Raw genomic sequence first — 267,981 nt, 5'->3', positions numbered from 1 at the left:
ACACACACACACACACACACACACAGAGGCAGAGACATAGAGGGAGAAGCAGGCTCCATGCACTGGGAGCCTGACGTGGGATTCCATCCCAGTTGTCCAGGATCACGCCCTGGGCCAAAGGCAGGCGCCAAACCGCCACGCCACCCAGGGATCCCGAGCATCTGACTCTTGATTTCAGCTCAGGTCATGATCTCAGGGTCGAGAGCTCAAGCCCCAAATAGGGCTCCACAGTGGGCATGGAGCCTGCATAAGATTCTCTGTCTCTGTCTCTGTCTCTCTCTGCCCCTCCCCCCCCTCACATGCACTCTAAAAAAAAAGAAAAAAATTAGAAGCGATCCTAGGAGGAATTGCAGAGATTAGCACCACTATTAAAGACTTCAAGGCTGGAGGGGTGGTGATCCTCAACACTTACCTGGCTGCCCCTTATAACTCAGACGAATCATGGCAGACAAGGGTGGCCTACTGCAAACTCAACTGATGGTAGCCCAAATCACAGGTGCCATGCTCCATGTACTATGGACTGAACAATCAATGTTCAGTCAACAGTTTGTAGAAACTGTACAACTTGTTATGTGGCTATTGAGCTATTAGTACTGTTCTTCTCAATATCCATCAATAAAAAGGATCAAAAGTAGCTAGCTTTTACTTGGAATGAACAGTAATACATACTTAGTCTTGCTCTAGGACTCTGCTTTGTGTCACAATATAGTCCTCTGGGATCTTGATCTGCTTGGCATCTACGAAATATCACACTGGCTCACTATTTCAGCAGTTCATTCCAAATAAAAGCTAACTACTTTTGGGACTCCTGGGTGGTTCGGCGGTTGAGGGTCTGCCTTCATCTCAGGGTGTGACTCTGGGGTCCTGGGATTGAGTCCTGCCTTGGACTCCCCACAGGGAGCCTGCTTTTCCCTTTGCCTGTGTCTCTGCCTCTCTCCAGGTCTTTCATGAATAAATAAATAAAATCTTTAAAAAAATAAGCTAACTACTTTTTTTTTAAGCTAACTACTTTTGATCTTCTTTATTGATGGCCTCCTCATTTGCATGGATGGTCTTACTTTGGAACATGGGAATCATTGGCATGTTTTCCTGAGGCCCCATTTGAAATTAGGACCTCAGCTTCAATTTTTAAGTTGGCAATATTTATTTTTAAAATTTAGATTAAATATAATATGACATAATATTGATATTTGTTTATTCCATTTGATAGCTATATGGGTATTTGTCTTATAATTTTTTTCCTTTTTGATATTTAAGGTTTTTTTTTTACTATGGTAAAATACACACAACACAAAATTTATTCTATTGTTTAAAAGATTTTATTTATTTATTTGAGAAAGAGTGAGAGAGAGAGAAGGAGCAGGGGGAGGGGTAGAGGGAGAAGGAGAAGCAGACTCCCTGCTGAGCAGGGATCCTGACACCGGGCTGATCCAAGGACCATGATCTGAGCATGACCAGGCACCCCCTTATCTTATTTTTAAAAATAAAAGATTATGGGATACCTGGGTGGCTCAGTCAGTTAAGCATTGACTCTTGATTTCCATTCAAATCAGTGTCCTGAGATCAAGTCCCACGTCAGCCTCTATGCTCAGCAGGGACTTTGAGTCTCTTTCTCCCTCTTCCTCTGCCCTTCCTCCAGCTTGTGCTCTCTCTCAACTGAATACATAAATCTTAAAAAATATATAACAATTTAAAAAGTATAATAGTAAATACATTTTTAAAAACTAGAAGCAGAGTTTCCCTTCAAGGATGTTAGCAGGTGTCAATCATGATCACGCAATGCTCAGCAGAGAAGTGCAGAGGGCAAGGACAGCACAGTGTGGACTTACAAGACCTTCACCATCTGACTCACACTGAGTGCCTGAAATCTGAGCCCCTGAGTGAATTCCCTCTTCTTCCCATCCCGTCCCTGGCTACTCTACCCATCCTCCAGGTCTTGGTTTACAGACTTGTTTCCTTTGGGACTTCTTTCCTGTACCTTAACACTTAGCTATTATTTCTCTCATTTGTTGTGAATCATGCAAGTGCTACCTTGTAACATCTATCATTCTATTATACATTCCTCCTTGTTCATCTCATATCCTAGACTGTCAGCTTCTTTTTCTTTAAAAAAAAAAAGATTTTATTTATTTATTCATGAGAGACATACAGAGAGAGACAAGAGACACAGACAGAGGAAGAAGCAGGCTCCACACAGGGAGCCCAATGTGGGACTTGATCCCCCGAACCAGGATCACACCCTGAGCCGAAGGCAGGCATTCAACTGCTGAGCCACCCAGGCATCGCAGACTGTCAGCTTCTTGAGGACAGGGGCTGTGTGGAATCCATTTTTATGGCTCCTACCCAGTGCCAGACCCTGAGCACATGCTTCTTACATTTCTGCTGCATCACATTGATTCTTGGCCCAGACAGGATGCTGCAGTGGGAATCTATGTTGGCAGAGGGTATAATGGAGATGCTAGTGGGAAATATTCAAGACAGCCACCTACTGGAAATTGTATTGCCTCATGCTGATTCTCAGGAAAGGAAAGTGAGCTCACTCAATTTTAATTAAAAATACAATAGCTGATCTTCAGGTGTCATTTTCATTTTAACAATTCCATTTAAATGTCCCATTACAATTTATTTAATCAGTCCTTTACTGTTGGACATTTAGATTGTTTCCAACTTTTCACTATTATAAATAACAGTAAAATAAAGAGCATTTTGATGCGTATTGCCAAATTTCCCTCTAGAGACACTATACTAATTCACTTCCCATCAGTAGTGTGCTCTGTGTGACTGAGGCACGTTAGTCTGGAAATATGAATATGCTGTGAAGAACCAGCAAAGCCCGTAGGTTGTGCAGTGTCCTAGACAAATGCATACAACTTGTTTTAAAACAAATATATACACAATTTAAGAATGTATTACAAAATTCATAGGACCATGTGATGTATATGCATTTATTGATACAGATTTAGAATAGTGAATTGAAAAGGGATCTTTCAAAAAAAAAAAGAAAAGGGATCTTTCCATATTCATTTATCACTTAGTTGGTACTTGTGAATATTCTTTGTGGTGTCCAGGCACCATCTCTTCCTGTTCTGTATTGTCAAGTCACCATTTGGCTAGTGTTAGAGTTGTCATTTTTGAGGAAAAAACAGCCATGTGGCCATTACTTGCAATGCCATGGCGCTGGCAACCTGTTTGGGTTGACACAATGGTGACTCTCCTGACTGTGGCTCCCTAGGACTTTATGCTAGAACTAATGCTGCACCATTGCTCAGGAGGCTGAGACATGCTGTCTGTCTGTGGGCATAAACACTAGCATCCACGGACTCTCTCCAGGTTGCTTTGTTGATGTGGCCACCAATGCCAGGATTACCCAGAGAGTGCAGGAAGATGCAAACAAAGGTTCATTTTCCAATGTTAGAAAGGATACTGTTTGGAGTTTTATAGCATAATGGTAAAACAACAACCTTCCAACCACCTTTTTTCTTGATTCCTTTAGGCTATTGTCATTGCACTCTTAGAATGTGATCTCTTTCATTGTTGGCCTCACTATGCTTTCCATACTACCCCTGGAGTGAGAGGGCAGGCAAGTAGCCCATGGACTGAGCAAGAAGTTTATTCTGAAAGATTTAAGACTGACCAGGTAAAACAAGGCATCATCACATTGACTGAGTATAAGAGAGGACATCAACTGCAAGCTCCTCCTGCGGTCTGAAAGCAAAGGTCACACAAACCCTCAGAGGAGATGACATATGTCATGGTACCTGCAGAGTGGCCAAAGTCACAACTTCGGGTACCAGAGGGGGCGCATAGGGTAAGGACACCTGCTGCCAGCCCTGCTGCCCTCAGGTGCTGTTGACCCCAGGCAACATCCAATCCAGATGGGCCATATGGATCCACACACACGGACTATTAGCAATTCAGAGCCCTGAACCTACCATATACCAAAGGTGACTGAGATTTACCAAAAGTGGTGTGTCAACACTACTGTGGTGATCCAATCTCTCAAGAGTCTGTGAAAGAGACACCATACCAGTAAAAGATTGTGATCTACTTGTGGTCCTCCAGGAACAGCCTTGGCCATAAGACCCTAGAACTACCCCATCAACAGAGAGTCCTCAGTCTCGTTGCCCTCCCTCCCCTTTACCCCTGGCTAGCTCATTGCTAAGGAGAATATAGAGTCAATGTGTGCACTAAAGAAGGTTCTGAGTTCCTGAAGGATCTGGTCTAGGACCACTGTGACCACCTATATGGTTCAGCCTCAGGGGGACATAAAGTGTTGAGAAAGGCAGTACAGGGTAGGCTTCTGACCTCAGCAAAGGGGTCACCCATTCCTGAGAATACCACCCACAGCAATGGCTGAATGATTCTTTTGCAGTACATTCATGGACAGTGAAGATTATTTTTGTTGCCACTGTTAGTGATGAGTCCAACACCAGTATCGAGCAAATGTGGGAAGTCTTATGCCCTCTAGCCAGGGGCACCCCAGTGCTGTGCTGTTTAGCTAGATTGTTGGCAAATGTACGGGAATGGTTTACAGAATAAAGGAGGGAAAGTATGGGAACACATAGTTCTCATCAAATAAAAATAACTTTTCATGTTTACTTTTTTTTTTTTTTTTAGTAATACTACATCAGCTATAAATTTGCTTTGTATACTATTGGATCCTTTACTCTCCTTAGCTAAGCTCTGAAACTAACTTTTGTTAAAGTGTTATTGCAAGGCAGGCTAATGTTTTCATAGAGCTTGCCAAAATAGATAGGAATTACTTAAAAAAAAAACAGTTCCAGGAAATATGTAATGATTTTTTTTAAACAAAGAACTCAGAATCTGGAATTGCGAAAAATGTTGTATTGATGCCTCCTATAACATTTTTGGGATCTTTTAAAGCAAAAGTAATAGTTTAATTAATTTTTAAAAATACATGATTTGAAGAACTGTGGAGTTGTTAAAATCTTTTAAAATGAATTTTTTATCTTTTATAGGCTGGTAAGGACTTTTCCTTGTATTACAAGAGTAAATGATCATTGTTTCTTCATTACACCAACTTTAAACTTGATATTTAGTCCTTAACCATCCTATGTTCTTTAGGGTCTAACATCAGCTTTCAAATAAAAACTTTATGTAAGCAGTTCTGCCCTTTTGTTTTCTTCCATGGAAAAAAGAGCAGAGGGAAGGGAGGGAGGCAGAAAGAAAGAGAGAGGTAAAATAGAACATTCTGGAATCACAGTTAATGGACCATCCATCTAATGACACCCATGTTATGCTGTATTTGGAGGTCATTATCAGCAGATGTCTCTTCAACCTGAATTCTCAGCAATGCCCCTTGCCAAGGCTGCTTGTATTTCTCTCTGGTCTACGCAATTGGCTTTTTTGGGGGGGGGGGGGGGCAGGCAGGAATTGATGAGAATTATTTTGGAAAACCGACTTCTCTCATTCAGACATAGCTTTTCCAGAGCAGAGTATTTTCAGAACATTTACTGGCAGCATAACATAGATGATATCACAGAAGTAATTCCCGCACTGCTGAGCTGCCTAATTCCCCAGTTAAACACTGCTCTGATGTCAACAGCCTCACAGCCAAGAGGACTGCCAAAGTCATGATGCACTTAAAAAGACATCTCACCACCCCAGGAATGCCACTTACCATTGATATTAATTTCAAATAATAAGTTATTCTTTTTCCTAATTAATATTTGATTTATTTTAGGTATATGGATTTGTAGAGATTTAAAATTTTTTAAAGATTTTATTTATTTATTTGAGAGAGAGAGAGAGTATGAATGGGGGGAAGGCCAGAGGGAAAGGAAGAAGCAGACTCCCCACTGAGCAGGGAGCCCTACACAGGGCTCTATCCCAGGACCCCAAGATCATGACCTGAGCTGAAGACAGATGCTTAACCAATTGGGGCACCCAGGTGCTCTTGAGATTTGAAATTTTAAACCAAATTTGAAAATCTCAAATGATTGAGCCTTATCCTATCACTATACCAACATCATGTGGAGTCAGGGATATGAAAAGACATGAAGTTGTGGGTTTCCATGTTTGCTACACCTTTGTCCCAGGTGTACAGCATGTAAAAATATGGAAGAATCAAGAATATTGGCATTTTGTAGGAATGCATATTCCTTGCCCCCAAAAAGACATCAAAAAAGTTATCTTAGGGGCACCTGGGTGGGGCAGCAGTTGAGGATTTGCCTTTGGCTCAGGGCGTGATCCTGAAGCCCCTGCTTCTCCCTCTACCTGTGTCTCTGCCTCTCTCTGTGTATTTCTCATGAATAAATAAATTAATAATCTTAAAAAAAGATATCTTATCCTTTCACATTTCTAGTCCTAAGTTTGAATGACTGTAAGATATAAAATGGCATTTTTATAGATTACCTCTATGGTCCTTATCATTCTAATAACTCACTGCTTCAGGAGAGCAGAGAAGAATTCATGCTTAGCAAAGGAGAGGATTTAGTGGCCAAGAAAGACTTTCACTACGAGTAACAGTCTTGTTCATATTACATTGTAAGACAATGCGGAGACTGGTGAGGAGCGGGCCTGAGAAGGCACTCTGCTATTACAAGGTTGAAGCTGGTACCAGTTCAGTTTCAGTTAATCAACTTCTAGAAAGCATCACATCTTTATCATAAAACAGAAGGTATCCGTGGCTGAAATTTTAAGGAGGAGTTAATGTGGGGACTATTTTCAGAGCTGTCGGCAGGGTTCGGGGCACCCACAAGGGATGTTGAGGCAGCCAGGACTAGACATAGCAGAAGGGTGTGTTTCAGGGGCCAGTGGGGGTTGGCCTCATCCCTGGCCACAGCCCACAATGCTGAGGCTGACACTTCTCACCCAGGCAGAGCCAACCCACAAGCTCAGCTAAGCCAGTCAGGTATTCTTTCTCAAGAAGTTGAACTTAACAGCCAGAGATCAAGCCAATCATATGATGTGAGACCCTACAGCTATAAGCTCTGGTGGAGCTGCAAGCAGTCAGGAAGAGCCACCTGAAGGCAGAAGTTAAGAGAATCACAGGAATCTGGCCTGGGGAGAGAAGACATGGTCTTTAACTTCCACATCCTCTGTATCTATTCAGGTCACAATCCTAGGGTCCTGGGATCCAGCTCCGCATCATCAGGCTCTCCCTGCTAGGCAGGGAGCCTATCTGAATAGATACAGAGGATGCGGAAATTAAAGACCATGTGGCCCCAGAAACATAGAGAGACATTATCTCTGGTATCTTTAAATCTCTAGTGTGGCCCAGCTAAGTTCATTTCAGTCCTTAGCTATCATTGACTCACAGCACTTACAGCATTTGGTTACACTGGCCTAAAACAACCCAAATTTTCCTGAGACACCATTAATATTCAACTAGCTTGTAATGGCTGCACCATAGTCCATTTTATGAAATAAACCATACTTTATTTGTAAACCTCTCATCATTTCCAATATTTTGCATTGTAAACATCCTTGTAATCTGAATGAATTTTTAAAAATATTTTATTTATTTATTCATGAGAGACACAGACAGAGAGAGAGGCAGAGACACAAGCAGAGGGAGAAGCAGGCTCCATGCAGGGAGCCTGGTGTGGGACTCCATCCCAGGTCTCCAGGATCACACCCTGGGCTGAAGGCGGCACTAAACCGCTGGGCCACCAGGGCTGCCCAATCTGAATGTATTTATCATTTTTTTCTAGAGGTAAATTCCAAGAAGTGGAATTGCTAGGCTATCTGGGTAGTTTGATGCGTATTGTTTATTACTTTTGGTTCAACTAACTTATACTTGGATAAGCAGTGCGTGAACCCCTATTTCAACCCATTCTCTAAATACTGTCATTCTTATTTTTTCATACATGCTGGTATGTTTGGTTGAAAATATTGATGGGCACTTATATTTGTATGTGTGTGTTCTGAGTTTATGACCTTTGCTAACTTTCTATTGCTGTAGTCAGTTTTTCTTATTGATTTGTAAGAGACTTGAATTAACCCATTGTCTGTTACTACAGTTAAAGTATTTTTCTGGTTTATTGTTTGATTTTAAATTTTTGTTTGTGGAATGCCTGGGTGGCTCAGTTAGTTAAGCGGCTGTGTTCACCTCAGGTCACGATTCTAGGGTCCTGGGATCCAGCTCCGCATCATCAGGCTCTCTGTGCTAGGCAGGGAGCTTACTTCTCCCTCTGTCTCTGCCCCTCCCCCTGCATGTTCTTTCTCTCTCTCTCTCTCTCTCTCTCTCTCTCTCTCTCTCATAAATAAAAATCCCTACACAGGAGGGATTTTGATACACAGAAGTCTTGCAATTTTTTTCCTGAAGAGATGTTCGTCACATCTGAATGTTATAGCCATCTTATGATTTTGAGAACATGTGAGGCCATGTGCTTGTCCTTTGAGGCTAACAGAATGGAGAGAAAGAAACCTCAGGCCTTGCTAACATTGCTGAGCCACTGGGTCAACAAGGTAGAAGCCAGTTACCTCTCGATTTTTTTTCTCTCTTGATTTTTTTGTCATGTGAAATACCACATTTCATTTCATCTAAAACACCATTGATTGATTATAAAATACAACATTATTTTATGTACCACTTAGAAAAGAAAATGCTGCCAATTAAACCACAGCATGCTATCAGTTAGAAGACTTGTCCTGATTTCAGGGATTTTAAAATGTAAAAGCCTGGATTTTAGAACCCATGAAATATTATCATACACTTCTTCATTGTTTAAATCAAATGACTCATGAGATTTCTGTTACTTGCAGTTTTAAGTATCATATCTAATATATTCAAAACTTATCTACTTCTCACAGGTATACTAACACATGTGTATAAAGACATGATAAGAACATTCATAGGAGCAAAATCCTGACAAAATTAAATGTTTATCATTGTGAATAGGTCAAATAAATTATAGAAAAGCACCCAATGAATATTGAACAGATATTTAAAAAGAGAAAGAAGAGGGACGAGTGAGGGGCTCTGCGGTTGAGCATCTGCCTTCGGCTCATGGGATCCAGGATCAAATCCCACATTGGGCTCCCTGTGGGAAGCCTGCTTCTCCCTCTGCCTGTGTCTCTGTCTCTCTCTGTGTGTCTCTCACGAATAAATAAATAAATATTTTAAAAAAGAGAACGAGAAAGAAAGAAGAAAAGAAAAGCCTAATACTGCTATAGAGAAAAATTTTCTAAGATTTCTTGTGAAGTAATAATAAAATCATGTTTTATATGTTTGGAGAAGTGTTATGGTAACACACAATTTGTGTAAGTATATGTGTCTGAATATACACATATACTTTTACATATACACATATATATATTTGTTAATCATATCTTTGCTTCAAATGGTACTGAAGAACTAGTAAACATGGTTTCTTCTTAGAAAAAAAAAACAAACAAACCCAGGAACTAGGAGGGATTAAGGAGAGAGAGACCTTTTTATTATACACACCTTTCTGCTATTAGATTTTTATTTTTTATTTTTTTAAAGATTTTATTTATTTGTTCATGAGAGACACAGAGAGAGAGAGAGGCAGAGACACAGGCAGAGGGAGAAGCAGGCTCCAGGCAGGGAGCCTGATGTGGGACTCCATCCCGGGTTTTCAGGATCACACACTGGACTGAAGGCGGCACTAAACCACTGAGCCACCCAGGCTGCCCTGCTATTTGATTTTTAAAATATAAGTATATATTATTTATATAAAATTGCATACATTTAAGAGAAAAGCTCTTCCTCATTCCAGGATTATCTAAGATTTTCGTTCTGTCATATTATACTCTCCTAGTTTTCTTCCAGTTTCAATACTATTCTTTTTCAATCTATAAGTGCCCCCAGGGCCAGTTTTGGGCCTTTTTTTATCTCTGGCTACACTTAACCCCTTAGTTATTTCATTTAAATCCTTGTCTATAAATACTATTTACATTACTAAAATACTATTAATCACTTAAGTGCTATTTATACTATACACGCAGGTTTCTGTCTCCTGCCACTGACTCTCCTTTGGACTCCAGACTCAAATATCCAACTGCCTGGTTGACATCTCCATTCAGTTAGCCAAAATGCATCTCAAACTGAACATGTCTGAATCAGATAGAATACTTTGAGCTCCATGTAACATAACTTGGATTCCAGGAGTTGTTGAAAAAGTCCTGTGGTAGATTGTCAACCAGCAGTAGTTCAATGAGCAGCATGACTTTTCACTCTTAGCACTGCCCTCCTGTGAGGCTGGCTTCATCCTCAAGCTGATTCAAGATGATTGCCACAGTTCCAGCCTCACTTCTCCCTACTACAGTGTCCAGAGGAAGAAGGGACATTGCTTTTTTTGATAGATCCCTCTTAAAAAAGAATAAACTTTGTTCTCATAAAACCCCAGAAAACTCCTCACCTGAACCCATTCCTAAACCTTCCCTCCAGCCAATGGAATGCCTTACAATTATTGGCTTAGGCCAGGACTCCTTAACTAGTTAATAACAGGAAGAGAGTGCAATTATCCTTAGACTAGTTGCCAAGTCTGGTGGAGAAGGTGAAGCCAGCTTTTCCTGAATCACTTGGGGTATATGAAAAATTGGTAAGTACATGAAAGAATCAGAATGCTATTAAGCACAGTGAGATGGACACTGACTAAGGCAGTTGACAGTGTCCAGATGAGGTTTATTTATTTATTTATTTATTATTATTTTTTTTTTTTACTTCTTCCCTCCCAGTCTATTTCTTCATAGATCTCTCAACCTTAGTAAATGGCACTGCCATAATCACAACTGTCTTGGACAAAACCCTAGGAATCATATTTTATTCTTTCAGTTACCCACCCTTATCATCTGTATTATTATTCACATACATTTTATTTCTATGTATCTCGTAAAAGCCATGACATGTTGTTATTATTTTTCTTAAGCAATAAATTGATTTTTTAATAAATTGAGGAAAGAGGAAAAATATATTTTATGTTTATGCATTTCTTCAGTATTTTTTAACACTCTTCATATCTTTGTACAGATCTGGATTTCCATCAGATAAAATTTCCCTTCTGCTTTCATTTAACTGAAAGTGTCTTTTTTTTTACCCGGTTTTTAGAGGATATCTCATTGGATGTAGAATTCTAAGTTGACAGGTTTTTTTTCCTTTCTGTGTTTTAAAAATGTCATCTCATTGTCTTTTGGCCTACCTTATTTCCAGTGAGAACTCAGCTATCATTCTTATCATTGTTCTCATGTAATCTGCCTTTTTTTGTTTGGCTACTCTTAAGATTTTCTGTTTATCTCTGGCTTTCAGCAATTAGACCATGATGTGTCTAAGTGTGGTTTTATTTATTTATTTATTTATCCTGCTGGGATTGTTTGTGTTTTTTAAATTATGGTTAATGTTTCTCACCAAACTTGAGAGATTCATGACCATTAATATTTCAAAATATTTTCTGTCCCTTCTTTTTTTTCCCTCTCTTTCTGGGACATCAGTTACATTAAGTCCATAGAAAAGTAATGTGGGATTACTTGATATTGTCCCACAGCTCACTGCTGTCTTTATTTACTTTTTTTTTTTCAATTATATTCCCTCTCTTGCTTCAGCCTGAATAATTTCTAATGAATTTAAGTACACTGAATCTTTCTTCTGTAGTGTCAGTCTGATGTTAAATGTGTCCAGTAAATTTAAAATTTTTATATGTTGTATATTTTTAAGAAATTTTTATTTATTTTTTTTTAAGAAATTTTAAAATAGAATTTCCATGTGCCTTTTGTAAAAAGATTTATTTATTTATTAGAGATAGAGAACACAAGCAGGAGGAGTAGCAGGCAGAGGGAGAGGGGAAGCAGGCTCCCCATTAAGCAAGGAGCCTGATGCAAGCCTCAATCCCAGGACTCCCAGGTCATGACCTGAGCCAAAGGCAGATGCCCAATGAACTGAGCCAACTAGGTGCTTCCCATTTGTCTTTTTACAAAGTTTCTATTTCTGTCTTGAAACATTTATTTTTTTTCAGCTATATATATATTTTTATAAATCTTTTAATATATTTATAATAGTTTTTTTTTTTTAAGTTCTTGTTTGCTAATTCCAGCAATGAGTTCTCTGTGGATCTGCTTTTATTGACTGTGTTTCCTCTTAATTATGGGTCATATTTTCTTTTTTCATGTGTGTCATATTTTTTTTGGTCTCATTCTTTACATAGTGCAAAAAAAGAATAGTGTAGATTAAAATATAGATTTTGTGCTTGTATTTTGTTTATTTCCAAAAAAATATAAGTCATTTCCTTTGTTTGATTGCTAGAATGGGGAGCTGATCATTTATAATTTTCATAGAGTTGGGCTGAGTTGGTATTGGACCACAACTTCAATTAGACTGAGTTTATTTCTGATTAGCTTTCTCCTAATATTCTATACAGCAGTTACCTTGTTGATCTTCTCAGACTTTGATATGGAAGGAAGTTGGACTATAACTATAAGTATTTTTGATTCACCTTTGGATTCAATTTCATCAGGATTTCAGAATCCAAAAGCTATGAGGGATGCATGGAACTATATGGTTACTCTCTGCTTACCAGCTCCTCCTCAGCTACTTCTTTTCAAAATGTAGAGACGGAATGGGGAATTATTCAGCCAAGTGGTTTGTATTTGTGTTTGGTTTGTACTTTTAGATTTTAGATTCTAATCAATCCTACTAGTTTTCACTTTCATCTAAGGCTTAGCCAATTTTTTGTCCTCAAGTCTTCATTGATGGCAGGCTTGTTACCCCTGCCCATATGTGGTTGCCTCCGTATATGAAAGCTGATGCAACTCTGTCCACCTACGAAGGTCTCCTTTCTCTCTAAATTCAGTTAATTGGACCTTATTTTCCCCACTATTCATTAGGCAAAGTATGATTGTTATCTTATTCTGTTTTTTCTTGCTGTTTCTATCAGGGAAGAATTTTCATATCCTTTTACATCCTAACTGGAATCAGACTTCAAAATGTCTTAAATTTCCTTGATTCTTTTTTTTTTCCTTCCTCACATCCAATTTCTCTGCAATTCCAGCAGCTACATCTACAGTATAAATTTTGAATCCATCCGCTGCTTTCTGTGTACCCCTCCAGTGATTCTACCAAAGTTACCAGCATAGCATCACTCATGTGGGTCACTGAAATAACATACTAACTCATATCCATGCTTCTATTCTTGACAACTTCTATATTCAATTCTCCATGGAGAAGCCAGAATGCTCACATAAATGAAAAATAAGATTCATTTTTGTAAAACCAACAATTGTTTCTTATTTTACTTGGACTAAAATCTAAATTCCTTATCACAGCCCACAGTGCACTACAACATGTGATTCCCACTCACTTCTTTAACTGCATCTCATACCAAACTTTTCTCACTGACCAAACTTTTTTTTAAAGATTTTATTTATTTATTCATGAGAGACACACAGAGAGAGGCAGAGACACAAGGCAGAGGGAGAAGCAGGCTCCATGCAGGGAGCCGGACATGGGACTCAATCCTGGGACTCCAGGATCACACGCTGGGCTGAAGGTGGTGCTAAACCATTGAGCCCCCCGGGCTGCCCACTGACCAAACTTCTGCCCACACTGATTTCCTTATTTTCATATCACATCCCAATATCTGCTTTTCTTTCTGCTTCCTACTTACTGGCCTTTGCATTGCTATTGCTTGCCAAGGAAGTTCTCCCAGATTATCACAATTTTGGGCAGTCAGACTGATCCTCTCTGCATTGCATGGTACCAAAATCTGCAAACACATTTCCTGAGATTCCCTTGCCTACTAGGGTTTTGTTTTGTTTTGTTTTAAGATTTTATTTATTTACTCATGAGAGACAACCGAGAGAGAGAGGCAGAGACATAGGCAGAGGGAGAAGCAGGCTCCCTGCGGGGACCCTGGGATCACACCCTGAGCCCCTGATCCAAAGGCAGACACACAACCCCTGAGCCACCCAGGTGTCCTTTGCCTACTAGGTTTTGCAAAAGCACCTACAAGAGATTAAACAGAGGGAGGGGAGAGATTATGGTATTCCCCTCACCTCTCTGTGAGGAACTATCTTTAGCAGTGATTGCATCTTCTCTGTGGTTCCAGCTCTAGCCTGGCAGCCCATGCCATAGTAATCCTATGTCTCATTTACATAGGACTGGGAGTGGATTTCTTTCCTGCTCATCTCTGGGTTGCCTTACCACACTCCGTTTGACTTAACAACTCTTCTGACATCCATATGAAACAACCTCTATTTAACCACCTGGTATAATTGTTTTGTGTTGGTTTTATTTCCCATATAATTCAGCTGAGGCATTTGGCTATATGTTATCATTCAATTCTGAGTTCAGCTAATATCTCTTCAGAAAAATATTCCTTGACCATCCTATGTACAGTAGTATCCTAGTAACTTTCATATCACTCTTTATTATTTTACTGCCTGTTTTCTCCCAATAGAATATAGGCTTTAAGAGAGTACAGACTTCATCCATCTTGTTTAGTGCTGTCTCCCTGTACCAAGATGGTATCTAGAACATAGTAACACCTCAATAAATATTTGTGGAATAAATGAAAGAAAATTTCTAGGACCTTTATGATTTTAAGTTTCATGTCTACATATTAATCCATCTAAAATTTATTTTTGTGTAGATGTAAAGTATAGATATAATTTTTGCATAACATAGCCACTAGCATAAATCCATTTATTGAAAAACTATTCCTTCTGCCCTGTTTCATACTGATCCCTTTATCATATACTGTATCTTTACATATATTGTGTTTATATTTGTTACTGGATATAAATATAAAGATATCTTATATCTTTATAATACGTTGTAATTACTGGTGGGCCAAAACCTCCCCTCTTTTTTAAAAAAACTTGTACCAAATTAAATATTTGGGTACAAATATTTGGGTAAAATGTTAAATACATTTTATGATCTAGATGTACTTGAGAATAAAATTTAAAGGCCCACAAAAATCTTATTGGTGTTTGGTTGAAACTGTTTTAAATACATGGATTATTTTGAGGGGAAAAATGACTTTACAATATTGAATCTTCTCATATAGAAAAACAGTGTTTCTTTCCATTTTTTCAATTCACTTGTGTAGAGTGCAGCACTTCAGTAAAGTTTTAGAACTCTTATTATGTAAATCCTGCATAATTTTTCTTCTTAATTAGCAGTGAATATTTATTGACTTCCTACTACTTTAAATGTATTCACATAATTTAATGCACACAGTCATATAGAGAGGTACATTTACTACCATTATTCCTAAATAATTTATATTTTACTGTATTTATTGTTATGCTGAATGAGATGATTTCCTTTTGCATTTTACAGCACCTTAAATATAGGAAAGCTATTAATTTTTATAAATATACTTTGTAACTGGGGCATGTCTGGTTTTTAAAAAATAAGTTAATTACCAGCCTGATTTAAGAATGCTGCTCTATGATAAATAACATGATTATGCACACCCACATTCACAGAACTTTAGTAAACTTTAAGTATTTATCATTAATCATATTTAACAATAAGAATTATAATTCTCAGGGCACCTGGGTGGTTCAGTTGGTTACATGTCTGCCTTTGGCTGAGGTCATGATCCTGTAGTCCTTGGATTGAGCCCTGATTCTTAGCAGGGAGTCTGCTCATGCTCTCTCTCTCTCTTGAATAAATAAAGTCCTAAAAAAAATAAACAAAAAACAATTACTACTATATAAGAAGATCCCACTATGTGACAAACACTATGCTTAATAATTTACATATGTGATCTCTTCTAATCCTTGGCTATTGTAAGAAGTATTATAATAAGTAATAGTAAGAAGTATTATACCCATTATACAGATGAGAAAACTGAGACTCAGAGAGATTAAGCAATTTCTCCTAGTTCACATATTTCTACTCTGCTGCTTTAAATTTAACTTATACGTATAACAACTGTTTTCATTTTTAAAAGTTAAATGTTTAAAACTGGGTCACTGGAGTGGCTTAGTTGGGTGAGTATCAGGCTCTTGGATGCAGCTTAGGTCATGATCTCCAGGTCCTGGGATTGAGCCCTATTTTGGGCTCCATGCCCAGTGGGAAGTCTGTTTGAGGTCCTCTCTCCCTCTGCTCCTATCCCCTGTTCATGCATGCATACTCTCTCTCTCAAATGAATAAATAAGTATATTTTAAGTTAATTATATAAAGCTATAATTAGATTTTGATAGTATAAGATAAATATAATGCGAAGAGTCAAATATGGTATGAATTTCTGCACTCTTAAAATTTTTATTTTGGGGATCCCTGGGTGGCTCAGTGGTTTAGTGCCTGCCTTTGGCCCAGAGTGCGATCCTGGAGTTCCTGGATCGAGTCCCGCATCGGGCTTCGGCATGGAGCCTGCTTCTCCCTCCTCCTGTGTCTCTGCCTCTCTCTCTCTCTCTCTCTCTCTCTCTCTCTCTCTCTATGTCTATCATGAATAAATAAATAAATCTTTAAAAAATTTTTTATTTTGGAGTAAAGGTGTTTATCTCTTTATGCAATTTTACTACACTTTGAGGCAGGGAGATGTGATGCTATCTGAAGGTAGCTTCTGATTTCATACTCCTATGAATGTTTTGTTTCTCAAAAAGCTTTATTTCTCAGAGTAGTGAGAAAAAAAACCTCAAAAGAAAATTATGTGTAATAAGATACCAAGGAATAAACGTAACCAAAGAGGTGAAAGACCTGTATACTGAAAACAATAAAACATTGATGAAAGAAATTAAAGAGGACATAAAGAAATGGAAAGACATTCCTTGCTCATGGATTGGAAGAACAAATAATGTTAAGATGTCTGTACTACCCAAAGCAATCTACAGATTTAATGCATTCGCTATCAAAATACCAAAAGAATTTTTCACAGACCTAGAACAAAAAATCCTAAAATTTATATATCCACAAAAGACCCTAAATAGCCAAAGCAATTTTGAAAAAGAAAAACAAAGCTGGAAGTATTACAATTCCAGACTTCAAGTTATATTACAAAGCTGTGTAATCAAAACAGTATGGGACTGGCATAAAAATAGACACATAGATAATGGAACAGAATAACCCAGAAATAAACTCACAATTATACGGTCAATTAATCTTTGACAAAGCAAGAAAGAATATCCCATGGAAAAGAGACTCATCAACAAATGGCAGTGGGAAAACGACTCAGCTACATGCAAAAGAATTAAATTGGACCACTTTCTTACATCATACACAATAAATAAATTCAAGATGGATGAAAGACCTAAATGTGAGAACTAAAACCATAAAAATCCTAGAAGAGAGCACAGGCAGTAATATTTCTGATGTGGGCTGTAGCAACATTTTTCTAGATATGTCTCATGAAGCAAGGAAAACAAAAGCAAAAATAAGCTATTGGGATCATCAAGATAAAAAGCTTCTGTACAGTGAAGGAAACAATGAACAAAACTAAAAGACATGATACAGAATAGGAGAAGATATTTGCAAATGACATATTGAATAAAGGGTTAGTAACCAAAATATATAAAGAACTTATAAAACTCAAGGCCCCTAAAACAAATACTCCAACTTAAAAAATGGGCAGAATACATAAACAGACATTTCTCCAAAGAAAACATACAGACACATGAAAAGATGCTCAATATCACTTATCATCAAGGAAACGCAGACCAAAAGTGCAGTGAGATTACCTAGTCACTCACATCTGTCAGAATGGCTAAAATAAAAAACACAAGAAAAAGAAATGTTAGCGAGGATATGGAGAAAAAAGAACCCTCTTGTACTCTGGGTGGGAATGCAAACTGGTGCAGCCGCTCTGGAAAACAGTGTGGAGGTTCCTCAAAAAGTTAAAAATAAAACTACCCTAAGATCCAGTAATTACACTACCGAGTGTAATTGCAAATACAAAAACACTAATTCAGCAGGATATATGTATCCCTATGTTTATGGCATCATTATTTACAATAAGGCAAATTGTGGATGCAGCCCATGTCCATCGATAGATGGATAAAGAAGATTATATAAAATATGTTTTATATATATATTTATATGTTTGTATATATATATACACACAAACACACACAAGGGAATATTATTCAGCCACGAAAAGACTGAAATCTTGCCATTTGCAACAACATGGATGGAGCTAGAAATATTATGCTAAGCAAAATAAGTCAGAGAAAGACAAATACCATATGATTTCAATCATATATGGAATTTAAGAAACAAAAACAAGCAAAGGGGGAAAAAGAAAGAGGCAAAGCAAGAAAGAGACTCAACTATACAGGACAAAAAAAATGGTTTAAATAGGTGATGGGAATTAAGGAGTGCACTTGTGATGAGCACCAGGTGATGTATGGAAGTGTTGAATCACTCTATTGTACACCTGAAAACAATATAACATTAATAACTATACTGGAATTTAAAATAAAATTTAATTTAATTTAAAAAAGAGAAAAGTCTGTGGCTAACTCCCCAGCCCCAGAAGTGTTTGCCTTTACTCTCAAAGTCTATTTTAAGCTATAGGAAGGCTTTATTTCAAGCTGTCTCATACACTTTACTTTTCTCCTCCATTTTACATTTTGCTCAATTTGAATTAATTCACTAAGACCATTATCACTGTCACTATTAAGTTCTTCCATTCTCTTGAACCTGCCAGCACTCAGGCAGAAATTATGACAAATCTGTAAGGTTGGGCTATTTCTGGTACATAATGCTTAGTGTTTCTTTTTCTCTCTATACAACACTTTTAGAAATTTTATCATATAGGAAATCTATCATTTTATAATTTTGCTTATAATGGAATACTCAACTCCCATTTTTCATAGCATGCCATGCATGGAACCAAAAAAAAAAATCTTTTTCTTCTGCTTAGAAACTATAATCTCTTTCTTTAAGAAAACTCTAGGGGCACCTAGGGTAGCTCAGTCAGTTAAATGTCCCACTCTTGGTTTTGGCTCAGGTCATAATTTCAGGGTTGTGGGATTGAGCCCCATGTCAGGCTCCCTGCTCAGCAAGAAATCTGCTTATCTCCCTCTCCCTGTGCCCCTCCTCCTACTCTCTCCCTCTCCTTCTCTAAAGTAAATAAATAAATCTTTAAAAAAAGAAAACTCCATGTCACAGGATTATTTTATAATTTACATATTTTCATGACAGTCTCAACGAAAAGCTGTCCTTACTGGCAAAATAGATGTAGAACCCTACTAATCACTAGGGAAATGCAAATTATAACTGTACTGAGACACTGCCTCACACCCATTAGGGTTATTACTATATTAAAAAACAGAAAACAAGTACTGGTAAGGATGTGGAGAAACTGTCTTTTGCACTATTGGTGGCAATGTAAAATGCTATAGCCACTGTGGGAAACAGTATAGAAGTTCCTCAAAAGACTAAAAATAATGTTACTATATGACCCAGAAATTCCACTTCTGGGTATATACCCAAAAGAATTGAAAGCAGGTCTTGATTAGATGCTTGTGCACCCATATTCGTAGCAGCGTTAATCACAATACTAAAACATGGTTGCAACCCGTGTCCATCGACTACTGAATGGATTACCAAAATGTACTGTATTCATACAACTCAATATTATTCAGTCCTAAAAAGGGAGGAAATTCTTCAATATGTTACAATATGAATGAATCTTGAGGACATAACACTGAGTGAAATAAACCAGTCACAAAAAGTCAAATACCATATGATTCTACTTACATGAAATATTTAAGTAGTCAAAATCATAAAGACAGAAGGTGTAATTTTGGTTGCCTGGTCTGGGGAGGAAGGGAGAATGAGGCATTATTGTTTAACCAACACAGAGTTTCAGATTTACAAGATGAAAAGAGTTACGGGGTTAGATAGTAGTGGTAGTTGCACAAGAATATAAATGTATTTAAAACCACTGAACTGGGGGCACCTGGGTGGTTCAGTCAGCTGAGTGGCTGACTCTTGGTTTCAGCTCAGGTCATGATCTCATGGGTCGCAGAGTTGAGTGCCACATGGAGCTCTGCACTCTATGGGGAGTCTGCTTGAAGATGCTCTCCATCCGCCCCTCCCTCTGCTCATGCATGCACACACACTCTCTCTCAATTAAACAAATAAATCTTAAAGACAACAGCACTGAACTATTAAAAATGGTTAAGATAAGCAAGCAGAGTGAGGCACTGGAAGCATGCTGGGCCCATAACCCAGAAGTCAATGGATTGAAAAATGGCTAAAATGGTAAGTGATGTTATGTATATTTTAAAATAATTTTAAAAATTAAAATTAAAAATTGAAATAAAGAATTAGAGTCCATCAGTCATCTACGTTGTTTGCCTTTATGTAGATAATTAGGAAAGGCTGATTTTACTGAACCCAGGCAGGCCGTTTTGTGTGGATAGAATGCCCAAATCTAGCCAATGATAACTTCCATTCCACCTTTGCTGAGAATTAGTTAATAGCCTTCAGCATGATTTATTTATATAGCTAAATAAATTTGACTCCTTGGTATTGGAAACTCACAGACACATTACTGGTATAGAGAAAAGAACAACGAGCTATGGTTTTGTAAAATGTCACATTAAAGAAGCATTATTTTATTAATTTAATGGCTTTTTGTGAAAGCTCCTGAGATCACTCAGACTCCTTCATAATGAAAGAGGTGTTGTGTCCCTCATTCCCATCTGCAAGCTTTGTGCCAAACTAAATGTTAAGAAGAACCGTAAAGGAAAGTTTCACTGCCAAACCACAACCTATGCTCTGAAAGTACAAAAGAGCAAAGAAGTAAAAAGTCAAACAAAAACAAACAAGCTTAGGGTCCTATGAAGCCAGAATAAACCGCAGAACATAGAAAAACACTTTCCCTTCCACGGCCTCACTATCATCATAGTAGAGGAGCGTAGTGAGCAGGGATTTTTGGGTCCAGCCAACCACCATCTTGGGACCTCAAACCTATCCATCATTTCCCCTCTCAATGGATGTTAAGTGAAGATAGAGTGTATTCATGGCTGTGAGTGGTCTTTGTTGCTTCTCCTTCCACGATGGCATCCAGAGAGTCTTCCTGTTGGCTATCGTGGTCTCTGAATTGTTCAGAAAGAGCATCAAAGGAACTACCTCCTCAAGCAACTCAAATGAATCACAAGTTTGCATAACAAGTTGGTTATTTTCCAGCTGGGTAGCATTGATTAGGAAAGGAGTAAAAGACTCCATTTGTACCATCAAGTTGCTCCTTTCAGAATAATCTCTTAAACATTTTAATAGCAAAATAGATAGCTATTTACCAAAAAGCTCCTATAAGCACATAAAATTCCACATTTTAGTGGCTTAAGAAAAAGACATTTATCCATGGGACACTTACATGAACAATAAATATTTTGTTTTAATTAATAGTTTCTATCATTGAAAGGAATAAAGTTTGGCATTAAGCAGCTCAGGATCATATTCAAAGATCTATAATAAATTTTCCTCTAATGATGAGACGCCTGGGTGGCTGAGCGGTTGAGTTTCTGCCTTCTGCTCAGGGCGTGATCCTGGGACCCGGGATCCTGTCCCACATTGGGCTCCTTGCAGGGAGCCTGCCTCTCTCTCTGCCTGTGTTTCTGCCTCTCTCTGTGTCTCTCATGAATAAATAAAATTTTTAAAAAAAATTTCCTCTAATGAGAAACAGTATGTCAGTAAGCTTAGTAAAGAAGCATGCATTGACAAAAAAAAATACACATCTAGAAAATAAATTTTTTTAAAAAAATTCTGACTCATTATTCAGGAAATATAAACTTTGTTCTTTTACCTAAAGTAGGGTGTAACTCAAAACATAATAGACCTAAAAATGAGATCTAAAGAAACACCACACAGTCCAGAAAACAGGTGGGATATTTCAACTGTAGTTGGGAACAAACTCCAGGTGTTTGGCAAAGTATTTGTCGAATATTTCAAACATATTTATCAACATTTGGCATGCCTCATTGGATGAAAGCACCTTACTTGATCAAATTTATTGGTTTACTCTCCTGGTGGGCCAATGTTCATATTCATATCTTCACTCATCTCTCTAAAGTGAGAAATGAGACAATGGTGAAGCCAGGTCAATGTAAACCCATTGCCAAGGGCAAAATAGTAAAACAGGGAGTTCCAGCTGTACACACAAGTGATCCATGTCATCACATTTGCATATGAACAGCAATATTGTTATTGAAAACTGCTAAATTGCTAGCATTCTACCCAGGTTTGTGGACAGGAGAGAAAGAAAAAGTCCCATCTTTCTCTTAAACTGTGGATAGTCTGGCATCAAGTAAATCAAATGCATGTGAAACAACATGAGGAGAAACTACAAATCAATGGATCAGCAACTGAAAAATGATAGAATGCAAATTTATGAGTATCATAAATCCCAAGAGTGATGGAATCTATGGTCCAGTGGTCCAGATACTTTATTTTCCAGCAAAGCCAACTGAGACCCAAAAAAGGCCAACATGTAATAGCCAGAACTCCAACTCATAGAGACACATAAACAGATGCAGGGGAGTAGGGGAAAAGGTTATTTTAACAGGTATTGTTACCAACTAGACCCCATGACCTGCTCTTTACTCCCTACCCGCTGTTCCCACTGATTTTTGTCCCACAATTATCCTTAAGCTCTTCTTTCTAGTTTATCTGAACTGAGGCAAAAGAACCAAGGGGCATACCGTCCCATGATGGAAACTGAAACTACTACTCAAGTAATACCACTGCCCGTATGAAGAGCTCAGATCAGTTTGAACTCAACCCCTGACTCACACCTGTGCACATGGGCCATGTAATGACTAACCTTTACCTCCTTGTAATACTAAAATCTCCACTCAAGGAGGAGCTTCAGCCTCATTTACATAACATACAATGTACATTTAGGCGTGTTCCCTTAAGGCACATGTGTGACCTTACGCCTACCTCTACATACCATGACAAGGCTTCCCTATCTAAATATTCATCCTGTTCCTAAATAAAAGGAACCCACTTACCCTCTTTCTGGGAATCATGGCTTTGGAGTTCTTCCCTGCAATCTCTTTATTTGCTGAAAATGAAGTTTCCTTTCTGTGAAAACTCTAGTTTCTATCTGTGATTCACCAAAGAGCAAACTTTTGTTAGTTTGACTACTGTGCACCAAAAAACCTTTGGGGTAAAGGTGATACCTAAATGCATGGTCTATAGGAGGGAGCAGAACAAAGTAGCTAGATGGTCTCTATAAGAAGTTAACAGGAGTTTCACAAACAAAACTTTAATTTTAGAATAGTTACAGATTTGCAAATAATTGGGAAGGTAATGCCAGAAGTTCCCACATGCCACATACCCAGCTTTCCCTCTATTATTAACATCTTACGTTTGTATTGTGCATTGGTCACAGCTAATGAGCCAATATTGACCCATTATTAAAGTTCATATTTTACTCGGATTTCCTCAGTTTTGTTTAAAAAAATAACAACAACACAAAATTCAACTGAGTAAACTGAAGATCTTAGTGGCTTTATTCAGTGATTTATAAATCAGGCAGCATCTTACCTTGTAGATAGAAAGGTCAGAAGACCTGAGCAAAATGGAGATTACTAGAGGCAGAAGGGGGCAAGGACAAGGAAGGAGAAATTTACCTTCTCTTCCTCTGGAGTCAGAAAGGGTCCATCAGGTGGGTTCCCTCACAAGTACTGACTAGGTGATTCCAGATTGACTGGTTAGAGGTAACATACCTGGGAAAATGCAAATAGGTTACTTATTAAGTCTTGGTTTGCTAATGTGGTGTTTAGCACAAGTGACTTCATTTTGGGCATGTTGTCTCTCTTTTTTCTAAAAACAGTTTTTTTCTAATATCATTTTTCTGCTTCAGGATCCCATCCAAGAAACTACATCACATTTGGTCATCATGTCTCCCTAGGTTCTTTGACTGGGACAATATCTCAGACTTTCTTTGCTTTTAATGAACCTACCAACCAGTTTTGAGGGATAAAAGGAGGTATTCTGTGGAATATCCTTCTCTTGGGGCTTATCTTTTTTTTTTTTTTTTTAAGATTCTATTTATTTATTCATGAGAGACCCAGAGAGAGAGAGGCAGAGACACAGGTAGAGGGAGAAGCAGGCCCCATGCAGGGAGCCTAACGTGGGATTCGATCCTGGGTCTCCAGGATCACGCCCTGGGCTTAAGGCAGCGTTAAACCGCCAAGCCACCCGGGCTGCCCGGGGCTTATCTTTTTCTCATGAGTAGACTGGGGTTATGTGTTGCTGGATGGATAGAGGAAACCACAGAGATAAAGTGCCCTTTTCATCACATTGGAATAAGGGAACACACTGTCAATATGATTTATCACTGTTGATGCTAACCTTGATCACCTGGCTGAGCCTTGTCTGTCAGGGTTCTCTGGTATTAAATTAGTTTTTTTCCTCCTGGATATACTGTTCTCTTTTAAAGAATTCACTATGTGCAGTCCACAATTATGGATTGGAGAGCAATGCTCCACCTCTTTAAGGATGGAGTACCTACATAAATTATTTGGAATTCTTCAGCATGGGAGAGTTGTCTATATTCTTTCTTGTTTATTTATTTTTCAACAATTTATTAATATTGGGATAGATGCATGGATTTTATACTTTGGGTTATAATCTAATACTACTTTACTTACTTTATTGCTCCAGTTGTCCCATTGTTGGCCACGGGAGTTCCTTCAGCTAGCTGTTGTGTCCTTTGAACTGATACTAGACCAAGATGTGGGTGCTATCTGCTTATTGCTCCTGGGCTGTTGCTGCCTTTAGGTGGCAGAACAAGAAAATACATATGTGTATGCTGATATCTAGAAATATTTCTATGTGTAACTATTTGTATCTATAATAAGCTAAAGAGGTGTTCATACTGGTGTCTCCATCTCTATTTCATTATCATATGAATCATTGTAGCCTCTCCCTTTTTCTTATCTGAGACCTCCTACTTCAACAGAGAGAGACCTGTTTCACACCATATATCATCCAGTTATTAAATTGTTTAAAACATGTTTAATATATGTTTAATTATTAACCCCTACCCCCTGAAAGGAATTTTGAGGTAGACTTGAGCAACTAGAGAAAGAAGGGAAGGTTTGGGAAGATCCAAAAGGGCCACAATGTGGTAGAAGTTATAAGTAGGCATGAGGGCCCCAGGAAAGTTTCTGGTGACAATGCCAGATTTATAAGAGCAAAGAGTTCTCCAACAAATGTGGAGAGATGTACAAACCTCATTTATAAATAGAGAAATGCAGAGTTAAACAATAAGGACAGTGTTACTTATCATATGGGGATAAAACAGAAAAGCAAGATGACATCCCACTATTGTCTGGTGGCATGGGGAGGCAGTTGCCAAGACTGAACTGGCGTGAGTACTGAGAGAGATAATCTGTCAGTGCCATCATTTATGATGTATGTGCCCTTTGGTCCAGCAGTTTCACACTATGTTCATAATTGCACTGTATATAATAGCAATAAACTAGAGTTAAACGTCCATCCATAGGAGACTGGTTAAAATGCCTGGCACATAGCAAACACTCACTAAATGTTTATTGGATGAATGAGTGCATATGTAAATATATAAAATGCAACATACATAGCAGCTTATATACATACATATAAATGCATATACACATACACACAGATATACATGTACATAAAGAAGGCCAAGATAAATGAGTAAAAAGAGCAAATCACAAAATAATTTTATTCATAATAGGAGCCAACTTTTGAAAATAATGTTTATATATGCATAACAAATTTCTGGAAGGATACATAAAAATCAATTCTGACTCTTTCTGGAGAGTAGAAATAGTAGGAAAAAGTGCTAAAGGGATATCTACCTTTCCTTTTTTTTTTTTTTTTTTTGAATTTTTAAATCACATGTGTTGATTACTTTTACAATAAAAAGAACAAACAATCTTGGAGCACCTAAGTGGCTCAGTCAGTTAAGTGATTAAGTATCCAACTCTTTATTTCATTTCAGGTCATGGGATTGATCCCTGCATCAGGCTCTGCACTCAGTGGGGAGTCTGCTTGAGATTCTTTCTCCCTCTCCCTCTGCCCAACCCCCCAGATGCTCTCTCTCTTTGAAATAAATAAATAAATCATTAAAAAAAAAGAATAAACAGGGGATCCCTGGGTGGCTCAGCGGTTTGGCGCCTGCCCTTGGCCCAGGGCATGATCCTAGAGTTTCGGGATCGAGTCCCAAGTTGGGCTCCCAGCATGGAGCCTGCTTCTCCCTCCTCCTGTGTCTCTGACTCTCTCTCTCTCTCTTTATGTCTATCATAAATTAAAAAAAAAATAAATCTTTAAAAAAAAAAGAACAATCTCATTTCTACATCACTTCCTTTGTGTTTGTATGGCTCTTCGTATTCAAACTGTTTATATAAAGGTTACACAAGAAAAAAAATAGGTCTGCTATTCAATTTTAAGTGGTATTTTCACGACGTAAATGTTCTCTGTAACCCCAAATCTTAGTTGAACTTGGCCAGTCACTTAAATGCTTTGTGTGCATTTATTTTAGGGAAACCAAGGACAAAGGGCTGTGCTTTCATCAACATAGCAAAGAACAGAACACAGCACAGGAAGTGGGTGTGAGAGAGGTTGAGGGTCCTGGGCAGTGACCCTTGGAAATCAGGCCACTATAAGAAATGTTGGCTTGTGGGAACACTGAAACATGAAAGAAGCCCCAGTTTAGTTGTATCAGCCATACTAAACGGGGTCTTAGTTTGGGCCATATTTTACTCACACCCAAAAGAAAGGATGAGCTCAGCTAAGATTTAGGTTGCAAGTTAAAACACACAGGTTGGGCCAGGGGCCATGTTAGAGACGTACACCAAGGCTTCTGGGAGCACCCAGGAGGACGTGGCTGGCACTTTTCTCCACACAGTGAAGAGAACTTCACAAAGGATGGGGCATTGAGGCTCAATGGTGAGAAGTGGATGGGAAAGTCTGGTAGGGAGAGGGGTGTCGGGGCACTTCAAGAATAGGAGCCATCATGTGGTGGTGGACATTAATAGTGCTCACTGACTGTTGGTGACAGTGCCTCCTGGCAACCTTGCAGTTAGTCGGTGATCAGTCATTTTCAATGGACCATGAAAGAAAGTGAGGTGTGTCAGCTTCAGACTGAGGTAATGAAAAGTCCCTATACAGCCCGCTAGCTTTCTCCTATCCTGTGAGGGCTGCCTGGAAACCATGTGTTGGTGTGACGGGGCCACAGGGCATAAGTGTACTGAATCCCTGAGTTCTTACATGGAAACAGCTGTCATGGAAAGCCGAGGAAGACTGAATAAACAAAAAATGTAGACTATAGGGTTCATTTGCTGATATTTCAGAGTTAAAATGTGGCCGCAGGGTAATTTGGGCTACCCTGGTTAATAGACATATGCTGTTGTTCCAGGGTTTGACTCCTCATTGTCTAGCATCCAGCGGAAGCATCTTTGTGTGGACAAGATCACTCCTATGGTGTGCTCTTTGCTACCATCTCTGTTGCCTTCAAAAGTCTGTTGGTTCCCATCTATCCTCCAAGTCAGATCCTCCACCTCCTGTTGATTCTGTGAGCCCTGATACCTCTTCAACAAATTTTCCCCATGTTTAAGATTGCAACCAAGAAATCTAATGGATCTGTACATTAAATATGGTAAAACAAACAAATTCGCTGTATACCAGATTCCACTTACAGCAAGCAGTATTCTATTTCAGTTCTAGTATAATTGTAGAGGTATAGCTTTTGAAATACTTTGGTTATTTGCCAATAGACCAAACAAATCTCACGTCAGCCCATAAGTGGTTTGGGAATGAAATGAGATCTCATCACTTGATATGGATGTCAGAATGGAGCTTGGTAATTAGAAAGGCTTCTCGAAGATCAGAGGCTTCAGCTGAGAGAGATATCCCAGGTATTTCACAAACGAATAAAGGTACGTCAATAATAAGATGCTCAAAGTTGCTAGTAGGCCTATTGATTTAGTTGCAGTGGATCAGCTAAGGAGGACAGTAAATCAAGGAAATTACAGAAACACAGGGTCAAAAGCAAGTGGAGGGTAATTCTTTTCCATGGGGCTTAACATAATAAGCACTAGGGAAACCCAAGCGATTGTGCTATTCAAAATCAGAACTGAAGAAGAGAAATTGCAGGAGAATAATTATACACAGTGACATTACACTCCACAAAACACTATCATCTAAGTAATTGTATTTATTTACTGTTGTATTTTAAGACATATATTTATTGAGAGAGAGAGAGCACACACACACACACACACACACACACGTGTGAGCAGGGGGAGGGGCACGGGGAGAGGGAGATGGGGAGAATCCTAGGCAGACTCAGAACTGAACATAGAGCTGGCTCGGGGCTCCATCTCACCATGAGATCATGCCCTGAACCAAAACCAGGAGTCAGATGCTTAACTGACAGCCACCCAGGTGCCCCAGTAATCTGTATTTAATCTTCAGTGTAACTCTGTGACCTAGGTATTATTATGCATTTTGAAAATGAGGAAAGCAAGCCTCAATCAAAGGAATATATTTGTTTTTACCTGGAAGGCATAAAAAGCAAGCCCTGTGGTGAAGGCTAAGTGCTCTATGTATTAAGAAGTGCAGTTCTGAAGAGCAGGAGTATAGGCCTGGGGGAACCTTTACTCAGAGGGGTCCATCTGGGATAATGGTTAAGTTGGCCCTGCTGAATGCAGGTCGTGGTCTGTGGGGACAGTCCTGTGAGCTGCTGCACGACTAAATATAGGAAAGCAGGGGGAGCAAATGTCCACAGTTCCTGTGTCCTATTGGATGAAACTTCACCTTACAGGGAGTTAATGCCCCCACACTTCTGGGTTGTGCACATGTGGGCACAGAGGGGTGGGTTCACTCTTTCCACGCCTCATCATCAACTGAGAACCTGGGCAGGAGGCAAGAGGGACAGAAAGAGAGAGACTGAGAGAGAGAGAGAGAGAGAGAAGGAAAGTGCTCTAAGGATGCACTTGCTGGAGCTCAGCTGGAGCCATGTGGAACTGATCCTGCAGAGGCAACTGGAGACAGAGACAAGCATATAGAGAAGACCAGGGGTTTTGGGCAGCTGTCGAGAGGGATCTTGTTTGTTCCCAATCTTCCATTATATCCAGAGAATGGGTGCATATGCAAAAGTAGAGGAGGTGGTGGTCAAGTTAAATCCTAGGCCATAGGTAGTTTAAGATCCTAGAGGGCTTATATAATTTATGAGAATCCCAGGATTAGCTTTGGTATGATGTAGGACTTTCCATTTGTCTTAAAGTCTCTGTCCTAGTCAGAAACTGGATACATTGTAGACATATATGAGTGCAATAAAAAATTTTAGCATAAAAGAGCATAGAAAGCTTTCACTCATTTATGATTTGAACAAATACATTTCCAAAATGTATTAATCATACGTTCCAGTTGGATGAAACTACAATCTGGGTACTGCGAGTATTGAAAAACTTTGGCAGAAAAAAAAAAAAAAAGAAAAGAAAAACTTTGGCAGAATTTGCCTTCATGTTTCCGAGGGATGAGCAAATTGTTTCTAGGTGGGAGTCCTGATTACAAACCTCTCCTCTGGAAGTAAACTTCAGTGGAGTATAAAAATCTTCCTTCTCACCTCCATCTTACACTCATAGGATAAATAAGGGTCCCACGTTAAAAACGCTTTTGATGTAATGGGAGAAACAGAATCAATATGCCGATGGATGAGTCACAAAAATATGTGTAGCCTGAGGTTTATTTTTAATTGACTTTCATCACTATTGCAGATTATTCAATGAAGATTGAGTTATTATTAGCAAGTTCTATCAGTTGCCTGGAAAACATCCATCACCAGGGAGAACAGGCACTAACAGGCAGACTTAGATGCTGTGCAGAAGAACCCATTACACTCTCCCACGTCACCGGAGAAAAATGACTGGTGATTCACGGCAAAGGCCTGCACTCTACAAGGACTTTATAAATACAATGTCAGCATATTCATTCATCACATATAGTGGCTAATATGTATTATTTCATGCAATTTTCTAAGAATTAGAATTTACTCAGATAGAAAAATACCTGTCATTTGTTTTTGTTAGCATTCTAGTTTATAATCATGAAAACCAATGATTTAATTTGAATTTCCTTGTCCTTCTTACCATGATCTAAATCATTATTAAATGAAACCAAATGATATGCTTCGCTTTATCTCTAAGTGGAACTGCACATTCAATTTATTTTAAAACATTTAGCAAAGCAACATCACTTTCGGAAAGCACTTAATAATTGCCTGGCAAATTATTCCTGATGGTGCAGCGCTATTCTTGTCATATCCAGGAGCATCTTGATGCAGGAAAACCTCAGGGGACTGAATAAGCAACAGCCTCCCTGCTCTAAGGTTGGGCTGGAGGGGAAAGAAGCCCAGAGTCCTTGCTTTCTCCATAAACTTAAACGTTAAATTAGCTGCGCTTCTGCTGCCTGGCTCCCTCTGCTCCCATCTCTCTGTTGCACACGAACCCGTCCCTGCAGCATAGATACAGCCACAGAGAGGTGGCTGGGGTGTGGGCATCCTAGTTTCCAGTACTGCCTGCAAACTTGTGTTCAACACAAGTTCTACACAGGAGCTGCTTGCATGCCTTCTGTGTCTGCAATGCAGGGGAGATGATAAGAAATACAGAAGGGCCAGGACAGCAGGGGCACTGACAAACAGGACAGATGTGCCCCAGCGGGCTGCACCAGGGCCTCCTGGCGATGGTCAGCCCTGCTCAAACCCCCGATTTGCCTCCTGAGCACTCCATCCACCTGGCCCCCAGACGATGTTTCTAGGTACAAAAGAGGAGCCAGAGCACTTTAGCGGACATGGCCTTGGGAAAGAAACATGGGAGTAGTGTTCTAATCTGGACAGATAACGGTAGGCGCCTCAAGGAAGATGGCAGGAGAAAAGAGAAATGACAGAGAAAGAATAAAGAAGAGAGACAAGGACACACACGCTCAGAGCGGTGGGACAGGCGCTGAGGGAGTCCCAGGATCTGCTCTGGGTCCTGCCAGGTAGCTGGGAGTTAGACTCTGCCTCCCCCAGCCAGTGGTGAAGGGGCAGGAAGAGCTGGGCTATTCTGCACCCCTGTAACTGGCAAGCACAGTCTCTGGGAACAGTTAGAAGGGGTGAAGCGGGTATGAAGCCCCCTCCGAATGTCCAAGGGTCTGCTTCCTGTGCCTGACAATACTGTCCTCCACAGGGAGTTTTAGTTGGCCGCAGGGTGTCCCCGGGAGGATTTGGGGGAGAACCTTCATGTCCAGCTGGGAGGAGGTCACCTTATTTTTCCCTCTGTGTAGTCTTTTCAGTGCAGAAAAGTTTGGTTTTCAGAGAAATCTGATGCCTTTTTACGTTGTTTGCATTTTTTGGTCAATTTTGTATGTTGTGACACCAATAGAACATTCACACATTTGTGGGTAGATCCCAGAATAAGAATGGTAATCTATAGGCCATAGCAGTGCCCTACCTGAAGCCAGAAATCACATTTCTCCAACATTTCATGTTTCTTTCTGTGAGGAATCAGGCCTACTCACTGCCAGAGTTCTTGACAAAGGTTAGGAGATTTTTCTGATACCAGGACCTTTTTATCACCTGAAGCATTCTTCTGCTATTTTCCCCTAGTTGGTCTCAGGAAAGGAGGAATAGTCTAAGGAAGTCAACCAAGGATTGGCTAATTAGTGAGGCTTACTCTTTGAGGGTGCACCTGGCCGAAAGCCAACCTGTACTTGATTTTTGTTCAGAGGTCAGCTGTGTATGGTGATGATGATGACACTGAGGATGGAGCCCTGTGGCTAGTTGATTCACTAGAACGTGTGGTGTAGTGCCTGGCCACTGAGTGTGGCCCATGGGTCAGTATCAGTATCACCTGGAAGCTCAACCTTCTTAAATACAAGAACTTGGCCCCTACCAAACCTACTAAATCAGAATCTGCATTTAATAGCTTCCCGCTCACTCCCCACCCCCACCAGGTGATGCAGACCCAAGTTTGAGATGCCCTGTGTAGAGAGTAGGGTCCTGGACTTGGACCTGGAAAATTTGACTTCCGGTGACATTTCCAAGCTTTTCCAATTGTGTATCCTCTGAGGCCCAGCTATATCATCCACAAACTGGAGAAGATGGTCCTTTCTACTCCTGCCTCACAAGATTATTATAAGGTAACTCCACCTAAAATAAATATATAAAAGCACCTATAAACTATACATCCCTTTGACTAAAGCACAATGAAAATAAGGCCATGCTGCTTTTAACATTCAATGTTGACTAAACTCATTATGATCACTTTGCAACATACATATATGAAATAACACTTATATACCTCAAACTTTGTACAATGTTATACGATTATATCTCAATAAAATGGAGAAAATTAAATTAAATTGAAATTTTTTAAATAAAATAATATAAAAATTTGTTACCTCAAATATGGGTTCAATTCCTATATTGATCTGTTACCTACATCTGTGTGTCATCAATCTTAGCCAGTTGTCATGCAGACATAAGCCTTGATCCCAAAAGAAGCCAGGTATGAGAGTGACCTGGTTTAGCACTACTGAATAGTTGATATACCTAGTGCCAATTTTAGTCTTGAAACTGCATTTGGAAAACCTGCAGTGCCAGATTCTGTGTCACTGTCCGCCAATGCTGACCATCCTACATCTCCTCCCTCCTTTCCCTTCCCTTATTTACTGGAAACAATCTAAAGCACAAGGAGTTTAAAAAACAAACACCTAGTGGAGATATTATTTTCAAGGATTTCCTTATATATCTATTTTTTTAAAGATTTTATTTATCTATTCATGAGAGACACAGAGAGGCAGAGACACAGGCAGAGGGAGAAGCAGGCTCCATGCAGGGAGCCCGATGTGGGACTCGATCCCGGGACTCCAGGATCATGCCCTGGGCGGAAGGCAGGTGCCAAACCACTGAACCACCCAGGCATCCCAATTTCCTTATATATCTAAAGTATTACAACCATCCCCTCCTCCCGTCCTCCCACACCAGTCTTTTATACAGGACACACTATTTATTAATGGCCTGAAAACTTTGCCTAACATAGAATATTGTCTGTAATTATGGGAAATTTTAAAATGGAAGCTTGCTACTGTCCTGAAGATCCATATGTTAGATCCAAGATGCCATAGTCCATGCAAGTGGTGTCAGTTACTAACAGTTCTGCATTTGATCTCCTTTAATTATTATGGCACTCTTCATGGGTCTATTATTAACTCCATTTTAGAGATAAGAAAATGAGGTACACAGCTGTGAAGTGACCGGCAAAGTAATTAAACAAGGAGGCCATTAGACTGGGGTCGCTCCAATGCCTTGGCAGCCCACATAAATAAACCAAAACCAAAGCCAGAGTCAATGCACTCTAATCCGAGAAAATGAGACTTCTGAACAACCAATCACAGACAACTGGACTTTCCCAAATAGGGCAACTGTTTAAGCTACAGTCAGTCAAATCATTTCCTCAGTTTGCTTCAGTGTCTTCACTATAAAAACCTCTCCCCTGACTCCTGCGGTGGAGCATTCCTACCCAGCTTCCTTTGTGCTGCCCCTTTTGGATTGCTGTACAAACTATTGAAAAAAAATTTTTTAAAGATTTTGTTTATTTACTCATGAGAGGCACACAGCGGGGGTTGGGGGGGGGTGCAGAGACACAAGCAAGCTCCACGCAGGGAGCCTGATGTGGGACTGGATCCCGGGACTCCAGGACCATGTCCTGAGCTGAAGGCAGGCGCTTAACCGCCGAGCCACCCAGGCATCGCAATCCTGAAATTTTCATGTGCCTCATTTTCTCTTTTAACATGACTCACCAAAGGTCACGCAGCAGGTGATTATGAAAGCCATGTCAACACCAGGCAGTCTGACTCCAAACCCTGCATGGCGAACCCCAATTTTGCCTTCCAAAGAAAAGGAAGTAAGTGCTAGATCAGTGGTCTCAACCTTCACTACATCGTGGAATCATCTTGGAATCATGCAAATGTCACACAGACCAGGAAAAAATATTCAGTTTATCTAACAAAAGCATTATATCCAAAATATACAAAGAATTCTCATAAATGAACAATAAAAAGACGAGCAAACTAGTGTTTAAAAATAGACGAAAGATTTGAACAGATGTTTCACAAAAGTAGGTGTGTGAATGGTCAATAAGCACATGAAAAGGTTTCCAATATTATTAGTAACAGAAGGACTGAAAATAAAACAACAGTGAGATGCCTTGTCACACCCAGCAGGGTGGTTACCATCAAAAAGAAGGATAACACCAAGTGTTGGCAAATATGTAGAGCAACTGAAACTCTTGGTTGGGTGTGTAAACTAATACAACCACATTGGAGAACTGTAGCAAAATGTGGGATTAAAGTAAAAAACACATTGAATCTTTAACCTAGCAATTCTATCTGACATACTTAATGGACAGAAAAGAATGAATAGTTTCCCAAGACAGACTTCTCCAAGAATGCTCATAGTAGCACTATGCTAGTTATTCAGTACAACTAAAACATCACCCCAAAGTTGATGACATACAGCCACCATTTTTCATGACCAATTCTGTGGCCAGGGATAGAGTAGGTACACAGTGGACCGGCTCCTCTGTGCCCCAACATGGACAATATCTGACACACCATTCCCAGATGGCTCACCACTCACTCACATCCAACTTGGCTGGAATGGTTGAAGTCTGGGCTTAGCTGGGACTTTCAACCAGAGTGTCTATAGTAGCCTTTTAGCATGGGAGTCTCAGGGTAGCCAGGCTTCTTCCATGGCAGCTCAGGGCTTTCAGACAGGTGTTCCCAGAGAACTTCCCAGTTTTGGGAAGCTGCATGACCTTTTACATATTTTTTAAAAGATTTTATGTATTTTTTTGACAGAGAGAGAGCACACAAGTAAGGGGAGTGGCAGAGGGAGAGGGGGAAGCAGGTTCCCTGTTGAGCAGGGAGCCTGACATGGGACTTGATCCCAGAACCCTGAGATCATGACCTGAGCCAAAGACAGAGGCTTAACCAACTAAGCCACCCAGGTCCCCCATGACCTTTTACTTTAAAGCCTCAGAAATAAAGTCTGTATTAGTCTGCTAGGGTTGCCATAACCCTAAAGGTGCCAAATACTGCAGTCTTAAACAAGAGACATTTATTTTCTCATAGTTCCAGAAGCTGGAAAGTCCAAGATTGAGGGTTGGTGTTTGGTGAGGCCTCTCTTTTCCTAGCTTGCAGGTGGTCACCTTCTCACTGTGTCCTCACGAGGCCTTTCTATCAGATTAGGGCCATGGGATGCCTGGGTGGCTCAGCGGTTGAGCGCCTGCCTTCCACCCAGGGCATGATCCTGGAGTCCCAGGATTGAGTCCCACATCGGGCTCCCTGCATGGAGCCTGCTTCTCCCTCTGCCTGTGTCTCTGCCTCTCTCTCTCTCTCTCTCTCTCTCTCTCTCTGTCTCCCAAGAATAAATAAATAAAATATTAAAACAAAAGATTAGAGCCCTAGTCTTTTGATCTCATTTAACCTTAATGACCTCCCTACAGGCCCCATCTCCAAATATAATCACACTGGGGCTTAGGGCTTCCACAAAGGACTTTCAGGGCCACAGTTTAAGTCTGGAACAACATTGCTTCCACTGTTCTCTACTAGTAGAAGTAGTCACAAGCCTGCCCAGCTTCAGCAGGAGGGGATAAGAAGACCATTTCTCATGGAGTGGCAAAAATTTTGTGGCCATGTTTTAAAATCACTATATAACCTTACTCATAACAACCCAGAACTGTAAACAGCTACAAAATCCAACAACTTCAAAATAATTAAATAAATTGCAATGTATTTGTATAACCAAATACTAATCAGCAATCAAAAGGAATGTACAAGCACATGGATGAATATCAAAAACATCATTTTGAAGAAATCAAACCTATCCAAAAATATGTATTCTATTTACATGAAGTCCAAGAACAGGCAAAACTCACCTGTGGTAATAAAAGTCGGGAAGTGGCTGCCTCTTGGAGGTGGGAGGTGGTCAGAATTCACTGTAATGAGACATATAACTTTCTCTTGCAGTAGAAATATTCTATATAGGGGCAGCCCAGGTGGCTCAGCGGTTTAGCGCCATCTTCAGTCCAGGGTGTGATCCCGGAGAGCCAGGATTGAGTACCACGTCGGGCTTCCTGCATGGAGCCTGCTTCTCCCTCTGCCTGTGTCTCTGCCTCTCTTTCTCTGTGTCTCTCATGAATAAATAAATAAAATCTTAAAAAAAAAAAGAAATATTCTATATATTGTTCTGGGCAGTGGTTGCACAGGTGTATACAACTGTGAAAACCCTTTGAACTGAAGACCCAAGACATGGACATTTTATTGTCAGGTGGACTGTTTCTCTATTTTCTCTATTTTTGTTTCTCTATTTCTTATATTTACATATATATAATGTATATATATATACTTATGTATGTATATATATACATACACAAATAAATATAATATACAAATAAATATATTACAAATATACAAATAAATATATATATTACAAATATATATATACTATATTTATATATAATGATAATGCCTGGGTGCTACTCCCAGGGATTCTGATTCAATTACTCTGAATTATATCCTTGGTAAAAGGAGCTTCAAAAGTTCACTATGTGATTCCAATGTGAAGAAAAGGTCAAGGCCCTCTGCATCAGGCCAATACTGGCCTGAAGTTTCTTAGTGGAGGGAGAAGCCTGTGTAATAAAAGAACCCAGTGTTTGCTGTGTGTATGTGTTCCTACTGCTGCTGTAACAAATTATAACAAATTAAATTGCTTAAAATAACCTAAGTTTATTCTTCTGCAGTTCTGGATGTCAGTATTTCAAAATGAGTCTTAAGGGGCTAAAATCTGGGCTATGTCCCTCAGAGACATTCCAGGAGGGATATGTGCCTCACCTCTCACAGTCTCCAAAGACTGTCCACATTCCTTAGCTCCAATCTCTGTTTCTCATCACATCACCTTTTCCTGTGACTCTGGTCCTCCTACAACCTTCTCATAAGGACTGCTATCATGAGATCAGACCCACCTGCATAATCCAGGGTCATCTCCCCATCTCAAGACCCTTATCTTAATTCCATCTTCCCAGCTCCTTTACTATGTGAGGCAACCTATTCCCAGGTCTCAGGGATTGGGACATGGACATATCTGGGGGCCTACTACTCTGCTATTCATAATACAGTTTTTCAGGGCCACTTGGCTGGCTCAGTTGGTGGATCATGCAACTCTTGATCTAGGGTCTTGAGTTCAAGCCCCACATTGGGGGTAGGGATTACTTTTACAATTTTTTTTTTCTAAATGCAGTTTTTCAGATGTCAGAGAGAGGACTGACTCCTCACTTAGAATGTTGGGACTCAAAGGGCCGAAGAAGGTCCCATAACCATCTCAAACTATTTTTAAAAAATGACCTGCAAAAATTTTCCTTTTCTCTCTAGACTATATAGCATTGCACATCAGCTGTCCCAAATAACCAGGCCCTGGGGTAGTGATCGAATTAGGAGAAAACTCAATTTCCTTTTTCAGGTCCCAAGACAACAAGCCCCATTACAGTGTGAAAACTTGAGAAGAATAACTGCCCTCTATTGTGAGGGAAGAGAAAGTGCAAACATTAGTTAAAAGTGCAGTAAGAGGGATCCCTGGGTGGCGCAGCGGTTTGGCCCAGGGCGCGATCCTGGAGACCCGGGATCGAATCCCACGTCGGGCTCCCTGCATGGAGCCTGCTTCTCCCTCTGCCTGTGTCTCTGCCTCTCTCTCTCTCTCTCTCTGTGTGACTATCATAAATAAATAAAAATTAAAAAAAAAAAGTGCAGTAAGAAGGGGCACCTGGGTGGCTGAGTGGTTGTGTGCCTTCCTTTTGGTTCAGGTCGTGATCCCAGGGTCCTGAGATCGAGTCCCTCTGCCTGTGTCTCTGCCTCTCTCTGTGTTTCTCTCATGAAGTGCAGTGAGGAATATTTGTAGAGGCATATATATTCCCCCCTAAACTGTGATGGTAGATTCTTAGAAAGCTGACTCTTAGAACAATGTATGTTGGTAGAACCAAGTGTGAGACCTTCATTCTCTCTCTCCCCAAATGTTTTTGAGGGCTTGCCATGTGCCAAGCGACAAATAGGAAGAAGTGGCTCTTCCTTCTCCCCTCTCATTCTTCCAGTTCCCTCAAGAGGCATGATCATTCCTAGGACACATCTTTCTATGTTGTTTCCCTGCTGGTGGAGCACTGGTAGCTCTCTCCTGCCTAGGGGATGAAGACTTTGGTCTCTGTCTGATGTTTGGAGTCCTGTCCTGACTACCTAATATTCTCCCCCAATACTCACAAAATGAACTTCACACTCCAGCAGAATCTATCTAAATAGAGATATTGAACTCTTTTCTATTTTGTCACTTAAAGTCTTGACCTAAAATATCATAAAGGATCCTTCCTGTGTGTTACAGTGAAGGATATCAAGGCTGCTGGATTCCACCACTGCAGCGCATGGCTATTTCCAGACACCCACAGTGCATGATGCCTCATCTCTTATCCTGCTCAAGGCCACTACCTCCCACCTGGCCACACCAGCCAACCCAGGCACACCAGGACACACCAATCTCTTCTTGTTCAAACTCCTATCTATTCTATTTGATCCCCAGTCAAAAGGTGAACATCCAGAGGGCCAAATGAGTAATGCTAGGAGAGGGCTGGACCCCTGCAACCTATCCATAACGGCCTGAGGAGCCCTAGAACCTCAGTTTAAAAATTCTTGGAGAAGGCCATCTCTGAGGTCCTTTCTACTAATAAAATCTGTTGTCCTCTAATGTTACTCCTATTGTGTCCTTTTAATAAATAATACAAATTATAGTGTAAGTATAGATCCTAGAGAAGTGACCATGGAAAACCTGTGCTGCCCACAATCACAGGCATCCTTGTCCTGAAACACAGATCCTTGTTGGCAGTTCAATTCCCTCTGAACACTTTTCAGGAAAGAGATTGAAGGCTCAAATGGGGAGAGAGGCTAGACTAGCAAGTTTCCCTCTAAAACCTAGCCAGTGTTCTGGAAACAGTCTCCATTCTCACTAACCCGTTGTTGGACCTACATAGGAAGGTGACCTTCCTGGGTTCCTACCATCTTCCTCTGCCTTTCTTAGCATGACTGCTGCCTCTGCTGCAGCCACAAATTACCACCTTCTCTCTCTTCCCTAGCCCAAATCAGAAAGGAAAACATGTCCCCTAGCTCTCTACACCCAGTTTAGACAGGCTATCCCTTCCAAAAGTCAGAAGAAGAGCAGCAAAGGAAGTCTGCATGACTGGATTCTCCATAACCCATTGGAGGGAGATAAGAGAGAGATGCCACCTTCTTGAATCCTCAGGAGGAGAACACCATGAGAGGCCACACACCTTTTACCCTGAGGACCAATGTCAGTGCTCAGAAGCCATCTTCTTATTTCTAGAGGTGCACCTCTTTCTCCTTTGCCAAATCTTCCAGTGGGAGAGGACCTCCCTTGCCCTCTGCAATCCTTGCATGTCTTACAAGCAAGATGCTGGTTTTTCTTTGCTTTGGATTATCTTTTCAAGAACACTTGTGTAGTGAACAGCCCTTCTCCAGAGCAAGGGGAGATTTGTTTGCACCATTAGTATGTAGAATGTCTTCCTCTGAAACAAAGGGATAGTCAGGTTTACTGCCCATTATCACATATTCAGAGTCCCTATGCTCAGAATTCCTTCTGAATTGCAGCCCCTTGAGTGCGCTAGTGTCACCTGGCTCAGGGAAATGATGCAACAGAATATAGGTGCTGGGGCGATTTCTTCTGTCGTAAGTAATAACATGGCTTCTGCCAGTCTCCATGAGACTGAGACAGCCTCACTTGTCTTCTTGCAAGTAGGGTAAAATCTCAGTCCTTTTCCAGATGTGGACACTCCCTAGTGCTGGATTAAGGTCAAACCCCTGCCCTGGCTTCGTGCCTTTTCTGTCAAGGCCTTTAAGTCTTGAGCACTTCGAGTTGATTGAGTCAGTTAGCAGTGAATTTAGGAACATAAAGATTTTATTTCCAATTTCATGATATGCTGTTTGTCTGTTGTAGACTACGGAAAATTTGGGACTTTGCCTACACCTAAGAATCTGCAGTTACAGGGCATTTCAAAGTTTACCCTTCAAACATAAGTTGTTTTAGTGCCACCTACAGGCTACTGTCTAGTGAGGAGCTCTAGACAACCAAGTGGCCTACTTTTGCAGTAGGGATGGAGGGACCTATGCAAAGTAGCAATGAATCTCACAAATGTAACACAGAGTGAAAGAAGCTAGATAGAAAAAAAAATGTATATTGTACCATTAACAGAAAATACAAAAGCAGGTGAAACTAAATGTGTCAGTTTTTCAGAGAAACAGAACCAATAGAATATATATAGTACTTAAATTCCTTCAATCTTCTTTATATAAAATTAGTGATATATAATAATTTATATAAACTAAACCCATATATAAGCAGGGAGATAAGAAGGATAATACCGATATTTATATTAGGGATTTATTTTGAGGAATTGGCTCATGTGATTGCAGGGGATTGGCAAGTCTGAAATTTTTAAGTCAGGCTGACAGGCTGGAAATTCAGGCAGGATTTCTGTGTTACAATATTGAGGTTTCCCTGTGAAACCTCAGTCTTTGCTGGTAAATCTTTCATCTGAATAGACATGTCCCATCTACGTTATCAAGGGTAATCTTTACTTAAAGCAAGTGATTATAGATGTTAATCATATCTACCAAATACCTTCACTACAACATCTAGACTGGTATTTTACCTTACAACTAGACACTATAGTCTAGCCAAGTTGACACATAAAATTAACCATTGCAGTCAACCAATTGTCAACTTGGTACCAAAACTAATTTCCAAATAAAGACAATAACAAGGCCATAATTCTGCCTAGCATGATACAACTATCCTGCATGCAAGCAATCCCTTCCCCAAGAGAGGACACCAAGTCTTTGAGTGGCATTTACTCCTCTCTTTAAGTATTATGATATAAAGGCTAAATACTATAATGTAAAGTTAATACATTTTATGTTACACAAAAGGGAATAAGAGGGGAAGATGACAAAGGTATTTTATACACACGCACAAATACACATATTTGTAACCAAATAGGGAAGAAATAGTCATTATAATCACCATCCCCATTTCTGCAACTAATAATGTGGTGATAGCTGTTATTTGTAACTATCTTCTTCCACTGCTCATTCTGTATTTCCTTTGCCTTTAGAAAGTATCTCAGCTGGTCATGATTCTTTGCCTGGTGGGGTGACCCAAACCTTCATGCTTGCTCTGCCTGAATTGCATTATTGAAGTTTTCCACTGATCTTAATCTAGGGCATGATAATACTAAGAGGCACCCTAAGGGGTCTCCAGCATTTCAAACATAACTCTTTCCTACCTCCACTGTAGAGTAGCAGCTCAATTTCCCCTTAGTAGTCATGACCAATCACCTGGTAGTCAGCACAGTAATCCCTTCTTTGTCCACCGACTTAGAGACATGAGGAGCCCCCCTCATTAAGGCAGTAGTCTTAATTTCCAGTTCAATGGAATCATTTCTGCATCTCTGGGTGGAAGCACTCCTTCCTCTGAAACTAAGATTTCTAAACAAGCAGAGAGTAAAAATTTCTTAGTGGGTCACTACGGGCAATGGCAAGTGATGCCCCTCTCATTCCCACCCCTTGACTCCTGGTTATGGGAAAAATAGCACCATGTATTGGATACTGACTCAGAACAATACAGCCTCCTAGAGAACATTGCCCCTGCCCTGCCAGGTTTTCCTGCCTAGCTCACTACCTAGTCACTGACTGTAACTGAGTCTTTAAAGGCTGTGTCACCATTCTATCATGACTGCTGCTTCTGGATGTTACAGAACATAGTAAGACCAGTCAGTTCCATGAGCACAGGCCTATTGCCACCCTTCATTTGCTATTAAGTGAATTCCTAAATCCGAAGCAATGCTGTGTGAAATGTCATTATGATGAATAAGACATTCTATAACTTCACAGATGGTAGTTTTGGCAGAAGTACGGTGTGCAAGGAAGGCAAATCCATATCCAGAATGTCTCTTCCAGTAAGAATAAAACACTGACTCTTCCATGGTGAAAGTAGTCCATCGTAATCAACTTGTCACTAGATAGTTGGCCAATTACCCAGGGGAATGATGCCAAATAAGGGACTCAACATTGGTCTCTGCTGTTGGCAGATTGGGCATTCAGCAGTGGCTATATCCAGGGCATCCTTGTTGAGTGGCAACCCATGTTTATGAGTCCCTGCATAATCTCCATCCCTGCCACTTTAGGAATATTCATGAGCCCACTGGGCAGGGTGGCTAGGACAAAAAGCTGACTGGTGTCCACAGAACATGTCATCCTATCCACTTGAATATTAAAATTCTTCTCCGCTGAGGTCACCATTTGGTGACATAGGACACAAATATCTTTTTTAGGACACAAATGACTTTTTTTCCCAAGCAGAGAGGTCTATCCATACATCTTTTCACCAAGTTTCCTTGTCACCAGTTTTCCTATCATGTTTCTTTGTATCTCTGACCTTCAAGCCACAGATTGTGAACTGGTATAAAATTGTATTCCTGGCCATTTCTCTTTCCAAGCAAAAGGAACAATCAGAGGTATTGCTGGACGTTCTGCACACTGGGAGGATATACCTTCTCCATTGTCCTTCGGGGATGTGCCAGAAGGGAGCAGTAGTCCTGTAGCAGTCCGCTTTTGGCTGATGCCTGCTTTTTAGGCAGAACCTCTGTATACATGGCTCAACTTTTCTCTTTCTCAGTCAATAGGTTATACGCAACTCCCCATGAGTTCACCAGTGGTGGTTGCAACAAGAAAGTAATGTAGCAAGAGTGGGAACCAAGGGGTCCACTCAATAATAGCTACTTTTGGGGTCATTCAGTAAATAGGCTAGAGTGATATACCCACATGAAGAATATATTGCCTCCAAAGTTCATCCAAAAAAGCTCACTACACCTTATACCTCTTTTTCAGTTGTAGGTGGAGGAAGATGCAACAATTTATCCTTGATCATATAAGGGATAACTATGAATGTCTCACTCCACTGGACTTCTGGAAATTTTTTTCTTTTTTTTCTTTTTGAAGTTGATTTGCCAACATATAGTATAACATCCATTGCTCAACCCATCAAGTACCCCCTCAGTGCTCATCACCCAGTCACCCCATCCCCCTGCCCACCTCCCCTTCCACTACCTCTTGTTCGTTTCCCAGAGTTAGGAGTCTCTCATGTTTTGTCACCCTCTCTAATTTGTCCCCACTCAGTTCCCCTCCTTTCCCTTATAATCCCTCTCACTATTTCTATATTCCACATATGAGTGAAACCATATAATGTTTGGCCTTCTACAAATGACTTACTTCACTCAGCATCATACCCTCCAGTTCCATCCACATCAAAGCAAATGGTGGGTATTCGTCATTGCTAATGGCTGAGTAATATTCCATTGTACATATAGACCACATCTTCTTTATCCATTCATCTTTTGATGGACACCAAGGCTCCTTCCACAGTTTGGCTACTGTGGACATTGCTGCTATGAACATTGGGGTGCAGGTGTCTTGGTGTTTCACTGCTTCTGTATCTTTGGGGTAAATCCCCAGCAGTACAATTGCTGGGTTGTAGGGCAGATCTATTTTTAACTCTTTGAGGAACCTCCACACTGTTTTCCAGAATGGCTGCACCAGTTCACATTCCCACCAACAGTGGAAGAGGGTTCCCCTTTCTCCACATCCTCTTCAACAGTTGTTGTTTCCTGTCTTGTTAACTTTCACCATTCTCACTGGTGTGACGTGGGATCTCATTGTGGTTGTCATTCGTATTTACCTGATGGCAAGGATGAGGAGCATTTTTTCATGTGCTTGTTAGCCATGTGTCTGTCTTCTTTGGTGAAATCTCTGTTCATGCTTTCTGCCTATTTCATGATTGGATTTTTTGTTTTTTGGGTGTTGAGTTTAGTAGGTTCTTTATAGATCTTGGGTACTAGCCCTTTATCTGATCTGTCATTTGCAAATATCTTCTCCCATTCTGTAGGTTGTCTTTTAGTTTTGTTGACTGTTTCTTTTGCTGTGCAGAAGCTTTTTATCTAGCTTAAGTCCCATAGTTCATTTTTGCTTTTGTTTCCCTTAACTTCATAGATGTATCCTGCAAGAAGTTGCTGTGGCCAAAATAAAAAAGGGTGTTGCCTGTGTTCTCCTCTAGGATTTTGATGGATTCTTGTTTCACAAGAATTGTGGTCTTCCAGAAATGCATCCATATTTTCTAGATTGCCTAATTTGTTGGCATATAACTGCTCATAGTATGTTTCTAAAATCATTTGTATTCCCTTGGTATTGGTTGTGATCTCTCCTTTTTCATTCGTGATTTTATTAATTTGAGTATTTTTTCTTTTTAATAAGACTGGCTAGGGGTTTGTCTATCTTATTAATTTTTTCAAAGAACAAACTCTTGGTTTTGTTGATCTGTTCTACAGTTCTTCTGGTCTCTACTTCATTGAGTTCTGTTCAAATATTTATTATCTCCCTTCTGCCTGGTGTAGGTTTTATTTCCTGTTCTTTCTTCAATTTCTTTAGGTGCAAGATTAGCTTGTGTATTTGAGTCTTTTCCAATTTCTTGAGGGAGCCTTGTATTGCAATATATTTCCCTCTTAGGACTGCTTTTGCTGTATCCCAAAGATTTTGAATGGTTGTTTCTTCATTTTCATTAATTTCCATGAATCTTCTTAATTCTTCTCTAATTTCCTGGTTGACCCATTCATCTTTTAGTAGGATGCTCTTTAATCTCCACGTGTTTGAGTTTCTTCCAAATTTCTTCTTGTGATTGCATTCTAGTTTTAAAGCATTGTGGTCTGAGAATAAGCAGAGGACAATCCTAATCTTTTGGTATCCATTGAGACTAAATTTGTGACACAACTTGTGGTCTATTCTGGAGAAAGTTCCATGTGCACTTGAGAAGAATGTGTATTCATTTGCATTCAGATGGAAAGTTCTGTATATATCTGTGAAATCCATCTGGTACAGTGTATCATTCAAGGCTCTTGTTTCTTTGGTGATGTTGTGTTTAGAATATCTGTCTTTTCCTGAAAGTGCCATGTTGAAGTCTCCCACTATTAGTGTATTATTATCTAAGTATTTCTTTACTTTGGTTATTAATTGATTGATATACTGGGCAGCGCTCATATTAGGGGCATAAATATTCATGATTGTTAGGTTGTCTTGTTGGATAGACCCTTTAAGTATGACATAGTGTCCCTCTTCATCTCTTACTACAGTCTTTGGGATAAACTTTAATTTATCTAATATGAAGATTGCTACTCCAGCTTTCCTTTGAGGACCATTTGAATGGTAAATGGTTCTCCACCCTTTCTTTTTCAGGCTGGAGGTGTCCTTAGGTCTAGAATGAGTCTCTTGTAGATGGCAAATAGATGGGTCTTGCTCTTTTATCCAGTCCGATACCCTGCATCTTTTAATGGGATCATTTAGCCCATTCGTGTTCAGAGTAACCATTGAAAGATGTGAATTTAGTATCATTGTAATACCTATTCAGTTCCTGTTTTGTGGATTATTTCTTTGGGCTTCCTCTTTGTTTTATAGGGTCCCCCTTAATATTTCTTGCAGAGCTGGTTTGCTGGTCATATATTCTTTCAGTTTCTGCCTATCCTGGAAGCTCTTTATCTCTCCTTCTATTCTGAATGACAGCCCTGCTGGATATAGTATTTTTGGTGGCATTTGGTGGCATGTTCTTCTCACTTAGTACCCTGAATAGATCATGCCAGCTCTTTCTGGCCTGTCAGGTCTCTGTGGAGAGGTCTGCTATAATCTAATATTTCTCCCCATATAAGTTAAGAATCTCTTGAGCTTCTTTAAGTATTTTCTCTTTATCTTTGGAATTTGCAAGTTTCACTATTAAATGTTGAAGCGTTCAACGGTTTTTATTGATTTTTGGGGGGGCGGTTCCTCTCTATCTCTTGGATCTGAATGCCTGTTTCCTTCCCCATATTTGGGAAGTTCTCAGCTATGATTTGTTCAAATATACTTTGTGGCCCTCTATCCTTCTCGGCCTCTTCTGGAATCACAATTAAATGTATATTCTTCCTTCTGAGGCTGTTATTTTTTTCCCCTCAGCCTTTCCTCATCGTCTCTTGATTGTTTTTCTCTTTTTTTCCTCAGCTTCCTTCCTTTTCATCAAGTTGCCTTCTATGTCACTCACTCTTTCTTCCACCTCATTAACCCTAGCAGTTAGGACATCCAGTTTGGATTGCATCTCATTTAATTGATTTTTAATTTCGGCCTGATTAGATCTCAATTTTGCAGTAATGAAGTCTCTAGAGTCCTTTATGCTTTTTTCCAGAGCCCCAAGTAGCTTTATAATTGTGCTTCAGAATTGGCTTTCTCACATGGAATAAAATCCATATTCTGTAACTGTGGCAGAGTACTGCTTCTGATTCTTTCTTTTGTGGTGAATTTTTCCTTCTAGTCATTCTGTCCAGTGCAGAGTGGCTGTATGAGTAGGGTGAGTCAAAATTATCAGCCACAACCTAAGTAAATTCCATTCTAGATGATTCTGATGAGGTCAGAGACCCGAAAGTGAAAAAGAAGATCAGAAGAAAATAAAACAAAAGGACCACTAAAGTGAAAAACAATTTTTAAAAAAAGTATCAAAAAATAAAAGGCCAAAAATCCCAAAGAAGAAGAAAAAAGAGAAAGAAAAGAAGAAGAAAAAAAAGAAGTAAAGAGGAAAAAGAGAAAAAAGAAAAAAGTGGGGAGCTGAGGGCTGGTGGTGGTGAAGAAGTTGTAGTGGAGAGAGAATGTAGTCTACCTGAGGGGTCCTAGAGGGTGATCCTTTTGGTTCTGAGTGTATTTTGTTCTGTATGTTAGAAGATGCTCAATCCCAAATTTATACAAATCAGCAATACTTGTAGAAAGCCCTAACCCTGACCATCAAAACATAAACGAGATAAAAGAGGGGGGCAGAATGGGAATGAAGGGAGAATATAATCTCACAGAATGAACCAGCACGATATTCCCCTTGGTTCTGGGTGCACGCTGGTCATGTTTTAGAAGATATTAACTTCCAGCATTGTAGAACAAAACAAGGCAGAGAAAACAAAACAAAACAAAAAAACAAAAACCCATATCTCATATATCTCCCAAAATTAAATTGAATATGTTGAAGGGAATCCAGAAGTGAAAAATGTATCTAAGACATGTAATTGTAGAAACATGAAAGGCAAAAGGAAAACTCAACAATGCAGAGCTGGTAAAATATTGTAGTTACGGTGGAAAAGGAGAAAAGATATTGGAAATTTTTAGTCTGATATAAAGAAGAGTTGTAATGGAAAAAGGAAAAGAAATTTTAAAAAGGGGAGGACCTTCTCATTCTATATACTATATTCCCTGATTTTCCCTCAGTCCTGAACTTTCTAGTGCTGCTTGGTCCAGAACTTGCTCTTCCCCTGTCCTTCCAGCTGGTCCTCTGGGAGAGGGGCCTACTGTGCTGATTCTCAGGTGTGTGTACCTGGGGGAGATGCCTTGCCCCCTGCCTGGTGCCGGGCTCAGTGGGAGCTGTTTACCCCGTGAGGCCCCTGTCCCCCGGCAGCTCCGCCCCTTGCAGGCACAGGGTGACTCCAGGAGGAACAACAACACTGGCAGTGCCCAGATCTCCAGTTCTGGAGTCAGCTCTCCACAGGTAACTACCCATAGCTTCCCAGTCCACACTGGCCTAGGTGCTCTAGGGTGGTGGTGGGAGGGGTGCTGATCTTCACAGCTTGGGGGTGCCCGGCAGCAGGAGAGTCCTTGCTGTCCTGTGTCCTCCCCAATTCTGCCTTTCCCCAAGGGGAGTGCAGGACTGTGGGCTGTGTCTCGGGGCCCCTGGGATCCGGGGACCTGCTCTGCTGAAATCATGCTCTTAGGGTCTGCCTCTCCCGAAGGAAATGGGGTTCAGCTGCCTCCGACCGGAGCCACCCACCTAACTGGCTGGCTTCTCCCAAATGTCCTGAGAGCTGTGGTGCTCCAGCCCTTTATGGAGATAAGACCATGGTTTGCAGTGCGCTCTCCCCTGGGCGCCCCTCCTCTATTAGTGACTCCAGGAATCTGGAGGCTTCACTGTCCCTCCTGCGATTCTGCATGATTTCCCTGCTGAGCACTTTTCCATCAGGGGAGACTCTGTCATGGATTTTTAAAGTTCTGCTACTCCAGGGCTGGGCTCTCCCGACCAGAGGCTCTGCTTTAGCCTGGCTCCTTCCTGGGCACCTCCCCACTTGATTCTTTTGTATTTATTTATTTTTTCTACCTTCCAATCTTGCTAGAAGTGAAAACCCTTCTCTCTGTAGCATTCTGGCTGTTCTCTATTTAAATCTCCGGTCGAATTCGTAGGTGTTCAGGATGTTTTGAAAGTTACCTAGGTAAGTTGGTGGGACCAGGTGAGTTGAGGACCCCTACTCTTCCACCATCTTGCCCCTCCCCTAGAAATTTCACTAAGGTGGAAATCTCCTGAATTTTTGTCAGATTTATTTCCTCTGACATAAAATGTCTTACCAATAAGTCTACAGTAGTTGCTTCTTGTCACTCACTAGGTCCAATCAGCATAATCTCATCAATTTAATGAGTGAGTGTGATATTTAATGGAAGAGAAAGGTAATTAAGATCCTGGTGAGCTCAAACTTTCCAAAACAAACATGTCTCCAGCACCAGGAATCTTTTTTTAAAGATTTTATTTATTTATTCATAGAGACAGAGAGAGAGGCAGAGACACAGGCAGAAGGAGAAGCAGGCACCATACAGAGAGCCCGACATGGGACTTGATCCCGGGTCTTCAGGATCACGCCCCGGGCTGCAGGCGGCACTAAACCGCTGTGCCACCAGGGCTGCCCACCAAGAATCTTTTCTAAGTGAACTTTGGCAAGACAGTTAAGACGTACAGTGCATGTAGGAAATGTGGTTTGTTTAGAAAATCTCAAAATAAGATATTTGATTAGCTTTACTGCATTTTAGTTGTTATTATAGCCAAGAACTATAGATTATAATAAAGTTACTTAATTTAAAAATATATTTTATGTATTTGAGAGAGAGAGAGAGAGAGGATAGAGAAGGAGCAAGGGAAGGGCAAAGGGAATGGGAGAAGCAGACTCCCCACTGATCAGGGAGCCCAACATGCCGCTCTGTCCCAGGACTCCGGGATCATGACCTGAGCTTTTGAAAGGCAGATGCCCAACTGACTGAGCCACCCAAGTGCCCCATAAAATTACTTTATTAAAAGAAATCCCTGTGAACTAGGAGTGCCTGGCTGGCTCAGTCAGTGTAGTATGCAACTCTTAATCTCAGGATCATGAGTTCAAGCCCCATGTGGGGTGTAGAGATTACAAAGAAAAGAAAAGAAAAAATCCCTATGAACTGAAACATGCCATAAAGCTGGAGAGCTGATATACTCCTGAGGTAGGATTGTAAAGGTGTATTGCTGGTCCTGCCAGGTGAAAGCAAATTGCTTCTGGTAGTCTCTTTTGACAGATATAGAGAAAAAGCATTTGTCAGATCAATAGCTTCATGCTAGGTATCAGGGGATGTATTAATTTGCTCAAGCAATGAAGCCATATCTGGTATTGCAGCTGCAAGTGGAACTACCAATGCACTAGGGGTTGGGGCTTCAACATATGAGTTTTAGGGACTTGATATGACTGTCTTTGGAGATCGGGTCTATAGAGAAGTAATTAAGGTAAAATAGGGTCATAGAAATGGGACCTAATCTAATAAGACTGGGATTCTTATAAGAAGAAGAAGAGACACCAAAGATATCCCTGTGTTTTCATACACATAGAGGAAAGATCAGGTAAGGACAGAGTGAGAGGGTGGATGTCTGAAAGGAAGACAAGCTCTTACTAGAAATTCAATTTTCTTGTATCTTGATCTGAGACTTCTAACCTCCAGGCAGAATTGTAAGAGAATAACTTACACTTATAACTTAACTTTAAGCCACACAATCTGGGATATTTTATTGTGGCCAACTAGGCAGACTTATACAATAGTGAAGGTTCATTATTGGTCTTGTTGGCTGAAGGCAAGTTGTTTCTAAAGGAAGTATTCTTAGGGACGCCTGGGTGGCTCAGCAGTTGAGTGTGTCTGCCTTTGGCTCAGGGTGTGATCCCAGGTGTGGGATCGAGTCCCACATCAGGCTCCCAAAGGGAGCCTGCTTCTCCCTCTGCCTATGTCTCTGCCTCTCTCTGTGTATATCTTATGAATAAATAAAATCTTTAAAAAAAATAAAGGAAATATTTTTAATAAGTATTGAGGAAAAAGCAATTGCTTGATCAATAGCTGCAAACCAGGTACCAGTGATGTGCTAATTTCCTCAAGCAATGAAAACACATCTGTAATAGTAACTTCAAATGTACTGACTGCCCAGGTAAGTTTATGATAATCCCCTGTCGTTCTCCAGGATCCCTTTGTTTTCTGTACCGGCCAAATAGGTGAGTTGAAGGGGGATGTGGTAGGGATCACCACTCCTCATTCTTCAAGTGCCTAATGGTGGCACTAATCTCTGCAATACAGTATTGCCTTTGCTGTTCTGTTTTCCTAGGTAGAGGCAGGTCTGTGGCTTCCACTGTACTCCCTCTACTGGTCAGAACACCCACGTGAAGATTCTCTATGTCTATTCCAATATGCATTCCAGAACTGGGGAAGTAACCATGGAATGGGCTTGGGGACCCACTGTGAGATAAACCCCAGCCTAAAACTCCTCTGATTTCCCTAAACCCCTACTCTGACTGGTGGGCCAGTGATGTTTTGGGTCTCCTGGAATTAGTGTCAGTTCAGAGCTAGTGTTTAGCAATTCCTGTAAAGTCTACTTATTTCCTTTTCCCCAATGCATAATCACTATGGTAAAAGGCCATAGGTCCCTGAGGGAAGGCTGAGAGGAAGATTAACAGTACATATTTCTGGCAGTGCGGCACGGTCCTTCCTTAAGGGGATCTGGCCTCCCTTTTAATTCAAGGGTTTGTAGGTCTGTAAAGTGGGTCAAGTCAGGAATGGATTGAAAGGCTATGACTCCTGGTTTTACGATATAAATTAGGCTTTTGTGCACTTGACCTAGAACTCTTCCACTTTTACAGAACAAGGAAGAATTTGATAGAATACCTATTTTCTTCCAGGGACACTGTGATCTTTTAAGCCAATGCCATAGGTCTCTGCCAGTGAGACTATTCTGATTACTACTTTGAATCTGTTGTCAATTATGGTAACTAGTCTCACTTTGTCTTTGGCAATTATCTCTATATCCTGGGATTCAATTATTCCCGTTGCATATAGGGATCCTAGATTGGAGGCAGCAGTTCCCAAGTGTTGTTTCTTTTTTCTTTTTTTAGTTTTTATTCAAATTTCAATTAGTTAACATACAGTGTAATATTAGTTTCAGATGTACAATTTAGTGATTCAATACTTACATACACCAGGTGCTCATCACAACAAATACCCTACTTAGTCCTGTCATTTGTTTAACCCACCCACCCATCCCCACCTTTCCTCTGGTGGTCATTGGTTTGTTCTCTATAATTAAGAATCTGTTTATTGGTTTGCCTCTTTTTTTTTCTTGCCCCTATGATCATCTGTTTAGTTTCCTAAATTCCACATATAAGTGAAATCATATGGTATTTGTTTTTCTTTGACTTATTTCACTCTTTCCAGCTCCATTCACATCATTGCAAATGGCAAGATGTCATTCTTTTTGAGAATACCTGAGTAATGTATATATTAGCCATGAAACCTGAAACCACCCCTCAGGTGATGCCCTGACAAGACCTCCTGCTGGCCAGACCACTCAGACCTGGTTGAGTTAAACCCCTGACCTGTGCAGATTGACCCTGGAGTGACCCCTTGAATGATTGGCAATTGCCTTTACCTCCTTATAATACTAAAATCTCCACTCAAGGAGGAGCCTCAGCCTCATTACATAACATAGAATGTATGTATAGGTATGTTTCCTTAAGGCACATGTGTGACCTTATGCTGGCCTCTATGTACAATGACAAGGCTTCCCCATCTAAATTTTCATCCTAACCCTGAACAAAAGGGACCCATTCACCCTCTTGGTGAGTCATGGCTTTGGAAGCTATTTCCTGTGATCTCTTTATTTGCTTCAAATAAAGTTTACTTTGTGTGACAACTCCTGGTGTATTTGTGACTCACCAAGGAGAGAACTCAAGTTGGTTTGATTACAGTGATAAGAGATAAAACGTTCTTTCAGGGCCAGATATAGACACTTGCCAGTTATGTGGTGCTTGAGCTGGGAATTTAAAGCCTTGAACTCATCTTTTCTTTTCCCTATTTTTCCAGCACAGAGAAGAGCAAACAGCCAATGTCATTATACTCGTTAGTTTAACAAAAAGATTCTAAGATATCAAATATATGGTAAACCTCAGAACTTTGTTTCTCATATGTATTTGAGTAGGAGTGTCCAATGTTGGTATTCTGGGCAACTGTTTTATAACATCATGCCATGGAAAACTGATGTCCCCTTCCCCTCTGGAAATAAAGTGATTATAGCCTTTAAATTGATTTGGATTAGATAACCAATTCAGAAATTCATCTTTAAGATTCTCTTCCTTTATTAGAAAGGAATTGGTATTAAAATCTATATTATGGGATCCCTGGGTGGCTTAGTGGTTTAGCGCCTGCCTTCAGCCCAGAGCATGATCCTGGAGTCCCGGGATCGAGTCCCACATCAGGCTCCCTACTTGGGGCCTGCTTCTCTCTCTGCCTCTCTCTCTCTGTGTCTCTCATGAATAAATAAATAAAATCTTTTAATAAAATCTATATTAGAGTTCTTCAGATATATATTTTCTATCGGTTCTGATCTCTATATATTTTAGGGAATTGGCTTATGTGATTGTGGGGATTGGCAAGTCTGAAATCCATAGAACAGGGAGGCAAACTGGGAGCTCAGGTAGGGTTTGTGCATTATAGTCTCAAGGCAAACATCCTTATTTTCCCATGGGAAACTTTGGTCTTTGCTGATGAGCTTTTCAACTGAATGGATGAAGCACATTCACATTATTGATGGCAATCTCTTCCACTTAAAGTCAACTGAGATGTTAATCACATCTACAAAATACCCTCACAGCAACATCTAGACTAGTGTTTGAACAAACAACTGGGTGCCATAGCTTAGCCAAGTTGACACATAAAATTAACCATCATATTAACTTAGACTTTTGGAAATGAGGATGGTGGTTACCCTTGGGGCAGGGGTATAAGGACCAGAAGGGAGCATAAGTAAGCCTTCTGGAGTGCTGGTCATGTACTATTTCTCAATCTAATAATGATTGCATGGATGTGTTCAGTTTGGAAAATTCAGCAAGCTGTACACTTATGATTATGTGTACATTTTGGAATATATATTTTACTTCATTAAAAAGAATAAAATGTCAAGAAAAAAGACAATAGAAACAAGAAAAAAGCATTACATCAATGTTTTTTTTAATTATAAGAAATTACCAGATGTAACTTTATATTGATACATTTAAATATCTTGGTGAAATGATTAATTTTTAAAGGAAAATAATATTAAAAATAGACTTGGAATGGTGGAATTCTAGAGACCAATAATTTTTTTAAAAGATTTTATTTATTTATTCATGAGAGACAGAGAGAGAGATGCAGAGACACAGGCAGAGGGAGAAAGAGGCTCCATGCAGGGAGCCCAATGTGGGACTCGATCCCGGGACTCCAGGATCATGCCCTGAGCCAAAGGTAGGCACCAAACTGCTGAGCCACCCAGGGATCCCCAAGACCAATATTTAAAAAAAATTTTAAAGATAATTAAAATCAACCACTCCCTTATTACCATAAGTGTCAGGCCTATATAATTTTGTGCATGTCATCTACAAAATCTTTGCAGAATAGCAGTTCCTATGTTTTTGTTTTTTTGTTTTGCCAAACAATAGAGCTTTATTGATAAAAGGTTACCTTCAATGGATACAAAATTGCTGTGTAAAATAAGTTTTCAAAATACATTTATATAGGTAAAGATCTCTTAGTAAAACCAATTATCTATAAGTAAAAGTATTTCTTTAGATTTGGACTGCAAAACAAAGGCGGATTTAGAAGTGAGACAGTGTGGGTCCACCACCCCTGCAGAACCCTTATCAGGTGGCAGCTGGGCCTAGTAGTTTTACTCGAGCATACACAGACCCTGCATTCACCACTTGCAGCTTTTACTAGGGTAGTTAATGACAAAATAACCCAAATAACTGGCCTTGCATCGAGGTTCTCTAATGTCATTGAACATTTTCTCTTAATAAGAACTTTGTACACCTGCGCATAAACCTAAGGCCTGTGATTTGTCACCATTATGGAACAGTGAGAAGACCAAGTTCTTGAGATACTGATTATTGTCTGTAGCCCACCTCTGTGACTAATATGTTTTAACCATGTCACTTTATTTGGTCTGGCCCAAACAAAAAGTCTTCCCATCTTCAAGGGAGGTGTTTTCTGCATCTCAATCCCTCTTGTTAGAGCAAAACGAAAACACTGAGCCAGTACCTGCTCCCTGTGGCTCTCCTTTCACCCATCACTTTCTGGCGACTACTTTCCCAGTATCAGTATAAATGCTGAAAAAAGCAAGCCTGGGAACCTCAGCACCCCTTGGAGGAAGGGAAGGGCCACTGTCACAGAGCACAGGAAACTGATCTACTGATGGCGTCTAGCAGTCAGACCATGGTGCAGATATGAAATCTCATTCAGTCTCACCCGATACACAGGGAAGTTTGTAGGACACATAACAAAGGACATGATGGTGGCTGAAAATGGACAAGTCTGCACATAAAAAAAATTGCTGCTATTTGCCTCCTTTCAGAAAACTATTAAAAATTTTAAAGAACGAGTCACCTGGGTGGCTCAGTGGTTGAGCGTCTACCCAAGCCAAAGGTCCTGGGACAGAGTCCTCCATTGGGCTCCCCACAGGGAACCTGCTTCTCCCTCTATGTCTCTGCCTTTCTCTGTCTTTCATAAATAAATAAAATCTTTTTAAAAATTAAAGAATTAGTTAAAGGAAAGCCAAATCAGGAAAACCTGGTCAACATTCAGGCATCATGGGCCATGGGCCTCACACCGGTCTGGGTTCACAGGGCTACCACCAAAGGACCCTGATTCTCACCCCTCAGGCACATCTCATACACCTGTATTAGGAGAGCACATTAAAATGCTAGATACAAGTATAAAAAGGCTAGCTTCTATTTTTTTTCTTTTTTTTTTGGAGTTCAATTTGCCAACATATAGCATAACACTCAGTGCTCATCCTGTCAAGTGCCCCCCTCAGTGCCCTCACCCAGTCACCCCAACACCCCTGCCCACCTCCCCTTCCACTACCCCTTGTTTGTTTCCCAGAGTTAGGAGTTTCTCATAGTTTGTCACCTTCTCTGATTTTCTGATTTTTCCCACTCATTTTCTCTCCTTTCCCTTATAATCCCTTTCACTATTTCTTATATTCCCCGTATGAGTGAAACCACATAATGTTTGTCCCCCGATTGACTTACTTCACCCAGCATAATACCCTCCAGTTCCATCCATGTTGAAGCAAATGGTGGGTATTCGTCCTTTCTGATGGCTGAGTAATATTCCATTGCATATAGAGACCACATCTTCTTTATCCATTCATCTTTCTATGGACACTGAGCTTCCTTCCACAGTTTGGCTGTTGCAGACATTGCTGCTATAAACATTGGGGTGCAGGTGTCTTGGCATTTCACTGCTTCTGTATCTTTGGGGTAAATCCCCAGCAGTGCAATTGCTGGGTTGTAGGGTAGCTCTAATTTTAACTCTTTGAGGAACCTCCACACAGTTTTCCAGAGTGGCTGCACCAGTTCACATTCCCACCAACAGTGGAAGAGGGCTGAGCCACCTGGGCTGCCCTTGTCGATTGTTTTAAAGTTTTGAACCAACCTTGCATCCTGGGGATAAATCCCACTTGGTCGTGGTGCATAATCTTCTTAATGTACTGTTGGATTCTATTGGCTAGCATCTTGGTGAGAATTTTTGCACCCATGTTCATCAAGGATATTGGTCTATAATTTCCTTCTTGGTTGGGTCTTTGCCTGGTTTTGGAATCAAGGTGATGCCGGCTTCATAGAACGAGTTTGGAAGTATTCCATCCCTTTCTATCCTTCAAAACAGCTTGAATAGAGTAGGTATTATTTCTTCTTCAAACATTTGATAGAATTCCCCTAGGAAGCCATCTAGCCCTGGACTTTGTGTCTTGGGAGGTTTTTGATGACTGCTTCAATTTACTTGCTGGTTATTGCCTGTTCAGGTTTTCTATTTCTTCCTGTTCCAGTTTTGGTAATTTGTGGTCTTCCAGAAATGCATCCATATTTTCTAGATAGCCTAATTTCTTGGCATATAGATGCTCATAATACATTTTTAAAATCATTTGTATTTCCTTGGTATTGGTTGTGTTCTCTCCTCTTTCATTCGTGGTTTTATTGATTTTAGTCTTTTTCTTTTTAATAAGACTGGCTAAGGGTTTGTCTATCTTATTAATTCTTTTAAAGAACCACTTCCTGGTTTTGTTGATCTGTTCTACAGTTCTTCTGGTCTCTATTTCATTGAGTTCTGTTCAAATCTTTCTTATCTCCCTTCTGCCTGGTGTAGGTTTTATTTCCTGTTCTTTCTCCAATTCCTTTAGGTGCAAGGTTAGCTTGTGTGTTTGAGTCTTTTCCAGTTTTTTGAGGGAGCCTTGTATTGTGATGTATTTCCCTCTTAGGACTGCTTTTGCTGTATCCCAAAGATTTTTAACGGTTGTATCTTCATTTTCATTAGTTTCCATGAATCTTTTTAATTCTTCTCTAATTTCCTGGTTGACCCATTCATCTTCTGGTAAATGCTCTTTAACCTTGACGTATTTGAGTTTTTTCCAAATTTCTTCTTGTGATTGAGTTCAAGTTTCAAAGCATTGTGGTCTGAAAATATGCAGGGGACAATCCTAATCTTTTGGTATCAGTTGAGACCAGATTTGTGACGTAGCATGTGGTCAATTCTGGAGAAAGTTCCATGTGCACTTGAGAAGAATGTGTATTCATTTGCATTCAGATGGAAAGTTCTGCATGTATCTGTGAAATCCATCATTCAAGGCCCTTGTTTCTTTGGTGATGTTCTGATTAGTAGATCTGTCTTTTGCTGAAAGTGCCGTGTTGAAGTGTATTACAATAGTGTATTACTAATACACTATTAGTGTATTAGTATCTAGGGTGAGATAAAGTAAAAGCAGCAGTCCACCCTGTTATAGATGATGTGCCGCCTGTTCGTGCAGACACCATTCAAATGTACATCAATGTAGGAGATAATTTTCTTAAAACAATCCCTGTAGTGAATGGCATCCCCGTAGCTGGGTGTGTCTACCACTGTCAGGTGCCGCTTGACCCCTTGATCCTCAATTTCCACAGACAAAGCCTCAATCTGGACAGTTCTTTAAATTTTCTCTGTGGCTCCAGGTATGATTCTTTCCATGTAAAGATCAGTCAGGAAAAGGCTGTTTATGAGAGTTGATCTTCCTAGACCTGATTCACCAACCACCATTAGTGTGAACTTAAAACCTTTCTTCACTGTTTTTTTTTTTTTTTAGATTTCATTATTTATTCATGAAAGACACAGAGAGAAAGAGGCAGAGACACATGCAGAGGGAGAAGCAAGCTCCATGCAGGGAGCCCGATATGGGACTCGATCCCCGGTTGGGGATCACACCCTGAGCTGAAGGCAGATGCTCAACCAGTGATGGTCGGCTCTATTTTCTCCTTCATATTTCCTGCTCTAAGAGTGAGAACAGTTTCCTACAGTTATTAATCTCTGGGTTCCCTTTTTGCTCTTAATTTATGCTTCCAAGATATTTATAACCGTTTTCCTGTGTTGAGTTCCCTGTTTCAAATAACTTGAATGGATACTGTTTTTGTGATTGAATACTGATACAAAGTATCTATACCTCAGTATTTGCACTTATATGATTTTTTTTAACCTATGTACCCAAGAAATTCAATGTAGAAGCTAATTGAACTAGAGGCCCAATAAGAGAATACAAAATAAGCATACAAAATTTAGGTGTGCCTGGGTGGTTCAGTTGATGGGGCATCTGACTCTTGGTTTTGGCTCAGGTCCTGATCTCATGGAACCCTGCATCAGGATCTGTGCTCAGTGGAAGTCCGCTTGGATATTTTCTCTCTATGCCCCTTTCTCCACTCTCTCTGTCAAATAAGTGAATAAATCTTTCAAAAAGTAATCATATAGAATTAAATAGCTTTCTTATAAACAATATAGAAAAGAAGAGTTCTCTCTGCCAAAAAAAAAAAAAAAAAACCATTCACAACAGTTTCTTAAAACTGTTAAGGGGTCCTTGGGTGGCTCAGTAGATTAAGCATGGCCTCCGGCTCAGGTCATGATCCCAGGGTACTGGGATCAGGCCCTGCATTGAGTCTCACAGCAGACTCCCTGCTCAGTGGGAAGCCTTCTTCTCCCTCTCCTCCCCACTCCTGCTCTCTCTCACTATCTCTGTTGCTATCTCTCTTTCTCAAATAAATAAATAAAATCTTAAAAAAAAAAGAAAACTGTGAAAAGATTTAATACACTTAAGAGAAACATGTACAACTATATGAAGAAAAACTTTGGAACTATAAATCAGCACATATAATTAAACTTACATGAACTTGCTATGGTGATCTTCACATGTTAGTACATTAGCAGGAAAATGGTTAAATAAACCACAATTCATCCATGTTTTGGACTGCAAAGGTAACAAGACTGAAAAAATGAACTGGGGCCATGTAGAAAGATCTTCAAGACATATTGGATATTTTTTAAAATGCAAAAAATGGTATAGTATTTGCAAATTTATTTTCAAAAACCCAAACTTTCTGATACTAGGTACATATATATATATATTATGTTCTGTAAATCTATAGAAAATGTGTGAAAAGGTAACAGAGTAACAATCACATTCTTTGGGCAGGAAGATTAGATTGTGGGGTAAAAGGGAACTTTCTTTTTTTTGTAACAGGGAACTTTAACTTTTTACTCTATATAAACTTGTATTTTCAAATATTTCTTGTAATAAATAGTCTCATAATAATCATGTAAGAAATGGCCAACAGAGTGAGAAGTCACAAAATGGGAGAACATATTTGCAAAAGAGACATCTGATAAAGTACTATTATCTAAAATATACAAAGAATTCTTAAAACTCAGAAATAAAACAAAAACCTGGTGTAGAAGAGGAGGCAAAAGCCTTGGGCACTTCATCAAAGATATACAGACAGCAAATAAGAAAAGATGCTCCATATTGTATGTCATCAGGAAATGGAAATTAAAACAATAATGAGATGCCACTACACACCTATTCAAATGATGAAAATCTAAAACACAACACCAAATGCTGGTGATGATGTGGAACAATAAGAACTCTTATTCACTACTGGCGTGGATGCAAAATGTTATAGCCAGTTTGGAAGACAGTTTGGTGGTTTCTTATAAAACTAAACATACAGGCAGCCCGGGTGGCTTGGCAGTTTAGCGCCACCTTCAGCCCAGGGCGTGATCCTGGAGACCTGGGATTGAGTCCTATGTCAGGCTCCCTGCATGAGGCCTGCTTCTTCCTTTGCCTGTGTCTCTCCTCTGTGTGTGTGTGTGTGTCTCTGAGTAAATAAATAAAATCTTAAAAAAAATAAAAATAAAAATAAACATACTCTTACCATATAACACCTCAATCACAGTCCTTAGTATATATCCAAAGACTTGAAAATTTATGTCCACATAAAACCTGGACATGGATATTTCCAGCAGCTTAATTCATACTTGGCAAAACTTGGACACAGGCAACATGCCCTTCAATAGGTGAATGGATTGATAAACTGCAGTATATCTAGACAATGGAATTCAGCACTTCAATGATACTTCAAAATTTTTTTAAAACGTCTGCTATACATCAATTAAAAAAATACTATTTGGTGCTAAAAAAATGAGCTATCAAGCCCTGAAAAGACAGGGAGGAAACCTAAATGTGTATTACTAAGTGAAAAAAGATGATCTGAAAAAGCTATATATGATTCCAACTTTACAATATTCTGGAAAAGAAAATATTTGGTAACAATGAATGACAGGTCATTGTAAGGGATGGGGGAGGGGGTGGGAAGTGGGATGAATAGGCAAAGCACAGAGAATTTGTAAGTCAGTGAAACTATTCTGTATGATACTAAAGTTGTGGGTATATGTCACCAAGCATTTGTCAAAGCACATAGCGTGTACAATACCCAGCATTAACCCCAAAGTAAACTATAGACTCTGGGTGATAGGATGATGAGTCAACACAGGTTCATCAGTTGCAAAAACTATACCACTGTGTTGCTAGCAATTGATAGTGGGGGATGCTGTGTGTGGGCTAGAGGAGGCTTGTATATGAGAACTCTTTATTTCCTGCTCAATTTTACTGTGAACCTAAAACTGCTCTAACAAAGTATTGAAAAAAAATCCTCTGTACTTCACCTATTCAACCTGGAAAATATTAATCTGTTTACTGTCTCTGAACTTTATTTTTTTTAAGATTTTATTTATTCACGAGAGACACAGAGAGGGAGAGATATAGAAAGAGGGAGAAGCAGGCTCCCTGCAGGGAGCTGATTGCAGGACTCCATTCCAGGACCCTGGGATCATGCCCTGAGCCAAAGGTAGATGCTCAACCACTGAGCCACCTGGGTAATCCTGTCTCTGAACTTTAAAAAGTTCTTTTAATTTAAAACATATTTTAAAGTTTTAGAGCTTTTAGGGGCACTTGGCTGGCTCCTACAACTCCTGATCTTGGAGTAGTGAGTTTGAGCCCCACACTAAATGCAGAGCTTATTTACATAAAACTTAAAAAAATAAAGTTTTAGAGCTTTTCTAAATTGATTGGAATTTGTAGAAAGTATGTTTTTTTGGAAATGAGTGTCTTTGACCTTAAAGCAGTTACAGTTGTTATTCGTAATCACACTTGCAACTCAAAGATTTGGGGCCTGTCAAAGTACCAATAGTATCTCTTTCTCTCTTCTCTCTTTTTTAGAGAAGGAGGGTTGTGGGGGAAGAAGGGCAGAGAGAGAATCTTAAGCAGGCTCCATGCTCAGCACTGAGCCCTACATGGGGCTCGATCTCACAGATCATTATCTGAGCCAAAAACAAGCTGGATGCTTAACCAACTGAGCCACCTGAGCATGCAACGTCTTACCATTTGTAGTTTAAAAAAAAAAAAAAAGGCAAGTAATGAAATTCCCAGAAAGGCTAAGTCATTTCTCCACCTACTTTTGCAGGTTTCCGTGCAATTCATCAGGGGATAGCCGGGACTAATTATTTTGAAAACTTTTTAGCCTGCTAATTTCACCATGCCCCACATTCTTGTCATTTCTCATTTCTGGCCATAATCCAAAATATAAAACGTTTTTGGAGGTTTATTTATTTATTTATTTTTCTATTTTCATTCCCTTGACCTAATATTCCACCGTTTCCCATCCTAATTTTGTCACTAAACCCTCTGGAACGCCTGTAACCCGAAATACCTGAATCTCTAAACTCTGCAGAATACTGGTATCCCTTGTTTTTCTAAAGTTCATGTTACACCACCTTGCTTTTATGCAAGACCTACATCAGTACTCGTTTTTGCTAACAGAAAAAAAAATATACAGATTTTTACTGTTACAGAAAGAGGTGAAAAGTGAAAATAGCATTCCGTGTGTGTTCTGCAGCTAGCTGTTACAGACGCAGCAGTAACCCTGGGCATCAGTTGCACCGCAGAGCTCCTTTCCTGGGAAATATAAGGCATCTGAATATCAAGCCCTCAGGGCTCTGACCCCTGTGAGCATCTGCACCTTAGGTTATTTTGTGCATCCATTAACATGAAGGTATCAGAAGAGCTTAAGAGAATTCATTTGTTGGGTCTGGGGCAGCTCAGAAAAAGTTTCCATGGAAACTTACGGTAATTGCTTCTTTTATGCCATTTGAGCTTAGGAAAGGTTTTATCAGAACCTCTACTTTCTGACAGGCCAGGGAAACCTGTACGCCTCTACTTCCCGGGCCTGACAGAACCTTTGATTGGAGGGCTCCTTTCCACTGGCTGCTTCCCAGGGTTCTGGGTGTTTGACTTACTTCTTACTGAGAACTCTGGCTCCGCACTCCCGAGTTTTCCAGTTCATTCTGGATCCTGCCATTCTCCTGGGTGACTTTCTTATTCACGAAGAACTTTTTTTTTTTTTTTAAGATTTATTTATTTATTCATGGAAGACACAGAGAAAGAGAGGCAGAGACACAGGCAGAGGGAGAAGCAGGCTCCATGCAGGGGGCCGCGCGGGACTCGATCCCGGGTCTCCAGGATCACACCCCGGGCTGCAGGCGGCGCTAAACCGCTGCGCCACCGGGGCTGCCCTCCCTTCCGTTTTCAAGCCCGCCCGTGTCCCGGGGTGGGGATTGGACATTGACCTATACTGACTCGGGGCCCAGGAACTGTGGATGGTTTCTCCGTTTTTCTCGCTTTCCCGGTTATATTTCTTTTTTTTTTTTAAACCTTTAAAGATTCTATTTATTTATTCATTATAGACAGAGAGAGAGAGAGAGGGACAGAGACACAGGCAGAGGGAGAAGCAGGCTCCATGCCGGGAGCCCGACGCGGGACTCGATCTCGGGAGTCCCGGATCTCGCCCTGTTATATTTCAACAACAAATTCTCCCCGTCTTCATTACAGCAACAGCAACGCCCACTCAGCCGAGAGCCGGGCCCTCCCGCTGCGACGCGCTCCCGGGAAGCGCATGCGCAGTCGCCGTCGCGTCTCCGGGCGTGAAGGGCAGGGGGCGGGGCGAGCGCGGCGGCGCGCGGGCAGCTGGCGCGGTGCAGTGCGCGCCCCGGCAGCCGCGGGGTCCGGGTGGGCTGCGGTCCGGACGCCGCCCGCGTCCGCCCTCTTCGGAGGTGGGCGGGGCCGGCGGAAGAGACGGGCCCTGTCGGAAGCCATGTTTGTGGCGCGCAGCATTGCGGCGGACCATAAAGATCTCATCCACGATGTCTCTTTCGACTTCCATGGGCGACGGATGGCTACCTGCTCCAGCGACCAGAGCGTCAAGGTGTGCGCGAGGCTTGGGGCGGGGCGAGCTCGGAAGGGGGGTTGGGAGAGCGTGCACACCTGGCGGTTAGAGCGGAGGGAGCGGCGCTTGGAGAGGGGACTCCTCCCTTCCCCATTTTGAGGTGCGCCGCTGGGCCCGACGTCTGGAGCCCACGGCGGGCGGGCGGCGGGCGTCGTCCGCCATCCTTGTCCGCGTATTGTGGGGTCACAGACACCCCGGGGCGAAGGCACGTGGCCCCGCGCCTGCGCGGAGGGGGAGGGCGGGCGTCGTCGCCACGTGCGCGCCCCCGCCGCTGGGCCTTGGGCGCCTTGTTCCGGGCGCAGGCTCGGCTCCCGGAGGGCGGGAGCGCCGTGGCGTCGCCGGCCGAGCCTCTACCGCGCGCCGCTTCGGCTGGCGGACCTTGCCCTGCGGCCCGCCGTGCGGTTAGCTCGCCTTGCCCCTGTTTGGGGGATGGTCGTCTTGTGCTTAGGGAGGGAGCTCAGCTCTCTTCGCGATGGAAGGAACGTGAACCCATGTATATCCGGTGACGGTCTCCACTCGCGATTGAGAAAGTGGAGTGTCGGTGTCTGTACCCTGCTCTTTCTGGATGTAGGAACTGCACATATTAGGGAAAATGATAATGGACTTGAAGACGGAAGCCGGAGTGTGGATGATGTGCGTCCTCGAGGACTTGGAGATCACACGATCTGAAGGACAGTTTAGACCACCTGTGTTTCTCAGACGAGTCGGATAGCGCTGATTCCCTCGGAGAGCCTCACTACCGACAGCTAGCTTCCGGGGCCTGGGCGGCTCGGGCGGAGCGCGCACCCCGCATCCCGGCTCTCGGGGTCCTGACCCGCCCCGCCCCGCCCCGCCCCGCCCCGCTGCACTTGGGCGTCAGTGCTTTGGCTCACTCTCTCCCTAAGTAAAGAAGCACCGTCATCCGCTGTTTTCTTCTGAAAAATAGTGTTGCCAAATCTATGGAATAACTGTAGCGTTGTGATTCTTTCTAAAAGGTTTAAAATCACTTAAGTCTTTTGAAATTGTGGTAAACTAATCATCTTAATACGCCATAGTTAGCACAGCATCACGTTGTGCTGTCATCGCCACTATACATCTCTGGAACTTAAACTCCTTCCCCACAACCCCCAGCCGCTAGTCACTTCTAATCCTCTTTCTTTATAAATTTCACTGCTTGGTAGCTCATATAAATGTAACCATCCAATATTTATTCTTTTGTTAGTGGTTCATTACACTTATCAAGATGTTTTCAAGGTAGCATGTATCTTAATTTCGTTAAGATTGAATATTTTGGGGATCCCTGGGTGGCGCAGCGGTTTGGCGCCTGCCTTTGGCCCAGGGCGCGATCCTGGAGACCCGGAATCGAGTCCCACGTCGGGCTCCCGGTGCATGGAGCCTGCTTCTCCCTCCGCCTGTGTCTCTGCCTCTCTCTCTCTCTCTCTGTGACTATCATAAATTAAAAAAAAAAAAAAAAAAAAAAAATTTTATTAAAAAAAAAGATTCAATATTTTGTATGTGTACACATTTTGTTTATATATTCATTTACTTGTCGAATATTGCATTAATGTCTGTGAAGTGAATAAGCCAAACATTTTTTTCCTTATCCATTTATTATGGAGTCTTTTAATCTTTCGATTTGTAGGTTTTGTCTGTCTGAAGTAGCATTGCACCGAAAATCTTCATTATTTTAGCTTTTCATGTGTTTTGAAGGATTTCTTTAACCTCATTCAAGTAGAGAAATTAGTGAATATTTTAAAAGCTTTTGTGAATAATTGCCAGATTGCCTTTTCCAAGGTTATACTATTTTACACTGCCAGTTAATAGGGTCATTATCCATGTTAGCCATTATTAACATTTTTTTCTTTAATTTTGTGGTAAAGGGGATCCCTGGGTGGCTCAGCTGTTCAGTGCCTGCCTTTGGCCAGGGGCGTGATCCTGGAGTCCTGGGATCGAGTCCCCTGTCAGGCTCCCTCGATGGAGCCTGCTTCTCCTTCTGCCTGTGTCTCTGCCTGCCTCTCTCTCTCTCTCTCTCTCTCTATGTATATATGTATATCATGAATAAATAAAATCTTAAATAATTTTGTAGTAAAATACACATAATTTACTATCGTGACCGTGTTTAAGTGTATAGTTATGTGGTATTGAGTACATTCATGTCTGTGCAACTATCCCCACCATTCTATGTACAGGACCTTTTCGTTTTGCAAGACTGAAACTCTGTACCCATTCTCCCTGTCATCACCCCCTGGCAACCAACATCCTTCTTTCAGTCTCTATAAATTTGACTACACTAGGGATCTTATGTAAGTGGAATCATACAGTAGTTGTCTTTTTTGTGGCTGGCTTATTTCACTTAGCATGGGGTCTTTGAAGTTTGCACATGTTGAAACGTGTTAGAATTTTCTTCCTTTTTAAGGCTGAATATTCCATTATATGTATTATAAATACTTTTTAAATTTTGCTTATCTTTCAGTGGACTTGGGTTGGTTCTAGGTTTTGTTTTTTTTTTTGTTTTGTTTTGTTTTGTTTTTAATTGAAGTCGATTTGCCAACATACAGTGTAACACCCAGTGCTTATCCCATGAAGTTGCCCTCCTCAGTGCCTGTCACCCAGTTACCCCCCCACCCCGCCTTGCTTCTAGGTTTTTGGTATTGTGGGTAATTTTGCTAAGACTGTGAGCGTACAAATACTTCTTTGAGACCCTGCTTTCAACTCTCTTTTGGATATATACCCAGAAGTGGGATTGCTGGATCATGTGGTAATCCTATTTTTAGTTTTTTGAGGAGTTTATCACTACATTCTTTAAGTAGTTAAAATGTCTCATTATTTTAATGTATATTTTTTTGTTGGTGGTTAAGATTCAATTTTGCTTTTGTTTATTACATATACAGTTGGTCCTCATTATTAGCAAATTCTGTATTTGTGAATTTACCTGCACTCTACAATTTATTTATAACCTCAAAATCAGTTCTCACAGTTATTTGTTGACATGAGCAGAGTAGCAAAAAATTGAGGTCGCCTGATGTACATTTTCCAAGCTGAGGTTAAACAGAGTGATGCTGCTTTCTTATTTGGGCTTTCATTCTGTAAACAAGTATCCTTTTCATTGTCTATTTTGTGCTGCATTTTTCACATTTTTATTTGTTGATTTCACCGTCTAAAATTGTCCCCAAGTTAGTGCTGCTTAGTGTTCTTATGTGCAAGAAGGCTGTGATATGCTTCACGGGGAAAATGTATGTGTTAGGAAAACTTCATTCGGACAGGAGTTGCTGTTATTCCAGCGTTAATGAATCTATAATGTACACTTAAAAGGTGTCTTTAAACAGGTACATTGATTGACAGATATCTTGTGACCATAGGCTCCTGTGAATCTCACCTTGTATTTTTCCCTTGGCTGGGAGCAGTGTTCCTTACTTGCTGATTCAATTTTTACAGCAACATTGTAAAACACTACTACTACAATAAGAAGACTTGACTGCAACTGTATTTGTCTTTGTTACCTATTAGAGCAGAGATCCTTGACGCCCTCAATGCTTGGCCTGATTTCTGGCACTCACCAGGTTCTCAAGTCTCTGAATGAATGAATATTTACTTACTGGATGTGTTGTTTTGTGAATTTATGTTCACTTCTTTTGCCCTAATACTGATTCCATATTAATTTTTTCATGTTTGTAGGAATATTTTGTATAAAATATATCTTATTTTCTTATAGGTCTGGGATAAAAGTGAAAGTGGAGATTGGCATTGTACTGCTAGCTGGAAGGTTAGTATTTTTACAGTACTTTTTTTAAAAAATTGAGATGTTCACTATTTGATGGCATCATTGACTTGCTCTTCATCTCTGAGAAAATTATAAAATGCATACTTCTTTTCCTAAAATATTTTTTAACTATTAAAGTAACAAAAATATACTTAAGAAAATTTGAGAGTAGGAAAATGTGCAGTTCTCTAGCATTCTAATATAACTATTTTTAGTATCTTGGTATTATTTTTTTTCTTTGAACATGTATATATTTTTTAAGCCCTAATACAGGGCTTGAATTCACTTTCCTGAGATAAAGACCCGAGCTGAGATCAAGAGTAAGACTCTTAACTGACTGAGCTATTCTGCATATTTTTAATAGTTGTGATGTTTGGTACAGGTTCTATTTCTTTTTTAAAAACTGCATTACTCAGGTAGAATTTTACCTAGCCCTAGCACCACTGAACTATTTTCTTTCTCTGTAGTTTTACCTTTTCTAGACATTGTATATAAGTGGAATTCTACAATATGTAGTTATTTATGGTTGGCTACTTTCCTTTTCCTTGAGGTTCCTTTATGTTGTGTGTATCAGTAGTTTGATCTTTTATAAACAATTAATAGCACTTACTACATTACAGTGTTTACCATCAACTCTATTCCAAAACTACATCACTCTGAAAGGAAACCCCTATTTCTTGCTTTTCAGTTTAGCAGCTTATTTCAGAAATACTTTTTTTTTTTTTTTTAAGATTTTAAAAATTTATTTATTCATGAGAGACAACACAGAGACAGACAGACACACAGGAAGAGAGAGAAGAAGCAGGCTCCATGCAGAGAGCCTGCTTTGGGACTCGATCCCGGAACCCCGGGATTACACCCTTAGCCAAAGGCAGACGCTCAACTGCTGAGCCACCCAGGTGTCCCCGGAAATACTTTGGTGGATTTTAAAGTCTCTTAAAAAAACATGAGTATAGCAGTAAAACATAAGTATACCAGTCAATATACCCTGTTCTGTTCAACTGATAACTGATTTCCTTTTTATTTTGATGAACATCTCTGTGTAATCTTTATGTCTTTAGTTAGATTGCGCTTTATTGGAAATCTAATAATTAATAAAATCGCGCCACTCTAGTGCATTTTTTACCTAATAGCCTGTATAAGAATTAAAAGTGAAACAAAAAAGACTAGACAAAATAGAGGATAAAAAATAAGGGTGCAAAGTTTGCCTTTGGATGACATAATTTACCATGTAGAAATTACACGATTATGAAAGTGTCCTGAGATTGTTGAGTGTAAAAGTGTTAGATATACAATAGTGTAAAACAAACTTTATCAACATTATTGATGGACTGATGCTATTGTCATGTTGTGTCTTTACTGGAAAGTACAAATGAAATTCTGTGGATGTGAATTGCTTTAAGACCTATCTGTTCTTTGCTTTTTTGGTCAACATGAAGAGTTGAATAGTAATTTGACAGTTTTCAAATATTAAAGGTAATGGTACTGAGCTTTAAAATATTTTCTCAGAATACAAGGATTTGGGCTTTTCTAAGTTTGATCATTCATTGCCTCTTTTCCTAGAATAGTCCATTGTCTAGCCAAGTATCAGAATCATTGTTTTATTGCTACAGGTTCTATTTATTAGGCTTTTGAAGCAAATAATTTTGATTAGTCTTATTTATTTTATCAGGTGGCTGTTTCCTGTCGAGAGAATTTGCAAGTAAAAACAAAAATGATGAACTGGTAGATCTTCTTTTTAAACCCTGGTTAGGATAAACTCTGAAGAAGTTAGTGTTGGAAGAGGTCAGCTTTATCCAGCTGGATTTTTCTTCATTAGTAAAATGTTAGAAGAATTTGACTCTAGAAGGGCCACAATCCTATCTAAAAGTTAAAGATTTCTGGAACTTACCTTTTTATTTAAACGTGAAATTGAATAGCTTTCTGTTCTTATTGAAGTAAAAATATCTGTACTGTTTACTCAAGTAAAACTTTATATGTGTGAAATGTAAAGTCAGGTTTGTTTGTTTTTTTTATAATTCCTCAGACACATAGTGGATCTGTGTGGCGTGTGACGTGGGCCCATCCTGAATTTGGACAGGTTTTGGCTTCTTGTTCTTTTGACCGAACAGCTGCTGTGTGGGAAGAAATAGTAGGAGAATCAAATGATAAACTGCGAGGACAGAGTCATTGGGTGAGACATTTGTTGGTTTTCTGGGAGTTGGGAGGGTAGAGTGGGGGGGAGGAGTGCATGAACATCCCAGGAGCATCACTTTCCAAGAATGCTTCAGGCACTTGATGAGAACAGTGGTAACATCTTTATATTTACTAGTTCCATTTTTTCTCTTCTATGTTTTTCTCCTACTTGTTTAATTTTTTAAAAAAGATTTTATTTATTTATTCATGAGAGACACAGAGAGAGAGAGGCAGAGACATAGGCAGAGGGAGAAGCAGGCTCCCTGAAGGGGACCTGATGCGGGACTGGATCCCAGGACCAGGGATTATGCCCTGAGCCAAAGGCAGACTCTCAACCACTGACTGAGCCACCCAGGCGTCCCATGTAAATTTAATTTTGTCTCGGGCCTGAAATGGTACTCAGGAGCACTCATGGCATTGTTTAATTATAACTTTTATGATGAATCTTCAGTATTTGCTTTGTCATACAGTGAGTGCCTTCTTTTTTTTTTTTTTTAATTTTTTCAAGATTTTATTTATTCATGATAGAGAGAGAGGCAGAGACACAGGCAGAGGGAGAAGCAGGCTCCATGCAGGGAGCCCGATGTGGGACTTGATCCCTGGTCTCCAGGATCGTGTCCTGGGCCAAAGGCAGGTGGTAAACTGCTGCACCACCCAGGGATCCCCCAGTGAGTCCCTTCTGAAAAGCCATTAAAAAATTGCTTTTTCTCTTTTGTGGTTACCTTTGCTTTCTTATATACTCTTTGCTTCTGCTGTTCTAGCTCTCTCCCAATTGGATGTTTGAATTTTAACAAGAGTGTAGTGTATTAGTCATGTTCCTTGTTTATAAAGTGAGAGAATTGAACTAGATTATCTTTAAGACTCATTCCAATGTTTTCTTTTTTTTCCCCCTCTTTGTTAGAGTAGGTGCAAGGTATGAAATGCAGAAGGTGCAAATGAATGTATACGGTGATAACTTCCTCCCTTTGGCCTGCTTTCTAGAGGCAACCACTATTAGGAATTTTTTCTGTATCCTAGATATATTCTCTGCTTTTTTAAGGGTATAAATACACCCTTTTTAAGGGTGTTTTCTTCTCTGTTCCTAATAGTCCTCTCCTCCTTTCTCCCAATACTAAAGCTTGCATGTTGTCAATACTACTATTTTTTTTCTGCTGCATTTTAGAAAATGTAGAATGTACATATTTATTGTGTAACTGCAAGTGTACAGTTGAGAGGCATTCATTACATTCACAATGCTGTCACCAATATCTATATCAAAACTTCTCATCATTCCCAACAGAAGCTCTTTACCATTAAATAGTACCTCCTCCTTCCATTCCCCCAATACCTGGTAACCTCTATTCTACTTTATCAGTTTGACTGCTCTAGGTACCTCATAAGTGGAATCATACAGTATTTGTCCTTGTGTATCTGGCATATTTCACTAGGCAAAATGTTTTCAAGGTCAATCCATGTTGTTACATATACCAATTTCATTCCTATTGTGGCTGAATAACATTCCATTATGTGTATATCCCACATTTTGTTTAGCCATTTATTTGTAGATAGACTGTTGGATTGTTCCTACCTTTTAGCTATTGTAAATAATGCTGTAACCGAATTCAAGGGATTTGTCACCTAGGGTACATCAAATTGAACACAACACAAGAAGTATTGAAAACAAAAAGCTTTTTATTATTTATTATAAGTAAGTAGACAAAGAGATAGCTTCCAAAGTACTGTCTTGCATGGGGTTAGTACAGGAAACTTTTATTCATTGCATTAGGGGCAGGGGCAGGGAACTTGCATAAACACTTCAGTTGCACATGCCTAGCATGTCAGCATGCTAGTGCATACATCCATGTTCAAAAAATGGTGCAGGGACGCCTGTGTGGCTCAGTGGTTGAACGTGTCTGCCTTCTGCTCAGGTTGTGATCCTGGGGTCCTGGGCTTGAGTCCTGCATCAGGCTCAAGGAGCCTGCTTAAGTCTCTGTCTCTCTCTCTCTCTCTCTGTGTCTCATGAATAAATAATTAAGATCTTAAAAAAAAATGGTGGAAAACTCTGCCCATAGAAGATCTTAATATAATGAGCTAAAGGTCAGGGGCTTCTCTGAAGCTCCAATCCAGCTCAGACTGGCTTACGTTAGGGGCTATCAGGTGAGGCACACTTAGTAAAGGACTATCAGGTGAAACACTTAGTTGAATATCTCTTTGGCTGGAACTGTTGGTTCTCCAAAACAAAATATATTCCTTCGCTGCTTTTCTCCCTTCCCCTCTCCCTTCTGTTGATGGCTTTCAGGTTTTGTTTTTGTTTTGTTTTGTTTTGCTTTGCTTTCAGCCTAGTTATTTGTGTAAATTCCCATTGCATCCTAGCTAATATTGCTATTGTGAACATTATCATATAGATACCTGTTTGAGACCTTGCATTCAATCCTTTTGGGTATGTGCCCAGGAGTAGGATTGCTGGCTTATATGGTAGTTCTGTGGTTAACTTCTGAGAAACTACTAAATTATTTTTCAGAATGGCTGTACCACTTTACATTCTCATTAGCAATGCACGAGAAATATATACCGGTTTCTCCAGGTCCTTGTCAATGTTTGCGGTTTTTTGTGTTTTCATTATAGCTATCCTAGTAGGTGTCAAATGATGTCTTTTTGTTGAGGTTTGGTGGTTTTTTTTTTTTTTTTAACATCTTTTTATGTGCTAATTGGCCATTTGTATATCTTTTTTGCAATGTTTTGATTTATAAGAAATGTTTTTGAAAAAAAGACACAGAGACATAGACAGAGGGAGAAGCAGGCTCCCTGTAAGGACCCTGATGTGGGTTTTGGTCCCAGACCCTGGAATCACGCCCTGAGCTGAAGGCAGACACTCCAACCGCTGAGCCACCTGGTGTCCCTATGAGAAAAATTTTCAAATACATTTCGTCTTCCTAACACAGTTCCTAACTTACAGCTCCCAGAACCCTTGGAATTTTTTGAGTGTTGAAAGTGATGAGATCTCTTTTGTTATGTTAATGAGGTGACTTTGGAAAAGGCCTGAGGTTGGGGACTGGTTGTCTTTGGAGCTAACCCTGTGATTAGAGGCCTGGAACTTTCAGTGCCATCCCCTGACCTCTGGGGATGGCAGAGGGGCTAGAGGTTGAAAACAATCACCAATGGCCAATATGTTAATCAAATCATGCCTCTGTAATTCAGTCTCCTTAAAAACCCCAAAGAACATGGGTTTAGAGTTTTTTTGGGTTGATGAACAGGTGGAGATGTGAGAAGAGTGGTTAAGCCTGAAGAGGGCATAGCACTCCTCATGCTTTTTGTTACCTTACTCTATGCATCTCTTCCACTTGGCTGTTTCTGAGTTATATTGTTTTGTAATACATTGGTAATAAGCAGACTATCTGCCTGAGTTTTGAGAGCTTCTCAGGTTTCTGAAGTGCAGGCAGTATTACAGAATTGAACCCTTTACTGGTGGAATCTGATGTTATTTCTGGGTAAATAGTGTCAGAATTGAGTTGAATTCTTGGACAGCCTGCTATTCAAGAATTATTTGTTGGGGGGGATACGCCCTCTCCTTCATCCCCTGAATTGGTATTGGGACCAGAATCCTTTACTTTTTTAGGGAAATGTCTGTTCAAATCCTTTGCCCATTTTTAAAATTTGGGTGGTTTTTTTTTTGTTTTGTTTTGTTTTGTTTGTTTGGTTTTTTTGCTGTTGAATTGTAGTTCTTTATATTCTGGATAGTAGTGCTTTCTCAGGTATATGATTTGCAAATATTTTCTCCCATTCTCTCTTGACTGTGTCCTTTGATGCACAAAATTTAAAAATTGTCATGAAGTCCAATTTATTTTTTTCTCGTTTCCTGTGTTTTTGGTGTCATATTCAAGAAGTCATGGCCAAATCCAATGTCATAAAGACTTCCCCCAAAGTTTTATATTGAGTATTAAAATTTTAGCTCTTACTTTAAGGTCTTTTGTTCATTTTTACTTAACTTTTGAATATGGTGTAAGTTAAGTGTGCAACTTTTTAAAAAGTATTCTCTACCCACCACGTGGGCCGAAACTCATGACCTTGAGATTGAGTCACAGTCTACCAATTGAGAGAGCCAGGAGCCTCCAACTTTATTCTTTTATATGTTAATACCTAGTTTTCCTGTTATCTTTTATTGGAATGACTGCTGTAGGTAGAGGTTGCTTTTAGACCATAGGCTTGAGCAATGGAATGTAAAGCAAGGCAAAAGGGCCCACTTAAAATCCCTTGCTGAATATAAACAGGCCCAGAGAGGCCACTTACCTCAAAATATCCACAGGCCCTAACTAACCAATGGGCTACTTAAAACCAAGTCAGTTACCCAACAAGGAAGGATTCCAAATGTCTCCATACCTCATTCGCCTTCCTTAAATGCAGCTCCCACCCACTGCAGCTGAGCAGGCAACCTCTACTTTGCTATCCTGCCCCCCACATCTACTTCCTTTGTTCTGGCTCTGGTGAATCCTTTTACTGCCCGTACCTTAGACTTCCACCCAGTCGGTTTACCCCACGTTTGGGGGCTCCCACCCAATTGGGAGAGATGCCACTGGTTCCCCTTTGAATGGTCTTGGCATCATCATTGAAAATCAATTGACCATATATAGAGAGAAGGTTTATTTCTGGACTATATTCTCTTCCATTGGTCTATGTCTCTTAATGCCGTTATCATACTCTTTTTAATTAGGTTTATAGTTTGCATGCTATTCACAGTTTTACAAAGTTTTTTAAAGATTCATTTAAGTTATCTCTACACCAGACTTGGGGCTTGAAGTCATGGCCCCTGAGATAAGAGTCCACAGCCACATGCCCCTACAATATTTTATTATTGGGTGGGATTGGTCTCATTGCCTTCCCTCACATCTCCCTAAGGCAAACAGCTGCTTGAGGGGAGGGGAGAAGAGAAACGTATGTAGTTGGAGGAATTTTTCTTTTAAAGGTTTTATTTATTCATGAGAGATAGAGGCAGAGACCTAGGCCGAGGGAGAAGCAGGCTTCCTGCGGGGAGCCCAATGTAGAAGTCTGTACCAGAACCCCAGGATCACACCCTGAGCCAAAGGCAGGCACTCAACCACTGAGCCACCCAGGCATCCCTGAAGGGATTTTTTAATAGAGGTGAGTCAGTTAGTATACTGTAGGTTGGGTTGAGGCGTAGTGGCATATAAAGGCTTTTTATTTGAACTTAAACATTAAAGATTTCCCCCATTATATGAAACAGCATTCTTAGGACAACTTGCATAAGCTGAAATGGCATAAAGTAGAGAATCAGTTACCACTAACTTAATGGAAACATTTTTGAGTATTCCCGAGCCAAAAAATAACCTCTTTTAGGCTTTTCTGATGCCTTAGGACACACTTTGCTAATGTTTGCACTACATAAATCAAGATAAAGCATAGATGCTCAAAGACTCAGTTCAAAGTTATTGAGGCTTGATGCTGAGATGCTGTGTATTCCCATGGAAGGAGCTAGGCAGGGCCAGCATTGCATATAAGGGTGTGTGCTGCCTCTATAATGACTTGGAAAACGAACAATGCATGCTATTTTCATTTGTTACAAAAGCAAAAACCCTCTTCAGATTTCTTTTGGTTAGGAAAGGTACTAAAGTAGGTTTTTTTATAAAATGCAATGTGGTATAACATACACCTTTGAAAGCCGGAGGATATCTGCATATTTATTTGTATTTAGTTAAATCAACTGTCATTAATACATTTAATAGTTCAGATATTGTATTGATATTGATTATTCATTGGTGTTTATAGACAAAAATTTGCAAGGATGCGATCTTTGGAGTTTATGTGATATTCTTTTAATATTGAGACTCCTTCAAATGTTATTTTAGTATCCATAGACAGTAAAATGTTGATTTCTATGTTTTGTTGATATTTTCAGTCAGAAGTCTAGATGCCAGAAAGTGGCTTGTACATGCTCTGTTGGCTTTCTGTAACTATCACAATGCCAGCTTTGTGCCATTCTCTTAGTCTCCAATAAACACCTTTTCTTGTGAGTAGATGGTAGGGATCTAAGTAGGGCTAAATAGCATTTATGCTTGAAGGAACAAGTTACATGCTTTCCATTTTACTGCTAAAGAATCTTAATTCCTTTAATTTACTGCTTGCAACATACTTTGTAAGACAAAAACCACCTAAGTGAAAATTTGAACATTTTTCTAGTTTAGTGACTGGTCAGCTCAAGGGAGAGTACTTACTCTTAATCAAGTTACACTTCTAAGGCCAACTTTTTTTTCTACCTTAAAAGGAATAATTGATTATAGGTCACTAATTTGTTACGGATTGTGACTTGTGTATGTGTGGTATTTTGCTGTGGAGGAAATTGAGACCTAGGTGGTTTTTAAATAACTTATTCAAGGTTATATACCAAGTAAAATAGCAGTGTAATTCCAGTGTTCTTCCCACTGTATCATCCTTTCTTTTTGTATATAAATAATCTTTTTCCCCCCCCACCCCCAGGTTAAAAGGACAACTCTAGTGGATAGCAGAACATCTGTTACTGATGTGAAATTTGCTCCTAAGCATATGGGTCTTATGTTAGCAACCTGTTCAGCAGATGGTATTGTAAGAATATATGAAGCGCCAGATGTTATGAATCTCAGCCAGTGGTCTCTGCAACATGAGATTTCATGTAAGCTAAGCTGTAGTTGTATTTCTTGGAACCCTTCAAGGTAAGCTTACCCAGCAAACCTGACAATAAAATCCTTGTAAAACAAGTTAGTAATTTTTAAGCCAAGTATTTGATGGTTTAATTTCCTTAAAATGCTTTCCTTAAGAAGTCATGTTTATTACTTTTAAAAATATGTCTTGTAGAATCAAGATTCTCCTAATCTACTCTTACCATGTCATGTCTCTTGTACCCTATTTTTATTCCTTAGAAGAAGCTAACTCTTGTAAATATTTAGGTGTGCAACTTCTGGGCTTATTCTGTGTAAATACAAATACTTAATGTTGTTTATAAATACACAAATATATACCAATACACATTTATACTGTTGTGTAAAGTTAGACACAAAACACTCAGATGTATATAAACATACATTCTCCTTACTTGAAATTTGCCTTTTTCATTTACAAATACACTGTGGTTATTTTCCAGTGCATTAGTATATTTAGTCCTACCTTATTTTTTTAACTTCTGTATAGAGTGTGACAGTATCATACTTGCTTTTTATGAAATTATTTCTTAAAAATTGAAAGAATAATGAATCACTTGGTAAAGAAAGAAATTTCAGGGGCACCTGGATGTCTCGGTTAAGCGTCTGCCTTTGGCTTGGGTCATGATCCCAGGACTCTGGGATGGAGGTGTCCTGTGTACCCCCGAAGTCCCCACCCCCATGTTGGGCTCCCTGCTCAGTAGGGAGTCTACTTGTCCTTCTTCCTCTGCCTCCCCTCCCCTACCTCGTGCTCTCGCTTTCTCTCTCTGAAATAAAATCTTTAAAAAGAATTCAGATAATCTAAAAGGATAGAAAATAAAAAGTTCCCCTATGTGCTAAAAATGCTCTTAATAGTTTTGATTTTAGATTTTAATTTTGCTAGTTGCTATTATATTTTTATTTTATTTATTTGTATTTTTTAAGGGTTTAAATTTTTAAGTAATCTCTGTACTCAGCATGGGGCTTGAATCCACAGCCCCAAAATCAAAGGTCACGCGCTCTTCCAACTGAGCCAGCCAGACACCCCAGTAGCTATTATATTTTTTAATGATTTACTTATGCCTCTACTTCGTGTTATGTTAGCTTTAAACGGTTTTTATACTCACTATACAAAAGGTGAATTTAGCACACTTCCAAAGCTTTCCACTTCCCAAAGTAAGACTAGATATCTCTTTTTTTTTTTTTTTTAAGAATTTATTTTTAAGTAATCTCTACCTCTAATTTGGGGCTTGAAGTTACAACCCTGAGGTCAAGAGTTGCATGCTCTACCGACTGAGCCAGCCAGATCTCTTATTTGTGGAAATGTTGATGGTTTTTTAGTTATATTGGTAATTATCATAATTTCAAATGATATATTCATTTTCTATATAATTTGTCAAGTTTTAGATTACATATGGCCTCACCTCTTTAAGAAGAAAAGGAAATTGGCTTATTTTGCTTCTACCTCCCATTCACCTATTTTCTAATATTTTTTTACATTGCTTATAACTGTTAACGGGACAACTGAGTATTTCACTCTTTGAGGAGAATTGGGGGCCTTTGATCACATTTTTGTCATCTGATAAATACTTAACCTGCAGTATTTTATTTTTTTTCTAAGATTTTATTTATTTATTTATTTATTTATTTATTTATTTATTTATTTATTTATTTATTTATGAGAGAGAGAGAGGCAAAGACACAGGCAGAGGGAGAAGCAGTCTTCATGTAGGGAGCCCAATGTGGGACTCAATCCTGGGACTCCAGGATCAGGCCCTGGGTCAAAGGCAGGCGCTAAACTGCTGAGCCACCCAGGGAATCCCCTGAGTGTTTATGTTTAAAGGTACTTTTTTTTTTTTTTAAGATTTTATTTATTTTTATTTATTTGAGAGAGAGACACAGAATGCACGCATGAGGGGGCAGGGGAGGAGCAAAGGGAAAAGTAGATTCTCGGACATGGGGCTCCCATCTCAGGGCTCCAGGGTGATGACCTGAGTGGAAGGCAGATGCATAACTGCTTAACCCACTGAGCCACTCAGGCACCCTTAAAGATATCTTATTTAGCATATGTTGCTGATTCATTAACCTTGAACTCCACCAACGGCATTAAAACTCATACCTGAACACAGCTTATCTAACACAGTATTTTCTCCATAAGGCACATCATAGCCTTCTTGCTAAGCTTAGAAACACTAGGCCGCACTTCAGTACACCATGTTTGGGGACCATTTTAAGCAGTGAAATCACCAACACAAGCACAAAAATGCAAAAATCAAGGTGGTAAATAGAGCGCAACACTTGTTTTCAGTGTGAGACCTGAAACAGGCAGCAGAGCCTCACCTGGTTTGACCTCAGCATGGAATGTGTGGGGTCAGAAGACTCAGCGTTTTTATAGAGCTGCTCCCGGCATATTCATGAGTGACCATGAAAGCCTGAAGTATTGGATTTTGGGGGTTACAAATTTTAGTAAGCAGGCCAATTTAGAAATAACCTGCAAACAATGAGGATCGGCTGTGTCTGCTTTCTCAGAGATCCATTTGTATACCTCGGTGTTTATTTTCATGCATCTTGTTCTCCTTACGTGTTAGTCTTTGCTTAATCTTTTTGTAGTTCTGATTATATTGGTATTTTTCTCCTGTTAGGTGTTCTATTTTCTTAGTAGCTCACTCTCTTACCTAGGGCTTGGCTGAGTTTCATCTGAGTAGGTGGAGTGAGTGCATTGGCAGAATTTCCTTGTAGGGAGTGTATATATATATATATGTGCGGCCAAAGCGAGCACTACTTGTAGGGAGTACAAAGGAACCGGCAGGCTGGGATACCTCCAGATTGACTCAGTCAAAAGGACTTGATGTTGAGGATGGAGCACCTTAACATATTTGTTCCTTCTTGTCCCTCTCCCTGCTAGTTTTAAGAGTGCTATTTTACTTCAGGTTCTTACCTGTCCTCAAGTTCTGATCATCTTACTAGGGTCCTTTCTCAGACTGTCTAGCCAGAGCAGAGTCAGCTGCCAGCCAAAGAGTCTTCTTTTTATTTTTTATTTTTGGAGGTTTTTTTCTATGTATATATTTTTTAATTGAAGTTTGGTTTTTGCCAACACATAGTGTAACACCCAGTGCTTATCCTGTCAAGTGTCCCCCTCAGTGCCCATCACCTAGTCACGCCATGCTCCCTCCCACCTCCCCTTCCACTACCCCTTGTTTGTTTCCCAGAGTTAGAAGTCTCTCATGTTCCGTCACCCTCTCTAATTTTTCCTACTCATTTTCCCTCCTTTCCCCTATAATCCCTTTCACTATTTCTTATATTCCCAAGGAGTCTTCTGATTGCAATTCTTTAAATGAGTCACTTCATGATTACCCCATTACTCATTCCTATTTGCCTTTTTTTCTCCTATTTACATTTATAGATTGGAGGTTGGAGCTTGTGGAATTTTACCCTTACTGATACCAATAGGACTCTTTTCTTATCCCCTTGAGCATATTCTCTGTCTTCTTTCTGCTTCCTATTTTCCTGGAATTCCTTTAAATTTCTTAATTTCTGATGGCACACCAATTTCTAGCACTGTTACAGTGTTATTCTTTCATCATTTCCATGGAGTCTTAGGAGGGAGAAGAAAGAGGTTTAAGTGATCAATCTACTTCAATTGGAGAACTGGATGGTTTGTCTCACTTTTAATTGTGAGTCATATTTGAGACACGGTTAAAATGTGAACAGCTTATTTCTGGATGTACAAATGAGGTAATCCTCAATTCAAGTTGTTACCTAGATGTTTTATAATTTCGTTTAAAATTGCTTTTTTAAAAGATTTATATTTTCAATAATTTTAGAATATGTTATTATATAAATGTATCTTGTACCTTGCTCAAATATTTAACATTGAAAAAAACAAAGTTACATTTGAACACTGAAAAAAGGAAGTTTGTGAGATACAGAAACTACTTGGAATTTATATGTCTTTGGTCAAGATTTATTGTAACTTGTGGTTTATTTTATTACTGAACCAATTTGTAGTTTACTAGGTATTTTTCTTTTATTAGAATTGATCTCATTTATCAGAAGCTTTAGTAGTAAAGCTTTAGCAATAAAGAACTAAACCTTTTTTTAAAATTACTATATTCTGTGTTCAGCTTAATGAGGTTGCCACATGACAACAGTATCAAGATCAGAGGTTAAACAAGGGGTCATGTTCATGGGGTCATTACTTAATCTGGATGAAGGAGGCAAAGGAAATCAATATTGATGTAATTAGGCATAGAAATAAAAAAAAATTATTTAACCTAGAACTCACTTCAGTAGAGTTCATTCTCTTCTTACTTATTCTTTGCCTTTTTAAAAATGAAGTTGACGGGATCCCTGGGTGGCGCGGCGGTTTGGTGCCTGACTTTGGCCCGGGGCGTGATTCTGGAGACCCGGGATCGAGTCCCACGTCGGGCTCCCGGTGCATGGAGCCTGCTTCTCCCTCTGCCTGTGTCTCTGCCTCTCTCTCTCTGTGTGACTATCATAAATAAATTTAAAAAAAAATAATAATAATAAATAAAAATGAAGTTGACCACAAATGAGAAGAGAATGACACGTGGGGAACATGCCTTCTTGAGGTCTTTTTTTTACTTTTTGTCCCTCTATCAGGCTTTCTTCATTTTGTACAAAGCACTTAAAATCCTTTTGCCATGAATTGGTCACGATAGTATTACTTTTTATTTCATAGTTAATAACCGTATCTTTCAGGAAGAAAAATTCTAAGAGCTCTTCGCTGTCTCTCTCTATATGTACTTATTTTTTAAAAAGATTTTATAATTCACGAGACACACAAAGAGGCACACATAGGCAGAAGGAGAAGCAAGCTCTCTGTGGGGAGCCTGATGTGGGACTCCATCCCAGGACCCTGGGATCACACCCTGAGCGGAAGGCAGACAGACGCTCAACTGCTGAGTCACCCAGGCCCCCCCCCCTTTTTTTTAATCTGCTGAATGCTTGAAATCATTTGGGAAAAGAGCTACTTTTTTTTTTTTTAAATTTTTTTAATCTATTTATTTTAGAGAGAGTGTGCATGATCTGGGAGAGGGGCAGAGGGAGGAGGAAAGAGAGAATGTCAAGCAGATTCTGTGCTGAGTGCGGAGCCTGGCATAGGGCTCACCCTCACTACCTGAACCAAAATCATGAGTTGAATGCTTAACCGACTTAATCACTCAGGCACCTCAAGAGCTACTTTCTATCAGCAAATAGTGATATCATTTGTCCCCATGTTGAGCATTCTCAAGGACATACCCGCCCAAGGTGTGGCTGTGTCAGATGGATGGCAAGGCTCTAGTCATGGTAGTGGCATGCTTTTTTGTGAAGTTGTGGAGTTACTTGATACCAGGTTTTTCTAATTCTCTGAATTAGATGTATATAAATTTATAATTGTGTAAAAACAGTTTTTACTTTTCATTTCTAGCTCTCGTGCTCATTCCCCCATGATAGCTGTAGGAAGTGATGACAGTAGTCCAAATGCAATGGCCAAGGTTCAGATTTTTGAATATAATGAAAACACCAGGTTAGTACTACTTTGGTTTTAATTATTGTTCCAAATTGCATTTAATTTTTAAAAATGTTATTTCTTTATTCACTGAATTATGCATGATTAATTACATATTTACTAATTTCCTATGATATGCTAAGTTCTGTGCTAGGCTCTGATAATACAAAGTTGAATTATACAGAGGAGAAGATGACTGATTTCCCAGTATGTACCTTTTCACAGGGAAAACAGAAATATTAAAAAGTGGTGATGAGTTTTATAAACTGGGAGAATCAGGATGTGAAGGGTTTACTACACCTAAGGGGAGAGGGCCAGGAAGGTTTACTCCAGACAAGATTTATAAGATGAGTAAAAGTTAGCTGAAGAGGCAAAATGTTCCAAATGGAGAAAACTATAGATGGTAAGGTATGTGAACAAGAGAGAACCGATACATTTTCATTCTAGTTGAAACTGTATAGGCGAAAGGGAGTGTAGTTAGAAATACAGGTCTGTAAGACCTTGTGTTCTATGTGTAGATTTGATTTTATGGGTAATGTGAAGCCATTGAAAGATTTTAAGTTGGGGAATGATAGCCTTGGATGGTAGTTTAACTATTCCATAGGTATGGAAAGTATTTTGGAGGGCAACAGTCCAGGTGGAAGATTGGGATAGAGTAGTGGCAATGGGGATTGAGAGAAGTGGACAATTTGAAAATAATTTAAGAAATATTATCAATGCTGACTGATGACTGCATGTGGAAGGTGAAGGACAGGGGGAGCTATTGAAATGATATTCAAAGTCTGGTTTAATAGTTGAATGAATGGTATGTAATTTCTTGATAAGGACATCTGGAAACAGGACAGATTTGGATAGAATAGCAGCATTTGAAGGAAAATTTATGTTGCATCATGTCGAGATACCTGCAACACCTCTGAGAACTATAAGTTCTGTGTCAGAAGTGTACTCAGAGTTTTATAGGAGAAAAGAGCACACATCCATTGATCAGATGGGCTTCACATGTGCTGGACACCATCTTGGATGTAGGAGTCAGACTACATTGGATAGGATAGGGCCAGAAGCAGAAGAGAACTAGAGTTGTCACCCTTATCTGCAGGGGATATGTTCGAAGACCTCCAGTGGCTGCCTGAAACCAAAAAATAGTTTCAAGCTGTGTATATACTGTTTTTTTGCTGTGTGTATATGTACACCTATGGTAAAGTTTATAAGTTCAGCAGAGTATGAGGTGAACTACAGTAGCTAGTGATAGAAGAATTAAAATAATACATAAAAGTTACACGAATGCAGTCTTCTCTCTCTCAAAATATCTTTTTCCTCCTGTGATGATGTGAGTCGATAAAATATGTGATGAGATGAAGTGAGGTGAGTGATGTAGGTATGTGACATACAGTGTTAGGCTACTGCTAACCCTCTTGACAGCACATCAGGAGGATCGTCTTCTAGATGGCAGTTTGATCGTGGGTAACAAACCGTGGGAAGCAAGACCGGCTAAGGGGAGGGGACCGCTGTATTTTAATTCCTGTGGGCTCTGCAATTCAGAGTGTTACTAGGGTGTTTGAGGGGTTCTTCAATCAGCCCTCTACCTTCCCAAATTCTCAATTTCTTCAGAGAGGCTCTGTCTACAGCAGTGCTGTCCAGTAGAACTTGCTTACTGATGGAAATGCCCCATACCTGTGCCAACTAAGAACTGCAGTTGTTCATTTTTACAAATTGAAATTTAGGCACATGTGGCAAGTGGCTGCAGTATTGGCCAGCATAGTTCTAGAATATAGGAGCCTTCCTCTAGAACTTTTTGAGGCTTTTGTAACCTTTTCAGGTATTAAAGCCATGAACCACCTGAATAGCACGTTGTTGTTTTTTATTGTTTTTCTTATAAACTTTTTTTTTAAGATTTATTTATTGGGAGGATCCCTGGGTGGCTTAGCAGTTCAGCGCCTGCCTTTGGTCCAGGGTGTGATCCTGGAGTCCCAGGATCGAGTCCCGCGTTGGGCTCCCAGCATGGAGCCTGCTTCTCCCTCTGCCTGTGTCTTTGCCTCTCTCTCTGTCTCTCTGTCTCTCTCTCTGTCTATTATGAATAAATAAATAAAATCTTTAAAAAGATTTATTTATTGGGATGCCTGGGTTGCTCAGCGAATGAGTGTCTGCTTTCGGCTCAGGGCATGATCCTGGGATCGAGTCCCACTTCCGGCTCTTTGCATGGAGCCTGCTTCTCCCTCTGCCTGTGCCTCTGCCTCTCTCTTTCTCTCTTTCTCTCAGTGTCATGAATAAATAAAATCTTTAAAAAAAATTTAAGAGAGAGAGTGTGCATGCACACTCATGAATAGGGGAGGGGCATGAGGACAGAATCTCAAGCAGACTCCCTGCTGAGCACTGAGCCTGATATGGGGTTTGATCCCGTGACACTGACATCATGACCTAAACCAAAACCAAGAGTTGGACACTTAACCAACTGAGCCACTCAGGTGCCCCTAATAGCACATTTTAAAGAGGATTCATGAAGAGTTAATATTGTTAAAGTAAGTTCTTTCAACTTTACCTAAACAGAATGATTTTGGAAACATAAATCTAAAACTGAAAAGGTGGACCATTTCTAAAACATAGGAGAATGAAAAGTACTTCATAAATAACATTTGAGTAAAGGGATATGTAGAATTTGCCGTTAGTTCTGAAAGAAAATACAGGGCAGATAGTAAGTACCTAAAACTTAAAAGAATTCAGTGATAAACGTAATCCGAAGTTATATATGAGTCTTTTAACTAGTAGAATAAATCTACATTATGGTCAGGATGTCCTTGTTATTTCCTATAACAAGGAGCCTGGCATTGGAGCAGTTCTGGGGTTAGATAAGTGGTTCACTTGGTATAGTGATGACATCAAAGGCCTTAGTAGTCCCCCTCCCCCCCTTTTTTCCTCTTTTTGCTGTCATACTTAGGGTGTTGGTGACAGTTTCCTCTTAGGATCCTAAGAGTATTTTGAAGTTTTCACATGCAGATATAAAGAAGGGCATTTGCCTTCATATCTTATTATATTAGGGAGAGAGAAAATTTTCTGGAAGCATCTTCGCAGGCTTTTTCATTGTGTCCTACTGGCCAGAATTGGGTCACTTACTATGCTTTAGCTGCAAGGGAGTCAAATAGCAAGTGCCTGGTGTCTTTTGCATGTGACCAGGAAATGGCATTGGGTAGGTAATGGTGGGATTGACTTGGGAAGTCATCAGACCTTTTAATTTCAGTCAATTTTGGAGTTTTGGGTCTGATTCTGTGAAGTAAGAGTTGTTCAGAGGTTCTTAAATAGATTAAACATGTCACATAGAGTATATGTGATAATGGACTATGTAGCATCCAATTATGAATAACCTAATTAATCTTTCTGTAAGTAGTAACACCATTTAGTACACAGGAAACATTTGTCTAACCAGTATTGGATATTTTTCTGTTGATGCATGAAAATATTAAGATCTGTCTTCGTAGTGACACAAGCACCTGCATTTATATAAGTTATGAGGTGTTTTCACATATTTTATGAAACTTAGATTCTAACAATTACCTTACGAATAGGGTGGGTAGATTTTATATTAGCACCATTTTAAAATGAAGAAACAGATCAACAAAGTAAAATGATTTATCTAAGATCAAACATAGAAGTCAGGACCACACAGTAGAGGCAGCAAGGTTGTGAATTAGATTATTCAGGGTGGGGCAGCCCAGGTGGCTCAGCAGTTCAGCGCCGCCTTTGGTCCAGGGCATGATCCTGGAGACCCGGAATCGAGTCCCATGTCGGGCTCTCAGCATGGAGCCTGCTTTCTCCCTCTGCCTGTGTCTCTGCCCACCCCCCCTTTGTGTCTCCATGAATAAATAAGTAAATAAACCTTAAAAAAAAAAAAAAAAGATTACTCAGGGTGATCATCTAGGGTGAGAAGAAGTCAAGGAAAGAACTTTGAGGCATGTCCTAGCTTGGAGACATTTGAGAAGAATGTTGGGGTGAAAAGGCCAAGCATAGAATGTTGGGAACACCTCTGATTTCATAGTAGGGTACTGAAAAGGGAAGATAGGTACCTATCTCTAACTCCCTCTTTTTTTTTTTTTTTTTTAAGATTTTATTTATTTATAGAGACACAGAGAGAGAATGAGAGGCAGAGACACAGGCAGAGGGAGAAGCAGGCTCCATGCAGAGAGCCTGACGAGGGACTCGATCCAGGGTCTCCAGGATCACGCCCTGGGCTGCAGGGGGCGCTAAACCGCTGCGCCACCGGGGCTGCCCTCTCTAACTCCCTCTTACACAGAGGCTTATGTGCTTCACTTCTCTCCTTGATATGTAATTGATGATGTAGAAAAACATAATATAAAAAAGTGCTTATCTCGGGGATCCCTGGGTGGCGCTGTGGTTTGGCGCCTGCCTTTGGCCCAGGGCGCGATCCTGGAGACCCGGGATCGAATCCCACGTCAGGCTCCCGGTGCATGGAGCCTGCTTCTCCCTCTGCCTATGTCTTTGCCTCTCTCTCTCTCTCTCTCTCTCTGTGACTATCATAAATAAATAGAAATTAAAACAAAAAATGCTTATCTGTTGTCTCCATTGATTTCTTCTCTATTGGCAGATGGAGAGTTGTAAGGATGAAACATACTTTGGTATAGCTGCCTTTATCACCACTAAAAAAACTATTCCTGCTGTTATCAGCCTCATTTTTCTATTTATACTCAAATACTTAGGAAATTCAATTATTCTTTTCTTGAAAATGATATTAATGGCTGATAAATCAGGATCTTATTCTAAATAAATTTTGTTAAACTATTCTAAGCTAAACTTATCAAAGAAAGAAACCTGCGAGGCTTTATTAGTTTCCAGAGCTACAATAACAAATTACTACAAACTAATGGCTCAAAACAGAAATTTATTCTTACAGTTTCAGAGGCTAGAAATACGAAATCAAGGTGTGTGAGAGCCATGCATCTTCCACAATCTTTCCTTATCTCTTCAGGCTTCTGGTGGCTACTGGAGGTCCTTGGTGTGTGGTAATCCCAAATCTCTCCTTCTGTCTTCACATGGCTGCCTTCTCTGTTTCTCCTTTTCCGTCTTTTATAAGGATGATCCAGGATGATATACTGAGATCCCTAATTATATATGCACAGACCCTTTTTTTAAATTAGGTCGCATTCAGTATCGGGGTTAGGCCTTGATCATACTAAATACTTCAGGGGTAAGCGCTGCTTCACTGTGAGCAATATGAAAAATATTGAGGTACCTTAACATGTGGGTTTAAAATTTTTTTTCATTTCTGGGGGATCCCTGGGTGGCGCAGCAGTTTAGCGCCTGCCTTTGGCCCAGGGCGCGATCCTGGAGATCCGGGATCGAATCCCACGTCAGGCTCCTGGTGCATGGAGCCTGCTTCTCCCTCTGCCTATGTCTATGCCTCTCTCTCTCTCTCTGTGTGTGTGTGACTAAAATAATAAACAAATAAACAAGTAAATAAATAATTTTTCATTTCTGAAATTTTGAATGTCAATTGTTTTTCCATTAGGAAATATGCAAAAGCTGAAACCCTCATGACCGTCACAGATCCTGTACATGATATTGCCTTTGCTCCAAACTTGGGAAGGTCTTTCCATATTCTAGCCATAGCAACCAAAGATGTGAGAATTTTTACATTAAAGCCTGTGAGGTGAGTTTTTGAAGCAATCACTAATTTAAAAATGCTCTTAACTCATGATTATTTTCGTTTGTGGAGGAGAGTGAAGAGGCAACTGTGATCTAAAGAATGGATTCTTTATTGAGCATTTTATCTATAAATATATGAGTGTTGGGATTGGCGAATGAATAAAGACAGGAGATTTTTGTTTTCTTACTTGCATTTTTTTTAGGCTGATACGAATTTGTTCCTCTGAATATAATTGGTACTCTGTAAATGTCTGAACAAATGAGAGGTGGCAGTTTACTTAGAGACAGTTAAATTAGCACTAAGACATTGTTGCGAATAGCCTGTTCAAGCTTTAATTTTGGAATTGTGAGTTTCACTTCTTTTCCCTTCTTCCTTCTCCCCCTCTATTCTTCCCCTCTTACTGCTTTCCTTTTAAAATTAATTGTTACGTATTTTATTTCTCAGTCTTGTTTGAAGGAATACAATCCTCTTTTGTTCTTTCTTTCTTTCTGTAGAGAGTTGGGGGGCAGGGAGGGGCAGAGGGAGAGAGAATCTTAAGCAGGCTCCATGTCTAGCATAGAGCCCAACGCAGGGCTCGATTTCACAACCCTGAGATCATGACCTGAGCCGAAATCAAGAGTCGGACACTTAACTGACTGAGCCACCAGGCGCCCCTGTTGTTTCTTTCTTCCATGAACTAATCGCTGAATAATTTTTACATGGTAGGATTATGCCAGGTACTGGTGAGTTAAATGAAAGTAACATGGCCCAGTTCTCAATGAGTAAAGGTGGCGGTGTGTGGAAGGGAAGGTGGTGGCTATGGATATGCACATTTTTATAAAATAATATGGTAAATATGTGAGCCTGTATTATTTTTTACTTAGAACTGTGTGTGTGTATATGAAATCTGTTCTCAGAATTTCTCAAGAAAATTTTTTATTGATAGGAAAGAACTTACTTCCTCTGGTGGACCAACAAAATTTGAAATCCATATAGTGGCTCAGTTTGATAATCATAATTCCCAGGTTTGGCGAGTGAGTTGGAATATAACAGGAACAGTGCTAGCATCTTCAGGAGATGATGGCTGTGTAAGATTGTGGAAAGGTAAGATTTTAATGAAGGAATTGTTACTCTATGTTGCATCAGAATTGTCACTTAGAAATGTAAATTCAGAAATCTTTTGGGGAAAGTTACCTTTCTACAGTTACTTTAAAACTAATGTCTTATGTTAATTTGTGTAATTTTGAACCCCCATCAGTTTATCTAGTTTATAGCAGTGATGACTGATTGAATTTTATAAGTTTCCATGTGGAACAAACCAACTTTTATTTTTTATTCTTTTATTTTTTTTTATTAAAAAAAATTATTTATTCATGAGAGACACAGATAGAGGCAGGCTCCCCACAGGGAGCCCGATGCAGGACTTGATCCCAGGACCAGGACCCTGCCCTGAAGCCAAAGGCAGAAGCTCAACCGCTGAGCCACCCAGGCATCCCACAAAGCAACTTTTAAAACTAAAAGTAATTAGGGGGATCCCTGGGTGGCTCAGCGGTTTAGCGCCTGCCTTTGGCCCAGGGCACGATCCTGGAGTCCCAGGATCGAGTCCCACATCAGGCTCCCAGGCGTGGAGCCTGCTTCTCCCTCCTCCTGTGTCTCTGCCCCTCTCTCTCTTTCTCTCTCTCTCTCTCTATCATAAATAAATAAATAAATCTTTAAAAAAAAAAAAACTAAAAGTAATTGTAAAAATGTGCATTATGTTGGAAAGGTACAGATTGCTATTTGTGTAACCCGTGTAACTGCTCTACAAACTTAGAATAAGACCACAGACATCTCTTACTAAATAATTGCTTTAGCCAACCTGTCCTTAATAGAAAATCCAGTATCTTCCCTGCTTCCTCCCTGCAACTTTCAGAAGGTCAAGAATGTTCTGGTTACTGATTGTGAAAGTTTCCTATAAGTGCCATGCTGATTGAGAATTGTGTCTAATAACTTGATGCTGACTGTGTTTGTTGTAGCATGGCGTCTTCACTTGTCCATGGACGTTTATTCACTGGCTGAAGTGTCCTTGGCCCTTGGGCCACTCTAATCGGTGGTATCCCACACTTACGATCCAAACTTAAATAGCTTGGTTTGTGTACCCCGAGCAATTATTCTTTCTCAAAATGCAGTTTGGCTGAGTCTCCCTAGGTCAGTTTTAGGCTGTGGTAGAACCAGCCCAGACCTCAATTTCCACAGTGTCTTTTGATATCAAGGGCTTTGCTTCCTCTTCTTGTCTCTGGGCTTTAGTCAGGACCACCCAATTTCACCCCAGCACGCTCACTCACTTGGGCTTCGGGACCCAGTGTCTCCAGTGACCTATTTTGCATTTGAAGAATTAGGCCATGTTGGGTAAGCCACTCAAACCCCAACCTTACTTATGTCATCTCTGACGACATTAGATTCCCCCATGACTTACACTTGTGTAAAAAGAAGACACCTCCATTACCCTACATATGCACATAAATGAAATCTATTTTCATGAAGATATTTATTTTGATACTAATGTTAGTGTGGCAAATTAGAGAACTGTCTTTGTTAATACTTATCTTGTAAGGAAGAGAAACGGTAAAAACTTTGTTTTATAAATTAATAATTCTTATAAAATTTAATAAAAAATAATTGTTAAAATTGAGATATATGTATTTCATTTTATTATTTTGTTTTGTATTTCATCTTAAATATCTATAACATTTATCTTGAGAGAAATGTAGTCTTCTGTTTTCTTAATTGTAGTTTAAGGACTTGACCACAAATTTATGCCCTTGAACACAGCTATTAGTCATGTTAATGTATTTGACCATTTCTTTTCAGCTAATTATATGGACAATTGGAAGTGTACTGGTATTTTGAAAGGTAATGGGAGCCCTGTCAATGGGAATTCTCAGCAGGGAAACTCAAATCCTTCCCTAGGTCCAAGTATCCCAAATCTTCAAAATTCATTAAATGGATCTTCTTCTAGCAGGTAGGCTGTTTTGTGGGAAAACTAGAAATTGTCTCCTTTTTAAATCATTTGGTAGCCGTACTAAACGTGTGTGATTTCATGGGTTTTAAGATTGAATGAAGAAATTCATACATAATTATGATAGTAGAAAAAAATTACTTTGTTAACTCTAGCTTATCTGGTCAATATTTATAGGTAGATTATTAAGTCCTTAAACTAAATTATATTCTGAATATATATATATCTATATATATATCTGAATTATAGTCTATCAGAAATGTTTATGACTTTAAGATTTTACTTTGCTTTTAAAGTGAGATGAAGAGGAATTCTAGGATAATGCTGAGAATTTTCATCCTAGATGAGCATTAGTATGTTAGTGGTAGCTGTGCAGCCTTTGAATCAGGTCAAGCTGAAATTTTAAATAATGTACGTTAACTAAGGCTTCATAGGAGAGAGTGAGTTAGATGTGTTTTGTGTGTGTGTTTAAAACTTTAATGGAGATTGTAAGAGGAAATGCTAAATTCTGATTTCTTGATTTTTAGAATTTTTAACATATTTTAGATTCCTGTTTATCTGAATAAACATGTTTGATGTGATCTCAAGAGTCATCCTTTGTTTTCATAATCAAATTTCAAATACATGAATTTGTAAGATAAACTTATTTTAGTATGGCTTTGTGAATAATTTGGAATACAATTCAGGAAACTTCAAAGCACAGCCTTAGCAAATTGTTCTGTGGTTATCCTGTTGTCATCTTAAATAACAGAATTCTATTTAAAATTTCAACTATTTTTATATTGTTATATTTTTATTTAAAAATTCCTGCTATTTGATTTTGAGGTTTAAGTATTTGTATGAAAACAATTTCAGGTTACCACAAAAGATAGTAGATGATAAAGATGATTTCATGAAACAAAGGATACTACTGTTAATCAGAAAAAAATAATCTAGTTTTTGTTGTTGCCTATATTGCATATATTGTAAAGAGCTTTGAAGTTTTGATCTGTATTCTTATTGTGCCAATAACCATGCGTGTTAGATCTGTGATGCATTTTCCCTTCTCCATTTGTATTATGTCCTTTAACAGAAAGCACAGCTGAGTACCAGCTAACTGGAGTAACTTTGCTGTTTTGCTGCTTGTTGCATGCACACAGGAATGGAAAGCGAGCTCCTTTTCCCCTTCCCCAGCGCCGTTTGACCTCTCCCAAGATACACCAGCAGCCTGCTTACTACTAAACGCAATCCAAAGGCCTTTAAAAATACAGTGTATATCATTTTTTTTGTACTAGCCAGTTTATTGACACTATTTGAAGCTTTTGAAATATAAATGGAGAGGCTTTTTGTTGAGACGTTGTCACCAAAACAATTTTTTGAAATGTTCCTGAAACTAATATGGGTTTTAAGATTAAAAGGATTGTTACTATCCTTATAAATAGTTGGGAGGAGGGAAAATATCACTTTATTCCACTTGGAGAATGTAGGTTTAGTTCTTTTGTTTTCTAAAACATCTACAATGATGAATTTTTATAATTTTAATTTGAAGGTTGAATAAATATTTTTCATAAAGATTGTTTTGAGTGCTAATTTGTTTACCTTTTGTAGAATTGGTTTATACATGATATTATTTAGTACAACTCTGTCATTTTTTGTAATACTTAAAAAATATCAGTAAAGGAGTGAGAGAAATAGTAGTAGAATTAAAGTGATTTTGATTGTACAATTTGTGGCCAAATTAAACATTTGGTAGTGCTTCATTTTATAATTTGGTAGTAAAATGAAGATATCTGTAAATTTTCAATTCATATTTACTAAAGAGCTAAACGTTTCTAATATGTGCTTGTATGTTTTTTATGGTATGATTCCATGGCTTAAGTTTTCCTTCAAAATTTGGAAACCTACTGTAAGAGGAGCAGTTAAAAACTTGCTAAAATTGTGCATGCATATTAACCTCCACATTCCAAGGCTCAGGAATTTAATTTAGTTGACTGCTTCATTTAGTTCATATTCTGTAGAACTTTGACTTTGATGATAAAGCTGTAAGTCTTTGCTAAAATGCTTAAGTATTACGGGTAAGTTATAAAATGGCAAAAGAATAACAGACATGTTCTTTGAGCTCTTTTATCAAAATTTTGTACTATTTAAGGTTTTTGCAGAAAAGCAGCTAAGTATTTTCAAAGACTGTAATTCTTCAGAAGTACATTGCAGTAGTTGACCATACTTAATTGAAAGTATATTTCAATTGGTTCTCAGTGTCATGTATGCACTAAAAAACATGTGCCTGCTGCTACTACAAATGAAGCATTGCTTAAATAAAAAGCTTATTAGATTTGTAAATTTACAGGATAGCATCACATATGTTCCCGAAAGTTTAGAAAATGTTTTAAATTATAAAATGTCTTTTTTTGTAACATTCATACTGATAATTTTTTTAACATTTTAAGTTTAACAGATTGTATTTCTTTCTTTAAAGTTTCTATACTTGCTTAAGCAAGCCTGATTTGAGTAAGGGTCTTGATTTTTGCAATTATGTTCTGTTAGTTTTGGCATGAATATACTAAAGCTTTTTTTTTCAGCATGTGTTTTCTCTTTGGTTCTCTTTGTATTTACTACTTTTCTCTTTTTCTTCTGTTTTTTCTTTTTTTTTTTTTTTCTGTTGTTTTTGTTTTGTTTTGGTGTTTTGTTCCTGTCTTCATTGTTTCAGGTATTTCTTTCCCCCTCTGGATTCCCCACGGGCTGGATCGAGATGGTCCAGTTATGCCCAGCTCCTTCCTCCTCCTCCTCCTCTGGTAGAGCACTCTTGCGATGCTGACACTGCCAACCTCCAGTATCCTCACCCTCGCAGACGATCTCTCTCTCGGCCTCTTAATCCCTTACCTGAGAATGAAGGGGTTTAAAACACTGATTTAACACTTAAAGGCCTTATTCAAGTGCTTGTAAATGCTTTCATTCCTGGCTGCTTTTCGTTTTTCTTCATTTTCTTTTAGAAGATTTTTCTAATTTAGGGTCTGTCTTGCATGTATTACAACCAGAACACAGTGTTTGGAACCTAAATGTGTTTGTGCTTCTGCATCAAAGGAACATTTGCCTCACTGGTTGATAACCTTTGATGAATGAGATAAGTACAAGTAACACAAATTGTGAGTTACAGTAGCTGATTTCAATTTCAAAGTGCCTATTCTATAAGTTTTATTTTGAATTGTTACCACGGTGTTAATTTTATTATGGTTTGTCATTCTGGTTAATGTGAAAGGATTATCATCAAGTTCACTTTGCCTTTGAGACATATTAAGAAATGTTTTACATTTGACAGGCTAATGTTGCAACTGACTAGTTTGTAAAATAAATCATTCCTGTGTATAAAGCAGCAAAACATAATAATGGACTGTTTGGTCTTTTTTTTTTTTTTAAGGAAATTTAAACTACTTGGAATTACTGTTTAAAGCTTTTGTAATTATTCTCCAAGTAGATTATTTAATAAAATATATTTTAAAAGATATGAATCTCTTGCCTTACGAAAACGGAATGTACAGCTGGCCCTTGAACAACATCTGTTTGAATTGCACTGGTCCACTTATAGATTTCTTTTTTTTTCAATAAATGCAGTACAATAAATGGAGTTTCTTTTCCTTCTGACTTTCTTCATAACCTTGTCTCTAGCATACATTATTGTAAGAAAACATCATAATTTGTATAACATACAAAATAGGTGTTAATTGACTATTATTGGTAAAGCTTCTAGTCAAGGACAGGCTATCAAGTTTTTGGGGAGTCTAAGGTTAGACTCAGATTTTTAACTGCAAGTATATTGGTACCACCTAACCCCTCAGTTGTTCAAGGGTCAACTATATTCTATTTGAGAGATGGTAAAACTTGTATCTCCTTATAATATGTTGCAAAAAAAAAAAAAAAAAACCCAAACAATAAAAAATTAGGAGATGAGTGGGACGTTTATTTAAAAGGTAGACAAATCAGTATGTAGACTAACATCTACAACTGACGGATACTGACTTCCAACCTAATTACACATTATATTATGATACTTTTAAAATTTGAAATCAGAAAATGACAATAATTATGGTAAAGTGATTATGAGACTAGCAATATTCTTTTTGGTTCAGTTTTCTCAAGAATTGCCAAGGATTTAATATTCTTTAGGACTAGAGAAGATATAATTTGAGCAGCATTTCATATGTGTCTCAGTTAATCACATGTAGATAATTGTTATAACCATATAATTTATAATTAATTTTCAAAGACACCTTCCCTCTGTATAGTGTCATATCCTTGAAACTTCTTAACATGCAAAGGATAAAAAGCTGGTAAGAGATTAACTTTTCTTGAGATTAATTTTAACTTAAGGAATATTTGAGTTTTGTTGTGACTAATTAAAACATTTTGCCTGTAAAGTTAGCATTTTAGCATTCCAATTTATGAAGAAAAATCTTTTCCAAGTAATTCTCAAGTCTTCTGTTAAAGGACTTGTTTTAGACTTGCTGGTTTATTTAGGTTCAAAGCAAGGGATCTAACTTCAGGCTGAATCTAGCTCGGAATTAAGAATTCACGTCTTTGAGATTTCGATCACTGTAGAGGTGCTTGGGATTAGAATGGGATGATGGAATGAGACAGATTCTCCAATTAACGAATATTGAACATCTTCTGTGTGCCAGATACTGTACTAAACACTCTGGGCTATGTAAGAAATAGGTAGTCTACATACAAAGTCATTCTAGTGGGAGAAGGCATTTAGAAATTACAGAATTTGCAAAAGATAATGAGGATTTAGTTTCATAATAAAGGTTGAAACAGTGATTTATTTGCTCAGGTGTGGAAGCAATGTGGGATTTCTACAGGTAGTGGAGTAGTTGAAGTGGAGGAGGATAGGAGTTCCAGGGTGATGGCCCAGAGGTAAGAGGACGGGGGTGTGTTCAGGCAGCAGGATATAAATATTAGACTGATGGAAGGTTCATTTGGGGAGCTGGTGGAAGATAAATCTAGACTCAAACTTTGTGTCACATTGTATATGGCTTTGGATACCTGCGGCTGAGGTTTGCCACTTGAAGCAGTTGGTAAAGGGAAACTGGGAGATGACTGCCTTTTTTTTTTTTAACTGGATAGACATCACTTCTCTAATTAATTCCCTGGGAAGCATCCCTAGCCTTGGGACTTCTGCAAGATCTACCCAATATCTAAGGAGATTTGAAATTCATTGGGAGCTCTATGCCTCCTTTTCAGATGGCAAGTGAGTTTGGATGTTTGTATTTGTTGAGTACACCCATGTGCCAGTGCTCTCCTAGATACTAAATGTAAATTAGCTAGTTAATTCTTGCATCAAATGTCTGAGGCAAATGTTCCAATTACTCCTATTATACATGTGAGGAAATCGGCAGGTTAAAGCTACTTGCCCAAGGCTGCACAGCTAGGAATTGAGAGCCAGGATTGAGGTTTTGGCAGTCTGGCTTCAGTCTATGCTGTCCTGCCTGCAGATATTTTGGATTATAAATCATTAGTGTCCCAGCAAGTTGCTAGGTGTCATGGGGAGAGCTCTGGTCACTTGATTTTTATGGAGGAAGGACATTTTATTGACTTGGGTAAAAGGATACAGGGTGACTGAATAGATAAATTCCAGTAGTTCACCTTCAATGTATGATCATGGTGTAGATAGAGTTAAGATACTTTGTGAAACAGGATTGCTCATTACACTCAAATAACATCCTTTCAGTTCTAAAGCTAATAGGTTTATTTTTCAGGATTCAGAAAATCTTGAGATTTTCTCCACTTATGTTTGTTCATTGAGTGTAGACAAAGGTAGAATAGGGATATTTACAGTTTGCAATTGCCACGGTTGGAAGGTTTCAAGAAAAAAATGCCACGAGAATTGTAGAGACATCAACTGAATTTGACAGGAGACTAGTCCACATAAAGTGTTAGAATAGTACCAGGAAAAAAAAAATAGTACGCAGGACCAAAGCAGATACCATCGGATGAATGACAATAAGGTGTGAAGGTGGAGGTAGTTAAGGGAAGGAGAAACAGGGAAGGGTGAGTTGGTTTAGGTTTTGAGGGGAAAGATGCAGCATTTCTAATGGCAGGAATCAGTAGAGAAGGTATCCAGGTTGAGCAGTGGTTTAGAGGATGCAGAAAAGAGATGGATAAACAGATGTCCTTCCCCAACAGGCTAAATTAGGAGCAGCTGTTAAACTCTACTCCCAGGTTTGCTGATGGGTCTTAATGCAAGAACTTGCATGAATGAAGTTAGTTAGCTTTGTGGAAGAAATTTTGATATGAAGGTAGGAGGCAGAGTTGAAGTATCCCAATGGTTTCAGTAAAGTCGTAAAGTCGTTCTAAGCAGATGTCAGTGGTGGTATCGGTGGCCTTGAGAACAGAAGAACGTGATTACGGATGAATTAGGTCTCCTCAGCTCTTTCCACCCCAGGTCAACCTTACTCCGGCACAGAGGCGGTTAGGTGGAGCGAACTATCCCGAAGCTCGGATCTCGAGACATGATGTCCTCGTTGAAGCTTTATTGCAGTGTGTAACAAGGCGAACGAGGACACATTTCAGCGTCTGCTGAGCAGCAAAACGTCTGAAGACGGATTGACAAACAGTACTAAAGTCAGTGTAGCGTCTGGTGACCTGGTGGCTGGAAATATTGTATGAGGTGACCGACGACATTTTGGGGTTGTAGGCCGAAACGGTAGGCGTTTTGTGTTTTTTTTCCAAGTCGGCAAAGGCTCTCACCGCGCTGCCCTCGGTTCGGCTGCAGCGGGAAGCTACCTCACTGAGCTCCACCTGCGGGGTGCGGCTTCCGCGCTTCAAATTCGGGGACTGACCGTTCTCGCCCAGTCATCGGCCTCCTTTCCGCCCCGCCCCTTGGCGCCGTCCAATCCGAGGCCAGCTCTGAGACCCCGCCCCGTTGCTCGTGCCGCGAACGGACGTAAAACCCGGGGCGCGCGGTGCGGCCAGTCTAGGTAGCCGCGGGTGCAGCGGGGGATTTGCGCACGCGCGTTTGCTGCGCTACCAGGCCGCCGCCTGCCTCCGGGCATTTGCGTTCAACTCTGGGCTCCCGCTGCTGGAGTGGCGGGCCTGGTGAGGAGGGGTTTCCTGTGTCCGGAGTGCGGTTCGGCCGGGGGCATGCGGACTCGCTTTCCGCACGCATTCCGGCTGGCGGGCCGCTTGGGCAGTGGCTGTTGGGCGGGGGCCGGGGCCGGGGCCGGGGCCGGGGCTGGGGCCGGGCGCGGGCTGGGGGCGGGGGCCGGAGGCCGTGGGGTGGGAGTGGGGGTGAGGGGCCGGGGGGGCCGGCCGGCTCCGTCCGCTCCGTCCGCTGCGTCCGCTTCTTGGTACCAGCCGGGCTGCCGCGCCGCACTCCGCGCGGTGAGTGCAACCCCGCGCCTCTGAGAGATTGGCTTTTACAGCGATGGACTTGGAGTTTGGGGGTCACGTCCTCGTATTCTGCCCCCGCCCGGCTTCCAAGGATGCGCTTCGGTGTGGAGGTTCCTCTCTGCAAAGCGCTCTGGACCGCGGCGTTGGCTCCGTGTGCGTCGGCACAGGGTTCTGTTTCTCCGTTTGGTCCCAAGCTGACCCGCGAAGGAGCATCGTCAACTAAACGTAGAGGCTCCGCCCGAGGCACCCGGTGCTTCGCTTCTCGTTTTGGTTGCTGCTCGGCCCTTCCCATTTACCCCCGTACCTTCCTTGCCTTCCTTGCATCTGATTTCTTTATGGACAAACAAAACCTAAGAGAAGACATTGTTTAATGTCACTTGTACTTTTGATTTCTCTTCATTACAGACTCTGTTTAATAAAACATGAGGTCCCTTTCGAGGCAGTCGTTTGGAGGACAGCTGTTTTTATGAAAGTATTTCCGTTTGCTGTTACCATTTTGAGGTCATTCGACTGGAGTTTTTACTGCTCCAAAATCAGTGTTTTCACCGAATTTCCGTTTTGTGATCAAAGTTTACGGTAAGCTTTGAAAAGTAATATGTGAAATGCCTATCTAATTATAGATTATTTCGTAGCACGCTGAGAGTTAATGATGAATGTTAGGGGAGCTTAACAGCCTGTGCTTTTGAATGTGGTTAATTATATGTGTAGGCAATTAATGACTAAGGTAAATGATATTTTATACATCCAGGAATGTAACTAAAGCAGTTAAATACTAGTAAGTTCAAGTGTAAAATTTTGAGGTTAATGCTTTAAGGAAATAGCAAGAGAAATCCTGGACATGGCTCTTGAGTTCAGATATAGTAAAAGATCATGTTGTATTCTTTTCACTTTAGGAGGAGGGGTGGGAATTGCAATATAAAGGGAATTTAGGGAATTTTTCCTTCTAGGAGAACTTTAGGAATGTGGTATGTCCATGGATGGTTTATTTATTTATATTTATCTTTTTACATGGATGGTTTAAACAAGTGTAATCCTCATTGGAAATGAGAGACTAGGTGTTGGATGACATCTTCCACTGGCTTGTATTGCTACTGCACCTATGGCCAAGCTCCATTTCAGCTCTTAATACTGTCATAATTAACAGGGATTGTAATTGATAAGGGTCATCTGCTCCCTGAAGGGCGCTGCTTTATATTTGCATTTTCAGTGATAAGTAGAATGTGTTTCATGGTTTGTGTTTGGTAAAGATTGTTGTGTGAATATTTGCTTACTATCTGAATTTTCTAGGATTTCACTCTAAACAGGAATAAATCCTTGAAAATTTGATGCATAATTTAATGTGGTTTATGTGTCTATAAATGAATAAATAATTACCGGATTGGATGTGGGAAGGCTAGTTGGAAGACTTGTGTAGTAGTTGAGATTAAAAAGTGATAGGTGAGGGGATCCCTGGGTGACGCAGCGGTTTGGCGCCTGCCTTTGGCCCAGGGCGCGATCCTGGAGACCCGGGATCGAATCCCACGTCGGGCTCCCAGTGCATGGAGCCTGCTTCTCTCTCTGCCTGTGTCTCTGCCTCTCTCTCTCTCTCTGTATGACTATCAAAAATAAAATAATTAAAAAAAAAAAAAGTGATAGGTGGTAGGCATTGGCAATATAGAAGTGGATCTCAGCTCCAGAGATCTATTTGGAGTTAGAGGCATTAGAATTTGATAACTAGGGGCAACGGGATGGCTTAGTTGGTTAAATGGCTGTCTTTGGCTTGGGTCATGATCCTGAAGTCCTGGGATCGAGCCCCACATTGGGCTCCCTGCTCAGCGGAGAGCCTGCATCTTCACCCTCTGCCCCTCACCCTGCTTGTGCTCTCTCTTTTTCTCTCTAATAAAGAAGTAAAATCTTTAAAAAAAAAAAAAAAAAAAAAAGATAACTAATGGAGAGAACAAGAGAAATAGTCCTAAGTGCCTGGCTTGCGTAACAAGACAATAGGGATAACATAGGTCAAACTAAAGAGCCGGTAGAGTAAAGCTAATGAGTTTGGTTTTATATTTGTTAGCTTTGCATCACTTGAGAGTGTGTTGGGGTAGGGTAGATGTCAGAGAGCCATTTGGAAATCGTCCAGAGCTCAGAGGTCTGAGCTGAAGTGGATTTGAAAATGAGGAAGATGGCATTGGTGCAGAGGAAAGACTACTCTGGGGCAGACTTGCCTGGCCATAAATTCTCTGCGTCCACATGTGCTGTGTGGCCTGGAAATTTTCTCATAATTCCCTCTCTTGGCCTCAGTTTCTTCAATAGTGAAGATAATAGCTACCTTGCAGATTTGATGGAGGGATTAGAGAAATGTATATAAAATGCTTAGTGCATTACTTGATAATAGTGTGGACACCATAGGTCAGCTAGATAGCTAGGGAGTATAGATTATTTCTTTCAACTCCTTTTTTTGTTCAATTCATATTCCCAGTTCTGTATCAGCTACTGGGAATATATGGGTGAACAAGTTTGAAATGTCTCCAAGGTATGGATATTCTAAAGTCAAAAGATGTTGGGGCACCTGGTGACTCATTTAGTTAAGTGTCTGACTCTTGATCTCAGCTCAGATACTGATCTCAGGGTCATGAGTTCTAGCCCCTCCACACCCAGTGTGGAGCCTACTTAAAAAAAAAGAGAGAGAGAGAAATAAACCAATGTCATAAAGTCAAAGATGTTGAAGATGCTGTCAGTCATTCATAAATATTTCATAAATATGTGCTAGGCATTACAAGTGTTAGGTAAGAGTGATGGACAGATAGGCAAGGCCTGTGCTCTCAGGGAGCAATCTTTTCAGTGGGGGAAGAAAAATACAAAAATTGTGATTTGCTGGAAGAAATTAAAACAATTGTGGGACTATATTTGATTAATGATGAAGAATCACCTGTCTTAAAAGGTAACATTTAAATTAAGGTGAATGTTAGGAAGGAGCTAGCTGGTGCTGAGATCTAACAAAGTACTCTAGGCCCCACGGTAGGGATGAGGCTTGGATGTTACAGGAACAGAGACACCAGTATGTGGTAAGTCATAGCCTCAAGGATGTGTTTGGAATATAGACCTGTTTTGCCCTCTGGACCAGGCTCTACTAGTAGATCTGTTTGATTTGGTGTTTCTTACCGAAACACCAAATGTGTTCAGGTGGGGTCTGTAACTTCCCGTTGCTTTCCACTTAACAGTCCTGTTGTCTGACAGTCTTTGTGCCTGAAAGCATTTGAGTTTGAGATCCCTGCTTAAGAGAGTGTAAGATGTATGGTACGTGACAGAAGGTCTGAGATCAGAATCCTGGGTATCCCTACTATGTAAGGAACACATAGAGGAAAAAGATATCAAGTAAGATATAGAAGTCCTAGTTTGGATTCTTCTAAGACACTTGGCTGTGAAGGGGAGGCGAGAAAGTGGTGGCAGGAAGTATAACTGAAGGATGGGAACAGGTTTCCTACTTCCTCCATCTTAATATGGGATGGTTTTGAACATATTTATAGAAATCCAGAAAATGAAATAGAAATACTAAAAAGAAAATGCTGGGATATGATCTGAGAGAAGGGTGCTTATATGATAGTTGGTGCTAAATTTGCTGTGTATTATACATAGTTTGGAGACATTCAGGAAATTTATTGAGAATCTACTCTGGACAAGTCCCTGCTTAGGTAGAAATTCAGTGGTAAAATAGGCCAAGTCCTTGCCCTCATGAAGCTTACATTCTAATATGGAGAAAAAACAGTTAAACAGTTGAATTATATAGCATACTGGATGGTGGTCAGCACCACAGTAAAAAGAAAATAGGGTAAGGAAGTAGGAGTCGATGAGGAGGTTGGTGAGGGAGACCAGACAGGTAAGTGGACTTTTATCAAGACCTGAAAAAAGTGAAGGGGCAAGGTGTGAGGCTATCTGGGGCATCAGTGCGCTGGGTAGAGGTTAGAGCCAGGGCACAGTCCCTTCAGGCCGGTGCTCTGGCACGTTGTGGGGATAGCAGGGAGGTGAGGATGGAGCAAGCAAGGGACAAGGGCAGTAGGAGATGAGATCGGATTATTCAGCCCCTTGTTGGCTATTGGAAGCATTGACTTTTAGTCTGAACGAGGTGGGAAACCCGTGGAGGGTTTTGAGCTAAGGGGTGACAATATTTGACTTATTTAACAGGGATAATTTTAGTGTGTGCAGAATAGACTAAGGGAGGAAGAGTGGAGGTGTGGAGATAGTTGTAAGTCTCTTATAGTGAGTATCCAGGCAGGAGGTGGTGGTGGCTTGACCAAGGCGGTAGCAGTGGAAGTAGTGAGAAAGTACAGGTTCTGGTTATATTATCAGGTACAGACATCAGGGTTTGCTTAGGGATTGCTTTTAGTGTGTGTTTGGGGGAAGGGTGGTAGTTAGTAATCTATGGTTTTTGGTTTTAGCAACTAGAGAATGGAATTGTCATTTTCTCTGTGGAGAACTCTGAAAATCAAGCAGGCTTTCTTGAAGGGGTTGGAATGAGATCACATCAAAATTCAGGTGTAGGAGTCTATTAGATATCTAAGTGAAAATGTCTAGAAGGTAGTTGCATATCTGAGATTCAGGGGAGAGGCCCAGACTGGAGATAGAAGTTTCATGTTGTATTTAAAACTGAAGCTGAGGGCAATCACCCAGAGAGGGAGAGTCCGTCGAAGGGATCCAGGAGCATGCCCTGAAACCCTCACTGTGTGGAGGTCTAGGAGATGAGGAACCAGTCAAGGAGAAGGAAAAGAAGCAGCTGGGGAGGTTGGAGAACCCAGACAGTTGTGTCTTGGAAAACAGTGAAGAAAGTAGCTCTTTGAGGAAGGAGTACAAATTCCATATGGGCATGTGCTCTCTCTGTCTCTCTCTCTCTCTGTGTCTCTCTGTCTCTCTCTCATGAATAAATGAATAAAATCTTTAAAAAATTCCATATGGTTAGGTCAAAGAAAACGGGACTGAAAATTGACTGTGGGATTATGGGGTTTGGCAATAGGGAGCTCAGTGGTGATGGTGACAAGCATTTGGATGGAGTGGTGGGACAAGAGCCAGCTTGGAGTGGGCCCAGGAGATGACAGGAGTGGACTTAGATGCCTATAGTGATTCCTTTTTGTATCCCTTTTGGTAAAGGGAGTGTAGAGAGAATGAGGAACAGGGAATGAGAGAGGGGAAGGCTATTTAAAAGATGAGGAACTACCGCATGCTGGTGGAAGTGGCTGCACAGAGATTTGACAGTAGTTAGGAGGAGGGCCAGTTGCTGGAATGGATGTCGCTGCATTGGTGACAGGGGTGGGATCAATGGGAGGTGGAGGGGGGAGCTTCCAAGGGGAGCATGGATATTTCAGAGTCAAATAAGATTTATAGCTCTCTCTGTTGTCTTACAACATTTTCTACTTTATAGAGTAATTAAGTTAGCCCAGTTCCTCTAAAACCTATACTTGGGAGCATCTGTCATTGGCCCCAGCCTAGTCCATCATTGTCCTCTATCTCACCAGTTGTGGTAGCTCTTTGAATATCCTTCCAGGTGTTAGTCCCTCTCCCTTTCTCTGCTAGGGTCAGTCCTTCCCTGGGTTGTAGAATACAGTCCGTACTTCCTAATATACCTTTTAAGGTCTTTAGAATCAGACTCCATGGTGTCATTCACCGTGTTATTTTGTACATCCAGCCATACTGCCAGAACATGTTGGAGCACTTGGCTATTGCCACCACCCACTTAGTGCTTAGAGCGGATTTTGGAATCAGACCTGGGTTTGAATTTTACTAATTGTGCAATATTGAGTAAATTTAGCTAATTTAGTCTGTTTGTTTCTTCATAAAATGGGATAAATGAGTTAAGGTAGTGGGTATGCAGTAAATCTTAATTCTCTTCTACCTTTGCTCATGTTTATTTGTCATTGTTAAAAGACCTCTCATGTCATACTTGGCCTATAAAAGTTCTCTCTCTCTCTTTTTTTTTTTTTTTTTTTAAGATTTTATTTATTCATGACAGACCCAGAGAGAGAGGCAGAGACACAGGCAGAGGGAGAAGCAGGCTCCATGCACGGAGCCTGACGTGGGACTTGATCCCGGGTCTCCCGGATCACACCCTGGGCTGAAGGCAGTGCTAAACTGCTGGGCCACCAGGGCTGCCCAGTTCTACTCATTTTTGAATGAGCAAGGCCAATACCCATTTATTGAGCCTTTTGTGATTAAATTTTTTACTGAGTTCCATATAGCCCTTACGTGATAAACACTCTGAAACATTTCAAAGATTACATATCCTAAGTACTGTGATCAGGGTTAAGTAGAACCAATGTAGGCTGGGGGAATCTCTCAATAATACAGATTCAGTGCCGGTGTTTTCTAGAGTTAGTCCTTTGTATACCAGGCTGACCATTTTTGCCTGGTCTGTGTGCCAGCTATACTTTATTTAACTTACATTTTTCCTTCAGTGGACTTCTTTTTAAACTAATATTTACTCATCCTTAACAATATCTGAAATCAGGAGCTAGATTTTGCTGGTTCACTTTTTTTTCTATTCTGTGTTAGAATGAGTACCTCATTCTAGGTAGACTTTTAAGTTCATCCTGAAATCATCTGTATGTTCTTCAGTGTTGGGTCTTCTTTGTTTCTTTACTACATAAGTGTGGCAATTGATATTCTTTACTATAGCAAACCAGGAGCAAATTAAGCTGTGTTGTATTTTGTTATGTTTATTTATATAATTATAAAAATTATTATTTATTATTTATATAATTATAAAAAGATAGTTTGGCATTTATAGTCTCAGCTATGAAGTAGCAAAGTATTCTGGAAATTACTTTACCTCTCAAGGCTTGCTGATTTTATCCCCTTTGTGCTGTTCCAAAAAAAAAAATGATTTTCCCCTAAGATTTATTAGCTTTCTAAGATTTATGAAACTTTTAATCATTTGAAAAGGTTTTGTAGTAATATTTGATTTTTTAAAAAAACTTACTATTTCAGTGAGATGGAAAATTTTCGAGGAATAGCCGAAGAGTCGATTCCAAGCTTTTTAACCAACTCATTACTTGGTAATAGTGAGATTTTGGAAAATGTCACTCTTTCTTCAAATCTTGGCTTGCCTGTTGCCGTTTCAACACTTGCCAGGAATAGATCCGGCACTGACAACAGGTAAGAATTGCTTGAACAGATGGCTTTTTGGTAAAATCTAGAAAGCCTGTAACATTGATACTTCTGTAAAAATTTCTCAGGCAAGGGGGTACCTGGGTGGCTCGATTGGTTAAGTGTCCAACTTTTGGTTTCAGCTCAGGTCATGATCTCAGGATCCTGGGATTGAGCCCCGTGTTGGGCTCCACACTCAGTGGGGAGTCATCTTGGGGATTCTCTCCTTCTCCCCTTCACCCCTGCTTGCTTGCACTGGTACATGTGTGTATATTCTCTCTCTCTCTCTTTCTCTCAAATAAGTGAATTTAAAAAAATTTGTCCGCCAAGCTTGAGCTTTTGCTTTATGTATATTGTATATATATGATCTCTCTATATACATGTATATCATATATATTCATGTATATAGTTATTGTAAAAGATTTCATGTTTCTCTATTCCATTGCTTTAATCTGTAGTGGGTGGGTGGATTTGGAACTGAGTACCAGTGACCTTTTGGTCTGCTAATTGTTTTCTCTGTTCATAGTGTTTGGATTTTGTATTAGTTCAGTCTTATTGGTGGCTAGTAATTTGAGTTGCATCTCCATATATGATGTGCACAGTTCATCCATCTTGTATGATGTGTAAAGTTTGCTCATACTTAAATAATCTAACTACTTTTCTGTCTTCCTTTCAACCTAAACATTTGGTAAGAAGCATTGTCTTTATCTTTGGAATGAAGGAGTTAACTCTAAAAACTTTTAGCTTTGAGGTTTCTGTGACTTTTGTTTAATACATTTCATTCCTGATACATAGATTTTCAGTGCTTTGCACATGAGATGATGGTTTTGAACACCGAGGGCCCTGTGTTTTTATCCACTAGTAGTTGGTTTTATAGTCAAGTGGCCCTAATGTCATGGTGAATTTTAAATATGTATTATTTAATCATTAACAAATTTTTTTGTGTGTAGGTATCCTGATACAGAGGCTTCTTATTTAGTAGAAGGGAGGTTTTCTGTTCCATCTGAGTCCTCTCCCAGTAGCCAGAGTGAAGCTGAACCAAGAGAGAAGTTACACCTTAGCTTTCAGGATGATGAGTAAGTTCATATCTTGTTTTTTTACCATGTTAAAAGTAGGTCTTAATCTTACGGGGAATGAAAGTGTGACTGTGTCTCTGAATAATTCTAAATATAAGAATCTTGAAGAGTTTTCTTTTTATGATCTTGATCAAAAACCTTTTTTAGCTTTTCAGAATATTTTTCTCATTCCAAAAGTAATAGAAGCTCATTTTATTTTTATTTTTATTTTTTTAGAAGCTCATTTTAAAAAGCAGAAAATACAGAGACCTATCAGGAAGACAATAAGTCTGTAATCTTATTAACTAGAAAATAGTCTTCAGGCACCTGACTGGCTTAGTCCATAGAGCATGCAACTCTTGATCTCAGGGTTTTGAGGCCCATGTTGGGTGTAGAGATTACTTAAATATAAGATCTTAAAAAAATGAGAGAATAGTCATTGATTATCTATAGTCCCAGTCTGCTTTCTTTTTTTTTTTAAGATTTTATTTTATTAGAGTGAAAACAGGAGCAGGAGAGGGGCAGAGGGACAAGAAACAGATGCCCTGCTCAGTGCCAGGCCTGAAATGGGTTCATGATCCCATGAACTTTATGCTCCCACTAAAAGATGTACATGAGCATGCCTACTTCTTGGAGCCCTCCCTAGCATTTGGTAGTATTTTTATTCCTTGCTTTTAGAAGTAAAAAAATTGGTACACATGCATAAATGCATAGAAGAAAATCTGGAAGGCTGTACACCAAAATGTAAATAAATGGTAGTTATCTCTTGCTGGTGGTATTTTAGGCATTCTAAAGTTTTCTTTGTTTGAATTCATAATGGAGTGTTTATGGAATTGAACATACTTTAATGTTTATTCATTACTTACAGTTTTGTTGTGAATTTGCTTCTTGGTAACATTTGGATGCTTTCTGTATATTAAAGATGTTAACTCTTTGAAAACTCATTGATTCCATGTGTATTTTTGACCGAATACCTACTGTGTGCTGGTACTTCTCTAAGTACTTGAGAAATACTGGAACAGATGTTAAACAAAAAGACATTAAAAATGTATCCGTTTTATAGTATACTTGAAGGGAAAAGTGCTAGAAAAGAACGTGATAAGGAGGATAATTCAGTGAGCTGAAGGGAGTGGTCAGCATGGGCCTCATTGAGGAGGTGTAAAATATGAGCAAAGACTTGAAGGAGGCCTACGGCACCTGGGTGGCTTAGTCAGTTAAGCCTCTGCCTTTGGCTTGGGTCATGATCCCAGGGTCCTGGGACTGAGTCCTGCATGGGCTCCCTGCTCCACATTGGGACTGCTTCTCCCTCTCCCTCTGCTGCTCCCCCTGCTTTTGTATACTCACTCTCTCCCTCTCTCTCAAATAAATAAAATGTTAAAAAGACTTGAAGGAGACAGCCATGTAGACGGTAGGATGAAGAGGATTTTAGGTGGAGGCTGCACTAAGGTAGGAGCATACCTGTGTTCAAATAGCAGAAAGGAGGCTGCCATGGAGTGAGCAAGGATTTTGAAAGGTGGAAACCATTAGAGGGTTATGTCTTCAAAGGTTCACTCTGGCTACAGTAGAGTAAATAGATTGATCGGAGGTAAACCTGTTAGCAGAAAGACCACTTAGGAGGCTAGATTATCAAAGGGGTGGGGTAGGTAGAGAGGAGCACCAGGGCGCCATGTTGGGGCACTTCCATGTTTAGTTGGGAGAGGAGGGATGGATATAGAGATTGAGGATTAGCAGCTGGAGCCAGGAAGAAAACTGTCTCAGAAGCCACAGAAAAAACTTATGTAAAAGAAGAGACAGGATCCAATGTGCTCAATAAAATGAGGTCTAGGATGTGACAATTGGAGTTAGTGTAGGTTAGGTTGTTGGTAATCCTGACAAGCGGTTTTGGTGGAAGGAGGAAGAGGCATAGTAGCGTAGGAGAGTGAGTTTAGGAGCGAATGGGGGTGAGTATTCGAGATGGTGAGTTTGCTGCCAAATGGGTCTTTTGTGGTGGGAGAAGTTACTGCATGTTTACATGGTCATAGGAATGATCTGGAAAAGGAAAATCTGATTATGTAAAAGAAGGGAATTGGTGGAGCAACACCTTTACAAAAATAGGAGAAGCGGGGATCCAATGTGCTGTGGAAGGAAATGACTATAGAGGGAGGACTGTGGATAATTTCTCTGTGTTAGCAGGTGGGAAGGCAGAATGTGTGGGTGCATGTTGTGCTAAGAAGCTGGGAAAGTTGCCTTTTCAGGGTTCAGGGTCTCTGCAGTAGGAGCCATGACATCCACTCAGGGTAGAGGAGAAGGGAGGTGTAGATGGTCATGGACCTGTAGAAGAGTGAGCAGAGAGGGAAATAGTGGCATGTCAGCATGAGGAGTCAGTCCCACTTGAGGGTCATGTCATGGGTCTAGTGTGATTGTGATGTTTTCTCCAACCCCATTCAGCTGTAGGGGTCGCTGGCAAGGTACGAGGAGAGAGCTGGCTTTAACTAGTCTTGTGGTTTGATGAAAGCAGTGAGGGATGAGGAAGTTGAGGGTGTGTGAAGATAAGCAGAGCTGTCACAGTGTGCACTACCTTAAACTGTTTCGTTAGTGTCATTATTTTTTCCCAGTTTGAGCTAATGTGTTTTATTTGTGAATAGTCTTTTACATTTTTGTATGCTGAATATGGGCACCAAAGAACCTGTAAAAGTTATCTTTTTCAATTGAATGTGCACAAATAAAAGTTTGCAAAAGAAAAAAAAAAAAGGTTAAGGAAGAGGCAAGGATAGCAGAAGGGCAAGGGAGTGTGAGATGTGGTTGTAGGAGTGGATTGGGGGCTTGGGTTGCATCAAAGGATTACAGAGTTGAGGTATTAAGGCAGATGACATAAGGGGGTCATAGGTGACTCCCAAGCTAGGGGGCTTTAGTAAAGGTGATCTGGGGTGATATGTACTAAGGGGACATGCTGATGGAGACCCATATTCCATCTCCATGCCCAGTGATTCCAAGGCTGTGGGAGAGATGGACAGTCTCCATTTGCCAGTGTTTAAGGGGGTCATTGTCCTCATAGGACAGCCTAATTTTTCCTGGAGAGATGAAGTGAAAGGGACTTCAAATGTCAGCAGTAAGGAGTCCTGGGCTTGGTGAAGGGCATCATGAAGTTGGTCCCACCAAACTGATGTTGGCAATGAGACAGGAGACATGGTGGAGACAGGAGGAGAATATTGGAAGTAACCTCTTCACTCTTTGATGCGGACTAGGAGATCTGGGACGTGGTCTTGTCTCTTGCTGTTAATGGAAGATAAGAGACCTGGTAGGGTGGCCTAGATGCTCTGTACTGGTGGCCTCACTCTAGACTTTCATTGGGTAGAGGCAAGTGCTTTGGGGCTATTCCTTGCCTGCATTGAGTAGTCTGAAGATTGGGGTTGTTAGTCTGAGAGCCAGCACTTCCTGTGGCTGCTGTCATGGTGGGTGCACAGCCTGCAGAGGCATGTTCTTAGTCCCTATGTGAAGGATGGCTTCTGTGGCTCCTTCTGGGGGAGGCTGGAATTTATGTTTTAATAATACCCTTATTCTAACTTTGGAATCAGTGAATATTTTAGCTGAGGATAGGATTCAAAGATGAAAGTAACTTTCACAAATATAAAAAAACCTTCGCAAAATTTTGAAGGCATTGTTACATAGTGTGAGAAGCCTGATGTCATTTTGGTACTTGACCATTTGTAAATAATTTTTTTCTCCCTGGAAATTCTCAGAATCTTTCTGAGTCTGGGTGGTTATGCCCCACCTCAACTAAATGCTAATTGGCATCAATCCTGATATATATATTTTAAGATTTTATTTATTCATGAGAGACCCAGAGAGAGAGGCAGAGACACAGGCAGAGGGAGAAGCAGGCTCCTCTGAGGGAGCCCAATGTGGGATCGATCCAGGATCCCAGGATCACGACCTGAGCCGAAGGCAGAGCTTAACCACTGAGCCAGTTAGGCTTCCCCAATCTAGAGATTTGTGTCCTTTCATTCTAGATAATTATTATTACTGTGGTAATTTTTTATTTTTCTTTATGAGATTATGGTTTTGGATTGCATGGGTTGGTCTATTTCTATTGTTTTTTTCCCTTTTTTATTTTATTTTTTTAAATATATATATATTTTTATTGAAGTTCGATTTGCCAACATATAACACCCAGTGCTCATCCATCAAGTGCCCCCCTCACTGCCCGTCACCCCATCCCCCTTCCTACCTCCCCTTCCACCACCCCTTATTCGTTTCCCAGAGTTAGGAGTCTCTCATGTTTTGTCACCCTAATTTTTCCCCACTCATTTTGTCCTTCCCGTATAATCCCTTTCACAATTTTTTATATTCCCCGTATGAATGAAACCACATAATGATTGGTTTGGTTTTGTTTCAGTGCAAATAGACAATGTTCTAAATAAAGTTCCTAATTTATTTTTCCCTACCCTTCTATTAAATCATTTGACAGTCATAATTTTGAGAGCTCTTTTTTCTGGTCTTTTTTTTATTATTTTAATTTTATTTTTTATAATGGCTCCTTTTTGTGGATGTAATAGCTACTTAAATGTTTTCTGAGAATTCTAATTGAGATTTTTTGAAGTTCTATAAATTATTATTGTCTCTGGGATTGTTTACTTTGTTCATCTTTATTTTTATCCTCCAAGCTGCTGCTTCTCTGTCATTTGATTTATGGCTGTCTCTTAGGTTGCTAGTGCAGGCTCGCAGGTATCCGGGTTTCATTTCTGTTAGGTCCTCATGTGAGCTGGGCAGTTTTCCTGGATGGCTTCATCTTAGGGTGAGCAGGCTGAGGAGCCTTCCATTCATGCTAGGTGTTTAATGCTGCTATCACCACCATAGTTTCACTCTGCACAGCCAGTTCTGTGCCTTTTCTGGCAAAGAACCTTCCTGGGTGTGTAGCATCATGTTGACTCTGCTGTTTTGTTTGTATGGGTTGGGGAGCAGGAGTGAAATATTGCCCAGCATGGGCATCTGACATACTTAAACTCAGCCTCTCCCTCTGGACTCCCTTCTGCCTTCTCTTCTACTGTAGTCAGGAAACATTTCTGCAGTTCTTCCTAGCAAATTTGTTTTCTGCTTCCAGGCCCTTTTGTTCTTGTTCTGGGCCACAACTTTCATTTCTTCTACATACCCCATCTGCTTTTCAGATTTTAGAATCTGAGGTAAGCTTGGCTAGGATTGGTGGCTCTCATCCAGATGGCTTCACTTTTATAGATGTCCTTACTGTCATTTTCATGCACTCCTAGAAGTTACTTTTGTCACTTTTTTAAAAGATTTTATTTATTCATTCTTGAGAGACACAGAGAGAGGCAGAGGGAGAAGCAGGCTCCCTGCAGGGACTCCGGGATCATGCCCTGAGCCAAAGGCAGACGTTCAACTGCTGAGCCACCCAGGCATCCCACTTTTGTCACTTTTACTTGAAGGTTATTTTACCTAATATTTGACTTAGTTTGAAGAATTTTGATGGGCTAATGAAAATAAGTGATAGATATGTATAGTTTTGAGGAAGTGGATTTAGGGGGAGGTGGTTAATATAACTGGCTGAGTTATCATAAAGTTCTAATGGTCACACTACAGTTGACCCTTGAACTGCATGGGTCCACTTACATGCAGATCTGTTTCAATAAATATGTTGTACTATAAATGTATTTTCTTTATAATTTTCTTAATACATTTTCTTTTCTCTAACTTTATTATAAGAATATTGTATATAATACATATACAAAGTGTGGGTTAATTGCATATATTACATGTAAGGCCTCTAGTTAACAGTAGTTGAATTCAGTAGTTAAGTTTTGGGGGAGTCAAAAGTTAGACATGGATTTCTAATTATGCAGGAGGTCGCTGTGTTCCTAACCCCCATCTTGTTCAAGGGTAAAGCGCACATGCTCTTCTTGGAGTGAGGGGGCCTTTAAAATATAAAATTAACCTAAATGTCATGACTTGTTTTTTTATTTCATGTCACCATCTTGCCTTCCCCACCACCTTTTTTTTTTTTTTCGTATGACACATAGGGATTTTTATGATCTTTCTTTTCCCCTTCAGATTCTTTTTATTTATTTGAAATATAATTGATACATAACCTTGTTAGTTTTAGTTGTACAGTGTAATGATTCAATACTTGTATATACTATGAAATGATCGACACAAGTCCAGTTAATATCTGTCACCTTACATAATTATAGAAATTTTTTTTTCTTGTGATGAGAACTCTTTAGATTTACTCTCTTAAGAACTTTCAAATTTGCAATACAGTGTTATTACCTGTAGTCACCATGCTATACATTATATCCACATGACTTAGTTATATCTGAAAGTTTGTACCTTTTGACTCTCTTTACCCATTTCTCTTGCCCCTGGTCCCCCACCTCTGGGAACCATTAATCTATTTTCTGTAGCTATAAGCTTAGCTTTTTGTTTTTATTTTTAGGTTTTACATATAAATGAGATTATGTGGTATTTGTCTTTCTCTTATTGTAACACCCTTAAAATCCATCCATGTTATTACAAATGGCAAGACTTCCTTCTTTTTTTTTTTATGGCTGAATAGTACCCCATTATGTATATATACAACATTTTTTTCATTCATCTATCAGTGGACACTTAGGTTGTTTCCGTCTTGATTATTGTAAATAATGCTGCAGTGTGGGGATCCCTGGGTGGCTCAGCGGTTTAGCGCCTGCCTTTGGCCCAGGAGGCGATCCTGGAGTCCCGGGATCGAGTCCCGCATCGGGCTCCCGGCCTGGAGCCTGCTTCTCCCTCCTCCTGTGTCTCTGCCTCTCTCTCTCTCTCTCTATGTCTATCATATGTAAATAAATAAATAAATAAATAAATAAATAAATAAATAAATCTTTAAAAAAAATAATGCTGCAGTGAACATGGGTACCATATATCTTTTTGAGTTAGTATTTTAGTTTTCTTTGGATAAATACCCTAAAGTGGGATTGCTGGATCATGTGGTAGTTTTATTTTTAATTTTTAAAGAACCTCCATTTGTTTTCCATAGTGACTGCACATTCCCAGTGTACATTTCCCCCAGCAGTGCACATCCTCACGAACACTTGTTATTTCTTGTCTTTTTTTCGTTTTTTAAAGATTTTATTTATTTGTTCATGAGAGAGACAGTGACGCAGAGACACAGGCAGAGGGAGAAGCAGGCTCCCTGTGGGGAGCCCTTTGCGGGACTCCATCCCAGGACTCTGGGATCACGACCTGAGCCAAAGGCAGACGCTCAACCACTGAGCCACCCAGGTGTCTCTATTTCTTGTTTTTTAATAAGAGTTACTATAGGGTGCCTGGTTGGCTCAAGTCAGTTAAGCATCTGCCTTCTGCTTGGGTCATGACCCTGGGGCCCTAGAATTAAGCCTCCATGTCATTGTGCTCCCTGCTGAGTGGGGAGCCTGCTTCTTCTCCCTCTGCCTGCACTCTGCCTGCTTGTGTTCCCTCTTTCAGTTAAATAAATAAAATATTTAAAAAAAGTTATTATAACAGGTACTAGGTGATGTCTCATTGTGGTACTGATTTCCATTTCCTTGATGATTAGTGATGCTGAAGATCTTTTCCTGTACCTGTTGGTTATCTGTATGTCTTTGGAAAAATATTTTCAAATCCACCCATTTTTTAATCATATTGTTTGCTTGTTTTTTTGTTTTTTGTTGTTGTTGTTGTTGTTGAGTTGTAGGAGTTCTTTATATATTTTGGATATTATCCCTTTATTAGATATGATTTACAGATCTTTTCTCCCATGCTGTAGATTACCCTTTCATTTTGTCAGTTTCTTTGTTGTACATACCCCCCCCCCCCACCTCTTTTTCTCTCTTCTCTATCATACAACTTTGTATCCATTTATAGTCTTTCCACCTATCCCTACCTTCTGTGTTACTCAGCTTCTGTTTGGGATGAAACTTTTCTTTATCCACCTGTGAATGCACCTTTGGATTGAGCTGTTGGTGGTGGCTTTCTGTGTATTATAGTCCCAATACAGAGATGGAGAAACTGGGAGGTAAATTAGAGTGGGGAGTTGCCTCAGCACAGAGGGTTAGCACTTGGAATATGTGGGAGGACTGTCTTCTTTTCATCCATCATAGTCAGATTTAAGCCTGGCCCTAGGTATCAGTGTGTCAGATGATGAATTTATTACATCTAGAGGGCTTTCTTTAAAAAGCTTATCATACTCCTCCTCTTGCTGGTCAAAGGCTTTGGAGCTGCATTAGACCCAAAAGCTTTTGCAGAAGATTGGGAGGAAAATTGCCTTTAAGGAAAAACATTGTCATCCATATATAAAACAACAAAGATACAAAAATGGGGACAGGCCAGTGGCAGGTGCTAAAAGTAAAACTTGTAAAACATTTAGTAATTCAGAGAATCTGCTTCTTGGCAAATATGCTCATATCCTTTTAAGTCTATTGTTTTTAGAAAGCTGAGTTTTTCTCCATGTGTGATAGATTCAGAGATACTTAGGAAAGAAAAAAAGCTTTTTATCACTTGAAAGGCAGAATAGCAATGTGATGATGTATTTGATTTTGGTAGACTGTGTATCTCTGGATCCAAAATGGTGTCCAGTTCCCAGGGCCCCTGCAGTGGAGCCAATTTCAGTTTCTGGGTGGTCCTAGAAATTTTTCTTTTCACTGTATTCATTTTTTTTCTTTTTCAGAGATTAAATACATAACTGGCTAATCAATATTTTATTTGTTCTATTTTCTGATAAGTTCTGTCTCTAAGAAAAAAAATCCTATAGAAGGTCAACATTTGTCAGATGCTGCTCTTGGAGAGTCTTCTTTGCAAAGTGATATAACAAGAACAGGAGAGGAGCAAGCTACAACTGCAAAACCCTTGCAGAGCCAAGATCCTTATGATAGGATTTCACCACTGGAACAAGTGCAAGGTACTGAACTTGCAGAAATTACTTCCTAATGTATATATTTAAATTTCCTTTCTCATTTGTCTATCTTTGGTGTTTATCTTAAGCTATGATATGGTAAACTGAAAACACTTACAGTTTGGCAATTACCTGTTAATATTTTTACAGGAAAAAGTCTCTTGGGTAATCTTCTAATTGTCTTCACTGATTAAGCTGAAAGCTCCTTTCCTTTGGAAACCATGCTGTCAGGTGGCCACAGCACACATTGTGTTCAAGACATATCTTTCACATCCTCACCCCACCAATCAATTTATATTACTACTAGTCATTTTTGTTCCTAAATTTAATTTTATAGAAGTTCATGAATTATAAATTCTAAAAAAATTGTTTATAAGAAACCCAGGTTGAATACTTTGGAGTCATTTGAACAATTGCTATCAAATTGGATCTGGCAAAGAAACTATAAAAATAGGGACTCCTGGATGGCTCAGTGGTTGAGCATCTGCCTTTGGCTCAGGGCGTGACTTTGGGGTCCCGGGATTGAGTTCTGCATCAGGCTCCTTGCATGGAACTGCTTCTCCCTCTATGTCTCTGTCTCTTTCTCTGTGTCTCTCATGAATACATAAAATCTACTAAAAAAAGAAACTACGGGAATGAGGGGAAAATGTAAATTGTAAAAAAAAAAAAACCTTTCTGATTGCTTCTAAGTACTCTATGTTCTCTTTGTCAGAGAAATTAAAGCTAGGTATTTTAAACTATGTATTGTATTTTTATGTAGTGAAGATTCCATGTCATTCCAAACTTTGTGGTTCAGTACTTAAGCCCATATTATAGGATTGATGAGTGGAAGGTACTTTTGTATGTTTGTTAAAAATCTTTTTTTTTTTTTTTTAAGATTTTATTTATTTATTCATGAGAGAGGCAGAGACATAGGCAGAGGGAGAAGCAGGCTCCATGCAGGAAGCCCAATGTGGGACTCGATCCTGGGACTCCAGGATCACGCCCTGAGCCAAAGGCAGATGCTCAACCACTGAGCCACCCAGGCATCCCTGTTTGTTAAAAATCTTAATGGGTGTTTGTATTTCTCTTGATGAAAAATGTCAAATATGTATGAACATAGTGAGAATGGCATTAATTCCTCACACTTAAAAACAACAAAAGAAAAAATTGGTAAATTAGACTTCATTGAAATTAAACTCTTGTGCCTCAAAAGACTTAAAAACAGTGAAGAGGCAGCACAAAGATGGAAGAGAATATTTGCAAATCACATATATGGTAAGGGACTGGCATCCAGAATACGTGTCTTACAATTCAATAAAACAAAAAGACCAAAAACCAATACTGTATAACGGACAAAGGATTTCAATGGACATTTGTCTAAAGTTGTAAAATGGCCAATGAACACATGAAATGATTTTCACATCTTTAGTCATCAGGGAAATACACATCAAAACCATGAGATAATTACTTTGCACCTACTATAATAGGGATAATCAAGGAGATGGAAAATAGCAAGTGTTGGTGAGGATATGGAGAAATTAAAACTCTAATCTGGTGCTGGTGGGCATGTAAAATGATGTAGTTGCTTTGAAAGTAGTTTGACAGTTCTTCAAAACTTTAAATGTAGCACTATCATATTAGCCAGCAGTTCTAGTACTAGGTGTATACCCAAGAGAAATGGGAAATATGTCCAACCAAATCCTTGAACATGAATATTCACCGCAGCAGTAATCACAATAGCAAAAGAGTGGGAACAACTCAAATTTCCATCAACTGATGACTGGATAAACAATATATAGTGTGTCCATACAGTGGAGTATTACTGAGCCATAAAAAGGAATGAAGTATTGATATGTACTGTAATATGGATGAATTTTGAAAACATTAAGCTAAGTGAAGGAAGACAGATACAAAAGGCCATGTGTTGGGCAGCCCCAGTGGCGCAGCAGTTTAGCGCTGCCTGCAGCCTGGAGTGTGATCTTGGAGACCCGGGATCGAGTCCCACATCGGGCTTCCTGCGTGGAGCCTGCTTCTCCCTCTTCTTGTGTCTCTGCCTCTCTCTCTCTCTCTCTCTCTCTCTCTCTCTCTCAATGAATGAATAAATGAATGAATGAATGAATAAATAAATCTTTAGAAAAAAAAAACCATGTGTTTTAAGACTCATTCACAGACATCTGTAGACTGAATCAACAAAATCCATAGAGTCAGTAGATTAGTGGTCCCCAGGGGAAGGGGAGAGGGGAGTGACTGCTAGTGGTACAGTGTTTCTTTCTGGAGTAATGAAAATAAAACCTTGAGAATATACTAAAAACCACTGAATTGTATGCTTTAGGGGGGTGGTGATTTCACGCTAGGCAAATTTTATTTCTTTAAAAAAATAACTCCTACTTACCCACAATGTCAGTTAGTATAAGATTTACTTCATACTTGCTTTATCCCTTCTGTTTTTTTTTATTACTTTTTTCTGGTATTTTAAAATTCCTAATTCATTTTATTCCTAGATATTTTAGTATGCACCTCTAAAAATACAGACATTTGCTTATATAACCACAGTTATTTTTTTTCTTTTTTTTTTTTTAAGAATTTATTTATTCACTCATGACAGACACAGAGAAAGAGGCAGAAACACAGGCAGAGGGAGAAGCAGGCTACATGCAGGGAGCTTGATGTGGGACTCGATCCCGGGTCTCCAGGATCACACCCTAGGCTGAAGGTGGTGCTAAACCACTGAGCCACTGGGGCTGCCCCCACAGTTCCGTTAATATTGCTAACATACTTAACAGTTCTTTTATTATCATATAGCACTCTAGTCCATATTCATTTTACTAATTATCAGGGTTGGTTTGCTTGGAGTCCAGAGAAGATTATCTTATGGTATATTATTTATTGTATGTCCTAAGTCAGTGCCTGTGAAAAAAGCTTGGTCAGTCACCTGTAGATTGTCTCATGATTTGTCATCCTGTAAATTGTCCCATGATTTGGATTTGTCTATATACTTAGGCATGGCTGTCATTTTTCTTGTTTTTCTTTTCCCTCTATAAAGCAAAAGTTAGCTTTAAAGTCTTGATTCATAGTCAAGTTTTTTTGGAGGGGAGGGTGGCACATGTATAATTTTTCATACTTCCCAACCCTGACAGTTTAACTGACCAGTGGTAAGTTCCTATACTATCATTTAAAAGTGCTCTATTCTGCTTAACGGGAAAATATGTTTAGTTCATTAATTTGATATTTTTAGGGATTGTTGGGTATTTAGTTGATAAAATAATTTTTTTCTCAAACAGATTCACCTGTTGATGTTTGTTTGCAATCATGGTTGAAGAATAAGGACAACAAGGTAATCTTTCATATGTTATCAATTTCTGGAGTGTTATTGAGAGAGTACAAGGTCCTGTTTCACAGATGCAGGTGTTAGATAGTAGTAATATTAGTTAAAGTCTTGTACTTTAAATAGCAGAAATCCATGTTACTGCTTCAAGTAACCAGGACATGAGAGCAGTCCTGGTCCAGGGTTCCATGTGTCATCAAGACTTTGCCACCTTTGCTCTACTTCACCCCTTGCTGGCTGCCTCTAGAATAATGGCTCTGGGAGGGAAAGGTTTCATGTATTTTATCTGTTTTCATGTATTTTATCTGTTTCATGTATTTTATCTTGGGTGCCTGGCACATGGTTGGTATTCAGTAATTGATTAAGAGGTATCTTCACTTGTGGGCAATCCAAGGCTACATTCTTAATATTCGTGATAAAAAAAGAAGACTGTGATCTTCCTTTGAGAGTAAATTAAAAAAAAAAAGAAAGAAAAGGATGACAACTATAATGAGCTCACTAGGGTCCTATGTTCTTCTCTATGTAAGTCACTGTTTCAAGGGGTAAGTTGGAATAAAATACTGTTTGTTGAGCCTGGACTCAGGCTGCTTCTGTGTGTGTTTACACACAGATTGGAGTGCAGCTGACAACCCCCCCAGGTCCACACGATGTAAAAAGAGATGAGCTCCTCAAAGGAAAAGATGCTTAGCAGAGCAATAGTTCGTGTCCAACACAAACCATTGGCAGGAATTTCAAGTCTGGAGTCTTGTATTTATATTTTATAAACAAAAAGGTCTAAAGAGTTATTTCTCTGTGCTACAGGTTGGCAATCTGTACCTTATTGTCCAAATCCGATCTGCCCATTTCTGTAAAGTTTTGTTGGAACACAGCCATACCCATTTGTTTCTTTTTTTTTTTTTTTTTTACCCATTTGTTTCTGTATTGTTTAGGGCTGCTTTGTGCTATGATAGCCGAGTTGAGAATTTGTGACAGAGGCTGTAAGGCAGACAAAACCCGAAATCTTGCTAGCTGACTCTACAGAAAATGTTTGCTGACCCCTGCTCTATACACTTGCTACTTGTATTAACAAACTTTCAAATTTGAGAGGTGCCTTTTAAAGGAAATTCAGGTGTACTCAAATTGAAGTTAAGTCAGAAAGCATGATTTCTTGAACATTTAGAATGCCATAGTTTCTCAAGGGAAAGAACATAACTTATCTTCATGGTAGGAAATTTGTTTTTTAGGATGGCTGAAGAATTGACTTCCAAAAAGTATTAAAAGCCACTGATAGGGGGATCCCTGGGTGGCGCAATGGTTTGGCGCCTGCCTTTGGCCCAGGGCGCGATCCTGGAGACCCGGGATCGAATCCCACATCGGGCTCCCGGTGCATGGAGCCTGCTTCTCCCTCTGCCTGTGTCTCTGCCTCTCTCTCTCTCTCTCTCTCTCTCTCTCTCTCTGTGACTATCATAAATAAATAAAAAATTTAAAAAAAAATAAATAAAAAATAAAAGCCACTGATAGTAAGGGAGGGACCATAACACTGGAAAGCAGCAAAGCAAGTATAGAAACATGAGATACTTGATAAAAGGGAGATGATAAAGTAAGAGCAAGAGGGGAAAAAAATGTTAGAAAACATAGACCAGAGGGAGCTATTACTGCATTTGACGTGTGTGTGTGTGTGTGTGTGTGTGTGTGTGTGTGTGTGTGTGTTGGTGAGCATAAATCTAATTTTAAAGATGGCAATGTCTGACATATATTTAATATGATTGTGAAATAAAATTGACACATAGAAGGCAATGTTCTCTTTTATTCTGGGCCTTGAATGCCCTTAATAAACTGCTGTGTGCCCTTAGGGTTATGTGGTCCCTGGGTTGAGGAACAGGAAACTCAGCAATGCCATCGTAAGTTGCAGAGTCCAACTTGGCTGTTACCTTCACTTCCTACCCCAAGCCTTGTATTGTTCAAATTCAGTTGGGTATTAGTATACTAACTATATGACTAGGTCTTTTGAGCTTGTGCATACAATATGAGATATTAAATTTTACTAATGTCTCAGTGAGTGGATCAGGAGAGGAAGGTGGCATGGGGTCAAGGAGAGTTACTGATACACATAAAACAGGTAGACCTTTGTTGCCTAAGTTGTGAATTACAAATACTGAGCACATTAGGGTCCTTTTTGCAACCTTGTACTGGCGTCTTCAGAGTAGTGAGTTTGCTTCTGTTACTTGCATTTTATTTCTTGTAGATTGTTGTTCCTCATGCTGGAAGACCTTTTGAAGACAAGAATCCACACAGTGACTTAAGCCACACTAGTTTATTAGAAAATGAGAGACTTCCATCACTGAGAAGCTTGGAGGATTCTTCTGGTACTGTAAAGTGACTTGTGTTTTCCTAGTCCTTACCTGGCTACGCCACATCTTCTACGTCTTTGTTTCAGTAGTTACTTTGCCAGCTTTTGATTTCTTTGTTTTCTCCTTTCACTGCTCCCTACCAGCACTCAGATGGCTGCTTCTGTTGAGTGATGTAACTTTTTAAGGTTTATTATGAAACCTGATATGATTATGCTCATCCCTCAGTTTGTTATCATTAGGATACAGAGTATAAAGCACTATATTAAAAAATTGGGGGTACAGTGAAATACTTGGCCTCTGAAAGGTCTGCCAAGTAAGAAAATTGATGCACAGCTAACCCTCTGACTACAGTAAGTGTTTCTCAACAGTACAATTTGTGCAGGAATCCTAGGAGGGTGACAAGTTCTGATTGAGGAAGGTATCTGTGAAGCTTTATTAAAAGGGGATGCAATTTTTCCTTTTTCTTGAAAATACCCATGATAGGCCTTAACATATATTTAGGAAGAGAAGTGTTTTTCAGGACTTCAATAAAGGCCCTAGGGTGGAGGCATTTTAGGCCATGATTGGAGAATAGCCAAACTCTTGTGGTTTTGTGTGGCATGTTTAAGTACTTGTAGAAGGCTATTTTGGGAAGTAAACTCAGAAGAGTAGGAAGGGACCAAATTAATGACAGGTTTGAAGGCCAGGCTGATGAGCTGAGTGGGATAAATAAAAATTATAAATTCAGAAAAAAAAAATTATAAATTCAGGATAGGTTTTGCTACCAAAGTTTTTAGGTATATTTGGATTATGGAATTGTGAATAAGGAATCATTAAATTCAGACAGATCTTTGTTTTAGTAGGCTAGGTTTTTAGAGGTGAAATACCTAAGTAAAAAATTATGAGCATTTTTAAGGCTCTTAATGCTGACTGCAAAATTATCCTCTTGAAAAGGCAGTGACAAATTACATTACTGTTACTTGTGCTTGAGAGTCCTAGTATTTATCCTGGCTTTGCTGGACTGGATGTTAGAACACTAAAAACCACTGGTAGTGTTTTGTTTATTTACAACTTTTTGGTTTTGATGGGAGTTGAGTAATTTTTTTCGTATCTCTTGGTATTCAACTTTGCTATATATTTTTTCCTTAGTTGCTTCTTTCTCAATATCAGGTATTGTTTGAAGTTTCATTTTATACTTAATCATTAACTCACCAAGAATATTTTTTTACTTCTCCTGTTACAGGCTTATCTGTCCCTTTTTGATAGTTACCCACTGGCACACTGTTTTCTAAGGACCTATACTTTTCCCACTGATCTTTGATGCCACATTCATTCTAACTTTTGCCATATGCCAGAATTTTTTTCTGTGCTATTCTCTCAAAGAAGATTAAATATTTAGTTTGTATTAGAAGGCTCATAATGATTTATAGACTGAAGTTATGAATAGTTTTTTCATTACATGGATGTTAAATTTACATGGACTGTTGACCCATGTGTTTTATTGACTTTTTTTTTTTAATTTTAATTCCAGTATAGTTAACATACAGTATTATATTACTTTCAGGTATGCAATAGAGTGATTTAATCAGTTTTGTGCCTTACTTCTGTTTATCATGAGAAGTGTGCTCTACATTACCTATTTCACGGCTTCCCACCACCCTTCCCTCTGGTGACCATCAGTTTGTTCTCTGGAATTAAAAGTCTGTTTCTCAGTTTGTCCCCCTTTCACTTTGTTTTCCCCTTAGCTTGTTTGTTTTGTTTTTAAATTTCACATAGGAATAGAGTCATATGGTAGTTCTTTCTGTGATTACCTTATTTCACTTAGCATAATAGATTCTAGCTTGATCAATGTTGTTCAAAATGGCAACATTTTATTCTTTTTTTATATTAATTTTTTTTTACAAAGGATTTTTATTATTTATTTGGGAGAAAGAGGCAGTGCAAGAAGGGGAAAGGGATAGAGGAAGAAGCAGACTCTCCACTGAGTAGGAGCCCAGTCAGATCATGACCTGAGTTGAAAGCAGATGCTTAACTACCTAAGCTACCTAAGTGGCCCAGGATTTTATTTTCTTTTATGGGTAGTATTCCTGTGGGTGTGTGGACCACATCTTTGGTATCCATTCATCAATGGATAGACACTTGAGCTGTTTCCATAGTTAGGCTATTGTAAATAATGAGGCAGTAAACATAGGGGTGTGCATATAGCCCTTTGAATTACTGTTTGTAAAAAAAAAAAAAATTACTATTTGTATATGTTTTGGGGTTTTCTTTGGGTTAAAATTTTTGCTTATATTTTTCTCATTTTTTTTAATTAAAGTTTTTTAAAAAATCAGCTAACTTACATATCGTATTATTAGTTTCAGAGGTAGAGTTCCGTGGTTTATCAGTCTTCTAGAACACCCAGTGCTCATTACATCATGTGCCCTCCTTAATGTTCATTACCCAGTTACCCTATTTCCCCCACCCCCACCCCTCCTCAGTTTGTTTCCTGTGATTAAGTCTCTTATAGTTTGTCTCCCTCTCTGATTTTGTCTTCATTTTTTCTCTCTTCTCCTATGATCCTCTGTTTTGTTAAATTCCACATATGAGTGAGATCATACGACAATTCTTTCTCTGATTGATTTATTTCACTCAGCGTAATATCCTCTAGATCCATCCATGTCTTTGCAAATGGCAAGATTTCAATTTTGATGAATGAGAAGGATTCCATTGTATGTACGTGTGTGTATGTATGTGTGTGTGTGTGTGTGTGTATATACACACACACCACATTTTTATACATTCATCTGTTGATGGACATCTGACATCTGGGCTCTTTCCATAGTTTGGCTATTGTGGATACTACTGCTATAAACATTGGGATGCAGGTGCCTCTTCAGATAACTACACTTTTATATTTGGGGTAAATACCTAGTGGTGCAATGGCAGGGTTTTAGGGTACCTCTTTTCCACTTTTTGAGGAACCTACACATTGTTTTCCAGAGTGGCTGCACCAGCTTGCATTCTCACCAACAGTGCAAGAGGGTTCCCCTTTCCCCACATCCTTGCCAATCTCTGTTGTTTCCTGACTTGTTAATTTTAGCCATTCTGACTGGTGAAAGGTGGTATCTCATTGTGGTTTTGATTTGTATTTCCCTGATGGCAAGTGATGTTGAGCATTTTTTCACGTGTCTGTTGGCCATGTGTCTGTCTGTCTTTGGAGAAATGCCTGTTCATGTCTTCCACCCATTGCTCAATTGGATTATTCTTTGGGTGTTGAGCTTGATAAGTTCTTCATAGATTTTGGATACTAGCCCTTTATCTGATAGGACATGTGCAAATATCTTTTCCCATTCTGTCGGTTGTCTTTTAATTTTTTATCTTGATGATAGCTCATTTTTGTCTTTGTTTCCCTTGCCTTTGGAGATGTATCTAGCAAAAAGTTGCAGTGGCCGATGTCTGTAGGAGTTGCTGCCTATGTCCTTTAGTATTTTGATGGATTTTTGTCTTTTTTTCATCAATTTTGAGTATTTTTTTGTACAGTGTAAGAAAGTGGTCCAGTGTTGTTGTTCTGCATGTGGCTGCCCAATTTTCCCAGCACCATTTGTTGAAGAGACTTTTTTCCATTAGATATTTTTTGCTGCTTTGTTGAAGATGATTGACCATAGAGTTGAGGCTCCATTTCTGTGTATGTTCTGGTCCATTGATCTTTGTGTCTGTGGTTGTGCCAATACCATACTGTCTTGATGATGAGAGCTCTGTAATACAGCTGGAAGTCTGGAATTCTGATGCCACCAGCTTTGGTTTTCTTTTTCAACATTCCTTTGGCTATTTGGGGTCTTTTCTATTTCCATACAAATTTTAGGATTGTTTGTTCCAGCTCTGTGAAAAAAGTTGAAGGTATTTTGATAGGAATTGCATTGAAAGTATAGATTATTCTAAGTAGCATAGACATTTTAACAATCTTTGTTCTGACCATGGAATGTTTTTCCTTTGTGTCTTCCTCAATTTCTTTCATGAGTGTTCTATAGTTTGCTGCATACAGGTCCTTTGCTTCTTTGGTTAGGTTTACTCGTAGGTATCTTATGGTTTTGGGTGCAATTGTAAATGGGATCAACTCTTTAATTTTTCTTCTGTCTAATGATATGTATAGAAATGCCACTGATTTCTGTGCATTGATTTTTGTATCCTGCCACTTTGCTGAATTCCTGAATGATTTCTAGCAATTTGGAGGTGGAGTCTTTGGGGTTTTCCATGTAGAATGTTAAGTCATATGCAAAGAGTGATGACTTTGCCGATTTGGGTGCCTTTTATTTCTTTTTGTTGTCTGATGCTGAGGTTAGGACTTCTAGTACTATGTTGAACAACAGTGGTGAGAGTGGACATTTCTGTCGTGTTCCTGCCTTAGGGGAAAGGCTCTCAGTTTTTCCCCATTGAGAATGATATTCGCTGTGGACTTTCCCTTGATGGCTTTTATGATATTGCAGTATTTTCCCTCTATCCCTACACTGTGGAGTATATTTTTTTATTGTATATTTTTTGTATATTTTTATTTTTTGGTATTTTTTTTAATTGGAGTTCAGTTTGCCAACATATAGCATAACACCCAGTGCTCATCCCATCAAGTGCCCCACTCAGTGCCCGTCACCCAGTCACCCCATCCCCCCACCCACCTCTCCTTCCACTATCCCTTGTTCGTTTCCCAGAGTTAGGAGTCTCTCATGTTCTGTCACCTCACTGATATTTCCCACTCATTTTCTCTCCTTTCCCCTTTATTCCTTTTCACTATCTTTTATATTCCCCAAATGAATGAGACCATATAATGTTTGTCCTTCTCCAATTGACTTACTTCACTCAGCATCATACCCTCCAGTTCTGTCCACGTTAAAGGTGGGTATTCATCGTTGCTAATGGCTGAGTAATATTCCATTGTATATATAGACCACATCTTCTTTATCCATTCATCTTTCGATGGACACCGAGGCTCCTTCCACAGTTTGGCTATTGTGGACATTGCTGCTAGAAACATTGGGGTGCAGTGTCCTGCCATTTCACTGCATCTGTATCTTTGGGGTAAATCCCCAGCAGTGCAATTGCTGGGTCATAGGGTAGCTCCAGTTTTAACTCTTTGAGGAACCTCACACAGTTTTCTAGAGTGGCTGCACCAGTTCACATTCCCACCAACAGTGGAAGAGGGTTTCCCTTTCTCCACATCTCTCCAACATTTGTGGTTTCTTGTCTTGTTAATTTTCCCCATTCTCACTGGTGTGAGGTGGGATCTCATTGTGGTTTTGATTTGTATTTCCCTGATGGCAAGTGATGCGGAGCATTTTCTCATGTGCTTGTTGGCCATGTCTATGTCTTCCTCTGTGAAATTTCTGTTCATGTCATTTGCCTATTTCATGATTGGATTTTTTGTTTCTTTGCTGTTGAATTCAGTAAGTTCTTTATAGATCTTGGATACTAGCCCTTTATCTGATCTGTCATTTGCAAATATCTTCTCCCATTCTGTAGGTTGTCTTTTAGTTTTGTTGACCGTTTATTTTGCTGTGCAGAAGCTTTTTATCTTAAGTCCTAATAATTCATTTTTGCTTTAGTTTCCCTTGCCTTCATAGATGTATCTTGCAAGAAGTTGCTGTGGCCAAATTCAAAAAGGGTGTTGCCTGTGTTCTTCTCTAGGATTTTGATGGATTCTTGTCTCACATTTAGATCTTGCATCAATTTTGAGTTTATCTTTGTGTCTGGTGTAAGAGAATGGTCTAGTTTCATTCTTCCACATGTGGCTGTCCAATTTTCCCAGCACCATTTATTGAAGAGACTGTCCTTTTTCCAGTGGATATTCTGTCCTGTTTTGTCAAATATTAGTTGACCATAGAGTTGGGGGCCCATTTCTGGGTTCTCTGTTCCATTCATCTATGTGTCTGTTTTTGTGCCAGTACCATACTGTCTTGATGATCACAGCTTTGTAGTACAGCTTGAAATCTGGCATTGTGATTCTCTTGGCATTGGTTTTCTTTTTCAGTATTCCCCTGGACATTAGCAGTCTTTTCTGATTCCATACAAATCTCAAGATGATTTGTTCCAACTCTCTGAAGAAAGTCCATGGTATTTTGATAGGGTGTAAGTTGCCCTGGGTAGCATAGACATTTCCACAATATTAATTCTTCCTATCCATAAGCATGGAATTTTTTTCCATCTCTATGTCTTCCTCAATTTCTTTCAGAAGTGTTCTGTAGTTTTTAGAGTATAGATCCTTAGCGTCTTTGGTTAGGTTTATTCCTAGGTATCTTATGCTTTTGGGTGCAGTTGTAAATGGGATTGACTCCTTAATTTCTCTTTCTTCAGTCTCCTTGTCAGTGTATAGAAATGCCACTGATTTCTGGGTATTGATTTTGTATCCTGCCACACTGCCGAATTGCTGTATGAGTTCTAGCAATCTTGGGGTGGAGTCTTCTGGGTTTTCTATGTACAGTGTCCTGTCATCTGCAAAGAGGGAGAGTTTGACTTTTTCTTTGCCAATTTGAATGCCTTTTATTTATTTTTGTTGCCTGATTCCTGAGGCTAGGACTTCTAGTACTATGTTGAGAAGCAGTGGTGAGAGTGGACATCCCTATTGTGTTCCTGATCTTAGGGGAAAAGCTCCCAGTGTTTCCCCCATTGAGAATGATAATTGCTGTGGGCTTTTGGTAGATGGCTTTTAAGTTGCTGAGGAATGTTCCCTCTCTCCCTACACTCTGAAGAGTTTTGATCAAGAATGGATGCTGTATTTTGTCAAATGCTTTCTCTACATCTATTGAGAGGATCATATGGTTGTTGTTTTGTCTCTTGTTGATATGATCTATCACATTGATTGTTTTATGAGTGTTGAACCAGCCTTGCTTCCCGGGGATAAATCCCACTTGGTCATTAAACTGTGGAGTTTTAATCAAGAAAGGATGCTGTACTTTGTTACATGCTTTTTCTGCATCTATTGAGAGGATCATATGGTTCCTGTCCTTCCTTTTATGATGCGATCTATCACATTGATTGATTTGCAGATGTTGAACAACTCTTGCAGCCGAGGAATAAATCCCACTTGGTCATGGTGAATAATCCTTTTAATATACTGTTGGATCCTGTTAGCTAGTTGTTTGGTGAGAAATTCTGCATCCATGTTCATCAGGGATATTGGTGTATAATTCTCTTTTTTGTGGGATTTTTCTGGTTTTGGGATCAAGGTAATACTGGTTTTAGAAAAAGAGTTTGGAACTTGTCCTTCCATCTCTATTTTTGAAACATTCAGAAGAATATGTATTATTTCTTCTTTAGATGTTTGGTAGAATTTTCCTGGGAAGCCATCTGGCCCTGGACTCTTGTTCGTTCTTTATTTTTTGATGACTGCTTCCATTTCTTTGCTGATTATGGGTCTATTCAGGTATTCTGTTTCTTCTGTTTCAGTTGTGGTAGTTATGTTTCTAGGAATGCATCCATTTCTTCCAGATTGCCTACTTTGTTGGCATTTAGTTGCTCATAATATGTTCTTAGAATTGTATTTCTTTGGTGTTTTCCTCTCTCATTCGTAATTTTACTTATTTAGGTCCTTTTCTTTTTGGTAAGTCTTTTTGATCAGAAGGTTATCCATCTTTATTCTTTTCAAGCTCCCAGTCTTGTGATCTTGTCTACGGTTCTTTTGGCTTCTGTTTCATTGATTTCTGCTCTAATTTATTATTTCTCTTCTCCTGCTGGGTTTAGGGTTTATTTGCTGTTCTTTCTCTACCTCCTTTAGGTATAAGGTTAGGTTGTATATTTGAGACCTTCTTGTTTCTTGAGAAAGGCTTGTATTACCTCCTTCTTAGGACTGCCTTTTCTGCATCCTGAAGGTATTGAATAGTTGTGTTATTTTCATTTGCTTCCATGAGTTTTTAAAATTCTTTAATTTCCTGGTTGACCCTTTCATTCTTTAGTAAGATGCTCTCTAGCCTCCATGTATTTGAGTTCTTTCCAGATTTCCTCTTCTGATTGAGTTGTTTCAAAGCACTGTGGTCTGAAAATATGCAGGGATTGATAGCAATCTTTTGGTACTAGTTGAGACCTGATTTTGACCCAGTATGTGCTCTATTCTGGAGAATGTTCTGTGTGCACTCACAAAGAATGTGTATTCTGTTGCTTTATGATAGAATGCTCTGAATAGGGACACCTGGGTGGCTCAGTGATTGAGCATCTGCCTTCAACTCAGGGCATGATCCCGGAGTCCTGGAATTCAGTCCTACATCAGGCTCCTCGCAGGGAGCCTGCATCTCCCTCTGCCTGTGTCTCTGCCAGTCTCTCTCTCTCTCTGCCTGTGTCTCTGATGAATAAATAAAATCTTAAAAAAAAAAGAATGCTCTGAATGTGTCTATGAAGTCCATCTGGTCCAGTGTGTCATTCAAAGCCCTTGTTTATCTTCTTAGGTGACCTGTCCATTGAAGAGAGAGTGGAGTGTTAAGGTCTCCTACTTTTGTATTATTATCAATGTATTTCTTTAATTTTGTTATTAATTGGTTTATATATTTGGCTGCTCCCATGTTAGTGGCATAAATATTTGCAATTGTTAGAACTTTGGGTTGGATGGACCCTTTATATGATACAGCATCTTTCCTCATCACTTATTACAGTCTTAGGTTTAAAATCTAATTTGTCTGATATAAGGATTGCTACTCTAGGTTTCTTTTGATATCTCTTAGCATGATAAATGGTTTTCCACTCCCTCTACTTTCCAATCTGGAGGTGTCTTTCAATCTCAAATGAGTCTCTTATAAGCAGCCTATCAGTGGGTCTTGCTTTTTTATCCAGTCTGGTATCCTTTGTGTGTTGATTGGGGCATTTAATCTGTTTACCTTAAATATTAAAAGATATGAATTTAGGGGTGCTTGATTAGCTCAGTTTAGTTAAGCTTCTGCCTTCAGCTCAGGTCATGGTCTTGGAATCCTGGGATCAGGCCCTTTATTGGGCTCCCTGCTCAGTAGAGACTCTATTCCTCCCTCTTTTGTGGGCACTTTCTCTTTCTCTATCAAATAAATAGGATATGTTTTTTTAAAGATATGAATTTAGTACTATTGTATTACTTGTAAAGTCACTGTCTCTGTTCTTTTTTTGTCTTTGTTACTTTTGGGATCTCCCTTTGCTTAAAGGATCTCCTTTAATATTTCTAGCAGGGCTTATTTAGTGATTCCAAATTCTTTTAGTTTCTGTTTGTCCTGGAAGCTTTTTATCTCTACTTCTGTTTTGAATTACAGCCTTGCTGGATGAAGTGTTCTTGGCTGCATATTTTTCTCAAACATCGATACTCAGTATTTCTTGTTGGTTTCTTGTGGTTTTTGACTTTAGCTATTCTGACAGTATGAAGTGACATCTCATTGTGGTTTTGATTTGTGTTTACCTGATGATTGATGTTGAGCATCTTTTCATGTGTCTGTTGGCCATCTGTATGTCTTTTTTGCAGAAATGTATGTTCATGTCATCTTGCCCATTTTAAAAAATTGGATTATTTTGTTTTTTGGTGTTAGAGTAGTTCTTCATATACTTTAGATAAGAACCCTTTATCAGACATTTTGTTGATTGTTTCTTTTGCTGTTCAGAAGCTTTTTATTCTGATATAGTCCCAATAGTTTATTTTTGCTTTTATTTCCCTTGGCTCAGGAGACATTGGTACAAAAATGTTATGGCCGATATCAGAGTTACTGCCTTTGTTCTCTTCTACGATTTTTAATGGTTTCAGGTCTCACATTAGGTCCTTAATCCATTTTGAGTTTTTTTGTGTGTGTGTTTGGTGTAAGAAAGCGGTTCAGTTTCATTGTTTTGCATGTTGCTATCCAGTTTTCCTAACACCATTTGGTGAAGAGATCTTTTCCATTGTGTATTTTTAGCTCATATGTTGAAGAATAATTGACCATATAATTGTGGGTTTGTTTCTGGGCTTTCTTTTCTGTTCCTCTTGATCTATGTGTTTATTTTTGTGCCAGTACCATTTTATTTTGATTACAACAGCTTTGTTGTATGTATTGAAATCTGGTTATGATACCTCTGGTTTTGTTATTTTTCAAGATTGCTTTGGCTCTTGGGGGACTTTTGTGGTTCCTTACAAATTTTAGGATTGTTTATCCTTACCTCTGTGAAAAGTACTGTTGGTATTTTGATTTTTCATAGGGATTGCATTAAATCTATACATTGCTTTTGCTCATGTACACATGTTAACAGTGTTTGTTCTTTAAGTTCATGAGTATGAATATCTTTCCATTTGCTTGTGTTGTCTTCAATTTCTTTCATCAGTCTCTTAGTTTTCGGAATACAAGTCATTCACCTCCTTGGCTACATTATTCCCTGGTATTTTATTATTTTTGCTGCAATTGTAAATGGGATTTTTAATTTTTCTTTCTGCTACTTCATTATTAGTGTATAGATACGCAATGGATTTCTGACATCGATTTTTGTATTCTATAGTCTTAACTGAATTTATCAATTCTAGTAGGTTTTGTTTTTTATTTTTTGTGGGTTTATTATTATTATTTTTTAGAGTCTTTAGGATAGCCTATATATGGCATCATGTCATCTGCAAATAGTAAAAGTTTTACTTCTTCCTTACCAATTTGGGTTCCTTTTATTTCTTTTTTTTTTGTCTGATTGCCGTGGCTAGGACTTTTAGTACTATGTTGAGTAGAAGTGGTGAGTGGACATTTTGTCTTGTTCCTGACCTTGGGGGAGAGCTCTTAATAGTTTTCCCCCATTGAGTATGATGTTTGCTTTCTGCTTTTCATATTTGGCCTTTATTATGTTGAGGTAGGTTCCCTCTAAACCTACTTTGTGGAGGGTTTTTACCATGAATGGATGCTGTATTTTGTCACCTGCTTTTTCTGCATCTATTGAAGTGTTCATATGGTTTTTATCCTTTTTCTTGTTAATGTGATGTTTCATGTTGTTTGTGAATTTCAACCCACTCTTGCATCCCAGGAATAAACCTCACTTGATTGTGATGAGTGATTTTTTTTTTTTTTTTTATGTATTGTTGGGTTCGGTTTGCTCATATTTTGTTGAGGATTTTTGCATCTCTATTCATCAGACATCTTGACCTGTAGTTCTTTTTTTGTAGTGTTTTTATTTGATTTTGGTGTCAGGGTAATGATAGAATGAATTTGGGAGCTTTCTTTCCCATTTTAATTTTTGAAATAGTTTGAGAAGAATAGATACTAACTTTTCTTTAAATTTTGGTAGAATTCACCTGTGAAGCTGTCTGGTCCTAGAGTTTGGTTGGGTGCTTTTTGATTACCGATTCAATTTCTTTGCTGGTAATCAGTATGTTCAGATTTCTTTTTTTTTTTTTTTCCCCTGATTGACTTTTGGGAGGTTATGTTTCTATGAATTTATCCATTTCTTCTTGGTTGTCGCAGTTTTTTGGCATGTCATAATATTCTCTTATAATCCTTTGTATTTCTTTCAGTTTTTCTCTTTTTTTCCATTCCTGATTTTGTGTGTTCTCTCTCTTTCCCTCTCTCTCAAATGAATACTGCTAAAGATTTATCAATTTTATTGATCTTTTCAAAGAATCAGCTTCTGGTTTCTTTGTTCTATTGTTTTTTTTAGTTTCTATTTCCTTTATTTCTACTCTATTATTTCTTTCCTTCTACTGGTCCTGGGTTTTGTTTGTTCTCCTTTTCTAGCTCCTTAATTTGTAAGGTTAGGTTGTTTATTTGAGATTTTTCTTGCTTCTTGAGATAGGTCTGTGTTGTTATAAAGTTGTTACTCCTTAGAACAGCTTTTGCTGCATCCCAAAGATTTTGGACTGTTGTGTTTTCATTTTCATTTGTTCATGTATGTTTTTATTTCCTTTTTGATTTCTTGGTTGACCCATTCATTTCTTTTTTTTTTTTTTTTAATTTTTTTATTTATTTATGATAGTCACAGAGAGATAGAGAGAGAGGCAGAGACACAGGCAGAGGGAGAAGCAGGCTCCATGTACCGGGAGCCCGACGTGGGATTCGATCCTGGGTCTCCAGGATCGCGCCCTGGGCCAAAGGCAGGCGCCAAACTGCTGCGCCACCCAGGGATCCCGACCCATTCATTTCTTAGTATCATTTTATTTAACTTCTGTGTATTTGTGTTCTTTCCAGATGGTTTCTTGTGTTTGATTTCTAGTTTCATACATAGCCTTGTGGTCAGAAAAGATGCATTCAGTCTTTTTTAATTTGTTAAGACTAGTTTTGTGGCCTAAAATGTTATCTATTCTGGAGAATATTTTGTGCTTACAAAGTATTAAGATGTTTTAAGGTGGAATGTTCTAAATTTATCCGTAGATCCATTTGGTCCAGTGTGTCATTCAAAGTAACTGTTGATTTGTCCATTGCTATAAGTGGGGTGTTAAAGTCTCTTATTGTTGCTGTGTTATTCTTCATTAGATTTTGCATATTTGTTATCAGTTGATTGCTGTATTTGGTTCTTCCCATGGTGGGTGCGTATATATTTGTTAAATCTGTTGGATTATCTCCTTTATGTAGTGTCCATTGTCTGTTGTTACACTCCTTGTTTTATAGTCTGTTTTGTGCTTCCTACTTTTCTTACTCTTACTTATCTTTCTTCTTAAAGAATTGCCTTTTAACGTTTCTTTTAGGGCTAGTTTAGTGGTCTTGAAGTCCTTTATATTTTGTTTGGGAAAACTGTGTGTGTGTGTGTGTGTGTGTGTGTGTGTGTGTGTGTGTGTGTGTGTTTGTGTGTGTGTTTCTTTTAAAAAAAATTTTTTAATTTTTATTTATTTATGATAGTCACAGAGAGAGAGAGAGAGGCAGAGACATAGGCAGAGGGAGAAGCAGGCTCCATGCACCGGGAGCCCGATGTGGGATTCCATCCCGGGTCTCCAGGATCGCGCCCTGGGCCAAAGGCAGGCGCCAAACCGCTGTGCCACCCAGGGATCCCTCTTTCTCTCTTTTTAAAGATTTTATTTATTCATGAGAGACAGAGAGGCAGAGACATAAAGGGAGAAGCAGGCACCCTGTGGGGAGCCTAGTGTGGGACTCAATCCCACGACCCTGAGATCATGCCCTGAGCCAAAGGCAGATACTCAACCACTGAGCCACCCAGGTGCCCCTTTGTCTCTCTTTCTATTCTGAATGATAGCCTTGCTGGATAGAGTATTCTCTACTGTTTTTTCCTTTCAGCACATTGAATATATCATGCTAGTCCCTTTGGCCTGCAAAATTCTGCTGAAAAATCGAATAGCTTTTTAGGGTTTTCCTTGTATGTAACTGTTTTTGCTTGCTGCTTTTTATTTTTATTTTTATTTTATATCTATTTAAGGCATGGAGCCCAACATGAGGCTTAAATTCATGGCCCTGAAATTGAGAACTGAGCTGAGATAGGAGATCAAGAGTCAGATGCTTAACAGACTGAGCCACCCGGGCACCTCAACACTCTTGCTGCTTTTAGAATTCTCTATCACTTTTTTTTTTTTTTTTTTTTTTTGCCATTTTGATTGCTATGTGTCTTGGCACATACCTCCTTGATTTGATTTTTTGGGGGGCTCTCTGTGCCTTCTGGATCTGAATTTCTGTTTCCTTCCCCAGATTTGGGATGTTTTCAGCTATTATGTCTTCAAATAGATTTTCTGCCCCCTCTTCTCTCTTTTTCCCCTTTTGGGATTCCTGTAATGTGAATGTTAATACATTTGATGGTGTTGCTGTGTTCTCTAAGTCTGTTTTCACTTATTTTTTTTTAAAGATTTTATTTATTTATTTGAGGGAGTGGAAGAAGCAGGCTCCCTTCTAAGCAGGGAGTCTGAATTGGGGCTGGATCCTGGGACTCTGGGATCCTGACCTGAACTGAAGACAGACACTTAACCAACTAACTGAGCCACTCAGCTGCTCCTATTTTCGCTTTTCTATTACTAATTTTTCTCTTATGTTCAGCTTGATTGTTTTCTATTACCCTGCCTTCCAGGTTGCTAATCCATTCCTCTGCTTTATCTTGTCTATGTATTCCATCTATTCATTCAATATATTTTTGATTTTAGTCATTAAATTGTTTATCTTTGGCTCTTTTATGTTTTCTATCTCCTTGTTAAGGGTTTCCTGATGTCTTTTACTCTTTAGTCTACTGCATATCTTTATGACCATTACTTTAAATTCTTTATAGGAATTCTGTTGCTTTGAGTTTGTTCTTTCATTTAGGACATATTCCTCTGTCGTCTTCTTTTGTCTGACTCTGTTTCTATGTGGTATGACAGCTACATCTCCTGCTCTTAAAGTGGTGGCCTTAGGAAGAAGAGGTCTTGTAGTGCCCTTCTGTGCAACTTCTCCTGTTTTCCAGAACCTGGTGCTTAAGAGGTATCTTGTGTGTGTTGTGTGTGCCCTGCTGTTGTGGCTGAACTGCTTTTGCCTTCGGTGCAGTCATCTGCAGAGTTTCTCTTTTTCTGTTGTGGACAGGATATGGTCCTTGTGTTGTAATGGGGCAGTCTGGGCTGCTTGGGCTTAAGTTGAGTCAGACCAGATGTTTACCAGAGCTATTGTAGGCACTTTCTGTGCGTTGTCCCCTGAGAAGGTTTCACTGGTGGGTGAGGTCTGCAATCAGATCAGCTATCTGGGGCAGCCCTGGTGGCCCAGAGGTTTAGCGCTGCCTTCAGCCCAGGGTGTGATCCTGGAGACCCAGGATTGAGTCCTTCATCGGACTCCCTGCATAGAGCCCACTTCTCCCTCTGCCTGTGTCTCTGCCTCTCTCTCTCTCCTTTTGTCTGTGTCTCTCATGAATAAATAAATAAAAATCTTTAACAACAACAACAAAAAATTACTTAAAAAAAAATCAGCTATCTGTCCTCAGTCTACTGCTGGAACCAGTCTTGATATGTGTGTGGTGATCTTTCTCCCTCTTTGGAGCAAAAGTCACTTTGGAGTGGCGCTGGACCTTGTCAGGACTGCTTGCATAGTGCTAAGCTTGTGGCACTATTTTGGATCAGTTCTGACCAGGAGCATATTGGAAGGGGTGTGTCTGTAGCAGAATGTGTGGCAGTGTGCACTGTTAGCACACTGAGTGTGCTACTGAGTGTCTTTGCCCTACTGGTCCCCAGAGGTGTTTGTGTATTTAGGCTGGGGGTTAGGGAAGGGAAATGGTACCTGCCAGCTCCTTTGTTCCTGAAGTCTCCCAGAGATTCCTGCTCCTCTAGCACATGCCCCAAAATTAGATAACAAATCTCCCTCCCACATACCTTCAGTGGTTTTCCAACTGCTACTTCTATGTTGTATCTCTGGAGTTGTTTGTTGTGTTGTCTCTTTAAAGATAAGGACTCCATTTCCTCTTGCCCTTTCAGCTCTGCCAGAGCCAAGCCCACTGATTTTTTTTTTTTTTTAAGTTCCAGGTGTTATGCCCGAGTAATTGTATGAATTTGTGAAATTTGGCCCCTCTGGTTTTCAAAGCCAAATGTCATGGGGGTTTGTCTTCCTTGTGTCTGGGGTACCTGGTATGAGGGTCTGTTTCCCCTCTCTTCACCTTTGGAGTCCCTCCCTTTTGCAGACTATCCTATGGGTTCATTTAGCTTCTGACCATGTCTCTCCCCTTCCTAACCTCCTTGATGTGGCCTTTTTTCCACGTTTAGCTGTGGAGTGTTTGTTCTGCCAGTCTTTGATCCTTTTCTGGGTTATTCACACTTAGGTGAGTGTTATCTAGGTGTATCCCTATAGCGAGGTGAGCTTAGGGACCTCCTGTTCTGCTTTCTTCCTCAGAAGGCTTTTATCAACATTTTAGTTAAATAACGTTTATTGTTGACTCAGTACTTTAAAATGTTTCCTTTTTTTTTCCATTTTACTAGTAGATGATGATATTGATGATGAAGAGTTTTATGATGAACATTTAGAGGCTTATTTTGAGCAACTAGCTATTCCAGGAATGATATATGAAGACCTAGGACAGGAACCTCCAGAAAATGATTTTAAATTACCTACAAGTGATTCATGTCAGGTATGTTCCAATTTTATGGTTTTTCAGAAATTTGACTTTAGAAAACTATTACTGGTCTCATAAAACATAAACTTTTGGTTTTCTTTGATCTGTTTTTCAAGATAGAAAGTGATAAGAAATACCTTACCCATCCTTTCTTGCTGCTTCTTACTTTTCCTTCCTCTGCAGAAAAATTGAAGAATATCACAGTGAATGTGTGTATGCCCCTCATCCAGATTAACCAGTTGTTAACAATTGACCATCTTTGTTTTCTTTGTCCTTCCATGAATACTTTTTTTGTATATCATTTAAGAGGAATTTGCAAGTATTTTGACATTTCACTATGATACTTTTGACATTTTCTCCTGCAAATAAAGCTATTTTCCTGTATAATCTCAATTGTATTACTAAGTTTGATATAGTAATGTAAATGAATATGCAGTCTGTATTCACATTTATCCGATTGTCTCCAAAATGTCCTTTACTTTTATTGTTTTTGATCTAGGATTTAATCAAGGATTACAGTTGCATCTGGTTGTCCTGTTTCTTTAGTATTTCAATTTAGAGTAGTTCTTCATGTCATTAAAGTTTTTGTAAAATGGCCAATAAGCTAGGTGTATCTCATTGCTTTTTTCCCCTCCTAATAAAAGATTTTGGCAAGAATTCATATAAAGCATTTTTATTACAAACAGATAAAGTTTAAACATAAGGATATTGTGTGCTTTTGTCTAGACAGATCTAGACATCTGTTCGTCCCGCTATTGATGAAGTTGTATTTGATAATCTTGGTTAATGTGGTATTGGGTAGATATCTCCTTGTGTAGGTGCCTTTCTTTTTTCCTTTGTTATCAATGAGTAATCTGGGGAATGGTGTATTAAGGCCATGTGAACTTTCTGTTCCCGAAGAACCTTTCACAAACTGGATTTAGTATCATTGCTGAAGCCTTCTAGAAACAGTTATTTCTATGGTGGTTATAATGGTGATATTTCCAATTCTTTCTACATTAATTGCCTGGCATCGTTTTGTCAAGAAGTCATTCTCTGTTTCTTATGTTTCTCCCCTAAAAATGGTTATAATTTTAAAAATCAATACATCTATTTTTTCAACAGGCAAATGAAAATGGTAGTTTAAACTATAAGTCTCAAGCAGAAAATAACAGCTCTCCGATTTCTGATGGCTCACACTCTTCGGGAAGTTCTGAAACAACCCACAAAGAGTCTGAAGTAGGCCATGTTGTTTGTCTGCCTGGGATCAGTAAGTATTGAAATATGACTTGACTCTGTTCTTAAATTCTGTTTGATTTTGCCTTTTCTCTTCAATTAATTAATTAAATTAAAGAATTAATTTCTTTGGTATAATGTAACCTGTATTAACCATTGTATTCCTTCAGATTTTTAAACAGTCTAAAACTTTTCAAAAGAATACCTTAGTAGTATTAGACATACTGTAGTGTATATTGCATGCGTTGCTTATTACGAATGAGTGTATTTTATTCAGACATTTGAGAATTAAAAATTCTCTGAGTGGTCAAAGTTTGTTGCACTTACTGATGGTTACTTTTTCTTATATGCAAATTGCTGTGTTTGTCATATGATTGCTAAATACTAGGTTTGCATAAACTTGAGTGGCAAGAAGCAGTTATATTACTGAGACTTTGACATTGCTCTGGGTTTTTTTTTTTGTTTTGTTTTTTTTTTCCAGGTAATTTTATAGATACTGGAGATAGTAGAAGGCACGTAGGTGGTGTATTATCACTTTCTTCTAGTACTCGGGGAATTGAACAAGAGAACGAAAGGGAAGACAGTTTGAAGGGCATTGTCCCACATCATGGCAGAGTAAGTTTATATGCATTTTCTTCAAATTTTCTATGAAAAGGATAAAGTCTTTTGTGTCAGTATTTTTTTTTTTCAAAGCAACAACTGTTGATTCTGGAAAATGTATAAAAAGTATTAAAGCTTCCCTACTGATAATAGTTTCTATGTGTGTGTATGTATCTTTGAGATCACTAAGATTATATTAAATATACAATTATATACTTTTTTTTTTTAAAGATTTTATTTATTCATTCATGAGAGAGAGAGAGAGAGAAAGAGGCAGAGACACAGATAAAGGGAAAAGCGGGCTCCATGCAGGGAGCCCGACATGGGACTCGATCCTAGGTCTCCAGGATCCCACCCTGGGTTGAAGGCGGCGCCAAACCGCTGAGCCACTGGGGCTGCCCTATATACATTTTCTTAAATTTAAGTGTTTCTTGACCTGCATTTAGATCATTCATTTGAAAAGTTCTTCAGCTTAGTATCAGAACATTAAATAAAAAGGCAAACTGTTCATTTTTAACTTTGCTCAAGCATGTTTTCCATTCTTGGTTTTCTGTCTGTTATTCCTACACTTCAAACTTGGTAGTTATTTCTGACTCTCACCAATTCTTCATCACCTTTTCAAAAGTAAATGTATGTCTTAGGATTCCATGATGACTTTTAATTTAGAGAGTCTGTCTGTGTTGGTATATGTAGAAATAGTTACTCCTCTTCATAGTAATCCTTTGAGTGATTAAGGCAGTAAGTAATGATGGGATTGTCAATTTAAAGACAGTGAAGTGAAGCTCAGAAAACCGAAATTTCTTTTTTCTTTTTCTTTTTCTTAAGATTTTTAATTTATTTATTCATGAGAGACAGAGAGGCAGAGACACAGGCAGAGGGAGAAGCAGGCTCCATGCAGGAAGCCTGACTTGGGACTCGATCCCAGGTCTCCAGGATCATGCCCTGGGCTGAAGGCGGTGCTAAACCGCTGAGCCACCCAGGCTGCCCAAAAAAACAAAATTTCTTTCAATGTGTTCTCAGGAATGTGTCTTCGGTTTATTGTTTCCTGTTTGTTTCCTTTACTATTGTTCAAGTTCAAGATGCTTTACTATCTCATGTGTAATTTATGGTGCCATCTCAAGTATTTTTACTATTCTGTTATATTTGTCAACACCAGGTTAATCTTGTTACAATAGCCTTTAATGTATATAATATATATAAATATTCCCTATGCCTCATTGTTTCAAGTTAATAATCCTTAAAATGCTTTATAACTTGGCCTCATATTAATCTGTTTTTCTCTTATATTTCTACAAATTTCTATTTCTACAAATTTCTACAAATCCCTATTCCTATTTTGTTTTCTTTCTTCCTTGATCCAGATTATGATCATCTTTCCAATCTTTCATAAAGTCCCTGATTACTTTTCAGTAACTCTAGACTACATTTATTTTTCTGAATTCTTATTACACAGATTGTATTCTTTTTTTTTTTTTTTTCACAGATTGTATTCTACAGTATAGTACTTTATTATATATAGGAATATTTTACTTATCCAGAAGTTGCCTAGTCAGCAGCTTCAAAAATTTCTTGGACTCATCCAAAGAACCAGTTATGTACAAATACAGGGCAAAGCCTCTTGCCTCAGGTAACTGGAACAAGTGTTCAGAGTTCATGGATTTTTTTTCTTCTAGAACAGTGCTATGGACACCTCATCTTATGTATAGTCCTCTGAAAGTGAGGAGTTATAATTCTAATATATTTAGTTAATAGTCCAGCCCTCAGCTGATTAGAGGAAACCAATGAGAAAAAAGGAGACAGTGTTTGTTAATCTTGACTTTGTCAAAATGTGATATTTGATAAATTTTATGTCTGTCTGTCCACGGATATTTAATTTTAGGCTAATGACCTTGTTCTGTTAGAATTATTTTTCTAATTAGCAATTACTTGTTAAAAACCAATAGTTTTAATATTGTTGAATATTCACAAATTACTCACAAATTGCTTGGTATCTTGGTCAGGCCATTTTAACAAAAAATCCTTGGTACCTTCTTGGTGATAGGTATATGGTACTTGGTATTGTAGGTCACACAAAGATAATCTTCCTTCATGAAACATAACGGAAATAGCCAGATTCTGGAGGAACATTCAGGCCCCAGGAACACAAAGCCCTGAAGCCTTCAGCTGTGCTTGAAGGAGGGCATCGAGTATGGAGGGATGGTGAGAACTGGCCTCTGTCTGCTGAGCTTCCAGACAGTGTGGAATAAGCACTTCCATTAAAGCTTTTTTGCTTGGTTGAGGGGGAATTCCTACCTGTGGGTCAGCTGTAATGTGTGTTACATTATTTCATGAACAGTCTTATTTTTCCCATATGATAAGGTCATGTAGTTTGTGTTACCATGAGGTGACAACATTCAGTCCTTTTGGCAAGATTAGCAGCCCATTTTCCTTAATTACCTCTAAGGAATTCAAAAATTATAAGTTACTAATTTTGAGTTCCCAAAATTTACTGTAATAGTAATATAGTATAATAGTAATAGTCTACTATTGACTGGAAGCTTTACTGATAACATAAGTAGTGATAAACAAATCTTTTGTATGTTATATATTTACAGTAAAGAAAGTAAAGTTATTAAGGGAATCATAAGAGAAATACATTTACAGTTCTGTACAGTATAAAAACAAAGATCCACATATAAATGGAAAAAAAACAAAAAAACAAACTTCCTAGCTTTTATCTGGGGAAAAAATTATCTTAATTTTTGCCTCATTTTTTCCCCCCTGTTAGAGAGAGTGTGCACATCACATGTCCTTGCGCCAGTCAAGGAGGAGGGGTATAGGGAGCGAGAATCTCAAGTAGGCTTCATGCCCAACATGGAGCCCAACACAGGGCTTGATCTCACAACCCTGAGATCATAACCTGAGCCAAAATCAAGAGTCAAATGTTCTACTGACTGAGCCACCTGAGAGCTCCCTTTCCCTCATTTTTTAAGGACAGTTTAACCAAATGTAAGATTCTTGGTAAGTATTTTTCCCTCTCAGCACTTTGAACGTATCAGCCCATTCATTGCCTTCTGGCCTGAAGGGTTTCTGTTGTGAAATTTGCTGGTTATCTTTCTGAAGATTCCTTGCATGTGACAAGGAGCTTCTCTTGCTGTTTTTAAGATTTTCTTGTCTGTCTTTTGACAGTTTGATCATACTGTCTCGGTATGGGTTTCTTCAAATTCATCCCACTTGGAGTTTGCTGAACTTTGATGTTCAAATTCCTGTCTTTCGTCAAATTTGGGAGGTTTTCAGCCATAATTTCTTTGCCTTTTATCTCTCTTCTGTGTTTTCCAGAAAGTGCTGTTGGTCCCCAGTGTGTTGATGATATTCCATAGGTCCCTTAGACTCTGTTCCTTTTTTCTGAAGCTTTGTAATTTCAGTTGTCCTATCTTCAGGTTTGCTGTATCTTCATCCTGCTAGTGCACATCTGTTTTTTAACCCCTCCGGTGCATTTTTCACTTCAGTTATTGTACCTTTCAGTTCCAGTATTTCTTTATGGCTCTTTTAAAAATAAACTCTTTATTGTTACACATTCTATGCATTGATCATTTTCTTGCTTGTCCATATCTTCTTTTAGCTCTTTTAAAATAACGGTCTTAAAAATGCTCAAAGTCTTTTATCTCATAAGTCTGATGTACAGGTATGTATGTTCTCTGTTGATTTATTTTTTTCTTTTGAATGGAGCATGCTTTATTTTTTTTTTTTTTTTTTTTTTTTTTTTTTTTAATTTATGATAGTCACACAGAGAGAGAGGCAGAGACACAGGCAGAGGGAGAAGCAGGCTCCATGCACCGGGAGCCCGACGTGGGATTCAATCCCGGGTCTCCAGGATCAGGCCCTAGGCCAAAGGCAGGCGCTAAACTGCTGCGCCACCCAGGGATCCCCTGGAGCATGCTTTCTTATTTCTTTGTTTGCCTTGTGTTTTTTTCTTTGTCGCATACTGGACATTCCAATCTTATGTGATAACTCTGGAAATCACAATCTCCCTTTTCTCTAGGGTTTGCTTTTTAATTTTTGTATCATATGTCTATGCAGGGATGAGGATATGGTGGAAATTAAGATTTTACAGGTCTTTTCTTAGCCTGTATTTTTTTTCCTGGACATGTGCAGTAAGTCTCTTAACTTTCTCTATCCATGGTTGTTTTAGAATACTTAAAGAAATAGCTATGACCCCTTTAAATATGGTGGAGGTCACTTTAGCTGGTGGGGGTTGAATCACTGGTGACCAGGCTCCGTGCCTGCAGCTCTGCAGTCTGAAGCTGCAATCTATAGTCAGAACACAGAAACCTGATAATTGGAGACAAAATCCTTACTGCTTCTCTGGCTCCAGCAAACCATACTAAAAACAGGGGTTACCCTCCCCACGATCGTCTGCCTTGGAATTCAGGGTGGGTAGCCATGATCATTCTGAAGCCTTGAGTGATGGACATTATTTGCAATTTGTCAGTCAAGCTTTTCTCTGGTAGCTCAAATTGTTCAAATAGATTCCAGAGTTCCAAAATAGTTACTTCAGAAGTTTTTGCCAGTGCAGTACAGTGCTTGTCTGGTGGAAAGGCAGATTCTTGGTGCTTTCTCCTCTGCCATCTTTTCTGATGTTACTTCTTGTTATTTCTAACCTTATAGGCTTATTATAATCAGTATCTGGTCTGAAAAATCTAACCCTTCTAAATGTTTTGAGTAAAAGTGTATATTTATATGTGTGTTTCATGGACATAAGAAAAATGAAAACTAAATGTGTTTTTTTGAAGAATCTTTGGTTTTAAGTTATTAGGATATTTAGTACATTATTCAAAATCTCTATGATCACTTTTATTTATTTTTAAGATATTATTTATTCATTCAACAGAAAGAACACAAGCAGGGGGAGAGGCAGAGGGAAAGGGAGAAGCAGGCTCTCAACTGAGCAGGGAGCCAACACAGGGCTCAACCCTGGGATCTTTACCTGATCCAAAACCGAGAATTCACTAGTCAACTGAGCCACCCATGCATCCCATATGATCACTTTAACTTTTATGTACTAGATGTATCAATTGCAGAAAAGATGAAACAAAGTTTCCAATATTTTTTAAAAGTTTTTTTTTTAACTTAATTATTCATGAGAGACATAGAGACACAGGCAGAGGGAGAAGCAGGCTCCACGCAGGGAACCCGATACGGGACTCAATCCAGGACCCCGGGTCACAACCTGAGCCAAAGGCAGATGGTCAATTACAGAGCCACCCAGGTGCCCCAAAGTCTCCAGTTTTAATTGAATTTTTACCAAGTTATTTTTGCACCTCTGATTTTTTTTTCTTTATGTACTTCTCTGCTCTGTTTACTGATTTTTTTTATGTACTTCTCTGCACTGTTTACTGAGTATGAGATTATAGAATCATAACCTCATTAATTTAGAGTACTTTGTTAGTAATACTGCCATTTTTTTTTATCCTGTTTAGTGGCTTCTAATCTTAAATCTTAAATTCTCCTTTGTATGTTAGTTTGATACCCTTGCTTTTTGTATTTTGTGTATGCTTGTTATCTTCTTTTGCATCCCCTTTACATTTTTCTTTATCATTTGTTTAGAGGGTTTCTAATAAATAGTATGTGGCTAGGTTTTACTTTTTAAAAATATTTTATTTATTTGAAAGAGAGTGTGTGCCAGCCCACACAAGTGGTGGTAGGGGAAGCCATTGGGGAGGAGCAGAGGGAGAGGGACAAGCTGACTCCATGGTGAGCATGGAACCTGATGTGGGGCTCCATCTCATGACTCTGAGAGCATGACCTGAGCCAAAATCAAGAGTGGGACACTCAACAGACTGAGTCACCCAAGGGTCCATAGGTTTTACTTTTTAATGTAATCTGGTCATTTGTTTTTTGGATGAACTAGTTAATCCTTTAACACTTAGTGTAATGGTTAATAATCTTGATTTTTAAAAAATATTTACTTCATTTAATATTTACATTATTTTTATCATGTTTAAAATTTTTTTTTAAAGATGTTATGTGTTGGAGTGAGAGAGCACCAGAGAGAGCACAGGAGCAGAGAGGAAGGGTAGAGGCAGAAGCAGGCTCCCCACTAAGCCAGGAGCCTGATGTTGGCCTCAATCCCAGCACCCTGGGATCATGACCTGAGCCGAAAGCAGATGCTTAACTGACTAAATCGCACACGGGCCCCTTCAAAAATTTATTTATTTATTTATTTGTTTGTTTGTTTGTTTGTTTTTAAGCCAAACCTCAAAGAGAACACTTTAATTCTGGCCTAACAGCTCCAGGTGCAATGTCTGGGGACAGACTCTGGGTACAATGCTGTGTGGCAACCACTCACTCACACATGGCTCTGAGAAGGCCCCTGAGGGGGACTTACCTTCAGGGGGCTGAGCCTAGGAGGGAAGGGGTGGCCCCAGAGCAGGGGGCAAGGGCAGGCAGGGGGGAAAAGTGCTACTTCTTGGCAAAAGAGATCTTCATGGCATTGTTCTGGGTGATCTTGAAGCCCTGCAGTGCGTCGCGAGCGGCCCCTACCTGTACCTCATTGTCAAACTCCACAAAGGCAATGTCGTGCCACCCAGGGTCCAGTCGTACCTCCTTGAAGCCAGGGAACTGGTTGAAAAGTATGGACAGCATGAGCTTATTGGTCTCCTCGGGCAGGTTGGTGAGGAATAAGAAGTGATTTGGTGGACTTTCTGAAAGAGGCTGGGCTGGTGGCATCTGCCCCGGCATAAGCTGCTGTGGGAGCATGGCCCCTGGCGGGATCTGTCCAGGTGCCAGGCCTGGAGGCGGGATCATGCTGGGAGGCGGCATGTAGGAAGGCTGGCCTGGCATGTGATGCATGAGTCATTGGGGGCCTACCCGGGACAGGGCCCGGGATAGGGCTCTGGACAGCCCCCACCACAGGGGCGGCGGCCACACCCTGCACTGCCTTCTTGGCTGCTGGGGTCTCCTGGCTCTTGGGCTTCCTCTTCTCCCACTTGCGGTCCTGCTCCACGAAGGTACCCTTCATCTTGGCAATAATATCCGAGTCAGTCTTGGCATACTGAATGCTCATGGGCTTGACGTAGAAGGGAAAACCCTGCATGGAGCGCAGGGCATTGGTGGCACGGCTGACCTCCTTGAAGATGACAAAGGCCTGGCCCCTCATCTTCAAGCTTCGAGATACCAGGATATTCAGGATCTGGCCAAACTGGGAGAAGATGGCGTAGAGGGACTTCTTCAGCTCATCCTTCTTGATCTTCTTGTTGAGGTTGTTGATATAAATAGTGTGATTGGGGCAGGTCTCGGGAACTGCCATGGAGAGAGGTGCCGAGGTAGAGCTGAAAGAAGGGGGAAAAGGTTAACTTCAGCTCCGGGTTTCTCCAAATCCTCTGCCCTAAAGCAGGCTTAAGGAGCTGCTCAGGGATGTTCCTTCCAGGAGGAAGTATGTGGAGAGGAGGGAAGGAGGTACAGCTAGGAAACAAAGCAAAAGCAGGATACCCCCCTTCAAAATTTTTATTGTACTATTTAGCCTGCTGTCCCTCTCCCCCTTCCATCTTCCTTCCTTAAGCATTTAGAATGTCTTTGATTTTTAAAAAATTTTAGACGTATATTTTTCATATTTTAACACTTCTGAAATCAATATGTGTCATATAGTTACTATATGTCATAGTTTAATGTTCTCTCTTGGCACATACAATAATGGCATCTTAAAATCAGTGTTTGGATTCTATGAGGGAGGCTGGTTTTCCGTTATCTGAAGGGCATTTTTTCTCTTCCTTAATTCATTGTCAGACATGTTTTTCAGCCATTATTTGAGGTGACATCAGCATGTTTCCACTAGGGCACTTTGTTGCCTTTTTGTTTCTCTTAGATGCCAATAAGATGGGACTTTCAAATTTTTAAAATTTTCAAATAAACCTATTTATTTGAGAGAGAGAGAGAGAGCGCGCATGCAGGGGGGAGACCTGCAGAGGGAGAAGGAGAAGCAGACTCTGCTCACTATGCAGCCTGCCATGGGGCTCGATCCCAGGACCCCAGGATCAGATGCTGAACCACTGAACCAACCTGGCTCCCTCAAATAATTTCATTATCTCCTTTCAAAACCCCACCTCCTAAGAGAACTTTGGGTTGCTTTTCCTTTTTCTTTCTCCTCCCATTTCTTAGCTCAAGTGTTGGCTGGGAGAGTTACACTGTCAGAATATAAACAAAAACGTATTTTGTGTTTAGATTTAAAAGCAGGCAGCCCTGGTGGTGCAGCGGTTTAGTGCAGCCTGCAGCCCAGGGCATGATCCTGGAGACCCGGGATAGAGTCCCACATCAGGCTCCCAGCATGGTGGCTGCTTCTCCCTCTGCCTGTGTCTCTGCCTCTCTCTCTAGCTGTGTCTCTGAATAAATAAATAAAATCTTAAAAAAAAAAAAACTCTCAAAGCAAAAAACTCTTTATGTTATTTATTATTATTTATTAGATCACAGCAAAGAAGCTCCTCTGTTATGGAGGGAACCCCAGCTCAGAAGTGGGTCATCTATGAAAGGGTTTAGTACCAGGTTCCCCAGTGACAGTACATGTGTGTGGGTTTGCCGGGCTGACTGTTGAGGCCTCATGTCACCGTGTTGTCATTTAGCCTGGGTGGAATTCTGACATAGAGGCTTGCAATCATAATCCCACAGATGCTAGCTTGGCCCCATTGGCTCCTCAGCCAAGCACATAAAGGATTCACATGCATTCCATCAGCAAGCAAAGGGACTCTGGAGACTATTACCTGGCTGCATTCTTTATTCAAGGCTGTTTTAAGTAGCTTTACTGAGGAGATCGCTAGTTGGCAGCATTCTGATATTTCTTTTATTTTTAAATTGAAGTATAGCAGATATACAAGATTATATTGATTTCAGGGGTACAACATCATGATTTGACAATTATGTATGCAATGATATGCTCACCTTGATAAGTGTAATTACCCTCTGTCACCAAAGTTAGTATGATATTACTGTATTCTCTGTGCAGTACTTTTTATCCGTGTGACTTACTTATTTTATACCTGGAAGTCTGTACCTCTTAAACCTCTTCACGTGTTTTACCCAACATCCCTTTACCCTCTTCCCATCTGGCAATTACCAGTTTATTCTCTGTATTTATGGGTCTGTTTCTGTTTTGTTTTTTAGATTCCACAAAGAAGTGAAATCATATGGTATTTGTCTTTTTCTGACTTAACTTTACTTAGCACAATACCCTCTGGGTCTATCCATATTGTCACAAATGGCAGAATCTTTCTACAACTGAGTAATAATCCTGTGTGTAAGTGTGTAAATCACATCTTCATTATCCATTCATCTATTGATGGACACTTGAGTTGCTCCTGTACCTTGGCTATTGTAAATAATGTTGCAGTAAACATGGAGGGTGGATATATCTTTTTAAATTAGTATTTTCATTTTCTTTGAATAAATACCCAGCATTGGGATGGCTGAATCGCATGGTATTTGTTTTTACTTTTTGAGGAAATTTCATATTATTTTCCATAGGGCCTGTACCAATTTACATTCCCACCCAACAGTGCACAAGTGTTCCCTTTTCTCCACATCCTCACCAACACTTGTTTCTTGTGTTTTTTATTTTAGCCATTCTGACGGGTATGAGGTGATACCTCATTGTGATTTTGATTTGCATTTCCCTAATGAGGATTGATGTTGAACATCTTTTCATGTGTCTCTTGGTTATCTGTAGGTCATTTTTGGAGAAATGTCTGTTCATGCCTTCTTCCCATTTTTCAATGGACTGAGATTTTTTTTACTGTTGAGTTTTAGGAGTTCTTTATATATTTTGGATATTAAGACCTTTTTTGATATATGATTTATTTATACCTTTATAAAGGTATACCTTATACCTTTAGTAGATTCATTTGTCATTTTTTTGATGTTTTCCTTCACTGTGCAAAAGCCATTTAGTTTCATGTATTCCCTGTTGTTTACTTTTGCTTTGGTTTCCTTTGCCTAAAGAGACAGATCTAGAATACTGCTAAGGCTGAAGTCTAAGAGATTATTGCTTATGTTTTCTTATAGGAGTTTTATGCTTTCAGGACTTATGTTTAGTTCTTTAATTTGTTTTGAGTTTATTTTTGTATATGGTGAAAGCAGGTGGTCCAGTTTCATTCTTCTCAATATAGGCGTCCAGTTTACTGAAGGTGTAATTTTTCCCCATGGTATATTCTTGCCTCTTTGTCATAAATTTATTGACTATATAAGTATGGGTTTATTTCTGGATTTTCTATCTGTTCCATTGATCTTTGTCTATTTTTGTGCCAGTACCATAACTGTTTCTTTTTTCTTTTTTCTTTTCTTTTCTTTTTTTTTTTTTTAATTTTCCAGTATTCTTGACACCTAACATGGGGCTTGAACTCACAACCTGGAGATCTAAGGTCTCATGCTCTACTTGAGCTGCCTCGGTGCCCTGTAACTGTTTTGATTACTATGCTTTGTAGCATAGTTTGAAATCTGGTATGGTAATACGTCAAGCTTTGGTTTTTTAATTTATTGTTCTAATTTAAATTCAGTTAATTAACATATATTATTAGTTTCAGAAGTAGAATTCAGTGATTCATCAGTCTTATATCCAGTGCTCATTACATCATGCGCCCTCCTTAATATCCATCATCCAGTTATCACATCCCACCACCTCTCTTCCCTCCAGCAACCCTCAGTTTGTTTCCTATGATTAAGTCTCTTACAGTTTGTCTCCATCTCTGATTTCACCTTGTTTTGTTTTTTCCTCTTCCCCATGATCATCTGTTTTGTTTCTTAAATTTCACGTATGAGTGAGAGTCTATGATATTTATCTTCCTCTGATTGACTTATTTCACTCAGCATAATACCCTCTAGCTCTTTCCATGTCTTTACAAATGGCAAATTTTTTTTTTTAAGATTTTATTTATTTATTCATGAGAGACAGAGGGGGGGTGCAGAAACACAGGCAGAGGGAGAAGCAGGCTCCACATAGGGAGCCCGACATGGGACTTGATCCCAGGATTCCAGGATCATGACCCAGGCCGAAGGCAGGTGCTAAACTGCTGAGCCACCCAGGGATCCCCCCCCCCCTTTTTTTTGATGGCTAAGTAGGATTCCATTGTGTATGTATACATGACATCTTTATCCATTCATCTGTAGATGGACATCTGGGCTCTCATAGTTTGGGTATTGTGGACATTGCTGCTATAAATATTGGGATGCAGGTACCCCTTCGGACCACGATACTTTTATTTTTGGGGTAAATACCTAGTAATGCAATGGCTGGGTCATAGGGTAGCTGTCTTCAACTTTTTGAGGAACCTCCACATTGTTTTCCAGAGTGGCTGCACCAACTTGCATTCCCACCAACAGTGTAAGAGGGTTCCACTTTCTCCACATCCTTGCCAACCTCTGTTGTTTCCTGACTTGTTAATTTTAGCCATTCTGACTGGTGTGAGATGGTATCTCATTGTGGTTTTGAATTGTATTTCCCTGAAACCAAGTGATGTTGAACATTTTTCCATGTGTCTGTGGGCCATTTGTCGTCTTTGGAGAAATGTCTGTTCATGTCTTCAGCCCATTTCTCAATTGGATTATTCTTTGGGTGTTGAGTTTGGTAAGTTTTGTATAGATTTTGGTTACTAGTCCTTTATCTAATAAGAGACATTTGCAAATATCTTCTCCCATTCTGTCAGTTGTCTTTTGGTTTTGTCGACTGTTTACTTTGCAAAAGCTTTTTATCTTGATGAATTCCCAGTAGTTCATTTTTGCCTTTGTTTCCCTTGCCTTTAGAGACGTGTCTAGCAAGAAGTTGCTGCCTTTGTTCTCTAGGATTTTGATGGATTCCTGTCTCACATTCATCCATTTCCAGCTTTGTTCTTTGTCATGATTGCTTTGGCTATTTGGAGTCTTGTGGTTTTATACAAATTTTAGGATTGTTTCTTCTAGTTCTGTGAAAAATATTATTGGCATTTTGATAGGTCTTGCATTAAATCTGTGGATTTCTTTGGGTAGTATGGAAATTTTAACAGTATTATCCCAGTCCATGAACAAGGTTTTATCTTCCCATTTATCTGGGTTGTCTTCAGTTTCTTTCATTAGTGTCTTAGAGTTTTCAAAGTGTAGATCCTTTAGATGATCATTTTAATGTGTTGTTGAATTTCATTTGCTTATATTTAGTGATTTTTGTATATATTTTTATCGGGAAATCTATAATTTTGGTGTCAGGTTAATGTTGGTTGTGTGGAATGAATTTGGAAACATTACTTCTAGTTTTTTGAAATACTTTAGGAAGAACAAATGTTAACTTTTTCTTAAGTATTTGGTAGAATTCACCAGTGAAGTCAACTGGTCTTGTATTTTTGTTTGTTGGGAGTTTTTTGGTTACTGATTTACTGGTTAGTATTAATCAGTCTACTTAGATTTTCTATGTCTTTGTGATTCAGTCTTGGAAGATTGTATGTTTCTTGAAATCATTCCTTCCAGGTTGTCTAATTTGTTGGCTTATAATTTTTCATAATATTCTCTTATAATCCTTTGTATTTCTGTGGTGTGCGTTGTATTCTTTCATTTCTGGTTTTATTTATTGATTCTCTCTTTATCTTGATAAACTGAAAACAACTTTAGAAAAGCTTATCTTTTCAGAGAACCAACTCTTAGTTTCATTGATTTTTTTTTTTTTTAATTTAAATTCAGTTTGCCAACATACAATCTTTTGTTTTTTAAATCTCTATTTCATTCTGGTTCTTTTTAATTTTTGCTAGTATTATATATCAAAAATAGATGCCTGTTTTTAAATGGCATTTCTTTGTTTCCTTGTCTTTTTTTTTTCTTTTGGAATACTCATAATTTAAGCATTGATTTTATAAACTTTCTGTGTCAAGAGATATTTTGATTCTTACACAGTTTTATTTATTTGGCTCAAACAATAGAAATTTATTTTCTCATTTCTAGAAAAGTCTGAGATTAAAGTTTCAGCACGGTTGGTTTCTTTTTATGCTTCTCTCCTTGCCTTATAAATGGCCTTTTTCCCGTGTCTTCAGATGGCTTTCCCTCACTGTCATTAGGCATTTTAGGTTTTATTTATTTATTTTTAAAGATTTTATTTATTCATGAGAGAGAAAGGCAGAGACATAGGCAGAGGAAGAAGCAGGCTCTCTGCAGGGAGCCTGATGCGGAACTTGATTCTGGGACCCTGGAATCACAACCTGAGCTAAAGGCAGACTGTCAACCACTGAGCCACCCAGATACCCCACATTTTATGTTTTAATGTTTGTATTTATTTCTTAGGGCTGCTGGAACAAATTACCAAAATTTGGTAGCTTAGAACAATTGGAATTTATTCTCAAAGTTCTAGAGGTCAAAGTTGGAAATCAAAATATTGGAAGATCTAAACTCCCTCCGAAGGCTCCTTTCTTGCCTCTTTCAGCATCTGGTGGCTCCTGGTTTTCCTTAGCTTGTGGCGGTTTCACTTGACTATTTGCCTCCGTCTTCACATGGCCTTTTTCTCAGGGTCCCTGTGTCCTACTTAATCTTTTCTCTCTCATAAGGACATTGCTAATTGGGTTAAAGGCCCATTCTAAATCCAGGATGTTTTTATTTCATGATCTTTAACTTCAGCTTCTTATCTGAATGAAATCCCAATAGTTCATTTTTGCTGTTTCCCTTGCCACCAATGATGTGACTAGTGAGAAGTTGTTACGGCTGGAGTCAGAGATGTTGCTGCCTGTGTTCTCTAGGATTTTGATGGATTCCTGTTTCACATTTAGGTCTTTCATCCTTCTTGAACTTATTTTTGGGAATGGTGTAAGAAAGTGGCCCAATTTCATGCTTCTGCATATTGCTGCCCAGTTTTCTCAACATCATCTGTTGAAGAGACTGTCTTTTTTCCATTGGATATTCTTTCCTGCTTTGTCAAAGATGAGTTGACCAGATAGTTGTGGGTCCATTTCTGGGTTTTCTGTTCTGTCCCATTGATCTAGGTGTCTGTTTTTGTGCCGGTACTATACTTGATGCCTACAACTTTGTAATAGAGCTTGAAGTCTGCTATTGTGATGCTTCCAGCTTTGCTTTTCTTTTTCAGGATTATTTTGGCTATTTGGGGTCTTTTGTGGTTCCATATAAATTTTCGGGTTGTTTTTTCTAGTTCTGTGAGAAATCCTGGGGATATTTTGATAGGGATTGCATTGAGTAGTAGACATTTTAACAATGTTTGTTCTTCCAGCCATGAGCATGGAATGCCATTCTGTTTCCTTGTGTCCTCTTCAATTTCTTTCATAAGTGCTCTGTAGTTATCAGAGTACAAATCTTTTACCTCTTTGGTTATGTTTATTCCTAGGTATCTTATGATTTTTGGTGTAATTTTAAATAGGATTAATTCTAAGAGGTATCCATATATGTTTTCAAGGGCTGTTAATTATATTAATTTTATGAGTTTAGTTATATTAATGGGCTTGCTATCTTTGCAGAGAGTTTTAGTGGTAATTAGAAAAGTTAAACTGCATTTCTTATATATCCTGTAATATAATGAACATGTCGGACCCACTTTTGATATCTGAATCTATTGATAAATGGTTTGCAATGACCACATTATAAATTTTGGTTTTGGTATATTGGTTAAAATTGGTTCATATATAGTTTAAAAGAATACAGTGAGTACTGTATAGTCTGGTTCATATAATCATTTATGTCTACTACATAATTTTTTCCCATAGAGTTTGGAATAAGTTATGAAAAACAAAACTTATGGCTCCTCTGTTATGCATTTTTAAAGGAAATCTCAAGAGAAGAAGTTCCTGTGAAGACTATCCAAGCTGCTAATGCAAAACTTAACCCTGTTTATTTTCATGACACAAATGCCAATAAAGGTGAATTTGACTTAGTGGACCTTTTGAAGCTGGATGCCGTCTCTCTTCATGAAGATAAGCATTTGGCATCTAATTCAGAAATAATTTTGCCTATGGATAAACGTTTAGACACTGAAACTCCTAAAGTGTCTATTCAAAAATATGTGGACAAAGCATCTTTGAAGCCTGTTAGTGACAATGGAATTATTTCCCCTAATACTCTACGATCACCAACTATTGAAAGGCGAATATATGAATGTTACAAGTCCATTGAAAAGAGTAAAGAACGTAAGTAGATTTTTTAAAAAATGAAAGTAAAATGTATAAAATGCTTATACATTTTGAATAGGATATATTTTTAAGTGGAACTTGCCTAATCTTTTGTGTTAAAATATTAAATATTTTGTGGATTAGAAATTGTATCTTTATTCACAGATCTAGTGAAAATGTACTACTCTTAGTTTTCTTTTTCTTATTCCTCTGGTTCTCCATTATGGATTTTTACTGGATTAAGACTGGCTTCCCCACCAGGAGAGAACTCTTCTTTTGTGGGAATGAGTTTCTTTTTTCTCTTTAGTTTTGGGCAGATTTTAGTATTGTTGAATTGTTGATGTATAAGATAAGTCAACTAAGTAAAATTATTTAAGAATATTATATCATTTTGTTTCATATGTCATTGGATATTCTTGGAATTTTTTAGAAACAGATCTATCACCGAGTGTGATCTATCAAAATGAAGAAGGCAGATGGGTCACTGACCTTGCGTATTACACATCTTTTAATAAAGAGCAAGTTTTAAATATGTCTCTAGCTGACGAGATGAATGAAGACTTCAGATCTGGTTGTAAGTTTATTGATAACCACTCTGTTGTAACATTTTCATTGTTTTTGATGGTGTGAGATTACTCTATATATTGGTTAGCCACATCAGATCACTTGTAGAGTATGCATTTGAACCTTGAACAGTGTGGGGGATTAAGGGACACCGACTCCTTGTGTATTTTAAAATTTGCATGTAACTTTTGACTTTCCAAAATCTTAACTACTGACAGCCTGCTGTTCATGTTATTGCTTAAGGCTTCTGGTAAACAGTAAATTATCACCTATTTTGTATGTTACATGTATTATATACTGTATTCTTACAGTAGGGTAAGCTAGAGAGAAGAAGTTAAGAAAATCCTATGGGAGAGGGGATCCCTGGGTGGCTCAGCGGTTTGGCGCCTGCCTTTGGCCAGGGCACGATCCTGGAGACCCGGGATCGAGTCCCACGTCGGGCTCCCTGCATGGAGCCTGCTTCTCCCTCTGCCTGTGTTTCTGCCTCTCTCTCTCTTTCTCTCTCTCTCTCTCTCTCTCTGTCTCTCATGGATAAATAAATAAAAATCTTTAAAAAAAATCAAAATGTATCTAATAAAAAAATCCTATGGGAGAGAAAATACATTTATAGCACCATACTATATGTATAAAAAAATAAATCTGTGTGTAAGTAACCCTGTGCAGTTCAAACCTGTGTTGTTCAAGGGTCAGCTGTAATACTGAGCTTATCAGTATGAAGAAAGGCTTGAATTGATCCGTGGTAATCATTGGCAGAATGAACTGAGCCTTTTCCTTAAGCAAGGACAGTGAGTCAGGCTCTCATTCTTTTACATTAGTTTAGAACATTCAGATTGCAGAGTTGGAAGGGGACCTTAGGCTTTATGTTTTCACTTTTAAAATTCTGTCTTGAATGAAAAAAATAGTCTGATGAATGAACAATTCAGAATCCAATCCATTTTGGATAAAACCTAAGAAATATGGAGATGATGGGAGAAAAGTGACAGAAAAGATAAATCTCAAAGTGAGAGAGCATTAGGAGTATCAGCTAGGTTTGTTGATTAGCAGAATCTGTCTGTGAAGTGAAAAACTGGTTCAAGACTGCAGAACACATGGCCTTTGAGCCTTAGTCTGTGGAGATGCTGTGCCACGGAGGTCCCCAGTGCCTGAGCATCTCTGAACCTGCAATAAGGATTCAGTGGCCTGGTAAGCCTAGTCTTATTTTTAATAGGCTCATAACATGCCACAGGGAGAAATGATTCTAATGACTGTACTAAGTTCCCCTTAAACATCTAACAATCTGGAAGGTAGAGATAAATAAGGTATTTTTCCAGCCTCTAAGAAATTGTCCATCACCTGAGAGGGATAAGACAAGAGTATAAAACAACAATCAGCATCCTAAGAGACACAAACTAAATGATTTTGGAATTTAGAGGAAAAATAACTTTTGCGTGAGTGGGTAACAGGGATTTCACATACAAAGTGGCTTTTGAGGTGAGAGTTTCAACTGGTAAAAGTTTGGGGACTTGAGAAATTGCAAATGGAGGGCATCCCGGGTGGCTCAGTGGTTTAGCACCTGCCTTTGGCCTGAGATGTGATCCTGGAGTCCCGGGATCGAGTCCCACGTCGGGCTCCCTGCGTGGAGCTTGCTTCTCCCTCTGCCTGTGTCTCTGCCTCTCTCTCTCTCTCTCTCTCTGTCAAGAAAAAAATAAATATTTTTTAAAAAATTACAAATGGATAGAAAACTCAATGAAAGAGAATTAACTGAGGACGCCTGGATATGTTTTGAGGATGGTAAATAGTCCACTGTAGCTAGCACTTATGACAAGATATGGAAAGAAGAGAATAATAAAAGGTGAAAAGGTGAAGTGTAGAGGTAAAGTAGGGCCAGAGAGTGGGTTTGGATTTGACTACCATGTCAGGGTTGAGGCTTGTGTGGTAAGCAATAGGGAGCCACAAACTTCCTTTGTGAGTTGTCTTTTTGCATGATTGTCAGTTGATTGGGAGATTCCTTAGGATGCTGTGGAAATATAGGTGTCACATTGAGAATGAAAAGCAAATAGATAATGAAAGAAATGGAAATAAAACAATTAGAATTTGGTGACTGGATTTCAGTAGGTAGTAGAGAGGCAAGAAAAGATTTGTGGTCTCATGTACTTGGGAAAATGGCAATACCGTGAACTGAGATGGGCCAATCAGAAGAAATTGTATAATTTTGAGTGATTGCAGTTTGAGGTGGAGATACACAGTAGTTGGAAGTGTGAGTCAGAAAGTGGAAGTTAAGTTACAGTTAGAGCTTGCTCAACAATATGTTGATTTAGAAAGAACAAGGGGGTACAGATTAGACAGTGGATATTGACTGTGTCACTTAAAAAGTCAAAGGTCATGGAATTCTCGTGTAACTAGTGGGAGTGTAAAGTGGTAGAACCATTTCGGAAACTTCTCTAGGAGGAGCTTTTGGGGGTGAACTTTATGAACTTTATGCTTTCAGACCCAGCAGTTCTGCCCCAGAATATGTACCCAGTGTATAGATATACTCTTCACCAAAAGACTAAAATATTTATAGCAGCACTATATGATTAACTCCAAATTAGAAACTCCCAAATTCTCATTAATGATAAAATGGATTGTGTTTATTCATACATTGGAATGCTATGTAGCAAAGGGAATGAATGATGTGTAGCTACTCATAGCAGCAGGGATGAATTTCACAAGTATGTTGAAAGAAATAAGGCAGACTAAGAATACTTGCTATATAAATCTATTTGTGTATTTCAAATGTACCATGCTCTATGGAGTAACAAGTAAGATAGTGGTTTTCCTCTGGGCATGTAGTGATGGGAAGAAAACTTGATTGGCCTTTTGGTGATACTAGCAGAGTTTTCTTTCTTCATTTAAGGTGTTGATCTAGCCACACAAATGTGCTCATTGAACGGTACACTTACATATACTTTTTATATGTATATTATGCTTTGGTAAACAATTTTTAAAAATTAGCAATCAAACTGAGAAATATTTGCAATATATGTTACAGGTTAAGGGCTTATTTTCCTAATGTGTAAGCAATTCTAATAAACAATAAGAAAAAGACCAGCTCAGTGTAGAATTGGGCAAAAGATATAAACAGTTTAGAGAAAAGGAAATGAAAATGGTTGTTGAATGTTTAAAAAAAATTCATGGAACTTATTCATGGAAAGAAACCACTCCATAATAGTATTTTTCAGTTATTTCACTGGCAGTGATCCTAAAGTTTGGTAATGAAGGAAACAAACAAGTATTGTAGTACTTTATGGCAGAGTGTCTAGGTAGAGCAGTAGTATAGCATCTAGCAAAATTACAGATGTACATACCCTGTAACCAAGGGGTTCTGCTGGGAGTTTATTTTTCAGATATGCTTGCAGAAATGGTGTGTGATATATGTGTGAGGCTAGTACTTGTACATTGTTTATTAATAACATAAGTCAAAACCAATTTGGATGTACAAAATAGAGGACTAATTAAATAAAGTACAAGAAATATACTGTGGCCATTAGAAAAAGGGAAAGAGGCTCTTTAATTTAATTTAATTTAATTTAATTTAATTTAATTTAATATGGAATAATCACTAAAATTATTTAAGTTCTAAGACATAGAAAAACATAAAATATTCTGAGATTTGTGTAAAAAGGTGAAAGCAGGGAGGACACACTTATATTTATAAATACATAGGGTGGAAAGATATTTTAAGAAGAAAGAAATGGATTGCAGGAATTCCTAGCTACTAATCTCAAAAATCAAATAGATTCAATTAGAGATTTCAGGGGTCCTTTATATATTATTGGTTGCTTTTGGAGATGTGGGACATAGGGTCAGGGGTGAGAGGGAGCCTTTGCAGTATCATATTCCCTTTTTTGTCTTTGGTTAACTTCTAAAAACTCCTTGTTGAAGCATAATATACGTATATGTACCTTTGCATTTTGAAGTAGGTTGGTGTGTTAGTATTAAAGGAAAAATAAAATAGATAAAAGGAGAAGTTTAATGAAACCATCCTTGTGGTTAGGGAATGAACAATGGCTAGGTTGGACAGGATGAGTGGTGAAGAAACGGAGAAAGTGATTATGGAATACTGTGGGGGGAAAATAGTGTAATAAAAGGAAAGAAAGAATGAACTAGGTCAAGGGAAATCAGGGCCAGAGGAACATGCATGCAGGGGAAGCATTTTTTATAGGAAAGGGAAGGAAATTCTTAAAATGTAAGAGGAGATAATTCAGAAGAGGAAGGTAGACCAAGGCATAATTTCATAATGTCAAAGTCGTTCAAAATGAAAATTTATCTACTTAACCAACTTTATTCAAAAAATAAGAGATATGATGCCCTCTTCCCCATTTCTGCCTTGCCTCTCTCTCTCTGACAGGACCATGCATCTGAGTCACTACCTCACTTGGGCTTATGGCCTAGGATTTAAACATGATTAGGAGGTTGGGATATATGATCTGCTTCAAAATTTAACAAATAAAACATCAGGGACATTTGAGAGGACTGTTTTAGATTGTTATAGGACATAGATTCATATAAAAATGAAGTTCTTTTTTCTCATAATTGCTGATTTTTGATAATCATACAAGGTAGCAATATTACTGTAGATTTTTCTTTAAGATTCTTCAATAAAAGTTTAGAGAAAAAGCACTTAGAATATTAAAAATAGCAGTTGGAACTGTTTACTTAATGATGTGAAAAAATTTGATATTTAACTAATTGAAGTAAACTTAAGTTTTTCCGGGTTAGTTTCTTTAATGGTCTGATTTCCCACTTCCCCTCTCTTGGCTGTTAGATTTGCTTGGTTGATGCTTTCACATTTTAGGGAAATGGTTTTTAACATACTTTGCATCATGGGCCCCATAGAGAATCTTTACGGAAAAATTTTTATGTGAAAGATTGTATTTTTCATGTGATTTTTGAGAGTTTCATGATTCTCCTGATGCCTATTCGTAGACTGCTAGGTTAAGAATGTGTTTATATAAGAAATGATGGGTTTACGAGGTAAAGAGAACCAGCACTACCCTAACATGTAAGGATCTGAGCTATCTCTTGTGTTCTGTTTTTCTGATTGGAAATATTCTCCCATTTCTATTCTAATGTTGTTTCTCAAGATATTAATTTTGAGCTGTCAGACTTTCCAAAAGGGCAGTTTCTATCTGATTACCCCTGGTGGATTAATAAGAATGGGGGACATCTCTCCTGTTTGGGCTCCCGTAGACTCTCTCTCCGGGTTGCATGAAACTTCCATTGGAGTCAGTCTCCTGGAGTACCAGGCAGAGGTCTGGAGTGGGCAGCAAGCAGGCAGAGAACCTGGGACTTTTTGATTAGGCAACATGTTTAAAATCCTTTTTGATTGTAATGCCTTGAGCAGGATCATGTGCTTTCTAGTTTATCACTGCCCCACTATTCCCTATTGTCACACCTTGTCCTCTGGCCTCTGAGGCATTGTAGTTTGTAGCTTTGGTTTATTTTTTTTATTTTTAAAGATTTTATTTATTCATTAGAGAGAGAGAGGCGGAGACACAGGCAGAGGGAGAAGTGGGCTCCGTGCAGGAGCCTGATGTGGGACTCGATCCCGGGACTCCAGGATCACATCCTGGGCCAAAGGCAGGCGCTAAACTGCTGAGCCACCCAGGAATCCCCTGTAGCTTTGCTTTAAAGATTAAAGGTGTCTAGGCCCCGTTCATTTCCCTAAGGTGAACTGAGTTGCTCAATAGGAACTTTGAAGGCAGCTGGTGTGTGACCACTTGTTTTAGTTTGCGTAGGCTGTGAGGCTTGCTGGGATGTGGAACTTTCCTTTCTAAAACTGAGACAGTGCTGGGCAAACAGGTGGTTGGGTACCCCAGCAGACCTCTTCACAATTAGTTTACAGAGTGATTTATTGTTGTGATGGTTTCAGATAAAATTTCACCTGTATTCATGGTGAGTACCTTAAATCAGGTGTGCCAAAACCTTCAAAAGCTAAAACTAATGTGAATCTTTCACAAATGAAAAGCTTACATTTTAAGGCCTTTTAGTAAGTCAGAACAGGTTAGTAACTGATAAAATCAGTAACAGTAGAGTGTTCATTACCAGAAGTTTGAGAACTATAGACTTACATACTTAATACAGATGTGTCAGTTGTACAATGAGAGCTTTCATACACTTTTTTCAGTTATTTTCTTTAGTATTTCATTTTCCTAACTAGTTAAGTTTTATATATCTGCTAGTTTTTAATTAGGCATTAGTATAATTTAATTATATAAACCAATTCTTTTTTAAGCTGAGGCACTGGATTTGATTGATCAAGATGAAGAAGAATTTAATAGAGAGCATCAATTTATGCAGGTTTGTATTTTACTGGCATTAACCGAAGTTTAAAATTTACCTGTATTCTTTCTGGATAGATATAGTTTGTATGAAATATATCTTGTTTTCTTATGTTTATACCATTTCTGCTTTTTCTTTCATATTCTCTATTATTAATTGAAAAATAGCTAGCATACTAAAGTAATATTTAATTCACCTAGAATCACCTAAATAGGCTTTAAAGTTTTTCCATAGTTTTTAACCATGTTTTAAAATGAAGTAATGCTATTTAAACAAATAGAACATGTTCATTACCTTATTATTAGCTACTTAAGCTTGAATTTGTCCTAATTTTTTAAGACTTAAAATGTTTAAATTTTCGTAGTTAAATTTTCTTATTTTCGCATATTAGAAAAACAGAAAGAAGCCTTTCTAGGGAAATAAAATGAAACAATAACTTTCTCCCTAGGAAGAAAATATAGATGCCCAGAACACTTCAGCTGCACTAGGTGATACGTCTTGGGGAACTTCAATTAATTACAGTTTGTTGAGGAAATCACTTAGCACATCAGATTTGGACAAAGATGATGCCAGTTATTTACGCCTATCATTAGGAGAGTTCTTCGCTCAAAGATCTGAAGCTCTTGGCTCCCTTGGTGGTGGTTACAATGTGAAAAGAGTAAGTATGATATGTGCTAGAAGTGGTTGAATTCACAAGCCCTTACATTTTGAATGTTCTGATGGTATTACCTATAGCATAGTATCTTTACAGCAGGGACAGAATAGGGAACAGGATAGAGTTGTGGTAGTCAGACCGTGACTCCAGTCCTACTTCTATCTTTCAACTAATTCTGTGACAGGGATTAAGTTAACTCATCTGTGCCTTGATTTTCCAATTTTTATTTATTTTTTAAAGATTTTATTTATTTATGTGACAGAGCACACACAAGCAGGGGGAGTGGCAGGGAGAGGGAGAAGTAGGCTTCCCACAGAGCAGGGAACTCAATGCAGGGCTCCACCACAGAACCCTGAGATAATGACCCAAGCTGAAGGCAGATGCTTAACCGACTGAGCCACCCAGGCATCCCAATTTTCCAGTTTTTACAATGGAGTGCTATGTAGGGTTTCATAAAAATTAAATGTGGTGGGACATATAAAGTATTTAGCACCATGACTAACTTGCAGTAAATATTCAATACCTGTTAGTTGATATTGCTATTGTTACATCATTGGTTGATGGGAAGAAAACGATTTTTTTTTAACCTCTTTTCTGAAAACATGTTTTGAAATACAAGAAAGTTTTGGTTTGAAATATAGGAAAGTTGTGATACATGTAAACATTTGAAAATTCAAGCAATGCATTTCAGTGTGGTAAGTTCAAGCAATGTGGTAAGTTCTATGAAGAATGGCAAGAAGGAATTGTTTTAGTTGCAGTGATCAGGGCGACCTCTGAGGAGATGGCATTGAACTGAGACCTACATGATGGGAAGGAGGAAGTTGCCAAAAGATCTGGAGACAGGATGTTCTCAGCAAAGGGAGACTATGTATGGGAGGCTTGGAGGTAAAACCGGAGTGGCATATGGAGGACAGAAAGCAGGCTGGGGGTGCTAATGTAAATGGGGGGGAAGGATGGTTCATTCAATGGTAGAAGAAATCCAGGGCCAGATCACGAGGGGTCCTTGTAGGATGGGTTCATCTGAAATTAATTGGAAAGAGGGGCATGGAGGCAGGGAGCAACTTTGTCGTGGTGCCAACCCCATCTCCATGTGTAACTTGATACTACTGTATTTGGAGCCTGGGTAGAGAGGGGCAGTCAACCAAAAGGAAGAATAGCAGCAGATAGAGGCTTAGTGCATCGGAAGAGTTGTAGTAAAGGCCGAGGTCTAAGAATGATTGTACAGATCCAGAAAAATTCAAGGATTCAAGACTGCTTTTGGATATAGAGTCAAAAGCCTTGATAAATTCCACATAGGGAGTTGGGTTATTGGAGGGAGACATATTAAACTGGATTTCACTAAACTACAGTTTGAAATAATAGCCATGGTATTAGCATAGTCGATTTACAGAACTTAAATTTGAGACTGAACTGATTTTGATACCTTCAGTTTCTTTGACTGTCCTGATTGCACCTCAGAGTAGTGTTGAAGAGAAATGATGTTGGGGCTCCGACAAATCATATCCCTATACATTCCTATTTGTGCAGTGCATTAATTAAAAAAATGAAAAGAAGTGCTTCAGAGAGACTGATTTTCCATCTAGATTGATTGGGATTTTTGACATTATGAGACAAGTTGAAGAGTAAATGAATTTCTTACAAAATTCAAAACAAAGCACTGGCTCATGGAAAAATAGATCTGTCATTTAGAATTTCTGTTTTGGTTTTAGTTTATAAGATGTTATTTGCATTCAAGTTGCTTGTTCAAGGGAAGAAATTTCCACATGAAGATAGTCAAAAATCAAGTGCATTTAATGAATTTACATTTCAGGTCTATCAGGTGAAAGTTGTGTGAGAAAGACAAGTGGGAATTCCCTGCTCCTTAACACTTTCATCCAAGTGCTAGGAACATACCTAATCTTAATACAGATTTTTGAGGATATAATATATAAAAGTAGTATATAAAATAAATACCCTTATGCTATAAGTTTTTTGTTGTTTGTTTTTTTGTTTTTGTTTTTTATGCTGTAACTTTGAAGAAGGCAGGACATTTTCTTTTTTTTCTCATTAATATGTCACACTGATGATTAACAGTTCTTGACATAGTAGGTCCTCAGTAATTACTGAAGAAATGTCATTTCTGGGCTATTTGAATTTGGATTTCTTAGTAAGAGCAGCTTATTTGACAGTATTAGTTTTGATGATTAAAGACAGCAGTAAGGAAATAAAACTAGACTTTTAAAGTACATCTCTAGTTACTTGAGTTTAAATAAAAAGAAAATTATTTGTTGAAGTAATTTAGCTACGTTACCCATAGTAAGATAAACTAGAATTTCTCAGGGACGCTTGGGTTGCTCAGCGGTGATCCTGGAGTCCTGGGATCAAGTCCCACATCGGGTTCCCTATATGGAGCCTGCTTCTCCCTCTGCCTGTGTCTCTGCCTCTCTTTTCGCTCTCTCTGAATGAATAAATAAATAAATCTTTAAAAAAAATTTATTTATTCATGAGAGACAGAGAAAGAGGCAGAGACACAGGCAGAGGGATAAGCAGGCTCCATGCAGGAAGCCCAACGTGGGACTCAATCCCGGGTCTCCAGGATCACACCCCGGGCTGCAGGCAGCACTAAACCGCTGCGCCACTGGGGCTGCCCTAAATTTTTAAAAAATAGAATTTCTTGAGAACAGTTGAAAATTAAGGAAATAATTCACGTGTTTATTTTGTAGCCATCGTTTGGTTATTTTATTAGATCACCAGAGAAGAGAGAACCTGTTGCTCTAATAAGAAAATCTGATGTATCCAGAAGTAATTTGGAAAAAGAAATGACTCTTGTTAACCATGATATATTTTCAGGTAATGGATTAAATGAAGGAGTTTTTGTAACTTTTTTTTAACCTATAAGTTAGTGGTTATGTGGTCATGTTCTTATGAGTGAAAATGTATATATTGTTTTGAATTTTTTCAGTATTAGAAATTTTATTTTTATATAACCCACATTACCTTTTTAGCTGGGAACAAGTCAGCCAAAATCCACTTAAATCCTTTTGTAAAAAGCCAAACCAAACAAAATATAATTTGTTCAAATGGGCTAGTTAATTTTGGTCTATTAAACTACTGAGACCGTGAACTCTAGCTGTTATATTTAGGTAGACTTTGGTTAAAAAAGTATTCTGAGATTTGGACTATGATAGTCTATGATAAATATCTATGATCTTTTTTATAAAAATAATTTATTTCTTTGTCTTAGTGGAGTGGGAAGGAGAGAAGGGGAGCGAGAATCTCCTGCAGATTGCTGAGTGTGGAGCACAGTGCAGGGCTTGATCTCATAACCCTGAGATCATGAGCTGAGCTGAAATCAAGAGTCAGATGCTTAATTGAGCCACCCAGGCACCCTTCCATGATAAATATGTAAAATCAGACTTTTTTGATAATAACATTTAATTATTGAACAACTACTTTTTTGCTAGTACAATGCCTGGTGCTGTGTATCATATAGAATTGTACAAGATATGCTCCAGTCCTTACAGAGCCTATATCTAGTGGAGGAGTTGGTTGGGATAAAGAGGCTATATAGGTAATTAGTTGATGTTCTACGATTGTAAAGAAGTACTCATTTTTATTTTTTTATATTTAAAGCATGTGTGCACATGCACAAGCAGTGGGGAGGAACAGAGACAGAAAGAGAGAATCTCAAGTAGGGTCCACACTCAGTGGGGAACCTGACACGGGGCTTGATCTCACAACCCTGAGATCATGCATGACCTGAGCTAAAAACAAGAATCAGACACTCAACTGAGCCACCCAAGTGTCCCCAGAAGTTCTCATTTTTAAATTCAGCTTACTGTATATTTGTGAAAATTTAAAGCTGAAAGTATTAAGTGAATTTGTCAGTATTTGCAAGGGAAGATTAAAACCCACGATCTTCTTCAAAGTTTAAACTTGGCAAAATCAAATTAATAGTGCTCTGATCCAGGAACGTCTGGGTGGCTCAGCGGTTGAGCGTCTGTCTTTGGCCCAGGGTATGTCCTAGTGACAAAGGATATTTAAATAGTATATGTAAAGTATATTTAAATAGTTTTTGTGAAGATGACTGATACGGAGGTCCAAAGACGCTTCCCTGGCAATTTATCATGTTGAGTCCTTATCCCGTAGATTGTTTCTCTGAGGAAGTGTATATGTATATATTGAAGTTGAGTTATTGTATATTTTCTACAGGAGACTTAAAAACACAGCCAAACGAAGGATCAGTTACACTTCAGGCTGAAGAACTGGAGAGCATTTCACAAGTGGATGAAAGTGATAAGACATTAACTGTCAATAACAGCAAAACACAGGTATCTTGAGCTTTCCATAGAGAAACTAAAACTGCATTGTCATTCTTGTTTAAGATCAACATAAGGTCAGGTGAAAAACATGTGCAGTATAACATTGGTTTGGATTTTTTGGATTCAAAATTTATTATAAATGTCCTTAAAATTTTCAGAAACATATGAATCAATGTATAAATACACATACTAAGTACATACCTATATAGAAAACATAACCTAGGGATCCCTGGGTGGCGCAGCGGTTTGGCGCCTGCCTTTGGCCCAGGGCGCGATCCTGGAGACCCAGGATCGAATCCCACGTCAGGCTCCCGGTACATGGAGCCTGCTTCTCCCTCTGCCTGTGTCTCTGCCTCTCTCTCTCTCTCTCTCTCTCTCTCTCTCTCTCTGTGACTATCATAAATAAATTTTTTAAAAAAATTAAAAACTATTTTTTAAAAAAAAACTAAAAAAAAGAAAACATAACCTATATAGAAAACAAAATTTGTTTATAAAAAAACTTACAATCAGTTATCACAGCTTACTCATGTATACTCCCAGGTCAAGAAAGAAAATATCACTAGTATTCTGAAAACCATTATTTTGCCCCTTCGGAACACTACTCCTCCTATCTAATCTCTAACACTTAGTTTTCCTTGTTTTGGAACTTCATGAGAAATCAAATACCATGTATTCTTTTTCTTTAATTTTTTTTTCACTTTTGTTTACTAAATGCAATTATGTTGTTAGGTATAAAAGAAGCAGGGACATCTGGGTGGCTCAGTGGTTGAGCATCTGCCTTTGGCTTAGGTCGTGATCCCAGGGTCCTGGGATTGAGTCCCACATTGGACTCTCTGTAGGGAGCCTGTTTCTCCCTCTATGTCTCTGCCTCTCTCTCTGCCTCTTTCATGAATAAATAAAATATTTTTTAAAAGCATAAAAGAAGCATATTTTCATTATTGTATATAGTATTCTATTGTATGAATACCCTGCATTTGCTGTGCACATTAGATCTGTCTGTTGGACATTTGGAGTCTATCTTAGGTCAATATGACACTGTTAAAATACTGTGGCTTTATATGTCTTGATACCTTATTTTTCTTGTGAAGTATCTTGGCTATTCTCAGGCCTTTGCATTTCCATATATATTTTTATTTTTTTTTAAGATTTTATTTATTTATTCATAGAGACACACAGAGAGGCAGAGACACAGGCAGAGGGAGAAGCAGGCTCCATGCAGGGAGCCCAATGTGGGACTCGATCCCAGGTCTCCAGGATCACGCCCCAGGCTGCAGGCAGCACCAAACCGCTGCACCACTGGGGCTGCCCATATATATTTTTTAAATCAAATTGCTACCTTCAGCAAACCAGCCAACCAGTTAACACTGTTAGGCTTTTAACTGGGTTCCACTGAACTTGTAGAACCGTCAAAATGACATCTTTATAGTACTTAATCTTAAAATTCATGAAAATTATATATCCTTTCACTTAGGTTTTAAATTTTGTCTATATATTATGATTTTCATGTGTGTGTGTGTGCAGAGATTATTGCACATCTTTTGTTAGATTTCTTCCTAACTTGTTGAAACAATGTTTGTTTGTTTTTAAGATTTTTATTTATTTGAGAGAGCATGAGCAGGGGGAAGGGCAAAGAGAGAGAAGCAGACTTCCCTCTGAGCATGGAGACCAGTGTAGGGCTGGAGCCCAATGGAGGGCTCAATCCCAGGACCCTGAGATCATGACCTGAGCTGAAGGCAGACACTTAATGACCAAGCCACCCAGGTGCCCTGAAACAATGTTTTAATACCTTTCTTAGCTTCACTCTTCTTTTCTGTGGCTAAACAGAAATACATGTTTTTAAAAAATACTCAACTTGTATCTAACAGCTACGCTGAATTTACCAATAACTATTATCTGTAGATTCTTTGGAATTTTCTTTATATACAGTTTTTCCATTTGAGAATAACAATACTTTTGTTCCTTTCTGATTTTAATACCTTCAGTTTCTTTGGCCTTACCTGACTGCCTCAGAGCAGTATTGAAGAGAAGTGATGATGCTGGGGCTCGCTGACAGGGTGGGAAAGCTCTTCAGTATTTTATTTTTAAATTGGTTGTGTGCTACTGTGTGGTCATCTCCTCTTTGACAAAGCAGGAAAGACTATCCAATGGAAAAAAGACAGTCTCTTCAACAAATTATCTTGAGAAAACTGGGCAGCAACATGCAGAAGAATGAAACTGGACCACTTCTTACACCATACACAAAAATAAATTCAAGAAGGATGAAAGACCTAGATGTGTGAGACAAGAATCCATCAAAATCCTGGAAGAGAATACAGGCAGCAACATCTCTGACCCCAACCATAGTAACTTCTTGTTAGACACATCATCGGAGGCAAGGGAAACAATAGCAAAAAATGAACTATTGGGACTTCAGATAAAAAGTTTCTGGACAGTGAAGGAAACAATCCACAAAACTAAAAGACCGCCTACTGAATGGGAGAGATATTTGCAAACGATGTCTCTGATAAAGGGCTTGTATCCAAAATAAAGAACTTAATAACAACACTGGAAAAATAAAAAAACCCAGTTAAGAAATGGGCAGAAGACATGAATAGACATTTCTCCAAAGAAGATATCCAGATGACTAAGAGACACGTGAAAAGATGTTCAATATCACTCATACAACCAAATCAAAACATCACAAATACAAACCAAAATCACAATGAGATACCACCTCTCACCTGTCAGAATGGCTAAAAATAACACAGAAGAGAACAGATGTTGATGAGGATGTGGAGAAAGGAGAACCCTCTTATACTGTTGTTGGGAATGCAGGCTGCTGCAGCCACTCTAGAAAACAGTATGGAGGTTCCTCAAAGAGTTAAAAATAGAACTACCCTACAACCTCATAATTGCACTACTAGGTATTTACCCAAAAGATTAAAAAATACCGATTCGAAGGGATACATGCACCCTGATGTTTATAGCAGCATTATCAACAGTAGCCAAATAACTATGGAAAGAGCCCAAGGGTCCACTGACTGATGAATGGATAAAGATGTGGCATATATACACGGTAGAATGTTACTCAACCATCATAAAGACTGAAATCTTGCCATTTCAATGATGTAAATGGAGCCTAGAGTATATTATACTAAGCAAAATAAGGTAGAGAAAGACAAATACCATGTGATTTCACTGATGTAGAATTTCAGAAACAAAACAGATGAACATAGGGAAAGAAAAGAGAGAACACAAGAGCCTTTTTTTTTTTTTTTTTTTTTTTTTTTGGTGAAGAGCCTCTTAACTATAGAGAACAAACAGTTGCTGGAGGGGACTTGAGTAGGGGGGTGGGCTAAATGGGTGATGGGCTTTAAGGGAGGGCACTTGTTAGGATGAACACTGGGTATTATATGTAAGTGGTGAATCATTACATTCTACTCCTGAAACCAGTGTTACACTCTATTAACTAACTACAATTTTAAAATTTGGAGGAAAACATAAATTGGATGTGTGCTGTAGGTTTTTATTTATCATCAATTTTTTAAATTCCATTCTGATATTTGTCTTCTAGTTTGTTTTTAACTTGTAAGGACGTTGAATCCTGTCAAATGCTTTTTTGCATCTGTCAAGGTAAACATAAGCTTTCTTTTTTTTCTGGTAATGTGGCAAATCATAAATAGTTTTTGACTATTATACTGTTCTATAGTTGGAATAAACCTATCCTTTTTATAGATCATTGAATTTGCTTTGCTTATGGTCTTTTTAGAAGTTTGCATCTGTGTGAGTGAGAGGAATATCTTTTTGGTTTTGGGATCAAGGTTTTGATGGTCCCATTTTTGTCTATTTTTCTGAAAGAGTGTGTGTAAAAATGGTGCTGTTTTAAGATGGGTGCTGTTAGATTTGGATAGAATACATTGATGAAATCTTCTGAATCTGGAGTTTTCTTTAATACTTTTTAATTGCTGAATCAATGTCTTTTAAGATTTTATTTATTTGTGGGGGAGAGAGAGAGCATGTGAGCACAGCAGGGTGAAGGGTAAAAGGGAAAGGGAAAGGAACAAGCAGACTCCCCACTGAGCAGGGAACCTAACTTTGGGCTTGATCCCAGGATCCCAAGATCATGACCTGAGCTGAAGTCAGATGCTTCATCAGCTGAGCCACTCAAGTACCCTTCAATTTCTTTAATAGTTATAGGACTATTCTGATGTGTCAGTTTTAGTAAATTGTGGTTTCCTAGGAATTACATCTTTTATCTAAACTTGAAAATATATCACTCCATATAAATTGATAAATATTGACCATAATATCCTCTTGTGACTGCTTGATTGTTTAATATTTTAGGTTTTTTTTTTAACCTTTTATTTATTCATGAGAGACACAGAGAGAGAGGCAGAGACACAGGCAGAGACTCAGGCAGAGGGAGAAGCATGTTCCCTGCAGGGAGCCTGATGGTGGGACTTGATCCCAGGACCCCAGGATCACGACCTAAGCCAAAGGCAGACATTCAACCACTGAGTCACCCAGGTGTCCCTAATTTAATTTTAAGTTCTTAAGGGACATCTTTATTGTTATGTATTAGCTTTTTTCCCTCCCTTTTTTCTAAGTCATTCTTTCCAGGTATTTCTCAATTTTATTAGTTCACTAATTTTATTTATTCTCTGTTTTCTATTCATATTATTTGGTGCTTATTTCCTTCCAAATATTTTCTGTGGATTTAATTTGTAGCTTTTCTAACTTATGGAGATAACCGTTCAGCTTAACTTTTCTGCCTTTCTGCTTTTCTTATATAAACATCTGATGGTACAAATCTCCCTTTTAAAGGAAGGAATTTTTGTGTCCCATACAATTTTTTACATCATATATGTCTAAATATGTCATACTATCTTTATTCCATTTAATGTATTTCCCAATATCTCTGGTCCATTGTGTATAACAGGTGTATTGCATAGTTTCCAAACATTTGGGGATTTTCCAAAATTTTAAATAGTGATTCTAGGCCTGTTGTACTGCAGTCAGAGAAACCTTGGTTTTAGTCCTTTGAAATTTTTTGAAACATGATAAATAGCTCAGGATTTGTTCCATTTTTTATTTTTTATTTTTATTTTTTTTGAACTATTTTATTTATTCATGAGAGACACAGAGAAGAGAGAGAAGCAGAGACACAGGCAGAGGGAGAATCAGGCTCAATGCAGGGAGCCTGATGTGGGACTTGATCCCAGGACTCCAGGATCATGCCCTGGCTGAAGGCAGGTGCTAAACTGCAGAGCAACCCAAGGATCCCCTGTTCCATTTTTTAAAAATATTTTCTATGCATGTGACAGGAATGCCTGTGGTGTGATCCTTGGTTGCTTTCTTCTCTATATTTTATTCAGGTAAAACTTATTAAATCAGAGTGTTGAAACTATCTTTAAAATTATTGTACTTGTTCTTTGGGTTACTTAGATATTAAACTGTCACACTGTCATTATGAATTTGTCTGATATTCACTTTTATTCTGGTAGTATTTACTTTAAAAATTTTTGAAGCTATGTTTTTTAGGTACATACAAATTAGAATTGTTGTCTTTCTGAAGAGGGACACTATATCATACTTAAAGGGTCTATCCAACAAGAGGACCTAAAAATCCTCTTAATGTGGGATTTCATTGGTATTGGTTGTGATCTCTCACAACCCTTAATGTGGGAGCCCTTAATGTGGGAGCTGCCAAGTATATCAATCAATTAAAAACTAAATAAAGACCTACTTAGATAATAATACACTAATAGTAGGAGACATCACGGCACTTTCTGCAAATGACAGATCTTCTAAGCACAACATCTCCAAAGAAACAAGAGCTTTAAATGATACACTGGTCCAGGTGGATTTCACAGATATATACGGAACTTTGCATCCGAACTCAACTGCATAAACATTCTTCTCAAAAGTACATGGAACTTTCTCCAAAATAGACCACATACTGGTCACAAATCAGGTCTCAACCAATACCAAAAGATTGGAATATTCCCCTGCATATTTTCAGACCATAGTGCTTTGAAACTTGAACTCAATCACAAGAAGAAATTTGGAAGAAAATCAAAACACATGGAGGTTAAGAGCATCCTGCTAAAAGATGAATCAGTCAATCAACAAATTAGAGAAGAATTAAAAAGATTCATGGAAACTAATGAAAATGAAGATACAACTGTTCAGAATCTTTGGGATACAGCAAAAGCAGCCCTAAGAGGGAAATACATTGCAATACAAGCATTCCTCAAAAAATTGGAAAAGACTTAAATACATAAGCTAAGTTCGCACCTAAAGGAACTGGAGAAAGAACAGCAAATAAAACCTACACCAAGCAGAAGAAGAGAGTTAATAAAGATTTGAGCAGAACTCAATGAAATAGAGACCAGAAGAACTGTAGAACAGATCAACAAAATCAGGAGTTGGTTCTTTGAAAGAATTAATAAGATAGATAAATCATTGGCCAGCCTTATTAAAAAGAAAAAAGACTAAAATTAATAAAATCACAAATGAAAAAGGAGAGATCACAACCAATACCAAGGAAATACAAACGATTTTAGAAACAGATTATGAGCAGCTATACACCAATAAATTAGGCAATCTGGAAGAAATGGACCCATTTCTGGAAAACCACAAATTACCAAAACTGGAACAGGAAGAAATAGAAAACCTGAACAGGCCAGTAAACCAGGGAGGAAATTGAAGCAGTCACCAAAAACCTCCCAAGACACAAAAGTCCAGGGCCAGATGGCTTCTCAGGGGAATTCTATCAAACATTTAAAGAAGAAACAATACCTATTCTACTTGCAAGATACATCTATGAAGGCATGGGAAATAAAAGCAAAAATGAATTATTTGGACTTAAGATAAAAAGCTTCACAGCAAAAGAAACAGTCAACAAAACTAAAAGACAACCTACAGAATGGGAGAAGATATTTGCAAACGTCATATCAGATAAAGGTCTGGTATCCAAGATCTATAAAGAACTTCTTAAACTCCATACCCAAGAAACTAACAATCCAATCATGAAATGGGCAAATGACATGAACAGAAATTTCACCAAGAAGACCTACACATGGCCAACAAACACATGAGAAAATGCTCTGCATCACTTGCCATCAGGGAAATAGAAATCAAACCGCAATGAGATACCACCTCATACCAGTGAGAATGGGGAAAATTAACAATAGAGGAAACAACAAATGTTGGAGAGGATGTGGAGAAAGGAGAACCCTCTGGCACTGTTGGTGGGAATGTGAACTGGCGCAGCCACTCTGGAAAACTGTGTGGAAGTTCCTCAAAGAGTTCAAAATAGAACTGTCCTACGATCCAGCAGTCACACGGCTGGGATTTACCCCAAAGATACAGATGCAGTGAAACGCCGGGACATCTGCACCCCAGTGTTCATAGCAGCAATGTCCACAATAGCCAAACTGTGGAAGTAGTTTCGGTGTCCATCGACAGATGAACGGATCAAGAAGATGTGGTCTCTATATACAATGGAATATTACTCAACCATGAGAAAGGATGCATACCTACCATTTGCTTTTACGTGGATGAAACTGGAGGGTATTATGCTTTGTGAAGTAAGTCAATCGGAGAAGGACAAACATTATATGGTCTCATTCATTCGGGGAATACAAAAAATGATAGGGATTAAAAGAGAAAGGAGAGAAAATGAGTGGGAAATATCAGTGAGGGTGACAGAACATGAGAGACTCCTAACTCTGGGAAACCAACCAGGGTAGTGGAAGGGGAGATGGGTGGGGGGGTTGGGGTGACTGTGTGACGGGAACTGAGGGAGACACTTGATGGGATGGGCACTGGGTGTTATGCTATGTTGGCAAATAGAACTCCAATTAAAAAAATATAAAGAAAAGAAATAGAATTGCTATCTCTGGTGAATCAAACCTTCTGTCCTTGTGTATGACTGCCTTTGTCTGCAGTTATACTTAATAATCTTAGGTCTAGTCTTATATTAACATCGGTAACAGTAGCTTTCTTTAGTGTCTAGTTATTTAGTGCTTGCATGTTCTATCTTTTCCTATTTTGGTTTTAACCTTTCTAAATCTTTTAGATGTTTCTCTTCTAAGTACATAGCACTGAATTTTATTTTTCAAGTAGTTGCACAGTCTATTTGTATTTAGTGGAATTACCAATATATGAGCATTTGAATCTGCTCTCTATTCATTTTCATTCTTTTTCTTTTGTACATTCTGTGGTTTTTAAAAATTATATTATTCAGTTTCTTCCATTTATTAATTTGGTGATTATTTATTCTTTCCCTGTTATTTTAGTAATTACCCAAGAAATTATAACTTGTTTTCTTCACTGACTAATGTTGAATAAAAATTGGGTGGTGGTTGTTTTGTCTTTTTTGCCTTACTAAACATTACAAGGACCATAAAAAACTCCCAATTTTTTCCGCTTCAGTCTTAAAAGATACCCCAAAGATAATAAAAAATATACTTAAAAGATACCCTTGTTTCTACTTTGTTTTATATTTTAATTCTTTTTTTAAACTCCATAAGCCATTATGATGATGATGGTGATGGTAATTACTATTATTATCAAAATTCAGTATGCATCTCTAATTTTCCATCTGAGATTAGTTTCCTTTTGCTTGAAAAATATCCTTATAATTATCCTTATAATTTCTTTTAGTAAGGGTCTGCTTGTAATGAATTTTCTGTTTTTGTCTCTAAAAATGTCTTTATTTCACTTTTATTTTTGAAGCATATGTTTAGTACAGAGTTCCATGTTAGAAATAGTTCAGCAATTTGAAATAGATCATTTCCCATTTCATTGTAAAAGTCTGTTCTCAATCTTATTGTTAACTTTACTAAAGATAATGTATTTTACTATCTCTGGCCGCTCTAAAAATTTTTATCTTTGATTTTTATCTATTTTACTGTGATGTGCTTAGATATCTTTTGTTTTATCCTGCTTAGTGTTTGTAGACCTCCTAAAGTCTTGGATTGTTGACTTTCACAAATTTTAGAAAATTCTTAGCCAGTATATCTTCCAAGAAACCATTTGTTCCATTTTCTGTTCTTTTTCTTTTGAGAGTTCAGGTACAAGTATGTTAGGTTTTCTCAGAGTAGCCCCTTTTTCTGTTTCTACTGTTCTGTTGTGTATTTTCTGTTACTTTCTCTTTCATAGTTCATTCTGAATTTTTTTTCATACTTCTAAGTCTCATTCTTTTTTCAATTTGTTATGAAATTGAATCCAATTTGTTATGAAATCCATCCACTGGGTTCTTAATTTGTTACTATATTTTTTATTATATGATTTACATTTAATTCTTTTTAATAATTTCTAGTCCTCTGATTCTCAGTATTGTCTTTTATTTCCTTAAGTATGATTTAGAGTTTATGTTTTAGATACTTTAGATTTACTTGTGTTTTGGATTCTGATAACTTCATTGCTGTATATTCCTCATGAGTCTGTTTCTCTGTGATTTGGGCCGCATTATCTTGGAACATCATGTGTCATTCATTAATGGAAGGGTGGACTTTTACATGAAATATCACTGAAATAATTTGAGGCCATGGGAGGTACAATATTCTTGATAGGATTTGTTTGCTTCTAACATGAATGAGGAATATTAGCAGTCTCAGATCACTTCAGTCCAGTTACTGAGATTGAGCTGATTGGAGCTGGCCCTGCGTCCTTATGAGGGCCAACCTAATTTTGGTTTTCCTTTTCTCCGAAGGTGTGTAGCCCTTTGTGGTCTCATCTGAAAGCATGGGTGTTTACTACTACTACTCCCTACCCCTAATCATTGTTGGGCACGGAACTCTGTTTTTATAACCTCACTCCCATAAGAATAGCTTTATTGAGTTTCTTCTTAAAGTGTTATCTCCAGCATCATCTGGAAGCAACAGATCCCCTACAGGGAAGAACCTCCTCAGTACTGGTATTGATTCTTGTCTTGGATTTTGGTCCAGTAGTTTCTTGTTCATTTTTTAGCTCTCCAGTGCCTTCTGAGAGATGCTTCTGGGTATGCTATCCACCTCTAATTGCTCTCAGCCAGAGTTAGTTTGCATTGCTTAGTTTGCCATTACTGGAGGTAGAAGTCTTAACTTGGATTTTTAAATAATTAGGTAGGCTTGTGTTTCTTTGCTTTTGGTTCCATTTCAGTTGTTTGCCTATGGTTCCTATTTATGTCTTGTTTATAAATAACTGTTAACAATTGAATGAAACTCCCAAGAATTATAGTTGGAATCACAATGGCCCAATGGTTTCTCAATCTCAGTATCTTAATTTTTTGTTTTGCTTTTTAAAGCGTTTATTTGTTTTTTGACAGAGAGAGAGAGAGAGAAAGGGCCCAACCAGGGGAAGAGGAAGAGGGAGAAGCAGATTCCTCCCTGAGCAGGGAGCTCAACGCAAGGCTCTATCCTAGGACCCTGGGATTATGACTTGAGCTGAGGGTGGACACTTAACCAATCGAGCTACCCAGGCGCCCCAATTTTTTGCTTTAAATTATTGTCTGGTTCAGTTTTAACACCTTTTTAGCATCTCTTTAACTCCTGAAGATTTTTATGTAATTGATAATCCAAGTCTGTGAGTAACCCAATACTCTATAGTTAAAGTTGATCACAAGTGTCTTTTTTTTTTTTTTATTAGGGTATTTAATCGGTATACCATTAACTTCTAGCTGCCGTTAAATTTTAGGTAATATCTAAAGATTAAACTAGTATGTACGTGTCCATGGAACTGAGTAAATTTATCTGATGTGGATTTTCTTCTTTCTAGGACAATTTCTTCATGAGTAGTAAACCCCAAAGAGACAAAAGCAAGATACCTACTGGTGGTGATTCTGTACTTAGGATAAGCACCATTGCTTCAGCCATTGCAGATGCGTCAGTGAGTACTGATCCTTCCCAACTTGCTGCCATGATCAAGGCACTTTCAAATAAAACTAGAGAGAAAACTTTTAAGAAGGATAATAAACAAAAGGACTATTCCACTGTGTCTCATTTCTTACCTAGTGATACAGAAAAAAGTGGTGGCTCCAGCATGTTTGATATGGAGAAATACCTTAAAAAAACAGAAGTTAGTAGATATGAAGGTGGACTGGAAAACTTTTCAAGAGCTAGTACGTCTGATATTTGGGATTTATCTTTGCCCAAAGAACGGACTACACAAGACATCCATACAGTGGACTTAGGTGCTACTAATAAAAATATAAGGGAACCAGAAGAAAATACAGTATTTACTTTTTATGGTGAAAATGGAAAGAGTGAGAATCAAGAATCATTTAGAACAAACTTTCCACATTCAATTCTTACAAATAGAAAAGAGAGTGAAAATACAGTAGTTGATGTGAAGACCTGTCCTATTGACAACAAATTACCAGACATTGGTAACTGTGAAACAGCTCCATCAGTATCCACTCCAAAATCTGATAGTTATTCATTAGTAAGGAATCCCAGGATAGCATCTGTTTGGCTGTCAGAAGAGTGTGAAGAAATACCAAATAATGGAGAAAATCAGAGGCAAAATGAATGTGCTAGTGAAGCAAGCAACAGTGAAAAACATGTGACTTTTGGAAAACATTGCATAGTTGCACCTAAAAATGTTGGTAAGTTGAAGTAACTGGTCATGTTCACAGAATTATAAGTGATTTTGTTGTTCTCATTGAAAAATAACACCTTTCTGATAGATTTGGAAAATCACTGTCCTGAACATGGTGGACATGGCTCAGAGGATGACCAGGATAGCTTCAGACCTTCCTCTTCTCCACCGAATCATTCTTCTCCTAGTGAAACATCTGGAACAAGTTTATCAGGGTAGGTGCTTACCTTTTTTTTTTTTTCTTTAATAAAAATACATGTTCAGTATAAGAAAATTGGAAAAAGTATAGAGAAGAAAAATGTCATTTATAGGTTCATTTCTCAAAGGTAGCCATTGCAAATATTTTTTTAATTTGTTTCAAGCCATTTTTCTATGCAAATTTATATACTTTGTTGTTTTCACTTATAATGATTCTTTTTATTTAAGAGAAAATTAGTAATGTTACAGTCTACACAGTGAATCAGTCATGGATTATTTGATGCCCTGGTGGATAATGGTAGATACTATATTTTATTATGTTTTGCCATTTTATTTTATTTTTTGTCTGTTTTGCCATTTGAGATGAACAACTTTGCCTATAAAAATTTTTTTTGTTTTGTCTGACTTCATAAGGCTAGATATCTAGAAGTGAAACTATTAGCAAATTATTTTCTAAATAGGTCTTAAAGACTCATGTTCTCACCTCAGTGTATGATGAGAATATCAATCTCACTGTTTTCTTAACAGCATTTGAAATAGCTTAAAGGTTTGGATTTTTTTTATCTTGTAGTATTAATTTGATTTTTTAAGACTTGAGATTGGTAAATACTAGAAAAAGAATACTGATACTTCATAGATTTTAACTGAAGCTGTAAACTAATTTAACCATCAAATTATAAGGACTTTTTAAAACGTAATTTTTAAAAATGCCATAATTTGCATTATTCAAAAACTGCATACATATATGGGTATATGTGTGTATAACTTTTGAACAATGTAAATTCATTGCTTTATGAAATGTATACATGTGTATTTATGTGTAGATGCACTCATGCACATGTGTTGTATTTTCCTTCATTACTGTGTTCCTTGTCTGCTTGTTCCTGACTCCCTTCCCACCACGGAACTGCTGTATTAGTTTCTTAGGTATTCTAGAGTTTCTTTATGCATGCATAACAAAATATAAATAAATATTCTTACTGTCATCCCTTTTTATACTCAATATCGGGTCCTTTTCACATGTTTGACTATAGAAGGCTTCATTTGTATTATAGTCACTTTGGTCATGTGAAATTGATCTATAGGGTAATTTCTCAGAAATGAGCTTCTTGGGGATCCCTGGGTGGCGCCGCGGTTTGGCGCCTGCCTTTGGCCCAGGGCGCGATCCTGGAGACCCGGGATCGAATCCCACGTCGGGCTCCCGGTGCTTGGAGCCTGCTTCTCCCTCTGCCTATGTCTCTGCCTCTCTCTCTCTCTCTCTCTCTCTCTCTCTCTCTGTGTGTGTGTGTGTGACTATCATAAATAAATAAAAATTAAAAAAAAAAAAGAAATGAGCTTCTTGAATCAAAGAGTATTTGTATGCATACTCATAGTTAAATTAGTACAACCACTCCATAAGGGTACTGATTTAGTTTTCCTACCAACAGTTTAAGAGAGAGCCTGTTTTCCCATACCCTCATCAACAGAATGTTTATAAAACTTTTTGATGGTTGACATTTTGATAGGCAAAAGAAATAGTATCTCAGTATAACTGTAATTCATATTTTTGAGGTGTGATGGTGAGCATCATTTCCTCTGTATTTGCTATGACTATCCATGTTTGTTGCTCCTTTTTTTCATGGATTTTTAGTCTTTTTGTGGTCTCCATTTCTAGGAACCCTTGATGTATTAGGGAGAATGAATAGCCCTTTGTAAAGAAGGAGTTATAGTTCCAAGTCTTTAGAAGTATTTTTTTTTTTTTTTGGTTTTACTTTGCTTGTAGTTTTTTGCCATACAGAAAGTTGATTATTAAATTTACAAATTTTGTCTTTTATGGCTTTTTTTTTCTTTTTTGAAGAAGGCAGGGAGGGAGAGAGAATCTTAAGCAGTCTCTATGCCCAGCGTAGAGCTTGATGTGGGGCTCAGTCTCACAACCCTGAGATCATGACCTGAACCAAAAGCAAGAGTCAGACACTTAACTGACTGAATTACCTAGGTGCCCCTCTTATGGCTTTATAAAAGATTTTTATATGTTTCCCTATTGCAAGATTTTAATTAATAGAAAAACTTACCTAAACAGTGAAATTACCAAAAATGTTCAGTAATTAGAAACAGGTTGAAATTAAATCTGATTTCAAAGTTACCTTGTAAGTTTTTCCCTAGTTGCCATTGGAGTTTTGCATATTTATCTGAAGTGGTACGGGTAAGCTAGAACTATTAGTAGAGGGCTAAAATTCTTTCCTGTTTCAGTGACACTTAACACTTTTTCATATGCACAGCCTCCACTTAACAGTTTATGTGTGTAAGACATTAGAAATCCTCTAGTCCAACCAAATTTGAAGGTTATCTGTCCTTGACTTGTCATGACTGATGTCATCTACTGATTTTTCTTCGTCTCCCCTCTAATAATTGTCTGTAAAGTTATCTGAGCATTTATCTTTGTACTGTTTAAATATGCTTCTGCTTCTGACACTTGCTTTGCCAGTTTTTAAATGATATTCTTTGAGTCCCATTTTATTAGTTTCCCATGGCTGCCATAACAAAGTGTCACAAACTGGGTGGCTTAACACAACAGAAAGTTATTGCCTCACACTCTGTAGGCTGGAAATTCAGGCCACGTTCTCCCTGAAGCTTTTAGGGAAGGGGATACCTGGCTGGCTCAGTTGGTAGAGCCCGTAACTCTTGATTTGAGGGTTGTGAAGTCTAGCCCCTTGTCGCGTGTAGAGATTACTTACAAATAAATCCTTTCAACTGAAGCTTTTACAGGAGAAAGCTTCCTTACATCTTCCAGCTTCTGGTAGTTGTAGGCATCCATTGGTTTGTAGACAAACTAATCTGTCTCTGTATTCCCATTGGATTAAGGGCCCAGTCTATTCCACTTTGATCTTATTTTAACTAATTACATCTGCAGTGACCCCATTTCCAAATAAGGTCCGTTTACTTAATACCATTCTGAAGTATCGGGTCTTAATACTTAAACATTTTTTTTGGAAATACTCAACCCATAATAGCATCTTTGGCCAATGACACAATTAAGGAGCTCATTCTCATGTTCTTTCGCTTTCCACCTTTTTCTTTTTTAGTTATGTAATTTCTACATTGGCATTTCATTTACATTTTGATTCATCACCATATCCTACACTTGTTTAATTTCTATTCTGTAGTTAAATATATTCTTTTCTAGCCATCAGGTGTCCGCCCCCCCCCTCACCCCCCCGCCCAACTGACTAAAGTTTGTACTGTGGTCGTTTACTCAGAGGACAGAGGGAACAGTACTCCCTAGGCTCTTTTATGTTCCACGGTTAAACTGTGGCTTTTATAATGAAAGCATAGCAGGCTGTGTTTCAAATTGTTTGCTTCTGCTTTCATTCTATATATATATATATATATATGTGTGTGTGTATATATATATATATTTTTTTTTTTTTTTTTGGTAGGGATTGTTTTCCTGTTTCTGTGGAATGTAAGAGGGAAATCTGAGGCACCCCAGTTCTTCTTGCCTCACAATTGACTTGATTTTTTTTTTTTTTTTTGTAAGCTTCTGCCAGAGATGCTCTCTTTCAAGTCTAGTTTAATTTGATTAGGCTGTACTTCTTGTTGACTCTTAATAGTTACTCTTCAATATATGGATTCGAGCATTTATTTATTAAGGAAAATTTGCTCCAGCCCCCAGACTCCAGTGATGCATACGTGGGATCTGTTTTGCTTGACTTCGGCATTTATTGTCTCTTTAATCCGTTAAGAACTACTATTTTGGAAAAATTATAGATCCACAGGATGTTACAAAGATCTTACAGAGGGGTTACCATTTCCCCTAGCAGTTACGTCTCCCATCATTAATGGTGTCTGCACCAGGAACTTGTCCTGGGTACAGTGTCATGTTATCACAGATGTGAATTCATGTAACTGCCACCCAAAAATCAGAGATACAGAACTTCAGCATCACCACAGTGATCTGCCTCTTTATTGGTTTCATCTTGTTTGCATTTCACATTTTAATCTCTGCATTCCTTACAGTGTTTTCTGCAGTGTTCTTTCCTCCTGCGTACTTTCCAGTTTTATCTTGTTTTCTGTGGTTTTGGTATTTCTTAAATTGTATATGAAGGCATTTAATAAAAACTCTTAAGTACTCTTATCTAAAGCCTTCCATTATTATTGTTTTCCTTCACACTGCTCTTAGAGGCAGAATGCTGGCTGGCTGGTCTTACTCTTGGACCCACCTGATTTTGTGTGTGTATATGTGTGTGTGCGTGCGTGTGTGCACTTCTAAGAAAATTATTTATTATGTGTAAGAAAGAGACCTTAGGGAGATACTGAAGTTTCTCATGAACTTAGTCATGATATTTTGAATGAGGGCATGATGTTTAACCTCTCTGGAGTGACCATGGAATTGATTAGCTAGCCAGGCACCTGCACCCCCACCTCTTAGTGTGGGGCAAAACCACAGGACATAATGGGAAAAGGCCAATTTAGAAGAGCATAAGTGTGCTCTGAATTAAAATCACTGAGGAAGATGAAACGAGAGTGATGAGATGTTGCTGAGTTGCTCAGCATACGTGTTTTGCTACTATAGCCACTAAAGCAAATAAATACCACTGGAGATCTCTCCATCAGTCTCTGGCCTGTAGATTAACCCATGAATCATTTTGGGGTGTGGTTTAGTCTACTAGCATGCTTACTGTCAGGTTTCTGGCTCATTCCTAACCTAATTTTAGGCTTTCACAGTATACATTGTTAGATTTTTACTGATGTATAATTAACATACAGTGAAATACACAGATCTTTGGGGTTTCATTCAGTGTTTCTGGACACTTACATACCTGTTTAAAACCACCACCTAAGATATATAGGACATATACATCCCCCGCCATTCACAGTCCTTTGCTGTTTTCATGTCAGTTGTCCTCCTTCCCCACCCCCACTCAACCACTCACTTTTTTTTTTTTTTTTTAACCACTCACTTTCTGGTTTGTATCATCATAATTTAGTTTTGGCTCTTACTACATTTGAATGGAATCGTACATTTTTCTGTGTCTAGCTTCCTCCGCTTAACATGTTTCTGAGATTCATCCTTGGTTACCTGTACCAGTAGCTCCTGGTGCTCATTGCTGTTGGAGCACACTGTCGAGTGACTGTGGCCGTGCTGTGTATCTGTTCTCCTGTTGCACAACATGCATTGTCATTTAAGCCTCATTTCCAGGTCTGTTTATTTAGGTTCCTATTGCAGCTTTCTCTCCTTTTTCCCTTATCACCTTGAAATGCCTCTGTCAGTTTCTTAGTTGGTTTTCCAGGATTATGATAAACTGTATACACAGTTAATTTCTTCAGCTGAGGAAGTTTTTTGTTTTCTGTTACTTTTGGTAATTGGCTGGGTTCCACCTATTCTTTCTTCCTTTTGAGAACGCTGGTTTCCCATTAGTTAACATTCCCTTCTCTGGTCATTTATGACTGTTTTCCCTAATTTTCATTTTTTATACATTCACTCTACTGTGGGTTAGCTGCTCAAGGGTTTATTCTCTGTATCACTGATTTTCTGTAGCATCAATTACACTTTTTATTGCTGCCAGCATCGACTTCGATTTTGTATTTATTTTAATTGAAGTCCTCCTTTACTTTTTAATTATGGTAAAATGAGTGTGATTTATTTTTTTGAGTGTGATAATTTTATTCTTTTTCTCTGGTTTCTGCCAACTGGTATTCTTGAGTGTTGTGTGTGTTTTAGACTATTGATTTGAGATAGAGAAGTGCACAGATGGAGTTGGAGTGGGGAGGGGAAGGGCAAACAGAGAGGGAGAAGCAGATTCCCCACTGAGCAGGAAGCCTGACTCGGGGGCTTGGTGCCAGGACCCTAAGATCATGACCTGAGCTAAAGGCAGATAGATGCTAAACTAATGGAATCACCCAGGCTCCCCTAAGTAGTAGTTGTTTATATTCACAATATACTGTTGGTCAAAATTTTCATCTCTTCAGTGGCAACATTTTTATGGAAAATGTACTTTATCTGATAAGTTTTGCTGCTCATTAGCATTCCTTTTAACTAGCTGGTCTTCCAGCTGGTTTCCAACAGGTGCATAGAGGCGACATAGGCCTTCAAGTTCCAGAAACACCTTGGTATCTGTGTGGCTGACGCCTTGGCAGTTGTGAATTCCTTTGAAGTTTGACATCTCAACTAAAATTTCTCTTTATTTCCATGTTCGTTTGTTTTTTTTTTTCAGCAGGGGAAAGGCAGAGGGAGAGGGAAAGAATCTTAAGCAGGTTCTGTACCCACGCAGAGCCTGATGTGAAGCTTGATCTCACAATCCTGAGGTCATGACCTGAGCTAAAAACAGGAGTTGGATGCTTAACTGACTGAGCCACTCAGGAACCTCTATTTCCAAGTGTTCTGACCGTACACTTCTCATTACTTGAAATAATACACCCAAAATGCATTTGTTTCTTTCAGTCAAAGGAACTAGACTAGCACCTGGGTGGCTCAATTGGTTAAGCATCTGCCTTTAGCTCATGTCGTGATCCTGGGGTCCTGGGATCCAGCCCCGTTTCTCCCTCTCCCTCTACCCCACTCATGTTCTCTCTCCTCTCTCTTATTCATTATTCTCTTTCTCTCAAGTAAATAAATAAATAACTTTTAAAAAAGAACTAGACTAATATACCACATTACCCCAATAACTTAGAATTTTTTGTATCATGGTGTGTGTGTGTGTGCACACATCTGTGTGCATATGGGAACCCATGTAGATACATGTCATGCAGAAGCTAAAATAGGCCTGAAGCAATTTGGTTAATATTCTGTCTCCGTTGGTTAGAAATTAACTAACTAGATTTTGTCAATACCACTGTGTTGATTTGGGGCTTTTTAAAAATCCAGAATTCAGAATGAGACTTTCTTTGTGTTTGTTGCCCAGCTTAGTATTCTGAACTTTGTGCAAAAGAAGGGTTTTGGTAAAATTCTGTCCAATAAGGGCTGAACTGAAACTAAATGGCAGAGTGTACATGCAGCAGGTGCAGCAGCTGACATTGGCAGCAGTGCTTCCTGTCTGTTGGGACTGTGCCATTCTCTTCAGGTGGTGCTGCCTCTTTCCTCTCCTTACGTCGGGCTGGGTTGCCCCTGTGCTAGGGATTGGCTCACAGAAGGTGGTGTGTATATGAGATAGATGTGGGATCTAACTATATTTGTTGTTTTCTAATCTTTTTTCTTAATGTCCTAAACATCTTTCGGAGTCAAGGGATAGTACTCAACAGCATAATTTAAAATAGCTGAATAGTGTTTTATTGCATGTTTGTGCCATAATTTTCATAGCCTAATTTCTCTTACATGTTAATACCTATCCTTTTGGCAAAATCTTTATGGTTAGCATTGATTTCCCCTAATTAATTTTAGGATTAATTCCTAGACTTAGAATGTCAGAGTCAAAGTGGCTTTGATATGCATTGCTTAATTGCTCAGTCAGAAGTTGTCCCACTTCATATTCCACTCAGCAATGTACAACTGATTTCATTTCTTTACACTTAAGTACGTGATTGTTTTCTTTTTTTTTTCTTTTGTTTTCTTTTTTTTTAATATTTTATTTATTTATTCATGAGAGACACAGAGAGAGAGAGAGACGCGCAGAGACACAGGCAGAGGGAGAAGCAGGTTCCATGCAAGGAGCCCGATGTGGGACTCGATCCTGGGTCTCCAGGATCACACCCCGGGCTGCAGGCGGCGCTAAACCACTGCGCCACCGGGGCTGCCCACGTGATTGTTTTCATCTGTGCTCTTTGAGGCCAGGAACTTTTGAATGCTTGACCTGATGCTTTATATCAGGTATTCAGTAAGTGTTTATCAAATGAATAGCTAACATTGTTAGGCAACTATATATGAGGTTTATTAATGAAAATGCCACAGCCTTGGGACGCTTGGGTGGCTGAGTGGCTGAGTGGCTGTCTGCCTTTGGTTTGGTGTGTAATCCCGGAGTCCCAGGATCGAGTCCCACATCGGGCTTCCTATATGGAGCCTGCTTCTCCCTCTGCCCATGTCTCTACCTCTCTCTCCCTGTGTCTTTCATGAATAAATAAATAAAAATATGTTTTTAAAATGCCACCAAAATAAATAAATAAATAAATAAAAATTTTAAAATGCCACAGCCTTTTTCTTTTATTATAGTTTACCAAGTATTTCACTCAATAGGAATATGATTTTTTTTTTTTTTTTTTAATGATAGTCATAGAGAGAGAGAGGCAGAGACACAGGCGGAGGGAGAAGCAGGCTCCATGCACCGGGAGCCTGATGTGGGATTCGATCCCGGGTCTCCAGGATCGCGCCCTGGGCCAAAGGCAGGCGCCAAACCGCTGCGCCACCCAGGGATCCCAGGAATATGATTTAGAATTTAAGATAATTAAGACTGAAAATCCATGGTTGAGTTATCATATATGGCAGCTAGAGCAGAGACTAAGATTAACAAGCCCATTGGGCAGGCAGAAATGGCTTTTTGTTAGTGTAGATAAAGTTAGATAAGGGAATGGAAAACTAATCATGAGATGTTTGCCCTTTCAGGTGTGCTTTAGAGTCTTTTGGTTCAGCGGCTCCTCAGAAGCCCCCCTGTGAGAGTGAGTCATCTCCATTGGTGTGTCCACCAGCCAGTGTGAGTAGGCTGACTTACGTGTCTGAACAAGAGAGCACCTGTCCCACTACAGCCTCAGATCATGGCCTTGAGGATCGCAAGGTGGGCAGCATTTCTGTTATTTCTTTAGGAAGGCTTATGGCTTTAAAGTGATACCGATGTAGCAGTCAGACTGAAGTTTAGGCCTGTGTAATTTCTGTTGCTTGTTTTACCTTTAAAACGTGTGTGTGTGTGTGTGTGTGTGTTTTGATCAAATAACCACTCATGCTAATAGGCAGTAGAAGTACAGCTCTTTAGTATCTGCTCTCTAAAATCTTTCAGTCTGGTGGAGGGTACTTGCCAGGCACAGTGGAATGAAGTAAGTACACTGTGATCCATCCACCTATGCTGTGGGATTTAGAGGGAGGTAACTACAAATCTGACTGGACCTGATGATGGTTCAACAGAGCTTTATGGAGGGATAAGTAATGTATTGAAGCTGTATTTTGTAAGACTACTTGGCAGGGAGGAAGTAGACAAACAAATGGGGGAATGTATGGAGTTGTAAAATAAACACTGCATTTGAAGGACCCCCGGAAGTTTGGAATGTCTGCAGTGAATTGTACATGGTGAAAGGAGGAAAGGCCAAACGTGAAGAATCTTGTATGTAAAATTTGGGAGTTCGAAGGCATAAGCAAGACACTGATGTGATCTGTGTTGATATTTAATTTTTTATTTTTATGTTTTGAAGACTTTATTTGAGAGTAAGGGAGTGCAAGCTTGTGCATGAGTGACTGCAGGAGCCAACGTAGGGGAAGGGAAGAGGCAGAGGGAGAGGAAGAAGCAGGCTACCCCCTCAGCAGCTCTACCCCAGGACCCTGGGATCATGACTGGAGCTGAAGGCATGTGATTAACCGACTGAGCCACCCAGACACCTCTGTGTTGATGTTTTAAAAGCTCATGGCACTAGCACTGTGGAGGAGGCATTAAGCAGGGGCAAGATTACAATCAGGAGACTTTGACACGAGGCTGCTATAGTCAGGCAAGACATGGTGTGAGCCTGGATTAAAGTAGTGGCAGTGGGGTTGGGAGAGAAGCAGGTAGATCTGAAAGATTTATGTGTGAGAAACTAGACATTTACTTATTTTTATTTTTTAAAGATTTTATTTATTTGAGAGAGGGAGAGAGAGAGAACATGAGCAGGGAGAGGAAGAGGGAGACACAGGCTCCCCGCTGAGCAGGGAGCCTGATGCAGGGCTCAATACCAGGACCTTGGGATCATGACCTGAGCTGGAAGCAGGCACTTGACCAACAAAGCCACCCAGGCACCCCGAAGCTAGACTTTTATTATCTATGTGTGTGTTTTATGAATATGACAGTATTCAATTTTTTAGTGGGCTGAATATGAATATGGTATGCAATATAGCTCTACTCCACCAAGCCCTTACTAAATATATCCAGTAAAGTTACTATATGTATGGTGTCATGTTGGACAAATCATTGAAAGCCATCTTTTTGATGACGCTGTTGAGCGTTGGGTCTCTGTATTCTTAGCTTGTGGTTTTATAGGCTGAGTTGTAGTTACATGGACTCTGCTACTTTCTGAGATAAACTGTAACTTCACTAAGCTTGTTTCTTCATCTATGAGGAGGGACAGTGATATGATAACAGGGCTTGGTACCAAGAAGTTACACTGAATACATGCTGGTGGTTATTTATTTTTATTGATTGGTTGATGATATCTGGCAAATAAATTTGTTTATTAATGTCTCTATGTGGTCTAAAAGAAATTTTCAAACCAAGTGCAGAGAATAATCTGTTAGTTGCATCTTACATGTCAATTCCAGTTGGTCTACCCTGCAGCCTGTAGACTTCACTCCTAAGGTGATGCATTATAATGAAATGAGTATATGAACGTTGACTGTGGCTGTTCCTTCTTACCTAGGAAGACAGAAGAACCACATAATCTTAGGCACTGGAAAAGACTTAGTGCTCATAGAAATTAGCATCTTCGAGTGTAACAGCAGCATAGACAAAAAATGGGAGTGGGGAAGCTTGTGAGCTCTATTGATTCTTCCTGAGGTCGTGTCAGCTTCATTTGAAAGCTTGCTCAGCCTCCACTCCTGTGTTATTAGTTTATTTAGATTTTTATTATATATTTTCCAGGAAAACAGCCCCTAAATTTGAATGAAAGTAATTATCTCGTCCTTTGTCTATATAAATTTGTCAGATATAATTGCTATGTATCTCCTCTTTAGTCTCCTCATAATTATTTCTGTGGAACAATAACTGCACTTTCTGACCTTGAATCTAGAATTTCACAGCTGCAAAAAGTTGGCCTTTTTTTTGTCAGAGTTTATGTCCTGCAGATCTCTTCTTTATTTGAGATTATATCAGGATGCTTTGAATTTGTGATAGTTCATGGATTATTTAACTTTTTTTTTTTTTGTCACACACAGAGTGATGTCACCAGTGAATTGAGCAGCACAATTATTCAAGCCAGTCCAGTTCCATCAGAGGAACGGGCTATAGAAAAGCAGAGAGAAAAAGGTCTGTTTCAAAGTAGAAGTAAAGTAGCACTGTCCTATAATCAGAAAAACGCAGATACAGACAATGTGACTGAAATGACTTCTCTGAGTAGCAGACCTGAAGATGTAAAGCCTTACTTCAGATTGGGTAAAGATCTTTCCTCCAAAAGTGGAGACCTATCAGAAACTGGTGCAGTAGGGTTGACCTCTAAACCCAGTGAATTGGACCAGATCAGCCTGGGTCTACTGAGCAAGTCAGGTCTCACCCACCCAGTTGTGTCCGCGACGCCACACCCTGTGTCACACCAGGCGTTTGTGAACAAAGATGAAAGAGTAGCCTCTGAAGATATGTTAACTGCTGGCAGTGCAGTAAGTGGCCAGATTCCTCATTGGATGGCCCCTGGAAACCAGGGCGCCCCTGTTCCCAGCACTATGCCTTGTAGCTCTGCTCCTGAGATGCAGAACACGCTCACTGCAGTTCCTACACTCTTGACTCAGCATTCTTTTACCACAGCTCCCTTGGCCCAGCAGTATTTGGGAACACTGCCTCAGTGCCAGGCTGGCAGTGCCACCGTCTGTGGATTCTCAGGAAGCTGTCCATATCCTGCTGTCGCAGGAGAACATGTTCAGAACTCTGTGGCCATGGGAATTTGTCTAGGACAAAATATCGGCTCTGGATTGATGGGTGCCTCTTCCCTTTACAACCCATATTCTAACGCCTTAAATCAGAATCTTCTAAGTACAGCAAAACCTTTTCCTATGCAGCCTGTTGGTACAAATTGTGGAACTGAACCATGGGATTTAGGAATACTGTCAGGATTTGGTAAGATGTTTTTTCTTGGTTATTGCTTATTGTTGCTTGCTATTATTTAAAAATTGAGTTTTGTCGGGCTCCCTGCATGGAGCCTGCTTCCCCCTTTGCCTGTGTCTCTGCCTCTCTCTCTCTCTCTCTCTCTCTCTCTTTCTCTCTCTGTGTCTCTCATGAATAAATAAATGAAATCTTTAAAAAATAAAATAAATAAAATAAATAAATATAAAAATTGAGTTTTCTCAAACGAGACCACAAAATGAGTTTGTTTCAAGAAGATACTGGTTGGTCTGAATTTCTCTTAATTTTATTCTTTGTCCTAAATTGAGAACACAGACCATAATATATTTCTGTGCAAGGGTCCCTAACATGGCCTTCGAAAAACACAAACACTTAATACAAGTGAGACTCTCAGTGCTTTTGTCTTCCTGTCTCTCCTGTACTCTGTACTTAGATTTCTGTTACTCTTTCGACTAGGAACGGTCCAGTTTAGAGTTGACTCCCTGGAGAAGTGAGTCTCTTCCCACTTTTTAAAGGCTTTGGGGGATGACAGTTGTGAGAGGCAGCACCCTTCCACACTTGTCTGCAGTGGCTGAAATACCTCCTGGATTCTTCTGCTAGGGACAGCCACTCTGAGCGGAGCTGAGTGCTATGCTTTCACACAGTGCACATGACCACTGGTATTCTGTCCTCGTCTCTACCCCCATTTTCTTCTCAAGGAAATTCCGGTTATTGCATAAGAATGGAGAAAAGATTGGTCTTATTAAAAATCTGGCTAGATGTAGACCTTCAAAATTAGAGCTCTCCGTAGTTTCTTAACAGGTTAAGTGTAGTGGCTTATATTTGTGGTAGAAAAAAGGGAGAGATTACTAATAGGCAATAACATCAAAGAATTGATTGGCTGTAAATTGTGGTTTGATCAGTTGTACTTGTTCTTCCTGGGCTGGATATAATGGGAAAAAAATTGTTGGCCTATGCTGAGGCTTATACAAGGTCAAGGACTCCTACAGCGGCAGAGCACTTGATATCATAGCTCTTGGGTGTCAACAGGTAGTCTCGTGTAAAAATTTCCATCCATCCAGTTGTGCTTTTAATCAGGTGTTTTTCTATAACCTGCATTTGACCATGCTTTATCTTTACCCAGGGAAGGTAAGAGTACCTGAAGAACTGAAGTTTCCTCATGCTTGCTGTGTTGGCATTGCTTCACAGACCTACCTTAGTGTACTTAATCCAGCTGACCGCTGGCTACAGGTCAGCATTGGGGTTCTCACCATTAGTATCAATGGTGAAAAGGTAAGCTTTCTGCGTTTTTCACCTTTGAATTAGTAATTGCGTTATGATTAATGCTGGATTTCTCTCTAGTACTACCTTTCATAAGGGTGGGGGGAGGTCCTGTTCTCCTATCCTTGTATGCCTTGCACAGAATCATTGCAGTGGTGTATAGAAGAATAACATATCTTTTTCTTAACCCTCTCCTTTTGTTGTAGTACGTTCAGAATTGAAATCTGAATTTGTTTCTCATTTTTCTATTGGTTACTTCTTATATTTGGTTATTTATTCATCAGACCATGTAAATGTTCTTTTAGTGCTATTTAAACCACTGAAAGGTATGATTTCTGTTATTTGTCGGTTTTGTTAAATATGATTGAATATAAGTTACCATCACTTACCAAAAAAAGTTACTCTTGGGATCAGTTGACTTCATACAGTAAGTGGAATCTTTTTGACATTTATCTGATCACGTTCTTACATGATCTTCTTAATTACCTGGAAATACAATTTTAACATTAACTCTTTTTTTTTTTTTTTTTTTTAACATTAACTCTTAAAGCAAGGGTCACTCACATGATTAGCTAGAGGTACTAAAGTACAATATTCTAAATCTCCTTTCACGATTAGAGTGACACGTGTGGACATGGTAGGTGGGGATATGGCAGATGGTCAGCAACTCCTGTTTTAGAATGTCATGGTTTTGTGACTGCTGCTTGCAGATGAGTGTTGGTGGCTGAGTTTACTTTTTCCCTCTTACCTCCCGGTAATAACCCTTTTTCACCTGGCAAAATGAGATTGTGTCTACTCACCATCTTCCCTTTTCCTGGTCTTTCTTCTCTAGTCCTGAGCTCAGATGGAAAGTGTGTGATTGGAGGGAAATGGTAAGGGTGAGAGGTGAAGCTGCAGGCCCTTTTCGAGGTGTCTAAGAATTAGTGTTGCCTCTGAGTGTGGGCAGAAAGAATGCTCTTGTGTACAGTGAGGAGGGAGGGTTTGCAGCAAGTTGTAATCATGCCCTTAGAGGCCTGATGAAAACCTCGGAGGTCAGTCTAATCCCCCTGATTGTACAGCTGCAGACACCAGCTCTGGATGATGTGTGGGGCCTGGAGTACTGCTGTTTCCAGGAGCTTTTGCAGTGTAAGTGAGGGTATAGACCTTGTGTTTACTTTGAAACAGATGAGGGAACACATTCAACTCATCTTCCTAAGACTTCATGATTTTAGCTAATTGTGCTTTACAGATAATGAGTTACAGGACTTGGATATTTTGGAAGAGGTCATAAATTTTCGGATTTGGTAATTTGAGTGACTGGGGGAAAAAGGGATCTTAAACTCGATTCTAATTCTTGATTCTCCTTGTGAAGCCATTTCTTTATGAACTGTGTGGCTCTTTTTTTTTAAAGGTGGATCTTTCAGCATATCCTTGCTTAGTCTTCAAGAATAAAGTCATCATAAGACCTCATGCCACGGAAGAGATTAAAGTACTTTTCATACCATCTGATTCTGGGATTTTCAGATGTATATTCAGTGTTGCTTCTTGGCCATTTTCAGCAGATGCTGAGACCATAGCACAAGCAGAAGCCTTGGCAAGCCGAGTCATTCTCACGGCTGTTGCGGAGACCCCTGTGATCGAGGTAACCACTTGTAAGCAGATCTCTGTCATACCTGGCATTTGAATGATGGCTGTTTAAATCTTAGAAGTAATATTTGGGAAATTTGAATATGTGGGTAAATACCACCACAATATTATTTTCAAGCTAACCATTGGTTCTTAATATCTTCTTATTTTAGAATTTAAAATTATTTATTTTACAGAAACAAAATATACTTGCTAGATGTATTAGTTTGGAGTATTCTGAAAAGTCACTAGACATACTGGGTTATTTTATTTTATTTTTTAACTTTTTTTTTTTTTTAAGATTTTATTTATTCATGAGAGAGAGAAAGAAAGAGGCAGAGGGAAGAGCAGGCTCCATGCAGGAAGCCCAATGTGGGACACAGTCCCAGGACCCCGGGATCAAGCCCTGAGCTAAAGGCAGATGCTCAACTGCTGAGCCATCCAGGCGTCCTGGGTTATTTGTTTTAAAGGAGACTAAGAAATGTAACCAGTGATATCCCTCATGCTATATGTAAACATTAGATGTTCTGTGTTAGCTTTTATTTTTAATTTTTTATTTTGTTTAAAGATTTATTTAAGTAATCTCTGTAACCAATTTGGGGCTCAGATTCACAACACCTGAGATCAAGTTACCTGCTCCAGCGACTGAGCCAGCCAGGTGCCCCGTATTAGCCTTTTAAATATCACTTTAAGAAACAACACCGTAAGTGGTTAGGTAGGGAAAAATCTTGAATATATGTATATAGAGAAAATAAGAACAGCTGCCCTATATTACATGAATGCATGTCCTAACTTGGAATGTTCAGTGAATCACATCATATAGGGATTTTAAATTTTTTTTATTATTATTATTTATTTATTTATGATAGTCAGAGAGAGAGAGAGAGAGGCAGAGACACAGGCAGACGGAGAAGCAGGCTCCACGCACCGGGAGCCCGATGTGGGATTCGATCCCGGGTCTCCAGGATCACGCCCTGGGCCAAAGGCAGGCGCCGAACCGCTGCGCCACCCAGGGATCCCCTCATATAGGGATTTTAAAAAGTGTTGTCATGTCAATTTGGATGGACATGAGGACTAAGCTTTGTCTCGAGTGATGAAGTCACCAGTGTTGATCTTCCAGAGTTTGAGTACAGTTGTTTTCTCCCTGGAGTACTTCTCCCATACACTCTCTCACTTTTTCTAGATATCACCTCATACTGTTGATAGAATGGCAGTTCCCCTCTGGCCCCTCATCCCCACACACTTACCTCCTCCCTTTGGCTCGCTTTACTTCTCTGCTTAGCATTTTCAGTGGTGATATACTAAATACTTACCTGTTTATTGTCTGATCCTCCTTGCCCCCATTAGAGTGTTAGCTGTTTGGGGATCAGGACATGTGTCTCTTTTGTTCCCTTCCAGAATAGTGCTTGGCACATAGTAGGGGCTCAAGTAATAGTTGCTGAACTGTTTTTGGACAGAAGGTGGAAATAGCAATACTTCTAAATGTATATGGTTTTTGAAATATTGTATTACATATTACATATATGTGTACCAAGACCAGTGAATATAGTCAGCGGTTTCATCCATATTGTTAAAGATGTATGTATTAAGTCTGGCCAAGGAAGACATTATGGATTGTCTCTAGTGGAAATTGGATCGTTACATGTTTTAAAGTATATTTATAGTTTGAGGTATTTTTTTGAGATTTTATTTTGAGAAAGAGCACGTTTGCATGAGTGGAGGCAGGGGCAAAGGAAGAGGGAGAGAATCTCAGGCAGATTCTGTGCTGAGTGCAGAGCCTGACATGGTGCTTGATCTTACAACCTGGAGATCATGACTTGAGCTGAAACCAAGAGTTGGACACTTAACTGTCGGAACGACCCAGGTACCCCAAAAGTACATTCATAGTTTACAAATTTTTTAGGGATGTTGCAGCTGCCTCTCCTCTTCACACTCCCCACATTGGAGTCAGAATATGGGTTGGGGGGGAGGAGAGAGATTACATGGCATAGTATGTGTTGGATTTATGTTAGTATTTGTGTGCTTGAAAAGAAAGGCTTCTGAGTGCAGAATTCTTTCATATGTCCTTAGCTCTGATTTGGTACTGTGTGGTTCCAGTCTTCTATATCATTATTAATATTTCTGTGTACTTACTCTTTTGGCCTCTGAGCGATGTGTTTGTGGATTTGTCTGTTTCTCCTTATAATTCTATTGATGTTTGTCTTGGGTATTCTGAGATCTGAGGTTTTGTGTATTTAGACTCTAGATCATTTTTATCTTCTAAGTGAAATCATTCCATTTATTTTATGTTTTTAAATATTTCTTCATTCATTCATTCATTCATTCATTCATTCATGATAGACATAGAAAAAGAGAGAGAGAGAGAGGGGCAGAGACACAGGCAGAGGGAGAAGCAGGCTCCATGCCGGGAGCCTGACGCATGACTCAATCCCGAGACTACAGGATCGCACTCTGGGCCAAAGACAGATGCTAAACCACTGAGCCACCAGGGATCCCCGAAATCATTCCTTTTTAAAATAGCAGTTCTCTTTCATCTTTCTTTCCATCTGTATTAGTTTCGAAGTTACACATTTCTGTTCCCTTTTTATTGAAACTGGTTATTCAGTCTAAAATTAATTAACAGCTCTGTTCTAGCCCAAACAACACAAAAACCTACAGTTATTTTAATGCTGATCTTTTCTTTCTGTAATATCTTTCATTAATATTTTAGTCCCAAATGGTTTTAAAATCCCAACATTGAACTTTTTTTAACAGACTGATCAAGCTCATTATATTCTTTTTAAATGGTTTTAAAATCCCAACATTCAACTTTTTTTAACAGACTGATCAAGCTCATTATATTCTTTTTAAATGGTTTTAAAATCCCAACATTCAACTTTTTTTAACAGACTGATCAAGCTCATTATATTCTTTTTGTGCTCAACATTGTGTCTTGAATCTTCTGTTTTTATCTTTTTAATAGACTCTATTATCTGTATTTAAAATATACTTACAATTCAGATTATTTGTAGTTCCGCAGGTGCTGATTCTTCTGCTAGTTTTGCCAGGTCTTCCCGATTACTTTCTTCATGTAGTTCTATTTTTTTAGGTTTTTTTTTTTTTTTTTTTTAGTTCTAATTTTTGAATTGATATTTAAATTTTTAAAATGTGAGTTCACCTCATGGAGGCTGCTCATTACTATAGAAATCCCACATGTCTTCGTTTTTTGAAGTGTCTGTAGAGCGGTTTGTATAACTTTGGTGGGTACTAAAGGTCTCAGTGATTTTCTTTCCTTCCTTTTTTATTATTTTATTGAAGTTCAATTTCCCAACATATACTAGAACACCAACTACTCCCTCCTCAGTGCCCGTCACCCCAACCCACTGCCCACCTCCCGTTCCACTACCCTTTGTTCGTTTCCCAGAGTTAGGAATCTCTCATGGTTTGTCACCCTCTCTATTTTCCCCTCTCAATTTCCCTCCTTTCCCTTATAATCTGTCTCACTGTTTCTTATATTCCCCGTATGAGTGAAACCATATGATGATTGTCCTTCTCCAATTGACTTATTTCACTCAGCATAATACCCTCCAGTTAAATCCACGTTGAGGCAAATAGTGGGTATTCATCCTTTCTGATGGCTGAGTAATATTCCATTGTACATATAGACCACATCTTCCTTATCCATTCATCTGTCGATGGACACCGAGGCTCCTTCTACAGTTTGGCTATTGTGGACATTGCTGCTATAAACATTAGGGTGCAGGTGTCCTGCATCTATATCTTTGGGGTAAATCCCCAGGAGTGCAATTGCTGGGTCGTAGGGTAGCTCTAGTATTAACTCTTGAGTAACCTTCACATTGCTTTCCAGGATGGCTGTACCAGCGTGCATTCCCACCAACGGTGCAAGAGGGTTCCCCTTCTCCACATCCTCTCCAACATTTGTGGTTTCCTGCCTTGTTAATTTTCCCCATTCTCACTGGTGTGAAGTGGTATCTTATTGTGGTTTTCATTTGTATTTCCCTGATGGCAAGTGATGTGGCGCATTTTCTCATATGCTTGTTGTCCATGTGAATGTCTTCTTTGAAGAAATTTCTGTTCATGTCTTCTGCCCATTTCATGATTGGATTTTTTGTTTCTTGGGTGTTGAGTTTAAGAAGTCCTTTATAGATGTTGGATACCAGCCCTTTATCTGCTATGTCATTTGCAAATATCTGTAGGCTTTTAGTTTTGTTGACTGTTTCTTTTGCTGTGCAGAAGCTTTTTATCTTGATTAAGTCCCAATAGTTCATTTTTGCTTTTGTTTCCCTTGCATTCCTAGATGTGTCTTGCAAGAAGTTGCTGTGGCCAAGTTCAAAAAGAGTGTTGCCTGTGTTCTCCTCTAGGATTTTGATGGATTCTTGTCTTACATTTAGATCTTTCATCCATTTTGAGTTTCTCTTTGTGTCTGGTATAAGAGAATGGTCTAGTTTCATTCTTCTGCATGTGGATGTCCAATTTTCCCAGCACCATTTATTGAAGAGACTGTCCTTTTTCCAGTGGATAGTCTTTCCTGCTTTGTTGAATATTAGTTGACCATAGAGTTGGGGGCCCATTTCTGGGTTCTCACTTCTGTTCCATTGATTTGTGTGTCTGTTTTTGTGACAGTACCACACTGTCTTGAAGATCACAACTTTGTAGTACAGGTTGAAGTCTGGCATTGTGATGCCCCCCAGCTCTGGTTTTCTTTTCAATATTCCCCTGGCTATTCGGGGTCTTTTCTGATTCCACACAAATCTTAAGATAATTTGTTCCAACTCTGGGAAGAAAGTCTATGGTATTTTGATAGGGATTTAATTGAACATGGAAATTGCCCTGGGTAGCATAGACATTTTCAGAATATTCTTCCATTCCATAGGCATGGAATGTTTTTCCATTTCTTTGTGTCTTACTCAATTTCTTTCAGAAGTCTTCTGTAGTTTTTAGGGTACAGATCCCTTACCTCTTTGGTTAGGTTTATTCCTGGGTATCTTATGCTTTTGGGTGCAATTGTAAATGGGACTGACTCCCTTAATTTCTCTTTCTTCAATCTCATTGTTAGTGTATAGATATGCCACTGATTTCTGGGCATTGATTTTGTATCCTGCCACTTTGCCGAATTGCTGTATGAGTTCTAGCAATCTTGGGGTGGGGTCTTCTGGGTTTTCTATGTACGGTATCATGTCATCTGCGAAGAGAGAGAGTTTGACTTCTTGGCCAATTTGAATGTCTTTTATTTCTCTTTGTTGTCTGATTGCTGAGGCTAGGACTTCTAGGACCTTGTTGAATAACCGTGGTGAGAGTGGACATCTCTGTCATGTTCCTGATCTTAGGGGAAAGGCTCGCAGTGTTTCTCCATTGAGTATGATACTCACTCTGGACTTTTCATAGATGGCTTTTAAGATTCTGAGGAAAGTCCCTGTATCCCTACACTCTGAAGAGTTTTGGTCAGGAATAGATGCTGTATTTTGTCAAATGCTTTTTCTGCATCTATTGAGAGGATCATATGGTTCTTGTTTTTTCTCTTATTGATGTGATCTATCACGTCGTTTGTTTTACAAGGGTTGAACCAACCTTGCATCCCGGGGATAAATCCCACTTGGTCATGGTAAATAATCTTCTTAATGTATTGTTGGGTCCTGTTGGCTAGTATCTTAGTGAGAATTTTTGCATCCATGTTCATAAGGGGTATTGGTCTATAATTCTCCTTTTTGGTGGAGTCTTTGTCTGGTTTTGAAATTAAGGTGATGCTGGCCTCATAAAACGAGTTTGGAAGTATTATGGCCGTTTCTATCCTTCAAAACAGCTTTAGTAGAATAGGTATTATTTCTTCTTGAAACCTATGATAGAATTCCCCTGGGAAGCCATCTGGCCCTGGATTTTTGTGTCTTGGGAGGTTTTTGATGACTGCTTCAATTGCCTTGCTGGTTATTGGCCTGTTCAGGTTTTTTATTTCTTCCTGTTCCAGTTTTGGTAATTTGTGGTTTTCCAGAAATGGGTCCATTTCTTCCAGATTGCCTAATTTGTTGGCATATTGCTGCACATAATACGTTTTTTAAATCGTTTGTATTTCCTTGGTATTGGTTGTAATCTCTCCTCTTTCATTTGTGGTTTTATTAATTTGAGTCTTTTTTCTTTTTAATAAGGCTGGCTAATGATTTATCTATCTTATTAATTCTTTTAAAGAACCAATTCCAGCTTTGTTGATCTGTTCTACAGTTCTTCTGGTCTCTATTTCATGGAGTTCTACTCAAATCATTATCTTCCTTCTTCTGCCTGGTGTAGGTTTTTCTTAATTTTAATTTTAATTTTAATTAATTAATTTATTTATTTTCTGGTGTAGGTTTTACTTGCTGTTCTTTCTCCAGTTCCTTTAGGCGCAAGCTTACTAGTTTGTGTATTTGAGTCTTTTCCAATTTTTTGAGGGATTACAATACAAGCGTATTGTGATGTATTTCCCTCTTAGAACTGCTTTTTCTGTATCCCAAAGATTTTGAACAGCTGTATCTTCATTTTCATTAGTTTCCATGAATCTTTTTAATTCTTCTCAAATTTCCGGTTGACCCATTCATCTTTTAGCAGGATGCTCTTTAACTTCCATGTGTTTGAGTTTCTTCCAAATTTCTTCTTGTGATTGAGTTCAAGTTTCAAAGCATTATGGTCTGAAAATATGCAGGGGACAATCCCAATCTTTTGGTATCAGTTGAGACCTGATTTGTGACCCAGTATGTTTTCTATCCTGGGGAAAGTTCCACTCGTGCTGGAGAAGAATGTGTATGGAAAGTTCTGTATGTATCTGTGAAATCCATCTGGGTCCAGTGTATAATTTAAGCCCCTTGTTTCTTTTGTGATGTTGTGCTTAGATCTGTCATTTGCAGAAAGTGCTATGTTGAAGTCTCCTACTATTAGTGTATTATTATCTAAATGTGTTTTTACTTTGGTTATTAATTGATATACTTGGCAGCTCCCACATTGGGGGCATAAATATTCATGATTTTTAGGTCTTCTTGTTTGATAGGCCTTTCAAGTATGATATAGTGTTCCTCTTCATCTCTTACTACAGCCTTTGGGATAAACTAATTTATCTGATGTAAGGATTGCTACCCAAGCTTACTTTTGAGGACCATTTGAATGGTAAATGGTTTTCCACCCCTTCATTTTCAGGCGGGAGGTGTCCTTAGGTCTTAAATGAGTCTCTTGTAGACAACAAATAGATGGGTCTTGCTTTTTTATCCAGTTTGAAACCCTGCGTCTTTTGATGGGATCATTTAGCCCATTCACATTCAGAGTAATTATTGAAAGATGTGAATTTCATGTCATCTTAATACTTGTTCAGTCCCTGTTTTTGTGGACTGTTTCTTTGGGCTCCCTCTTTTTCTTTTACAGGGTTCCCCTTAATATTTCTTGCAGAGCTGGTTTGCTGGTCACATGTTCTTTCAGTTTCTGCCTATCCTGGAAGCTCTTTAGCCTTGCTGGATAAAGTATCCTTGGTGGCATGTTTTTCTCATTTAGTACCCCAAATAGATCATGCCAGCCCCATCTGGCCTGCCAGGTCTCTGTGGAGAGATCTGCTGTTAATCTGGTATTTCCCCCCATATAAATTAAGAATTTCTTGTCTCGAGCTGCTTTAAGAATTTTCTCTTTATCTTTGGAATTTGCAAGTTTCACTATTAAATGTTGAAGTGTTCAACGGTTTTTATTGATTTTTTTTTTTTTTTTTTTTTTTTTTTTTGGTGGTGGGGGTCTCTTCTCCATCTTGGATCTGAATGCCTGTATCCTTCCTCAGACTTGGGAAGTTCTCAGCTATGATTTGTTCAAATATACTTTGTGGCCCTCTCTCCCTTTAGGCCTCTTCTGGAATCACAATTAGATGTATATTCTTCTTTCTGAGGCTATCATTTATTTCCCTAAGCCTTTCCTCATGGGCTCTTAATTTTTTTTTTTCCTCAGCTTCCTTCCTTTCCATCAACTTGCCCTCTATGTCAGTCACTCTTTCTTCTGCTTCATTAACCCTTGCAGTTTAGGACCTCCAGTTTGGATTGCATCTCATTTAATTGATTTTTAATTTCAGCCTTATTAGATCTCAATTCTGCGGTAACGAAGTCTCTAGAGTCCTTTATGCTTTTTTCCAGAGTCCCCAGTAGCTTTAAAATTGTGCTTCTGTATTGGCTTTATGACATGGAATAAAATCCATATTCTGTAACTCTTGGCAGAGAGTACTGTTTCTGATTCATTCTTTTGTAGTGAATTCTTCCTTCTACTCATTTTTTCCAGTGCAGAGTGGCTATATGAGTAGGATTAGTCAAAAGTATCAGCCACAACCTAAGTGAATTCCACTCTGGATGATTCTGATGAGGTCAGAGACCAGAAAATGAAAAAGATCAGAAGAAAATAAAACAAAAAGACCACTAAAGTGACAAACAAATTCTAAAACAAAGTAGTAAAAAATAAAAGGCCAAAGACCCTAAAGAACCGTGCTCCCAAGGACCACCTCTCCCAAAGGGAATGGGGCTCAGCCACCTCCATCTGGATCTATCCCTGTAACCGACTGGCTTCTCCCAAATGCGGTGAGGCCTGTGGTGCTCCAGCCCTTTGTGGAGATCACCGGGTTTTGCGGTGTGCTCTCCCCGGGGTGCCCCTCCTCTACTAGTGACTCCGGGAATCTAGAGGCTTCACTGCCCTCTGCGATTCTGCCCAATTTCCCTGCTGAGCAGTTTTCTGTTCCAGAAAACTCTGGTGCGGAATTTTAAAGTTCCCACTTCCCTGAGGCTGGGCTTTCCTGGCCCAGAGGCTGTTGCTGCTCTGCTTTAGCCCAGCTCCTCGTGGGGCCCTTCCCCCACTTGATTCTTTATTTTTTTCTGCCTTCCTACCTTATTAGAAACGAAAACTCTTCTCTCTGTAGTGTTCCAGCTGTTCTCTCCTTAAATGTCAGGTCGGATTTGTAGGTGTCCGGGATGTTTTGAAAGTTTCCTAGGTAAGTTGGTGGGACCAGGTGAGTTGAGGACCCCTTATTCTTCTGCCATCTTGCCCCACCTCCCCCTCAGTGATTTCCAACTTGGAGTTCCCATGCCTCATGTGGTATAGGCTTGAGGTTTTACTTTCTTGCAAAATGATCTCCGGACAATCTTCCCTGTTATCTCCTCAGCCATGGAAACAGTTTTTCCAGGTCCCTTTTCATAAAAAGGGCACTTCTTTGAATTTCTGCATTTGACATTGGGAGTTTAAATTCCATTCCAAAGCCTTGCCCTGCTCCCGTCAAGCTCAGGGTCCTGCCATCTGTTCTCAGGCAGGTGTTGAAACTCAACTACCTTGGGAGTGGATTGATCAGACCTTCATGGTCCACCATGGAAGTCGGCTCCCATTTGCCAGTCTGTTTTTTACTTCCTTTTAAATTCAACCAGGCTAAAGAAATGTATGTATATTTTAAATATTATCCAACATTTCTACATGTATGGGTATGAGGGTCTGTGTTAAGTTGTTCTCCAGTGTTTAAAGAAGTCACCTGCTGTGATGACTGGCCCTCATTCTAAATTTTGATGTCTGTTTTGATATATATTTTAAACACTTTCAGTTTTGTCAGAAATTTGGACTTAATCTGAAAATGCCAATGTACATTTTGAAGGGAATTGAAAAGTTAAAATTGTATAATAGAGCTCATAGCTCAATGAAGGGAAGCTTATATATGTTATAAAATGGTCTTTCTTAATATCTAACAGTCTTTTCAAAGTAGCAACAACAAATATATTGCTTTGTCGTATAGTATATATCTGGGTACAAGGACTACCTCAAAAAACAAAGAATTTAACATTATTTTTGTAGAAAATAGCAGTTGTAAAATTGCCTAGGGAAACTTAGATAAGTTCACATTTCATGACAACTATTTGTGGCTGTAAAGAGTGGTGATAAGAATATAAGCTGTGAAGTTTATTAATACATTGCTTTTTAGAAACCGGTCTTTTTTTTCATAATTAGGTAGATACAGAAAAGAAAGATGTTCTTGATTTTGGTGACTTGACTTACGGAAGCTGGAAAGCTCTGCCATTAAAATTGATAAACAAGACTCATGCCACTGTGCCAATCAGACTTGTTATTAATGCTGTAAGTACTAACATACAGTAAGAAAACTTTACAGAGCACATTGATTTGGAATTGTAGACACCGCTAATATCATTCTTGATTAATTTTTCTTGTGGAAATAAATTTTTTTTAAGGATTCTGTCCACAAATTTAACATCACACCAACATTGGCCTAGTGGCTTTATTGAAACTGATTCTCGATTTCTGAACAGAATGCTGTAGCCTGGCGCTGCTTCACATTTTCCAAGGCACCCATCCATGCCTCTTGGAAAGAGACTCCATATGCCGATGTGATTGCTCAGCTTGCAGCTCCTTCTGTGGTCAACCACGTGATGCCTGCTAGTTATGATGGACAGGTAAGATGGGGGATTAAAGAACTACCTTAGATTTAAAGAGGAAGTTAAGTTTCCGAACAACTTACCTTTCATTAAGGTTTAAATCTTAATGCTAGTGTAAATTTATTTTATTTTGTTTTACAGGATCCAGAGTTTCTGATAATTTGGGTTCTTTTCCATAGTCCAAAGAAACGGATCACTTCTTCAGGTAGCATGTGTATATTTTTTGGAAATTGCTTTACTTTGTAGATAAATAAGCCACAAAATTGAGGAGTAGTTCCTCCATCAGTAAATGTGAATACTTTGAGTAATTTGTCAAATATTTTATGTTGTTTTAAAGATGGGGCAGAGACCATGCTGTTTTGGGTCAAACTCCTGTGTAGGTAACCCCAGCAAGTACTGCTGAAGACCTGTTGGGATCTTTTCTGTTCACTGATTTTGTCACATCTACCAATTGGATATTTTCTTTTTCTCCTTCCCCTCTACTCATTTGTTTCCTCTTTGAATTCATTAAAAAGTCATCTTGCTTAGGATTTCTTATGACCCCTGAAGGCATAGTGCTGGACCACATGAGGCATTTAGAACTGAATAACTCTCAGGCACCTGGATGACTCAGAGGTTGAATATCTGCCTTCAGTTCAGGTCATGATCCCTAGATCTTGGGATTGAGTCCCACATGGGGCTCCCAGCAGGGAGTGTGCTTCTCTCTCTGCCTGTGTCTCCGTCTCTCTCTTTCTGTCTCTCATGGATAAATAAATAAAACTAAAAAAAAAAAAAAAAAAAAAAAAGAATTGAACAACTCTCAGGTCTGTAACTAAAAGAATAAACTTTTACAGAGATCTTGGACTCAGCAGAAGAGTTCTTGGCAAGAGTGGATATAGAAGTTGATAGCCCAAACCCTACACCAGTCATTAAAAGTGTTCGTCTCCAAGCAAGAACAGGAATAGCTAGGATACATGCTCCAAAAGACTTACAGGTATCCATACTTCTCTTTGCCATGATTTTATGTTAAGGTTGATTTCATTCTTGTTGTGATATTATTTTAAATGTCGGTTTTACCCCATCCTCTAGACTATGCACTTGCTTGCCAGTGTGGCTTCCTCAACAAAGCAGCACTTACCTTTGAAAAATGCAGGGAATATTGACGTTTACTTGGATATCAGGGTAAGAATTTCTGTCAGAATGCTATGACATGGTATTTCCTTAGACTGTGAAATGGAAGTATATCCTCATATTGTGGAGGTTGCTCAGCTGCCACCTTGGCAGAGTGCCATGGGGGTCAAATGCAAGAACCTGTGTGTGGGCTTTAAAAGCTGGTGGTTAAACTAGTATGAAATAGATGGTAGGGCACTTGAACTTTGACATCTGATGTTTTACAAGTAAAAACCAAGTTCTTAGATTAGTTCCCGGAATCTGTGTGTGTTATCCTATAGACAGGTAGAATTGGAGGAGAGTGATCACGTACGGAGACATTATTTCTGAGACATGTGGGTGAGCTAAAGGATATTAGGAGTAGGGTGGGAGATGAAGTTTGTTATGGAAGAGGAAGTGCCCTTTCCAGGAGAGTAAGACGAGGCAGGGCAGTGACAGGCACAAGGGAAAAGTCACCTGTCAGAGTAAGTGAAGAACGGGAGGAGCGGACTAGAAGCCCTTTTTGCAGAAGTTGGCATTTAGTAATAATTGTGTAAATATTTAGATTCCAGATCAAGGAAGTCACTTTTCAGTGGATCCAGAGAATCTATTCCTTAAAACTGGAGAAGAACGAGAAGTTACAGTTACATTTACTCCAGAGGACCCCAAGACCTATGAGGAAAGGTAATATAAAATTATTTATAATGGCAAGCTTTAACTTTTTGCTCAAAACAGCTGCTTATAGACCTGTGCTTCATTCCACAGCCTGAATGAGTACATGTTTTCTCTCACCTAATAATGTAGCTCCGTTTAACCTCTTTTAGCCTCAGATTTTCTTTTTTGTTTACTAAAACTCTCCTTTTAAACCAGCTGACTAGAAATGAAGAAATTACTATTTTCAAGAATATTCTGACAAAAGTAAATAATAAAACATCAGTCTTAATGTTTCTCATGAACTTTTCCTCGCTCTCCAAGGAAACCATCGCTAGTTGTTAAAGACACTTGCCTTACTCCCATCCCTTCTCCAAGCTTGTGACATTTTGGTGCCCAGATCCTCAGTGAGTATTACCTGGCAGTGATCAGAGCACCATCGTCATTAGTATTTGAACTTGCTTGGTAAACAGAGCTTAGAAGCATGCTCTCCTGAGACATATGTGGTCTGGCCTCCACATGGGTTATAGATACCCTAGTGTGCTCAGTCTGTTACATGATCTTACAGAGAGGGGCTAGCTTGCACAGATGTGACTACTTTTGCCTGGTGCACATGCCTGCAACTTCACCGAGTTAATTCTCTCATCTGGGAAGCTTTCCTCGGCTCTTCCCAAATTCCTCATAAAGAGTAGTTGCTAATATTCCTGTGGCCCTCTGAACTTGCCCGCTCCCATTATGTAGATGGTATTATGATCGTCTCTTTCCTTGTCTGTATTCTTCTCTGGAATATAAGCTGTAAGGGTGGGAATGTAATTGTTTTCTCAGCACTCAGTCCAATCTCTTGAGACAAAGGAAGCTTGTGGGGAATAGATGCCAATAGAAGTGAACTTTGGACGTTAAATTTAGATGGTTTTCTTTGTTAGGATCTTGAAAATATTCGTGCAGCCCTTTGGACCTCAATATGAAGTGGTATTAAAAGGTGAAGTCGTTTCTTCAGGAAATAAACCTCTGACACCTGGCTCTTGCTGCTCAGATGTTCCATCGATTTTGTCCAACAAGCAGTTTCTGGCCTGGGGAGGTGTTCCTCTTGGTAGAACACAGTAAGTATGCATGTAGCAGCTTCTGAATGTGAAGATTCTGCTGTCTTCCCATAGCGTTATTCTCTGCTTTGGTAATTATGACCATGTTATGTTTTTAGAGTTGAAATAAGGCTGTCTTATGTTCCTTAATCTTCCGATCATGAATGCAGATGTTTTAATTAAAATTTTCACCTCTGCACTCCAAAAAACTAAGTTTCCACTTTCTTAAGCTTTTTTTCTCTGCTGATTACCAAGTTCAGGCAATTAAGAGTTTCTTCCTTCCTTCTCTGGAAAGCCCTATGGAAGGGTAGGAAGAAAAAATACTCGAAAACCTTGCATTCTGCTAAAGGAGTTTACAAAGTCACTAGTGAATACTTTGTATTTTAAAGAGTATAAGACATATTTAACAGAGCAGATATATTTTGTCCTGTTTAATGTGAATTACATCTGGAATCTTATTTTTATATGTGTTTTGATCATACATTTTGAATATGAACTCTGAGTAGATTGACCTATAATGTATAGTACAATATTTTTTCCCTTCGTAAGCTTAGCAATATAGCTAAATTTTTATCAACCTCAAATATACTAATTAATAACCTAGTAATTATTAAACCTCAGTGTCTCCTTTCATATTTTGCATTTTTGCATTTTTGTATATGACCTGAATGTTTTATCAATACATTTCTGTGGTCCCTGAGAGATAAGAACCTCCTGGCTGAATCTATACTATAGGGTACTTCTTTAAAATTATAGTTTTGTCTGTGCAAAAAGGATCTAATTGAACCTCCTTACTTTACAGAGGTCATACATCTGCTTAACTATTCATGTAGTCATCTGTATCCTGTCTTGTTCCAAAATTAACTTTCAAAAAGACACAGTAAGATAAAAACAGTTGAGGGCTAACTGCTGTGGGGAAAAGGGACATCAGCACCATAGGTAGTGCCCAAAGGCTCACCTGCAGACCCTGTACACTTGCCTTGAGGTGGGTCTTGTCCTGGGTTCTAACTCTTCTCCCGGGTTCTGACTCGTCTCGCATCATCCTGAAATAAGTTAGGGTTCAGAAGTTTAAGAACAAACCATTGCTGTGTGAGAGAGGATAAGCTGTTCCTTCTACATACTTTAGAAAGATGCTTCTTCCAGCGGTCCTTTTAGAGAGAGATCCATACAATATAGTGAATCTCAAAATAAAACAACTTCATATTAAATACTCCCATCAGGATGCTTCCCCTTTGAGGTGCTCAGTCCAGCATGGACGTGTCACATGTGAATACTCAGCTCGCAGCATTTCCTGGGTACTGAAGCATGTGGTGGTTTGATGGAGACAGCTGAGGCACCTAGAAAAATGGTGGGCTGTGTGTGCTCTTGAAGCAGCTCCCAGTAAACATTCTCTCAGCTAGATCTTCAAAAAATCCTGAAGGGCAGGGAGTTTGAGGTATTGTGCCCTCAATCATTTGCAGCAAATTATTAATAGAGTAGGGATGCTGCTCCAGATGCCATGACATCCTGAAATCTTACAGTTCATCTGAAACAAAATTAATGTGTGCTAAACTTTTTATTTTTATAAGATTTTATTTATGAGAGACAGAGAGACAGACATAGAGGGAGAAGCAGTCTCCCCCCACAGGGAGCCCAATGTGGGACTTGATTTCCAGGCCCAGGATCATGCCCTGAGCTGAAGGCAGATGCTCAGCCACTAAGCCACTGAGGCATCCTCCCTGCCCTTTTATTTTAAATAAGAAATTACATGAGTTAAGTTGGAAATGGGGGCACCATCTTGTGCGTACTTCTGGACTTGTCAGTGGTATATCCTCCCCCCCTGCCCCTGTCCTCTCCTGAGGGAGGGGCCGTCATGCTGTTCTCCTTTATTTCTTGACTTGCGTTCCTCGTGAAGATTCATGGCTGCCTTCTAATCCAGCAGATGGAAGTGTAATCCCTGTGCCACCCCAGGGAATTGACCTGAGGAGCTGTCATGCCTCCTGTTTATAGTTGGTTAGATATTTTAACTCAGCCTGGAGGGGCTTGCCAGTCACGTGAGAAGGATAATACCTTAGTCCGTGGATTCTACGCCCCATGATGGCTAAAAGTGGGTTTGTTGAAGGCAATGGATCCATGGGAAACATGTATGTACAGTTTTGAGTGCAGCACTTGCCTAGCTAGACTATGAACCTATGTTTCTGTAATCCCCTTACCTCTGTGATAGTGTCCTACACAGAACAATTATTTTTCCCATCCCAGTCATCTTTGCAACTCCTTTAAAGATGTTGCAGCAGAATTTATGATAAAGTGGTACACTGTCTGCCTAGAAAGAGATCTTCCTATTTTCTGTCCATTAGGAATGTCCTAGGAGGTAGTCGGGCTGTGACCCAGTGGGTGCTGGAAGAGGACGCAGAAACAGAGGGTGAGGGATGCTGGTGCCCTTCCGTGTGGCACTTGCTGCTCCCTGCCTGCCTTTGTGGAAGAAGGTGCTTAGTGCAAAATGGAGATTTGAAATGAGTTCTTCTTTGAGAGTAAAGAGAAAAAAATTCATATATAATGTGGGGGGGGGGGGCAGTGTTCTCATCAAGTAATGCGTTATGCCTCAGTAAAGATAGAAATGATAACTAATAAATTAAAATTTTATTTTCTAAGGGTAAGTTATCCAAATGGTATTTCATTCCAATGTTTTTGGATTTTTTAAATGTTTTTGAAGCATTTTTCCATATATTCATTCATTCCAGTTTCTCTCTCATAAGTCTGCATATGTACTTTGACTATTTGTTGGTTAGGATTTAGTATGTTTTTCTAATTAATTTGTGTGGACCCTATATAATAAAAAAGTTAACCCTTTTTATATAGTTCCATTTTTTAAACAATTTTTTTTAAGATTTTATTTATTATTTATTCATGAGGGAAACAGAGAGAGAGAGAGGCAGAGACACAGGCAGAGGGAGAAGCAGGCTCCATGCAGGAAGCCCGATGTGGAACTCCATCCCGGGTCTCCAGGATCCCGCCCTGGGCTGAAGGTGGTGCTAAACCACTGATCCACCCAGGCTGCCTGTATAGTTCCTTTTTAAAATTAGAAACTGAGCGCCCCCCCCCCCCCAATTAATAACTCTTCTACTTGAAAATGACAACCAATTTCTTTAAAACTAAATAAATAAATAAATAAATAAATACAAGCTTTTAAAGCTTTTTTTTTTTTTTTAGTGAGTCTTACCCTGTGTTCCTGTGAATGCTTTTCTCAGGTATGCTGATAACTGAAGGTCTTAGATTTTATTCTGAGGTTAAGCACAGCAACCTTCTCCTTTAACCCAGGGTGGACAAGGCATAGACCACAGTTTAAATAATTTAACTGCCATCGTTCAAAATTTGAATAAAATGGAGATTTATTCATGATTTTCTATTCTCCCAATGAAGAGAGGATTTTTAAATTTTCAGATTGAAGGATTGTTTTTTGTTTTTACCAGCAGCCAGCTATTATTCATAAGTCTATTTTAGCTGCATATTCTAACTTTCTAAAAGTATGGTTAATTCAGTGTACTCTTTAAAAGACTACTTTGTGCAGACTACTGAGAGTCAAAAAAATCTAAGCAATGTGCTAGGGATTCCTTGTTCCCATGAAAACTAGAAATTCAAGCTAAGCATGGTGTTGACTCAGTGATTTAATGAATTTGTTACTCTGGATTTTCATTGATTGCTTTAACAAGACAGGTAAGACTTGATAGTATAAATAGTAAGGTCGGCTAAGTAGCTATAACAGGAGACTGATTAAATCAGAATTTCTCTGACAAGATGAATATGTTGTGAGGATGTTTTCAAAAATGTGGAATCCTAGGACAGTGGAGACCCCTCCTGGGCTGCTAATACAGTGGCGTGCATAATCCAGTTCATCTCTTGACATTGCAGTCAAGTATAATTGGCTTTGGTTTTATACTCGTAGCAATGTTCGTGGGGGAAAACTGCATTTACAATGTGTAATTGTTTCTAGGCTTCAGAAGCTGGCTTTAAGAAATAATTGTACAGCTACAACTCAGCATCTGCGACTCCTCATTAGAGGACAAGACCAGGACTGCTTTCAGGTTTGTACAGTACGTGGTGCTGTTTCATCTTCTTTCAGACCACTTACATGCACAGACCCTCATGTGGTGCTTCAGCTTTGAAAGTTTGGGTTGATGGTAGTTGTATTTGTGCTCCTGCTATGTTGTATGCAGTAATTGTTTTTAAATTGTAGCTTCAACACACTTTTGGTTCTGAAGAACGACTAACCAGTAACTGTGAGATTAGAATGTGTCCAAAAGAAGATGTTCACATCTCTGTGTTATTTGCACCTACTCGATTATCTTGTATGTTGGCTAAACTAGAAATTAAACAACTGGGAATTCGATCGCAACCAGGCATTAAGTTCACGGTAAGATGATCTTATTGCTTTTTTTCCTCCCATGGAGTTTCTGACATGTTATAATTATTAGTTCAATATTGGTAAACTGTGTATACTCTGCTTTTTTATAAGTCAGAATAGATATTTGCCTCACTTTACAAATAAGTTAGGGAGTACGTATGTGCTTTGTACAAGTGTAATGTTCTAAAAGTAACCTCCATATTATTCTTGTGGGAAACCATCTCTCATGCCTCTAAGCTTCATTTCAGCTGGAGCATTTTGAAATGTACCCAACTTTACAGGAACACACTTTTTGGTAAATCCAGATCAAACTTTAAGAATATTGACTTTCCAAGTAAATTGTACTTTCTCTATTCAGTAAAATACCCACTGACACCATTTACTAGACTGTTCCAGAACTAGGGATACAAAAACAAGAGCTTTTATATTTTGTTCCTTCCCAGTGTAATTTTTAGAAAGGATTTCAACTCATTTCTTTAGATATAGTCAGAGCAGTGAGAAATAAAGGTGGTAAATCATTGAGAAAAACAAAGAAAAGAATAATCAAATGAAACACACATTCTATAAATGTGCATACCTTAAAGCTACACAGTTTTTGGCTGTGGGGCTGAACTAAAATTTTGGTCCATTTTTAGTGTCAAAGAGGGAATGCAATGAGTTACGAGATTAACAGTACCAAAAGCTTGAAATTATTTTGTTTTGAGAGAGAAACAAGAGTGAACAGGGTGATGGCAGAGGGGGAGGGAGAAAGAATCTTAAGCATGCTCCATACCCAGTGAGGATCCTGACATGGGGCTTGATCTCACGACTCTGAGGTCATGACCTGAGCCAAAATCAAGAGTTGGGCACTTAACCAACTGAGTCACCCAGGAACCACCAGACAGTTGTTTTAAAAAACAGTACATCTGGGATGCCTGGGTGGCTCAGCAGTTGAGCATCTGCCTTTGGCTCAGGGCTTGGTCCTGGAGTCCCGGGATCAAGTCCCACATCGGACTCCCTGCATGGAGCCTGTTTCTCCCTCTGCCTGTGTCTCTGCCTCTCTCTCTCTCTCTCTCTCTGTGTGTGTGTCTCTCATGAATAAATAAATAGAATCTAATTAATTAATTAATTAATTAGTACATCTTTATGGCAAACATAGCTTTTTTTGTTGCTGAAGCTTGACATATTCTCTGTGGAGCTCTTCCTTTGGCTACATGAGCTGTGGTGGGCAAAGCTGTTTAAAGATGTAAGTAGTTGGGCTGGCTGGCTCAGTCAACACAGCAGGTGACTCTTGATCTCAGGATTGTGAGTTTCAGCCCCATGTTGGGGGATGGGTTTACTTAATTAAAAAGAAAAAGAAAAAGATGTAAGTCGTTGTCTCTAGGAACAACAGTCTTTTGTGTGAGTTGAGGACACAATGCCAAAGTACCACATACCCTGATGATCTGGTTTCAAGTAAGAAATCAAGTGGTTTGTGGAGAGAACTGGAAGGGACTATCCTGAATAGATTTCTATAAGTTTCATGTTTACTAGCCAAGATGTTAAGATTGTTCTTAAGAATTTCTGGAGAACTAAAAAAAGAAAAAGAATTTCTGGAGAACTAATAATTCCCTGATTGTTTAGGGCAGGACCATTTGATTTGACAGTCACCCAACAGAAGTACAGGCTGATGTTCTCTTAAGACAAACCAGAACCCTAGGGGGAGACCTGCCTATGTAAATGCCACCTGTTCTCTCAGAGGTGGACTAAATGGGGACCTGAAGTGCACAGATGAATATGACTTTTATCCAAGTCTCACAAGACTTGGACTACCAGCACTAATGTATTTTTGTGGAGATAAAGAACCTGGTACAGTGGTGCAAGAGCACTTCACTGTAGCGATAAGAGATTGGGAATAGCTTTGCTTCTGTTCTTCACACTCACTCTGGATAGTCTCCACTTGCTCATGCTTCACTCACTTATCTTCTTGGTTTGGTTCTGAGAAATAAGTGAAATTATGCTTTGTGTACCATAAAGCATTGTGGGACTGTAATAAAAATATATTGATTGGATGCTGAGTATATGCCAGGCCCTACTCTTAATTGTCACTACATGGAATACCACACTTTATCTTTAAAAGGAACTACCTAGTTCATTCCACTGTCTCTATTCTACACATAGGGAAACAAACCTAGACAGATGCTTGGGATGGTGGTGCATCTCACACAGCAGTAAGTGGTCCAGGGTTCACATTCAGACTACCTGGCAGCAAAGCTCACTTTTATCTATTGCATGGGCTCTGAGTGTTCATCCTGCCTCTGTTTTCCAGTCCTGCGGAGCAGCAGTTTTCAACCAGAGGCTGTTTTACCCTCCAGGGGACATTTGGCAATATGTGGACATATTTTTGGTTGTCGTAACTGAGGGTAGGAAAAGGGTGCTGCTGGCACCTAATAAGTAGAAGCCAGGGATGTAGCTAACCTCCCTGTAAGGCGCAGGCTGGCCCCACCACAAGGAATGATAGAGCTCAGGGTGTCGATAGTGTGAGGTTAAGAAACCCTTCCCTGGAACAGTAGTTTTTCCTCTTGAATCTTTGGATTCTATTAGCCTTGGTCAGATTTTTTTTTTATTTAATCATACTTTTTCTTTCTTAACTATTTACTCAGCAGTTAATTTGTGATTCCTTAGGCTTTGAAAAATACAGGAAAAATACTTCTGTTGAGTGTTTTCAAAGGCTGACTTTCCCATTATTTTCTAGTTGCATACGTAAAATCTACTGCAAGTTTCTGTGGGAAGAGAAATTAGAAACACTTGGCTTTCAAAACTACCAAGAGCTCACTCTGAATGAGGAGGGATTTGTAGGAGCTTCAGATCTGAAGCATTTTAAAATGCTACCAATCTGTACTCATTTTGGCAAGCCAGTACCAATTTATGAGGTCCCTAAATTTAATTTTTTAAATGTTATTTTGAGTGCATAACACAACTCAGAATAAGCTGTTGATATTTTCAAGTTTGCAAGGTATACTTTGGAACACATTTTATTTGTTTTAAAGATTTTATTTGTTTGAGAGAGAGAGAACATGAGTGGTAGGAAATGGTTGGGGTAGAGGGAGAAGGAGACTCCCCACAGAGCAAGGAGCCTGACAGTGGGGCTCAATCCCAGGACCCTGGTATCATGACCTGAGCCAAAGGTAGATGCTTAACCAGCTGAGCCACCCAGGTGCCCCCGGAATACATTTTAATAGTTAGCAGTGATCATTTTTAAAAGAATACCTTTTTATCTTTTTTTTAAAGACTTATTTATTTTAGAGAGACAGCATGCATGCATGAGCTGGGAGGGAGCAGGGGAGAGAGAGAGAGAGAATCTCAAGCAGACTCATCACTGACCGAGGAACTCAATCCCAGGATCCTGAGATCATGAGCTGAGCCAAATTCATCAAGAGTCGGATGCTTAACCAACTGAGCCACCCAGGCTCCTCTTAAAGGAGTACGTTCTAAAGGATATGGAAAGTTTGTTTCCCAGCAGCATACCTATCTTCCTGTATTTTTATTTATAGACTTTATTTTCTGAATCCTTGTTCCCGGGTAGTGCTGACCCCTGTGGAAGCAGCCTGGCTTAGAGACAGCACCGGTTGGCACCTAACGCCTGCCTTCGGTCTGCACTCTGGCTAGGATTCTGTCCTCTGAGAGCTGTTTGAGTTCTTGGCTTCTATTTGGTCCCTCTAGCACACTTCTTTCTCACTCTGGAAGATGAAAAGCTAATAGGATTATAGAATAATAGATGTTTTTTTCACCAACACATTTCATTTTCAAAATTGAGAATTACTGGGAAGTTGGAAGAACTGTGTATGGTGAACCGTCACATACTCTACTACTTACATTCCATATTTACTTTATCCCATATCCAACCATTCATCTCTTTTTTTATGCATTTAAAAGTAAATCACAAATATCAGTATGTTTCACCCTAAACACTTCCTAAGCAAGTTTATCCATACTAATTTTTTTATTCCTTTATCATCTAAGCTTGCTTTTATGACAATGAAATAATTTAGCATATTGGAAGGTAAATAATTTTGCAACTCTTTGTTTTTGTTCTAAAGTTCTTTAATATAATGCTGGAATGGAAGTGGGGTAACTACTAGCTAACGTACACAAATAATAATTTTAATTTTAATTATATTTGGGGGTTTTGCCTATAATTTAATCTTTGCTTTCTGCTTACATAAAAATAATTCTGGATGTATATATTTTCTGCTTTTAGATACCTTTGTCTGGATATGGAGGAACAAGTAATCTTATTTTGGAAGATGTTAAGAAGTTATCTGACAGTTACATGGTAACAGTGAATGACTTAATACCTGGCAAAGAAAGTAGAATTGTTTTTTCTGTTCATAACACCGGCTCTCGGGCAGCTTTTGTTAAAGCAATAGGTTTTAAGGATTCTCAGAAAAAAGTTTTGCTGGATCCTAAAGTACTAAGGATTTTTCCAGATAAATTTGTGCTCAAAGAAAAAACACGAGAAGTAAGTATGTCTCAGCACTAAAAATACGAACTCATTTTTAAGTGAAATTAAGAATTATGTATTTTATGGCTAAAAAATAGTATTTGAAAGTAATAAAGGGGTGGAAATACTTACCTGATCTTAGAAGTGCTGTCATATGCACCCATGTCTACTGATTGTGTAGGCTCATATTAGAGTTAATTCACAATGAAGTGACTCAAGGAAAATATTTAATATTCACTCCTGATTTTTTTTTCTTGGCATCAGGATGTTACTATAATATATAATCCATTAGACAGAAAGAACAATTACACAACCACAACAGAACTGTCAACTATATACTTCTTTGGTGGTGATGAAATTTCGAGGCAGCAGTATCGAAGGTAGGTTATTTAGATGGTTTGGGAAACTGTTCAGTAGAAATAATGAAGGCTTAAAAACGATTTGGAATTTGAAAGTTATAGAACATGGTCAGCTACTTATTAGTGAACTGGTGGATGAAAAGCTTGATAAAATTTGTATAGCTGGTAGTCCGACATGATGTGAGGAAGAAATGCCTGTAGGAAACTCATCTGCTATATTTGTAATGTGCCTTCTTTTCTAAACATATGTATTGTATTGTGCCTCTTTTCCTGTATGCAAATAGGCACCTCAGACTTCTTATAATAGGACCATCTTCCTAATGATGGTCAATTTTAGAAAAGATTTAAGAACTATTGAAAGAATATTTTGTGTATAAACACACCTGACTCACTTGTAGTATTTCTGGGAATGTTGTGAATTATTTGAAAGGATCAAGTTGTATTTAGAAATGTGTAGGGTGTTTAATTTGGCTAGCTTGATGCATGTGCTTCTAGGAAATTTGGTACCTCTAAATATCGTTTAATATACAAAAATCTTGTCAAACTTAGACATTTAGATTTAGATGTGATTTAAACATAGGTAACTTTTTTATATGTTGAATTCAGAGTTCTTGTATGATAAAATTTTGTTGCCTTAGCCTAGAGGGCCTGAATATACTAAAATGAGTGAGGCTCACAACGTTTCATGTGTTCATTAGCTCCTAGTAGGGGAGGGTTATACACTTATACCAGCATTTCCTTCTTCTAACCCTTTGTGCTCTGCTATATTTTATTCTGATACATAATTTAGGAAATTGTTTTATTTTTGATCTGTTGAGTGAGGGGTTGTTGAGACGTTTAAAAAGAGACTTGAATGACAGGCTGCTACATAATGTTAGAATAGACCCAATATAAAGAGCTCAACTTTGAATCTGGTTTTGTTTCTCACTTAAGTATTTTAGATATGGAAACAGACATTTGGAGAAATTAGATGACCAGGTTTGGGCTTTCCCCCCCTCATAAAAACCTCTTTGCCACATGTATATAGCAATGAGGTTTCTTTGGTTTGTGGACATCTGAGTATTAGAAATTTACATTTTAGTTCTCTCACCTCAAAGATTCTTTAGAAGGGGTCAGGTAAATATAGTTATATGGCGATTTAAATGTCTCTCTCTGACATCTAACTTATATTATGTTCTTGGCATATTCTTTTTTCCTTGAGACAAATTCCTAACTATGATCAAATTCTTACAAATGAAAATGTAAGACCTGAAGAGAATCTAATTTTACTCTTCTGTCTACTTCTATATTAGGGAGCTCATTTGATGTTCATATTTAACTGAAAGCAATGACTATGCTACCATGTATAACTTTCAAGGAAATTTCCAAAACAAATTTTCTTTTAAAAATACCTATATTAGGATTTAAGACATGAGATCTATATACTAATGCATTATGCATGCTATTTGTGAAATTTGTCACGTACACTAAGGAAAATCTAATTTATGTAAAATCATTTTTTAATAAAATCCTCTATTGGCAGAGCCCTTTTGCATAAACCAGGGATTATAGAACAAGTGCTTCCAGAACATAGTGTGCTGCAGAACGTTGATTTTGCTGAGACATTTCAGGATGAGTTACTAGTAACTGAAGGTAAGAATTTCAGCATGTCTTAATACTACCAATGACCCAGAAGATGTATCTGGATCCAGGGATGTGTTATAAAGAAGATGAGTATTAGTTTAGATTATGGAATCAGGTTGAGCCACACATCTGCTGTATGACTTTGGATGTCACTGAGATTGTTTTCTTTTTCGTAAATGAGAGTTATAATATCTAACTTCTCATCCATACAGAACTGTGAAGATAACATGAGAGAGCCTTGCTATGTAAATGTTAGATGTTATCACGTACTATGGCACCTATTCTTTGGGTAGACTTATAAATAGGAGGAGAATGGTCATTATTGAATTCAAATTACTATTTAAGATTTAGTGATTGCAGGAGCAGCCCTGGTGGCTCAGCGGTTTAGCGCCTGCCTTCAGCCCAGGGCATGATCCTGGAGACCCCGGATCGAGTCCCACGTCAGGCTCCCTGCATGGAGCCTGCTTCTCCCTCTGCCTGTATCTCTGCCTCTCTCTCTCTATCTCTATCTCTCTGTCTCTCATGAATAAATAAAAATCTTAAAAAAAAAAAAAAAAGGATTTAGTGATTGCAGACTCAAACTCAGTTTGAGATTTCTGTGTCTGTTGTACAATTTATGGAGGATATAATGTTGGAAATAAAAATCCAAAAAAGACAGCAGTGGAATAATTCCAACCTAGATATTTAATTCTATTTGAGCTGAGTTGTTTAAGCATCTAATGGTGTTTATTACTGATGTAAAAAGTATGTATTGAGACATACAAATTATGTAAAAATGGACAGATTTTCACCACAGTATTGTTTATAACAGAAAGAAGTTAAAAGTAACCTAAATGTCCAAGAATAAGGCATTGTTTAATTATGTAATAGAATATGTTGAAGCAATTAAAGCAATGATATGATTCTATAGTAAATGACATGAGAAAGCTCTTCATTAATAAAAATTATTTTAAAGTTTACATACTAAGATCTCCTGATAAAAATAATTTAATGTGTCTATATACATCTACATAGATAAAATTGCAGGAGTATACACACCAAATATGGTATGGTTATGTTCTGGTAGTAGAATTTCAGGTGGTAGTGTTTTTTTCCCCCATTTTCGTTTTCTCGTTTTTTAATGGTGAAAGATCTATAACTTGTAAAATATGAAATGATAAAAGGATATTTATGCCTATGTAGAGGTGATGTAGAATAGTTCATGATCTTTTTGGTAATTAGGCTAGATCATCTGCTCAAAGGGACAGTAGGGAGGGGTGAGTTAAAAATAGTGAAAAGAGAGGATCCCTGGGTGGCGCAGCGGTTTGGCACCTGCCTTTGGCCCAGGGCGCGATCCTGGAGACCCGGGATCGAGTCCCACATCGGGCTCCTGGTGCATGGAGCCTGCTTCTCCCTCTGCCTTTGTCTCTGCCTCTCTCTCTCTCTCTCTCTCTCTCTCTCTGTAACTGTCATAAATAAATTAATTTAAAAAAATAGTGAAAAGATTTGAAAATTGATCTTGTCAGCAATGTGTTAAGGGAGCAGAGTATGGAAAGACCTTGGATTTGGAATTGAAACAATTCAAGACCCATCTTTGCCACTTAATCTCCTCTCAGCTTTATCTTCTTTATCTCTTCTTCGTAAGAAAGATCCCCCAAAATAAAGGAGTTAAACTGAATTATGCTTTGTAGATGAAAGCACTTAGTAACACATGACAACAATCCTGAAAATGTGATTAAAAGTAGGTAGGATGAGTTCGCACAGTTGCATGATTCAGCAACATTTCATTTATTGATTGTAGAAGTGAAGGATGCAGTCCTTGCCCTTTAGGTTCCTCCAGACTAAGGGGAAGACAAGTGATTAAAGTAGGATATGCAAAGGGCCATGATGAGCTGTGTTTAAGAATCTGGAGAATTAAAAAAAAAAGAATCTGGAGGATACAGAAAAAGGGTACCCCATTTAAAATGAAATGACTTTTGAGGTATCTTGAAGAATGAGGAGTTGACAAGATAGAGAGGCTGGGGACCAGCATGGGGAAGGATATTCCAAGGAAAGGGAGCTGCGTGTACAGAAATTCAAGAAATGCGTTATATTAAGGGTTGTGTTGACATACCTAACTAAGAGCTCAAGTAACCCATCAAGACCACCTATCTAAGATGGGGTTGAGTTGGGACTTCAGGTAGGTCTTTGAGACACTAGAATACTAGATTCCTTGAGATGGTGTAGTTATTGTCCAGAGGAAGGGAAGAACCATTCCCACTTTGTGTTGCATTGGTTTGTATAGTAGATCACCTATGGAAATGTTGCAGTTGAACTTTTTTACATGATTATTTTGAATAGCATTTGTTTGAGCACATTGCTATTACAGGTCTTTATAATCTTGCTTTTGGAAATTTGTGATTTGTGGCAAATATTTTCACACTTGAATTAAACGATATCTTTGTTATTATAAATTTCAATTTATGCTTACTATATTCTTTTAACAATTTTTAATTTAAAAAGTCTAATTCTTGGGCACCTGAGTGGCTCAGTGGGTTGGGCATCTGCCTTCAGCTTCGGTCATGGTCCCGGGGTCCTGGGATCGAATCCCGTGTCGGGCTCCCTGCTTGGTGGAGAGCCTGCTTCTTCTTCTCCCCCTGCTCATGCATTCTCTCTCTCTCTCTCAAATAAATAAAATCTTTTTTAAAAGTCTAATTCTTAATGTCTAATTTACTATTTTTTTTAAGTAGGCTCCACATCCAGCATGGGGCTTGAACTCATGACCCTGAGATCAAGAGTCAGATAGATGCTTAACTGACTGAGCCACCCAGGCACCCCTCTTAATGTCTAATTTAAGTGTAGAATACAAGTACCTTCTATAAAATTTCTTGTATATAAAAATTCAGGTGGACTAATATAGAGATATTCAACTTTAGAACTATTTTATTAATCGGCAATATTTAGTTATATTATTGCCTGGTTTCTAGATTTGCTAAAGTTAATGTCTGTGAGACCACCACTTATAAATTGTGAATCCTTACCTCTTTGTGCTTCAGATTCCTCATCCTTGAAGTGGAGATAATATATACCTACCCCCAAAGAGTTGTGAAAGCTAACTAGATTAATATGCATGAAGGAACTAGAACAGTACCTGGCCCACAGTCAGCTTCTTGTATATGTAGCTTTAAACACATTGTACTTTAATGCTCAGGACAACCCCTGAGAAAGATTGTTACTTGATATTATCTTTGGGGAGACTAGAGTTTAGAGAAGTGAAGTTACCACATCCAAGGCCAGGACCTGAGCTGCCTATAATTTCATGCTAGTCAGTGGCAGTAAACCTCAAATGTCACCCACCCTCAACCTAAGAAAATAATATTCTGTGGCTGTAGATGTATAAGTTTATCTGTTACTTTGTGGTGTGATTATGTGAAGACTCATGTATTACAAATATTATTTTCTGTTTCAGTGTATGATCTTCCCCAACGACCAAATGATATTCAGCTCTTCTATGGAAATATGCGCAAAATTATACTTTCAGTAATTGGAGAATTCAGAGATTCTGTGTCTAGCAATGAATTCCTTCAGCCTTCTTCCAGACTTAGCTTAGAATCTAAAAGGTAAGACAGACAAAACATCTCACCAGATTTCAAGATAATTTAATTCATAGTAGAGTTCATTTTTTCTCTACTTTTTTTTGCCTCAACGTGTTTATTATTTCATCTTTATATTTTAGTTTAAGTTGAAATAATTTAAAATTTACAGAAAAGTTTAAAAATGGTAGATATGCTTCTTTCATTGAGATTTCTCAGTTGCTAACATTTTACCACATTTACCGTACTGTCTTTCATGTATATTTAACTTATTTCTGAATCATTTAAAAGTAAGTTGCCGGCATGATGACCAGTTTGTCCTAAGGTTCCTAAAAACACAGACCCTCTCCTAAATAGCTATAGTAAGCCCATCAAAATTAGGACCTTAATATTGTTAAAGTACTGACATCTAGTCCACAGATTGCATGCAAATTCCCCAGTTCCCTAATAAATTCCTTTAACAATTAAAGAAATAAGCAAGAAACTTCCTCTTTCCTTTTCCTCTTTGGCCCAGAATCTAATCTGAGATCACACATTACATTTATTTAGCCTGTCTTCTTTTACCATCTCTTTCTTTTAAATTTTTTTAATTTTTAAATTATATTTTATTTATTTTAAAAATGATTGTATTTATTCATGAGAGACGCACAGAGAGAGGCGGAGACATAGACATAGGCAGAGGGAGAAGCAGGCATCTCAAAGGGAGCCTGATGCAGGACTCGATCCCTGGACCCTGGGATCACATGCTCAACCACTAAGCTACCCAGGCATCCCTAATTCTATTTTATTTAAATCCAATTTGCCAACACTCAGTGCTCATCTTATGTGTCCTCCTCATGCCCTTCACCCAGTCACCCTATCCCCACCCACCTTACCTTACCCTCTTTCAATATAGAGCACTTCCCCCATCTGTCCTTCTCTTTCATGACGGAAGACAGAGGGTTGGATCATCAGATCAGAGCCACAAAATCAAAGATATACCCAAAACTAAGTTTTAGTAATAATTTTAGATGAAACATGAGGAAATCAGGATTGCTAATGATGCTTCCTAGGCCCTTTTTGCAACATTAATACTCTACCCTGGTTCAAATTTAACCTGAGGTCTCTGAGTTGTGCATGTGATACATTGCTCACACAAAAGGGGGAGCTGTTTCCATTGCAAAAGCTCTGTTTTATACTTGTATAATTACATACCTTATGTGATACTTTTTCAAACAGCTATGCTGCATAAATTCATAAATTTCAGATTTCTTTACCACAGCCAATTCTAGACAGACCAGGAACATTCTGTTATAAGCATTCCATAGAAAAGTAAATTAGTAGGTTTGCTGGGAGATGTCACTAGGAAGATCACAAGGGGCTTTGACCAAATGAGCTTTCTTTTTTCCTGGGCATTCCCTAGTAAAAAATGAGAAAATAGGTACAGGCCAGCTGCTTGTCCTTTTCTCATCAGTGACCTTGATGTTTTTGTAGAATATAGACCAGTTACTTTATAAAATGTTGCTCACACCACAGAAGTGATGCTGTTTGTTTTCTCCGTGTATCTTCTATCAACTTCATTAAAATGGTGTCTGCCAGGTTTCTCCACTGTAGCTAACTAATGTCTTAAAGGGAGATCCTTAGAGATGATGAGTTATCTTGCTCCTTATCACACTTGTAGTACCCCGTGATGATTATTATGTGAATCGCATTAGTAGTCTTATTTACCAAATGGTGATTTTTCTGATTCTGTCTACGTTGTTTACCAAATGGTGATTTTTCTGATTCTGTCTACGTTTACTAGTTGTCATTCCACAATAAGGAAGAGATTTACTTTACTCCCTTTTGTGTATTTATATCAGGATGGACTGATGGATTCAGTAGTAATCCTTTACTGTCATCATTTGGTCACTTAACCTGGCTCATTATTCACGGGCACAATGGATATTCTAGGTTTGACATACACTTTCCCCATCCTAGCCCTGGAATAGAAGTTCTGGTTCCTTTTAATGGAGAGAATAGTATTAGAAACTGGGATGTAAATAGTAAGTGTCCTACTGCTTTTCAGGTGTTACTATTTCTAGGCCCCCTCAGTGGATAGAGCTAGGAAATATATATGCATTTATATATAAATCCATGTGTATCCAAACCTGTTTATAAATATCTTGAAATCCTGAGCTTACACTGATATTTCCAATACTGAGAATCCTGGCTTCATTATCCTCAGTATATTTGCATTTACTCAATGCTCCTGCTTTTAACCAGTCTTCTTATCAGATGGGCTATTACCCTGACACAGTGTTGCCAACTCATACTGGCTGAGAGTTTTATGCAAATCCCAGCCACCAAATGAGAGCTCACACACCCACATGGGGCATCCCAACTCATCCTAGCTTGCCATCTTCCCTATAGTTAAAAAAAATATTGGAGTATAACTCACAATATCCTATTAGTTTCAGATGTACATCATAGTGATTGGATATTTTTATACATTATGAAATGGTCCCCACACTAAGTCTAGTTACCCTCTGTTACCATACAAAGTTTTTGCACTATTATTGACTATATTCCCTTTGCTGTATATTACATCTTCATAATTTATTTATAACTAGAAGTTTGTACCACTTAATCCCTTTCACCTGTTTCACTCACACCCAGCTGCTCTCCCTGCCTCCTGTAACCAACAGCTTACTATATCTAAGAGTGTTACTGTTTTGTCTGTTCATTGATTTTGTTTTTTAGATTCCACATGTAAATGAAATCATTACTTGTCTTCCTCTGTCTGACGTATTTCACTTAGCATAATACCCTCTAGGTGCATGTTGTCACAAATGGGGTTAGATTTCATTCTTTCTTATGACTAATACCCAGCGGGTAGGTAAACCACATTTTTATCCATTCATTTATCATGGACATAGGTGCTTTGATATCTTGACTATTTTTTTTTTTTCTTGACTATTTTAAATAATGCTGCAGTGAACATCAGGATGCAAGGCTCTCTTCAGATTGGTATTTTCATTTTCTTTGGATAAATACCTAGAGTAGAATTGCTGGGTCAAATATGCTAGGTTTATTTTTATTTTTTGAGGAACCTCCATACTATTTTCCACAGGGACTGCACCAGTTTGCATTCTAAATCCTCTGCTCATAGCCTGCTTTTAATCAGGCTATTATTTTTTTTTTTTGATACTCAGTTGTAGAAGTTATTTATCATTTGGATATTAACCTCTTATCAGATACTTGATTTGCAAGTATCCCCTCCCTTTCAGTAGGTTGCCTTTTTATTTTGATGATTTCTTTCACTGTACTAAAGCTAGTATCTGTCCTTCTAAAATTATTCCAAAAAAATTAAAGAGGAAGGAGGGCTTCTAAACTCATTTTATGAGGCCAGCATTATCCTGATATGGAAACCAGGCAAAAACACTGTAAAAAAAGAAAATTACAGGTCAGTATCCTTGATGAACACAGATGCAAAAATCCTCAACAAAATATTAGCAACCTGAGTTCAATAATATATTAAAATTAAAAGAATCCCTATACTTTAAATGATAGTTCTTTTCTAAGATATTCAATCAAAGAATTAAAGGTCATAGTTACAGATGTTAAAAATTATCTTGAAAACCACTTAAATTGTGAGGAACTAGTTCTTAAAAAACTAAACAGCCAAGGAAGTAGCTTTATAATTTTTTTTTTTAATTGTTTCTCACTTTTGTTTGTTGCCTCCATTATATCTCTGTTCCTGGGGCAGTCTGATTGGAAAAGGAGCAGATAAGAGGGTGAGGAGAAGATTCCTCTGTTTGCTAAATGACTACTTTAAACAAAGATGGAGTTCTGCTGTATAGTAGGAAAATTTGGGCAATGCCCCAATGAACTTTAGTTAAATCATGTGCTTCTGTGATTATAAATTTCATTTGAATTACCAGTTTTTTGTAATCTAAAGCTAAACACTTCTAACACTTAATAAAAATCCCCTTAAACCTTATCAGCATTTCTTACCATAGTATTTTGCCCAGACACTTTCTTTGGTGTTAGCATCATGAAACCATTTACTATTATACAGTTAGAGATACATTAAGAGTTTTGTTTTTACTGTGGAAGGAGGCTCGGTGTCCATCGAAAGATGAATGGATAAAGAAGATGTGATATATGTGTAAAATGGAATATTACTCAGCCATTAGAAACGACAAATACCCACCATTTGCTTCGACATGGATAGAACTGGAGGGTATTATGCTGAGTGAAATAAGTCAGTTGGAGAAGGACAAACATTATATGGTCTCATTCATTTGGGGAATATAAAAAACAGTGAAAGGGAATAAAGGGGAAAGGAGAAAAAATGAGTGGGAAATATCAGAAAGGGAGACAGAACATGAGAGACTCCTAACTCTGGGAAACGAACAAGGGGTGGTAGAAAGGGAGGTGGGCGGGGGTGGGGGGGTGACTGGGTGATTGGCACTGAGGGGGGGCACTTGATGGGATGAGCACTGGGTGTTATGCTATATGTTGGCAAATTGAACTCCAATTTTAAAAAAATGTAAAATAAAAAAAGACTTAGCATGGCAAAAAAAAGTTTTGTTTTTAAAAAATTCTTAATATTGGGTGGTTTTCCAATCTTTTAAGAGACTTAAGATGGCATGCTAAAGTCAAGACAGGAAAGAAATTACTGATGAAAGATTAGTATAACAATATTTGACGTATAATATATTTTTATTAAGAATTAATATTAATAACATTAAGAATACACAATGAAGAATTTTTCTTCCATGAGACATACATAGTATATTACATAATGCACTTTTAGTTTTATCCAAATGTTTTTAGACTTATGAAGAATTAATATAAAAATGTGACAGTCGAGCTTTTTATCTTTTTTATTAAGCAGAACATTATTATATTTAATATACAAATTCTGTACAACCAGAAAGTAAAAACCTCACAGTAAAATGTTGGTGAGAAACCATGGTATTTCATTTGCAGTGTTTGACAGATAGTTAACATTCTTAGTCATAAGCTTTTTATCATTTTTTATTTTTTTCATCTCCCCCTTTCTCTTTCTCTACAGTGAATCTGACAGTTCTGGGAAACATGGTGGCAATGTTTCTTTGGATGTTTTACCAGTTAAAGGTCCTCAAGGTTCTCCACTTCTTTCACAAGCCACTTGCCCACCTCAAGATAAATCATCCTCCAGGGAAATGTGGACTGTCCAACCTGAACACTTGATTTTGATGGCCCCTTCTCCTTGTGAGTATATCAACAATACCACAACAGCAGTGCACTTTGGAAACCAAGGATGTACTCACTCTGATCCCATTGCTCATCTAGGAAATATACTTGAACTATATGCAAATGTGACCTACGGCTTATGCAGGTCCTCCCCTCCCCTACTGAGACCCACTTCACATTCATCCTGAGCACTGTCCAGCATAAGGCCATTGTCCTCATACCAAGCTCCCAGTTCTCTGTATGGCAGGGATGCTCATCCATGGGCCCTTCCTCCCACCTCATCCCTCACCCCAAAGAACTCATTTGGTACTTGATGTCTTTTGCTCTTAACATTGACACAGTTGGTTCAGAGTAGGAACAAATCTAGTATGAGTGTATGTGCCCAAGATAAGACCAGTGGTAACAATTTCCAGATGTCCTTTTTTTTCTCTTTGTTCAGTGTCTTTGTAGTTTAAAAATAAAATGGTCTTATTTTATAGGGATTTGAAATTCATATAAAGCAAAATTAAGTTGGTAGACTAGGATTTGTTTTTACTGCTTATTAACACATGGAGTGTTCTGGTTTTTTCTCTCCACTAATACTAAACAGAAGTTACATTTTATTTATCTGATAGGTGGTCTGGCAAAAACTGCACGTTTCCAGATTTTAAATAATTCCATTAGGTTACTAAAATTTGAGTTATACTGGCCGGCACATTGCCTTACAGTAACACCACAACATGGATTTATCCCACCAGAGTAAGTATGATTTCCCTTTCCTCCAGGTAGTATTCAGATGTTAGCATAGTGACTTTTGAAGGATCAAATATTTGCCATTTTAACTTATTCAGTAGAATTTTATCATATGCTCCCTGTGCAGAGCTCCATGTGGTTTTGTGGGACTACAGTGTCATTCAAGGCTCATGCTCCTTAGCAGAGTAGAGCCCATGTCCACAGAACTTATGGTGTATACAGCCTAAAAGTAGGTTAAGGGACATGAATGAGGTGGGAAAGATTTCCTGGAATGGAAAATATCAGATTGTGTGGATATATTACTCTGTGTAGCAAATTACAAAGCAAGGGATATGACTGAGCAGATAATGAAGGATGGTGGTTTTTAAGGCCCAGATGGTTCTGTCCTTCATTGCCCTGGGTTTGGCTCAACTTATTCTTCTGGTTTTGTCTAAAGGACAAAAGCTTCCTGACTTTTAATATGTCTGAATCTTACCTAGCTTGCTATGTTTTACAAATAGTATTCTAAAAAGGAAGTCTTGGGGACCAAATACTGATAAGCAGCTGTCCTCTCTGTGCAGCTTAATTATTGATAGGAGCTGCAGTTCTGCAGCTTTCCAGGGGCTTCATCTGGGTTGGCACAGAGCATTCACATCTGAAAGTTACTTCCTATTTGGGAATGGCAACTTTGCAGAAGAGCAACATGAAGTTTATTTACTTTTGCAAAGTGATGAAGTGTCCATTTAAGGAGAGTTCAGTTGGTTAATACTGACTTAAGGTATGGTTAAGCATAGTCCGGGGAAATATTCCTAGGAGCAATCTATTAAACATTTACTAATTAATGGTTGAAAAGATAGGGAAATGATAGATTGTTCCACAAATTACTTTTAATATCACCCCACATACTTAGCTATTAGCAAAGGAAAATACTCTTGCTCTGCCATTTTCTAAAGATTTTATTTATTTGAAAGAGAGAGTGAGAGAGCAAGCATGAACAGTGCAAGAGTAGCAGAGGAAGAGGGAGAAGCTGGGCTGAGCCAGGAGCCCAACATGGGGCTCAATCCAGAACCCTGAGACCATAACCTGAGCCAAAGGCAAATGCTTAACCATCCGAGCCACTCAGGTGCCCTTGCTCTGCCATTTTTGACATGTGTGCAGAAGCGTCTTTTGTAACTAGTCGTTTCTTCTGAGTCACAGATCTGATTATGTTGTCCACATTTAAAAGTCTTCTTTGAGGGCAGCCCGGGTGGCTCAGGGGTTTAGCGCTGCCTTCGGCCCAGGGTGTGATCCTGGAGACCTGGGATCAAGTCCCACATTGGGCTCCCTGCATGAAGCCTGCTTCTCCCTCTGCCTGTGTTCTCTGCCCACCCCCTCTCTCTCTCTCGTGAATAAATACATTTTTTAAAAAATCTTTTTAAAAAAAAGTTTTCTTTGACATTCCATAGCTCTTGAGGAGAACGATGAGCCTGGGAAGTTTTAGCAATTGGGTAAAAAAGTCTTTATTCTTTTCTTTTCCACCCCACTTTTTCTTCCAGTTTCCTTTCCAGCTCTTTCATTTCTCTTTGTACTGTGACTGTATCATTCTTTATTATCAAGTGGCTCAGAGCTTTTGTATATTGGTCTTTCGCTCCAGAAATTTTTTTTCTGAATTGCTTTTAAATGATATTTCTATGGTATGGTCTGTTTTCACATGAGTTTTCCCCTTAGGTTCATGGTTTTATGCCACTCGACTTTTTGTTAGTCACTGAGTTTAGGGGTGATGTAGAAGCATACATGTATGGGATCTCACCTCTTGTCTGTTCTTTATTAGCAACAAGGAAAGAGTTGTTCATTGATAAAACATATTTATAATTCTTGTGGTTATTGCTATTAAAGTATGGGGTACTCTTGTTTTTTATACTGAATTCTTTTTTTTAGGAGTAAGCTACAAATTCTTGTGAGTCCTAATTCCTCTTTATCCACAAAACATTCAATGTTTCCATGGAGTGGTTTCATCTATATACATTGTGACAATGGACAGAAGGTACTTTGTTTTTTTAAGCAACATTCTTCCTATTTTGCAGCTTAACTGTCATGATCCTTACTGGCCCTAGTATTTCAGACATGAAATGAAGGCTGTTCTTTCAGCCCAGCTAGACTTATTCAGATGGAGAAGTTAGCACAGGGTTTTCCTGTTAGTGATCTGAACAATTCTCCTGGGTAGGGGCAGGAATAGAAAGTGGAGCCTAGAAACCATTATTAATTTGCAAAATCTGCTTTAAAAAAGAGGAGAGTTGGGAGAGAGAGGTGAGAGTCACAGATTTACTTTGAGTTTTTTTTTGTTTTGTTTTGTTTTTTGTTTTGTTTTGTTTTGTTTTGTTTTACTTTGAGATCTAAATAAACTTCCTCTTCCTCCATGTTTCATTTGTTTGGCATTACTTTTCTCCACCATGTTTCAAAAATCAGAATTGTTTCTTTAAAATGATAGCTCCACTTGTGTCTTATCTCCTTTATTTGGCTCTTTTCAGAAAGTTGTGAAAGTTCAAATTCGAGAAGACTTGACCCAGAAAGAACTTACTCATTTGGCCTCCAGCTCATTTGGAATCCTTTCACCAGAAACTGATCCTTCTGTTAGTCATCTGGTGAAGCCGATGACAAAACCACCTTCCACAAAAGTTGAAATAAGAAATAAGACTGTTACTTTTCCTGCAACAGAACCTGGTGAAACTTCAGGTGTGGTATCACAAGGATATACAGTTCAAATGGCCACTGATCTGTTGACTCTAACACTCTGTTCTTAGTGACCCTTATTGGGATAAATAAGGGATAGGGATCAAATTGTCCCCTCTTTCGGGAGAGACTCAGGTGGTCCTTGGCAGTCATTTCAGTGACAGGCCAGATTTGGGGCAGTCTAAAAATTGAAAAATGTTTAAGAACTGTTTATGTTCCAGGAGTCTCAGATTCTCGCTGGTCAGAACCATCCCTCCCCAGCTCTCATTAGGTCTTTTACCAGAGCTGCTAGTAAGTTAGCAGCAGAAGAAAAGAAGAAAGAGGGGAAAACTTGGTTCTGCCCCTCACTAGTGAGACTTGAGGCGCTACAGAGGCTAAATGGATAAACTCAGTTTCCCCATTTGCAAAATGTCCATCATAATTGACTCGTCTCACAGAGGGCTTTGAGGGATAAATGAAATAATACATATAAAGCACTTGGCATAGTGTGTGTCACCTAGTAGGCCCTCAGTATTGCTAGTACTCCCCCAGCGTCTGGAGAATACTGCTTTTGCATTTCCTCTCTCCCACCTCCCTCCCTGTGATGGCTCAGTCTGCATGACTGGGATTGGAAAGGGTTTACGCCTTCTGTCACCTGGCCCTCACACCATGCCTCTCCCACTGGCTGTCTTGCACTCATGCTCAGTTTCCGCTGCCTGTCAAGCCTGTCCGTTGCGGGTTATCACCCATCCCCTCGCTCCATTGTCCCCACTCACATCCTCTGAGTTCCAGCGGCTCTTTGGCCTCAGTCAGACATCCAGGCCACTCTCCAGCACCCCAGCCTGGGCTGCCTGGGCTTGAATTCTGTGGTCTGTCTCTGAAATCACTGCCTTAGGAGCATTCTTAACTGCCATGTGCCCTTCCCTCTGCATTCCTGCCTGGTGAGGTTCCAGGCCTTATTAGACCAGCCGTCTACCAGCTTCAGGTCTGTACTGGAGCAGCACAGCACTGCTGCAGGAAACTCTGCCTGTGCCCACAAATTTGTCATCTCTGCTCTCAGAAGCCGCTCAGCACCAATCTCTACTAGCAGCCCTCTTTGTTTGCTAGACTCGTTTGACAGCTTCTCTCCTTTTTTTTTTTTTAATATACGTATATATTTTTATTAGAGTTCAATTTGCCAACGTATAGTATAACACCCATTGCTCAACCTGTCAAGTGCCCCTCTCAGTGCTTGTCACCCAGTCACCCCATCCCCCCACCCACCTCCCCTTCCACTACCCCTTCTTAGGAGTCTTATCCCAGAGTTAGGAGTCTAACCCTCTGATTTTTCCCACTCATTTTCTTTCTTTTCCCCTATAATCCCAATCACTATTTTTTATATTCTCTGTATGAGTGAAACCATATAATGTTTGTCCTTCTCTGATTGACTTACTTCGCTCAGCATAATACCCTCCAGAACCATCCACATCGAAGCAAATAGTGGGTATGCGTCCTTTCTGATGGCTGAGTAATATTCCATTGTATACATAGACCATAGCTTCTTTATCCATTCATCTGTCAGTGGACACCGAGGCTCTTTCCACAGTTTGGCTCATGTGGACATTGCTGCTGTGAACACTGGGGTCCCGGTGTCCTGCCATGTCACTGCATCTATATCTTTGGGGTAAATCCCCAGCAGTGCAATTGCTTGGTCGTAGGATAGCTCTAATTTTAACTCTTTGAGGAACTTCCACACAGTTTTCTAGGGTGGCTGCACCAATTCACATTCCCACCAACAGTGGAAGAGGGTTCCCCTTTCTCCACATCCTCTCCAGCATTTGTTGTTTCCTGTCTTGTTAATTTTCACCATTCTCACTGGTGTGAGGTGGGATCTCATTGTGGTTTTCATTTGTATTTCCCTGATGGCAAGTGATGCGCAGAGCATTTTCTCATGTGCTTGTTGGCCGTGTCTATGTCGTCTTTGGTGAAATTTCTGTTCCTCTCTTTTGCCCATTTCATGATTGGATTTTTTGTTTCTTGGGTGTTGAGTTTAATAAGTTCTTTATAGATGTTGGATACCAGCCCTTTATCTGATCTGTCATTTGCAAATATCTACTCCCAATCTGTAGGCTTTTAGTTTTGTTGACTGTTTCTTTTGCTGTGCAGAAGCTTTTTATCTTAAGTCCCAATAGTTCATTTTTGCTTTAGTTTCCCTTGCCTTCATAGATGTATCCTGCAAGAAGTTGCTGTGACCAAGTTCAAAAAGGGTGCTGCCTGTGTTCTCTAGGATTTTGATGGAATCTTGTCTCAAGTTTAGATCTTGCATCCATTTTGAGTTTCTCTTTGTGTCTGGTGTAAGAGAATGGTCTAGTTTCATTTTTCCACATGTGGCTGTCCATTTTTCCCAGCACCATTTATTGAAGAGACTGTCCTTTTTCCAGTGGATAGTCTTTCCTGCTTTGTCGAATATTAGTTGACCATAGAGTTGAGGTCCCATTTCTGGGTTCTCTGTTCTGTTCCAATGATCTGTGTGTCTGTTTTTGTGCCAGTACACACAGTCTTGATGATCACAGCTTTGTAGTACAACTTGATATCCAGCATTGTGATGGCCCCAGCTCTGGTTTTCTTTTTCAATATCCCCTGACTCTTCAGGGTCTTTTCTGATTCCACACAAATCTTAAGATAATTTGTTCCAACTCTGTGAAGAAAGTCCATGGTATTTTGATAGGGATTGCATTGAATGTGTAAGTTGCCCTGGGTAGCAGTGACACTATCACAATATTCTTCTAATCCGTGAGCATGGTATATTTTTCCATCTCTTTGTGTCTTCCTCAATCTCTTTCAGAAGTGTTCTGTAGTTTTTAGGGTATAGATCCTTTACCTCTTTGGTTAGGTTTATTCCTAGGTATCGTCTACTTTTGGGTGTAATTAGAAATGTAATTGACTCCTTAATTTCTTTCTTTAGTCTCATTGTTAGTGTATAGATATGCCACTGATTTCTGGGCACTGATTTTGTAACCTGCCACACTGCTGACTTACTATATGAGTTCTAGCAATCTTGGGGTGGAGTCTTTTGGGTTTTCTATGTACAGTATCACGTCACCTGTGAAGAGGAAGAATTTGACTTTTTCTTGGCCAATTTAAATGCCTTTTATTTCTTTTTGTTGTCTGATTGCTGAGGCTAGGACTTCTAGTACTGCTGAATAAGTGAGAGTGGACATCCCTGTTGTGTTCCTGATCTTAGGGGAAAAGGCTCTCAGTGTTTCACCCTTGAGAATGATACTCAGTTTGGACTTTTCATAGATGGCTTTTAAGATACTGAGGAAAGTCCCTGTATCCCTACACTCTGAAGAGTTTTGATCAGGAATGGAGGCTGTATTTTGTCAAATGCTTTTTCTGCATCTATTGTCTTTTCTCTTGTTGATTTGATCTATCACATCAATTGTTTTTATGAGTGTTGAACCACCCTTGCATTCTGGGGATAAATCCCACTTGGTCATGGTGAATAATCTTCTTAATGTACTGTTGGATCCTATTGGCTAGTCTCTTGTGAGAATTTTTGCATTTGTGTTCATCAGGGTATTGGTCTATAATTCTCCTTTTTGGTGGGGTCTTTGGTTTGGGGATCAAAGTGATGCTGGCTCATAAAACGAGTTTGGAAGTGTGTCCTTTTCTACTCTGTGGAACATCTTTAGTAGAATAGGTATTATTTCTTCTTGAAACATTTGATAGAATTCCCCTGGGAAGCCATCTGGCTCTGGACTTTTATGTCTTGGGAGGTTTTTGATGACTGCTTCAATTTCCTCCTTGGTTATTGGCCTGTTCAAGTTTTCTACTTCTTCCTGTTCCAGTTTTGGTAACTTGTGGTTTTCCAGAAATGAGTCCATTTTTTCTGAATTGCCTAATTTATTGGTGTTTAGCTGCTCATAATACTTTTTTCTTTTTTTAAAGATTTTATTTATTTATTCATGAGAGGGAGAGAGAGAGGCAGAGACACAGACAGAGGGAGCAGGCTCTACGTAGGGAGCCCCATGTGGGACTCAATCCCAGGTCCCCAGGATCAGGCCCTGGACTGAAGGTGGCACTAAACTGCTGGACCACCCGGGCTGCCCTCATAATACTTCTTAAAAATCTTTTGTATTTCCTTGGTATTGGTTGTGATCTCTCTCTTTCATTCATGATTTTATTAATTTGTGTCTTTTTTCTTTTTAATAATGGTGGCTAATGGTTTATCTTATGAATTTTTTCAAAGAACTAACTCCTGGCTTTGTTGATCTGTTCTACAGTTCTTCTGGTCTCTATTTCATTGAGTTCTGCTCAAATCATTATTATCTCCCTTCTTCTGCTTGGTGTAGGTTTTATTTCCTCTTCTTTCTCCAGTTCCTATAGGTGTGAGGTTAGCTTGTGTATTTGAGTCTTTTCCAATTTTTTGAGGGATGCTTGTATTGTGATGTATTTCCCTCTTAGGACTGCTTTTGCTGTATCCCAAAGATTTTGAACAGCTGTATCTTCATTTTCATTAGTTTCCATGAATCTTTTTAATTCCTCTCTAATTTCCTGGTTGACCCGTTCATCTTTTTAGTAGGATGCTCTTTAGCCTCCACATGTTTGAGTTTCTTCCAAATTTCTTCTTGTGATTGAGTTCAAGTTTCAAAGCACTGTGGTCTGAAAATCTGCAGAGGACAATCCCAATCTTTTGGTATCGGTTGAGACCTGATTTGTGACCCAGTATGTGTTCTATCCTAGGGAAAGTTCCATGTGCACTTGAGAAGAATGTGTATTCAGTTGCATTTGGATGGAAAGTTCTGTATATATCTATGAAATCCATCTGGTCCAGTGTATCATTTAAGCCCCTTGTTTCTTTGGTGATATTGTGCTTAGAAAATCTGTCAATGGGCAGCCCTGGTGGCGCAGTGGTTTAGCGCCGCCTGCAGCCTAGGGCGTGATCCTGGAGACCCTGGATCAAGTTCCACGTCAGGCTCCTGCATGGAGCCTGCTTCTCCCTCTGCCTGTGTCTCTGCCCCTCTCTCTCTCTCTCTTTCTCTCTCTCTCTCTCTCTCTCTCTCTCTCTGTGTGTGTGTGTGTGTGTGTGTGTGTGTGTATGAATAAATAAATAAATAATCTTTTAAAAAATAAAAAAAAATCTGTCACTTGGAGAAAGCGCCATGTTGAAGTCTCCTACTCCAGTGTATTATTATCTGAGTATGTCTTTACTTTGGTTATTAATTGATATACTGGGCAGCTCCCACACTAGTGGCATAAATATTCATGATTGTTAGGTCTTCTTGTTTGGTAGGCCCTTTAAATATGATATAGTGTCCCTCTTCATCTCTTACTACAGTCTTTGGGATAAAATTTAATTTATCTGATATGAGGACTGCTACCCCAGCTTTCTTTTGAGGACCATTTGAATGGTAAATGGTTCTCCAACTTTTCAATTTCTGGCTGGAGGTGTCCTTAGGTCTCAAATGAGTCTCTTGTAGACAGCAAACAGATGGGTCTTGCTTTTTTATCCAGTTTGAAACCCTGCATCTTTTGATGGGATCATTTAGCCCATTCACGTTCAGAGCAACTATTGAAAGATATGAATTTAGTGTCTTTGTAATACTTATTCAGTCCCTGTTTTTGTGGATTGTTTCTTTGGGCTCCCTCCTTTTTTTACAGGGTTCCCCTTAATATTTCTTGTAGAACCAGTTCGTGGTCACATATTCTTTCAGTTTCTGCCTATCCTGGAAACTCTTTATCTCTTGTTCTATTCCAAATGACAGCTGGATAAAGTATCCTTGGTGGCATGTTCTTCTCATTTAGTATCCTGAATATATCATGCCACCACTTCTGGCCTGCCAGGCCTCTGTGGAGAGGTCTGCTATAATTTGATACTTCTCCCCATATTAGTTAAGCATCTCTTGTCTATCACTTCTTTAAGGATTTTCTCTTTATCTTTGGAATTTCTAAGTTTCACTATTAAATGTTGAGGTGTTCAATGGTTTTTATTGATTTTGGGGGATGGGGGGCCCTCTGTCTCCTGGATCTGAGTGCCTGTTTCCTTCCCCAGATTTGGGAAGTTCTCAGCTATGATTTGTTCAAATATGCTTTCGACCCTCTGTCCCTCTCGGCCTCTTTTGTATCCCCAGTTATATGTAAATTCTTCCTCTTTAAGCCATCATTTATTTCCCTTAACCTTTCTTCATGGGCTCTTGTTTTTCTCTTTTTCCTCAGTTTCCTTCCTTGCCATCAACTTGTCTTCTGTGTTGCTCACTCTGTCTTCCACCTCATTAACCCTAGTAGTTAGGACATCCAGTGTGGATTGCAAATCATTTAATTTTTAATTTCAGCATGATTAGATCTAAATTCTGCAATCCTGAAGTCTCTAGAATCCTTTATTATTTTTTCCAGAGCCATCAGTAGCTTTATAATTGTGCTTCTAAATTGGCTTTCTGACATCGAATTGTAATCCATATGCTGTAGCTCTGTGGCAGAGATTACTGTTTCTGATTCTTACTTTTGTGGGAAGTTCTTCCTTCTAGTCATTTTGCTCCGTGCAAAGTGGCTGTATGAGCAGGCTGAGTCAAGAATATCAACGATGACCTAAGTAAATTTCATCCTAGATGATTCTGACAAGATCAAAGACTAGAAAATGATTAAGATCAGAACAAAATAAAAAGGACTACTAAAGTGATAAATTTTAAAACAAGTAGTGAAAAATAAAAGGCCAAGAATCCCCAAAAAAAGAAAAAAAGAAGAACAGAAAGCAAAAGTAAAGAGGAAAAAAAGGAAAAAGGGTACGGGAAAATAAATAAATAAATGAGTGAATGAATGAATGAATGAATGAGGGGGGTCTGGGAGATGGTGGTGGTGAAGAAGTGGTAGTGGAGGGAGAATGTAGTCTACCTGAGGGGTCCTAGAGGGTGATCCTCTTGGTTCTGAGTATATTTTGTTCTCTGTGGTAAAGGATGCTCAGTCCCAAATTTATATAAACCAATACTTGTAGAAGGCCCCAACATTGACCACCAAAACATAAACAAGATAAAAGAGGGGGGCAGAATGGGAATGAAGAGAGAATATAATCTCACCAAATGAACCAGCCCAGTATACCATTTGGTTCTGGGTGCATGTTGGTCATGTTTTAGAAGGTATTAACTTCTACCATTGTAATACAAAATGAGGCAGATAAAAACAAAAAAAAACAGAAAACAAAAACCTGTATCTTGTATATCTCCCAAAATTAAGTTGAGTATGTTGAAGGGAATGTAGAAGTGGAAAATATATCTATGACATATGATTGTGTAGAAATATGAAAGTCCAAAAGGAAGAAACTTAAAAATGAAGAGGTGGTAAAATATTACAGTTAAAGTTGGAAAAGAGAAAAAATACTGGAAATTTTTAGTCTGATATAAAAACGAGTTGTACTGGTAAAAGGGAAAAAAAGGAAGGGTACCCTCTAGTTCTATATACTATAAATCCCTTGACTCTCCCTGGAGCTTTCCAGCGCTGCTCGGTCTAGGACTTGCTCTTCCTCTGTCCTTCCAGCTGGTCTCTGGGGGGAGCGCTTACTGTGCTGATTCTCAGGTGTGTGCACCTGGGGGAGATTCCTGACCCCCCCAGTCGGGTGCCGGCTCAGTGGGAGCTGTTTACCCAGTGAGGCCTCTGTCCCCTGGCAGCCCCGCCCCTCCCAGGCACAGGGTGACACCAGGAGGAACAACCATACTGGCAGCAGCCAGGTCCTGGCCTGGATGCTCCGGTGGTGTGGGTCGCTGACCTGCACAGCTCAGGGGCGCCCAGTGGCAGGAGAGTCCTCCCTGTCCTATGCACTCCCCCTTCTACCTGTCCCAGGGGGAGCACAGGATGGTGGGCTGTGTCCCGGCACCCTGGGATCCAGGGCCTGTGCTGCTGGAATCCTGCTCCCGGGGCATCCAAAGTCAACAGGGTGCCCTTTGATTAGCTGCCCACCTAATCGATTGGCTTCTCCAGATGCACCAAGGGGTTTGGTCCAGTTTATGGTGCATTTCTCCCCCCCACCCCCCTCAGGCACACTTCCTCTGTTAGTGACTCAGGAAACTGGTGGCTTCATTGCCCCTCCTGCGATTCTGCCCAATTTTTCTGATACGTGCTTTTTTGTCTGGGAAGAATCTGGTGTGGATTTTTAAAGTTCCTGCATCTCAGGACTGGGCTTTCCTGTCCTGGAGGCTTTTGCCACCCAGCCCTTAGCCCGGCTCCTCACGGGGCCCCTTCCCGACTTGATTCTTTTTTTATTTTTTCCCTTCCTTCCTACCTTGTTAGAAGCGAAAACCCTTCTCTCTGTAGCGTTCCAGGTGCTCTCTCTTTAAATCTCAGGTCGAATTCATAGGTATTCAGGATGGCTTGAGATTTATCTAGGTAGTTGGTGGGGCCAGGTTAGTTGAGGACCCCTCCTCTTCTGCTATCTTGCCCCCTATTTGACAGCTTCTCTCTTCTCAGTGCCCCTCCCCTACTCCTACTCTCGCTCTTGCGAGCTCTTCAACTCTGCCTCACACATCATTGCAAATATAAAGGCCATTAGGCTAAATCCAAGGCTTCCGCTTCCATCTCTGGCAAACCCTTCTGCTTGGAATCCAGGCCCATCTCTTCATGCCTTCTCGGGCCCTTCCTCCTCGCCTTCTCTCTCCCGTGTCCTCAGTTTCCTCCCTCTGTTGATGCCTTTCCATTGGCACACAATTCCCTCTGCTATCACCTGTTTAAGGAATGCCTTCCTCAACCCCATGACTCCTTGCTGCTCTCCCTGCTTCCTCGACACCCCTCCCTCGTGGAAAGATTGTGCTCCCTGCTTTTATTTCCTAAGGCCGTAACTGAGCTGGTGCTACCACCTCGCCCTTACCTGCTATCGGGGTCACTGAAAAGGGAGTGTCTCTTCTGTGGGCCTTTGTTAATTTGACCTCTCAACACTGGTGGCCGCTCCTTCCTCCTTGGACTGTTTGCTCCTTGCGCCTCTCCTGGTTTTCCCTGCCTCACTTGCTCCTTCTCAGATTTCCTTGATGACTCTTCTTCCTGGGCCTGCCTGTGTTCTCTTCTTTCTCTCTGGTCTCCCTGCACCCTGCCCAGCTTCTGCGTGTTGGCGTCTCACAAAAAGAACTCGTTTTACCCATGAAACCTGCCTCTCCTCCAGCCCACCCTATGTGATCAAGTGGCACCACTGTCTGTCTGTTAAGCTAAATCCCTGGAAGTTATTCACTCTTTCCTCCCCTCCTCTTCCCATATAGTCCACTAGCAAGTCCTTTGCGGTCTGTTTTCTCAATGGATCCCCTGTCTGCCTGCTGTTTTTCCTCCCACTGTAATGATTCAGGCCTGCTGCAGACCACCCCACATGCCCCCTTTCAACCCAACTGCTGCTGTGGCGTCTTACCAGGGCTCCTGATCCATTCCAACCCCCTAGCAGTGTCTCTTCTCCACAGCAGCCAGTAACTCTTTAAACATGTAAATCATCTTATAGCTCCCTTTTCATAAGCCCTTCATTTTTTATTCTGTTAGAAAATATTATAAATTTCCATTGGGCTCCTCTGGGGATCTCATGAGTGTATTTTTCCTCTATGATGAGGTAATTACTCATTGTTACACATTATCACAGTAATCTGCTTGTTTACTTCCCTCTCCAAGAATTGTTTGAATTGTGACATGTATGTTCCTTGTAGAAAATTGTCTGGAACTTGAGAATCATGGTAATGCAGAAGTGAAGTGGCATCTGTCATCTTTAGCTCCACCTTATGTCAAGGTCAGTAATAATTGCCTTAAACATATTCATTTCAATGTTTAAACTTTATTCAGGGTGTTTTTTATACTGAATTACGAACATAGGTTGGGATTATTGGGTTTTTGTCCTACTAATTTACTTCCTTGATTTCCTCTATAGATGGAGCTAATACATGCCCCATCTTTTGCACAAGGTGGTTTTTAGAGTCAAATCAAAGAATGTGTGTGAAAATAGGTGCTAGCTCATTTAACAGTACCTCCTACAGTTTTAATTTTTATCTGAAATAACTTTATTTTGAAAAAATACAAAAATTTTATTATGGAACATTGTGTGTGTGTACACATATGCATTTTTCTTTCCCACATTCTGAATACTGATGTGTGTTTTAAGCCAGGAGGAGTCAGTGTAAGAGACAGTATGGAATGTTCTTTGTCTGTGAGTCCTAGCCTACTCTGTACTGTAAATAGTCTCCACCGTTGGGCTCTACCTAAATAGAGCATGTTGTCATGTATGTGGTTTGGAATACTCTGGCCTTTCTGCCCTGTATTTCATATGAGACTAGAAGCTTTGAGCCCTAATACTATCAAATGTGTGCAAAAGATAGTGCTGTACCCACTGACAAAAAATAACTCATATTGCATGTGATGTTAAAATGCACATTCAGCAGGGTCTTTGAGGAGAAGGCAGTCCTTCCACATCATGAGCACCATTCTGAAGATAACTGTAACCAAAGAGGAGTGGCTGGTGATGGAGAGGAGAGTAGTGGGAGGTCTTGTATGAGCAGAGTTAAGTAGCGCTCCCACTCTTAGGCAAGCATTGAGCTCACCTATCCCCTGCAAAAAAAAAGGGGGGGGGGGGAGTTTGTGTGTCCTTGGTAACCATAAAGGTAATGGTCTCGCTTAGAATTGATCTACTGACTTTGTTGTTTGTTTGTTTGCTTGTTTAAATGACTATAGGGAGTTGATGACAGTGGAGATGTTTTTAGAGCTACCTATGCAGCATTCAGATGTTCTCCTATTTCTGGTATCCTGGAAAGCCGAGGAATTCAGAAGGTGAGTCTTGACATTTTTTTCATAGCCATTGGCAAGAACATGGTGTTGATTGACCAGGAGTGCCTCATTTGTTGCCACCCAGAGCAATTGCTTCCCCTAGACCAGTACTGCTAACAACCAGCTTGCCACAGGAAAGGAGGCCTGCCTCAGTGCACATCAGTGGACTGCTTCCTACAGCAGAGGTCTTGCTTTCTAAACAACTAAACAAAATGCCATGCTTAGTGGTAGGATTGATTTACATTCTGATATAAGGATTTCATGTGGCCACAGACTACCAGTACTTAGAACACACTCTGAGTAGCTCTGATCTAGGCAATAGTTTTGTCCACCAGCCATAATAGAAAAATCTGCCACTACTCAAAAACAACTCTGTGTTCATGTCATAATAAACAATATATTTTCATGGGCCAATGGTGATGAATCTTTTTAGCACCATGATCCTCTTAAGTTCTAATTCACTTGTGGACCTGATACAGCTTTTTCAAATATCTCTTAGGGGCAGTCATCATTCACTTGGCCTCAATATTCTTTTTTCACGCTAACAGCTGAAAGTCATTTAAACTATAGCATTTATAGGATATTGGTCTATTTATTCAGAGATTCAGACTTTTTTTTCTTTTTGAGATTCAGACTTATAATCAGTTCTAGATTATAGTTGTGAACTCATTACTGACTGTACAAGAATCTTTGAGCATTGATAGTCACAAACCCTGTGTACTTTACTAGGTCTGTATAACAGGCTTCCAGAGGGTTTCTGACCTTTTTGGAAAGACATGCTGTACTGCAGCATAGTTGATTTCATTTCCCAGCCCACAGTAGGGGCAAAACAGCATAATAGGGAACAGACACATTACTTAACAAAAGTTCAACATTGGGATCCCTGGGTGGCGCAGCGGTTTGGCGCCTGCCTTTGGCCCAGGGCGCCATCCTGGAGACTCGGGATCGAATCCCACGTCAGGCTCCCGGTGCATGGAGCCTGCTTCTCCCTCTGCCTATGTCTGCCTCTCTCTCTCTCTCTCACTGTGTGCCTATCATAAATAAATAAAATTAAATTTAAAAAAAAAAAAAGTTCAACATTTAGGGCAAAGGCAGTGAGGAAAGGGTTGCCAAAAAAAAGAAAAAGCCAGCAGGAAAGACATCCCATGGTCATCGATCAGAAGATCTAATATTACTAAAATAGCAGTACTCCCTAAATTGATGTACAGATTCAATATAATCTCAATCAAAAATCTCAGCTGTTGTTTAGGTTTATTGTTTGTTTTTCTTAAAGAAATTGACATGCTGATCCTAAAATTCATGTAGACCTGCACAAGAACCAGAATAACCAAAGCAATCTTGAAAAAGATCAAAGTTGTAGGATTCACTTTCCATTTTCAAAACTTACAGTAATCAAAACTATAGTATTGACATAAGAATAGACGTGTAGAATATGTGGACTTGAGAGTCCCCAGATAAACCTCCCTATTTATGATCAGTTTATTTATTTTATTTATTTATTTTAATAAGGGTACTGAGACCATTCAATAAAGAAAGAATATTTTCAGCAAATGGTGCCAGGACAACTGATACCCACATGCAAAAGAATTAGTTGGATCCTTACTTCATACTGTATCCAAAAAGAAACTTGAAGAAGACCATAGACCTAAATGTTAAGAGCTAAAACTATAGAATTTTTGGAAGATAACATAGTAAACATTCATGGCCTTGGGTGAAGCCTTGATTTCTTAGATATGACACCTGTAAAACACAAGTGACAAAAGAAAAAACTAGCTGAATTATCAAAATATAAAATTCGAGTGCATCAGAGGATACCATTAAGAAATGAGAAGTCTGGGATGCCTGGGTGGCTTAGCAGTTGGGCGTCTGCCTTTGGCTCAAGGGTGTGATCCCAGAGTCCCAGGATCGAGTCTCACATTGGGCTCTCTGCAAGGAGCCTGCTTTTCCCTCTGCCTCTCTCTGTCTCTTATGAATAAAATCTTAAAAAAAAAAAAAAGAAGTAAGAAAGTGAAAAGTCTGGGGCACCTAGGTAGCTCAGCTGGTTAAGCATCTGCCTTCGGCTCAGATCATGATCCCAGGATCCTAGGATCAAGCCTAGTATGGGGCTCCCTGCTCAGTGGGGATTCTGTTTCTCCCTCTGCTCCAACCCCCACCCTGGCTCATATTCTTTCTCTCAAATAAATAAATAAAAATCTTAAAAAAAAAAAAAACGTTGGGATCCCTGGGTGGCGCAGCGGTTTGGCGCCTGCCTTTGGCCCAGGGCGCGATTCTGGAGATCCGGGATCGAATCCCACGTCGGGCTTCCGGTGCATGGAGCCTGCTTCTCCCTCTGCCTGTGTCTCTGCCTCTCTCTCTCTCTCTCTCTGTGACTATCATAAATAATAAATAAAAATTTTAAAAAAAAAAAAAAAATTTAAAAAAAAAAAAAAAAAGAAACGTGAAAAGGCATCCCAGATTATGGGAGAAAATGTTTAGAAATCATATATTTAATGAAGGATTTGTATCCAGAATGTATAACAAACTCTTACAACTAGACAATACAGAGACAAATAACCAGTTTAAAAAATGGGTCAAAGATCTGAATAGACATTTCTCTAACAAAAAAAATACACAGTGGACAATAAATACATGACAGCATATTTAGAATCACTATTCATTAGGGAAATGCAAAACAAAATCACAGTGATTTATCACTTTACACTCTTAGGATGACTGAGTTTTTGAAAATCAGACCGTAACAAGTTTTGGTGAGTATATAGAGAAATTAAGCCTTCCTACACTGCTGGTGGGAATAGTAAATGGTATCACTGCTGTTGGAAAACAGTTTGACAGTTCTTCAAGTTAGATGTAGAATTACTGTATGACCCAGGAACTCCACTTCTGGATATATACCCCAAGGCGTTGAAAATCAGTATTCAAACAAAAACTTCTATACAGATGTTTGTAGCAGCCTTATTCAAGATAGCCAGAAAGGATAGAAAGAACCCAAATGTCCATCAGCTGATAGAGTGATAAAGCGTATATCCATACAATGAAAGATTACTTGGCAATAAAAAGGAATGAAGTACTAATAACATGCTACCACATGAACCTTGACAACATGCTAAGTGAAGCAATCCAGACACATAGTTATATGACTCAATTTGTGTGACGTGTGAAATAGGTCAATCTGTAGAGTCAGAAAGTAGATACATGGTTGTTCGGGCTGGGAGTGAAGGTGGAGAGTGGGAAATGGCTGCTAATAATATAGGGTGTTTGGGTTTTTTTGGATTGCTGAAAATACTTTAAAATCAGATTACACTGGTGGTTACACAGTTCTGGAAATATACTAAAAACCCTGACTATGCTTGAAGTGGGTGAATTGTATGGTATATGAATTCTATCTCAGTGAGGCTTTGAAAATAGAAAAACAAGAATGCAGGACTAGATTGTCTCCTGGGAATTTCTCCTTTTACACAATACCTAACATAAAAAGGAAACCTCAATGAGATCTTTGATTTGTGTCCATCACTGCATATCTTGGACTGAACTATTTGCTTAGCACACTGTCAGGTCACATTGTCAACTGAACTCCAGGTCTGGGTACTTAATTTATATTAAGGGAAAAGAAAGCAAGGTAATATCATACTGGAACCGTTTAGGTAAGTACTCCCCAAAACCACAACTATTGACATAGTGATCCAGAAGGAAGAAAAAATTAGTTACCTATTTGAATGGGATTAAAGTTCCTATTATGTGTCTTAATGTGTGTCACATAGAATAATACTAGGTTTTCTCCTCCTCTTTATTTTTGGTGTTGGAAGGCAATGTTAGGTGAGATTTGTAGAGTCCGTGGTACTCTAGTGCCCAGTGATTCCAGATAATTTGTACATATTCACCATTTAGGACATGGTTGTTTTCATTCTTCTTTGATCTTCTCAGCGTCCACATCTTCTTTAATGGTGTAATTCCCTGATACTGATAATCGCCTCTCCTCCATCAGTATCTTGCCTTTGCCTCCACACTCTAAGACTTGCTGGCTGCGTTGTTTCTTATGTTTTGTATTAACAAATTGGGTCACTTAACAGTTTTAATGTTAAGTCCAGACTCAAATACACTGATTAGTGGTTAACCTAACCAATAGTAGTACTTTTAACGCTAATTTTTTTTTTTTAAGATTTTATTTATTAACTCATGAGAGACACAGAGAGAGAGAGAGGCAGAGACACAGGCAGAAGGAGAAGCAGGCCCTATGCAGGGAGCCTGATGTGGGACTCGATCCCTAGTCTCCAGGATCACGCCCTGGGCCAAAGGCGACACTAAACTGCTGAGCTACCCAGGCTGCCCAACACTAAATTTTTTGATAAAGGAAGCACTTAACACTGGTAAACTTTATAAAAGTCTATTTTTAAATCTTACAACTTTCTCATTACTGAGCTTTTACAGGTTGTATGCATATAGATCGTATGTATAACTTTGAGGTGTATAGTTGAAGTAACTGTTTCTAGGCCTTAGGCCTTTACTGTGTGGCCAGCAAGAGGGTTCCATAAGCATTTCAGTGAAAGACTGGATTGTGTTACTGGGGTTAACTATCTTGATTTAGGTCTTGTACTTGACAGCTCTAAAAATTTTTGATAATGTAAATAACATTTACATTTTGAGGAATATATTACATAGAACCTGAAAGAAAAGTGTATTTTGGATATGGTGTAATTTTCTACCAAAAGTAGAATCGTTCAATTTCATTTCCAATTAGTGGCAAAACCATATAGCAACTACATGCATATGAGGCTCAGGATCTAAATTTCTCCCCTGGATGTGTTATTTTGTAGGTCTCCATCACGTTTTTGCCCCGAGATAGAGGGGATTATGCTCAGTTTTGGGATGTTGAGTGTAACCCCCTTAAGGAGCCTCATAGGAAACATACCTTGAGATTTCAACTCTCTGGGCAAGTGAGTATTACACTGAATTTAGGTAAATTATTGTGTGTGTATATTAAAAACATTAAGTGAAACTGACATGGAAAAGTGTCCTGAAAATGCAAACTGTATTCCTGGTGGTATTCTAATTTCATTAATCCTGTTGTCTGGCTCTGTAATCTTAATTTTCTCATTTGCCTTTATTGATGGGTATGTTTGAGGTCTGGGTTTGGCTCTATGAAATTTGTTTGACTTGATTAGGTAAGATTGTGTGTGTGTGTGTGTGTGTGTGTGTGTGTGTGTGTGTGTGTGTATATATATATATATGTGTGTGTGTGTATATATATATATATATATATATATATATATATATATATATATATATAAAAGAGGCTGAACAGTAAAAAATACAGGAATTACAATTCAGGGCATTTACAAATCTTAAATTTTCTTTTAAAAGTTATGAGGGAAATAGGGATCCCTGGGTGGCGCAGCAGTTTGGCGCCTGCCTTTGGCCCAGGGCGCGATCCTGGAGACCCGGGATCGAGTCCCACGTCAGGCTCCCGGTGCATGGAGCCTGCTTCTCCCTCTGCCTGTGTCTCTGCCTCTCTCTCTCTCTCTCTGTGTGACTATCATAAATAAATAAAAGTTTAAAAAAAATTATTAAAAAAAAATAAAAATAAAAGTTATGAGGGAAATAGTAGAATTCAGATAGGTAAATGTCCATATATTTTTCCAAGAGTATTTATTTCTCCTTTCTCACCCTTCATTTTCTTTTTCATAGAGTGTCAAAGCAGAAAATGAGCCTGAAGGTTCACAAATTTCCACAAACTCCCTCATTAAACTGGATAATTTAGTTAAGCCCCGAAGACAAGGTGTATCAGAGACTGCTCTCATACCCAGGTATGTTGTTTTTGCCATTCTTTTGACATTTTCTCCAGTACTTTGAGATATAATTACATTCAGTAAAGTGTTCAGTGAGCTTACCTATGAGCTTTCATGCATTGCTACAACTCTAATGAAGATCGAGAATATTTCTCTCACCTGAAAACCTCTTACACATCCCTTTGCAGTCAGCCCCACCCTCAACCCAATATCCATTCTGATCTATGGCCATAGGTTGGTTTTGTTGAATTTCATACACATACACAGTCCTTGAGTCTGGCTGCTTTCACCACACATAATGTTTTTGGGATTCATTTGTGTTGTAGAGCATATATGTAGTTTGTCCCTTTTCATTGTCAAGTATTGCTTTATGTGAACATATCACAGTTAATTCATTTTCCTGGTGACATTTGGGTGGCTCCATATTTGGGGCCATTATAAGTGAAGGTGGTATGAGCATTATTGTATATGTATTTTTGTGGATGTACCTTTTAATTTCCTTTGGGTAAAAACACCTGAAGAATAGAACTGCTGGGTCATATTGTACACATGTGCTTAACTTTAAAACAAACTGCCAGGTAGTTTAAACAAAATGACCATACCATTTTATGTTCCCTGGAACACTGTGTAAAAGTTGATTATTTAAAAACTTCTTTTTTTATTTTTATTTAATAGTTTATTTATTATATTTCTTAGTAATCTCTACACCCAACTCATGACACCAAGATCAAGAGTGGTATGTTCCTCTAACTGAGCCAGCCAGACGCTCCTTAAAAACTTTCTAAAAAAAATTTTTTTTCCAGGAGCTTATACAGCTCTAATGATAGTATTTAAGTATTTTACCTAATAAACATGTTTCTTACAATCCTTAATTAACTAATGTTTAGATCTAACTTTGTTCTGGAGGAAGATGCTTGTGAGAAAAATTAAATGTTAAATACCTGCTAAATTTAATATACATGTTGTCATTTATTTTTTAATGGAAGTAAATAATGCAGTTTTTAAGAAATTAGGCTCCTTTGAAGAATATGCATTCTTACCACACTCTTTTGATGCCATTTACTCATTTGTTCATCTCATCTTTACGGAGTGCTGCCATGTAGTGGAAGCAGAACTGCCCTCGTCCTTGCTCCAGGGACTTCATCTCCTGGAGAAGGAGCCCCATCACAAATAATCTCACTTACCATCCATGGAAAGGACTGAAAGGAAATAAATGAGAAACATGACAGAGGAAGCTTGATATGTGATACCTGGGAAGAGCCTCCCTGAAATTGGACCTTTGAGTTGAGGAGGATGAGTAGAAATGATGGAGGTGTAAGGACTGGGTGGTTGTTGTTGGCCCTTGCAGAACCAAAGGCCTAGAACCCAGAGGGAGAGAGAGTATTGTGAACTGAGGCCAGAGGGCTGGTGGGGAGAAGCAGACCACACAGGGCCTCACCTGTCAGATGTTAATTTGGGGTTTATCTCGGAAGCTGTTGGAAGCCATTGAATGACATGATCAGATTCCAGTATTTGTAGAAAAATCCTCTGGCTGAGGTACAGTCTGATTAGAAGGAGGCAAGAGTAGATATGGTAAAATGAGTCAGAAGCTATTTTTAAGTAGTCCAGGACTAAAGTAGTGTCAAGAAAGATGAAGAGAAATGGACAGATAGGAGAAATCTATAGAAGGAAATTCAGAGGACTCAGTAAATGGGTTTGAGTAAGGGGGCTTGAAAGAGAACAATGGTCACAGTTGGCTCCCAAACAGAAATAAACTCGAGGGTCAGGTTTGAGAAGATCCCAGGTTTAATCTGTATTTGTGGAGACAGATCACTGTATGGTGATAGGTGTGTTGCCTAGAGGCTCAGTCTAGGCTGAGTTACAGATCTGGGAGTCAAATGAGGGTGGGGTTGCTGGATCACCGCACCGGAATTGCCTAGGGAAACTGCGCAAGAGCAGTAGGGATGTCCAGGATCCAGCCCCAGAGGACAGTAGCATTGGTGGTGAGGGAGTGGGAATGAGCTTGCACAGATGGCCTGGCATCTAGGTCACTGCATCAAATGCTGCCGAGAGACTAGAGCTTGAGTCCTACCATCAGGGTAGTGTGTCAGGAAAAATGAAGGTCATCCAGTGGACTGCATGGTGAGTGGTATGGGTAACGTGAACTAAGGCAACAGGAGCACCTGCATGCACATGGGGTGTGAGGTGAGCAGAGAGGCTTTCTCCGGGGAGAGAGGAGCTGTCCTGTCCCACATAGCAGCTGACCCTACAGCTTGTCAGACTGCTGTGGTGGTGTTCGATCCTCACACACAGTAATGAAGCTGCCATTACAGAACTAGTTTCCAGCTGAGTTGTGAGAGAAAATACAAATCAAAACACAAAACACTTCCTAACTGCATATAGACAAGTAGTTTAAATTACTTACCTGGATTTTAAATAGTTGATTTTTCAATCTGTTTCCAAAGCAGGCAGCTTGACTTGACTCACCGTGGGGTTTATGCCTCAGAAGATGTGTATCGGTTTCTGCCAACTAGAGTAGGGGAATCCAGGACGTTGAAGGTCAATTTGCGAAATAATTCTTTCATTATGCACTCTGTAAGTTGGGTATTGTGGGTTTTGGGAAAGTGGATGTGTTCAACTATTTGATAAATATTTTCCTAATAGAGGGAGATAGAACATGAGAGACTCCTAACTCTGGGAAACGAACTAGGGGTGGTGGAGGGGGAGGTGGGCGGGGGGTGGGGGTGACTGGGTGACGGGCACTGAGGGGGACAGTTGATGGGATAAGCACTGGGTGTTATTCTGTATGTTGGCAAATTGAACACTGATAAAAAATAAATTTATAAAAGATATACATATAAAATTTCCTGATAATTTAGGAGCTCATTCTGTAGTTTATACTTGAGTTATAATAATGAGTTGATTTTTTTTTTTAATGCCTTATACTGTGTTTGAAAACAGACTCCTGGGAAATTCATGAGTTTTTATCTCAAAATCAGAAATATTTAGCATTTGTTTTCATATTTTCATTTTAAAATATTTCCTTGTTTTCTTTTTCTTCTGTACCATCACACCAACATATTTCTGGATAACATTTACTCTAGTTAGAACTAGAGTAAATTCATATTAAATTATTTTAAGTGCGTTTTCATGAGCATTTATTGTCTTAATTTTGTGACTATACTGAAATTTACTAGACACCTTTAATTAAAGAAATGCGTGGCATGTTTTAAGTATGCTCAAATATCTAACTTGCATAACTTAATAAAGTGTTTCATCTTAAATTCCAGCTGAAATTTTTAAGTCCCAGAGAGCCTTTCTACGTCAAACATTCAAAATACTCTCTGAGGTGAGTTTATCACAAATCAAAATGTTCTCATCCTAGTGCAGGACTTTCTTTTCAGGGCTTTCTCCTGGGGGTTGGGACTTGTGAGCTCTCCGCATTCCACGATAGCTCGTCATCACCATCACCAACCCCACAGAGCATTCCTTGTCATGTTTTTGAAAAAAAAGCTGAGGAACCTGCAGGGAAAGCATTTCATGACTGCCTTTCATGACTGCATATAAGTGTGCTTTACTATCTAGCAACCCAAACTTTGTGAGATGGTTTGGATTTAGCATGTGATTCCTGCTACCTGGTCTTTTGCTCGTCACATAAATATATAAAATATTAATTATCTTATGATTTAGAATAAATCCTGCTTTAAATGTTATTTTTACTATGCTGAGGATCAGGGAGTTAAATTTTCAATAATTGGGACAAAAACCTTCCCAGATTAACTGGGAAAACTTTTACTGTATTTGTCCTTCTTCAAATACCCTATACTTCTTAAACTAGGGCCTCATTTTCTTGTCATCCTTGCTACTCTTTGTTTTCCATATGATCTATATATTTTTTTTAATTTTTTATTTATGATAGTCACAGAGAGTGAGAGAGGCAGAGACACAGGCAGAGGGAGAAGCAGGCTCCATGCACCGGGAGCCCGACGTGGGATTCGATCCCGGGTCTCCCGGATCGCGCCCTGGGCCAAAGGCAGGCGCCAAACCGCTGTGCCACCCAGGGATCCCATATGATCTATATTTAGATTGAAATCTCAAACTGGGTTGTTACTGTTATATAGAATTTTAACAGTAGGGTTCTGTTGGACTTACCACTGAAGAATAATTTTATCTCTATCTTTGAATCTTTAATTAAGCTATTTAATTAATTATAAGATCTTTTATTTTAGTGTTAGATGATTCCAAAAACATGTTATGTTCCATTGAAAACTTGGAGCACCCTGTAAACATTCTAGGACTGCCTCTGAAGCACCAAGACTAGCACCAGGACCAGCCCCATGGATTGTGATAGAACAACACGTTTTCACGTCCCTTCTTTTCTTATAATCCCTTAAAAAGCCACATGGAAGAGAAAGGTCTAAGTTTAAAACACCATGACTACACATTTTCTAGCTTCTGCGCTCTGAGTCCTTGACTTCCAGCAGCCTGCAGGCCTCCAGTTAAGGAGGCTTTCTTTGCCATACTGATCTAGGATGGGTGGTGTTAGATTGTGTTAACAGTGGGTGGGCACTACTGAGTACGTGAGGAAGAAGACAACCAAGTGAAGTCAACCCCAAGTCATTGAAATCATCTCTCATGACCCGGTTCCATAGGCTGAAATTTTACATTTTAAAGTAAGAATGACTTCTTTCATCTTTGGAGAAGAAGCATAACTTTGCTATGGTATCTCACTTGAAAATTTTACCATAGAACTGAAATAATAGTGCCTGTTCTTATTGTAAGTGTTGAGTGCTTTTGTGTTCATGAAATACAAATGCTGGTTGAGAGCAACGTCTAGCTTGCTTTGGCAGGTGGAAGAAACCTATTCTGAGGGTCTGAGAGGCAGTTGCCAGCTTTTCATTAGTGATGTTTTTGTTAATTAGATCTCTCTCTGCTCTATGACACCATTAACTCCAGCCAGAGTAATAACGTGACTCTTTAGTCATCTATAGAGTACATGAGGTAATCCGTGCCTTACTCAAAACAGGCACCTTCCCCATGGCACTCATGAGGCCTGACGGGGCTGTTCTCCTGCTGAAATGTGAAAGCTGCCCAAGGCCTTTGGGACTTAAACTGACTGCAACATAGTCAGGAGAGCTTCCCCCAGAGGCCACAGGACTTTTGCCTAGTTCAGAGGTGGGGAGCATGAATGTATGTGGGGGATGTAGCCCCCTTAAAGTGATACATTGTAAAGAATGTAATAGGGAAAGATAAACCCTGATTATCACTTTTTTGGTAAAGTTTGTTTTGAGGACCTGAGGTGATCATTTCTGTCATAGCTGTGTAAAAAGAATTCATTCATGTTCCACTTAACCCTGAAAAGCATTCATCTGTTAACCTATTGTTTTATTCAAGTCTAATCTGCTTAGACAGTAGAGTAACTCATTTCTCCCCTCCTGTGCCCACGTCTGCCTGCACCCAGCATCCTGGCAGGCTCCGGCTACAGAGCTACCCAACTCTGCTATGTCATTCCAGAGGATAGGACGGTTCTCACACCAAGTCACACTGGGGACAGCACTGTCGTTACTTCTTACCAACACTAGGAACCAAGGAGTTTTACTTCATTTTCTTTGATAATGATAATACCTTGGCTATGCTAAAGGGCTACTTTTTTCCTGCACAGAGTATTCCTTTTCAATTAAAAAGAGAAAGAAAAATTATGGTTTATATAATTTGTAGGTTCTGTAGATGGGGACATGTAGTTAAGGAGGTGGTTTAGAGTGCTTTTCCACAGCTACTGCTTCACTCTCTTATGCCTCTTTGGTCTTTGTGTGCCTTTGCTGTAATGTTGGTCCTCAGCTAGTTAAGGGATTTTGAACTAGACGTCTCCTCTGGGTCTTACCTTTTTCCGTGTGTGTGTGTGTGGTGTGTGTCTGTAGAAGACAGAGGTCAAAGCAGTTTTTAATAATATATCCATCTTGTAGTGTTTTAGAGCTGTGTTCAATTTCACAGTCCTTTCTAAATTACATTCTAGTTTATTCAGAGTATCTATAAATCTAAAGCAAACAATATATGTTAAAACATTCTCAGTTGAATATAGAACATTTCTGTTCCATATTAAAATTTGTTAATGATGGATCTCTCAGATTTATTTCAGGATATTTTATTACTTTCAGTAACTTATAAGGTATAAAGCCTCTTAAGTTAGCAAACTGTACTACATTATTTTGGGTGCTGAAATGCTAACGTGAGGGACGCCCGGGTGGCTCAGAGGTTGAGCGCCTGCCTTCAGCCCAGGGCGTGATCCTGGAATCCCAGGATCGAGTCCCACATCGGGCTCCCTGCGTGGAGCCTACTTCTCCCTCTGCCTGTGTCTCTGCCTCCCTCCCTCTCTCTCTCTCTGCCTCATGAATAAATAAATAAAATCTTTAAAAAAAAAGAAGAAGAAATGCTAATGTGAAAGATAAAATGATAGTTTGTCAGTGCCAAGGACTAGGTACCATTTTTCTTAAAGTCACATTGCTTTGATACAGGAAATTAGAGTACAATGCATTTGGGGAAAATAACCCAGATGTGTGTGTGGTGTGTGTGTGTGTGTGTGTGTGTGTGTGTGTGTACACATACATATACATATATTTTTTAAATTCTGCCCTGCCAGTTATATGCAGGAAAGGGGCTCTGAAATACTAAAACTGTTCTCCAAAATACTAAAATACCCAAAAGCCAACACTCTACTGAGTTTTATCAGGAAACATAATTCCAACATATATTGGAAACAAAAGCATATAACCGTTCTGATTGCTGAACTTTAAAACATGTAGTTCAGAGATGAGACTCAAGGATGAAGTACCTTCCCTCTGAGGAAAGTCTAAAAGCTATAAATTTTCACTTAAAACAATTAAGACTAGGGATCCCTGGGTGGCGCAGCAGTTTAGCGCCTGCCTTTGGCCCAGGGCGCAATCCTGGAGACCCGGGATCGAATCCCGTGTCGGGCTCCCGGTGCATGGAGCCTGCTTCTCCCTCTGCCTCTCTCTCTCTCTGTGTCATAAATTTAAAAAAAAAAAAAAAAAAAAAAAAAAAAAAACAATTAAGACTAAACGTCAGTGACATCACATAGGTTGTGATAAAGTATATGTGGTTTCAGTCACCATAGGAATAAAGGGGTTTTGTTGTTGTTGTTGTTTTTGAAGCTCTTGGGATCGAGTTTTATGAACAGAAACCTCCTAACATGATACTTTTTAAAAATGATTTTTTAGAGAAAGAGAATGAACACATGCAAGCAGGGGGAGGGACACAGAGAGAGGGAGAGAATCTCAAGCAGTATCCGTGCTGAGTGTAGGGCCTGACAGGGGCTTGATCTCATGACCCTAAGATCACGACCAGAGCTGAAACCAAGGGGTAGATGCTCAGCCCAACTGAGCCACCCAGGCACCCCCAACATAATAGTTTTAGAGACAGGGCACTCATTTCCTGCCTCTCTATACAGTTGACCCTTGAACAATGCAACGGTTAGGGCTGCCAACCTCCATGCAGTAGAAAATCTGTGTATAACTTTTGACTCCCCCCAAATTTAACTTTTTATGGTCTGTGGACCAGAAGCCTAACCAATAATAGCATTTTTGTATATGTCTTATATACTATATTCTTACAATAAAGTAAGTTAGAGAAAAGAAAATGTGATCAAGAAAATCATGAGAAAATACATTTTATTTTAAAGATTTTATTCATGAGACACGCAGAGACACAGGCAGAGGGAGAAGCAGACTCCCTGTGGGGAGCCCGATGGTGGGACTTGATCCCAGGATCCTGGGATCTCAACCTAGCCAAAGGCAGATGCTCAACCACTGAGCCACCCAGGTGCTCCAAGAAAATACATTTATAGTACTGTACTTTTCCGGGGGGGTGGGGGGGAAATCAACACATAAATGGACCTACTTATTTGAAACCTGTATTGTTTGAGGGTCAAATGTAATCTGAAAATAAATTTTCAAGAAAGTTTTTTATAACAGTTGATAAGAATACTGGAGCAAACTCTGCACAGACCTGTTGATGATGAGCATGGGGCAGGTTGGTTAAATATCCTTCCCAGGGGCTCCTGGGTGGCTCAGTTGGTTAGGTGTCTGCCTTTGGCTCAGGTCGTGGTCCTGGAGTCCCAGGATCAAGTCCCACATCGGGCTCCCTGCTCTGCAGGAAGTCTGCTTCTCCCTCTACCTCTGCCTGCTGCTCCCCCCACTTGTGCTCTCTCTGTCAAATAAAAATCTAAAATCTACATATTATATTTATTTCTGCTGGAGGTTGAGTATGCTGCTGGAGGAGGATGGTCAGGATATGTCAGGTGTTCTCTCACTCTTAGGCAGGCCATTCTCTGCCTCTGCAAACAGAACACAAAGTTCCATACACAATAGCACAGACCTCTCGTTTCCCTTTTCCTATTTTTGTTGAATAGCCAGGAATATATATGCAATACTGTTTGAATCAGATTTTACATGGCCCTCTCCTCCATGCCAGTTTCTTATTAAATAGCATCAAAGAAATGAGAACTAAACTTAAACTGAATGTAACTCTACTAAATTCTTTCATGAAAATCCGATTGTGCTCTCAGTGATACATTTCCGTGATGCACTTGCTGCTGTAGCATCAGGCTGATGACCTTTCCTTTCTCTTCACAGAGCCCAGCATTACATCAACATGCCTGTGCAGTTCAGACCCAAGTCAGTGGGCAAATTTGAAGCTTTGCTTGTTGTTCAAACAGATGAAGGCAAGAGTGTTGCTATTCGACTAATGGGTGAAGCTCTTGAAAAAATCAACTAGATACATTTTGTGTAAAGTAAATTACAAAAGTTATGTTTTGGTAACTTTTTCTTACACTACAATATTCTTTTGTATATATTTTGTAAGATTTTTGTTTTCTTGAGAAGCTTATACTGAAGACCTAAGATATCATGTATGTAGCCTATATTATTATACTTAACATTTTTAAGGGGAGAAGAGAATTCTATTTTTGCATTGATTATGATACTCTGAATAAATATGGCATATATTTTACTGTGGTGTATCCAGAAATAAACTTAATTTCCAATGAACCTTTTTTATATGGTGTCTTACAGAAATCAGAATATTGCTTTTTTTCGGCTATTTTTTTCAAGCTGCTGTGATTTTTTTTTCCCCCTCCATTACACAGTTTGTTTTTCTAAGAAATTCCTTCTCTGGTCCTTCTGTCTCTTAGCTAATTGCCCAGACTAGAAAGGAAGTGTACTTTTAAAGAAATTGTTTTTCTCTAGAGTAGGGGAATTCATATTCTGTGCAAATACATTGGAGAGGTTGATGTATTTTAAAATAGATTTATTGTGATGAAAGCTAAATGGGACAGCTGCTCCAGAACGCTGCATAGAAGGAATGCTCCTCAAGCAGGTGCGGGGGGGGGGGGGGGGGGGGGGGTGAGTCCCTGTGGGAGGATAAATGCCCAATGCAGCATCTTGAGCTGTGAGGTAGAAAAGGTGTGACACAGTTACCTGGTTTTACCCAGGAAGAATATGATTATTAATTGCTTCTCTACCAATACTATTAAGTCCCCTGATAAAGTTTTCTCAGCCCCAGCTAACAGCCTTGTTTGGAGCAGATTGTGAGCAGTTGTGTAGTGGCTTGGGATGATCACAATTGGATATTATTGATGGAGCAGAAAGACCACAGAACATGCAAAAAGCTTCCTGGATGGCTTAAATCTGCAACAGTTTGGAACCAGTGATGGTGAGCTGGAGCTAGAAAAACAAATTTCTTCTCTCTTTAAAGTAAAGAAATCTTTAGAAAAGGGAGGGGGCACCTGGCCGGCTCACTTGGTTAGGTGTTCAACTCTTTGTTTCAGCTCAGGTCATGATGTCAGGGTCGTGAGATCAAACACCACATCAGGTATGCTCAGCAGGAAGTCTGCTTAAGATTCTCTGTCCCTCTGCCCCTCCCCCCACTCATACACTCTTTCTTTCTCTAAAAAATAAATCTTTAAAAAAAGAAAACCATGGAATTTTTTCTTTTCTCTTCTACCTTATTTTCTCTTGCTTAGAAATTCTTTCTTAGAAATCAAATTTATAAACACATTTTTCACAAGTTAAACAGTTGTTTCTGTTACTGATAGTGCCCTACTCCAATCCAGATTTCGTATATCAAATATGGATCACTTCATGCTTGAATGTGTATTTATTTGATAACATTCAGCCTCAAAAATTTTGAAATAGTGGTATTGCTTTTTAAAAATGCTCCTCAGGGATCCCTGGGTGGCGCAGCGGTTTGGCGCCTGCCTTTGGCCCAGGGCGCAATCCTGGAGGCCCGGGATCGAATCCCACGTCGGGCTCCCGGTGCATGGAGCCTGCTTCTCCCTCTGCCTGTGTCTCTGCCTCTCTCTGTCTCATTCTGTGTCTCTCATAAATAAATAAAATCTTTATTTAAAAAAAAAAAAAAAAACGTTCCTCAGTGTTAGTACATTTCTGTTTAAACCATCACTTTGCCTTGTAGGTTTTACTTAGGAGTTCAAAAAAGGGTGGGGGACCGGGGATTAAGCAAACAAAAAGCTTTAAGAGTGACTTTTCTTCCATAGACTGCTTTTATGGATATGCATTTCTTCTGCCTCTGTGTTTTGGAAACCTGGTGCTTGGACTTTCCAGAGGAGTTGGATGTGAACCAGTGAATGCAGCCAGTCGTCACTGTAAAGTGGCTATGACCACTAGCTCTCTTCACTGTAATCTGCAGCGTGGAGGAACATCTAATAGGCAGAGTTACCATATATGTTTTCCATCTAGAAGCTGGTTCTCCTCTCCCATCCCTTCCCAGATTGATATCTTAACCTCTCCTCTGAGCTTCAAACTCAGCCAGCCATTTCCACTTGGTTATCTGAATAGGCAGGCGTCTCAAACTTTGGATTCCCTCCCTACTTCAAACATGTTTCTCTCTAGCTTTCCTCATCTGCGTAGATGTCCCCACTGTCCATCCAATTTGTTAGCTAAAACCCTGGGTTTGGGTGTTTTACCCTCATGCCCAGTGTCTCACAGAAGTCCTTGTCTGTGTCCAGGGGTGGCCACCATCCTCACTGGCAGATGGTGGTGGTAGTCTCCTTGCCATACCGCTGCTGGTGCTCCTTTCTCCACCAGCAGGCAGAGTTGCATTTATAAAAATGTAGGCCAGAGCCGAGGCTCCCCCGCTTAAATATATAATTACAATACACATGGTCTGAGCCCACACTCACTCCTCTGTTGGCCTAGGAGGCTATTGGTCATCTGGCCTCTGCCTCCATCTGCAGCCTCATCCATTCTCCAACCACTTGCACCAGCCCCAAGGCCTTTGTTCTCTGGCTCAGTCACTAAGGCCCTCTCATTTGGTGGACCTTTGGCTTTAAAGCTCTTCCCTAGATCTTGGCTTGTTCCCCCCCCTCCCCAGGGGGGGCTTTTCTGACCACTGTGTCCAGGGGAGCCCCTGACTATCTCACATCACACTGCTTGCTTTTTCTTATATACTTGTTAACTGGTTACTCGTCTCCCTCTAGAATGTAAGTTCTATGTAGCCACAGGCTTGGATTCCCCTCCTGACCACTACATCCCCAGACCTGGTCAGCCCCATGTATGTATGATATGACTGACCACATTCGTTGTTCTCTAAGGTTCTCTGCACACTGCCCTGACCCAAAAGCCCAGCCATGCTTCTCACCAGCCCTAGGAAACCTCATTCCAGGCTTCCCCCAAGATTTCTTATCTAGTTTCTCACCATAATAGATCAACAATTATTGAGTGCTTCCTATGTGGCAGGTAGGGTCTCAAGTGCCCTATATGCACTGTCACCCTTAAATCCCATCGGCTTTATAGAGACAGACCCTTTCTTGGCAGAAAGGCCTGTGGGAGAGAGGGTCAGGAGCCTGCCTTCTGCTGCAGCCTCCAGGCCCCTGGGAGCATGTCTGGGAACAGATCGGTGGATGGTGCTGAGCCTCAGGAGCACAGGATAGCCCGATGGCCTGGTGTGGATTAGCAAACTCAGGCTCAGACTATAGGCCAGGGCTGGGATCCAAGCTTTGGTCTTTCTGACTTGGGTGCCTAGTTGCAGATAATAGAAACTCTTCTTGCAGTAATTAGAAAAATTGTAACGCCAGTATATGTCTGCTTTTTAAAAGTTAGAGTCCCTTTGGTTGTAAAGCAACCCTGAGATCACAGATTAGCCTGTCTGATGCACAGTCCTGCTTCTCAGCCAGGCAAGATATTTAGCAGGCAAGACCTAAAGTTCCGTAGAATTCAGGGCTGATTAATGTGCATCATAACTGATTTAATTAGGTCAGGAATGAGACAGAGTAAGAGGGCATCTGTTTTCAGTCTTCAGTTAAACTCAGGGATGATTTTATACTTATGACATACATGTTTTATGGGACATGGATCTCTGTAGAATTAAATTGGGCTGTTACTCACAAATACAAACTTGGTCTCTTAAGTGGTTTTCCTCCCTTTTCAATTCAGTGTTAGTTTTTTAAAATTTTATATTTAACATGAGAGATACTTGATATTTTATAGGGGTTTGATGAAAACCTTGTTCTGAAGTGGGAATCTACTTCCCAGCATCTCGCGTTTAGTGTGAACTACTGCGTTGGTCCTCTTAGAGATGCATCCTTGCCTGCTGCACGTGCTAGCTGCCCAGACTGTGAGGACCTAAAGGTGTCCTGTTGCCAGAGCAACTACCCATCCACCGATCTGTCCCCAGACACGCTCCTAGGGGCCTGGAGGCTGCAGCAGGAGGAAGGCCTCTCTGCCAAGAAAGGGTCTGTCTCTATAAAGCCAATGAAAATTAGGGAGACAGTACATATAGGGCCCTTGAGACCCTACCTGCCACATAGGAAGCACTCAATAATTGTTGACCTATTATGATGAGAAACTAGATAAATCTTGAGGGAAGCCTGGAAGTGATTGTGTTTAATTCAAAGCAGGCTTAGCATACACAGCCTAAGGCAACTTTCTTACTATGACTTCAGGTGGGACAGGAAACTGCGCTGCTTGCTTCAGCCAGATTCTCCTTATATTGTGGTTGACTCACAAAACAGCCCTTGTGTAGGAATCAGGGCAAGGAAATCCAGTCTTATGTTTTGCTGTACATAAGGTTTGGGCCCTGAGAAGTTTTGAGGCTGAGCCAGAAACACCGTCATCGTCATCATCTCAACGGCTCATAACAAGCATTGTCCAAATTCGTGCTGGAGGGGAAAATGGGGGAGGGCACAATGCGGCAGGGCTACTGCACGGCTCCGCAGAGGTCACCTCTCTCAGCAGAGCACCACATTCTCAGTCTTGGAAGTTGGTTCTTCAGCAACTTCTTTGGGAACTTTTAAAAAAAAGGGAGGGGGGGATCCCTGGGTGGCTTAGCGGTTTAGCACCTGCCTTTGGCCCAGGGCGCAATCCTGGAGTCCCGGGATCGAGTCCCACAGCGGGCTCCCGGCATGGAGCCTGCTTCTCCCTCCTCCTGTGTCTCTGCCTCTCTCTCTCTCTATATATATATATATGTCATAAATAAATGAATAAATAAATCTTTTTTAAAAATAAAAATAAAAATAAAAGATTTTATTTATTTGAGAAACCATGAGCAGGGGGCAGGGGGGCTGGAAGGGAGAGGGAGAAGCAGGCTCCCTGATGAGCAGAGCCCAAAGCGAGACTAGATCCAAGGACCCTTGGATCATGACCTGAGCCGAAGGCAGACACTCAACCGACTGAGCCACCCAGGTGCCCCAGGAACTGTCTTTATTAAAACATCCAGAAAGGCCAGTTTGTTCTGCTGCTTGGGCCATACATGTCCTAATCCCTCTATTCTAGCCTGGTTCCCCCTCACTTGCTCTTCCTGCCCCCCGGGAATGGGCCTCCCAATACTTCTTCCCTTTCATGGGAATATTTTCCCACAGGAGGACCTTTCTTACCTGCCTTCCAGGTCATCAGGGAAGCTGGCCTATTGACTAACGAGTAATTGTGCTGAATGATTGATTCTCTGTAGAGTGTCTGTTCCATATATTCAGCTGGAAGCGCCAGGAGGGCAAGGACCATGGCTGGCTGGTTTATTTAGGTGCAAATACCAAGAGTATATGAATAATAACATAGGAATGGATGGGCCCTTGTTAATATGTATTTAATGACATATTGTTTTTTTAAGTAGGCTCTACTCTGAACATGGGGCTTGAACTCACAACCTTAAGATCAAGAGTCCCGTGCTCTCCTGACCAAGCCAGCCAGGTGCCCCTAATATAGTGATGTATTTCTATCTCAAGCCATGAACAAATAGTACTAGTGGAGAAGCACTGGAGTGAGCAGCAGGGTACCCTGCTTACTGCACAGCTGTCTTATGGTATGGCCCTGGAGGCCTACCCGATGGGCCCTATGCATGTAGACAAGGGAAGAGCTGAGATGGATCCGACAGATAATTTCATTGTTTTTGGGTTTTTTTTTTAATTTGTATTTATTTATGATAGAGAGAGAGGCAGAGACATAGGCAGAGGGAGAAGCAGGCTCCATGCACCGGGAGCCCGACGTGGGATTCCATCCCGGGTCTCCAGGATCGCGCCCTGGGCCAAAGGCAGGCACCAAACCGCTGCGCCACCAAGGGATCCCGGTGATTTCTTTGTTGATGGGAGTTTCTAAGAGAATTTCCTTTATAAACAATAAGAGAATTCAGTCATGTGACCAGTACAAACTCAGTATGCAAATCAGTCATCTGTACATAAGAAAATAATAACAGAATATAATGGAAGACAAAACACCCAGGAATATATGTATAAAGAAATAAGTAAAATTTATATGAAGGAGACTTGGAAGTCTCACTGCAGGCTGCAGAAGGAAGCTTGAGAGGAGGAAGTACACATGCCCACCTCATCACTGTGCAGGACCCTGTAGGAAGAGTCTCACACCCCTGCCTGGTGGCGTCCCCCCAAGACTGACGCTTTGTGCCCACTGCTGGTTGAGAGCTCTCCACAAACCAGGGAATGGCCTCAACCCTTGTCTGCGGTATCACTGCGCTTGGAGCTGTGCCCACAACTGACTGTCCAGCTGCCACATCTTCGCTCTTGCCTCCACCCTCCTTAGAGCACCTCCATAACTTTTCATTTCCTTTTTTAGAGGATAAAACCCTACACTTCCATACATCTCTATTAGGATTTTACATGTCCTTTTAACTGTGCTAAAGTTTGGTGAGGATTTTATAAGGATTATTACAACTTTAGTTACAAAGTTGACTTTAAGTAGCAGCCACTTCCTGCCAGGGCTGACGCCAGCAAAGGTCAAATATGCCAGACCCTGGCTATCTTAGCATCCCCTCAAGCTAAGCTCCAAAAGAGAGGCCTTCTGAGGAAAGGACCCATCCTTCCCTTTGGCTCTGAATGCTGTCATATGCAACCCGGAGCAATGGCAGCCATCTGTAGCTAAGTAGTGACAAATAGCAATGGATAAGAAGACACTTCTGAGAATAGCAGGGCAGAGGATGATGCCCTGGGCCACCTAGACTGCTACAGAGCTGCCATAGCCCAGATGTCCTGTTTTCTTACAACAGCAACAGCCAACACTGAGATAGGATCCTGCACGGATTATCAGCTAACACTAGCTGAACCACGGGACCTCTGGACCAAGGTAGGCGGAGAGTTCGCCTTTCCTAGACTATCTAAATTTTCTAACATGTTCATTCCAGTATTAACAATTTTTATAATGGTTTTTTAAAAGGTAAACAACATGGGGATCCCTGGGTGGCTCAGCAGTTCAGCGCCTGCCTTTGGCCCGGGGCGTGATCCTGGAGTCCTGGGATCGAGTCCCGCGTCAGGCTCCCGGCATGGAGCCTGCTTCTCCCCCTGCCTGTGTCTCTGCCTCTCTCTCTCTCTTTCTCTATGTCTATCATGAATAAATAAATAAAATATAAATAAATAAATAAATAAATAAATAAATAAATAAATAAATAAAAAACAACATGAGTTCTTTAGTAAGAGATTTTTTTTCCTGCCAACATTCAGTAAACTTGATGGAAGGTATCACTTAATAATTAAGGTATTTGGGCCAATTTATTGGGCAACCAAATGTTACCTACTGACAGTAGTCTGTTTCAGAAGGCTTTTTTTTTTTTTTAAGATTTTATTTACTTGAGAGAGAGAATGGGCATGAGCAGGGGAAGGGACAGAGAGGGAGAAGCAGGCTCCCCCTTGAGCAGGGAGCCCAAAAGAGGGCTCGATCCCAGGACCCTGGAATCATAACCTGAGCTGAAGACAGACACTCAACCAACTAAGCCACCCAGGAGCCCCCTGAAGGCATTTGAAGTGACACCTCCCAGTAAAATTCTAGATAGATTCTTTCCTTCTGAAGAACTTGTGCTTCAGATCCTTACTATTCTCCCAGAAGTCTCTGCTGAACCACAGAAGCTGGAGTCCCTCTCCAGGGCCCAAGGTGGGAATTTGCAGGCAGTAGAAGTAACCAGGTAGCTGGACGCTCATCAGTCTACTTACCCAGTGTTTCAGTCTGGTGTTCATGGCGAGAAACAGGCTTACAGAGCAGGGTGGCTTGGTTTACCCTGGCCGTTCACCTTGGAGAGCCTCTGGTGATAGACTGCAGAGTGTCTGAGAGATCTCGAAATATATCGTGATTATTCTCAATTGCAGGGCTGCTCCCCAACCTGATCTGCCTTTGGAAGGTGGCACTTTAACCATGCCTGGATACCCTTGGTGACCATGCTTCTGGTTTCTCAGAATTCAGTGCAGCGCATTTACAGAAAAGTGCCTCCACACCTACTGTTAAGAAGGTTCTAACTCCCTTATCTGAGGGGCTACTGGAAAGCTGCATTCAAGGAATGCTTGTTTCTCACAGTTATGCCCAGCATATTTCCAATCTGCCTCCGTAGCTGCTTTTTGAGAGATGTTCTAACTCCCTTATGTGAGGGACTAACCAAAAGCTGCATTCAGGGGAGGGGAGGGTGGGGCAGGATGGCAGGGGAGGAGGGTCCCCAAGTCACCCGGCCCCCCAACTTACCTAGGTGACTCAAACCATCCTGAACACCTACGAATTCCACCTGAGATTTAAAGCAAGAACACCTGGGGACGCCTGGGTGGCTCAGCGGTTGAGCATCTGCCCCTGGCTCAGGGCATGATCTGCAGTGGCAGGATGGAGTCCCACATCAGGTTCCCTGCCTGGAGCCTGCTTCTCCCTCTGACATCTCTGCCTTTCTCTCTCTGTGTCTTTCATGAATAAATAAAATCTTTAAAAAAAAAAAAAAAGCATGAACACCAGGAACGCTACAGACAGAAGGGTTTTCGCTTCTAACAAGGCAGGAAGGCGGAAAAATAAATTAAATAAATAAAAAATAATCAAGTAGAGAGGGGCCCCACGTGGAGCCAGGCTAAAGCAGAGCCTCCAGGACGGGAGAGCCCAGCCCAGGAGCAGCAGAACTTTAAAAATCCGCAACAAGGTTTCCCTGATGGAAAAGCGCTCAGCAGGGAAATTGGGCAGACAGAACTGCAGGAGTGGCAGTGGGGCCTCCAGATTCCCAAGGTCACTAGCAGAAGAGGGGTGCCCGGGGGGGAGCGCACCACACCGCAGCCAAGCTCCGTAAAGGGCTGGAGCGCGCCTGGCGGGGCCTCGGGGAGAAGCCGGGTGGTCAGGCGGCGGCTCCCGACGGAGGGGGCTGCACCCTGCCGCCTTCGGAGGCCTCGGGAACGCGATTCCAACAGCACAGGCCCCGGATCCCAGGGCGCCGGGACACAGCCCACCATCCTGCGCTTCCCCCAGGACGGGCAGAGGCAGGGAGGGCACAGGACAGGGAGGACTCTCCTGCCGCTGGACGCCCCTGAGCTGTGCAGGTCAGCACCCCGCCACCGGAGCATCCAGGCCAGTGCGGACTGGGAGACTATGGGTAGTTACCCGCGGGGAGCTGACTCCAGGGCTGGAGACATGGCCAGGGCAGGTGGTGTTGTTCCTCCTGGTGTCACCCTGTGCCTGGAAGGGGCGGGGCTGCCAGGGGACAGGGGATTCACTGGGTAAACAGCTCCCACTGAGCCGGCACCCGGTTGGGGGGGATCTCCCCCAGGTGCACACACCTGAGAATTGGCACAGTAAGCCCCTCCCGCAGAGACCAGCTGGAAGGACGAGGAAGAGCAAGTCCTAGACCGAGCAGCGCTGGAAAGCTCCGGGAGGAGTCGAGGGATTTATAGTATATAGAACTAGAGGGTACCCCCCCTTTTTTCCCCTTTTCCCAGTACAACTTGTTTTTATATCAGACTAAAATTCTCCAGTATTTTTTCTCTTTTCCAACTTTAACTGTAATATTTTACCACCTCTTCATTTTTAAGTTTCTTCCTTTTGAACTTTCATATTTCTGCAATTACACATCTTAGATATATTTTTCACTTCTGGATTCCCTTCAACATATTCAATTTAATTTTGGGAGATATAAGAAATACGGGTTTTTGTTTTGTGTTTTTTGTATATTTTCTGCCTCATTTTGTTCTACAATGGCGGAAGTTAATACTTTCTAAAACATGACCAGCATGCACCCAGAACCAAGTAGTATACCGGGCTGGTTCATTCGGTGAGATTATATTCTCTCTTCATTCCCATTCTGCCCCCCTTTTATCTTGTTTATGTTTTGGTGGTCAACGTTGGGGCTTTCTACCAGTATTGGTTTATATAAATTTGGGACTGAGCATCTTCTAACATAGAGAACAAAATACCCTCAGAACCAAGAGGATCACCCTCTAGGACCCCTCAGGTAGACTACCTTCTCCCTCCACTACCACTTCTTCACCACCACGATCTCCCAGCACCCCCCTTTTTCCTTTTTTCCCCTTATCTTTACTTTTTTTTCCTTTTTTTCTTTCTTTTTTCTTCTTTTTGGGGGTTTTTGGCCTTTTATTTTTTACTACCTTGTTTTAAAATATGCTTTTCACTTTAGTGGTTCTTTTGATTTATTTTGTTCTGATCCTCTTTTTTTTATTTTCTTGTCTCTGACCTTTTCAGAATCATCTAGGGTGTATTTACTTAGATCATGGTTGATATTCTTGACTCGGCCGGCTCATACAGCCACTCTGCACTGAGCAAAATGACTAGAAGGAAGAACTTCCCACAAAAAAAAGAATCAGAAACAGTACTGTCTGCCACAGGGCTACAGCATATGGATTACAATTCAATGTCAGAAAGCCAATTTAGAAGCACAATTATAAAGCTACTGGTGGCTCTGGAAAAAAAGCATAAAGGATTCTAGAAACTTCATGACTGCAGAATTTAGATTTAATCAGGTCAAAATTAAAAATCAGTCAAACGAGATGCAAGCCAAACTGGAGGTGCTAACAATAAGGGTTAATGAGGTGGAAGCAAGAGTGAGTGACATAGAAGGCAAGTTGATGGTAGGGAAGGAAGCTGAGGGAAAAAGAGAAAAACAAAAGCCCATGAGGAAAGGCTTAGGGAAATAAATGATAGCCTCAGAAGGAAGAATTTATCATTGGGGTTCCAGAAGAGGCCAAGAGGGAGAGAGGGCCACAAAGTATATTTGAACAAATCATAGATGAGAACTTCCCAAATCTGAATCCCAAACAGGCATTCAGAACCAAGAGATAGAGATGACCCCACCAAAAAAAGTCATAAAAACCATTCAACACCTCAACATTTAATAGTGAAACTTGCAAATTCCATGGTAAAGAGAAAATCCTTAAAAGCAGCAAGAGGGGATCCCTGGGTGGCGCAGTGGTTTGGCGCTTGCCTTTGGCCCAGGGCGCGATCCTGGAGACCCGGGATCAAATCCCACATCAGGCTCCCGGTGCATGGAGCCTGCTTCTCCCTCTGCCTGTGTCTCTGCCTCTCTCTCTCTCTCTCTCTCTCTCTCTCTGTGACTATCATAAAAAAAAAAAAAGCAGCAAGAGACAAGAGATGTTTAACTAATATGGGAGAAGTATCAAATTATAGCAGACCTCTCCAAAGAGACCTAGCAGGCCAGAAGGGCTGGCAGGATATATTCAGGGTACTAAATGAGAAGAACATGCTGCCAAGAATACTTTATCCAGCAAAGCTCTCATTCAGAATAGAAGGAGAGATAAAGAGCTTCCAGTATAGGCAGAAACTGGAAGAATATGTGATCACAAAGCCAGCTCTGCAAGAAATATTAAAGGGGACCCTATAAAAGAAAGAGGGAGCCCACAGAAACAGGGACTGAATAGGTATTAGGATGACACTAAATTCACATCTTTGAACATGAATGGGCTAAATGATCCCATCAAAAGATGCAGGGTATCACACTGGATATAAAAGCAAGACCCATCTATTTGCTGTCTACAAGAGACTCATTTGAGACCTAAGGACACCTCCAGCCTGAAAATGAAGGGGTGGAGAACTATTTACCATTCAAATGGTCCTCAAAATAAAGCTGTGGTATCGATCTTCACATCAGATAAAGTTTATCCTAAAGACTGTAGTAAGAGATGAAGAGGGACACTGTGTCATACTTAAAGGGTCTATCCAACAAGAAGACCTAACAATCATGAATATTTATGCCCCTAATGTGGGAGCTGCCAAGTATATCAATCAATTAATAGCCAAAGTAAAGACACTTAGATAATAATACATTAGTAGTAGATTTCAACACAGCACTTTCTGCAAATGACAGATATTCCAAGCACAACATCACCAAAAAAACAAGGGGCTTAAATGATACACTGGACCAGATGGATTTCACAGATATATACAGAACTTTCCATCCAAATGCAACTGAATACACATTCTTCTCAAGTGCACATGGAACTTTCCCTAGGATAGAACACATACTGGGTCACAAATCAGGTCTCAACCGATACCAAAAGATTGGGATTGTCCTCTGCAGATTTTCAGACCACAGTGCTTTGAAACTTGAACTCAATCACAAGAAGAAATTTGGAAGAAACTCAGACACGTGGAGGTTAAAGAGCGTCCTACTAAAAGATGAACGGGTCAACCAGGAAATTAGAGAGGAATTAAAAAGATTCATGGAAACTAATGAAAATGAAGATACAGCTGTTCAAAATCTTTGGGATACAGCAAAAGCAGTCCTAAGAGGGAAATACATCACAATACAAGCATCCCTCAAAAAATTGGAAAAGACTCAAATACACAAGCTAACCTCACACCTATAGGAACTGGAGAAAGAAGAGGAAATAAAACCTACACCAAGCAGAAGAAGGGAGATAATAATGATTTGAGCAGAACTCAATGAAATAGAGACCAGAAGAACTGTAGAACAGATCAACAAAACCAGGAGTTGGTTCCTTGAAAAAATTAATAAGATAGATAAACCCCTAGCCCGCCCTATGAAAAAGAAAAAAGACTCAAATTAATAAAATCATGAATGAAAGAGGAAAGATCACAACCAATACCAAGGAAATACAAGTGATTTTAAAAACATATTACGAGCAGCTAAACGCCAATAAATCAGACAATTTAGAAAAAAAATGGATGCATTTCTAGAAAACCACAAATTACCAAAACTGGAACAGGAAGAAATAGAAAACCTGAACAGGCCAATAACAATCAAGAAATTTGAAGCAGTCACCAAAAACCTTCCAAGACACCAAAGTCCAGGGCCAGATGGCTTCCCAGGGGAATTCTACCAAACACTTAAAGGAGAAACAATACCTATTCTACTAAAGCTGTTCCACAGAGTAGAAAAGGACACAACACTTCCAAACTCGTTTTATGAGCCAGCATCACTTTGATCCCCAAACCAGACAAAGACCCCACCAAAAAGGACAATTATAGACCAATAACCCTGATGAACACAGATGCAAAAATTCTCACAAGAGACTAGCCAATAGGATCCAATAGTACACTAAGAAGATTATTCACCATGACCAAGTGGGATTTATTCCCGGAATGCAAGAGTGGTTCAACACTCATAAAACAATCGACATGATAGATCATATCAACAAGAGAAAAGACAAGAACCGTGTGATCCTCTCAATAGATGCAGAAAAAGCATTTGACAAAATACTGCCTCCATTCCTGATCAAAACTCTTCAGAGTGTAGGGATACAGGGACTTTCCTCAGAATCTTAAAAGCCATCTATGAAAAGTCCAAAGTGAATATCATTCTCAATGGTGAAACAGTGAGAGTCTTTCCCCCTAAGATCAGGAACACAACAGGGATGCCCACTCTCACCAATGTTAGTCAACATAGTACTAGAAGTCCTAGCCTCAGCAATCAGACAACAAAAAGAAATAAGAGGCATTCAAATTGGCAAAGAAAAAACCAAACTCTCCCTCTTTGCAGATGACATGATACTGTACATAGAAAACCCAAAAGACTCCACCCCAAGATTGCTAGAACTCATACAGCAATTCAGCAAAGTGGCAGGATACAAAACCAATGCCCAGAAATCAGTGGCATTTCTATTCACTGACAAGGAGACTGAAGAAAGAGAAATTAAGGGAGTTAATCCCATTTACAATTGCACCCAAAAGCATAGGGTACATAGTAATAAACCTAACCAAAGAGGTAAAGGATCTATACCCTAAAAACTACAGGACACTTCTGAAAGAGATTGAGGAAGACACAAAGAGATGGGGAAATATTCCATGCTCATGGATTGGCAGAATTAATATTGTGAAAATGTCAATGTTACCCGGGGCAATTTACACATTTAATGCAATCCCAATCAAAATACCATGGACTTTCTTCACAGAGTTGGAACAAATTATCTTAAGATTTGTGTGGAATCAGAAAAGACCCCAAATAGCCAGGGGAATACTGAAAAGGAAAACCATAGCTGGGGGCATCACAATGCCAGATTTCAGGTCATACTACAAAGCTGTGATCATCAAGACAGTGTGGTACTGGCACAAAAACAGACACATAGATCAATGGAACAGAATAGAGAACCCAGAAGTAGACCCTCAACTCTATGATCAACTAATATTCGACAAAGGAGGAAAGACTATCCACTGGAAAAAGGACAGTCTCTTCAATAAATGGTGCTGGGAAAATTGGACATCCACATGCAGAAGAATGAAACTAGACCACTCTCTTTCACCATACACAAAGATAAACTCAAAATGGATGAAAGATCTAAATGTGAGACAAGATTCCATCAAAATCCTAGAGGAGAACACAGGCAACACCCTTTTTGAACTCGGCCACAGTAACTTCTTACAAGATACATTTAAGGAAGGCAAAAGAAACAAAAGCAAAAATGAACTATTGGGACTTCATCAAGATAAGAAGCTTTTGCACAGCAAAAGAAACAGTCAACAAAACTAAAAGACAGCCTACAGAATGGGAGAAGACATCTGCAAGTGACAGATCAGATAAAGGGCTAGTTTCCAAGATCTATAAAGAACTTATTAAACTCAACACCCAAGAAACAAAAAATCCAATCATGAAATGGACAGAAGACATGAACAGAGATTTCATCAAAGAAGACCTACACAAGGACAACAAGCACATGAGAAAATGCTCCTCGTCACTGGCCATCAGGGAAATACAAATCAAAACCACAATGAGATACCACCTCACACCAGTGAGAATGGGGAAAATTAACAAAGCAGGAAACCACAAATGTTGGAGAGGATGCGGAGAAAAGGGAACCCTCTTACACTGTTGGTGGGAATGTGAACTGGTGCAGCCACTCTGGAAAACTGTGTGGAGGTTCCTCAAAGAGTTAAAAATAGACCTGCCCTATGACCCAGCAATTGCACTGTTGGGGATTTACCCCAAAGATTCAGATGCAATGAAACGTCGGGACACCTGCACCCTGATGTTTCTAGCAGCAATGTCCACAATAGCCAAACTGTGGAAGGAGCCTCGGTGTCCATCGAAAGATGAATGGATAAAGAAGATGTGGTCTATGTATACAACGGAATATTACTCAGCCATTAGAAACGACAAATACCCACCATTTGCTTCAACATGGATGGAACTGGAGGGTATTATGCTGAGTGCAGTAAGTCAATCGGAGAAGGACAAACAGTGTATGTTCTCATTCATTTGGGGAATATAAATAATAGTGAAAGGGAATATAAGGGAAGGGAGAAGAAATGTGTGGGAAATATCAGGAAGGGAGACAGAACATAAAGACTCCTAACTCTGGGAAATGAACTAGGGGTGGTGGAAGGGGAGGAGGGTGGGGGTGGGGGTGAATGGGTGACGGGCACTGAGGGGGACACTTGACGGGATGAGCACTGGGTGTTATTCTGTATGTTGGTAAATTGAACACCAATAAAAAATTAATTTATTAAAAAAAAAGATGTGGTTTATGTATACAATGGAATATTACTCAGCCATGAGAAAGGACG

At 39.3% G+C, this 267,981-nt stretch overlaps 2 protein-coding genes and 1 pseudogene across 18 annotated transcripts; 2 read left to right on the top strand and 1 right to left on the bottom strand.

The window, feature by feature from the left end:
* The first annotated feature begins 62,779 nt into the window (after positions 1 to 62,779).
* SEH1L (SEH1 like nucleoporin) lies at positions 62,780 to 93,364 on the top strand. Of its 3 annotated transcripts, none has more exons than XM_026006000.2 (9): positions 62,780 to 63,042; positions 66,755 to 66,805; positions 68,829 to 68,975; positions 75,446 to 75,657; positions 81,053 to 81,151; positions 86,649 to 86,789; positions 87,712 to 87,869; positions 89,616 to 89,766; positions 90,836 to 93,364. In XM_026006000.2, exons 1-9 carry the CDS (start codon positions 62,932 to 62,934, stop codon positions 90,846 to 90,848), a joined length of 1,083 nt encoding a protein of 360 aa, XP_025861785.2. In that variant the 5' UTR covers positions 62,780 to 62,931; the 3' UTR covers positions 90,849 to 93,364. The 3 variants fall into 3 exon arrangements, with proteins under 3 accessions (XP_025861785.2, XP_025861784.2, XP_025861783.2); XM_026005998.2 differs by having other exon boundaries at positions 62,797 to 63,042; positions 92,450 to 93,364; XM_026005999.2 differs by lacking the exon at positions 81,053 to 81,151 and having other exon boundaries at positions 62,793 to 63,042; positions 92,450 to 93,123.
* Positions 93,365 to 96,667: 3,303 nt separating this feature from the next.
* CEP192 (centrosomal protein 192) lies at positions 96,668 to 252,786 on the top strand. Of its 15 annotated transcripts, none has more exons than XM_072734846.1 (47): positions 96,668 to 96,834; positions 97,534 to 97,704; positions 104,080 to 104,247; positions 105,189 to 105,314; positions 113,999 to 114,174; positions 117,432 to 117,484; positions 119,700 to 119,820; positions 135,569 to 135,714; positions 136,804 to 136,948; positions 137,396 to 137,529; positions 152,258 to 152,618; positions 153,031 to 153,174; positions 159,421 to 159,485; positions 159,916 to 160,125; positions 162,825 to 162,951; positions 164,314 to 164,432; positions 175,167 to 175,995; positions 176,077 to 176,203; positions 184,699 to 184,867; positions 187,204 to 187,294; positions 187,787 to 188,095; positions 189,225 to 189,373; positions 190,752 to 190,982; positions 200,933 to 201,058; positions 201,250 to 201,393; positions 201,517 to 201,580; positions 202,209 to 202,348; positions 202,444 to 202,536; positions 203,069 to 203,187; positions 204,078 to 204,254; positions 208,204 to 208,294; positions 208,447 to 208,623; positions 212,834 to 213,094; positions 213,341 to 213,456; positions 214,958 to 215,067; positions 218,486 to 218,636; positions 223,651 to 223,829; positions 224,426 to 224,549; positions 226,440 to 226,545; positions 227,030 to 227,234; positions 236,855 to 236,934; positions 237,870 to 237,965; positions 242,774 to 242,893; positions 243,645 to 243,763; positions 246,190 to 246,319; positions 247,015 to 247,073; positions 252,373 to 252,786. In XM_072734846.1, exons 2-47 carry the CDS (start codon positions 97,595 to 97,597, stop codon positions 252,512 to 252,514), a joined length of 7,239 nt encoding a protein of 2,412 aa, XP_072590947.1. In that variant the 5' UTR covers positions 96,668 to 96,834; positions 97,534 to 97,594; the 3' UTR covers positions 252,515 to 252,786. The 15 variants fall into 15 exon arrangements, 12 of the variants coding, with proteins under 12 accessions (XP_072590947.1, XP_072590945.1, XP_072590943.1 ...); XM_072734845.1 differs by having other exon boundaries at positions 96,683 to 96,834; positions 135,566 to 135,714; XM_072734844.1 differs by having other exon boundaries at positions 187,204 to 188,095; positions 246,193 to 246,319.
* On the bottom strand, positions 143,956 to 144,819 carry LOC112925312 (U1 small nuclear ribonucleoprotein A pseudogene; annotated as a pseudogene).
* Positions 252,787 to 267,981: the final 15,195 nt, after the last annotated feature.

The sequence above is a fragment of the Vulpes vulpes genome, chromosome 13, assembly GCF_048418805.1.
Source record: "Vulpes vulpes isolate BD-2025 chromosome 13, VulVul3, whole genome shotgun sequence".
Taxonomy (NCBI): domain Eukaryota; kingdom Metazoa; phylum Chordata; class Mammalia; order Carnivora; family Canidae; genus Vulpes; species Vulpes vulpes.
This window is presented reverse-complemented; position numbering and strand designations above follow the sequence as displayed.

Excerpts from the sequence above, each read along its gene's own strand:
- SEH1L (XM_026005998.2), top strand. The coding sequence starts at position 62,932 with ATGTTTGTGGCGCGCAGCATTGCGGCGGACCATAAAGATCTCATCCAC. Across the intron at positions 81,152-86,648 it reads GAATATAATGAAAACACCAG|GAAATATGCAAAAGCTGAAA; the intron begins GTTAGTACTACT and ends TTTTTCCATTAG. Across the intron at positions 89,767-92,449 it reads AATGGATCTTCTTCTAGCAG|GTATTTCTTTCCCCCTCTGG; the intron begins GTAGGCTGTTTT and ends TCATTGTTTCAG.
- CEP192 (XM_026006001.2), top strand. The coding sequence starts at position 97,499 with ATGTCACTTGTACTTTTGATTTCTCTTCATTACAGACTCTGTTTAATA. Across the intron at positions 114,175-117,431 it reads ACCACTGGAACAAGTGCAAG|ATTCACCTGTTGATGTTTGT; the intron begins GTACTGAACTTG and ends TTTCTCAAACAG. Across the intron at positions 188,096-189,224 it reads AGGAATACTGTCAGGATTTG|GGAAGGTAAGAGTACCTGAA; the intron begins GTAAGATGTTTT and ends ATCTTTACCCAG.